The 288358-nt window shown below is 37.1% G+C and overlaps 9 protein-coding genes across 15 annotated transcripts in view; 5 read left to right on the top strand and 4 right to left on the bottom strand.

The window, feature by feature from the left end:
- The window catches only part of drd3 (dopamine receptor D3), a 23626-nt gene extending 20981 nt beyond the window's left edge, over positions 1–2645 (bottom strand). For all 3 annotated transcript variants that reach the window (XM_022682878.2, XM_007249058.4, XM_022682885.2), the window contains exon 1: positions 2086–2645. In XM_022682878.2, the coding sequence (XP_022538599.2) occupies positions 2086–2129 (44 nt within the window). In that variant the 5' untranslated portion in view covers positions 2130–2645. The remainder of the gene's footprint in view (positions 1–2085) is intronic.
- Positions 2646–13677: 11032 nt separating this feature from the next.
- si:ch211-161h7.8 (thiosulfate:glutathione sulfurtransferase) lies at positions 13678–17873 on the bottom strand. Its single transcript, XM_049486064.1, has 4 exons — positions 17682–17873; positions 14868–14990; positions 13907–14074; positions 13678–13820 (listed from the first exon to the last, which is right to left on the bottom strand). Exons 1-4 carry the CDS (start codon positions 17818–17820, stop codon positions 13771–13773), a joined length of 480 nt encoding a protein of 159 aa, XP_049342021.1. The 5' UTR covers positions 17821–17873; the 3' UTR covers positions 13678–13770.
- A 3113-nt stretch (positions 17874–20986) lies between these two features.
- Positions 20987–33435, top strand: kpna1 (karyopherin alpha 1 (importin alpha 5)). Of its 2 annotated transcripts, none has more exons than XM_007249034.3 (14): positions 20987–21109; positions 24565–24697; positions 25215–25328; positions 25473–25572; positions 26093–26187; positions 26458–26589; positions 26926–27014; positions 27936–28035; positions 28376–28539; positions 29599–29677; positions 29866–29991; positions 30095–30222; positions 30729–30907; positions 31460–33435. In XM_007249034.3, the coding sequence occupies exons 2-14, from the start codon at positions 24572–24574 to the stop codon at positions 31645–31647; spliced, it is 1620 nt and encodes a 539-aa protein (XP_007249096.1). In that variant the 5' UTR covers positions 20987–21109; positions 24565–24571; the 3' UTR covers positions 31648–33435. The 2 variants fall into 2 exon arrangements, with proteins under 2 accessions (XP_007249096.1, XP_007249097.1); XM_007249035.4 differs by lacking the exon at positions 20987–21109 and adding an exon at positions 21728–22301.
- A 2176-nt stretch (positions 33436–35611) lies between these two features.
- Positions 35612–45025, bottom strand: fam162a (family with sequence similarity 162 member A). The gene is made up of 5 exons (XM_007249033.4): positions 44749–45025; positions 41378–41464; positions 38495–38606; positions 36795–36903; positions 35612–36000 (listed from the first exon to the last, which is right to left on the bottom strand). The coding sequence occupies exons 1-5, from the start codon at positions 44798–44800 to the stop codon at positions 35887–35889; spliced, it is 474 nt and encodes a 157-aa protein (XP_007249095.1). The 5' UTR covers positions 44801–45025; the 3' UTR covers positions 35612–35886.
- A 1795-nt stretch (positions 45026–46820) lies between these two features.
- mix23 (mitochondrial matrix import factor 23) lies at positions 46821–50405 on the top strand. The gene is made up of 5 exons (XM_007249036.4): positions 46821–46967; positions 48452–48577; positions 48732–48878; positions 49969–50028; positions 50133–50405. Exons 1-5 carry the CDS (start codon positions 46917–46919, stop codon positions 50181–50183), a joined length of 435 nt encoding a protein of 144 aa, XP_007249098.1. The 5' UTR covers positions 46821–46916; the 3' UTR covers positions 50184–50405.
- A 1869-nt stretch (positions 50406–52274) lies between these two features.
- On the top strand, positions 52275–70953 carry si:ch211-161h7.5 (uncharacterized). 4 transcript variants are annotated; one of them, XM_007249041.3, is made up of 8 exons: positions 52275–52352; positions 67496–67604; positions 68121–68265; positions 68354–68467; positions 68930–69074; positions 69513–69661; positions 69741–69880; positions 70208–70953. In XM_007249041.3, exons 2-8 carry the CDS (start codon positions 67496–67498, stop codon positions 70360–70362), a joined length of 957 nt encoding a protein of 318 aa, XP_007249103.2. In that variant the 5' UTR covers positions 52275–52352; the 3' UTR covers positions 70363–70953. The 4 variants fall into 4 exon arrangements, with proteins under 4 accessions (XP_007249103.2, XP_007249104.2, XP_015461247.2 ...); XM_007249042.4 differs by lacking the exon at positions 52275–52352 and adding an exon at positions 67257–67387; XM_015605761.3 differs by lacking the exon at positions 52275–52352 and adding an exon at positions 67283–67391.
- LOC103046569 (cystatin-B) lies at positions 62184–64250 on the bottom strand. The gene is made up of 3 exons (XM_007249043.4): positions 64075–64250; positions 63003–63104; positions 62184–62895 (listed from the first exon to the last, which is right to left on the bottom strand). The coding sequence occupies exons 1-3, from the start codon at positions 64144–64146 to the stop codon at positions 62767–62769; spliced, it is 303 nt and encodes a 100-aa protein (XP_007249105.1). The 5' UTR covers positions 64147–64250; the 3' UTR covers positions 62184–62766.
- A 598-nt stretch (positions 70954–71551) lies between the features above and the next one.
- Positions 71552–81310, top strand: si:ch211-161h7.4 (titin). Its single transcript, XM_007249040.4, has 18 exons — positions 71552–71912; positions 73318–73361; positions 73571–73641; positions 73996–74111; positions 74451–74508; positions 74617–74815; positions 74920–74988; positions 75110–75190; positions 75294–75476; positions 75808–76217; positions 76691–77077; positions 77234–77803; positions 78640–79243; positions 79380–79450; positions 79536–79697; positions 79783–79952; positions 80504–80594; positions 80722–81310. The coding sequence occupies exons 1-18, from the start codon at positions 71889–71891 to the stop codon at positions 80871–80873; spliced, it is 3462 nt and encodes a 1153-aa protein (XP_007249102.3). The 5' UTR covers positions 71552–71888; the 3' UTR covers positions 80874–81310.
- A 64752-nt stretch (positions 81311–146062) lies between these two features.
- Positions 146063–281076, top strand: vipr1b (vasoactive intestinal peptide receptor 1b). The gene is made up of 13 exons (XM_007249044.4): positions 146063–146371; positions 190910–191000; positions 192623–192736; positions 232729–232829; positions 242243–242340; positions 252276–252411; positions 261071–261224; positions 262977–263037; positions 263383–263455; positions 267590–267681; positions 272806–272935; positions 275163–275204; positions 279254–281076. Exons 1-13 carry the CDS (start codon positions 146315–146317, stop codon positions 279446–279448), a joined length of 1344 nt encoding a protein of 447 aa, XP_007249106.1. The 5' UTR covers positions 146063–146314; the 3' UTR covers positions 279449–281076.
- The last annotated feature ends 7282 nt before the right edge of the window (positions 281077–288358 follow it).

The raw sequence follows: 288358 nt of genomic DNA, 5'->3' as shown, positions 1-288358 counted from the left end.
AAATGTACTGGAAAATGTTTAGCTTTGTCCTGCTTTTTCTTTACTACATTTATTGTCCTAAACAACTTTTAAGAAGACCATATGTGTGCTTATTGTTGGTACAATGTTTAAGGAGTAATAGTATTTATAAAGTTTTGTAAAGTGATTGTGAAATCTCTTTGCATGCCTTAACTATTGCACGGTGCTAATTCTCTTTGTTCACTCTAACACTGTACAAAACAAAAATCATCCACTAATCTTTCTTAAAATATTTAAAAGAATGATAGATCTTAAGATAGATCTTACTGCGTTTTAGAGATCAGATCATTGTTACATTAACAGAAGTACTGACCAGGGGTGCCTGACCTTCTGTATGACACTGTAGCTAATCTGCATTAGCTGTTTTAGAAATATATCTTTTGTTGACAAAAAAAGACAAATAAAACTGTATAAAATAAACAGTGGCAAATTGTGCTCCTCAGAGGCCAGCGTGCTGCACAGTCTGGTGATTTTCCTGCTTACAGCACATCGAATAACCTGCCAATTAATGGCTAAGCTGAATCAGATGAGTTTGAACAGTGCATAAAATAACCAACCTGTTCTGCACTCTCCATGACTGGAGTTTGCCATACAGAGCCTTTTGGTTTTTGAAACAGGCAAAATACTGACCTTAGTGTAAAACATTGCATTAAACATGAAAATATGTATATTTTAATATGTTAATAAGGACAATTTTGTGTATGGTGGCATGATATTCAGCAACATGTAAAGAGAAATCATATCCAGGAGATGCAGTGATATCAGCACAAATCTAGAGTCTCAATGAGAGCTATTAATGTGAGTTGGTGTGTGTGTGTGTGTGTGTGTGTGAGAGAGAGAGAGAGAGAGAGAGAGAGAGAGAGAGAGAGAGAGACAGAGAGGTGGGGGGAGATTGAGATATTGGCTCCACTGTAAGCTCCTTAAGTATTTTTTTCCTTGATCGAAGAGCTCAGCAGGTGAGCTTTGCCATTTTATTTGCTCCCTAAGGGCTCTTGATGTGCCAGGAGCCCATGTGTGCTTCAGCTTAAAAACCATAAAGAATAAACGCTAGACTACTGCAACCACTGAATGTTTAAGTCATGACTGTACACAATACATGGATAAATATATTGGGAGAACAACTCTTAACAGTTTCTTGTTCTTTCGTCTGAAATTAAGGGTGTTAAAAGTTTATCCTGCTTTTGTTGGAGTACCTGTCTCTATTGTCCAGAGAAGGTTTTCTAGTAGTTTTCAGAGCACTGATGTAAGGATGTGAATGCATTCAGCGACAGGGGCAACATTAGAGAGGTCAGGATGTTGGATGATCACCACCCATCACATCCCATCCCTAATTCCTTAACTCACCCCAAAGGAATTTTAGCCCACAGCTGACCTTAGTGTATGGTGTCAATAATTTCATTTTCATATGCCTAAGATAAAGAAGTCCAATTCTATTGTCAATACCTATCTGCAGGGACTAGACAAGTGTGTGCATGTGTGTGTGTGTGATTGTGAGTTTATTTTCACATCTGTGTCAGCAGTGTGTTCTCCAGAAGGGGTGTCCACAAACATTTGGACATGAAATTGATCTATTCATCACCTTTAGCAGTGCATTACCCTAAACTGGCTTCAATTCCACCTGAAGGGATAATAATGCTGGTTTGGGTCAGTCCTCATTAGACCTCCATTTAGAAGCTGGCATTTAAATTAACCCTGAGGCAACGTGGAGAGGAGCAGACAATTGTTTTCTCATTTCATTCCTGAAATCCCATTTGTTTGACAAAGCTGTTGGTAAATATCACTGATATAATCAGGAGAAATTTCATTTCCACAAAATAAAAGGCACTCACTTCATTTAGCAAGTGACCCACAGAGGAAATAAATTAACCCCATCAACACCATAAAATAATGAGATTCTGTGAATTAAGCACAAAAGGAAAAAGTACTATAAAATAAGTTAAACAAATAAATTCACACTGAAAAAGCCACCACAGCCCAATTATGGAATGTAAATAACCATTCAAGCAGAAGCCTTAATAGACCAAGCTGTCCAATTTTATGTAATTATATGTAAAATGAATTAATTACCTGTTATGGTCCTCCAGCGGTGAAGTAAAAGCGTCCGCATGCATTTGGAGATAAAAGTTACCTGGACGGGGAATGTTCACCAGCTGCTGCCATTTCTTCTCCCTTAAACCTTAACCAGCTTTACTGAAACTCACAGATAACCCGCAGCACTACAGGTACACATCCTCCCCGCGTCCTCCAGATACATTACTCCAGTAAAAACACAATCCCAGACAGTTTCAGAAGGTCTTGCGTCGATATTCTCGTGTGTCTGAGGAACAAAACACATCTTTCTTCGTTTGTTTTAATCTGTTTTCTTCTCCTTTAGTAGTTTAGCTAGCTAAATCAACCGTCACAGCCTTCAGTTTAAACCGCTGCTGTTAAATCCACATTACTGCCTTTCTTTAAGTGAGAATTAGTTACATCAATATTTCCACATCCTAAACAAAGTAGAAAATACGAGCTTTGGTAAAGAAAACCAGCGAAATCCACGGTAAAAATGCATTTCATGGCAAGTGTGGAGTTTTTTCTTCTCGCGCCGCACACGTCCGCTGCTTTAACGGTACTTTCAAAAATAGTAGCGATGCCCGTCTCGTGAGCGATTTGATTCTCTAGAACTGATTCTTTTCAGCGAACCGATTCACGAACCAAGTACCTAAAGATTCGAGCTTGTTAGGTATCATCCGCAGAACTTAATTCAGTTCAGCTCCGCTGTGTAACCTGGATTAACTCACTGAATAAAAGATTCATAGAGAATAAAGTTGCACAAAAAAAATAAATTAATCGTTCACCGTGAACACCACACGCAGATACTGAATAGATAAATGTTCATGTTAATAATTAAGTTATGTTAGGAGATAAAGATAAACTGACTAACCAATCAATGTGAAAAATGAATGACTGAATCAGAAAAGCGCACTATTCAAGAATCGATTCAGCAAACTGAATCAAACTTTCCATCAGAAGTATGATACAAATGCGAATGAATTAATGGTAAGAATTTCGTAGTTAACACTTTCAATCAATCAACCTTTATTTTCACTCGGGAAGAAACATTGAGGGTGACCCTCATTTACAATGTTGCCGAGCCTTTATAACATCAAAGGGATTGAACACATTTAATGATAATTTAGAAATAATAAGAAATAAAATAGTAAAAAATAACAAAATAAATTAAAAAATTAATTAATTAATAAAAGTACGCATTTCAAATCAACATTTAATATATATATATATATATATATATATATATATATATATATATATATATATATATATGTATATATATATATACAGTGCCCTCCATAATTATTGGCACCCCTGGTTAAGATGTGTTCTTTGGCTTCTCATAAATTGAGTTTTGTTCAAAATAATATAGGACCACGATGGGAAAAAAAGTAAAGTCCAACCTTTAACTCAAGTAAATTTTAAGGGGGAAATAAAATCCCTGACTAAGAAATAATTATTCTTCATAAAATCACCTGTTCCACAATTATTGGCACCCCTAACAATTCTTAGGAAATAAATTTAATAAAAGTATTTCTGTCACTTCTACAGTAGTTTACGAAGGTGATCAGAGTATGTAGGAACATTTAATTAGTAATTCACAACTTCCTGTTTCCCTGGGGTATAAATATGACGTGACACAGAGGCCATTTATCTTCAACATGGGAAAGACAAAGGAACATACCATTCAAGTGAGGCAGATGTGTGTTGACCTTCACAAGTCAGGCAATGGCTACAAGAAAATCGCTACTCGCCTACACCTGTCCATATCTACTGTCAGAGGAATTATTAAGAAGTTTAAAACAACTGGAACAGTGGTAAACAAGCCTGGACGAGGACGCAAGTTTATTTTGCCACCACGCACAGTGAGGAGGATGATAAGAGAAATAAAAAGTTCTACAAAGCTCACTGTTACAGAATTGCAACAAATGGTAGCTTCTTGGGGTCACAAAGTCTCCAAAACAACCATCAGGCGCTATCTACATGCCAACAAGCTGTTTGGGAGGCACGCACGGAAGAAACCATTTCTCACTCACAATCATAAACGCAAACGTTTGGAGTTTGCTAAGCGGTACTATGACTTCAACTGGGACCGTGTGCTTTGGTCAGATGAAACAAAGATAGAGCTTTTTGGCAACAAATGCTCTAAGTGGGTCTGGCGTAACACAAGAGCTGAGTATGCAGAAAAGCACCTCATGCCCACTGTGAAATACGGGGGGGGGGATCAGTGATGCTGTGAGCCTGTTTCTCTTCTAAAGGCCCTGGGAACCTTGTTAGGGTGCATGGCATCATGAATGCTCTAAAATACCAGGACATTTTAAAACAAAATCTGATGGCTTCTGCCCGAAAGCTGAAGATGGGTCGTCACTGGGTCTTTCAGCAAGATAATGACCCTAAACATGTGGCCAAATCTACACAGAAATGGTTCACCGCACACAGAATCAAGCTCCTCCCATGGCCATCTCAGTCCCCAAACCCCATTGAAAACCTGTGGGGTGAGCTGAAGAGGAGAGTGCAGAGGAGAGGACCCAGGTCGTTGGATGATTTAGAGAGAATGTGCAAAGAGGAATGGTCAAAGATCCCTCTTTCTGTATTCTCCCATCTTGTGAAACATTACAGGAGAAGATTAGGTGCTGTTCTGTTGGCAAAAGGGGGTTGTACAAAGTATTAACATCAGGGGTGCTAATAATTGTGGCACACATGATTTGATGTTAAATAATTATTTCTTAATGTGGGATTTTTTTCCTACTGAATAAATTCACTTGAGTTAAAGGTTGTATTTTACTCTTTTTTTCCATCGTGGTCCTATATTATTTTGAACAAAACTCAATTTATGAGAAGCTAAAGAACACATCTTAACCAGGGGTGCCAATAATTATGGAGGGCACTGTATATATATATATATATATATACAGTGAATACCATAAAACAGAAAATACCATAAAATAAATGAATAAAATAAATAAAAAATAAAAAAATATATAAATAATATAAGACAAAAATAATCCACTGACATCCACTAAAAAATAATCCACTAAAAAAAGTCATTTAAAACGGGCTTTCTGATGGTGATTAGAAACTAAAAGTTTAAAATGGTTCAGTGATCCCAGAGAGCTGAGCTTCAACGTTTCCTCTAGTGAACGTGAACTGACTAACCAATAAATGTGAAAAATGAATTACTGAATCAGAAAAGCACAATATTCAAGAATCGATTCAGCAAACTGAATTAAACTTTCCATCAGAAGTATGATACAAAAGCGGATGAATTAAGGTAAGAAGATGAGGTAAGAATTTCATAGTTAACACTTTATAATACTGTTCCATTGTTAATAGGTTACTACGCAGGAACTAATGAATAGTACTGCATTAACACCTAAACCCCTCCTATTAACTACCAGGGACTAGCACTGTGTTAATGATTTAATTCATGAGTATAGTAGTTCTCTGTTAACTCAACATTAATTACTGAAACTTACATATCTCCTAGAGAACTACTTACTAATTATGTCTCCTTTATAGAAACTATTTATTATTCACTCCTCACATTAATATCAGCTGCTGAGAAACCCCCCTGAAAACTCCTACAGACAAAAATCATCTTAATCAGCATACTCCAATATTTCTAAATACATATTTCTGTTATAATAAATAGATACATATAATTTAAGGTCACTTAAATTATACTGTTCCTGATCTGCAGTAACAGCTCAGTCATTAGTAATGAGTGACCATGTGTATAATTTGTTAATCTGGAAAAATGTCACGTATGTTTACATACAGTGAACTATGAATGTGTGAACCATCACTATGACTTACGTTAATTAATGTCAGTAATTTACAAGTAGTTACTATGAAGGAGACATAATTAGTAAGTCTTAGTAATTAATGTTGAGAAAATAGAGAACTACTATAATCATTAGTTCAGTTCTAGTGCCTGGTAGTTAATAGGAGGGATTTAGGTGTTGATGCAGTACTATTTATTAGTTCCTGCTTAGTTCATGCTTTGTTACCAATAACTATGGAACAGTATTATAAAGTGTCTAGGCCTTGTTTGCTTGTGAGATTATAACAATGCATTAATTTTACTTGCCCTTACTTGCAGTTTTTGATTAAATAGCAAGAGCTATTGTGTAGAGGCATATTATAGAGATTAGATCGAGAGTAGACTTGCGTTTGTATATGCAGCTCTTTGTAAAAAAAATATAGGCATTTGGAATAATGAAATATGTGCATTTTAACCCCCACAAAAATGGTATTTGTTCTGCAACCACTTTAAACAGCTTTAAAAGTGATAAGCACAAATACATAGATTTTAGTTATTAGGATAGCTGCATTAGCTTTAAGGATTGGAGTGCAATGGATTTTTCTTGCAGACTAATACACTCACATACAGCAGGTGTGTATTTGTGTGGTACAACCTTAGCACATGTTTTATATCATGACTAATGATTTGTAATGTCACCAGCCTAGGTCAGTGTTGTGTGAAGGAGAAGGAAGGTGATTTAATACAAACCAGTCCAGATGGAGTCCATACGAAAGAAAAGCACCATGTTGGTCTTTTGCGCTCTACTTATTAGCATGATATACACATACACTGTACTGTATGTCCAAAGGGTTGTGAACACGTGCTCATCCAATGCTCCATCTAAAATCAAGGGTACTATATGGAGTTTGCCCTTCCTTTGCTGTAGTAGTATCACTTTTCAGTCTTCTGGGAAGACTTCACACTAGATGTTGGAGCATTGCTGTGAGGATTTGATTACTTTTATGTAGCCAGGTGGTGAATTGAGAATACACCTTTAAAATGTGTGTCTGTAACTTTAAGAAACACAATCAGAAGTGTTGTCACCCTGAGAGAGGAAAGGGAGGAGCTAAGAGCATGGTAGAGAAGGAGGCTCAAGCTGCAGTGAATGGTGGTGCTCCATTTTAGGATCCATCCAGAGCCATCCTAATGAAATAAGAGGTAAAAATCAGGAAATACTGAACAATATAAGGTTTAGTTGGCCTATAACAGTAGTAGATGCCTATATTGCCTTTCTAAACATTTATTTTGAATGAATCACAACCAGATGCGGGCAGATGGCATTGTTTCTGTGGGGTAGTGTGCTCCTCGTGTTCAAGCCTTGTATTTTTCTGGGTTACAGAAGCTGTTTATCCAAGTTCTCTTAAAGAAATGCTCAAGTCTTGTTGAGTAAAGCTGAGTAAATCGAGGTGAGCTTAAAAACAAATATAAAAAGAGCTCTGTTAATGGTATTAATGTGGTATTAATGTTATTTATCTATTTTCTGTAATTAGTGCCACTACCAAATACTGTACTGTGTTCTTAGTTAGGGTTTTTACAGTGTATTCATATTTATTTTTATTGTTTTGAGTAAAATTAAATCAGAATAAAATACCCGGAAAAGGTTATTTTGTCATTTGGTGTGCGTCCTTTCCCCGGTGACAAAAATTGGTACCAGGAGTGGGGTTTCTGATAGTTTGGTTAGGTTTCTTAGGTAATACATTAGAACACAGTATAGTTGTTTGGTAGTGGTGAAGTGTCGCAGGTTCGAGAGGGAGAGAGTGGAACCAGGACCTGGTGGTGGTGATAGAGGACCAAACCTGATTCTTCGATGGTAGAAGTACGTGAGGAAGCTTACCTATGGAATATGGAAGAGCCTACTAATTCAAAACCATCTAGAACTAGAAGAAAGGTGTCTGATTCTGAGAGGGGTGCATACTGTGCTGTAGTAAGTGTTAGTGAACACAAACCATTAACTTTGGATGATGTCATGCAGGTTGTTACTGAGCAGGGAAAGCAGCTTAGTGAGCTAACGCAGGCAGTAATGGAGTTGACCACTCAGAAAACTCAAACGTTCAAACCTGTCTCTAAGGCAAGGGCTCCACTCAGATTTACAGATGAAGGCAAACCTATCTGTCTGAAGTGTCAGAAGGAGGGACACATTGCCATATTGGCATACTAACAATCCAGCCTTTACTGGTGCACAGGGAAACGAAAGGCCCCGATTGCTGTGAGTCGGGCAATTCAGGGGCAAACTACAGACTCACCTAAAGCCAAGTTTAGCCAAGGTCAGGTGTTGGAGCATGCGGTAGGAACTTGCCCTACAATAGATGTTAACATTGGGAATGTTCCTGTTTCATGTTTGCTGGATACAGGCAGCCAAGTAAGCACTATTACAGAAGAGTTCTTCCGCCAGCAATTAGGGGGAGAAGAGGGGGATATGCTTTCAACCTCTGGCTGGCTTAAATTAAACGCCGCCAATGGATTAGATATTCCGTACCTGGGCTATTTGGAATTAGAGATGGATACCATGGGTATTAAAATCCCTGATTGTGGATTTTTAGTCGTGAAAAACCCTGAAAGTTCTCAGTCATCCCTACCTGCTATCATAGGCATGAACATCATCAGTCGTTGTCGTCAGTTAGTTCAGGCTGAATTTGATACAACTTTGGATGCAAAGCTAGACTCAGATTGGAGGACTGTTTTCCAACAGATGCATAAATGTGATGTTGACAAGACAAAGATGGCACGAATAGCAGGAAAAGATTTTGTACATGTCCCAGCTGAATCAGTAGTCACTGTCATGGTCAGAGGTTTCTCAGACAAGTCACCAAACCTAGGTTCATGGTTGTTGGAGCCTGGTAAACTACCATTACCAGGAGGTATTGTAGTCATGCCTTCTTTGGTTAAGGAAAACCGACATCAGGTTCCAGTGCAAGTAGTTAATCTCTCTACAGAGGATGTGTGGCTCAATCCAAGAACTCGTATAGGTGTCTTGTCACCTGTACAGTGCATTACCAATAATCAGCACTGTGAAGTAACATTTCAGCGCATTTCAGCCAATACAGAGCAGGTGTCAGTGGATTTAAAAGAGTCTCAAGATCATCAAAAGGTGTCTGATATACTGAGTAAGCTGGATATAGGTGGCACTGAAAAAGAACAAGCAGAGTTAAGGGCCTTACTTGGTAAATATTCAGATGTGTTCGCTGTTGGAGATGATGAGCTAAGCTACACAGAAAAGGTGAAACATGAGATTGTGTTAGTTGATGACACTCCATTGAACCTTCCATACCGTGGTATCCCACCGACCCAGTACAAGGAGGTCAAAGATCACATTTCTCAGCTTCTAAGGAAAAGAGTGATTCAGAAGAGTACCAGCTCCTATGCTTCACCTGTGGTAGTAGTGAGGAAGTCTGATGGTAGTATACGACTCTGCGTCGACTATCGTAAGCTAAACTTAAAAACTAAGCGAGACGCATTTCCTTTACCTCGTATAGACGAAAGTTTTGATGCTCTGAGAGGTGCAAAGTTCTTCTCATCCATAGACCTGGCTAGTGGATACCACCAGGTGGCAGTACATGAACGTGACCGGCACAAGACTGCATTCACAACCCCATATGGGTTATATGAACATTTACGCATGCCGATGGGGGTTGTAAATGGACCTGCTACATTTCAAAGGTTGATGCAGGCAACTATGACTGACCTAATTTTTCAAATAATTTTAGTATACTTGGATGACATTTTAGTCTTCTCTAGGACATTTTCAGAGCACGTTGAGAGATTAGAGACAGTACTGAGACGACTCCAGGAGACAGGTCTCAAAATCAAAATAGAGAAATGTCATTTCCTTCAGGAAAAGGTAAAATTCCTAGGACATCAGGTCTCCGCAGAAGGTATAGCGACCGACCCTGATAAGGTAGAAGCTGTGAAGCAGTGGTCAGTACCTACCACTCTGAAAGCTTTACGCTCATTCTTAGGGTTCTGTAGCTATTACCGAAGATTCGTGCAGGGATTTTCAAAGATAGCTGGTCCACTGCATGATCTGGTAAATAACTGTCTAATGGTTGGACCTCCCTCTAGAGTAAATGAGCGGTTGTTGAGCTTATGGAGTACTGAGTGTCAGACCTCTTTTGATGTTTTAAAGGAGAAGCTGGTTAGTGCTCCGGTGCTCGGGTTTGCAGACTTCACTTGCCCTTTCACTGTAGAGACAGATGCGAGTAGCCACGGTTTAGGAGCTGTCTTATGTCAGCAACAGGATGGTAAAAGGCGGGTGATAGCATACGCAAGCCGTAGGCTTAGAAAGGCTGAACAAAATGACAAGAACTACAGCAGTATGAAGTTGGAGCTTCTCGCCCTAAAATGGGCCATAACTGAGAAGTTTAGGGGATATTTTGCTGGGTGCAAAATTTACCGTAATCACAGACAACAACCCATTATGCCATCTCAACACCGCCAAGCTAGGAGCTGTTGAGCAGAGATGGGTAGCGCAGTTAGCTGCCTTTGACTTTGACGTTCAGTATCGCCCTGGCCGGAGTAATAAGGCTGCGGATGCACTCTCTAGGCACCCTTTAGCAGGGGAGCCGAACATTGCCTCTGAAGATCTGGAGTATGATGGTTGTGTGGCTATTTGTAATTTGATCCACAAAGGAACCACACTAGGGCAGGAACTAGTAGATGTTGGGCTAGAGAGGTGCGAGGTTCGACAAATTCGAGCTAGTGAGGCAGGTCACCCTTTGGCTGGGTTAGATCAGGAAAATACACCTACTTTACATGGCTATTCTAAAGATGAGTTGCGTTCTTTTCAGGAGCAAGATCCTGTCCTCAGCATCTTTAGGTCCTTTTGGGTCAGAGGGAAAAAGCCAAACAATAAGGAGAGGAGAGACTTGTCTAAATCTGTACTGTCACTTCTGAAGCACTGGGGTAGAATTAGAGAGCAGGATGGTCTACTGTACCGAGTGGTGGAAGATCTGAGACAAGGTGAATGCAATCAGTTACTGTTGCCAGCTTGTTTAAAAGTACAAGTTCTTGAGAGTGTACATAACTCTATGGGTCACCAGGGCATAGAGAGGACAATGCAACTGTTAAAGCCAAGATGTTTTTGGGTTGGGATGTATGAGGATGTTGAGCAGTGGGTATAGAAATGCCAACGTTGTGTACTTACTAAAATGCCTCAGCCAAAGATACGTCCACCTATGCAGTCATTTTTGGCTACCAGACCATAATAAGTAATTGCTGTAGATTTTACTCTGTTGGAACCAGCTACAGATGGTAGAGAAAATGTTCTGGTTATCACAGATGTGTTCACAAAATTTACGCAGGCTTTCGCGACTCGAGACCAAAAAGCAGACACAACAGCAAAAATCCTTTTAAAGGAATGGTTTATGAAGTACGGTGTGCCCAAGCGTCTGCATTCAGACCAAGGCCGTAATTTTGAAAGTGAATTGATTGCTGAACTTTGTAAACTGTATGGTGTAAAGAAAAGCCGTACCACTCCTCATCACCCTACCGGAAACGCCCAGTGTGAGCGCTTTAATAGGACGCTACACGATCTTTTGCACAGTCTCCCTCCAGACAAAAAGCGTCGTTGGCCTGAGCATTTATCTGAAGTTGTGTACGCATACAATGTGACCCCTCATGCCACAACGGGGTATTCCCCTTATTTACTGCTTTTTGGAATCGACCCGCATCTGCCAATTGATGCTTTGTTAGGACAGACTGCAGAGGTATCAGCAAAAGCTGACTGGTTAGCTGCTCACCAAAGGCGACTGAAAGAGGCACATGCTCGAGCTAAAGAATATTCTGAACAAAAAGCTGCCGAACGCATAGCTTTACAGAATGACAAAACCTATTGTCCACCAGTTGGTGTTGGTCAAACTGTGTATCTCAGAAACAGACCGCAGGGACGAAATAAAATACAGGATGCCTGGCAATCTATTCCTTACAGGGTAGTAGAAATCCAAGGGACCACTTACTCTGTTGAGCCAGTAGAGGGAGGCCCATTGAAAAGGGTTAATAGGGTTGACATTAGGCCCTTTGTGTTTACTCCCATTCCTACTCCTAGAAAGAAAAGTAATCTTCCTAGATCTGAGACGACTGCTGTTAATGACACTGAGTTAGATCCAGAATGTATTGAGGAGGGTGTGGTTTTGGAAGAGATGTGTGTTCCAAGGTTGCAGATAGAAATGGACCGTCATGCTGTTCCCTCTTATGACAGGACAGAGTCAAATCCGACCAGTGTTAAGGTTGGTCCTGAAGCAGAGACAGTGGAATCAGATACTGGGTCCAATCTTGAGGTTCACTCATTACCTGTGCCTTCTCCTCGTAGGAGCAAAAGAACTAATGCAGGACATCATTCTAACCTGCATCATGAACCCAGATTCATATTAGAGTCCGTCCCACTTGATTCAGTGACAGTTTCACAAATTTTATCCAGCTTGGGTACAGCATTTTTCAGAGAAGCTGTGAAAGAGGTAAAGAAATCTTATGAGGTCACCGAGGACGTTGACTCCTGAGCATTTAGCAATAGGGGTCTAGGTGAGGTCAAGTACTGGTGTTGAATTCTTAGATTTCCAGATATTGGATAAAGCTCTGTCATTTCTGGTGGGCCTAGACCATGCATAGGCTCATTTGTTGCTGCTCAAGTACCAGCTATTGTATTGGTAACTTAATGCTTTTACCTGAAGGTCACAGGCTCAATAGAACACAAGTGTCAGCTCCGGAAGTACCCTAACGTAGCTGATTTTTCCAACTGTTTGGGCACCTTTACTTTAATTTGCCTTATACTCGGACAGTGTGGTGGCATTGTTCCACATATTCTATGGCATATTCCACCATAAAAAGTCAGTATCAGAGTGCAGGATGTGTGTTGCTACCAGAACAGGATTTAGGGCTTTTCTTATGGTCTTAACAGTGGTATTTTATTGGACCTGGGAACCAAACCCACAAATCTGTGATCAATAATCCAGCGCTCTTAGAGCTGAGCTATCAATGCCCAGCTTTAGGCTTGATAGCTTTGTGTCTACAGTTGAAGAAATGTCATAGTCCTTCTCCCAGTCTACCTTCAAATCACATCTCTGTTGCACTCTTATGTCATTTTTGATGGCTAGTTTTTCTCTTTACCTGAAGTTGGCTGACAAATTTGCTGCACGATACATTAACCTTGAGCCCGGTAACCGTCTGAGAAATGTGTTGACCTTGTCTTGAACATCAGTGTGACAGCTGTTTACAGAAATGAGGATGACCAAATCTATTCCCCTATCAGTTTAATTTGTTCTCCCCAAACCTGTGACCCTGAACCTGTGTCTTTTGTTCAGCACATAAAAACACCACACAACACAGTGAGGACCTTCACACAGAAACAGTGTAATTGGGATGCCCCCTACTGGACACAATGTGCACAGCGGCAAACAGTCTTAGTTGTGCAATTATACTGTGTCATAAAAGAGGTAATAAGTAAGTTATTATTATTAAGGCAGTCTTGAGAATAATAATGACCAGAATGTTCAAAGCAAAGATATTTTTCTGTTCTTTTTTTCTTATTAATACATGCTAAAGGTTCTGAATTGAGTTTACGTTCATCAAATGTGTTTATAATGTCTACATGCATTAAATGTATTATATCAACACATTATTCCAATTCATTTCTTTACACTTACTTTTGGTTATATTTGTATTCATGGACACATTTGAATCAAGTAATTTCAATGCATTACTTTTTTGTTTCAAATATTAATGAATTTTACAGTAGATGTAAGTTAAGTTAAGATCTGTCAGCAAAATTGAATAGTTCACTCAATAAACAACCGCTGCAATAAATGCCCACATCAGATAACAGACCTTTAATGCAACACTTTTTTCTAATAAAGTACAAAGGTAATATTTAAAACACATCCCATTGTGTTTTACAACTTGATTAGTTACTGTTTCTCCAACTCTGCCCATTCACTGTATCCTCCAGCATAGTGACGTGCCCTGAAAGACAGAGGTTGCAAGCTTTAGTGAGTGAAAGCAAAGGCCATTGTGGAGTTGACAGTGAGTACAAATGGTGTGTAGCTTGCCTGCTGAATCCTAATCTCCAGGCTATATCAAGAGCGGTTAAACTCCTGCGGCCTCTCTGGCAGTGGAAAACGATGTTGTCGTCCTCTTTTTTGGGGGCTTTTACTTTAAAGCATTTTTCAAATGTCTTTGAGGAGAGCTTTAAGGACTCTTCAAGCTGATCCACTGTTGAAGACATAAAAATAATATAAGCATTATGATATTATGATGTGTATGCTAAGGAATATCCATACTGTAAGATCAAATCAATTCAAATTTATATGTATAATGATTTTCACAACTGCTACTGTTGCAAAAATCTGGAAATAAGATGTGGTAATAGGGCAATTAGGATCAAACAACACACGAACATAAACAACATAAAACATAGCTGAAGGTATCCAGCATTAAATTTCTGAATATATTGCTGTTATTAGTGTTGTAATTCACCATTTTTACTTAATTTAGTTCCTTAGGTATAAAAACAAAAGCGGCGTGGTTAATGGGTTTATAGTGATGGTGAAAGGAACCAGGGTTCAAAATGAGTACACCAGAAGAATAATTAACTTATATATATCCATAAATGAGCAGATAAACCAGAGGTTCTTATAAGTATTGTTCATTAATGTTAAAAAAAAAAAACTTTTTGGAAAACTACTGTAAAAATGTCTCTCAGGTACCAGGTGTTATGTCATAACTTTCTGTGATGTAGCTTTTGGAGGCATTAAACTATTAATACATTCATGTCACCAATATTGTGAATAAATATGACTGTAAATTTAACTGAACAATACTGAATTGGGCAAGGGTTTTCAAATATTATAAATATTGAAACTAAACAAATATGCGTTTTCTTCATGCAAACTACTAACCAGCAACATGAAAAGGTACAATTTAATGACTGATATGATTAAATGTAAAAATCAAGTACAAGCTTGATTATAATCTTGCCAGCCCTATTTCCATGAGAATCGCTTACGTGGAATATTGACAGAACCAGCAATATGGCCTGCCTGGAATTCATCTCGATTTCGGATGTCAAACAGCTGGACACTGTGACTGGCCAGCATCGCCTTAAGCTGCTCACGTGTCACCACGTAATCTAAAAAAAAAAAAGCAAATATGACTCATTTATTACACTGTAAACCCAGAAGTTGTTTGAACTCAAATAAATTAAGTCTGTTTTACACAAAATTGGAGATTTCTAAACAATACTCAACTTTTTTGAGTTGTGGGCACATATATACATTAAAACTGAGATCTTTGAGTTGAACCAACTTATAATAACTGAGTTTAGTCTGTTGCCATTAACAGCTTCTTTTCCATTGGCTTCTGTCACAATCTATTTGCATACTGGGTGTGTCCAACAGTTACTGACACTCACCATCAGTGTGTAGTGATTCACCCGGGGCTACCTTAGGTAAACTTGTAGATCACAGATTATTATTAAATACTTGCTCTCTGTGTTGTAGGCTGTAGAACAAGCATCATTTACTGAGCTGCAGTAACTCTGTGTTTTTGCGGTGCTCTCAGTACTTTTAGTTGTTTACTGTTTTCTTTCATCTACTTTTCTATGTGTATTTAAAACAAATAGTTGAATGAAACCAGAAAGAAGACTAAATACACGTTCAGGAAAATATTAATTTTAAATATGTTTGTGTATGTATTTGTTAAGTTCACTGTACTTAAAAAATATTTTACATGAACTTAAAATTTATTAGGTAATCGGTTACGACAAAAGTTTTGAGTTCAGTCAACTTATCGGGTTTTACAGTGTAGGTATAACATAATCAGGTGAACAATACAGGTGCTAGTAGACACTTTAGCTTAAATGACCCAATCACTTAAATTTTCTTTACTTTTTTGTAAATAAAATGTATGTCTGGACTGCCTACAGGGCAGCCAATCAGAACAGGTCAAATTAGCAACAATAAAATCAACCAATATACAGCTCTGGAAAAAATAAGAGAGCACTTAAAAATAATGAGTTCCTTTGCTTTTACCAAATAGAAAACCTCTGGAATATAATTAAGAGGAAGATGGATGATCACAAGCCATCAAACCAAGCTGAACTGCTTGACTTTTTGCACAAGGAGTAGCATAAAGTTATTCAAAAGCAGTGTGTAAGACTGGTGGAGGAAAACATGCCAAGATGCATAAAAACTGTGATTAAAAAACAGGGTTATTACACCAAATATTGATTTCTGAACTCTTAAAACTTTCGAATATGAACTTGTTTTCTTTGCATTATTTGAGGTCTGAAAGTTCTGCATCTTTTTTGTTATTCCAGTCATTTCTCATTTTCTGCAAATAAATGCTCCAAATGACAATATTTTAATTTGGAATTTGGGGGAAATGTTGTCTGTAGTTTATAGAATCAAACAAAAATGTTCATTTTACTTAAACATATACCTATAAATAGTAAAATCAGAGAAACAGATTTAGAGACTGAAGTTGTCTCTTAAAAATTTCCAGAGCTGTATATGTTGTAAAACATAGCTGTAAAAGCTGTAAAATTATTAGATTGGCAAATGCTGGACTACTATATAAATGTTTACACCATTAAACGAGTTCTTAGTGATTTATTCATTGAGCTGTTTTGGCTCATAAAAATATCTGAATTTTAATAAGGAGAACAGCATTTTAATAGCTGGTATTCCAGGTTCAGCATGCTGTTACTGTGTGATGCAACATTGGAATTGTGCAGGATCCTGTTTGTGTAAAATCCTGCATTACACCATATCACACAAATTTGTGAGTAAAGCGTGACTGGCTTGGTTTAAACTGTAAATTACACATGACGGTTTGGGGAGTATGAAATCAAGAAATTAAATATTACTGCTTTAAACTATACCTTGAGCTAATTGTAGGAATTTTGTATATATTTAATTTACTTTTGCTCAGTCCATCATTAAATAAACTTACGTAATTAAAGTAAAAATACATTTAACTGTTATTCTTAAAATTGTGTTTTACTCAATTTAACATGTAAAAAGAGAAAAACAGAAATAAATGTATTTTTAAATGTATAAAAATGTCAAAAGTAAATGTTTTAATTAACTTTAAATCTTGAAAAAAAATCACATTATCACATGCTGTTTTTTACTTTTTATGCCCATATTTTATAACGAACCAATACAAATGGTTTAAAATGACATGTTTTTACTGTGACCTTCATTGTGAACATGGTTATTTCTTTTGTCTGTAAAGATGGCATATTTAAATTTAAAATATTTAAAAAAAGAGAGAGAAAAGTCTATGTGTGTATGACATCTGTAATTTATAACTTTGTACTGTGGACCAAAAGTAGATGTAAATGTACATGTAAAGTAGTAGTAAAACTTTTGAAGCAGCTTCAGAGAGAGATAGACAAAAAGCTGTTCAGGATAAAACGTGAGTGTGACCCATGACCCGGCCGTCTCAACTGATCTCTACAACAATCACGCTGCTGTGATCAGCACATACTATAAAAGCTCCAACACAACCACAGCAGAAGATGAGTAGAAACTGTTCATTCATTTGTTTAGAAGTGCAGAGAGCCCCACATCAGCAAGTTACAAGATATGATAAGGATACAGCCCTTGGTAAAGATGCCCTATGACCCCCCACACAGAAAGAGATAGAGACTTATACAGCTCCAAACATCTCCTGCTATTTGTTTATAGCAATTTACCTTGTGTAAATTATGTTTTATATATATATATATTTTTTTAAAGTTCATCAGAGGGGCACTGATGAATAATTCATAATCTTTTGCCAATATAAAGAGACCCCCCCACACACTCTTTTTTACCAGGATTAGATGGATCTGGGTTGAAGCTGACAGCTGATGTTCTCAGTCCACGGACAGATGCGAGTCCTCCATGGCAGTAAACGGAGAAAACTGGTTTAATTGCAGCACTGATGCGCCGCAAAGCTGGAAACACTGTCATTTCTATTGGGGTCTCTCTGCAAACTATGGTCCACAGGCCACAGAGCGCAGAGACCGACTGCTTTATAGCGCAGTGTGAATGCTGCCCCCTAGCGTCTGTTAATAGTTAACGTGAACAAGACATCCCCCTGACCTAAGATAAGGATACTAATACACACACACTGCTTTTAATGAGCAACAGTACATTCTGACTATTGGCCACCACCTATTAGGGTTCAACTAAGACAACCTTCCAGACAAAAACATGCTGCTGAGATAAATATATATTAAAATATACAGGACCAGTAAACTCACCTTCCATTCAGTGTTTTTCTTTATTTTCCTTATTTAATATATTTTCTACATTGTACAATAATTTCAAAGACATCAAAACAATTAAGGGACATGTATGGAATTATGTAGTAAACAAAAAGTGTTTGTCCTTCACATTCCCCTGACCTAATTTTAAAGAAAAAAAAATGTTTGAGAATAAGCCATCTAAAAATAGAACATATATGCTATAAAGCAGCATACATTAGACACCGCCTATTTTTAAACTGACCTGATTTAGCATCACTGGGTAGCCAGCCCACTCTGAGGAAAGCGCACCTCCCAAGCTTTGATACATCAGCCAACAGATGCCTTTGCTGACCAACATCACACTAGCATGACCAACTGTGCTTTCTTAGAGTACAGTTGTTAAAACAAACAGCATGCTCTGGGATTTAAACTAACATTTCTCTGAGCATAGTGACATGAAACACTTGCTTTTTAAGTTAATAATAAACAATTTATTGGGTTCCTGAATGGTGCAGACATCTAAGGATTAGACCTATCACATAGAACTGTTGGCCTTTAATGGTATTAAAACGCTCTGTGGACTAGGTTTTGGGTATAATTTCTTTAGACATGCATGCCAGTGATTTTAAATTTACAAAAGGTAAATGTTTTTATTATACTGCATACTTTCACCTTCATGTTTTTCCACTGTTTGCCTGATTTAATCATCATTCAAAGAAGATAAATTAGAAACTGAAATCAAGGTGAATTGATAAGCTCTGGCTGTAAAAAGGTCTGAGAGTTCCATATCTATTAAAACACTGATTTACTACTAATACATAAACTATAAATTATGACGGGTGGGACGGGTAAACATTCTTAGTAAACATGGCTCACGCTGCCACCAAAATACATTTGCAATAATTTGTAATAATAATAATAATTTTTGGATGTTGGATTGAACAGTGCTCCTTGGGATGCTTAAAGCATGGGATATGTTTTTATAATCTAACCCTGCTTTAAGCCTCTCTATAACTTTATCTCTGACCTGTCTGGTGAGTTTCTTGGTCTTTATAATGCTGTTTGTCCACTAGTGTTCTCTAACAAACCACTGAGGCCTCGACAGAACAGTTGTATTTATACTGAGACTAAATTACACACAGCTGCACTCTAACTTATTCAGTGACTTCTGATGCCAATTGATTGCACTGGATTTTATTTAGGGGTACAGAGTAAAGAAGGCTGGATACTTTTCATATTTTTCTTTTATAAAATTTAAAAAACAATGTATTATTTTCATTTCACTTCACAATTATGTGCTACTTTGTATTGGTTTATTACTTAAAATCTCTATAAAATACATTTAAGTTTGTTGTTGTAACGTGAAAAAAATGTGAAAAAGTTCAAGTGCTATATAAAGATTTTTCAGTTTCAAGTGCTAATAAAACATTACAGAAATAACACTGCACTTTATATAAAAACCCATTTAAGCATTGAATTCATTTAGTGCTTTTAAAAATTATCCTTCTGTTTTGAAAGGGTGTTAAACTGAATTCACCTTAAAATACAATAATTAGATGAAACATATATTAATGCAGTGTTTTATTTATTTTATTACATTTTAAGAATGTTTATTAACAATATACAATTATGGCCCTAACATAAACAAATAATATACACAAAGAAATTGTGTCATTTTACAGTTACAAATTGTTAAATTAGGTATGGTATTTTCTCGTAATTTTATGGGAATTGTTTGGCAACTTTTGTCCTAGTGTTAATATTAAATCCCATCATGTGCTACACTGTACAGCTCAATTTTCTGCCTCTAAAATATATTTTTCTGTTAAAATAAAATCCAGTTTTCCATCAGACACCTTTAACACACCGCACTACTCGTGTAGGTTAGTGGCACCATCTAGCGGTTATAAAACTCAATGATAACACCAAACATATATTTAAAACGTATATTTACACTGCCTGGACAAAAAAGGTCGCCACCAAAAACAAAAGGTCATACAGTCTATTATTAGGTTGGACCGTCTTTAGCTTTGATTGCGGCACGCGTTCGCTGTGCCATTGTTTCAATAAGCTTCTGCAATGTCACAAGATTAATTTTAGTCCAGTGTTGCATTATTTTTTTTACCAAGGTCTTGCACTGATCTTCTCCAGCACATCCCAAATATTCTCAGTGGGATTAAGGTCTGGACTCTGTGGTGGCCAATCCATGTGTGAAAATGATGACCTCATGCTCCCTAAACCACTCTTTCACAATTCCAGCAAGATGAATCCCAAAAATCAATATTTAGTGGAATAACCCTGGTTTTTAATCACAGATTTCATACATCTTGACATGTTCTCCTCCACCAGTCTTACACGCTGCTTTTGGATAACGTTTTGCCACTCCTGATGTAAAAATTCAAGCAGTTTAGCTTGGTTTGATGGCTTGTAATCATCCATCTTCCTGTTTATTTTAGAGGTTTTCAATTTGGTAAATCAAAGAAACTTAAAATTTTAAATGATCTCTTATTTTCCCCCAGAGCTGTATATATAACATTCATACAGGTTAAATATGCAGTTTAAAAAAGCTGCTACAAGTCGGCAGAAAAAGAATTACTTCAGTAAAGTATAGATAACCTAAAAAATATTTGTACTTAGTTACTTGACACCTCTGGGAATATGCACACTTTACATGCATAAAAACTGAAAGTCTTCGGGCAACCCCAGGCGGGACCAAGACGGCCAGTTCTTCTTGTAAATCAGTAGAGAAGTTTTAATAAAAGCTGGTTCTATCAGTATGCACGGTTAGAATACAGCATATAGAGAGACGCAGTGTTTTACTGTGCTTGTTGGCTTTTTTGTAAAGCGGGTTACATTTTAAACCAGCGTTTTATTAATATACAGCAACGCGCATGCGCAGGTCGAGCTCAGACCTCCGCAGTCACACATGCGCAGTAGTGCAATACCGGTCAGACGCTCCGGATCAGCAGCCCAAACCGACGACGGGGTAAACGGGGACGGCTTTTAAACAGGTCAGTGTCATAAGAAGGCAAAAATTTTTGACCGAGGTCATATATTTAGACACGAGCCGCGTTCGGTACCGGACAGACAGCTTCAGAAAATCGGATTCAAGAGGGAGAGGAGAGAGCAACCGGCGAGGCGGCTCCGTTCGGCTGATTGTGGCGCATGCGCACACCGGGGCCGCGGGGCTTTATTCTCGAAAAAGCTGAACATCGAGTCCAGCAAGGCTGGAAACACATTTCTGTAGTTTTATATTTAATCCACTATAGTTTAGTTCATCTACCTACAGGTGTAGCCACTTTTAATGATGTCGATGGTGACAGTTAGGCTTTAGTACTGATTTAGATCAGATTCCACATTGATAAGACCTTTTTTAATTGAGACCGCAGATTAGCCGTTATTTTGTATCAGTTAGATTGTTTTTCCAATCCTTCACAAACTCTTAAAAACTAGCTCGGTAGCTAACAGTTAGCAAGCGTAGGTACATTTGCCTTCTCATTTATTTTGTATGCCTTTTTCTAGCTAACGTTACCTTGCTAGCTAGCTAACTGCGCTAACTAGGCTGTCTAGCTAACGTTACAGTTTTCTTTATGTCATTATATAACATAGCTTTAGCTATCTAACGCTAGGTTATCTAACCTATCTAGTTATATTTTTCATGATATTTTGTTTACTTGTAATAATTTTACATAGGTTAGCTAAATAATTAGGTTTAAAAGTCCGTTAGGTCGCTGTGTTTTTAAGATATCTAATCTATGTTAGCTAATGCTAGCTTTTACCATCTATTAAATGTTGCCCTCTTAGCTAGATAACTAACATATATGTTAAGCTGCCTGGGTTGCTAGCTGTGTCCTTACTCGTTTTATCACTTTTTTATATATTATGCATATACTGTCACACAAATTGTAACTCGAATTAGCACACATTTCCTAGCCAAACATCCCTCTAAGGTGGTCATGTCTGCCCCATGGACGTCATCCACTGTGGCTGTGAGTGTGTGTGTGTGGGGGGGGCAGATTAGCGTCAGCTGGCGAGGCTAAGCTACGATAGCTTTAGCGACGGTTGTTTATGTAGTTAGGTCAGCAGGGCTGATGGTCTGTCTCTGACTGTTGGTGCTGGGGTTAACCAGCAGTTTAGGAGAAATACCGCACTGAATTGGCGTCATCGAATTCAAGCGTAGTGTCAAAGTCTACATAGATACCTGTAAGTCTTTTCTTGGCTTTATTTTTCCTTTTTATGATCTATACCTTTGTTATTTGTGAAACATAAATAACGTGTTACTGTCTCCAGCTCCTACTGTTCAGTTGACAACCGTTGCTGGACAATTTTCTGACTTTGTTGATCTAAGATTTGGTTGCTTCTGAGGTCACTACACACCACTAACGTTACACTTGTTGTCGTGTAATAGAGTATTTTTGTGCTTCATGCTAAATTTTTGCACCAGGAGTGGCATAAAGTTCTCCAAAAGCAACGTGTAAGACGGGTGGAGGAGAACATGCCAAGAATGCATAAAAATTGCATTAAAACCAGGGATATTCCACCAAATGTGGATTTCTGAACTATTTCTATGTCATGTGGTCTGAGAATGAGGTCTGAAAGGTCTGCATATTTTGTTCTTGTTATTTCAGCCATTTTTATTTTTTTGCAAATAAATGCACTAAATGACAATATTTTTATTTGGAATTTAGAAGAAATGTTGTCCGTAGTTTATAGAATAAAACCACAATGTTCATATACTCAAACATAATTAAACCACATTAAATTCAGAAAATGATTTATTAAACTGAAATTGAGGGAATAGTAATAACCTCACTTTAAATATTTTAGAGTGTAACATTTGCCAGTAGGGTCCACTTGACAGAAGAGGAAAAAAAAAAAAACTAAACAGAAATCTGTAAAGATTTTTGCAACCCTGGATATAAGGGACAGTTCTCCTTATTAAGAAATGAATAAAGCCCAAATGCTTGCAAAGCATTTAAATTTGAAAAATTCCAATGAAAGAAAAATATAATCTGTGAACAAACTTAATCCCTCTTCAGCAAACAGTCTCTAGATATGTTCTTCAGTTGTAGCAGTGTCAACATACTAAGTGTTTAGATTCATGGGTAATGTAATCTGTTATTGTCTACTGTTTTACCAAAACTTGTAAAGTAATGTTCCTTTGCCAGTATCTCAAACCATTCCTATTTCTTGAGCATTAATTAGGTCTGGTCTTGGACTAAATTGCAATATCTTTAGTGATTCTTTGTTGAAAATAGGAATAATGTTGGTCGGGGAATCACAACACTGTCCCTCAGGATGCTAAATGTTTACTGAGAAAATTACAGGCTTTTCAAAAAGGTATGTTTAGGGGGTTGTATAAAGCAACGTGTAAACCAGTAGAAAACCAGAACCAGGAGCAGTAGAAAACATAACCTGAATTATTTTGCTCACTGGCAGTCTCACCATTCTTTGTGTTGTTTGCAAGAAATGTGGAACACCCTTTAGGATTTAGTTGTTGATCTGCAAAGGCCTAGGATTAGGCCCAAATGTGAGGAAGAGAGGGCAAAATTGTTGCCAGGTGGGTCAGAAATATTTAATATGTGAAACATTAAAACATTAAAAGCATATTGTGAATGCACTCACCACTTAAAACAGTAGGGGAAATTCTAATAATCTGTTTTTTTGTATTCATGGATGTAATGCATTGAATAACCATATTTTTTTGTTTATTTATTATTAACTATGGGCCTGTCAGGATATTTACGTTGAATCATACAGTACATTGAAAACCTCACACTTTTCTGACCTTAGAATCTTCCTCTGTGTTTCCTTGCGTGTTTGTTTACATACAAATAAACATTACAAATAAATATTAATACTTTATTTAGCCAGCCACAAAAGACCAATGCATAAAACAATGTCCCATAAAAGTATACTATGATAAATTGAAAGTTCAGTGCCCTTTAAAGAGGTGGATCTAAAAGAGGTGTGATTGCTTTATTAAGCTTTTATATCATCATTAAATCAGTGTAGCATGAGCAGTTTTGAAAATGACAATAATATAATTTATTACAGTTCTTGCTAGTACAATATATCATTCAGAAAAAAAATATTGTGACTGTTCAAAATGACCTAACATGAATTGTGAATTGCGAAAAGGTCTAGTGTCATTTTATATTGTGTTTTTGCTGTTTCCCACCTGTAGACAGAGCACGGGTTTCTGAAAAATTGTCTATATAAGGTTGTAACTGATGGTGAATATGATAAATGGACTGATTTAGTTGAAATCAACCTTTGTGCATTACTGCACACAGTATATTAGTGTTCACTTTTGCACTGTTAACTGACTTACATATGATGGAACATGATGTTAAAAGGCATCTTAAACTATCATGATTGTCGATTTAGCATTTGATGTGTTTATTCCGTACATGCAGTCATTTTCTAAACTTTGTTGTACATGATGTTCCCTCTTTCCTATAAGCTACACCATGAGTCAGGGAAAGGACAATGCGCGACTCAGAAGCTACAAAAATAAATCGCTCAACACAGATGAGATGAGGAGGAGGAGGGAGGAGGAAGGCCTGCAGCTACGCAAACAGAAGAAAGATGAGCAGGTAAGATGATTAGAGGACAGTCTGACATGCTCTCCAGTTTTTCTACCTACTCTGTAATTTTAGTTACTTGGGGCAGAATTCATTTGTCTGTCTGATAATGCTCAAACACAGTTTGTTTTGGTAGTGGGAGTTGTTCAGTTACTCACTGTAGGGCTGTGAGATTTCCTTGAGTTAACAAATGTGACAAAGATGACCACTAGCACAAATTTTGTTGGACACAGATAAAATTTGACTTGCACCTTTAACCCATCTGTGCCGTGAATACACACATCCATAGTGATGTAGTAAGCACATGTGATCAGTGCTGTGGGTACCCACTTTGGCCCCCATGGATCAAAGAATGTTAAAGGCTTTGTTTAGGGGCTCAACGGTGCAGCTTGCTGAACCTAAATATCAAACCCACAAGTTATTCTGTGAGAAACTAGGTAAACTTTAGTCCCCTCATATGTGTAGGTAAGTCCCCTCATATGTGTAGACACATTCAGCTGAAGCTTGCTGTATCTTTGTGCTCCTACAGCTGTTTAAACGGAGAAATGTGGCCACAGTGGAGGAAGACTCCACTCTGGAGGATGATGGCATGTCAGACAGTGGCTACCTGGAATCCCAGGCCAATAACATGGACCAAATTACGGTAAGAATTTCAGCCTGCATGTGAACTTAGAATTGCCAGAATAGCAGAGATAATGGTGTCCTATGGTTGCATCATGGAAGTCTGTTGGTTTGGCTGATTCATCAGACTGTTTATCAATTAATTGATTATTACATTCTTCCTTAGGGAAGTGTCATCTCTGAGGACATGATCCAGATGATCTTCTCCAGCTCTCCTGAGCAACAGCTTATGGGAACACAACGCTTCCGAAAGCTTTTGTCAAAAGGTTAGAGGTCAAACACATGCATCTGTGTGTATCAGTTCAAAAACACTTTTTGGTATTGTGGATACAGTATTTGACATACCTAAAAATAAATACATAAAACTCATTAGTGAACTAACAATGTGCAATGGATAAATAGTGTAATACATAAATATTGTGAATCTTCAGAACAGCCACAAAAAGTTCTAGATCAGTCTGTGATTGGTAAAGATGCTGACAAGGCCAAGTAAATCCATTGGCCCTATTCACCATTCATTCATTAGGAAGATTTGTTTTCTTAAAACCCACTTACACATTGTGACATTTTCTTTTCTTATTTGTGATTCGATTCGTTTTGGATGATAATGGGGTTTAAACAATTCATAAATCTGACACATTTTCCTTGGACTTTTCTTAGTACATTTTTATGGATTTCTTAAAGAAGATATTAAAGAAATGTAATTTGGTTAGAAGATTTATTTGAATGTTACAGCATTCTGTCATATCAGTAAAGCTTAATAATTGCTGTTTGACTTTTTACTAGAGCCCAACCCCCCTATTGATGAAGTTATTGCCACGCCTGGTGTGGTGGAGCGCTTCGTGGAGTTCCTGAAGAGGAGGGAGAACTGTACATTACAGGTAATTGTGCACAATGTAATGACAGACTGATAAACCCACTGTGCTGCCTTGTGAAGGAGATGCTGAACAGACTGAATGCTTCCAAACTCTCTCAGACCCACGGCAGCCATGAGTCACTCGCACGTTCTGGATGGAATGCTCTCAGGAGAGGCTCATGCTTTAGGAATGTGTGCATGTTGCAATTCCTCCCAGAGTCTTGATCTGTCTGGATTATAAGTGCATCACTGAAAGACCACATGCGGTATGGTAATGAGTATTGTGTCTCCACAGTTTGAAGCAGCATGGGTCTTGACGAACATCGCCTCAGGCACATCCCACCAGACGCGTGTAGTCATCCAGGCTGGCGCTGTGCCCATATTCATTGAGATGCTCAGTTCAGACTTTGAGGATGTCCAGGAACAGGTATATATAAAAAACACACACACAGCCATAACGTAACTTATGTAAATTTGATTTTAAAATGGTTCTTAAAATGATATATTAACATATGGTTAAGTAAAAGCAAGTTATTATTATTTTTTTTTAAACGCCATTCTTTAATCTGCAGAGACATAATTTGGATATCTACTAGCAAATTTGATGAATTCCAGCAGTGACCATAGCTGACTGCTTTCAGTTCACTGCATATTCTGTTTAATACCTCTGATTAAAGCGGTACAGCAGAGACTAAGCTGCACAAATACTGTTTGATGTGTCTCTTTGTGTTTCATTCTATTTTTTTCCCTTGTTTTTTTGCAGGCCGTATGGGCATTAGGCAACATTGCAGGTGACAGCACGGAGTGCAGAGACTATGTGCTGGATTGCAACATTTTACCCTCCCTTATACAGTAAGATGTTACAATAGCTTGCAAATATATATATACTTTTTTTTTTTTACTGTTTGTATGTATATTTACATATATGTGTATGTGTGTTTATAATGTGTATGTATATTAGGTATCACAGTACCAAAGTCATCCAAACTATGAAGAAAAAAATATGAAATTATTTAGTAAACAAGAAAGTGTTAAACAAATTAGAATATGTTTTAGATTTTAGATTCTTTAAAGTTGGCAGTTTTTGCTTTGATGATGGCTTTAAACAAGTAACCATTTTCTCAGTCAGCTTTATGAGGTAGATAACTTGTCAAAAAGTTAAGTACTTGAGTTTCTTGCCTTCTTAATATGTTTGAGAGCATCAATTGTAAAGTTGTGAAGAGGTAGAGTTGGTATAAAGTGAATAGTTCTATTGAAGTAATGTTCTGATCCATATTATGGCAAGAACTACTCAACTAAGTAAATAAAAAAATACTTTTAAGAAATGTCAATGTCAGTCAATCTGAAAAACATTGAGAACTCCAAGTTTAAGAACTTCCTCAAGTTCAGTTGCTAAGACAATCAAAAGCGTTGACTGGCTCTCATCAGGACCGCCTCAGGAAAGGAAGACCAAGAGTTACCTCTGTTGCACACGATAAATTTATCTTAAGTTTCCAGCCTCAGAAAACGCAAGTTAACAGCAACCCTAAATGAGCCACTTAAATGATTCTTTGGGCTTTATTTTGTATTTTGATTTAACACTGTCTGTTTATATAGTATGAATGACTTCAGTATTCATTTACATTGTAGGAAAAAAAAAAAAATTTAATGGAAAGCTGTGTTTTATATGTTTGACTGTTATTGTATATACAGGAGTAAATATTTTGTGTGAGTGTGTGTGTATTATATAATGTTCAACTTAAACGACTTTCTCTGATATGTGTTTCTTCACAGGCTACTGGCCAAACAGAACCGCTTGACTATGATGAGGAATGCTGTGTGGGCTCTGTCTAACCTATGCAGAGGAAAGAACCCACCTCCAGACTTCTCCAAGGTATGAGCCACCTTTACTGGTTACCAGATTACCAGCATTAACAGATAAACAAAAATATGGTATTTCAATTATCACGCAGTTAAATTATTAAATCTTTAAGTTGAGGCTAAGAATCAAGTTTGTCTTCCTTCACCTTCATGTAGGGCTTCAATTTGTTCAGCTTGGTTTGGTTTAGCTGGGCACTTTCAGAGTAACCCGCCTCTTTAGTTGTCAATGTGTGTTTAATTAGAGTAATATGTACAGCAGGTGTGGACGTGTAATCTCGGAAATATTTACTTTAAAACACCTTTCTGATAGACTGAAGGCTAAGTGAAGTGTGTATGTCGTTTTGTGCTTGCAGGTCTCACCATGTCTCAGCGTGCTCTCCTGGCTGCTCTTTGTGAATGACACGGATATTTTGGCTGATGCATGCTGGGCGCTCTCCTACCTGTCTGATGGCCCCAACGACAAGATCCAGGCTGTGATAGACTCAGGAGTGTGTCGCAGACTGGTGGAGTTGCTCCTGTAAGAGATTCACACAGGGTCCCAACGAGAATTTAGAAGATAAAATACAGGGCAGAATGTAGCATGACAAAATAGTGTAATGTGTCTGAAGCCCTGCTACTCGCACACTGTATGCTATACACACAATCACTGTGCAAAATACTCTCAGGCTTCTCTCTCACGCACACACGCACATGCAAACACATGCACACGCAGCTGATAGCACAATGAAATATGTAGTTACACCAACTTTTATTTCCTCCACAAGCTCAGTTAAACTCAGTAACTCAGCACATTACAATATTCTAATTTTAAAAGCATCAAATCTACCCTGAGATAATAAAATACAGTAAAAAAGTCTAGTCTGCCTGGCCTAAACCACAGTGTATGTATATATATATATATATATATATATATATATATATATATATATATATATATATATATATATATATATATATATATATATATATATAATCATGATTTAAATTATGATTAATCATGGTGATTAATACAGTTTTCTTGTGATTCACACTACTAATGTAAATATTATTTATTTAAACTGATTATTTTGTTTACATTTAAATACCAATTATTAAAAGCTGGTATGTCACAGGGTACACACTTTTGCACTGGTGTTTTTGTTTGCTTCAAGTAATAAAAAAAATCCTTTATTAAGTATTAAGTAACCAATTGTTATAAAAAAACACAGTAGAATATTAGACCAATGCTGGTTTTGTATCATGCAGCTTGTAAAAGTGTGTCCAAGTGTAGTGTCTCAAAGAGTAACTGCACTTCCAAACTGTAGGGGGAGCCCAGGAGCAAGAAATGCCAATGTGTACAAAATGCTGGTTTAAATATAACAATATTTATAGTCATTTAAGAAATTATTAGGTCTGCACAGGCTGACTTTTTTTTAAGACTAGAAATAAATTATACAGGTTATTAGGACTATAGTAAAGTAGCCAATATATATTAAATATTTATTCATTACTCAAACAGTTTAAAAGTCAAATGGACATTAACTACAAAGTCACTGATGTGGTCAGCAGGTTCTAAATGTTCTTTTCTTTCTTCCAGACACTCAGACTACAAGGTAGTCTCTCCTGCTCTTCGAGCTGTGGGGAACATTGTTACAGGAGATGACCTTCAGACGCAGGTAACAAAATGTACAATTACACTTTTATTTGATTATTTGAATAACTTATGTCTGAAGAGTTTGGAACAGAATTTATGTGATCCTGATAGCTAGTGGTGGCAATTGATAATGATAAAAATGGGTAGAAAATTTCTCTTATGTACTGGCCTAGAAGGTTTCAAGGTCACTGTTGCATTTTGTCCGAGCAGGTGATCCTGAACTGCTCCGCCCTGCAGAGTCTCCTTCACCTGCTAAGTAGCCCTAAGGAGTCCATTAAAAAAGAAGCATGTTGGACCATTTCCAATATTACTGCCGGCAACCGAGCACAGATACAGGTATATCTCCTTCTGCCTCAGTGCTGATTTTATTTGTTAAACATGTGTGCCAGCCAGTTTTCCCACTATGTCTCTCTCTCTTCCTCTCTTGTTCTTTTTCTAGATGGTGATGGATGCAGGTTTGCTCCCTCCTCTCATCAACATTCTTCAGGTGGCTGAGTTCCGTACAAGGAAGGAAGCAGCGTGGGCAATCACTAATGCCACCTCTGGGGGCTCTGCTGAGCAGATCAGGTCAGAAAGAGAGAAATTACTGTGCCACTGTTGTACCTTCTGTTATTTTAGCTTTTGCGTGCTACTGCTTCCTTGTGTTTAAAAAGAGAGAATTTCTTATTATTATTCCTGCACATTATTAAGTAGTTAGGGGACTGGAATGGCGACTCTGTTTCTTCAGTCCAAAAGCAGTCTACAGTTTAGCTAATAGAATGAGTTTGAGACACCCAGGAGTTTGTGGCTTTAGAGGCAGACCGTTTCCAATGACAGGTCCAAACAACATATGTGTTCCATAAAATCTTTTTTTTTCTTTTATTATAACTGTATAACATTTAACATAAGTTGATCATTTCCTCTTTGGTTCACCAGATACAAGTTCTCAAAACTGACCCTGGAAAATAGTCTTAGAGCACCTTTAACAAATGCAGGCTTTCATTAGAGATGGTAAAAAACAATGTGTATGTTTTATTAAAGGTTTTATGACCGTCCTTGTAGACCTTTGACAAAACTCTGTCTCTTACAAATAGACACCTAGTGGAGCTGGGTTGCATCAAACCTCTGTGTGACCTTCTGACCCTGATGGACTCCAAGATCGTGCAAGTTGCTCTAAATGGTTTGGAGAACATACTCAGACTGGGAGAACTAGAGGCAAAGAGAGGAGGAGGAGGAATTAACCCCTACTGTGCTCTCATTGAGGAAGCATATGGTAAGGGAGTCCGATTAAAAGCTGTGGATCTTTTATTCAATGCATTAAACTTACTATTGTCCATGGTCACATTTTAAAACTGTGGTCTGACTTTTTTCCACCTTGCACCCTATGTGCATTTGCCTTTTTAACACAATATTCCATTTATCTTGAGACAAAGTAGTGACCCTGTTTACATATGATCACTTCATGTGTCTTGAGTATCTGGATTATATCTGGATAAGACCATGCCACCTAAAAATGCAAGGATAAACACACACAATATGCATTTAAAATAGATACAAATTCAGTTGATCAGATCACTTTAGGAGTTGGTCTGAGACGTATTTAAACCATATTTCGTCTTTCAGTCTGACTAACCTGGAGACACAATTGACTGTGTAAGTGCGCATATAGCTAAAACCTTTCAGGATACACTCCAGATACTGTTTACATGAAGTGACCGGGTGTGGGGTAGTGGGGTCATGTATAATTAAAATGTCATGTGGCTGTATCCATATAACCAAATGTTTGCACCATTACTGCCATCAACACTGCTCTGCTCTTCCTCAGGTCTCGATAAACTGGAGTTTCTGCAGGGTCATGAGAACCAGGAGATTTATCAGAAGGCCTTTGACCTGATCGAGCGCTACTTCAGCCCTGAGGATGAAGACCCGGCGCTGGCACCTGCAGTGGACCTGCAGCAACAACAGTTCCTCTTCCAGCAGTGTGAAGCTCCTATGGAGGGCTTCCAGCTCTAACGTCTTCTCTCTCACGCACCAGACAACCCATGAAAGAGGGAGAGATATGCCCCCTTATCCCACCGGAGAGAATGATTAATATTGATCCTGATTATAAAGAGTGTGAGCGTTCAAGAGCCTGTGTTGCTGGTCGACCCCCTTTTACCACTTTTCCTGCTTCCCTCACCCCTGCTGTTACTGGTCCAGTTCTGAAGAATGGCTCCAGAAGAACTGCACCATAGTCTACACAGCCTGATCAAAATGATGACAATATCAGATCGTCTAAACCAACTCTGCAACCTAACAGAATGCATCCCTAATAACTACTCCTGTTGCCCATGATGTCTTGCATTAATCCAGCACCACCAAACCCAAAAAGGATCCTAAAAGATCTCCATCAACACCTTAATCCATCCAGTTACAGCAAACAAGCAAGCTAGCAAGCATCAGAAGCCCTGTTGGACTAGAGCAGGGGAAATCTGCATCCAGCCACGAGTTGATGGAAGTTTGAAATAAACTGCTTGGATGACCTTACGGCAATACTGACTCTTGCGGCGGGTGGCCTGTACGTGATCCTCTTTTTCATCTGTTAGAAAACACTGGACTGACCATGTGACTGTGTACGTGCATCTTCCAGGTGCTCCCAAAAATTAAGAGGCACGACATGGCCAGTATGCCCTGAGGACTGAAAAAGACTTCTACTGAAGGCGACACATCTTAACTTACTTATTGGACCAGGACATATTCTAAAGAGACAGCTCTTGTTGATTAGACAGAGGGGTCCAGACTGTTTGTGACTGACTATGCCACTTTGGCAAACTGTCTTGCTTTCAATCTCATGCATTCCTACAATGACTGAATACCAGCTGGCCAGGCTTTAACTTTTTTTCCTTTACAACTTTGCATTTGCACCTTTTAGAATTCTGGGACTTGGAGTTCTACATGCGCACTGAGACTTTTGGACAATGACTTTTTTTTCAAACTTTTTTTTTTCTTTTCTTGAGCCTGTGCATCAGACCTTTCAGGACTTTAAGTGGACAATTCCATATGATTATCATTATTCATCATCATCAGCACTTTATGTTCAGGACCGAAAGCCTTGGTTTCTATGGTAACCATTTTCTTTCCATGCAGTACTTTGCCCACATTTGCTCTCCACTCCTCAGGAATTGAGGTGAGAATGGTGCGCTCATGCTGTGCGCCAAATTTCAGGACGTTCTTTACAAAAGTATAACACACTAAATCTATTTGAGTGCAATCCCATTGCCTTGCCCAGGCTGAAAAAAAACTCTGCCCCTTCTGAAGCTTCTTCCACCAGACTCTGGACATTTGATGAGCTAAATGGCTTCCCTATGTGTTTGACACACAGATTTTAATATGACTCTGTTCTTGCTGATTTCAGACACATTCATATGACCCCAAGTTATATGATTTAACTAGAAGGAATAGGAAGTAAAAAAAAGCATACAAAGAAAAAGGCTGCATTCCTATTAGCACATTTCTTACGTTTTGTTTCTGGGATAGATCTGTCAGTACCGAAGGTGCCATAATTAATCCTCATTGTGAAATTGAGAGAAAAAACATGACAATGAAATACGACAAAACAACCTAAAATAAATCTAAATTAAACTTGAAACATAGCGTTAATTTTGTTTGCTCAAAAGCTAAAAAAAATGTTTACTAAATTTAATTTTTTTATGTCAGAATCTCCCAGAGAGATGACCAGCTCTTCATGTTCAATACGGATGTTGTATTGAGATTGTGTAACTGTTCTCTGTTAAGCCATTTGCATAAATGCTGTTTCATGAAGTTCCCTTGGCTATTTGATTTTTTTCCTGTTTCAGAAACATTTTAGCGTGTAATGTTTCTTTGTTTCTATAGTTTATAGATGGCACATCCAAATAGAATCTGCATGATAGCTTACGTTTAGTTTAAATCACGTTACCATAGTCTGAAGTGATTCAAATCCCATTTTTTGCTTTATCTTAACGATACACAGATCTGATGCTGTATTCTGGAGAATATAAATTCTGTTATTTTCTATAATGTACTGTATTTTATTTATTTATTTGCCTAAACTCCCAAAAAGGCGCACCTAAACTCCCAAAAATCGTCAGTGCACTTTATAATCAGGTGCGCCTTATGTATGAATTGTACCCGACAGATTGTAAGGAGCAGTAAAGCTACTTGGATAAACTACAAAGTATACGGGAGTTAGCGCTGATAAACAGGACTGGCTAGCACTGCTAATTGCAGCTAGATATGTTGCTAAACGGGAATGGCTAGCGCTGTTAGCCGCAACTGGATATGCAGCTAACTAAGGCTGAGTTGCGCTGCTAACTAGGGATCCGTTTTATGTATAAAGAGAGACCAGAAAATAGACGTTTATTGAAGGTGCGCCTTGTATTCTGCTGCACCTTTATAGTGGGAAAAATATGGTAATGCTTGAACTCCCAAGTTTGTTTCCAGTGCATTCATGTCATGTTCCACACTCCTCCCTTCTTTTCTCAGCTCGAGTATCAGTAGTAGATTATTTGTCTGGTCATGATTATTGGTATTGCCTTGTTGTACAACATATTGGCATGACTGCAGTTATTTTTGCAGACCTGTTACTGCTTATCGAAACTGCCTGCCTGTTTACTTGTGTGTCGTTAATGATGCACCTCACCAATATGTTGTCACTCGCACTATTCTGCTCTCCTGTCTGTTGGAGGCAGGGCTAGAGTCTGTGAGCAGACAGCGACATCTATCGTGTAGAAAAAGACTGAAGTGCATCAGTCTATTCATACCAAATAGTACCCTGTCCCCTGCAGTGTGCAAGTCCTTGACAGTGACAGGTTTAAAAGCGTTCAAGTGGGAGAGACTAATATATGTAGAAAATGTTTAAGAAATGCTTTTGTAACTCACTTAAATATTCTCCCCAATGCCATGATGCTCACCAACAAGAACCCACATGTTCAAAGCTGCTGTTAAAAGGGATCTCTGGGTAATAATGCTGAGTTCAGCCTTATACCAGTCTTTAGAAAAGGCTCAATAAGGGTGCATGTAAAGGTGCTCTTAAACACCATTTTATATGGACGCTTTAAAGAAGTGGAATCAGGTGTGCTGCTGGTTGTTTAATCAGTCTTTAAACAACTGGTCACATGCATCTGCTTGGCTAGAATGGAAACCTGCAGCCACACTGAACCTAGAAACTGGACCTACAGCCTTGTGGTCTTCGTGGGACTATAGGACCAAAACTGTGTAGGACTAAAATGGTGTCATCCAAAAATAGTAAATATAACAGGCTTAAGGATTATGCACCATAATGGATAGTCTTAAATGTTTTTATTGCAAACTTTGTTCAGAATATTGGAATTGTAGGCTGGGCATATTGTTGTTATACCCTTAGGAAAATGGTGCAAAATATTTTTCTTTATATTATCTATACTCCAAGCTAGTTCACTTAAACCACTCAAAGCCCCATAAATCTAGTCTTACTTAGTTGTAGTTATGAATAATATGTGACCTGTCCTTGTTTTTCTTTCATTTATTTAAATTTCCCGAAACATACTGCCCAAAAATCATGACAGAAAAACGCAACAGTAAACTTAAAATAGGACAAAATAAAAAAAATATATATTTCTTACAAGCTGGTTTGTTTACATTTTGTAAGTTTTGGTCCTCGGAAATGGTTATACATCATTTGAGTCAATGACAAAACATGCTTCACAATGTCAGCTCGCTTCTTACTCACACTCACCTGTTTCCCCTGTTCTGACGCAATATATTTTACTGTTATATGAACAGAGAAAATTTACAGTAGAAATTTTAAGGGACTTAAGCCTGTTTCTGAAAATGGTCCTTAAATATCCTCCTTCTGCAGTTATGATGAATACTTCAATTTCTGTGATTGCAATCAAGAGGACAGAGCTTGAGAGCTGGCAGGAACAGTGAATACTGAATGAATCTCAAGGGTCTAGACTGCAGAGCCTACAGAAAGGAGTCCAATCTTTGGGATGATACTTTTAATACATTTAAAAAGTCAAATACGTCAGAATATAAACAGTCACACAAGCTAAGGAAAAGCTCATATTTCTAGCAGCTGCTCAACACTTCCGATGAACAGCCAGAGTAACAATTCTATATTAGCAGAGACCCACTATGGGGCCAGTGAGGAAACAGCACACAGTATAAACACTGTTGTGTGCTCTAAAGTGACACATTTTGATAGGATCTCAAAAATCCCAAGGGAGTCTGATGCTCCAATTATGAGGACCCTCACTGCGGTTTTCCTGCAAGAACGGCTTCCTCGCGCTCTCGCTGTGCTTGTTCTCTCAAACGAGCTTTCTTCTCCAAATTTATGGAACTCAGACTCTCATGGCGGCCAACAGCCTGCAATAGCAAAAAAATATATTTTGAACAAAGAAGCACAACATTTTCTTTTATGTTTTAACTGAGAATGCTTTTTATCTTATTTTAAAGGTGGACCCATTAAGCCTGGTCAGATAGACATTTCTTCAGACTATTTTATCCAGTTTGCTAAATTTATACCACTGCTGTAGAGGTGACTGGAATGGACAATATTCACAACTTTTAGTACTGTAGCATGTTTCCAGAAGGCTGTTTTAATGTTAGCAGTGGGAAACTATTTTAATGAGGCTAACAGCCACTTATGTGTGTAATGCTAGGCATTTTGAGTGTGATCAAGCTAGCCATCTCTTGCCAACATTGGTTAAACAGTAAGCACCAGAACTGTATTTTCCTTTCAATGAAAAATCTACCGTGTAGTCCAAGATTAGGCGTAATTCCTATCTATGCAAAATTAAAACAAGTTTGTGTGAATACACATTACCATTATTTTTGTACTGATTTTGTATAATTTATTTAATGACTAATTTACAGATTATTCAAAAGATGTTTTTTTTATGTGCTCAACATTATTATTGCTGCAATGCGGAAAGTTATTCTAGTTTGGGTGCTGTAATGCTGCTGTCTTGAAAAAAAAATTATAATTTTTTTTATATTACTTTTTGATTAATTGCCCATCCTTATTCAGGAGATCCTTAGTACAATTGCAACAGTAAAGACACTGTATAATATCTTTGTATTTATATTTGACATGATAGCTTGTGCATGATACACTAATATGTCTGATTACTGTAATTTTTGTGCTTATTTTTTATTACCTGTTTTCCCGAGATGATCATGGCGATGCAGCATACAATGGTCACAACGATCATGGCGTAGCAGGCCTTAACACGAATTTTGTTCCTGGCCGCATCGATCGTCTCAAATCTGGACGTAAATATAAACAGGCATGTCTAAAGTTAAAGAACATCCAACTGCATTGAAGAAAGGCATAGATACTTCATAATAATCTATGAAATGAGGATGATTATAGTTCTTAATATAGGAGTTCCTGGTAAACCAACACCACCAATGTAATATGGAAGATGTGGCTAAATCTCTAGAGAGCCTGATGCTGTTATTGGTCTGATCTGCCTCCCTAGAATTCTAAGTAATTCACGAAACTCCAGCTCCAGTAGAGATCTGTGCACATTGACTTAAAGCCAAAAGGTTAGACATGTAAAGTGTTTGGGTGCAGAAGCCCCTATTTACATAACATATTACATCATATATTACATAACACATCGAAGCACACTTTGTAGGGAGATTCAGCCAGTCTATCTAGCAGCAAACATCAATGTGCAGACAATTTGCTGCCTGTATTAAGAGCAAAATGAACAATGAAGTGTAGTTTACAACAGTGGTGAAAACCAGCCTGATGAATTCCAGCTTGACTGAATACATATTGGATTGCTGATGATGCAATCTTAATGAAAACAATCCTGAACCATTTAAAAAAGCGGATCAGATCTGATGAAATAATAGTCTACACAGCTAGAAAACCATTAGATCATCATGAAATGTTCACTTATTGTAAAATCCAAAATGAGCAATGGAATTTGGAGCTTTTAGGACATTCAATTCTACTCTATATCTATAGACAATGAAAAAGTTAACACCCTCATCCCATCTCCATTTGAAGCTATAACAACATTCTGCAATTACTGAGTTAGCACAACACTGGCAACTTTTATGCATTATGCTCCTCTATGTTGCCTAGCAGGCAGCAGAGTGATAAGCAACCAGTCACAGCTTGTGGTTAAGTCACAAGTGGCTATTAAAGATAAGCTTTTCTGAACTAATTTTTCTAGTTGTGCTTATTCTCAACTAAATAGTGCGTTTCTGAACATGGAAGAAAATGTTTTTTTCCTTTTCATGAATACATGATAAATATTTACAGATATACAGGAAAAAAAATGAATAACAAAAGAAGCATTAAAAAATCACCATAAAGTGTACTGTAAAAGCAGACTACAGAGCTAGGTGCTTGATTTTATATACCTGTGACAATAAGACTGCATAAAATACCTGAATTTAATCATTAAGAGGTGTTTCCCAGCACTGTTGTCCAGACAGTGTATGTTAATAGTACAGTACATACAATCAATCACATCTTCCCACCATCAATACACTAGCACACAAGCTCTTAATGTTCTAAACACCTAAACTCCTTACCCTTTATTAGGCGAGCATGGGCCTGCATCCCATCATAATCAATATATTGAGCCATGTATATGTGCCACATCTGGTTTCCATTAAACCATTAGTAACCTGACCTTGTTTGATCTCACCCCAGATATCAGGAATTACACCAATTAACTCCACAGACACGGGAGTGAGGCCTTGTTTGAACTTCAGAACAGAAGCTCCATGTGCTTCACCCGTGAGCAGATGCTATGCATCATAATGAGAATGAGACACAAACACGGTGTGAGGTCCAGGAGGTAAACTGGCCTGTAAACAGGAAGAGATCACTTACGACACAAGCTCTGGTATCTGCTCCTTGGATTTAAAACGTCCAGACCAGACCAGGAACTTCTTGTCCATCTCTGATGGCCGGTAGCCTGGCAATTTGAATGCAGGACGTGGAGCTGTTAATGAAATCAAGAAAAAAAATGAAGACAGAGTCAGTGGTGACGTGAATGATGCTCCAACTTGGACTCAAAGCAAGACCTCCCCTGAAAAGACAATATTTTGCTGTTCCATCAGAGATTATTTGGGTGTAACCCCATTTCCCTTAGCCCATGTCCTCAGGGACAAAAGCAAGCCAAGCTTAGATTAGTTTAGATACATTCAGTTCCCTCATTTAGTTCACTGCAGTACAACATACTCTGACATGCCAAAAGTAATGGGATAGCAGTATGTAACTTGATCATGAAGTGTTACCTCAGCAACAGGCATGGGAACATTCACACCTGTATAAATTGTGAGGTGATATCTTGTGAGTGAGGTTGAAGACTGCAAGGCAGCATGAACTATTAAATTATCTGTGCTTCAAATTGTGGACAGCACAGTGGGTGGTAATCAGTGTTGGGAGTAACGCCGTTAAAACTAACGGCGTTACTAACGCCGTTACTTTTTTTCAGTAACGAGTAATCTAACTAATTACTCTGACTGTAACTATAACGCCGTTACCATTTCCGACACCCCGTTACTGCACGTTACTTTAGCCGCTCTATTAACTTTTTTTTTTTTTTTTTTCGCTTTGCCCTGGTTAACCCCTCCTCTTTCCGGTAAACTTGAGCTTCTGGCCGCTGTGCCTGTAGGTTTACGTGGTTTGGCGTGGTGAAGTGAGGCACAATTGTGACGATTTGCGTGCTCTAATAAATTCAGTGATTGCCCTGGACAGGCCAAGTTCCGTATTAAGGACGTTAAGCTCTTTTTAGCTGCTCCGGTTTTTGTGGTGCTGCTGCTTTCTGTTTTAGAGCTTAGATTCTCTGCCCGAACCCGACCTGACCCGAGGACCGACCCGAAATCGGGCTCCTATTTTTATTTTATATAAAGCTCTGGTGTGATAATTACAATGTTGCTAAGTAACCAATTATTATTGTACACTAAAGCGAACGAAACAGCGAAAACTGAAAGTGAAAAAACATTTGTGTTAACTGAATCTAATAAAAACGGCAATTAAAAGGAAAAAAACATAACTATCTCGAACTGTATTTTGTGTTTATAAAACTAACGAACTGAAATTACTGATAGAATACCCTAATTTTCGTGTTTAATTTATTTATAAGCGCTGTTGTACAGCGGAGTTGTACAGCAGGCGGGGTTGTGCCGAGCGCGCGGCACCTCGTGGTCCGCTCTTGTGTAAAGCGCTCGCGCTAGCCGCAAAATACGACAGAAAACACTGAGAAACTGCAGAACTATGTATGGGATTACAATATGAGCGCCAGGCAGATGAAAGGGAACCAGCAGATACAGTGTGTGAGAACATTTACCTTTGAGTAACTCATACCAGAAATCTCTCTCTCTGTCTTTCTTTCTCTCCCTTTCTCTCTCTTTCTCTCTCTCTTTCTCTCTCACGTTTATTAGATTGATCTCTCTGATGAGATGTGTGAAAACTAATAAAAACTAGCAAGCCCACCCTAAAAACTTACTGAACAGAAAAAAATAAAAACAAAATAAAATTAAATTATAATAAAAATGAAAAATGTAATCACGTAGCTCTGGGCGCACGTGAAGGCCTCTGCGTTTGACTTACAGCACTGTGTGTAGCTGTTCTTAAAAATCATTTAAATTAAATAATAGTTCTATGCTTTTATGTTACAGTGTAAATTAACATAATTCTGATTATATTTCGCTCATTCAATCAGCCCGAAAACAGACAGTTTATTGGGCGAATCGGGTCGGGCTCGGGCTCATAATGACAGTTCATGGTTCATTGGTTTGGGACCGATCTAAGCTCTATTCTCTTTTGGTGAAGCTGTTATATTAATACCATTTTAACGGTCATTAAATTGTTGTTTTTGTCCTTTATTTTGTTTTGTTTATATATACATATTTCCTTGGTTTGTTTAATTTCATCCCCAGACGTGTTTTTCCGTTTTTTTTAGTATTACAAGTTTCAGTAATTTTCTTTGGTTGTGTGGAGAATTTCGTGTTATTTTTTTGAAATTCGTTAGATTATATTTTTGTCAACATTTTGGGTTTATTTTCGTTTGTTATTTTTCTAATAATAATAGTAAATGCATAATTGATTTCCTTTTTTTTGACGGGCAAATAATAAAAAGTAACGCGATAGTTACTTTTACTGGTAACTAATTACTTTTATAGTGGAGTAACTCCGTTATTAAGTTACTTTTTTGGAGAAGTAACGAGTAACTATAACTAATTACTTTTTCAAAGTAACGTGCCCAACACTGGTGGTAATGATTGTGACCAGTGGTGTCCGGCTAGAATTATCCATGCAAAATGATTCTGTCAAAAATTACATACACATTCAAAGCAGGAGGCCGCACACACTTATCATGCAAGTCAGAGCTGCGTTTTTTAGCTTCTTCGTGATGTAGCGAAAAAACACAATTGTAGTTCTTGTCCCATGATATTTGGCATGTCAGTGTCAGTATATTTAAAACCACTTTTAAAATATCAGGCATTGTGGCTATTAATTAATTCACTTCTTGTTTCTTGATGTTCTTCAGCTTTTTTTCAGCCATTTCAGAATAATCAGCTCTGTTCTTTATTCATTAGACACATCTAACTTTCATTTTAATTTAATTAAAGCCAGTAAAAAATATTACACACTAGCGTATATAAAATGTAAAAAATACTGACTACTTCACAGATTACTTTATTATTATTCTTACCACTAAGGTCAGCTTTACTACACAAACAGACTGACTGTGTTAAGTGTACTTACCAGGTGTTGCCCCAGTTTCTGCTCCATGTGGTTTACTGCACAGCTGCCTCCTGCTCGCTGTGTTCAGGGCACATCTCTGCCACTGCCCTACAGGAGACGTGGAAAAAAACAACAGCAGAAGCTTCAGTTTACAGACCACGGCATTGAGTGCCAGCAATCAAACCCCACAGTTCAGAAGGAGGCATTGTGTACAGCAAAACACTCATGTTCACACAGCATTAAAGACACAACAAAGCTCACGTGAGGGAATCTACATGTATTACGCAACATGGTATTTGAATGCTTTTTGTTGAGTCACAGTGAGGCTGTGATTCTGTATGTTCCTAAGGATACAGGAAGGAACATCATGTAAAGGAAATGTATATCTTGTCTACATCTTCATACTATCTCTGTTATGGCAAGCCCTCATTCATCATGGTTGCCTTGCAAAATCCTTGTATCTTCCAAAAAAATGACAACTTTCCAAGAGCAAAAAAGAGAGAGAGAAAAGAACTTTTGATGGAAGTCAATGTAGTCAAGTCAAACATGCAATACAAGGTTTGAATTGCAATAAACATCAGTTCCATGTAGTATGTGAATATTGGATAAATGGACCAATAGAAACATTCCACAATTACCTTTAAATGTTACAAGTTCTTATACTCCTGTAAAGTTACTATTTGGAGATTTAAGTACTTTGAAAAAGTTATGAAAAAGACAATGTATGATACAATAGCAATAATCTGTCCATTATTCCATACAAATTAAGATTCTGACTGCCATTAATGTTGTTTTAATTAGAACAAACGTCATATACACATACAGTGCACTTTGTGCTATTTTGGCTTTGTTTTTCTCTACAACACACAATAAAGTAAATTATTAAGATTAAATTGCAGAAAATGTGTTTTCTTCAGTCTGAAGATGGACTGCTTTACTGGCATTTTACTGGCCATGCTTTGATTCTGTTGTTGAAGGACATTATAAGCAAGGGCCTGCTGTATGTGAATAGTATACTGCATCTAAATTTAACTTGAGGCCACCTGTTATCTCTTCTGTAATTGAACTAAGGAGTAAGGAGGCAGTATCATCACATATAGACAAAAGCTTTCAATCCATTTATTTAAAGGCTGTCTGAAACTGGAAGTAGCTTGCTGGCTTGATGACTTGCTGTCTGGTCAAGCTGTGACCAGAAGTGTAGTGTAGTGATTAATGTCTCTGTAACCCAAATTATGAAGCCATCAAGACGTCTTGATATTTGCAAGACAGTAACAGGTCACTGCTGGATATAAGTGCTCAGAATTGAATATAAAGATAGATTACTAAACTTTGATTCAGACATGTCACATGTTTGGGTGCCTTCTTTACAACAATTTTGATTCTATATGTTTTACTCAAACATAAAAAATGATGATATTCTATATATATATATATATATATACAAACATTTAGTATAAGCACAATTAATATACAGAAAAAATCAATCAGTGTAGTCTGCTGTTAAGTAGACCGTGAAGAACTACCAGCTGCATGGCTATCAGTAGGATCTTATATGCTGCTGGTTCAGACATGATGAATGAAGTGTGCTGAAGAGGACCGAATATGATGAGTCATGGTGATGTACACAATATAGGATTCTGTGATGCTTACAGGCAGGGGCTTCGCTAGCAAATGATACGGTCCACTGTGTGCCAAACACACAGGTGTACACGCTCACAAGCACGCACACAGACACGCACGCACAGTCAAACAGCCCTCTTTATGCTGTTGTTGCCTGAAGCTTTTTTTTATTTAGTAAGGTAATGCTGCAGACTGATAATCAGCCACTAGTTAAACTGGCTAAACATAAGTAAGAGAGGCTAGAGGCTGCTTATTTAAACAGGGTGTTGATATTAAAGCTAGTACTGTCTGTATGTGTATCAGCTAATTATTGTAACAGAATAATAAAATACATGATGAGATAATATCCCACTCCTAAAATGTCCTATGTTTGTGTGGCCAGCCATGGTTAATGGTTTGTTTTTCTAAAATAACTATCAGGGCCAAGGTCAAGTTCAAGTGAAAGAAAATGGTTAAAAAATAAATAATAATAAAATAAATAAATGATGGGATTTTATGGCCGAGTGTGAGCACATGACCTAAAAAAAGCTACAGGTTTGAGGAGCTTGCCACTTTTAGCTTTTTAAATTAAAAGTTTGATAATCTTTTTTTTCTTCTGAAAAGATGTTAAAAATGAAATTAACACAACTGTACATGATAGATTGTGTGTCTAATCTGAATCTAAATTATTCTTTTTTTTTCTGATAGGAGACCCTCACCCCTCATGGGAACTTTCCTCAAAATTCATTTATATTTTTATGGGGAGGCAGGGTGGCTGGGTTCATTGCCTCTGATCCTAGAATCAGTTTGGACATCAGCTAATTTCTACAAAGTCGTACTGTTTTGAGAGAATTAAAGTTAGACAGAGAGAGTTAAAATTGTACACAGTTGTGGTGAATATGTTCGACATCTGAGGAGTTTAATGCCCTTATAAAAGCTCCCTCACATAAAGCCCTTACATATTTACTTTAATTCACTCCCATCACTACCTATTTATAAAATACTGTCTTTATCAGAGTTTCTATACATTTAACCACTTTAAACCAAACCACTCTTAATGACTCGTGTTGTATCTCTGAGACTATGATTAATGCAGGAATTGTGAAAACTAGACTTGGACTAGATTGAATAGCTACTACTTAAAATATTGAGCAACAATGGAATCACTGGAACTTTAATTCAGCATCCAGCATCTTTCAGAAAAGGAACTGCAGTTTTTAGGCTCTTTCCACTATTTCTGGACTATTCTTGTCTAAAAGAAAATGATAAAGGTCTGTCATAAAAAAATTGACAAAAAAATAAACTATTGGTAATGTTGCTATGTAATTAATTATGACATTAACTACCTGTAATTACCCACTTATGACATTTGAAAAGTGAAAGAATACGTTATTTAACACTAAATGTAAATGCTAAACAATGAATACAAAAGCAGTATTAGTAATAAAAGGTCACACAAATATGAATAAATGGTCATAAAAAGTAAAATAACTTTTAGGCAGGTGTGGTTGTTCAATAAGGAAATAAAGTAATACCAGCCAAAGCCATAAAAAGAGAGATATATGTTATAAAACTCTGCTGGACTTCGTGTAGATGGGTTGATTAATCTGTCATACTCACCCATTTTCCCCTAAATCCTAGTTACAGTTAAGTCAGCTGAATACAGTATAGCTGTTCCTTCATTGCTGTAAAAATGTGGTAACGTCAATCAGAGAAAGTTAGCTAGCTATCTGAGCTAGGATAAGTATTCAAAGCCTGCTCCCAAAACAAGCTTGAAGTCCTTCAGCACTTACCGACAAAAGAGGCCAAAGCAGGGCGACTTCTGCTGATTGCCTGGAAGAACATGTTGTGTGAAGATACAGAGACCGTGTGAAAAGATACTCTGAGGCGATTAATCCATAAATTCGTGCGCAGAAAAGTCTAAACCCGCTGTCACAAAACCGCAACAGCAGAACCTGGCACTGTCCGTGTGCCAGTGCAGCGTTCACTTATACCAGCGTTCACTACAAACACACACGCAGCTCCCTTTACCTTCTATAACCTTCTGCTAGATCCGGGTCTGTCTCAAATCGCCCTCTAGTTCCCTACATAGTGCACTTATTTAAGACTAACTAAAGCATTGGGTTTTTCGGAGCTGAGGGAAAACCACACAGAGCACACATAAATTGACGAAAGTCTCTTTTTATACACAATAAATACGAGCAACGTATTTCCTCATTTAAATACATAACGTTGGAAAATGTCTTTTAAACATTACTAGTCATGATGATTCAAAAAAAAAAAGGACTGATTTGAGACCCACACACTCTCACCACTCTTTATATTTCCTCACACAGACAAAAAAAAATCAAAGGCTATGATTTCTTGGTTTATTTAATGTAAGTTTAATCCATTCTATTGTTATTTTGTATTTAATGATAGGCAATCTTATTCACTATGTGTTATTTTTTTTGTAAAAACTTAAATTACAATGATATTTAATTTAATTTAAGAGGTTCATACAGACCTTTAAAAAATATATATATATGAACATGTTGCAAGGATATATAGTGCCAAAGGTCTCTAAAGTATTCACATTAATTACTCAGATAGAAATATAGATCCTAGGGTTTAAAATACTTCTGTATAAGTATAACTACTTTTAAGTATAAAAATTAAAGTGATGTAAGGGAAAAAATGTCATTAAAGTGGCACTAAACCCTAAACCATATATTTTTTTTCATTATTAGCTGAAATGTATTTCTTTGAAGTAATAAAAAAATTCATAAGCCTTTCCTAACCTTTAAAAATGCTTTTATTTTATTACTTTCCACCTCTGCAGCGCCTTCTCAGGTACAACTGTGCTATAGGCGTGAATGATGTGTCTATGTACTTAGGTACAGACAAATCACAATATGCCAATCAGTCAATCAATAAAACCGCCACCCTGGTGATGTCCTGGCTCCCTGTTTAAGCTGCATACTGGCTACCGGAGCCCTGGGAGAGCATGATTGGCCTTGCTCTACCCATATCACTCCAAAGGGCGATGTCGCTCAGCATGAGGCGTCTGTGGGCTAATGTTTCGAAACCGAGTCGCTGCACTTTCCTACGAGTGAGCTGGATACTCTGCAAAAGAGGCAGTGGCAGACTTCCTATGTATTGGAGGAGGCGTGTGCTAGTCTTTAATCTTGGGGCTTCACTAGTGGTAGGGGGAGTCCTAATGAGTGGGTTGGGTAATTGACCTTGTGAATTGGGGAGAATATGGGAAAACATGATAAATAAACAAATAAATAAACAAACAGATATACACACAAAAAATGTACTGTGTATTAACCAAAATTTTGCTTTGTTGCTCTAGGGCAACATTGTGTTACAGAAGGTTAAGTAAGGTAACAAATGATATTGTATGTCATTATCTGACACCTCTAAAGAGTGCCCACCAGACTCTGTATGTTCCTCTGTGCTGTTTCTGGCTCTTTTATTGCTCTTCAGGGTTAAAAACTCTCTGTAGCGATTGGCCGGGCTGAATGCAGCTCTGTAAAAAATGAGCACTTGCAGAGCGCCAGTGCAGAAAACAAGATTACACAAGGGCATTGCTCTTTAAAATACAGAAACATTAACACACACGTGAGATGTAGCCTTGTCTTAATATTAAATTACAACTATTACAACTATACTTACAATTTTAATCCAGACGCATGATGACAGTAGTTTTCACCTCAATATTAATACTGGGATTAGGTAACTAACTGTGTAGATTAGCTACACAGTCTCGCCCGTTTCTGTTCATTTAAAGACAGTTTTCGGTGTTTAGACTGAGAAATAATTGAAAACCTGAGTTTAACATGAATTATTAATGTATTTAATTCGTACAATCAGAAATAATCCGTGTCTCGGCGGTGGGTGTATTTCTTTTATATAATTGCTCGGGCGTTTTTGTCGGGCAGCTCTGTGTGAGTGAGGACCTCACGGTCAGTCCAGCATGGCTGCGCCCGGCGGGACTCTGAACTGTGAGGACTTTTCAATGTTCCAGGTAAAAAAATGGGGAATAGAAAACACTGACAGAATAACAGACAGGCTGAACGAAGCCAGATACACGTCCGCCGGTCTGTGACTCCGCTGTTAAAATGCTTGTAAAGTCAAATATTAGTTGTAAGTAGAGAGAGAGAGTACAGTGGAGGCATTCACACTGCTGTCAGTTCCCCCCTGCAGCTCTCTCTATCAGCTCTTTTCTATATTATTGCACATTATTGTACCTTTTTTCTGGCTTTGAAGAAATACTCACAGGCTGAGTTAAAATTGGTCTATTTTTCTATTTTGGCTATGTCTTTATATCCTTATGTTTAGGTTCTTAATATAACTTGTATACTATAACTACTATATATTGATCCATGTAGGTTACATGAACACTTCTTATAATTTGTAAGGTTATTACATTGTTCAGTAATTCTGTGGAGTCTATAAAATATTTAGGTATAAAATGCATTGTTTAGAGATTTCCTACATTTGAAATATATATTGCCTTTCATCATCATTACTAAATGTAACCAAAATACCTGAGGTTATGATTTCTTAAAACATAGGAACGGATTGTAAAGGTTTTTTTCTACTTTAATCATTCGGTAGGCAGGGTCCTGCTCATAATACAAACTCTTGGTCTTAGCTGGATTTTTGAATTGTTAATTATATTGCACTGGATAAGTGTTAAACACAACAAAAGAATAAATAATGTAAAATCATGACTTTAACATTTGGGGTTTATTACATCGTAAGGCATATATATTGGCGTGTTATCACAGTGTGATTGTCATATCTGTCCAATTTGTTGCATGTCATGTTTATGTATTTAAAGTGAAATTCCACCGATTTTTAAAAAGTTTGTCTGAAATACTCTTGTTGAAATGGTTTATAAGAGAGAAACTTCCGAACTCAGATTTCCTTACAGTGGTGGTGATTGGAACCAGAGATTACCATGACTGCAATGCAACAATAGCTATTTTAAGAGTGTAAGAAAATATTGAGATAATGATGTAGTGTTATATTTTGCAAAAGCCTACATATTCTCTAAAGCACATTACTGATATTTGATTAATATTTTACATATAAAGATTGGTGTCAGGTAGTGGTCCTTTTGGTGTCGTGGTTAACCATGACTTCTAGATAACAGTGTTGTAATCTGTTGTTAGATCCCACTATTCTGATTGGATAAAAAGTCAAGTTTTGTTTAACCTGGCAGTGTTGATAATGTTACAATAGGAAACAATGTTTTTTTTCTGGCCATGAATAAATTTAGTTAATTATTTTTGGCAAAGGCTTTTATAAAATGAGCAGAAAACTATATTATATTTATATACTATTTTATAAAATGGACAAAATTAATATGCCTCAGTGTATGAATGTCCATTTCATGTTAGAACATGCTGCAAAGAAGCTTATGGGCATTGAAAAATCTAGTTTCATTTACATGATGGTCATAAATAAAAAATATGGTATTGTATTTTTATATATGTTTTACAGGAAACACTAAAAGTAATGCGGACTATAGATGACCGGATTGTTCATGCTCTCAACACGACTGTCCCCACTGCATCCTTCTCAGGGAAAGTGGATGCCTCTCAGACCTGCAAAGAGCTTTATGAGTCTGTTAGTCACGTTGATTATTATTATTATTATTATTATTATTATTATTATTATTATTATATATTAAGTCACAGACTTGCCTAAATCTGCTGAATTGGTCTGTGTGTTGGATTGCATTAGAAAGACACTTTGACTTTTTTTTTTATTATTTCCCCAGCTTTTAGAGGCCCATCTCAGTAGAGATAAGGCAATAAAGGCCTGCATTACAGAAACCTCAGCGGTTGTTGGGCAGCTACGCGAGGAGAGGGCAAAAGACCGTGACAACCTGTCCATCATTAAACAGCTCAGGAAAGAGCAAACCAAGGTAGTGTCTTCACTTGCCACTAGGGGGCAGCAAACTTCAGCCCTAAATTACATCACGTTTAACAGGGGAAAGGTCACAATAGTATGAAGACCCATCACACATACAGCAGGATAAATGTGTAATTTGAGTACAGCTAAACAGTTAAGGAGTCGAGACAGTTTTCTTTAGTTACTCTAAGTGACAAAAGCTGAGTGGTCAGGTTTTGTTTAATAGTAAATAATTTGTGTGATATTTCTGTTTTAAAAAGTACACTAGCATCAAGAGTTGTGTAACTGGCAATAATAGTGGATACCTTTTTCATGCTAAAAAAAAAGCACCATTTCTGAAGAAGAACCTTTTAAAACCCTGTTTCTGGTCTATTTGTGTACCCGTATTTACTATCGAAAAATGTGAATTTCTAGGGATAGTAATTGGTCCAACATTTACTTAATTATAGTACAGACATTTACAGACACCGCTTAAATGGAAAACATTTTTACCCACAATGTGACGTATTTCTGAAGCCAAATCTCTTATCATCCCTCATAATTTCTTAATGATATATGTATTAACTATTGTATTATATCCTACCATTTTATATGATATGATTAATATTATTTTGCTCCACCCAACATATTTGTGGTGCCAAAATCATTACATTTACAGCTCTCCGAGATCCTTAAAGTTGATTATTAAATATTATAATACCACCCCAAATAAGAAGTTGATATTGAAAATATTGAATATAATGCAGCGTTTCTAACACTGAAGGTTTGCATTTCAGCCATGCAGAAGCACACGTGATCAGTTTGAAGTTTGAAGACTGATTCAATTGTTTAGCAGTTTGTTGGCTCTGCTTTGTATTGGAAATTGCACTATTCATTTACACATTATACACATTTTTTTATTTTGTAAAGGTAAATTAGGCTACATGCCAAAACACAAACTAACTAAAATATTTGTTATTTTTATTTATAGTGATTATTATTATTATTTGTATTATTTTAGTTAAAGTTAGTAGCTGACCTTTTGAAATGCCTGAAGGTACCCTACGATTCCAAATCTTGAACTCATAAGGAATAACATTGTGTTCTTATCTGTTTTCCCTTAGTTAAAACTCATGAGTTCTGAGCTGAATGTTGAAGAAGTTGTAAAAGACCGTACTCTAAAGGTCAGTATATCTGTGTGCTCTTAAACTACAGTCTGTACATAGATATGCAAACTGTTCTAATGGTTGAGTGTCTCACTTCTTACAGCCATGTTTTTGCTCTGCAGGTTTTCGTTGAAAGGTGCCGAATCCACTTTACTCCTCCCAAGAACAAGTGAACTCCTGTTTGTGCTTGTGAGAGCCGTGTAGCGTTGATATGGCTGTGGATCACAGCTGGATGCAGGCCGGGACTCTGATGCCCCTCAAACCTGCCTCCTCTCCCGGGTAGCCCACTGTACTGTGATTCTGCAGTTTCACATGAAAACTGCTGTCCATCTCTGTTGTCTTCAAAGAGCTGTTGTACAAAATGGATTTTATAAAGATTTTTTTTTCCAATGGCCCACACTTGTCCATTGTTTTGGTGTGGGTGGGGGGGTTGCAGTTAACAGATAACAGACTACAAGTAAAACCTTCTGTAATTACAGGTGAGATGAGGTGAAGGGTGCACGTTTGTGTGCGCTTGGGCACTCGTAGGAAAACACAGCAGAGACGTAATAGTAGATTGTAAAGTACTACTACTTTTGATAAAGACTTTAGATGTCAGTAGAGCCAAGTTGTGTAAGTGTGCTCCTAAGTGTTATATCATCTCATATCTGATATAAAAAAGCTACTAAAAACTCACATCACCAATCATAAATTCTACCATATAAACAGTGTTATATAGGTTTTATTAGATACCTTTTGCAAGTTCAAATTTCTAATATTTGATCATGTTGGGATCTGGAGTACTGCTAAAATGGCCTGACATTGTTTTTTTTTTTTGTTTTTTTTTTTATGAAAACTGGACACATCTGGACATGCTCTCATATCAGCAGGGTTTAATTGATTTTAAGTGGTGAAAAATAATACTGCAGATTCTTGGCAGTTCCATATATTTTTTATTTTCTCCATAGTTCAGTAATTAAGGTGTACGCAGAGTTAGAATGGGTTTGATGTGAAATGTTTTATAGGAGTTAATCTTAGATACAGGTGCTGATATGAACTAGGAGCCACATTATGTATAATCCAACTATCACTGAACCGATATGTATGAATTGTTTTGTGTAATGTTGATTATTTTAAATTCTTATAATATATTGAGTCCTAGTTTGCCCCTAAAAACAAATAATATTTTAGGCTAAACCTTATGCTGTCTAAAATGATGTTGATCATCCAATAACACCCCAGGCATTTTGGCGAACACTCCTAGGCAGACACGTGTGTCATTTAATTATGTAACGTAAGTTCCTTCCCAAGAAGTCTGACTGTGGTTTGGTATGGTATGTTTGCCAGGGTGGGGAATTTAAACACTAGATTGTGGAGGACAGTGCTGATGTCCCACTGTCTTTTGTTAAGTTCATTGCAAGTTATCATCTTTTTGGTCTACAACCATGAGATCTGACACATCATTGGATCACCATAGCACATATTCACAATCAAAAGAGGAGTCTGAACCTAGGTCTGCTTTTGTACTGGAGATACTTGAAATGCATTTTGAATATTATCATTGGACTTGCTGGACTTGTTTGTAGAGTCCCTCTGGGCTCTAGTAGGGCATTATTTAACATGGTGGACTGTGGAAGTTCATGTTACATCTGTGATGTACGATATAATACAGGAAATATACAGTGAGAAAGCTGCAGTTCCCTAGACAATTTAACCCTCTAAACCATACAAACTCTGTGTAACCCCAGACTTTTTATTACATTTTAGAAAAAAATGCAGAGCTTCCAGACCTCAAATAATGCAAAGAAAACAAGTTTTAAGAGTTCGGAAATCAATATTTGGTGGAATAACCCTGGATTTAATCACAGTTTTCATGGCATGTTCTCCTCCACCAGTCTTACACACTGCTGTTGGATAACTTTATGCCACTCCTGATGCAAACATTCAAGCAGTTAGTTTAGCTTGGTTCGATGGCTTGTGATCATCCATCTTCCTCTTGATTATACTCCAGAGGTTTTCAATTCTTTTCAAAAAATCGAAAAAACTCATTTTTAATTAGTCTCATTTTTTTCTAGAGCTGTATATTCTAAATTATATCTTACATCACTGGTGTTACATGAACTTCCATCGTCCACCGTGTTAAATAATGCCCTACCTACACTACTGTCTACTTCCTCGACTCACGTGGAGCCACCTGCTTATTAGTCTCCTCATTGTTTGGTAATGTGTGTGTGTGTGTGTGTGTTCGGTGCGCGTATCTTCAGTTACATGTGGTAATGAGAAGCAGGAAGTTGTGAGTGAAGATAAATTGGGATGTTATGTGAATACCTGTGTTCTGGCTGCGATAAGAAGGTGAGAGAAAGGTGAGTAGAGCAACTCTGCTGCTGACTTTTTTTTCTCCATTTTTATTGTCTTTTTATGAGCATAATGTCCAGCTTATTCCCTTTCTTTCCTTATCATTATTATATCATTATACAGGCGACATTATCTCATTTCAGACTTTATTGTGGAATTAAAACCAAAAATGAATAAAATAAGTAGATCATGCCCTAGATATATCTATTTAAGCAAATTTGGAGCATCATGAAGTTTTTGTTTAGTTTATCTATTTTTTAAATATCCTGTCTTTGTACAGAAACCTCAGGTTTGCTTTAAACCAGCTGTCTTTACTGAAGCCTGTGTTTAATGTATTGATTTTTAACAGAAGACTAGAAATCTCCAAACTAATCTTTTACATTAATAGAAAACAAAATTGTCTGAACATGCACTCAATGTATAATAATTAACGAGGCTGAAGTTGGTTTGATATTCGCAGCTCCAGATTCGTTTGGCTCGATATTCGCAGCCTCGTATTCCCCGGCTGAAGTTGGTTTGATATTCGCAGCTCCAGATTCGTTTGGTTCGATATTCGCAGCCTCGTATTCCCCGGCTGAAGTTGGTTTGATATTCGAAGCTGCCGCTTCACTGAACCACCGTGAACTAAAGGGAGCGTTCACAAACACCCGCTGTTTATATTAAACACCTCACAGATCAACACTGAAGGAGATAGAATGAAGAAAAGCAGTACATCTGTTTATTAACAATGTAAATATACAATATATTATTAAATGTAATTTTGTATATTGTAAAATATTTATTTTAATTACTGAATTTATAATTATATATTACAATAAATAATTAAATATATATTTAATGAAATTATATTTTAAAAGCCATTGCGCTCAAAAAATATGAGGCAGATGTTCAAGTGTGATTTTGAAGAACTTTTTCATGTTGGGCCAGAACAAATACACATGATCTGAAGAGTACTAGTCTTCTTCTTTAAGGAAAACCTGGAAGTAGCCTGGCCCGAGCTGATTTTATACTTTAAAATGAACTGGCAAATTTTGAAAGACTTTTTCATCTTGGGCCAGAACACATACACATCAGATGAAGAGAACTACTCTCCCACTTTGAGGAAAACCTGGAATTAGCCTGGCCCGAGCTGATTTTATACTTTAAAATGAACTGGCAACATAGCATACCGATCAGTAATGCACAATTTTTTATGTAAAGCTGATGTTCTAGTGTGATTTTGAAGGACTTTTTCATCTTGGGCCAGACCAAATACACATGATCTGAAGAGTACTAGTCTTCTACTTTAAGGAAAACCTGGAATTAGCCTGGCCCGAGCTGATTTTATACTTTAAAATGAACTGGCAATATGGCATACCGATCCATAAAGCACAATTTTTTTTATGTAAAGCTGATGTTCCAGTGTGATTTTGAAGGACTTTTTCATATTGGGCCAGACCAAATACACATGATCTAAAGAGTACTAGTCTTCTACTTTAAGGAAAACCTGGAAGTAGCCTGGCCCAAGCTGATTTTATACTTTAAAATGAACTGGCAACATGGTATAACGAGCCATAATGCACATTTTTTTATGTAAAGCTGATGTTCTAGTGTGATTTTGAAGGACTTTTTAATCTTGGGCCAGACCAAATACACATGATCTAAAGAGTACTAGTCTTCTACTTTAAGGAAATTTTGGGATTTGCCTGGCCCGAGCTGATTTTAGACTGCACAATTAATTGGCAACATGGCAGCACAAAAAAAATATTATTTAAAGCTGATATTCCAGTATGATTTTGGACTTTTTTTTTTAGACCAAATACACATGAGATGAAGAGTTTTGGTATTCTCAAAATCAATGCTTTATATTCATTATTTCTGTGCAAAATGGCTTTCATGTCATGTTGCCAATTCATTTTAAAGGATAAAATCAGCTCGGGCCAGGCTAATTCCAAGTTTTCCTTAAAGTAGAAGACTAGTTCTCTTCAGATCATGTGTATTTGTTCTGGCCCAAGATTAAAAAGTCCTTCAAAATCACACTAGAACATCAGCTTTATATTCAATTTTTTTGTGCATTATGGATCGGTATTCCATGTTGCCAGTTCATTTTAAAGTATAAAATCAGCTTGGGCCGGGCTAATTCCAGGCTTTCCTTAAAGTAGAAGACTAGTACTCTTCAGATCATGTGTATTTGGTCTGGCCCAAGATTAAAAAGTCCTTCAAAATCACACTGGAACATCAGCTTTACATAAAACATTGTGCATTATGGCTCATTATACCATGTTGCCAGTTCATTTTAAAGTATAAAATCAGCTTGGGCCAGGCAATTTCCAGGCTTTCCTTAAAGTAGAAGACTAGTACTCTTTAGATCATGTGTATTTGGTCTGGCCCAAGATGAAAAAGTCTTTCAAAATCACACTAGAACATCAGCTTTACATAAAAAAAACTGTGCATTATGGATCGGTATGCTATGTTGCCAGTTCATTTTAAAGTATAAAATCAGCTTGGCCCAGGCTTATTCCAGGTTTTTCTTAAAGAAGAAGACGAGTACTCTTCAGATCATGTGTATTTGTTCTGGCCCAAGATGAAAAGGACCTTCAAAATCACACTGGAACATCAGCTTTACATAAAAAAATTGTGCTTTATGGATCGGTATTCCATGTTGCCAGTTCATTTTAAAGTATAAAATCAGCTTGGGCCAGGCTAATTCCAGGTTTTCCTTAAAGTAGAAGACTAGTTCTCTTCAGATCATGTGTATTTGTTCTGGCCCAATATTAAAAAGTCCTTCAAAATCACACTAGAACATCAGCTTTACATAAAACATTGTGCATTATGGCTCATTATACCATGTTGCCAGTTCATTTTAAAGTATAAAATCAGCTTGGGCCAGGCTAATTCCAGGTTTTCCTTAAAGTAGAAGACTAGTTCTCTTCAGATCATGTGTATTTGTTCTGGCCCAAGATTAAAAAGTCCTTCAAAATCACACTAGAACATCCGCTTTACATAAAAAATTGTGCTTTATGGATCGGTATTCCATGTTGCCAGTTCATTTTAAAGTATAAAATCAGCTCGGGCCAGGCTAATTCCAGGTTTTCCTTAAAGTAGAAGACTAGTACTCTTCAGATCATGTGTATTTGGTCTGGCCCAAGATGAAAAAGTCCTTCAAAATCACACTGGAACATCCGCTTTACATAAAAAATTGTGCTTTATGGATCGGTATTCCATGTTGCCAGTTCATTTTAAAGTATAAAATCAGCTTGGGCCAGGTTAATTCAAGGTTTTCCTTAACGTAGAAGACTAGTACTCTTCAGATCAGGTGTATTTGGTCTGGCCCAAGATGAAAAAGTCCTTCAAAATCACACTAGAACATCAGCTTTACATAAAAAAAAATGTGCATTATGGGTCGTTATACCATGTTGCCAGTTTATTTTAAAGTATACAATCAGCTTGGGCCAGGCTAATTCCAGGTTTTCCTTAAAGTAGAAGACTAGTTCTCTTCAGATCATGTGTATTTGGTCTGGCCCAAGATGAAAAAGTCCTTCAAAATCACACTGGAACATCAGCTTTACATAAAACATTGTGCATTATGGCTCATTATACCATGTTGCCAGTTCATTTTAAAGTATAAAATCAGCTTGGGCCAGGCTAATTCCAGGCTTTCCTTAAAGTAGAAGACTAGTACTCTTCAGATCATGTGTGTTTGGTCTGGCCCAATATGAAAAAGTCCTTCAAAATCACTCTGGAACATCAGCTTTACATAAAAAGATTTGTGCATTATGGATCGGTAATCCATATTGCCAGTTCATTTTAAAGTATAAAATCAGCTTTTCCTTAAAGTAAGGCAAGGCAAGGCAAGTTTATTTATATAGCACCTTTCATACACAACGGTCATTCAAAGTGCTTTACAAGTTAGAAAATACACAGAGAAATCAAATAAAAAAACATGTAAAAGATTAACAGTAAAAATGGAAATAAAAACTAAAATAAGAATAAAGCATGATTGATTAAAACATGATTAAAACAAAGAGGATTAAATAAAAAACATGTAAAAGAACAACAAGGAATTAATAAGAATAAAGCATGAATAAAACATAATATAAAAGTGCCGTTACAGAATAAAAGTATGTGGAGCTGCAGTGTTTTAAGCTGAGCTGAAAGCCTGATCAAACATGTAGGTTTTCAGTCTGGATTTAAACATGTTTAGTGTTGGAGCTCTTCTAATGCTCTCTGTTAACTGGTTCCATTTAAGAGCAGCGTAGTAGCTAAACGCTGCCTCTCCGTGTTTAGTTTTTACTTTAGGCGGCTCTAACTGAGCAGTTCCTGATGATCTGAGAGTTCTGCTCGGCTCATACTGCTGGAGCACATCAGCTAAATATGCTGGTCCTGCACCATTAACACATTTATAGACCAGTAACAGTACCTTAAAGTCTATTCTGTAACATACTGGTATCCAGTGCAGGGATTTAAGGATGGGGGTGATGTGCTCCCTTCTTTTACTCCTAGTCAGAACTCTGGCTGCTGAATTCTGAATCAGCTGAAGCTGTTTGATGGTCTTTTTTGGGAGTCCAGTTAGGAGTCCATTACAGTAATCAATCCTACTAGAAATAAAGGCGTGGATGAGTTTCTCCAGGTCTGATTTAGACAGAAAATCTCTGATCTTATTGATGTTCTTGAGGTGATAAAATGCTGATTTGGTGACTGCTTTGACATGACTGTTAAAAGTGAGATCACTGGTCAATGGTATCAAAAGCAGCACTGAGATCAAGCAGTAGTAGAATAGACATTTTTCCTGAGTCTGTGTTTAAGCGAATGTCATTGATAACCTTAATTAGCGCAGTCTCAGTACTATGATTGGGCCGGAAACCTGACTGAAATTGGTCTAGACAGTTATGTATGGACAGGAAGTGCATAACTTGCTTGAAGACAATTTTTTCAATTATTTTTCCAATGAATGGTAGATTAGAGATTGGTCTGTAATTGTTCAATAAGTTTGTATCTAAATTTTTCTTTTTTAAGAGAGGCTTCACAACGGCTGTTTTTAATGCATTTGGGAAAACACCTGACATGAGTGAGGTATTTACAATTTGAAGAATGTCTTCTGATATTGAGTAAAAAACATTCTTTAAAAACTTGGTTGGTAATGTATCAAGACTGCAAGTGGATGATTTGAGGTGACTCACTGTATCAATTAAAACTTCTTCATTAATAGTGCTAAACTGGCACATGTTGACTATGATGCTTTTGCATGGTTTTGGAGAGCACATGGGCTCCTTGGTGGATAGAGATGTACTGATGGCTTGTCTGATATTGTGGATTTTAGTATTAAAAAATTTAGCAAACTCATTACATCTCTCAGTTGAAACTAGCTCAGGGGTCATATATATAGGTGAGTTAGTTAGTCTGTCAACCACAGTGAAAAGAACTTTGCTATTGTTAATATTATTGTTAATAATGCTGGAGAAGTAGGTTTGTCTACATGTGCACATTATTTTATTGTAATCACGCAATCTATCTTTAAAAATTTCTTTGTGAATGTGAAGCTTGGTTTTACGCCATCTGCGCTCAGCTTTTCTGCATTCTTTCTTTTGGAGCTGAACTGCAGCATCATTTCTCCATGGAGCTTTCTGCTTGCATGGCATGGTTTTAACTCTAACTGGTGCAATCTCATCTAAAACTCTAGCAGTTTTTGAGTTAAAACTATCCAGCAGAGTATCTACAGAGTCTGATGGTTTGCATGGTGCAGAGCACACTTTGCTCACAAAAAGTTCAGCTGTCATGTCATTTATCTGCCTTTTCTTGTACCTAATCTGTCTGGTTTCACTGTGTATTGAAGTCCACATTTCAAAGAAGACACAGTAGTGATCTGACAGTGCAACATCCTTAATAGAGGCTGATATGTTGAGACCCTTCGAAATAACCAAATCCAGGGTGTGACCATGACAGTGTGTGCTTCCAGTCACATGCTGAGAGAGTTCAAAAGAGTCAAATACATCATAGAGTTCTCTGGCATAATTATCCTTGGAATTATCAATATGAATGTTAAAATCACCAGCAATAATAAAATGATCAAATTCAGTAGAAATAAAAGACAGCATATCTGTAAAATCATCAATAAAATCAGCATTGTACCTTGGAGGCCTGTAGACAATTATTAGTAATATTCTTGGTGTCCCTTTTAAAACTGCACCTAAATATTCAAAAGATGTGAAGTCACCAAGTGATAACTGCTTGCATTGGAAAGTATCATCAAACAGCATAGCTACACCTCCACCTTTCTTGCCGGTACGTGAGACATTTAAAAAGTTAAAGTTTGGTGGAGCCGACTCAATTAATACACTTTCAGCACTACAAGAATTTAGCCATGTCTCTGTTAAAAACAGAAAATCAAGCCCATAATTTGTAATAAAATCATTAATTAGATAGGACTTGTTTGTAAGAGATCTGATATTTAGTAGAGCTAACTTAATAACCTGTGCATTTTGTTCCAAAGACTGTGGGTTACAATTTATATACTGCAAGTTGGATATATTCACATTATGTGACCTATACTCTCTGTTCTTTCTGCTTCTGATAAGAACTGGAATGGGGGAGATAACTGGCACACAGGGTCCGTACTTGTTTTGAAAACATGTACTGCTGACTTCACCATTGTAGCAGCACGGACCCAAAATATATCAGTTTGCTGGATTACTTGTGGCGGCCTCTTCCCTTATGGTGGAGGGAGGTGGGAGGGGCTCCTGCTGGTGAAGAAGTCGAGAGCGGAGCTGTCTGTCCGGTGGTTTAGGAGCTTGTCTCTTCTTTTTGGGTTGTGGGGGGAGTTTGTTTAATACTTCCTCATGTTCATGTTCACTGGGCTTCATTTTGGTCCCCTTTTCTAACTCCTTGATTGGGGAGTGTAGTGGTGGTGAGGATGGGGGTTGCTGGGTCCGTGAGGCAGTAGGTGACTGTGGAGGAGAAGTTGTGCTGATTTTCCGCTGTACCTGAGGACTCGCTGACAGAGAAAGCGTCAGTCTTGTCCCTGCAGATACCAGCTTCTCCATGGTTGCTGGGAAGTTCAGGTGGGGTGATGATGGGGTGGAGATGGAGGATGATGATGATGAGGTGGAGATGGAGGATGGTGTGGAGTGTTCATGCAGTTGCGGTGTTTCCGGCAGCTGATACAGCAGAACATGGCTCCCGTCCGATAACTCCGCAGTCTCTGTGGGGGGAGGATGTTGTGTCTCTGTAGTGCAGACAGTGTCCTTGGGTGTTAAAGCTGACGTGTCTTCACCAGTGGGAACAGAGAAGTTGCACAGAGAAAAAATGAAGTTCTCTGACAGGAATTTGACTCCCCTCTTGTTGGTGTGCAGTCCATCTCTCCTGAAAAACTCTCTCTTCCCAAAAAACAGATTGAAATTGTCAATGAAGTTCAGTCCGTTTGACCTGCAGGTTTTCTGAAGCCATATGTTTAAAGCCAACAGCCTAGAGAACATATTGCAGCCTCTTGCAGGTAGAAGACCACTAATGAATGTCTGGATGTTGAACTTGCGCAGTGTGGTAAAAAGATCATTAAAGTCCCTTTTTAACACCTCAGACTCCTCTTTCCTTGTATCGTTCTTTCCAACATGAACAATGATCCGTTTCACTGTTCAAAAACTGCTTAAGTAGAAGACTAGTACTCTTCAGATCATGTGTATTTGTTCTGGCCCAACATGAAAAAGTTCTTCAAAATCACACTTGAACATCTGCCTCATATTTTTTGAGCGCAATGGCTTTTAAAATATAATTTTATTACATATATATTTGTATTACTTATTATAATATATAATTATAAATTCAGTAATTAAAATAAATATTTTACAATATACAATTGGCTCCGGACAGGTTAATGCCAGGTTTTCTTGAAAGTAGGAGGCTAAATCTCTATTTCAGATATTTTTTACTCAGGAAATGAATGAATTACACTAGAAAAGCAAATTCATGTTGTAAGTAAAACTGGAGAAAATAAGTGATGAAAGGTCGTGTATATAAAATTACATTTAATAATATATTGTATATTTACATTGTTAATAAACAGATGTACTGCTTTTCTTCATTCTATCTCCTTCAGTGTTGATCTGTGAGGTGTTTAATATAAACAGCGGGTGTTTGTGAACGCTCCCTTTAGTTCACGGTGGTTCAGTGAAGCGGCAGCTGCGAATATCAAACCAACTTCAGCCGGGGAATACGAGGCTGCGAATATCGAGCCAAACGAATCTGGAGCTGCGAATATCAAACCAACTTCAGCCTCGTTAATAATTAAGGATACAAAATCTTTCAGATACATTATGGCAGTTTTTTGTATTATAATACATATATGAGTCATTCAATAAATTCAGGTCAATTAAGATCTGTGTGAATAATATTTCTCAGACCAGTTTCCAAAAAAAATACAGTTAAATTTAATGATTACACATTTTACATTTGCAACCGGCGTGTACAGCTGTGTGTGGTGATGTAACGAGGCTACACGTGCCTCCTGTGGTGTTTGGTAACGCGGACTGCGCCTATATTCTGTGTTGTTTGGTAATAAGCTGGACAGAGTGGAGGAGGTGAACTGGGGGAACACATGTGAGTCTTTACCTTAGAGACTGGGTCCAGTGGGTCCAAAGTCTGAGAGCACCAATCAAAATGCTTTTTGACTCAACACTGCTTTTTTTTCACCCTTTTTTGTAAAAGGGTAACACTATTTTTTTTTATTTGAGCTTTATTTTCAAGATTTTGCAGTATATGGTGAATTGTGTTCATTTGTGTTCTAATAGTGTGCTTTTAAGCTTTATGGACTCCACGGGCTTATAAATGTAAAAGCCTCACTTTTATAAGCAGACCATAAACACGAGCTTCAGAGAAGCACGTGAAGAATAATGAAACTTAACATGTTCCGTGCTACACATTTGCCTAAATTTGATTATTTACCCAGAAATAGTGCAGTGTATTTTATGTTTCTTTTTTCATTATACTTCTCATAACAGCTTTGTTTAAATTCTTTTGAAAAAAGCTAAAAGTAATCCAGTTACTTCAGTTTATCCATAATCCACTCAAGCATCTGCAGTTACTGTAAAGGGCTGGGGGTTGAAGGCACTTGTTCTTGGGAGTGTTTTTGTATCTCTTACATTGTTCATATCAGAATATACTGTTATTAGTATCGACAGTATCATCCACACCTATAAAATATGCAAAAGTGCTAATATGGCCGTACAAAATGAGTCATAAAGAATTGCAGAATATGACCGGCCCAAAATGTCTTATTACCTCCAATGTCCATCAGCACAGGAACTGAAGTTCATTAAGAACTGTTCTTCCTCTGGTTTAGCTCCTTTTAAATGCTGAAAGCCTTCGGGAAACAGTATGTTCCTCCAAAATACCCCTTTAGTACAGTGCTGTGAAAAAGGTGTTTGAAAGATGTCAACCTATGAATCAGAATTTGGGCTGTGGTTAAAAAATAATACATTTAAAAATTAAGGTTTTAAAGAGGCCTAGTAAATTTTTTTACCTAAACCTTGTTGAGATGTTTGTGAATGAGATCTTCAATTTGACTAAACTAAAGCAAATCTGCAATATTGTGAAAAACTAAATTCAAGTTATAAAAAAAGTGTTTGGTTTCAGTTGTTAAAGGTTGCACAACCAGTTTTTCAGTTTTAGGGGTAATTACTTGCACTGGTAGCGCATGTGATTAAATGTTTCCTCCTATCTTTCTTTTACAAATACTTTTCACAGCACTGTAGATATAAAAATTTAGTAATTTAAGCAGTGGACATAGGATTGATTGTTTTTAGATGTTTTTGTTTTATGTAACATTTTACATTCAAATGTAAATTCAGTTAGGAGAAAAAACATTGCAGTGTATTCTATACAGTATTTAATGCATACACTGAAGTCTTTGTTTTTATTTTCATAGTAATTGTACTGAAAGAACTACAGTTTTCATAATAAACACATATATGTTTCTGTATATTGGGCCTGATTTATCAAGCATTGTGGAGTAAAATGACTGATTTGAGATCATCTCTCATGAGCTGTCTAATAGAATTCTTTAGAATAGAAAACTTTAACTGATCATTGAACAGTACTCTTACTCCAAGTACTCTGATAAACATGGGTCATTGAATGTATATTTTAGATGTCTGTTGTCCCTTTAATAACTTTAACGAGCACAGTGTATGTAAAGGCCACAGCAAATACATGGATAATAATAATGTCTATTTGTTCATTTAAATCATTTCCAGTCATTCGTTGTCCATCTGTAAAGCATGTAAAAACAAACCATATTGAGTAGTGTCCCTCCTATTACATACGTAAACATTTTAACACATCCAGATTGCTACACACTCTTTCTATATAATCTTGTAACAGTACAGCACATTAAGACTCCTTTTGACACTGTCCATGTTAATGTGTTAGTAGATTTTCTTCATGTAAATGAGTTTAGAAGTACTCAATAGGATCATGGTGGGCTTTAGATGACTGCATGCTGGTCAGCTCAAGTTTCCCACCATAATGAGGCAGCATCTTATAAACACGCAGGTGCACAAACTCTTCACCACCGACATGTACCTGAAACAGGAAAATGCAGTTGTTTTATTAATATTATTAAAAGCTATATTAATTTAATATTACAAATACCCACAAATTTACTGTGACTGTGTTTGTGTTTTTCTTACCTTGACAAAATAGTTTGTTCCTGCTACAAGCTGCGTCTTATAGGATCTGGCACTAAAAACATCAAATGTTTTACCTGCCTTCTGCTCTGCATGAGTTTTCATCTATGATTAAAAAAAGATAAGATAATTAAACACTTTACTAACATATACAACTAATTAACAATTATACTGTATACACTATTTCTGAACAATATAATAAGCACAAATAATCCTAAGCACAGTCAAATGTAAGTTAAAGTTAAAATACACATGTAAGTTATTTAAGTTAAAATACACATTGCGACACATTGCTAGAATGAGCTCCGTGTCCTCATGCTATTAGCATAGCTGCTATTTTTCATGTTTTTGCTAATTCTATGCTAAAAACTCATTCCTGTTACTTTCATTCCTGTTACTTAAAACATAAAAATTAACAAGAATGAGTGCCATTAACAGGAAAGATTTTTGTTGTCATAAATATCAATTATTTGAGCATGCAGTCAGCCATTTCTTTTTTGAGAAAAAAAATCTAAGGAATTAGGGGAGTTGCTCTGAAACAAACATTTTAAATGTCACATTAGTTTTGGTAACAGGACCGAGAAAAAAAATTACCATCTTCAGCTTAGAAGTTAAGAAGAGTTGAAAAAAGCTAGAGAAATATATAAGTTTAATTTGAAAGTTACAACAAGTACCCATTTGGTAAATGTTACATTTTGAGTTTTTTTTTTTTACATATTTATGAAATATAATATAAATTATGTGTAAGAACAACAGTGTTTTTGCTTCCCACGGTAACCTCACGAAAGACCTTTTATAGGAGGTTAATGGGTGTGTTGGCGCAGAAATAACTGGTATAGGTGTGTCATAAAAGTGCAGGGTAGGCAGGGACGTAAACAGCAGCAATGTGAAATACTGCAGCTGGACATGAATTAAATGGTGCCCAGTTGTGCCCACTGTAGTTCACTTTGGACACATTTGTAGGATGTTTAATATATACAACAAGAGCAACATGAGCAACATCTGCATATTGTTTCATTTTCAGTATTTATTTGTGTAGTTCAGCTTCTCTGAACACACCCTAACCCAAACTCACCTCATCACAGATCTTCTGAACCTCCTCATTCGCCTCCTTCTCCTCGGTGGTCCCTCCGCACAACATCGGCATTTTATACCTCCTTTATAGCTTCAACAGTTATATCTAAACCCGCTTTCTGTGCTCCTCTCTGTTGTTTTCTGTGTGTTTTTCCTGTCATATGACAGAGCACTGGGGAATTCGGGGAGAGACCAATACAAGCGCCCACTTTACAACCAGACTAACACTTCACACGCGCTCTTTTTCTTAATATAAAACCATTATTAGTTATATGTTAACACCTTTATTCATGAACATATGGGAAATTGTATGATATAAGCTTTAACAAAGAACTTTATCGCGGCTTGTTTTGCTCGGAGCGCCCCCGCAGTCCATGAAATGGTTTAGCCCTTTTGCAGCGCAGCCAGTGAAGCTGTAGATGCGTAGATCTACAAACACGCTCACTTACTAAAACTGACCGGCTAACATTTACAGATCAGATATATCACATTTTACAGAGTTGCAATAATAAAAATAAACAACAATCATAATAATATTTATGGAAGCCCATTTCCGCCACCTGAAGAAAAAAAACGTCCTCAACTAAGTCATAATTATGAGATAGAAAAGTCATAATTATGGGATAGTAAGTCATAATTATGAGATAGTAAGTCATAATTATGAGATAGTAAGTCATATTTATGAGATAAAAAGTCATAATTATGAGATACTAAGTCATATTTATGAGATAAAAAGTCATCTCATAATTATGACTTTCTATCTCATAATTATGACTTAGTATCTCATAATGACTTTTCTATCTCATAATTATGACTTACTATCTCATAATTATGACTTACTATCTCATAATTATGATTTACTATCCCATAATTATGACTTTTCTATCTCATAATTATGACTTACTATCTCATAATTATGACTTTTTTATCTCATAATTATGACTTAGTATCTCATAATTATGACTTAGTATCTCATAATTATGACTTACTATCTCATAATTATGACTTTTCTATCTCATAATTATGACTTTTGTATCTCATAATTATGACTTAGTTGAGGACGTTTTTTTTTCTTCAGGTGGCGGAAATGGGCTTCCATAAAATAAATATTGGTAAGGAGAAGAAAACAAAATCATAATAACTGTCATAATAACATTCAGCAGTCACAAGGGTTTTCAATTTCTTAATAAAAAATAATAAGAAAAATAATAATTACTTTGTACAGTCAGGAAAGTTATACATTTCTTAATGAAAATAAATAAAATAAAATGATAATAATAAGACAATGAACAATTATAGTAACTTTTTACAGGCAGGAGGGTAAGCAAGTTTAAATAATAATAATAATAATAATAATAATAATAATAATAATAATAATAATAATAATAATGTTATTATTACTCCATTATTGTTACTACTATTATTTGCACTACTATTTATTATACTACTATTTATTAGGACAACACTTTTAATTCCCTTTGTTTGGATTGACCATTTTGTGATACCAACAGATCTCTTAGTTTAGTTCATCTTACTTATTAAAAATCTAAAAAAAAACAAAACGACTTGCTGAAACAACACTTGGTATACACTGGCAGGGATGGGCAACTGGCGGCCCGGGGGCCGCACACGGCCCTCGTCATCACTCAGTGCGGCCCGCGAATAGATCAAAAATAATTTCATAATTTCATAATTAAAAAACAAAACAAAAAAAAAACGTAATTCTACTTTTGACCGCTAGAGGGCGCTGCCAAACAACCACGAAAATTGACATTTACATCCAGTCCATTGTGAGCCAGCAGGTCAAACCACAGCTCTCTCATTAGCTTCAATAAATGTTGGGCCTCTGTGGTCTAGTTTTCTGCTATTATTGAATGAGCTATTTGCAATCAGTTTTTAAATCTTTTTTGTTCTTTGTTATAAATGAGTTCAAATGCCTTTTGCACTTTTATAAGCAAATGTTTTGTCCTTGTTGCTTATGAAGGACTTGTTATAATGAACTTATTTTACACAGAGGAACTACTGTATTTGCAATCAGTTTTTTAAGCAAACTTTTTGTTCTTTGATATGAAGGACTTCTTTTTTGCACTTTTTTTAAGCAAACGGTTTGTCTTTTGCCGTATTAAAATGCATTAATATGCAGAAAATAGTTGTTGATAAATGTTGGTGCTGTAAACATACAGATATAAGTTCATATAAAATTTGTTCTTATTGAAAATCATTTGTAGCGTTTTTCATATTCAATTATTTGAATTTTTCATGTGGCCCTCCAATGGTCATGCTGAAAAAAATGTGGCCCTCTCCATCATGGAAGTTGCCTATCCCTGGTATACAGTAAGGTTTCCTGCAGCTGCACAGACACACAAGTCAGTGCATGCTTTTTGCTTTTCCTTTTTTTCTTGTTAGTTTTTAGCATCTGAAACTCACCTTATCACAGGTTATTACACTAATACTTAGTATTGTTTTCCCCATATATATGTACTGATCTGAACATATTACACACAAATCAGATATATAATGCCAAAATATAATATTCAAATATTTGGAGAGACTATTTACAGTAAGTGATTACAAATTAACTGAGAAAGCTACAGAATACCAAGAACAGATTTACTACTTTATATGAATATGAATTTAATATAATATGCAACGTGATGTAATAATTAATATTCAAAATGCCTCTTTCAAAAGTAATGATCAAATCTCAAGTCATATGACATTACAAAGTACTATGTAGAGAGAATTACAGTGTATGAGTTATCATTTAGTACCTTGCATAATAATGGACTAAATCTAAAATTAATTTAATCTAAAATACATTGCATTGTGTAAATCTATATAAAACTAATTATTTATATGAACATATAACCTAACATTACATATAAAACATATCAGAACTTACAAATATATATAGTTTTATTGGTAACATTTACAATACAGTATTGGTAACAGTATCTTGTATTCCCTTTAAATAATAATGATAATAAAGCATAGTACATTATGTGTACATTGCGTAATGACTGTTTGCATAACTATAGTGAAGCCATTGTGCAACAGAAGAACATAACAGGGACCCATGAAGTGTTATAAAATGTAGTAGCACTGATACAGGTGAGGATTATATGAAAACGTTTCACGTGTTGCCATGTAACCATTACACAACTCATGGAGCTGTATATATAATACTTAAACCAAGACCCTAACTCAGTATCTGCTCTGAGCCTGACTCATAAAAGCAGCGTTCGTCTCACTTTACACCAGTTTAGAAACCAGGAGAGACTGAGAACACTGTCGGGACTTCAAAATTAGAACTGGTTTGTATGTAGAGTATGTACTTATTGGCTATATTTAGATCTGAGCAGTTTGTATTATTTAATTATGTGATTTTAATGCATGGTGGAAATGTGTTTGCTCTGTTACAGATGCCCATGATGGGAGCTCACAGCTTTGGACGCATCACAGTCATTGTGCTGGCCATTGTTGTCTATATAATTGGAATTTCATTCAATGCACTTGCAGCACAAGGGACAGGTAAATTATATAAACTGCATATTTTTTTTACAATGTTTTACTATGTAAAAATATGCATATTTTGCATATTTAAAGGTTTGCAGTCACTTGCCATATAAACAGCAATGTTAATAAAACCAAACAAAAAACAATAAACACACAAGCCAAATTATATTTTTATAATTATCTTAAATATGATGAATTATGAATATTAACAATTAATCCTAATTCTTATTGTTAGAAACATCTCTCTCAAACAGCTGTCAGTAAAATTAGAGTAATCTACAACTCTTTTTACATTCTACAGCTGCTTAGTGTCCTATTAATTATTTAAAAGATTTAAAGTTGCACTGGAGTAGTATCATTTTACCTGTAAAGAATTAATTTTACATTATTGCAAACATTGGTTTTAAATGCTTTTGAATGACATAGAATTTAATAGAACAATACATGAATATAAAAATATTCATATTTTTAATATTTAATATTTATATAAAATAAAGAGAGAGCACACTTATCATGTTTGTTCCCTTTCAGGTCCTTTTCTGAGAAAGACTGCAAATATCTCTGACCAGTACAACACACAGATCACTCCGTCCGGATGGACCTTCTCTATCTGGGGTGTTATCTATTTCTGGCTAACTGCTCTGCTTATCTACATTGTCTCGACCATATTCAGAAGGTAATTATTGGCTTGGAACATGTTGTTAAGAGACTGCAGGGATTATCTTTGGTTCTTTGCAGTAAAATACTGTGATTTTTTTTTAAAGGAACGCATATGGCCAGATGTACTGCAGCCCTGCCGTGCTGCCTTATGGCTTCTTCATCTCCTGGACTGTGAACATTCTGTTTAACATTGCCTGGCTTTTGCTGTGGGACAGAGAGTAAGTTATTGTGAAAGCATTGGTCCCATAAGGATTTTGTTCTGGACATAAATTGAGTTTAGTGCTGATTTACTCATACCTATAGTGCATTATTAGCATTGATAGAACCGTGTTTAGCTTCAGTTCAAGCAGAGTTGGGTTAAAGGTCCTACTGTATACATTTACATGTAAAAAGCAGTAAATAACAAATAACCCTGTGCCTTGAATGAAATTATGAATTTAACCACACTTATCAATAACGTAGAATTAGCTATACTATAAAGTCTATATACAAATATATAAAAAAAAAATTTATTCATTTTGTTTCTAATACTCCATTATAGGAAGTGCTGTTTTTTCAGATATCAACAACAAATCAGCTCTGCAATGTTTTATGAATGGTTATCCACCTATAGCATCCATGTGTTTGCCAATTTTCTACGTAGGAAACGACTGTACTTATTTCCTCCTTTTCACTTACAGGGTGATGATTGGAGCGCTGATCTTGCTTGCTTTGGTTGCATTCACAAACTACTTGACGATATTCTTCTCCTGTCATGGACTCAAAATATATGGAGCTTGGTTAAACAAGTATCACAACATAGATCTCTGGTGCATTCGAGTATTGGTAAGATTTCCTTGTTGGACTATCACTCATTCTTACAGTCAGTCACCTAAATAAGCTAGCACGTATCTAGAATAATTTTTCCACTCATAAAATTAGTCTCACCCACTGGAAATTATGATTAGCTATTCCTCTGTCACTTTCTAAATACTCTGCAGATTAATTTGATGCAGTAGGTTTTTAATCCATCTTGTAAAGGCCTAACCAGTAAGAGAGCAAGGTTGGCTATATCTACCTAAATACAAAAGAAAATCATGATCTGTTTTTTAATACTTAATTGCTTGCAATGTAATATGAACAGCATTGTACCGATTCTGCAAAATACAAATGAACCAATGAATGTCTGAATGGATTTGTATCAAATCACAGAAATCTTTAGGTCTTTTGTTAAGTTGTGTTCTGTTTTTGAAAAGACTTTAAAAGCTATATCCTCTATTGCAGGTTCAGAATGGCCTGGCTGTGTACGCAACATGGACAAGCATTGCTACACTGATCAACCTGGCCATCGTAGTGAGTTATAATGGTTCAATGGACAGATCAGATGCAGCAACACTGTCACTGTCCCTCCTCCTAGTGGAAGTGGCTGCTTGGTAAGGTGCTTTACAGCATTTCATGACATGTAATTGTGTATGATTACAGTGTTCAATCAATCTGTAATCTTTTCCTCAGGTTTATTCTGGAGAACTTTGTGATTGACAAACATGTCCGGTACATTCTGACAGTCTATCCTGTGATCATCGTCGCATTATCTGGGAACATGACGAAAAACTTTGATAGATCAGCGCCCAGTCGCAATGCAATCTTTACTGGTGAGTAAAAATGGAAATTCATAAAAGTTTAAAGTCATAAAAGCAGCTGTCAGCATTGTTCATTTGGTATGCCAGTAGATTCAGTATTTTTTTTAGCTGTGTTAAAGCCAGTGCACACATGCATTAGCATTTCACAGTGCTAAATGGTGGGGTATAAGTTTACAATAATAAATAGCCTAAAGTGCAAAACTAAAGCAAACCTCAGACACTGAACATACCACGGCAGATTGACTTTATGTCATTTTTTATTTTGCTTTATAATTATATGTAATAATAGAATTATCTTTCTTCTTGTGGTGATTTCTGTATGTTTCCTCTATTCCTCAGCGGCCCTGCTTGCACTGGCCTGTGTGCTGTTTGCAGTGAAGGTGTGTTTGATGGTCTGGAGGCACCTGAAACGGCCCTTATACAGCGGCAGTGATGGGGAGGAGGTGGCATCACCAATGGACACAGCTGAAAAGCAGAAAACGATCTTTATTTAAAACAAAGTCTGGACATGATGCTGATATAAGCTGATACACCTTGTATTAAGCAATCTGTTTTTCTTTAATGAAGGCTATTTTTATACAGTTATTATATTGTTTATGTGTAATTATGATAATCAAATACAAACACGCACATCTGTACATATATAAGAAATTGTGCCTTAATATTATTGTTTTTATTTTAATATTTTATTTTGTATAAAGGTGTTTAATGGCCAAAAATGAAGTAGCACTCTAAACAGTGCACATTTAAACTGATTACAGCATACCTCACATCTGTGAATTTTATACTGCTTTAAAGCCATAAAAGGTAATGTTATATAAACACTGTATTATTGCATTACTCTGGATTTTTTTAGTTCCATTTACTAATAAGTTTAATGTAGTTTTTACTTATTTGATGTGTACAAACAGATATGTGATGTATTTATTGAACTCCAGGAGACCAGAATGTTTAGGTGATACTGCACTGGCTAAACTAATACAACTTTTTAATCAATTTATTTCATGTGTAACCCCAGAGAAATAAATGTTATATTCCAATTCCAGTTTCTACATTTATCTTGGATTAAAACCAACTGCAACTAATGATTATTTTGGTAATTGACTAATCTTTCAGTTATTATTTTTTTTATTAGTCTCACTGAGCAAAGAGAGATACAGGCTGCATGGTAATTCACTCTCTTTGCTTTCTCCAACACTCCAAAACAGACAGGTGGATGTGTGATTTAGATGACCTTAAAACCCAAAATAACATTTACTGCATTGTAGATATTGTAGACTACTAAAATTTTAAGTCAACAAATCTTTATTATTGACATTATTAATTATGTCAACTAAATATTGCAGCACCAACATCAGTCCACCATAACAAAAAACCCAACACACACCATACAGAAAATTAAGTAAGATTGTTAAACCATATTTGTGCATTTTTCACTCCAAGACATATACTTAATATTTATACAGTACCAGTCAAATTTGGGAGAAATGTTGTCTGTAGTTTATAGAATAAAACATGTTAATTTTACTCAAACATATACCTATAAATAAGCAAAATCAGAGAAACTGATTCAGAAACTGAAGTGGTCTCTACATTTTACAGTGCTGTATATTCGGTGACGCAGTCAGTCAGATGCAGTCAGTGTGTGGTGTGTTCCAGTAGGGGGGGATGGTCTCCGCTCAGCTCGTGTAAACCGGCGGCGCGGAGACAGAGAAGAGGCTGAAGGGCGGGAGAGTTTGTTTTTGTTTTGGTCTCGGTTAGAATGGTTTTACCTCCGTTTATAGTAGTTTATAACAGCGCTGTAATGTCTGTAAGCAGGCTCACGGTTTGCTATACACAGTGAGAATGGCAGAGTTCTGTATCTGCTGAAGATTTCAGAGTTTTTAAAGACAGTCAGAGAACTCTCCGGCTAATGCTAAGCGGGCTAAACTCACAGAGAATGAACAGCAGAGTTAGCTCGGCTTAGGCTAACTGGGTTAGCTAACGGTACTGCTTGGTTAGCACTGGACTTCCTCCCGAAATGGAGCGCAAGTTGATAAACTTGGTGAGTAGAATTTAAGCCTTACTTTAGCATGTTTTATTTGACTTCCATTAAAAAGAGCTAGCCTAGCGTATCTGCATTTTAACGTGAGGCGAACTGAACAGTAGCTAGGCTAGCTGGTTAGTTAGCTATCCAGCTAATATGCCTGCTAACGCTAGCTTGTTTAGTAGTTAAATCACTGTAGCGAGAGTTTAGCTAATCCTAAAACCACTGCTAAAACTCACAGCCGCAGACAGACGACCTACTGCTATTGCTGTTTGACAGCTTCTGAGGATAGAAGCTAGAAGGTATTAGTATGTCCCAAAAGTGCCAAGACCCCTCTTGCAATGAGTGAATTCAGCTATAACTAGCTGGTCTTTGTAGGTAGGCGTTAACCTGCAAATACAGCTACAATTAATTAACTAAACGGAGAAAAACATGGATCAACAGAACCAGAATATCTACAAGTGGACAGGTAGCTATAACCTCCCCCTGCACTGGACTGTAAATCTCTGTAAATTGTACGTAAAAGATTCCAAAATACATTAAGATACAGTTTTTCATATTTTTCTTATAAATCTTTATAGTTATTTACAATTATTTTATTTTTCACTATCCCTTTTGTGAAGTTGTATACCAATATTAAAAACAAATTAATATAGAACTAAATGTACCTGTATTAAGCAGTGTAGCAGTGCAACCCTGTTTTCTAAAACAAGCATTTGCAGACATCCAAAGTTGCAAAAAATAATTTCAGGGTACCCCCGGACCTGCGCTTGCGGGCTTTAGGGAGCCGTTTATGATATGCGGTAGACTCCCGCGACTTCCGGGATACTTGGGAAGTGTGCATTTAATCATAAAGCAAGTAGAATCAGCATGTTGATTAAATTAAACTCTGCACCCACACCAGCCACGTGGAGTTAAGATTGGACAATATATTTTACATAAGTTGATCAGATGAGTTGATCAGGTAAAATGATCAGAACTGATGTCCAACATCTGCACCTGACCTCACTTGCTAATTCTCACCTGACTAAATGCAGTCAGAATTTCACCACAGTGCTCCAACAGCAAGTTTAAAGCAGCATTCAAAGAAAGTTAGAGGCCAATGCTGCAATTGTTTTGTGTTGTGGACCAGCTGATTTTACAATAGGGTACAGTAATTCAAAGAATGTCTCATTTATTCATTATTACATTTATTTATTTAACTTATGTCTTAATTCATTATTATTTACAACATTCCTTTGAGCTAGTGTAATTTAATAATTAGAAAATAATGAGACTATACTAAACCATTTAACAATGTTTGCTTCTGTCGTAAGTACTGTTATTTATGACCCTTACTTTTAAATGGTGCCAGAACTTTTATATTTCTGTGTCTTTAATTTCAGATTGAGGAATAAACATTAATAAATATTGTTTTCTTCAGGGGAGAGCGAAGAAGAAGCTTCGTTATTTTCAACCAGAGGAAAAGTAAGTAACTAACTTTTTTTTTGCACTATTAAGGTGAACCCAGTTTGTTCAGTGTTAAATATTATGGGACATGCATCATTCGTGTAATGCATGTATTAAAAGGGGCAAGTGCGTCTTGTGTTAAGTGTTTTATTACTATCTGACATTCTACAGTGCAAGATAAATATATTTTATTTTTCTGTTTCAATTGTGGATGTCTTCTTTTTCAGGGCTCCTTGTTCAATTAAGATAAAAGATGTTTTCTCGCTGCATGACCTTGATGATATTTTTGATGATTTAGGTAAGTTGTTAATTTGTATGGGAAAGATTCCAAAACACAACACAAAACACATACATTTTCTTGTAAATCTTTGTACTCATTTACAGTGATTATATTTCTTACTATCCCTTTTGTGAAGTACACCAACACATATTAAATACAAATTAAAATGAAAATGGATCAGCCATATAGAGAAAGATACTATTTATTTCTGTAGTATACAGTGAAATTAATCAAATTCTGATATTTTGATACAGCATTACCCAAACAAAATCTGCTCCTTTGAAGTTCAATAAATGCCTTCTCCCATATCAGTCTGATCTAAACAATTACAGTGTATGTGTACATTAGTTGAAAGAATGTGCTCTTCTTCAGATTCTGAGTCAGGGACGCCTCAGCTCTCCCCGTTGCCACAGAGCCGTGTAGAAGTTGATCAGGTGAGAGGAAAGAAGTCACCAGCTCTGAAGCTAACGTCACCATTTGGAGCTGAGGTCAGTCTACTGTGTAATCCTTTGTGTTTTGATTAATTTAATATTTTATTTTGTGCATATCATGATCAATACACAGAGGTTTTACATTAACATTTGTCCTCTCTTATTTGAATCTCTGTCTTCTTTAAATATAGGTCTCAAGTACTTAATATGTTCATTATTTTGCCTGCTTTGTAAACTTATTAGTTGTGGAAAACATTAATATTTCACAGAAGCTAATCTTGTGCTATATAAACTATAGGTGGGGGTAGTCACTGAGTAGATGTAATAAATGTTATGTAAATTTTAATTTTTGTGTAGAAAATAAGTTCTAAAAAATAACTACTTGATTCTTATCAGGAGCCGGAGGTTTTGGCACCAGAAAATTGCATTCAGGAGGACCACTTAAATGACAAAGGTATCGTGAGATGTTTAAAGCAAAGCAGTTTTGGAGCTGTCCAATATTTTATATTTTACCTAGTGAAATTCTTGTGCATTGATCATTTTATTGTCTGTTTTGCATCAGGAAGCCCTTTTGAAGAGATTGCTCCCATTAAGACCTCCAGCCCTATTGACCGGATACAGGTTGAGGATGAAGCAGCGGATGCAGAAAGGCCAGAAACCTCCCCGATACTTTTTGGTGTTGAGGATGAGCCAGTTCAGGGTGACGTGAGCAAACCTTCATCAACTCAGAAATCCAAGAATATAAAGGAGTTTTACCAATAGTAAGTTTTACAAATTTTACAAATGTATCTATTTAATTCAGTAAAGGTTAATTAAAAATGTAGCTTTTTTTTATTGATGTGTGTACCGATGCTCTGTTTTAAAGTGAGTCACTGGTGTCTCCACCAGTACGGATTGAGTTTGTAAAACCTGCTACGGAAGACGTTTCTGTAAGGTGAGCTTTTGAAATTCTGGCTTATTGCATGTGGTTGTATCTTTTTTGACCTGTAACACACATTTTATGAGCACAGGACTGACTGCCGATTATTTATTTATTTATTTATTTTGTTTTTAAGCTGTATGCCATTACTGTCCACAACTGCGGCAAGCAAAGGGTGCCAGACCATATCACCAGAAACGAAAGAAGAGTCACAAACGTGAGAGTTCATTTTTATATTGCATAATTGTTTGAAAATGTTGGAAGATATATGTAATGTTAAATCCTCTGCTTTGTTTTTTCTTAAATTGTTCAATTTTCAGAGATGGGGATTTAAATATTTTGCCTTTCACTGCCGAAGTTCGGATCGATCCTCCTCAATCACTTTCAAAAGAGCAGCCTATAATTCAGTCCACTCGGGTGCCGGACAAAAAGTCGGACGCAGAAGTCAAACAGTCCTCGTTCCAGCAGAAGCTTAAAAATGCCTTCAAGCCAAAAGCCGCACTGTAAGTTTGTGTATTTTAAATGTTTGTTGACTTTTACGTTACATACCTTGCAAATACTGTTATTAAATTGAATATCCCAGTTATGTGAAAGTATAGCAGAAAAACGAGCTACATATTAGTACTGCATCAACTGTAAACACAGACCTTTTTTCATTTGTATTGTTTATTTTATTAACAGAAAGAGGACACATTAATCAATATTACCATTTCATAATGTAAAAACACCAGTAATTGTTATATCAGTGTAATTCAGTGTAATATGAGAGTTTTTATGTGCAAGCCTTTTCTAAATGTTTAAGCCAGTTAAAGGAGACCTTTCGATTCATTTCAGGAAACCAGAAGTTCGGACACAACAGGCTCGTGCTCCTTCACCAGTTGAACTTGACGATGATTTTATGATACTGGAAGATGACGCTCCCATCCTGTTCACCATTCCAAAGAGGACAAAAGCAAAACCTCCAGCAGAGGGCGATGTTGAAAAGCCAGAGGGTAGCCAGAAGTCATCTCAGAATGAACCAGATCCTATAAAGAAGAACGAAGATAAATATAAACATGGAGATGAAACTGATGCTGCAAAAACGAAGAAAACAAAGGCCAAGCGTGGAAAAGTTCACAGTGTGAGTGAGAAAGACACTGTGGCTCAGGTGACTCCAGAGGAGACCCCAGACCCTTTACCTGAAGTAGCTGAAGTTTGTGAGCCCTCCCCTGTTCCAGAGGCTAGCCAAGAGGCTGATTTACCTGGTATGTTTATGTTCATTACTTTAATTTTTACACTACTATAAAATTGTTGTTAATGTAGTTGTGTTTAGCTGGTACATCAAAAAAAAAAGAAAACGTGAATCTTAAGTGCATGTTTTTTAAACTCAGGTTGTTTATTTAAACATCTTAATTGTAAAAGGTATTATGTTTATAAGAAAAATAAGGATGACACATCAGTTAGCATACATAAATGCTTGCTAGAATACATTTTCAGTTTTATTAATTCAATCATAGGTGAAGGGGGAAAAATTGAAGCTGCATGTTCAGGCACGTTTATAACACTATGACCATTTCCCTTCTTATGAAAGTGTAATGTGCGGAAGGTTGTAATTATAATGCAATGTTTTTATTGTTTCATTGTTGTGTTTTAAGTAAGACTTGAAAGGAACTGGTGACTGTTGCATGTGAATAGTGTTTGTAATGTTAATTTGTTATTTTTGTTTTGTGAAAAACAGGTAAACAAAGCACAAAACGCAAAACATCTAAGTCTGAAAATCTTGGCAAGGAAGATGGAAAAGATGAGCGGGTCAAAAGGAGAGTTGAAAAGCCAGCATCTAAAATTGAGAAACCTGACAACATTACTGATGATACCAATAATAGACATGAAGAACCTGCAACAAAAGTTAAAAAGAAACCCAGGAAAGCCAAATCTACTGTAAAAGTAGGTGGGTCAGAGAGTGAAGAGCAACATTTAGCAACCCCAAACGAGGAGGGGAATGGCAACCCTACCATGGCAAACAAAGAAATGCCTGAAGGACTGGAACCGGTGCACAATCTGCTCAACGACCCCGAATCACCTCTGGAGTTCACTGAGCAACCAGATGTGCAAAGTACCACGACAGGTTAGTGTTTTTATTCAGTTATTCTGTAAACATATGCATTTCCATCAAAATGAAACATTTAAGCCTCAAATGGCTTAATGTAATATACGATTTAAGCTTTGTGTTTTTGAAGTGTTACTATTTTCTGTTTTTTTTTTTTTTATTATCATGATCCAGTTAAGAATGCATCAAAACAGACTGCTACAAAGCCTGGCCCATTCAAGAAGCCTATAAAGGTCAAGAAGCTGGAAAAGACAAAAAAGGATGCAAAGATAAAAGAGCTTCCTGTGAGGGAAGAGGGTCCTGGGACGAGCAAAAGGAAGAGGAAACCACCTGGAGAATGGTGGCTAAACAGTGAAAGTCAAAATAATGACAACACACAGCAGCAAGAAGTGGCAGTTCAGCAGTCTTTACGAGAATTAAAACCCAATAAGAAAATGAAAAAAGCACTCCAGATATCAGCAAACCCAGCTGAGGGACAGGAGAGCCAGAGCGAGTCAAATAATTCTGTGACTGTTCAAAAGGTTCCGAGAAAGAACAAAAAGTCTGACTCTGCTGGTGACCAGAAAAATCCCAAGACAGCTGGTGGCAGACGAAAAACAAAGTCGACAGCTCCGGCTCGGCGCAAAGCTCAGGAGAAGGCATCAGCTCCTGTTGCTGAAGAAGAGGTGGCAGTTGATGAGAATGTTGAACAGCCTTGTCCAGCAGCATGCAGTCCTCTTCCTAGACGAAAAAGCCTTACTCCAGGTAGTCCTTGTTATTTGGGTTTGGTTAATTTTTTCTTTAAATAATCCTTAGCTCAATTGCTAAAAATCTACCTGGATAAAGTGACCCAAATCATATGTGTTGCCTTAATGTGATTTAGTCTGATTTTATACAAGGATGTGTGATCTGTTCAATTCAGATTTGAATCTTTTTCATATGTTGTCCTAGAATTAGATACAGGCATATGACACGAATGTGAATGAACAGATTGTATTTCCATAGACCTTTGCACATGTATGCATGTGCGTATTGCTTTTGGTGACCAGAGTTCATTTATGAAAGTCTGTTCACTCTGCAGCCATCTTTGCAATGCAGCCGGGCAGTTATTTCCAATTACACAAAGCCAGGCTTCAATGTAAATTAATGTGGAAAACCAAAAAACTCAAAAGTGAAGGTCAAATAATCATAGCCAGTTTGTTACATTTGGCTCAGTATACCATCAAAACATGATTTTTTTTAGTTTGGTCTGGCTACTAAAGGGGCACAGAACTCGAGTGGGAGGCTGTCCATGATATAACTATACAGTTAATTGGTTGGCTCTTTTTGTTGAAGGGCGAGATTATCTGTAACCAGGCATAATTTAGAGGGTAATGAGATGTGCATATCATTGAATCACATGATGTTTCATGGTTCAGATTTATTCACACTTACGTTTTATTTACACAGCTGAATACTTTTTTTTTTTTTTTTTTAGCTAAAATAATGTAATGTAATTTTCGAGGCATGTTATAAGAATGGGTTGTAGTCAGTATATGTGAATGTATGTATGTATGAGTGTATAATACATAGTATAATGCATATTTAATCTCTTGAAACAGGAGGGAAGAGGGTTTTTGAAAATATCTACACACGGGACAGTCATAGTGGATCTGCTCAGAACTGTCCTCCATCTGCCCTCAATCCATCAGAGAGTCTACCTGGGAAGCGACAGAGAAAACCCACCAGCAACTGGTGGGAGGTGCCACATTCTCAGGGATCTGTTGAGAGCAGTAGGTCACCACTGAACCGGTCTCCACAGAAGACCAAACCACAGATGGCCCCCCCATGTAGTGCTTTTGACAGTGTTCCCAATGTCGGCAGGTCACAGAAGACGGCCGTGGTTAATGCTCAGAAAAGAAATAAACTGAATCTGGTACAAACACCAAGAACAGTCAAAAGGTCTTTGGCTGCATTTGATGCTATATTAGCCTCTGGGGATCCTTGGCCATTGAGCGTGAAGGCTCAAGAAAGCAGACAAAAGGGCCGCAGAAACCTGCTGCACTCTCTCGATGATCAGTCGGAGCAGTCCAGCGAGAACATCCCCAGTGATCAGCAGCATGCTACCTTTGATGTCTGTACCAGTGGTGTTACTGTGGAACCTTTTGCTGCCAGTAGGAGAGCGAGTACTAGATTATCAGCTGGATCCAACAGGGCATCTGAATAGTAAGTTGGATGTACAGATTCTCTAAAAATACTGTTAATCAGATGGTAGGATAATCTGATTGTTAAATAAATAATAAATAGTGTTAATCAGCTGTTAATATAATCAATATGGAATGGCTTGTATTTGTTTTTGTAGTGATACTGCCTTCAAAAGTGGCCCTTCATCGATGATTGAGCTTGAGCGTTTTGAAGAGCATGAGGATTGTGGTGAGTGGTTATTAATTACTGTAAAAGCTTCCAATACATTGCTTTTAAAAATTCATTCAAAGTTCCCTTACTCTCTTTCTTTCAGACTTGCCCAAATATAGCATGATTCCAGACATGCCACATGTACCCCGCGTGCTGTCAGACTGTGATTTTTGTGGCCCTCCGCTGCAGCCCATTGTTTTAGAGTCCGACGACTGGGACAATCTGTGTCTTTGGTTTGCTCACCTGTGGCCTTCTGCACCAAAAGGTAAACAATCAGACTTAAATTACAAAACTAACTTAGTTCAGTTTAGTGAAATATTTATGCTAAAACTAATACTTTTCTCTACTAGATGGCCAAGTATTCAGCATAATTAGCCCAGATGACTTCCACTGGCACTCTCATGGTGGAAGAGCTATGGGTCACATGGTAGACTTTCAGAGCAACAATTTCTCGAACGGCAAGATTCTGTTGGGTTCATATATGAAGAAACCTTTGCAGGAGGATCTACATGCAGTTACTGTGAGTGATTTTCTCTTTCACTGGCTTTGCTTCTTTCTTTATAGTGCAGACTGTGAAGAATGTTTTTGAGTTACAGGTCGTGACCTCTATTATCTGTGGCTGCCATTAGTTTGATCTGAGCTTTTGACTAAAATCTGATTAATTAATTTATTTTTTAATCAATATTGCCATCAGGCTTTACATCTGATGCCACAAATAACAGCTTTTATAGTTAACACTGACATCTCACAGTTAATACTGTGACAGCAGTATTTAAACTGTTCATGAAGTGTTATTTCAAGATGTGGTTTGGAAACAGCCACATCTGTATACGATGATAAAGTTTTGAGGTTTTATCTTGTTAGCACACTGATATCCCACAGTTTAGATTCTGAAAGATTCTTTAACTTTCATTTTTCCGTGACTAATGGCAATAGTCTTTGAACAGAAGACTAGTTAGTCTGTGTAATTATAAAACATCATTAAAGATAATGTAGTTTGACTTTTTTTAATTTCATGCATGAATGACATCATCTCATCTTATGTATACGTTTTTGTATTTATTTTTCAAGGTGTTTAATGTAGTGTCAAGTTCAGTGCGGCTGGAAATTGATGGCATCAAGACAGTCTACAACTCAGGGCAAGCATTTATGACGCCTTGTGGTAAGAAACAATATTAACATGATATTAAATATGATACTAAAAAATATATATCTAAAAAAATTGGCACCCGACCTGTTTTTCAGTGATGATTATAAATGTGTTTACTAATCTTTGTTTTGTTTGGCAGGACAATCCTACAGCATTCACAATGTTTGCCGTGAGCCTGCTGTGCTGTGGTACACAAGGATGCTACAAACCCAAACAAACTTGCAGAGCAAACAAGTCGAAGAAGGCGTTGGACATAATGTAAAAAAACAAAAGAAAGGAAAAAAAGTCTAATTGAGTGCGATGGTCTGACACCAGTGTGTAGATACTCTTCTGTTTTAAAGTCATATGAATTTAGTAGGCTCTAAAAAGATTTGCTAACGTCTTTAGATTTGTTTTTTAGGTTGCTTGTAGCTTTTTGTAAATAGCATTGTGGTAATAAACCGAAGAGACTCATTCTCGTTGTATGTATTTGAAAACATTTAAAAAGCTTGTTATTTAAATGTAATGTGTACTGGCGAGTTTTTAATGTCAGGTGTGTCGGCACAGAACTATTTTAAAATAAAAAAACAAAACATGTCAGTAGGGGGCATTATATCATAATCTATATGTCTGCCTCCTTCCTTGCTCAATACAAATCCAGTGCTCATTTGAAGATGTGAAATGTTTTGTCAGTCAGGCATTGTCTTCGTACACAGTTGTGGACAGACCATAATAAACTGTCGGCATCATCCTGTGAAGTGTGTTTTGTTTGGCAGTGCATCTTAGGAGCTTTGCCACATTGTCTGTTTATCTGTAAACAGCCTGTATTCATGTCTAACAATTCACCAGTGTGGAAAGAGAATATGGACCATTCACAGTGTTTTAAAATCTGGTGTGTTTATGAAAATGTCTGTCTCAGGCGCCAGTAGAAATGGTCTCGCTGCCTCCCCTGTGGTGAGGACTCTGACTGAACCTTCCCTTTTTAACACTTTTTATGTGAACCAGTGGGATTCTTTATCTTTTAAATATACAGCATGCTTTTAACTTCAAACGTGTAGCACAAACTCAGCAGTTGAATACATCAAAATTGGAATTCTCCCTTTTAAATGGCTCTCTTACAAACAACTTTAGTAATTCTTAAATACAGTGTATATTTATCATAATATATATTTGCAGGAATAATAGGCAGTTACTACAGCAATCGCACATGTTTAGTAAGTGCAAAGTTATTTTTGATGTAAATGCTTTTGAAAAAGATTCGTCTTTTAGTCGCTAATTAAAGACAGAACGATCAGGTTTTGGACACCCAAGGATATGAATCTGATCGCTCAGGTGGTCTGTAGTTCTGTAACCAAACACCAGTAATAATTGTCACAGTTCACAGTAGTTCTGTAACTAAACACCAGTAATAATTGTCACACATCATAAAAACTATCTGTTCAGGGTCTCTGGATTCTTCAAAAACCCTAAAAATTAGCTTTTCTAAAATAATAAATAAATACTATTCTGGTTTTATTTTCAATATTTCATATGCAAGTTAGCTTACTGGTTTAAGGGCATATTAAAATAAGAGAGTACTGTAGGCATGGGAAAGTGTAAGTTACCATCCGCAAACAAAGGTTTTGCCCTGGATATTTATGTTTGTGCAAATCTATTAATTTATAGTCATTTACTAATTGTCAAAATCTATCAAGACACATAAAAACCATGTCAGTGTCACTATAAGAATGACCCACTACCCAAAATAATAAAGTGTAACAAGTGTAAACAGAATCTGGTCAAAGTGCATCCCGATACTATCCGAATACAAAATGCATGTTAACTCCTGGTGTGAATAGACCCCAAATGTATATCCATACTGTAGCTAAAATCTTCAGGATATAATTCTCTAGCCACACACAGATCAGTTCTCATTAAATGATCTGAAATTAATCAGCTTGTCAGCTAAGCTTCTATCCAGATTTGAGAAATAGGCAGGTGAGGGTATTAGAAATTCTAGTTTTATTATAGTTTGTGCATAGGTCCGCCTGGACACCTGGCCAGTAGACCTGGTCGGTTATCTGTCCCTGCTAAACTTGCGTAAATTTTGATGTCCACCATCTCTTGTTGATCAGTTGATTTTCCCTGTACACCAAGGGGCAGTTTTTACAAAAGGAATAAGCCTAGCCTGGGCTACACAGCATTTAAAATGAAGATTTACCATTAAAAGAAACATTTAGTCTAAGGCTAGACTTGATCCTTTTCTGGGAAACTTAAACCCTTAAATCTGCTATGAGATTATACCTGCTGATTTCAAGTGTTGAGTCAGTGGATCTATAGACCACAGCAAACACTTCACAAAAGGACATCTGAATCCCAGAGGAAATAAATACTGCTCAAAATGAATGTTGACCTGTCGGTTAGGTGACGGCCTTGGTGGTCATATTTTAAAAAAGTGCTGACCAACTCTGCATCTCTTACCAGTCAATTTTGACTTTATGCTAAAGGGCTTTTATTAATTCATCCACATTTGCAAGTGTGGATGAATTATGTTCTGCTCTAGCATCGTGCAATATACACAAATATGTCAAAATATTATGACCACCTACTTGTTTCTACACTCATTGTCCATCTTATGAGCTGCATATTTTACTATCCTCATTCCACCATCTTCTTCAATTATCAAGACTCAACAGGAGCACCACACATCAGCTATTATTTTGGGGTGATTAGATACTCTCAGCACTGCAGTGACACTGGCATTGTGGTGGTGTATGGGGTGTTTGAGTGTATTTTGCTGGTACAAGGGGTTTAGACACAGCAGTGCTGCTGGAGTTTTTAAACGCTGTGTTGTCTCACTGTCCACTATATTAGACATTCTTCCCTAGCTTCTCTATCTTGTAGATGTAAAGTCAGAGACAGGTGCTGTGTTGGTGCATGGTTCGTGTGGTCATCCTCAAGTTCTTCATCAGCGCTCAAGGGACACGGTTGGCTGCATGTTTCTGGTTGCTGGACTAGTTTCAGCCCATCAGTGACACTGAGGTGTTTAAAAACTCCACCAGCACTGCTGATGGAGTCTGACCAGTCTGATTCACTCCTACCAGCACAACACACACTGCAGTGTTGACAGTGACTTATCACTCAAATAATTCCTGCTTTGTGGTGGTCCTGTAGGGACCATTAAAGTACATGGTGAAAAAAGGATTATGAAGTAAATATGTATATGATTGTCCTTTGTTCCTGCTTCAACACACCAATTAGTGAAAAAAAATCAAGAACTCACTGTTCACTTGCTGCTTAACCTTTATACCTCACTTGTTGACAGATGCTATTGTAACCAGGCCAGACAATCAGTGTTTTTCCTGTTGCAGTAAAGTTATTTTCACTGTGTATCTAAAGATTTGTAACAAAGATCAACCCAGAAAGCTTTCCTGCAAAGTAAATAAATAAATAACGCTGACAGCAGTTGCAGAAACACCCATATCTGTTACACAGCTGATATTATCTGGGATGCGTTTGATGTATTTTGAGTCTGCTGGGCATGGTTTAAAATACTACTTATTTTTGGGCTAGTATTAACAGTAAGCTGTCAGACTGTATCTGTATTTATCAAAATGTCATACTCTAAAATAAGACATGTCATTATGCTGTATTTGTGATTGACGAACTGCACTCCCAATTTGTCACATTTCAGGAGGCAGAGCAACTATTTAAAAATGTCAATATCTCTTTATTATTTATTAAAGTGTTGATGTAAACTGAATTTACTGTGAATTTTCCCCTGAGTCTCTGTGCCCTTGATTGAAAAACAGCTCTAAGAGTCACCTCATTGTCCTTGATGGTTTAAAGAGATAATAGCAGCCCAGGCCATCGATATCTCATTCTCTTTATCATGCAGAATGCCTGAGTCTTAGACGCTGAGCTCTAGGGGAAGATTTGCGCAAACAAACGAGCAGATAAAGCCCTTTCTCTCAGCTGACTGACAGCTGTTGCCTAGAGCCCTTGGATATCTATCTACCTAAGAATGGCTTAAATGTGATTTTCTAAAAGTGCGAGTCTACGCTGTCTTGTTGCTGATCGTTCGTCAGCATGCTTAAGAGGGTGGCAGCAAGAAAATCTGAAATGTTGAGCTCCTTTATACTCAAGTCTTTTGCTCAACTGTGACTACAGACTACTCCAAAGGTTATGCTTGAAATGCAAACTTAATAGCTGACCTTACAGAGACCAGGCAGATGAGAAGCTCTCACAGTGACTGCGCTTTCAATTCATTGCCTTTGCTACTGTCCTTTTTTAGTCAGCTTTTACAAATGTGCATAGCACTTCTGTAAACTGGTACCATCCACTCGATGGTGTTTCTGAACTTTAGTGCGCTCTAAAGCAAATAACTTTCTTGAAGGCCAGCCTTAGAACCGATGCGTGCTTTCAGAACTACCTATTGAAAATGTGCTCTAGTTCTTACTGTTTTAACAGGTTTGGACACTCTAAACATAGTCTGGTGCACACAGAACATAAACATAGTCATAAACTGTGGGTTAAGTTAAAACTGACAGGTATATATAGAATATTACAAGACATAATGAGACCGGTGATGTCCCACTCCTGAGTCGATCTAAGCAAGTGAAAGAGTAGGGTGAATAAATGACCTGAAAACCCACACCAAGTTTTGAGTAGCTTCCTACTTTTAGCTTTTTAAATTAAACCAGACAAAGAAGAATGCAGTTGTGGGAGGAACTTTGATAAAATTATATAAAAATGTTGTGTCTCGTGAAAAGATGTTTAAAATGAAAGTAACACCTGTCCCCTGTTCAGAATAATATAGTTTATTTATATAGCACTTATCAAGATTCTTAAAGGCACTTTACTTACAAAGAAAAAGAGGCATAAAGCACAAAGTAAAAAATCTTATTAAAAACAAGCTAGCAATAATAAGCTTCTTCTCCAAATGAGCCTAGAATCCAGAGTTGCCAGGTTCATGGTTTTCCTGCCAAATTGGGCTTGTTTGAAAATCCAGTCATTGGTGAAAATTCAGGGGTGAATTTTTTGGGCTACTTTTAAAAATTACCACAGCTGCCAAAAAAACAAAAAAAAAAGTTGGGTGTTGCCTTGAATGTTACGTCAAAACGGTGAGCAAATGTGTACAAGTCAATACTAAAATCAAACTTCCTTGGAAAATTGATTACAACAACAAGATCCAGGAGAACATAACGACATAAGGTAGGAAGTGTGAAAAAGGAGGGAGAGAGAGAAAGAATCACAATGTAACCAGAAATCACAAAAAAATGTTAAAGAGGAGAGAATTAGAATGTTTAGGAGAGGCAAGAACAGAAAAGAGTAAGTAAATGTTCTTGACTGGGACATAAAACTGTTATAAAAGTACTAATAAAACACTAATGTTACAATATTATTAATTTAAGATAAATAGCAAATCTTGATAATAAATCCCTTAAAAACTAAATACTAAGTCGTACACTAATAGTTGTTTTGCCATTTGCTTCAATCCTGTGACAGACAGATATTTTGGGCTAGTTTAAACTTCTGAAGGGCGAGTTTTGAAACTGAGTTTGGGCTGAATATTTTTGTTGGACCAAGTCCAAGAGTAAAAATGTAAGGTGCCTAGTCTTTTAGTTCCAATTTCTTTTCTACTGTGTCTTTTTACCAAACCTTCATGCTGATGCTCTCACACAGGTTAACTATTGGTGGTCAATTTTGTGAGAGGAAAGTGGCTAGGTACTTTAAACAGTACACTTTTTGTAAGTGGTGCAGAGAGAGTAGTTTGGAGGGTTTCCTGGATAAATTATGTCTGTGGGTATCATTTCTCTCTTGACATCAGTGACGCCTCATTCACATATAAATGCTACGTGTATGAACTTTGAGCAGTGTTCTCAGCTCGACAGCAACTGCTCAGACAAATGCTTGGCATGCTTGCCCTTTTGCTCTACTCAGCAACCAACCATGTTCCACATCTATCAGAAATTGAGGCTGCTGGGTCAAGAGCTTCAATTTGTAAGTGTCAAAGTCTCCTAATTCAGTTGATGAGGAATATAGAGCTCCTGCAGAGCGTGCTGGAGCTCTCCTTCAACATGAAGTCTACGAACTGGTGGCTCTCCAGAAGCATAAGAGGCGAGGTGGTGTAGTTTAGTGCATTAAAACTCTGGCCCCTCTGTCCTCCGGTATAGGGTGATTAGTGTGCTCTCGCGTTAGTGGCGGAGGCTGCTGAGTGAATGTTAGAGTGGAGAGAGAGAGATGAGATGTGGCTCAGGGGAAGAGCAGTGCTTAAAGTGCCTCAGCGAGGCCAGTAAAAGTGACATAAACTCCGCCGGTGAATAATGCATATGGAGTAGTCCATCATGTACAAATCACAGCTCTCAAAAGAAGAAGCCAGACATCTTCATCTTCTCCCATCTACTCCAGCAAGGGCCCCAACTGTCCTTTTGAGATTAGAATCCAGACACTTTTGGAAAGATGCTTTGTTTTGATGACTGTATTTTGCAAATGCAATTGAGTTTAACTTGCTGAGATGAAAATGGTAAATGACTGTGTGTGGTAGGTATGATGATGCTAGGGCTGTGTTAAACTTCAGACATTTATAGTTTTGTTTTGCTCTTTATTGTTAAAGTGAGTGCATCGATATATCCATAAAGCTCTCTGAGGCCTTCAGAAAGAAGGTGTCACGCCTGGCACTGTCAGCGCTCTCGTTTCCCCCACACTCAGCTCTATCTGCAATTCTGCACCGCAAGACTACAATACCCAGAACACACCACACAGAGACTCTGCCGATCATGTGACGCTTCCAGGAAGTAATTCTCCTAATTACTGGCACCTGTTTTACCGGGTACTTAAGCTCGCTCAGAACTCTCACTCCTCGCTGAGTATTGTTTGGTTCGTCCTGCATTACAATGCGTTTCTCTGATCTCTATTTTGTTACTCCATGTATTGCCTTTTTTCCGTGTACCCCAACTTCGATTTTTGCCTGCCCTGTTTTTCCGCTCTATTCGTGTTTTTCTGACCATTGGACCGTTTATTCTACTTTGATTTTTGCCTTATCTCTGATATTGCCCTGCACGTGTTAGACCCTGGACTGTGTACCCCGTTACGGTATGTTTTTCTCTGTATGCATCTGTTTTTCGGTATATACCCTGTTTTGTTTCTACTACTCTTTGTACTGCCCCTTTTGCTATTAAACACTGTTGTTTACGTCTACAATTGTCTGAGTTCTGGTTAAATATGATAGAAGGTTATAGATGCATTTTTGGTAAACAATTAGAAATGAGCCAACCCACTGTCAGGAAAACAATTTACAATTGGGGAACATTTAAATCAAATGTCAACATGACCAGATCAGGCCGTCCTCTAGTCTGAGGTTTAAATAAGACAGACTCCTCCAGAATTCTCTAACCATCTTAAACAAGCCGCTGATGTGCTTTCCTGATCCTAATTTTAGATATTTTAATAGTAATAAATATGTGTGTGTCCGAACTATTTCCCTCACAAGAAAATGTTTATATAAGAGTTTGTCTATTGGTCTATTTTTATCCAGAATTATTTATACAGTGTACAGAGAAGCTACAGAGTCCACAAAATAAAGCAAACAAAAAAACAGACAAAAATGGAGATACATGTTTTCATTTCAGTTCACGTCTTATACATGAAATTGCCATAATCTTAAAACTGATATACTGTTGATTAAAAAGATCTGCTGTCAATACAGTACTGTATTATTAATTCACTGATATGTTAATGATAAATACTGAGACTCTGCAAAAGAACTCAACATAAAGTGTAATACTTAGTAATTTTATATAATTATACTAACAAAAAAAAAGAATGTTTTCAAATAAGTTCCATAAAGAGCTCCATAAAAAGCCATTTTATAACAAAACTGTTATTAGAATTTTATAATAATTATATTTGCTTGCCCATTGCAAAGGAATATATTTTTGCTGTGCTAACAAAAGATTTTTCCTAATTCTAAAACACCAATTTAGATATAAAATAAATTGACAGTCAATTTAACTGCACACATTTTATTTCTTCTTTTATTTTCATCCCTCATTACTCATTCACTCCTACTCATTTTCACCCCTCAGTCTTCCAATTTCTAGCCTCTTCAGGGCAGGTCCCCACACTTTAATCCACACTCAGACTGACCTGTACTCATCTATTTGTAATTTTTCATCTCACATTCATGTCTTCTAACAGCAACCAAACGTTTGTTACTCCATCAGGGCTGGTAAGTGAGATACCAGAGATAACTGAATTTTTTTTGTTTGTTTTTAGCAGTGCAATCATTCTGTGTTTTCTTCCGGAAATGCAGTTTTCTAGTATTATTGTTGTTGTGAGAAGTTGATTTACAGTTGTTTGTATTTATAGTATCTATAGTTCTTCCACACTGCTGCTTGTGGGACCCCTGGTGGCGACTGCCGCCCATGAAGCTCATCAAGGCTAATTATGAATACAATACTAAACATGCAAACTCAGAGTAATCAGGATGCCGTATTTGTATGCACTGGCTCTGCTACAGTAGCGTTGCTTTGGCAGCTAAAAGTGTAAATGTTATCGTGGCACACCGACCTCGTCTGAAGTGTGTTTTAAGATTTCCCGTAATTGTGCACATTTGCTCCCAACACTCTTCTAACAGCAACCGCCATCTGTCAGCCTGAACTGAACTCATTAAAAGGATATTAGCAATATAGGGAGCTTTTATTTTGTTAAGAGTTCAGCTTATATATCAAATGCAAACAATGCGGTCATGAACAAAAAAAGGAAACTGTCAGCACCAGAAACGGAACAGGATCATTTGTTATGTGAGTTGAAAGACTCCTTTAATGTATTCTCAGGAGAGTTTTAAAGGGGAAATCTGTTCAGTACATTAATACTGAACTTTCCTAATGTGTGGAACAAGTGCTCCTTATTCACTCTCACTTCATTTTAATATTATATTTCTAATAGATTCTATAAAGATGTTTGAAACTCTGGTGAAATCGGGTGATTCTCAACAGCTTTAAGAATCTGGTCTGTGTTTCGGGGGTGGGGGGGGGGAGGGGGGGGGTGGTAAGGGATCTCTGTCAGAGCTAAGTATAGTACCAGGGTTAGGGTTAGGTTTTACAGATTAGGATCAGAGTTAAATTTAGGAAGGGGGTAAGGGATCTCTGTTAGAGATTAGGATCAGAGATAGGTATAGGACCATGGTTAGCTCTGATCCTAATCTGTAACAGAGAACACTTGTCCTCCTCCTAAATCTAGCTCAAATAATCCTAACCCTAACCTGGGGTTAGATTTTACAGATTAGGATCAGAGCTAGGTATAGGACCATGGTTAGCAGATCCTAATCTGTAAAAGAGAACACTTGTCCTCCTCCTAAATCTAGCTCATATAATCCTAACCATCACCTGGGGTTAGATTTTACAGATTAGGATCAGAGCTAGGTATAGAACCAGGGGGTAACACTTTATAATACTGTTCCATAGTTAATAGGTAACTAAGCAGGAACTAAGCAGTAACTAATTAATAGTGCTGCATTAACACCTAAATATTTTCTATTAACTACCAGGGAGTACTGAATAATTACTCAGTAGATAATACTGAACTAATATTTATAGTAGTTCACTATTAACTTCACAATAATTACTGAGACTTACATATCTCCTGGAGAACTACTTACTAATAATGTCTCATTTATAATAACTATTCATTAATTACTGCTCAAATCAACATTAACTACTGAAAACCCTTACATGCCACCTGGGGAACTATAGATCTAAATCAGTCTAAAGGCATATTTGAGTTAAATGCATAATAATTGAAGGCATGTTTGAATTAATCAAGTGACACCATTTGTAGTAGTGGTAACCTTAATTACCTTATTATCCTCAGTTTCTTCCAAATATTAGCAACATATAGTAAAATACTAGTAAAATAGTGTGTATTACTCTGCTTAACCATAATTTTTGGAAGAAAAAAAAAACATTATAACGTAATATTATTGCATAGGAGATATTAATTAAAGTTCTCCAGAAGGCATCTAAGACTCTAAGAATGACTGTAAGACTGTATAATTTAATAATCATTGCTTTAATATTAGGTATCAGCCTTATAAAAGTGCATCTTCAGCCTTTTTATCTGCGCACTATTAGGGTAATTACGGTAATTTCACAGCGGACGCAGCTCTTTAGGTCCTTCGTGTAAATTCTCTGCTGTGCGCTGCTGCTGGAGGAGGATTAAGAGAGATTCTGCTATTTCTGTATTTGATTGAAAATAAACTAGTAATCAAGATATTGAGATCTTTTCCAGCTGATTTTACCCCCGGATCAGAGGAGGACTCTTTGTGGGTTGTTAAACAGCTTTAGGATGTGTGTAAGCTAGCTAAGTTAGCTAGGTTGTGTGTGTAGTTAGCGTTAGCCAGCTAAATTAGCTAGGTTATGTGTGTGTTAGTTAGTTGGCTAAGTTAGCTAGGTTATGTGTGTGTTAGTTAGCTAGGTTATGTGTGTTCGTTTGCTAGCTAAGTTTACTTAACTAGTTTATGTGTGGGTTAGTTAGCTAGGTTATGTGTGTGTTAGTTAGCTAGGTTATGTGTGTTCGTTTGCTAGCTAAGTTTACTTAACTAGTTTATGTGTGGGTTAGTTAGCTAGTTTATTTGTGTGTTAGTTAGCTAGGTTATGTGTGTTCGTTTGCTAGCTAAGTTTACTTAACTAGTTTATGTGTGGGTTAGTTAGCTAGGTTAAATGTGTGTTAGTTAGCTAGCTAAGTTAGCTAGGTTAATTGTGTTAGTTAGCTAAGTTAGGTTAATTGCGTTTGTTAGTTAGTTCGGTTAAATGGGTGTGTGTTAGCTAGTTTAAAGGTGTGTGTCAGTTAACTAGATTAAATGTGTTATTATTATTATTATTATTATTATTATTAATGTATATTTCCCTTTGTAATACTGTGTTCTGATCTGCAGTAACTCTCTAGTTATTAGTAATTATTTACCATGTGTTTCACTTTATAATACTGTGGTATGATTTGCAGTAACTCCTAAAGAAGAACACAGTAACTCATCAGTAATTAGTAATTAGTTACCATGTTTCTCACTTTATAATACTGTGACATGATTTGCCGTAACTCCTAAAGAAGAACACAGTAACCCCTCAGTAATTAGTAATGGGTTACCATGTGCTGCTGTTAACTCCGGAAAAAAGAAGGCAGGGACCCCTTATTAATTATCTATGAAGAACACAGGGACACCTAGTCCATTATCTAACACAAATATTTATTCATTAAAACATGATTTCCCCCAGAATAAGGATCTAGGACACAACCTAGAGTAAAGCTGTATGTGAGCCATCACTTCTACTGAGCACATCTCCAGGAGGACTGAAGAAGAGCACAGGTTTAGAATAAACACCTGTAACACACTGACAGAACATTACAAAAATGGGGGTTAAGCAGACTACTGCACATTTCAGTGTGTCTAACATTTGGAAGATATTGAGGACACTAAGGTAAGTAAGGTTAATATATGATAAGTGGTGTCACTGACTTTAATATCACCACTGATAGAATAACCTTCAGCAGCAGATAGAAACTGATAGAGGCCAGCGGTCCAGCGCTGTGGAATTACCGTAACTACCCTAATAATGCGCACTCAAAGTGTATGTGAGACTGCAAGGCTGAAGATGAACGTTTATAAGGTTGGTGCTTAAAATTAAAGCAGTGATCATTAAAACAAAATAAAGTACAGTCAGTCTTAGAGTCTTAGATGCCTTCTGGAGAATATAATTAATGTCTCCTATGTAATAATATTACGTTTCCTTTCCAAAATGTGGGTTAAGCAGACAACTACACACTGTAGTATTTTACTATATGTTGCTAATATTTGGAAGATAATGAGGAAAATAAGGTAATTAATGTTACTGCTACTACAAATGGTGTCACTGGCTTCAAATATGCCTTTAATATCACCACTGATAGAATAATTGTTTGTGTAGACTGATTTAGATCTATAGTTCCCCAGGTGGGATGTAAGGGTTTTCAGTAATTAATGTTGATTTGAGCAGTAATTAATGAATAGTTATTATAAATGAGACATTATTAGTAAGTAGTTCTCCAGGAGATATGTAAGTCTCAGTAATTATTGTGGAGTTAATAGTGAACTACTATAAATATTAGTTCAGTATTATCTACTGAGTAATTATTCAGTACTCCCTGGTAGTTAATAGAAAATATTTAGGTGTTAATGCAGCACTATTAATTAGTTACTGCTTAGTTCCTCCTTAGTTACCTATTAACTATGGAACAGTATTATAAAGTGTTACCGAACCAGGGTTAGGGTTAGATTTTACAGATTAGAAACAGAGCTAGATTTATGGCCACGGTTAGGTTTTACAAGGTTTAGGCTGTGGAGGTTAGTATCAGCGTGTGGGCTACTCTCTATAAAGCACCATGTTAATGAAGGGCATTGCTTGTTCTATGATTATTGTTTTATTAGAGCTGAAGTGTTTTGAAAGCTTCACCTTTTCAAGAATCTTTTAGCTTAATTAGGACAAAACACATGCAGTGTGTTGAGCATGTCTGTTATTATAGCTGACTCATTACAGCCAGTGGGAGCAGGTTAGTGTATCAGTCTGTGAATTCAGTTTGGTTTTACATTAACAGATATTAGCCCTAAGATCCACGGAACGCTATTGCTTTTCACTTAATATATATGTAAAGAGCTGGAATTATGAAAATTGAGACATTTAGCAATGTCATTATGGAGCAAAGCCTAGTCAAATCTAAAAGGCCTTCAGTATCCCAGGGCAGTGTAGCCTATTAAAATTGCAAACTGCAGTGAGTGAGGGTGAAAATCCCCTGGGTTATTTGCTCCTTTTCCTCAACACTGTGACAAGCTTTTTTAAAGAGAGCTTGAATGAGATGTGGACGACTTCATTAAAGCATGAAAACCTTTAAAGCGCTCTTAATTTTTCCAGCATGACGTGTTCGGTGGGGGGAGCTGGGCATCAGAGCAGAGACTGTCTGAGCAAGACTAATATCTCTATTAATATCTTTTGAAGGTCGGGTAAATTGATCCAAAACACAATTTATTCAGTACTAATTTATGTTTGAGTGAAGCGATTTACAGCATATTAACTTTTTTATCCCAAAAGCATTGTGGTATTACACTATTAAAAATGAGGGTGCTACAACAGCATCTTTAATCTTTGAGAACCGGTGCGAGAGAAAAGCCAACTGTGCTCTCTCAGACTCTGGCTGCTGAGGCTTAGCAGCAAGATGAGGAGTTCAAACCAGTGATCCACAGTTCATAGTGATATAGAACCCCCCTTTGTAAAAAAAAGTTCAGATTTTTGCATCAAATAGATCTGTGTGTTCTTTAGTAAAGGCAAAGATTTTATGGTTTAAAATTTCAAATGGTAAGACCCCCCTCCCCCTTTTTTTGTCCTGCTATCATTGAACATTTTAACATGCTTTAAAGGAGAACTCTGGTGTAAAATAGACTTTTGGTGTAGTAAAACATGATAAAAAGTACTTATGTGACAGGCCTATATATACATCGGTTCCGCATAGTCTGCCTCCTGGCGTTGGCTGCTACACTATGCAGAAGTTTATGTATATATGTCTGTCATAATCAGTACAGTAATGGCGGTGCACGGAGCTGAAGTTATGGAATGGGTTATGGGATGTAAACAGTAGATTTAAATAGGCTTCTTATGCACTTTTTAAGTTATTAATGCCTCATTTTAAATGTCAGGGCTTTCCAGATTTTATTAAGGAGGTGTGGAGCTACTTTGGGTCTGGATAACGGTGGAAAAAGCTATTTATCGGGGGAAAATTATGCCTCGTGTCACCCAGTCTGAAGGGTGTTTGGACAAACTGTTAAAATTTCTGGATCTTGGAACGCTGTGGGAGAACAGAGGTGGGCTATTCTTCAAAGGTAAGTAATTTTAATCATGTTTTACTACCAAAAGTCCATTTTACACCAGAGTTCTCCTTTAAGGAGAACACTAAGGACCAGTTTGCTAGCAGTACTAAGTGGATATTAACTTACTAAGTAATAAGGGGATGGATTCTTCCCAACAAAAAGAGAAGGCTGTTGATTAATATAAGAATATTAATTTAACAATTATAGAATTATGTAGTTATCTGTCTCAGAGATTATGTTTCCAAATGGACATGAGAACATGACCAAATACATGTTCTACCTTTAGCTTTGAACGTGTTATTAATGTTAACATTTAATTCCACCATAGGCAGTTCACCACCTTTCCTTAATTAAAACTGACACCAAAAAAGCAGCTACATTTGCGTTTACCACTACACACAGTGTGCTTGTAGCCTGTGTTCGAGTGTTTGTCTGATATGAATGGAGCTGCACTTTGTGATGTGACATTAATAATGCTGCACTGGAAGTGATGTTCCTCAGAGAAAGTGATTTCAGTGCTTATCTGTACTTTCCTGGGGCTCCGGTGACAATTGATTTCCTATAGCTGTCAGCCAAAAGCTGATGCTCAGAACCAGTGTGAGCATGACCCTCAACCGTTTAAAGGAAAAAAGAAAGGTTTTACTGAACTGTCTCTGAACTGTTAACATTCCAGTTTTTCATTTCAGTTTTTCCTCCCTTCCCATGCCTGCGATTCGTTCTGGAACTGGCTGGTTAAAGCACTGGATTTGGCAGCATGTTTCATGTTGATATACATTGAAGTTGGTTTGTAAAGCTGTAAATGCTTTTAAATGGTTTTCATGCATAATATTTCTGAGCTCCAACCTTCCAGCCCTGTCCATAACATATCCAGTCCTGATTTTTATCTGTTCATCAGTGTGAGTGAGAGTAAGTCAGTGGTGAGGGATTAGCTGCCACACTAGAAAAATTATCTATAAATAAGCAGATCCCAACCATATTGAACAGGATAATATAGAGAAATGTAAATGTGTTGTTGTATTGACACTATGTTTTCAATGTTTTTGTTCTTTTTATTGTGGATTAGTTAGTATTGTTGGCCTATCTGGTACCAGTTGCAACATTTGCAACACTTGAAGGCATATAATAGAAAAATATATAACAGAAACATACCTGTGTATCATTTTGTTTTAATGCATAGTTTTTGTCCAATTAATTGTCATTGTCATATTTTTATTGTCTTCTCTTTAATCCAAAAAGCACAAATATAATGACATGGAACACTTTTTTGCCACTTGATCTAATAATGGAATTGCACCTCATAGCTTATTTTTATTAGTTATTAGCATTATATGGAATAGGTCAAATTTGTAGTAGTACAGGGATTGTATAAAATGATCAGTAATATTAGAAAAAGGTAAAATTACCAATAAATAAATAAAATCATTACAATACATATTACTTAAGACATACAATTCCAGTCAATATTTTGGACTTTGGACTTTCGATTTTTTACATTGTAAAGTTAATAATGAAGACACTAAAGCTCTAGACAGGAGCACATGCTGAATTATTCTGTAAACAAAAACGTCTTAAACATACTAGATTATGTTTAAGAATTTAGATTATTCTATTCTTTGAGGACAGATCTGAACACTCTTGGTATTTTAATCTCAGTGTCTTCATGAGGTAGTGTAACCTAGAATAGTTTTCTCAGCGTCTTAAAGGAGTTTCTGGACGTGCTGAACAATAGTTGCTGCATTTCCTTTACAGTGTGAAGCTCCAGCTCATCCCAATTTTTTTATTTACTATTTAATTACATATGTGTCCTTTAATTGATTTGATCTCTTTAATATTAATATAAAATGTAGAAAAATTAAATAAAGAAAAACATTGAATGAGAAGGAACTTTTGTGTGGTACAGTAGATAAATTATTATCAATACAGGAAATGTGCAGAGCTATGAGTTATCAGTAATATAGAACTTATGCTGGTCAAATTCTGATCAAGACAGTAAATAGGTAGTAGTATTAGTAATACAGTACTTGGTTAATAAATTATCAATAAAGAGAAAATGTAAAATTATCTGTAAGATATTACATACAGTAGGTACAATAATGAATAGAACAGGAAATAGGTAAAATGGTTAGTACTATAGGTACTCTGTAGAATTATTAATTATATATGGAGTAAAATAAACTAAAATAGTAAAATAATCTGCAGTATAGAAAATAAGAATATTTTTTTGGGATTTTGGGAGTAAAATGTATGTTCTGCAAATGCAGTTTCACCCTCAGTGGTGTCCCCTGAGCGTTAATAGGTTTGAATAAATCATATTGAATGGATGTTGGTGACCGGTTTTATCATTTGCCAATTTTTTATGTTTATGCTGGTTTTGATGCCTTTGTCACTTTGATTTTTTGGTGAACTCATCTGCATTACAGACGAGGCTTCTCCATGAGTGTTTTAATAATACATGATGGTTTAAATGAATTGAAAAGAGAGGAGGTTGGGAAAAGCAGCTACAGCTTGTGATGGCCCTCACACCTGTGCTAGGACAGACTCAGGGGTGATGAGGCGTCTGACTTAGCTGTCACTTTCATTTGTGACACTCAAACTGAGGGTCTGAGGAACTCGGTCGACAGAGCCAGCATCCACTTTTCCCGCTTCAGTGGCTCCATCAAACCAGTCGTCCAGCGTGATGTATTCCTGCCCATGGGGGCGGCTGCTGAATGAGCACACGCAGGGCAGGTCCTCAGGCTGGGAGCAGGCCATGAGATCGAGGTTCCTTAATGGACCTTCGTTTATTTGTGCTATTCTGGTGGAAAAAAAAGTATAATTCAAACTTTAAATCAAATGGAGGTTCTGTAAAGAACTTGTATTCTACTTTTTGCTTATTTTGTGTGAGGTTTGTGTGTGTTTATGTACCTGAAAACAGCCAATCCTTTTCACATGGTTATTTAAACAGGCACTTACTCTTATGATGTTAACACTCTGCTCTGCTCTGTTCTCATTGGCTGCACTGTATTGTCATATGACTTCAGCTTTTTCAGGGTAAAAATGTTTTCCGATTATATGAACCTTTTAAAAAGGTTCTTTGCATCTCATATAAATTCATGGAAAGGCTCCTAAGGGAAGCAAAAGTGGTTCTTCTATGGCACAAAAGAGCCCTTTTCTGCACCAAAACCATCACTAAACCCGACAAGTGCATCCAAACTGTTGTCTTATTTCTGGCTGTTTGCCCTACATTCTTCTTACATATTGTGCATAGAGGCTGCCTGCTTGACTTATAAAGCAGTACCTTTTTCCTCACCTGTTTATAACATAAATAACTACTAATACAGTAATGCTCATTTCTGCTAGCCATCTTATTTTATCATATAATATCAGGGTGTGTTTTTGAGTGTCTTCAGTGTAAACAGCGATTTTACTTGTTTGAAAATTGTGACACATTTGGAAGAATATTATTATATTCTACTGAATTAATTTTACCTATTTGTTCATGCTCATCAGTCAACATATCATGGCAACATATCATAATTTCAAGCACACCGAGAACTACCTGAAGGTACTGTGCATAAACAGTCTTTTTTTTTTTATATAAAATACATGTGCACTTTTAGATTTCTCAATGCTTCATTTAAAAGGTCAGGTGTGGAATTACTTTTAGCTTGTTAATGGTGTAGAAATAGCGATTTCTTTCCATGGGCAATGCTATGCCCATATCTCCAGCATTGTAAGACTGTTGGGAGCATCGACTCAAAGCGCTGTATTTCCAGAATTATGGCAGAGAACAGAGGTGGGCTATTTAACAAAAGTTTAAACTTGTTATCATGTTTCACTACACACCAAGTCCATTTTACCCCAGACTTCTACTTTAAATGTGTAAGACATACTACATGGACAAAAATATTGGGACACCTGCTCAGCCATATTTATATCCAGAATATAAAAAAATATTTTATCATAATACTTCTTTTGGAGTAAGTATTTACTGTCTAGAGAAGACTTTCTAATTGATTTTTTTTTAGCATTTTTATTAGCATTGCTGTCAAGAGTTGATTGCATTCAGCAACAAGAGTTCTAATGAGGTCGGGACAGTATTTTGGATGATCTTCTCCCCACTTTCCACAACTCATCAAAAAATATTAGATGGAGCACCATCATTCCAGAGAACACAGTTCCACTGCTCCACAGCTCACTGCTGGGGGGCTTCATACTCCTTTATATGGTGCCAATAGCTTCTAGTCTATCTGTTCCAAAATGTCATATGTTGTTAATAGTATAATAGTATGTCTCTGCAGGGACGTCTGTGTCAGCAAAGTGTGCAACTAAAGCAGTTGAACACATTCATTTACAAACTGTGTCCACAAACATGAGGACATAGAGAGTATTTCTCTCACATATTTAATATCTACAGGTATGCTGGGCTGATCTTTCGGCATCCGAAAGCAAATAGAAAAAGGAACACAACAAAGTACTCCATCACTCCACTTGACCTCAGCCTGACATTTCCTGCTGTCCCACAAAGCATGAAAGGCTAGAGGCTCATAAACCTAGGATGGTACAGATCTCAGAACTATACTCTCATTCCCCATCATTTGAATCAGTTCTAAGCTGCCGCGTAGTCGTACTGCGTCAACGAATCTGCTTCTAGACTTCTGGAGCTTCTCTGAGGTTAGCGCCCAGTTTCATCCATCCATTTTCTCCAGCTGTTAGCTGGAAACCAATTCCTCCCACTGCAGTAGGTCTCCTGCATCACACAACATGCTTCCTTTCTGAAGCCATCGAACTATAGGTCTTTGGAACGCCACCCATGAAACATCATAGAGAAGCATGGTGTACTCGGAGGAGCATGCCAACTGCTGTTCTGTGCACCAAATGCCCTCAATTACCTGGGATTGCTCTAGATACCAGCAGGATCTACCATCTTCCCCACCTGGTGAGAGCATGGCCAATTGTTTCTCTGGTGGTCTCCTGGTCACAATAACAGCAACAGCAGCAATGCTAGCAATCAAACTAGCTGTTCTAAAGCTAAAAAAAAAAACAATTCTACTGCATTTTCTTCATGAGTCTACGTCTAGCCTAAGGTTTTTGCTCATAAGTAGTAATATGCAATAACATTGCTTAGAGTCTATTTATATTAATTAATTAATTATATTTTAAAGTCAACTTCTATTAAATGTCTCCACATGCAAGTGTCTTTAAATCTATTATCTACTCTATTAGCTAAGTACCTTTTAATGTAGTTCATACATTAATACATCACAATAAACTAGACAACTAGGGCTACATTAGAGCATCATCTCATCTATGGATGGCGGGCTTATCCTTTCCTCTGAGGTGAGATTAAACAAAGGGTTTCAATATATTTAGATAATAAATGTTATACCCCTATAGCTTAAATACAGATACATTAGTGTTAGTGTTTGGGGTTATTGTTATGATTAGGACCAGGGAAAGGTTTAGGTTTAGATTTTGGGTTAAGTCTTTATAAAGTATGAAGTAAGATGCTGTCATGCTCTCTGGCCTGCCTCCAACTATTACAAAGTCTAATGACTACATTTCCCATAATTCACCTTCCTCTGAAATATTTTTATTATGTGCACACATTCAACCAATCATGGACAGTTTCCATAGTCTCAGTCAACTGAGCTGCGTACTTTGCGAAGTATTGCCAACTATTCTGTCCAATCTAAGTCTTAGCTCGCATGTCCCTGATTGCTGCTTGTTTGGTTTAGACTTTTTCACTGTTTTTTTGACCCAGCTTGTTGCCTGTTGATTTTATGTCTTGGTTTATCCAATATTTACTGACATTTACCTCCAATAGTTTTAGGGAAGAGCTAAATGAACTGGCATGTCTTTTTGCACCCTAATCCCAAAAATAGCATGTAGTGACTGGGTATTAATCTATTAAATGTGAATGTCCCATGAGTGTGAAAATATATTACTTATCCTTATCTTTGTGTTTGAAAGATTCTGTAAGCAGCCATTATTCTCCTCTCTGCATTCATATTCAGGGCCAGACCCTCTCGAAGCACAACTCATCCTTGAGGAAGAGTCAACAGGTCATGAGTCAAAAAGGCTGCTGTTCATCATGAGGGTTTTGATAGCTACCTTATCAAGGACGTCAAGCATTTCCAGAGATAGAAGACCCAGTTGCTGTTTCTGTCCTCTGACATTTAATTTGTCCATTATCTCCTTCAGTTCCATTGATGAGTTCAATCACACATTCTAATAAACAGGGTTGTAAAGGAAATTAACTTTACAGCTGACATATTAAGCTGATTTATCTGGATAAAAACAGTGCTGAACCAAACTAACTAAAGTGACTTGCTCTTGGCTAAATCCATTTATGTGAAAACTTCCTTTCAAGTCCTGTAGACACCGTCCAAACTGTGACTAATAGTTTAGCAAAGGCACAAACATCAGCTCCAGCAGGTTGGGTGACGCAGTGTTGTATTATTTGACTTGCTTTTTGAGCTTTTAATAAAAAAAGTATAGTTCTTTTCATATCGCAGCATAAAGACTTCATTTGAAAGGCCAGATTTTGTTGTTGTATTGGCTTCCCTGAGTACGTCACAGTTCTCAACTGACCCTTCTTAAGTTTAAGCAGGCCGTCGGCATTCATTGTCAAAGTTGCTAAATTTGGCATGCTGCTGGCTGGATGCCAAGTTTCTAATGCATTTAATGTTCGATCCGGGAGCCTTTCAGACCTTGAACTGCATGTCCAATATCCTGGGTCCTTTGTAATCATAAACTAGCCAATTAATGTAAAAGCTTTGGGGAACTTCTCAGTGCAGCGTTAGTGACATTTTGCACTGCTGTATGGAACACAGCCCATTATTGTGCTGAACAAGAGCCAGGGGCTTTTAAAGCAGAGTTGACTGAAAGTGATAAAAGTGGTGTCTGCGAGGCTGCCCGACCTAAGGTGGCTTTCCTGCTGTGCGCTGCTGCTGTTTGGGATGTGTGGCATGTGAGCAGAGAAGCTACTAGCTTTACTAGATGCTACTGTTTGACCGTTCACAGTTCCTTTTGTGGGTTAAAGTGTTTAAGCCATTAAACAGTATCTGCAACTACTGTAGCAGCAGGAAACTTTCTTAAAGTATTTTTTTATTCTTTTTCCCCTAATAACAAAGGATAAATCTTCAGTGCACATTGTTTTTGTAAGTAGTTTACCCAAAACAAATAAACCCCAGACAGTTGGTTTGGTCTTAGTTACGTCATAGATAGTTATCATGGCAAGATCCAGCTTTCAGAGAGAAAGGTGCAAATGCAAATGATTCTTGGAAGAGACCTGAAAAGATCTCAAAACATTTTAGAATCCATTATCAATCATTAATTGTATATAATAGTGCCTAATGAAAATGAAAATCTGTCTGTAAGCTAAAATTAAAGCACAATTGGACCATGCAACATGAAAACGACCCAAAACATTCCAGTACATCCACCAAGGAATTGTTCAAAGAAAGAAATAAAGAATAAGTTTCTCGAATGGCCGACCAATGCCCAATCAATAATATTTATCTTACTGGATTGTAGTGGGGTGATTTTTATAAGGCTAAAGAAGAAGCTCCTATAATACACCTGTCACACGCCTGAAAGAATTCTGCATTGAGAAGCAGGAAAAACTTTCATCTATTTAATGTAAGAGACTGGTATATGGCTATATACAATATCCTGTTGAGGTTATTTTAGTGAAAAGGGTTTTAATCTTTTTTTTCCTAAGTAGTAATTAACTTTAATTTAACAATTTGTTAAATAAATAAATAAAAAACACTAAATATTTGTTTATTTTTGGAGTTTATTTTTTTTCACAACTTCACATGTAGCCAATAAGTGATTGTATCCTCTGCAAGGAGCATGAAGTTTTTTTGTCTCATTAGAAAATAGTCCATACCATGCAGTAAAAACCCCAGTGCTAAAGTAATAATACTAGTGTGGCTAACAGTGGCTGGATGCTTTGATTGATATGATCATTTTCATAATGCTACCTGGTTGTGGTTTACTTCTATTTCTTCTTAGTCTTCACTTTGTCTGATAAAGTTCCTTCGCTTAATGTTGGCCATTTGAATAAAGCTAATTGGTGGCTATTATTTTGTATTTATTATTTTGTCTGATTGAACTGTTCCTTAATCTGAATGCTTGAATGCAGAATGGTAGCAATATAATTATTGGAGCCTGGTCATTACTGTGATGGCTCTATATTATTACCAACAGTGAGGCTACAAGAGTCTATGTAGGGTTTGTATGGTACCCACTAATTGGTGGTTTGCAAAAGGCTAATTGGCGTCTTGTGGTGTGTATTTATTTATAACAGTAATTACTTTTACTCTGAGCAAGTTTTATAATTACTAGAGGTTGGTCATTACTGACTTTATTACCAGAAACGATTGCCAAATCCTGTTCAGCCACCAAGTAGTGTTTTACATCATTTTAATGATGATGTCTTTTTTGCTCGTCATTATTTTGCTTTTTCTGACAGAACAGTTAATTCAACTGAATATATGAAAGTAGCATGTTAGCTTCATTATAACTGAGACTTTGACATAACTCTGGTGGCTTTGTTAACATGACTGATGCAAAAAACACCTATTTAGTGCCAACAAAGTAGCCACTAGTTGTGCATTTGCATAAAGCTCATTAGTGTGTGATGCAGAGTGCTACAATTTTGACCTCGTGAAACTGGTCTATGCTGGTTCCCACATAACATGCCCATGTGGTTCTGTATGGGTAGCTCAACTGAAAAACACAGGTTGTCCACAGGTTCTATGCTGACCCTCATATGGATGCCTACCGGGGTCAGTACTGGGATCAGGATGGGTAGAAATGGGCCTCATCTGAGTTGTACACTGCATGTGGGTCTTAGATGGGAGCCATGTGAGATTAAGGTGTACTGTAACAAATGGGGTCCAATTTTGGAAGTTTATCTGGGTCCCAGTAACAACACATGTACAAACCCACTAACCTTCCCTTCTGTCATTCCAATAAAAAAATGGAAATTGTTTTCAGTCTTAGCCACACCCTCTCAGGAAGTTGGTTCTGCATCATAGCTTTGTACATTTATCTATCCACCTAATTCTGTCACGCCCACTTTCAATAGTTTGTTTCTTCCAGATTTGTGTTAGAATGTTCAGTTAATTCATTTTATATGGAATTTAAAGTAACTGCAGTCTGAAGTAGCTTCTGCTGTGGACACTGACCATAAATTGGCTAACCATGCTAAACCAACAGTCCAACAGATTAGCTAGCTAGCTAGCTGACTAACTTACATCCACTGACTTCCAAAGAAGAGGAGCCGTGTCTGTTGACGGAGGAGCCTAATTTAAAACGGCCATCTAAACAACCATACGTACTGTATGCTTTAATCATTCTGTGGAGGGGAACTTGGTACTAAAGCTTTGGTAAAACAGTCACGTTATGTGCTGTGAGGCTGTCAGAAGAAACATTTTATTTTTAGAGCTAACCTACTGGCACTAGCACTGATATCACAAGCATGCCTGATGTGTCTGCTTTCATGGAGCTTCAGAATTGAGCCATGAAGACAGCTTATAGATAGATAGAAAAAAGATAATCATGTCTATGTTAGCCTACATTTGCTATTTGCAGACATTTGCAGACTTGCAGTTTGGTCATTACCCTGGTGGGCTTATTACTAAGAGTGATGCTACGAAACAGGTGGCTACCAGAGCCGACTCAGGAGTTTTGTCGACTAATCGAGGCCAAACTGATAAAACACATCCTGGTCCAACCTGCTGGAGCTAAGGTTTGTGTGTTCCTTAAATACCCCAAGATGAATTACACATGTTGCTCATAACCCACATTGCATTCTAAAGAGGGTTCGGTTTTTATCACCTGCAGCCCGCATGAACTAGCTCATCTGAAAGCACCAAGGCTAAGGGAAAGCAAGGCTATAAATATCCTGCCACTGTCATTTTGAGAGAGCTGGACTAAATTTAGCTCCAGCAGATCCAGCACAGTGTCAGCGATATCTCTGTGTATCGCCATATTACTTGGCATAAATCTGCAGCAGTGATGATATCAGATTTGGGACAGGAGTCGAAAGCTGAGAGATAAACACTCTGCTGAAGCAGACAGGATACAGATAATAAAAAGTGTGGCCAGCAGGAGTTTCACAGAGCCTTTTGCTTTTACAATATGGAAGGTATGAGTTCCTTGATGAACATTTTGGGGTTCTTAAGTTTGAAACTGTAGATGATCTTCATATGGTGATTCGTAGGAACCTTCAGGAAAGGTTTTTTAGAAGAAAAGAGTTTCAATATTTTGTTGGACCGGGTTTAGCTTTGATTGCGGCATGCATTCACTGTGGCATTGTTTCAATAAGCTTCTGCAATGTTACAAGATTTATTTTAATCCAGTGTTGCATTATTTTTCACCAAAATCTTGCAACACTGATGATGGTATGATGGTTGAGTCTGACCGCTGCACAAAGTCTTCTCCATTCAGCACATCCCAAAGATTCTCAATGAGGTTAAGATCTGGACTCTGTGGTGAACAATCCATGTGTGAAAATGATGATCTCATGCTCCCTGAATCACTCTTATACAATTCCAGCCCCATGAATCCTGACATTATCATCTTGTAATATTCCCGTGTTATCAGGGAAGAAAAAATGCATTGATGGAATAACCTGGTCTATATTCAGTATATTCAGGTAGTCAGCTGACCTCATTCTTTCAGCACATACTGTTGCTGAACCTAGACCTGCAGACCAACTGCAGCAACAAACCCACATAATCTGATTTGTTAAATCCATGTGGCGACTTTTTTTTTGGTCAGGCAGTGTACTTACAGTTAACTATCCCTTTGTGTGCGCATGATGGCTGCCTCACGTATCCTGCTTCTGTTTGGTACTATGATTGTGTATAACATTCAGCAGCTCCTGGATGGAGAAATGTTTTGAGGAGCAGCTGTGTGTCCTTGTGTCCTTGCTGCTGCAGATCGACCTATATGCTTGTCAGCACAGCTGGTGGGACATCAGCATTGTTTAAAAAGTCGATATGGAAACGTGTAAATTGAAATGGAAACCAATCCGAGACCATTACGTTCATACACACCGGAAAATGCTCTAGTGGAAGACAGCAGTAACAGGCGTAGCACACAAGCAAGTATGTGAACAGTAACATTTACAACACAGCAGTCATTTATGCAAACCCACAGCCAAAAAGCAAGATATTCCACCACAGTTTCAGTTTGAAGACTCAACAAAAATTCCTCAAAGATCTTTTAAATTTCAATTTCAATGTAACAGCATACAGCTTCTTGCTTGTTGTTAATGAAAAGCAACCATTCAGATATCATCAGAAGAGTGCAGTAAGTGGTTGTGCTCCGTTTAGCGTTCACATGCTCAGTGAATCCCAGTATAAATCTTTGGTAAAGGAGATTTCAGTCATTTTTGTGATGGATTGTGTGATTACCCTTCAAAGACTGTGTTTATAATGAAAGTGATTACAGGTAATTTTGTTTCTACTCATTAGCCATGATGTAGACTGCTTACCCCAAGAATCCTAACATAGTATACATTAATCTGAACTCTGCTGGCTTCCTGTCTGATAGACAAAGCTCTTTTTGTCATTATCTGATAAATGTCTGTAATTTATCAGTTTTATGTACCGTATATTGTACCGTATACCGTATGTATATTTTGAACACTTTGGAAAACCCCACATTTTTGTACATAGTTTCCATCATACTGAAGCATTACTTACTGTAGGAATTTCCAGGTGAGCACATCTACTGAAAATATCTAGGATGGGTTTCTCTAAAAGTATCTTGGCACAAAATGACACTTAAATGATAGAGCCATCATGACAATGAAAACATTTAAGATTATTCTAAAAACTAAATGATTAAGAAAAGTTCTACTGCAATTATTTCCAGGTAAAAATAAGTCAAATGTTTTGTTTGTTTGAGTGTGCTGGTCTTAGCTTGTCTTTATAGCTTTATCTCTTATTATAATGTCCATATCATATATTAATGTAATCATGTACATATTGCAAAAAATTAAATTTAACACAAATTTAATATTTATATTTAGTTAGTTTGTTATTTCTTGACTTATTTTTACTTTTCTCTTTATATGGAATACTTGGCAAGGAGCTTAAAAAGAATTTCATTGTACAAGGAAACTTTTTTTCTTACTGTGCAGATGACAATAAACTCTTTAAATCTTGAATTTTATTTGACTAGCCTGTATTCTTCATAGTTGTGCAAATCAAGAATCAAGACTATGAAATTAATCACAAACAGAGCAAGCAAACCTTTTCAGGAGGTTGTCTCAGTTTAGTTCATTTTGATTCATCATAAATTAGATTTGACATTTAATTTTTTTGCTGTTACTCTACAGTTAGACTTGCTAACAGTGTTGTATAAACACTATCAGTTTTTTTGTGTGCATTACCACCCTTTTAAACTCAAAAATCTTTCCCACACAAAGAGCATGGTTCCATCTACAGTTTGGAAATGCAATTTGTGGTTTGAGCCACCCCTATTGCACACACTTTTCACCAGCATTTCTGGACAAGGTGAGAGATACACAGTTGCTACATTTAAATCATCCATCCTAAGTTTGAAACTGCTACTAAAGAGGAACTACTTTCCTAATTACAGGTCAGTGGAACATCACTATGATTTAGAAACTGATATTTTAAGATTAAAAGGCTACAAAATGTTGCTTGATTACATGATGTGTTTGCTCATCTCTCTACCCATCTCCAGAAGCATTCTGGAACTGACACTCATACACACATTTGTCTCCAGAAGAGTTACTGAAGATTTGGGTTCGATAATTTATTAATTGTTCCTTATTACATGAAATAATGAATACAATAATAACCAAATATTATATGCACAAGCATTATATAAGGATACAAACATAGAACAACCTACACAGACACACTGTGTATCTCTGTTACTCTGTGTCTCTGTATACTAATACTCTGTGTCTCCAGTTTGGTCCACTGTCTCTATTGTGTAGCCCTGCCTTGACCCCTGTCATCTGATAGAGATGCTCAGGACCATAAAAGCAAGCGCACATTCCTCTAGATCCCAGTCTTTCTGACAGCTAGTCTGAGCAATCTCTGTGCCTCGAGGTTTGTCCAAGGTTTGGACACTCACACATGACCTATGAATATAGACAGTTTAATTCAGCTCACAGTGCTCAGTAGGCTGGTACATTTATATCGTCGCTGTCCTTTGAAAAATACTTATGTCCATTTTTGTTGATTTTTAGTTTACTACATAATTTGAACAGACAAACTGTCCCTTACACGGTGCCACAATTTATTGATGAACAGACCAATAGAAACTCTTCAAAATTACCTACAATAAACTCTTTTTACATTGACTTCCATTGAAAGTTTACAAGGTTTTTTTCTCTCTCCTGTAAAAATGCTGTTTTTTTCATTGGACAGCAACGAGTATCTCACAAAAGTGCTTGTATAACATTGTAAATTTTCCCTCAAAATAACCGTGATTGTGAAAATGGCCAAGTTGTGCCCAAAGTTTCAATATTTTGTTGGGAGTTTTTATACTTGTTACTTATTAGTTTTGATACATATTACTTATTAGTTTTATCAATATAAGATATATAGTAGGAAAAGAGTAGAGAGGACTGAATCTCAGTAAAAAAGCAGATGTCCCACACAGAATTACATTACATCACGACAGGAACTAGTGCTGGGGCGCCAGTCACATCTCGGAGGGGGAAAGACATTGTTTCTAAACAAATGATTTAGGAACTTAATGACCTAAGCATCTGACTTCTTTGTCCTTGTGTACAATCAAAAGTCATGTTTCCTATGTGTGCATAGAATCATGTTTGTTTCTATATGTGTGCGTAAATCCATTTTTGTGTGTTTGCGTGTGTATATATGTTTCTGTTCAACGTTTGCCAAGCAGGTCGAAGCTGACAACTGGCCAAGGGTGAGTGAACCGAATAAACCTGCTTTTCTCTGAACCTAAACTCAGAAGTATTTGTTTTCTTTTATAAAGTACAATTACAGAATCCATACTGTTGAGGTGATTGGCAAAAAAAAAAAAAAAACTCCAAACGTTTTGTGTGGACACCTTTATTTTTTAGCACTGCCGTAATTGCATCACAGAGCTGGTGGATGTTGGAGACCTTGCACTTCTTCTCCTTCCATGTAAGGGTACCCCTGAGGTGCTCAATTGGGTTTAGGTCTAAAGACATAATTGGAAAATCCATCACCATTATCTTCTGCTTTCTCACATGTAGACAAGGAACAGTTTCCCTGATACTCCTTACCAGGGCACGGCCACACATGCTGAACACCATCTAAGCAAAACTGGTGTGTCTTGATCTCATCAGACCACAGGATATGGTTACAGTACTTCATGCTCTTTAACTTATAGTATTTAGCAAACTGAAGGCTTTCTTGTGCATCAGCTTCAGAAGAGGCTATCTTCCAGGACAGTGCCATGCAGACAGTGTTGATACAGTATGCAGTGTTTGGACTGAGCACTGCAGGCTGACTTTCCACTTCTTCATGCTTTTATATGTTTTCACATTTGTTGGCATATAAAAAAATATAATGGGCAGACAATGGTCTTAAAATTACAGTAATAAAGTTGATTGCAATTATTTCTAGGACAATAAAATATATCATCCAAAAAGGTAGATATTGTGACAGGCCAATCTGTGCCAAATTGACAAAGCTACTGTGGATTTCTTTAAAAAAATGTTCATAATAGAAGGAATGCAGCACAACGCACAGTGTAGTGCTGCATGTGGGGCTGTGTATGAGTCAGAGTGTGACGGAAGCAGGGTAGAAGGAAGCCTGGTCCAATGAGTAGTGTTTTATTGAGCAACCCATTTGACAGCAAGTGCATCTTGGTGACAGATACTATAGATACCACCTTCAGAGATCTTGTAGAGTAGGCTGTTTTGGTGGATGTGGAAGACCAAAAGCAGATTAGACGTGTGATTACGATGTTTTTCTCATCGTTCTTTGTGTGAAAGGAGGATGCAACACTTAATACGTTATCAGGGCAATCATCTAATATCTGTTAATCTGAAATGTACTCCAGATGAGTAGCTGGCTTGTGGGACTAACACCTGAAGCAAATAAAAAAAGGTAAACAGTTCCAACTACGCTACAGGGTTTTAATTAGTGCTTTGGCCCAACTCACTGTCTATCCCGATGGTGTGCCTGCCAAATCCTGAGGTGCTTATTTTGAACATAAATGAATTTCAGACACATAATTCCATTTACTTTCTTGGCATGAAACATTGGAGCCTTCGGTAAACTATCCTGAAGCTAAATTTTGTGACTCAGTAATAAATTTCCAACAAACACTAACATCCACTGGCAGCAATTCACAAAAACCCAGCGTATGGCAGGATGATGTCACATCTTATCTACTCCATTTAGAATTTAGCAGGCCTGTTCATATATCCCTGGTTATTGTTGAAAGATATATTTTTTTACATTTGCTTGTATTTTTTTTCCTTTTTTCCTTCCCCAAGTGTTAATGTGTACTAAACATCTTTATAGTCCGTTGTTACATGTGTAAGGTTATGAAACAAAATCATATGTTTGCAGATTATTAATAAAAACATGAGGTTTATTGAGGAAGAAGCAATTAAAAAAAGAATCCCAAACAAGCTAATCCAGTACTGCACAGCAAATGTTTTAGGAATAAACTCCCTGAGAGTTTAAATAAACTAATTTTCAGTGTATATGCGTGACCGTCAAATACACTCTATGACAGAGTTAAAGTAACTCTTTTCTGGGAGTTGGCCTTTTAACTATGTTCAGGAGTTAAATCTGAACTGTTTTGGAAGTTAAAATATTTATCTTAAATATTTCATTTTAACATAAACTCCTTCACACTGTCATTAAACTAATACTATAAAAAAACACTGTAATATTTTAAAACCCTGAAACATTTAGGAGTAAAAACAACAACAAAAAGCATGATTACTGATTACAATAACAATTTCATACTTAACAAGTTTATGTTAAAGTGTAATTTTACATTGCATGGCAACTTTTATCCTACATTGCAGTTCTCAGTGCATCGCCAGCACTTTGTCACTCTTAACAGGGCAGAAGATGGTAACTTGCTCTTATAGCCAACAACACATCAGCTAGGCAAACAACCATTATATAAAATATAATGAAACCCAATGGAAGGTAGCCCTGGTGGGCAAGACTACACACTGATGGTAAGCTAGGATTGGGGGACACGCCCATTAGAGAGTTCAGTCACGCTCCTCAACACCTTCACATATTTTTGTTTAATTGCTGATTTTTTAACTCCAGAAATTAGCTGTGTGGGAAAGACAGTGTTCTAGATATGGACAACAGCTAAAGGCAACAACTAAAAACAAACAGTGCCAAATTTATCAAACGTCTCGAATTGAAAATGTTGATCCAGGATCAGTAAAGATTTATTGAATTCTATTAGACAGCTAAGAAGAGAAGAACTTAGATCAACACTTTTATCATAAGATTGATAAATAAGACCCAGGGTTAGTAATAAAAGAGCAGACAACTGGCAAACAGATCCAAAAAGAGCTAGGCAACAATCAGACAAAGGCAAACAGGAAATCCAGAAACTTTAACAAAGACCAGCTGGCCAACGAGCATCTCTATAAGGTCTCCCAGTCAGAAGTGCTGAGAAGCTTTCAACAGTGGTTTGAGGAGGAACAATCCAAAGATTAACAGGGGGTTAGATGCCCAAAGACCATTTTACCACCCTTTGTGATTTCTGGATTGGCTGCCCTGTATTAGCTATGATTTGTTCAAAAAGCAGACCAGGCTATAATGCCCCTCATAACGTAAGCATGAATTGGCTGAGCTTAACTGCTGTATATGTATGTATGTATGTATGTATGTGTTTCAGTGCATTGTTTTTGGGACACCACATTCTAAAATACAGCTGTGGAAAAAAATTAAGAGACCACTTCAGTTTCTGAATCAGTTTCTGATTTTGCTATTTATAGGTTTATGTTTGAGCAAAATGGACATTGTTGGGTTATTCTAAAAACTACAGACAATATTTCTCCCGAATTGCAAAAAAAATATTGTCATTTAGAGCATTTATTTGCAGAAAATGAGAAATAGAATTAACTAAACAAAAAATGCAGCGCTTTTAGACATTAAATAATGCAAAGAAAACAAGTTAATATTCAACTCCTGGAAAGAGAGTTCTTAAGGAATTCAACTCCTTCAGATGCGACTCCTTTAGTTTGAGATGACCTGAGAGACAATCTCAAAATCTCATAGTGGATACACTTCAGTTAGTAGCAGCCCTGTTGAACAGAGAGCAGATCTTTACCATGTAGCACAGACTCCAGAAATAGAGGGGAAGCTAGCCTATGGGAAACACACAAGTGTCTTTATAATATATTAAACCAAACCAATCATAACAGGACAAAGAAAGAAACAAGCTGGGGAATGTACTCAATTATAATTTGATAAATCCATTATCATATTTATGCTACATTTATCTACTTATTATTAGTTTTATTTTATTTATTATTAGTTTTATTATTTGTTTTTTTGCATCTCTGAAAATATAAGACACATATGAAAAAATCCACCAAGTAGACAGTTTCCACATCCATGTTTGCGTGCGTGCGCAAAATCACACTAGAGATTCACAAGAGATTTGAGGTGTGGAACAGTTTTCACATGTGTGCATTGTTCAGATTTATGAAAGCTGATGTTGAGTGTGATATGTGCCCTGATTTCTTTTTTTTTTTATATAGGTTATGATTTTTAGAATCCTGTAGTGTGAACCAGTCTTAACTAAAGCACAAATACTGGTTAGTGTTCAGTGACCCACAGTGGCAGCAGAAACATTAGGCATTTAGACTTAGACTTTTGGCATTTATCTGACACTTTTATCCAGAGGGACTTACAAGGTTATTTCTATTAAAGAGGTGGGTCTATGTAGTGTTAGGAGTCTGCCTCAGGGACTCTTATCGGTGTTGCGCAGCATAGTCACTATAGCAGCCCTTGGCATAATAATAATATAATAAGACGCAGAGATTCTCTAACTGGTGCTTGTTTTTATTTTGAGTCTTTAGATCCAGTAGCTGGACTTCAAGTACGTCTTAATCACTGACAAACAACATAATGATCACAGTGAAAACTCTAGTATATAAAACAGAAAGAAATATATATCACATAAATGCAAGCTCTCAGCTCAGCAAACTGAAGACTCTGTGACACCTTTTCATTCCGGCAATTCTGGCCACACATGGACACACCCCCATGTATGGACACACTCTCAGTCTTGCTGATGCCTATAACACTATTTTTATAGTTCTACCCTATTTTGCACTAGTAGTTCATTCACTAGTTCATTCATCTACCGTTTACGTATCTTTTGCACTGCTACATTAAAATTATAATATAACTGTGTATTTGCACTTTCTGTATGGCTATCAGTTTTGACTCATTTTATGCACATAACTGGTGTTCACTGTCTTTTGTGTTCAACTGCACTACCTCCATTCTCCATTACACACAAACACACACACACTAAAGACTGTACTTTTATACTTTTCATTTTATTTTTTATTTTATTGTATTTATATGTATCATTATATCTTATCTTTTTGTGACTTTGTGTACTATACATACCTGCTGCTGGATGTGTAGAATTTCCCCTCGGGGATCAATAAAATATCTATCTATCTATCTATCTATCTATCTATCTATCTATCTATCTATCTATCTATCTATCTATCTATCTATCTAAGCTATATTACTAACAACAATGTCGGATTAGACACAAAATAACACTCGAACAAGATACACTTACGTTAAACTTGCATACATCTGTAAAACTGAGTGCTGCTATTCCATTAATTCTTAGCATTGCAGAGTCTGACTAAATTAAGCAAAATATAAGCAACAATAACACCCTATAATACACATATAACACAGTTTTGGAAACTTCTTTTGCACTTTTATATGAAATCAATGCAACATACCTTGCTCTGCGTACCAAGGGTGCAATATTTGATGAGGCTTCTACTAATTTTGGCTGTGTTTAGCCTTGCTTCTAATGACTAGTAAAGCTACATGAATGTATTTTTAGTACAAGGTCCAAACTCATCTACAACCATCCATAAAGTGCATCACAAAGACAAAAAAATGACTCAGTGAAAAAAAATGTCCAGTAAAATGAGTCTAAACACACACAAGGAACTGTTTTTGAGTGAAAATCACACTCTGAGCAGCAGCAGCTCTTCACAACAGCACCCCTCAAAATTAGCTCCCTTTCTTAAAGGTGTAGTACCAAATTTTTCAGTAATGAACTGAATAAAGGGGGTAATTTACAGTCACCCAGACCAGGAAGTGAATCCTAGTCTCTCACATGATGTGGTAGCTCCTGGCAAGAGGTGGTGTTATCCACTGTGCCACATCAGCACGGGTGTTGCATCACGTCCTGCACAATGTGAAGCTCAGGCATTTTCCAGATTGTATTGGCATATGGCGTTGCATTTGGGGTCTCCAGTAGATTATTATGGGTTCATATGATTCATAGCTATATGTTGGAGCATTGTACAGATTTGCAAGCATACAAACCCCGTATAACTACTATACAATCACTGGGTCTATACTTTTTTCCAAACATACTTTTTTTAAAATATTAGAAATCCAGTTTACAGAAAAAAAATTGCCATTTAAATCTTTTTTTAGTCAATTAAAACTGGTTTGGAAGGTCAGGTTGTTGGAAGACACAAACTTAAACAACCCAACCAAATACTGCTTCTATTCTGAGTTAACAGCCAGATGTTGCTGATGATAGCAGATGATGATACAGTGTTTAAAGGTTAAATCACAGTAATGGAGTGGCCGTTTTTACCTCAGCTATAAGTGTTGTCTTACTCATCCTATAAACACTTGGTGACTCAGTGATGAACATTATATTCTTGGTTCAGACACTATTCAAATTGCTCAACTGTATATCACAACATGTCATCAAGCCTTTTTTGGCACTGGTTGTTCATAAGCTGTCTTTGGTCGTATACAGTGGTAAAGGTCACTGCCATAAAACATATTTTACAACTGTGCATATCTGCATAGTGACTTTGCCGTTCTTGCCTTAGACAGTACTGCTTTAAAAAGCCAGACGTGTTGCTCCATCACAGCCAAAAGTGCCTATATGAGCCATGTCATTTCCTGTGAATTAGCTCATTTATACAAACTACAGTAAACTGGACCTCCCACTGTGCCCAATGTGCACTTCCCAGCCAATATCAAACAAAACAGACTTTTCACTCAATATAAACTGCTCTGCACAGTTTGCATTAAATTGATTGTTTTTTATGTGCAAAAGCAACACATTTAGACACACTATGTTCATAAGTTTAAGAACAGACAGTTTTTTCAGTAGTCCACTGACAGTGTTGAATGTCCCAGCCAAGCCAACTTTGCCATTTCAGAGATGCTACTCCTTCCATAACATACTGGTCTTTCTGTAATTGATAGAACCATAAATTTTGGTCTTTGCCAGAATATCCTTCTCCTTCACAGAAGGGAGACGACAGGGAACAGGGCAAGGACGTGACACCAATGTGGCTGAATTAAAACAATTCTGCAAAGAAGAGTGGAAAAAAATCCTTCACAGAGAGTTGTGAAAGAGTCATTGCCAGTCATGGCAAAATCTTAATTGCAGTTGTTGCTGCCAAGGTTGGCACGACCAAATTATTAGGTTTAGTTATTAGGGTTAGTTTGGATATTTATTTTTCCCTTAAAAAGGAAATTATCATTTATAAACTGAGTTTTTTATTTACTCAGGTTATCTTTGTCTGATATTAAAATGTGTTTGTTAATCTGAAAAATGTAAGATATGTATGATAAAATGTATGATAAAAAGGCAAAAACAAAAGAAAAATTTCACAGCACTGTATATATTTTTTTCTTGCAGAGAATTGTGGGTAAACGAGGGCCAGGAATGATACATCAGTTGCGTCCTTAATTTCTCTCTGAATGTAAAGCTCATCTCTCAGCTATTTATAAAGTATTATTCAATTTGGAATAACTACCTACGATCCTATGGTCCAACAAATGATATGTTGCTACTTCAACTACAGCCTAGGCTTTGTAGCCAATTCTGCCTACAGCGGTTAAGCCCCACCCAAACACACTGGAAGATTGTTTTAACTTGTATTGGGCCGTCTAGTTTTCGTGTTAAGCAGATCGCTGCAGCTGACTGCATTACTGTTCCCTGAATACATCATCCCCTTATTGTCTGCAAATTTGCTGAGTGCCAAGGCATGCACTTGATTTGATATCATAGACACTTAATGGCAGACTGATGCCGCTGTGCTGCCAGTGGGAGTGCTTTCAGTTACTGAGCATACTGAAGAAGGGCCCGCTTTACCTTTTGTACTGGGCCGATGATTAAAGAGCCTTGCTGAATGTCGCCGACCGTGGTTAGATTGTCATGCACATGTCAGGTCACTTCCTGTCACTTTATCCAGCATCTGCCCAACTAATATCTCTAGAAGACGTAGCTTATGACAGGTGGATGGCATTTACTGTCCCCTCCAAAAAACAATCTTTTTAAAAGCTCGGCCTGGCCTCGTATCAAAACGACTATACAGCCAGATGTCACAATGAGAAGTTCTGAGAATATCAAAGTCCCACTGCAGTGAGTTTACAGTAATGTCTGCTAGGGGAGGGCAGCATGAGGTTGTGTTAGTGTTATGCTGAATACAGTGCTTCATGACAAGCTTTTAGAAACTTTAGACCATTGCACAACTGCTGAGACTATAAAAGGCAGATTTACACCAATTATAGAAAGCCTGAGTAAGAGAGATAAAAAGTTTCCTATAAAAGTCAAGGAAACTTTTGATACATATTTGGTAAATATTTGACATTTATTAGACAGAAGTGTTATAATTACATGTTATTATCCTAATTAATATATGCATAAAAAAACAGATTATAGTCTCAGGACTATAAAAGGTTTTTTTTTACTAATAAAGGTGACCCAAAATTGTGGTGAAAAACAGGCAAGGTCAAAACCAGAAAATAAACCTGAAGGGCAGAAAAGATACCAAGGTCCATAAAAGGATAAGCAGTATAGAAAGGAAAGGGAAATCGTATTTGAAAATACGATAAAAATACAATAAAAATATGTCAAACACAGAATTAATCATTAAATTAAATTAAAATAAATGCTTTGCATAGATGGACAGAACCAGATTCAATACTCAGCTGTGAGAGAGCAAAGTGCAAGGTCATTTATAGGTAAACAGGTGAACTCAATACTAAGGTGACTGTGGTCTAGAAAGTGTCATGTGATCAGTCATGTGAGGGAGTGAATGAGAGATGACAGTGTGTGTTGCATTCTGGCCAATGGATTAATATTAAAATAAGAATAATTGAAATGGCTATTGTTATTATTAGTGCTTTTTTAAGAAACATTAGCTTTTATCTACCACAGCAGAGTGAGAGTGTGGTAGTATGACTCACAGCTGAAGATTAGTGTAGAGGAGCCTCTGGGCTTTATAAAGCCCTGCTCTCCTCTGGAGCAGCAGCTCAGCTCAGCTTACCTTTAGGTAAGGAGTTTCTGATGAAAAATACCCCAGTGAACTTGAGTTAGTTGTTTAGCATTATTCACAACCTTTCAGTCAGCTTTTCTTTCGATGTTAAACGATTTTAGTTTAATAATTATTGTTCTGCAATTTTATATTTGTAGAAATGCCAGATTAAATTTAGATTATTTCAAAAAGTAAAAACCTTTAAAAGACATCAGACTTTTTAGGTCTGACAGCCAATCAGAACAGGCAATGCAAATATTTTAGGGGCAAAACAACAAAAGGTTTGGTTTGTGGAAAATTCATAAACTCAAGAAAAAAATGTATGTTTCTTTTCTTTTCATTTATAGCAGAGAAAAAAAGTGGTATAATCCCAGAAGTGCTTAATTTTGGTCCAAAAAAATCCTATCACCATAGTATTAGACCTTGAATGCACAGTCATACAAGTTTTAACATCATTGTAAATTCCCTTTTCACAGGTTTAGCATAACGTCTAGCCACCTTCAGAGAAGAACCCTGTACCCCTGTTTTAGAACTAAATCTAGTTCAAAACACAGGTATTAAAATGTATATGAATTACATAAATTAATAAATGTGTCATTATTTTACTCAATCAACTAGAAAAGTTAATTTCCTGAAGAAAATGCAGGATGGTTGCACAACTAAAATGGTTTCTATAGTGGTTGCTAGGTGCTTGCTGGTTGTTAAGGTGTTGGTATCCGTTCTGGTTACTATGTAGTTTCTAAGTGGTTGCTAGATGGTTGCTATGGTGTTGCTATGCTGCTAGGCTATACACAATAGGTTTTTCTGGTCATACGGGTTGTTCAAACTTTTCACCAATAGCTGCTTTATCCAATAGCTCCTCCATACACACACAATACTGGAGCTCTGGGCACTCAAAGCGTTTCGTGCGAAGAGCCGATGGTGTGAGAGATGGATTTTCGGCCTCGCCTTTCATTCCTTTTGGGCAAATTCATACAACAGTTGTATGAAAACTGTACATTGCATCATTTCATACAGCATATTTTCGGAAAGAACGCGATAAGTTCTATAGGCCTTTCAAATGTGGTCTTCGTATCTTAAATATTGGACATGTACATGGGTGTGAAATGCTCAACCATAATAATCTATAACCATACAGTCACCAACACTCTTCAATATTTACAAAGTACACTATTAAACATTTCTTTTCCTTTACAGGTTATATCTTCCCTTTCCTTCTACAGAGGAATTACTCACCCGGGTAGGTCAAGCTCAAGAGGGGTATGAGTAGTGTTAGTGTTAATTTAGAACAGGTAAATATTTATAACATTTTTCTTACAGAGGTGTCTTACATCATTACAGACATTTCATTCATCTAAAGATGTCTTCAAATGGCTTGCTGGGTTTTTGTTTTGCCATATGATCCATCTTTAATGTCCTGACCATGCAGTTTCACTGTCGAATTAAAGAGAGCCGGGTTGATTGGGTTTAGCTGCCATGCACGATGGGAAATACCATAAATCCCACCTGCTCATGTCTTTCTGCTTAGTCGATTGGCTGTAAGAAAATGACTGATTTCCCTTTTTTTTTTTTTAGGAGGAGGTCAATCACATTACCATGAGTCTACTTATCCAGACAATATTAATGCCCAGCAGTATTGGCCAGGACAGTTCTAATCATGGCTTACTCTTTCAGAATAAGAGATTAGTGAGCTGCTGAGAATACTGTACTGAGCATCTCTGAAATAAACGCACGCCACAACGACGCTTGTGAAATGAGGAAGGTCCGGAATGCCCACGTGGCTTAAATTCTCAGTATCTCTCTATTTCATGCGACTTATTCCATGTTTACGCTGTTGATGTTTGAGCGCTCAGAAGATTCAGAGGGTTTAGCTTTCAATTTATATGCTGATTCCTGTCCTTAACTAAATTTAAATTAGATTCAAAATGCTCTCCAAGTATGTCTGCAGAGTATGTGATAAAAATATATTTATAGGCTTTAAGCAAACAATAGATGAGTTTCAGAAGTTTATTTTTTTATTATAATTATTCGGCTCAACTACATACTGACCTGCTGCTTGAAAAAACATGAACTGTTTAATGCAGGATTCAGTGTTGCCTCAAAACATCAAACAAGTGCTTATTAAATCTTTATTCATTTCACACATCCATTATTAAACAAAGTGACCTTCAGGAATTGACTTCAACAACTTGATAATCAGAAGCACTGAAAAGCCTTTTACCGGGCAAGAACATTAATGGAAAACAAATTACAGGTTGGAGAATGTGCAAAGTGTTTTCTCTTTGTGTTTAGAGAGCTATAAAGCTTACCAATAATAGAACCTGCTCATTTAGCCCCTTTAACGCGAAGCACAGTGCTGTTCAAACAGGGAGCAAACAGGACAACCAAGGAGGAACATTATCTGGAACTGGAATGGGTTACTACTGATCATTCTGCATTCAGTTTTCCAGCATTAAGCTATAGTCGTGCCATTTTAAACTCAGCTTTTTTATCACTGATGCTCCTCAGGAACAAAGACTAATTAATAAGACTTTAGTTAAGGGAACATCTCTATCTCTCACACTTCTCTTTTATTACAGCAGTCCAGGAATATGGTAACTGAAAATTCTGTTTTGGACTGGGTGATATAAAGACAAATTAACGTCATGATTAATTAAACCATTTACCTTGATCATTATTTTTAAATTTTTGCCATTAGCTGCTGATATGAAATGAACTTGATACAAGTTTTCTTTATTGTTCAGAAATGCAGGTGAAATTTGATGTTCACTAGAGATGAACCGAAACAGCTTTCTTTTTTTTTTATAATTATGTGATTATTGATTGCACCAATTATATAATAAAGCACATGTGTAAAAGACATTAATCAAATATATATTATGTTTTTTAAACTAAGCTTTAAATCTGTATACATAATCTTTAAATATAATCAAGAGGAAGATGGATGATGGATGATCACAAGTGTTGCTTCAGGAGGGGCATAAAGTTATCTAAAAGCAGTGTGTAAGACTGGTGGAGGAGAACATGCCAAGATGCATGAAAACTGTAAATAAAAACCACTTGAACTTGTTTTCTTTTTTTGAGGTCTGGAAGCTCAGCATTTTTTGTTATTTCAGCCATTTCCCATTTTCTGCAAATAAACGCTCTAAATGACAATATTTTTTGGGGGGAATTTGGGAGAAATGTTGTCTGTAGTTTATAGAATAAAACAACAATGTTCATTTTACTCAAACATATAATGATTCAGTATATATATACTCACACACAAAGAAATACATAAGCTCCCATAGCTTCTATTGTAAGTGTTAAATGGGCTGAATAGATAGGTTGTGGTGTTTGACTGTGTGTTACAGGAGCAGCAGATATGGATTTTTTGGGGAATATTCCTGGATTTTGTTTGCTGGAAAGATCTTTTCCTTTCTCTGCTCTGTTCTTCTGACTAGAGAGGATCGATACTGAAACATCAATACTTCTTATCTTGACTTTTATTTAAAGAATCAATCTTCACATGAAAATACACCTATAAAACATGACTAGTTTCAGCAGTAAACAGAATATCTGCTTTTTTATGTGAATGTGTTTTGATGCTGAAATAAAGTACAATAAATCCATTTCGCAAAAAAATGTGTAGTATAGGAAATATCTCCTTTCCTTTCACCCTCTCCTTCCAGTTAATGCACACACACACACACACACACACACACAAGAAACACATGAAAAGACAGTGTTATTTTATGACAGCTAATGTTCAATTTATGTTTCAGTTTTTTTGTTAATTATTTGTTTTTTAAATATATAATATGTGAATAATGCCCACATGTGATTTTTTTTTATGATCATTATTGACAGTTGGAAACCCTCAGGCCATTCTGGGCCTTCAGAGTAGACCTAATAATTTCTTTGAATATATACTATATATTATACATCTGTATACATTTTATCTGTACATTATTGTAGTACTACTATTTAATATCTGTTATAATTAAGTTTGGTTATAATATTTAATTAACCATTCAACACTCCCTTAGTGCTCATTCCAGTCCATTGTAAAAGTTTTTTTTTTGAGTTATGATATTTTTGACATGAACTGAAGACTCACGTATATATTATACTGTGGTTTATCACTAATTATTTGTATCATTTCATCAATCTTGGTACAACTTGATACTATTGACTGATATATTTGCAGCAAAGTATACTAAACATTTAACTCATGACTCATGTTTCACCATTTATTTCATGCCACCTGTGCGCCACTGACTGAAAACAACCTAGACAACAGTCAACCGTCAGACGTTCATTGCTATCTTGGCTACACAGGGGCGGCATACATGCTCAGTGTGTGTAAACAGTGTGCGGCAGTGCACAGACCCAACATTTTTTACATTAACAAAAAACAAAAAAAACAAATGATAAAATCACATTACTGTTCCCGTAAGTTACCTGCTCATGCACCTTTACAGCTTTTCCTCTGCTGAGAAGCATTGCACTATTAAAATACCAATCCACCAAAGTCAGAGTGCACCTGGCTCTAAAAGGGAAAGGCAAGTGACTTGCTGATTTCTGGTTTAATTTACATGAATTCCGAAAATACATCTGAAAGCTCCGCGCAGGTTCTAGCAGGAAACTCGAAATCACGTCACTTTTCTCAGCCAATCACCAACTCCCACCTGTCCTTATAAGACCTCCCTCATACCTGTTCTTCCCTGCTTGCAGACGCTGACATAAGTTTTCACCCTCCTCCTTCTCCACCGCCTCCAGTTCGGTCCTGCCGGTTGCCCAGGGGATAGGCTCCGCCCCCGCCGTACCTGTACGGCACGAGGTTCCATACGCTGCCGACCTGGGCTTTCGACGGGGCTTTCGCCAAAGACTCTATATACACTTTATTTACTATTACAAATTGTCATATGTGTTTGTTGGGATTAAATCTTTCTTGCTGCACTTTGTCTCTAGAGTTTTCCTGCTAGAACCATTATTAATATAGCCATGCAGTGCATACTTTTCCCGTCATTACGATAGCAAAGACATACTGACACCTAAATTAAGCTGTGCAGTGCAAGGTTGATGGCTCACCTAAAGATCAATAACATAGGACCCCCAGTGTTTATGTCTCTCATGGTGTCAAATATCAATATTTTTAACTCTCTAAGATTCGCCCCCCAGTTTGACTTGTCTGTGAAACTGACACCACTAAATCCATTCCTGTTATTTGCTTATTTAAGAGATTTTTTTAATCCTCTTTAGTAACACAGATGCCAAGAAGTATTGTAGAGAATCGGCTTGTGATATACTGATTATGGCAGAATCACAGAATCATAATATCATTATCATGGGTAATGTATTGTGATATCGTATGGTGAGATGCCCTGTGATTCCCACTCCTGCTGATAGACCGGTACTGGTGAATGATAACAGAGTGTACACTGCTGGAGAGACTCTGACCTCAGTTCACCTAAACTCCATTATCAGTAGAGACTGGGCTGAGGCATGGTCTACTGCAGAGCCTAAGCCGCAGCTGTTTCCGCATTCAGGGCAACCTGGGTCTATCTAAATGGCTGCCATTACTGACCGTTCCCACACAGAGTATGTTTACTGGGTTTCCAGCTCAATCATCTCTAGCTCTGCTCATACAGTTTGGCTTCTTTCCCTGCTACTGTGGCCTGAGGTGGTTATGAAATGCAATATACAGAAATATAAAAAAGGGAAAAAAATCAAAGGAACCATGTTTTTGTCTGATAAGCCCATTTTCACGTCTAAATTAAATGCACAGTTTTTGCTAATAATAACATAAAAGCATAGAAAAAATTCATTACCAAGCATTTCCTACTTGTAAATAATTTAAACCATTTAGACCATTTGTGTTCATAAGCAGAAGGAGGTAATACACTTACTGAGTAATTCTTTAGGAAGGCCTCTACACCCACACACTCACGCAGTTATCTAATCAGCCAATCTCGTGGCAGGAGTCCAATGCATAACGTCATGCAGATACTGACCAGCAGTTTCAGATAATGTTCACATCAACCATCAGAATTTTCTCCGCAGTTAAGAATAAAATCCGGCAAGCATTAATTCTGTGGATGGTAATGCCTTATGTCATTAAAGTGGATATACAGTTGCAAGAAAAAGTATGTGAACCCTTTGGGATGACTTGGATTTCTGCATACATTGGTCATTAAATGTGTTCTGATCTTTATCTAAGTCACAACAATAGACAAACACAGTCTGCTTAATCTATTACCACACAAACAATTATGTTTGCATGTTAACATTCACAATAAGGGGGGGGGGAAGTATGTGAACCCCTAGGCTAATGACTTTTCTAAGAGTTAATTGGAGCCAGGAGTCAGCCAACCTGCAGTCCGATCAATGCGATGAGATTGGATGTGTCGGTTAAAGCTGCCCTGCCCTATAAAAAACACAAACCAGTTTTGAGTTTGCTGTTCTTAAAAAGCATTGCTTGATGTGAATCATGCCTCACTTAAACAAGCTCTCAGAAGACCTAAGTTAAAGAACTGTTGACTTACATGAAGCTGAAAAGGGTTACAAAAGTATCTCTCAAAGCTGTTCACAGAAAGACAGACTACAAATAGAGAAAGTTCAGCACTGTTGCTACTCTCCCTAGGTGTGGTCGTCTTGTAAAGATGACAGCAAGAGCACAGCACAGACTGGTCAATGAGGTGAGGAAGAATCCTTTATGACCAATTTATGCAGTAATCTAAGCACATTCACGTGTGTTCACATACTTTGTCTTGCAACTGTATTATGCAAAACTCACTTTGTGCATGCTTTTGTATTTCCATGTGGGTCTTAAATGCCCCTATAAACACTCCATCTGTTTTCTGTGAGTCAGTTGAAATAGTTTTGTGTCAGTTTGGAATCATATGCATAAGTGATCCATTTGGATGGCTTCCTTAATGTGACGTCACAATAAGGTAACCTGTTTAGAACCACCATTACACCACCTTTCACCTGTGACCCCCCACCCACTAGATCAGTTGAAGATCCTCCATTTCAGTCTGCTGGTTGAGAACCTCAGACAGTACACAGCAGGATGAGTCAGCAGACTTCATCTGAAGGAGGGATCTGTAGCAAGTCTGGGTGGGTCTGTGGCTTCTCCGCAGATGTTTAGTTTAGCCCATATACCTATCCTAATCTGTGTAAAAAGAAGTATAATATGTCCCCTTTAATAAAAGACGTCAACAGAAAATAGTTAGACTGTTTGCAGTGGACAGAAAGGCTACAGTTAGTCAGATAACCACTCTGAATTGCAGTATTGTAAGTATCTCTATTCACAACCCTGGATTACGGATTTAACTGTAAAAAAAGCACATTGGGTTACATAACTGTCAGCCAAGAACAAAAAACTGAGGCAACAGTTGGTTAATCTTGAATAATCTTGGTTAGTATTCAGTTCACATATCATAGATTTAGAATTTAGACCAACATTGTGAATCCATGGACTCAATCTGCTTTGTGTTAGCAGTCAAGGCTTGGTGGTGTAATGGTGCAACAAATAAAGTAACAAAGCACGCCCCACTGAAGAGACCAACTGGGTAATGTGCAGGTAAAATACCCAGACATAGTAGTCCTAAAACAGGAAAATCAAACAACTGAAAACATATGGTTTACTTTAGGCTCCTCTCTCAATACTCAGTTTAGGCCATCTATTAGTCAGATGGACTCTGAGGAGGTGGAGTGAGCAGCACTTCCTGTGGAGAGAGAGACAATCAATAAAACTAAAACAGTGTGCTAGCATAAAACTCACCATTAAGAGAGAGAAAGTAGCACATCACTCCTAGTTAACACAGGCTTCTGTTAGCTGATATATCAGAGCTGGGGAGTCTCTCTTACCTCAAAGTGCCCTGGGTTTCTAGAGATGCTGAATCAGTGGCAGTAAGAAAAGAGGCACTGGCTCACTACACATGTATCGGAGGAAGTGTGTACACTGCCCTAGTGTTGGGAGCATTACCACCATAAACAGGGAATTTGAATAAACAGGGGCTGGGTCAGTCATAAATTAAATACATTTATTTTAAAAGGAGTTCAGAACACAGAGTTGTAAATGGCCATGTAAAACTGCATCTTGGCGTTTCCACCCAAATTAAAGAACACACATTCTATTTAGAGATATCTGAAACCTATTTAAAATACTGAATAAATGCTTTCCATGCCATTTTTAATCAAATAACAGGTGGTCTGTATGAAACTGTGTGAAGTGAAGCTTTTAGAACTGGAAGATCATGTCCTTGAAATACTAGCCTTAGCTTTTTATACACTTAGACTAAGGGCGTAGAATTAGCATGGACAGAAGTGACATGTTCTAACCAATATGCAGCGATTATTTGAATTGTCCCCATCAATAATGTGGGTGTTGATTCACAGGTCCCCACCAATGTCAAGAGCAAATCTACACCCTTGATTTAGACAACAGATTTTTGCTCTGTTGCAGCAGATGAGTCACTTGGACTGACTGAGCTGCAGTGATGCTGTCTGGCCCAGAAGAGTCCCTGAACTTAATTGAAAGCTTTCCATTAAAGAAAGATCCATTATATGAACTGAATCTTTTCATCATCCTATTATTTGGCAAACAGTTCCAATTCCCTCAATCAAATCTCTAGACATAGTTAGATAAAAAAAAAACTCCTTGTCAGAAGATAATAAAAAATAATAATAAAAAATATTAAGTGCTGCATTAAATATGCTTTCTCTGATAAATCACTTTCACACTCTTTGTTTTTTCATTGAGCTGAAAGCAGTTGGATGTCCGGGAAAGGAAGGAATTATGCTGTTCATAGTAATTGTTGCTTAATGCTCACCTGTTGTTGCTCTGCAGTGTTAATGAAATAAACGGTTCTTTCATTAAAGACCTCTTTGTGAAATTCATGTCAGAGATATTGGCCCTGAAGGAGCTTCTCTAATCTAATCTACGTTCTCTCCTCCTTCTGCAGATAACGACTGTGGTGAGAGCATTCCTCAGTGTTGGAGCGTTTGTGAAAATTTGAAGCTTTGCATTTCCATTATTGAATGTGAGAATCAGCTGTGTAACTATGAGGTAAAGAGGCAAATAATGCCATATGATCTGTACTGGACCCATCATATACAGTACATACATACCAACGCAATTGTATTATCACTGTACGTGTCTTTTAATCTCTCTCTTATTCATAATGCATCAAATCCATGCTAATCCTTTTCCAAGGGATCTCTTACATACAGCATCATTACGTATTTATCATACAGTATAATATATATTATTATATATTAATATAATAATTATTATTATATTATATATTAATATATTAAAATATGAATTTTAGATGTGTATATAGGGGTGCAGATATGAACAGATAAGTGAGAATGTGGTAACATATGTGCTGAATGTTTTGCATATAGATGAAAAAGAATCTCCAGATTCTCATGAAAGCTGATAAGTTTATAAGCCAATACTAAAACACACAAAAAGACAATATAATCAGATAAAACATTCAATATTTTCTTATATATTCAGCATAAAGATTTTTCAGTGATCTATCAGTTTAACTATTTTAGCAAAACATTTCAATAATGAATAATATGATGATTGTCCATCCCGCAACTCTCAACTTGATCTTGTATTGAAAGGCCCTCCTACCTTTCCCCAGTGTTTTTTACAAACTGAAAAAAGTTGGTTTTATATAAAAAATGGGTGATGACTGATTGTCCACATACTGCTTACCTTCTGAAAAGTTTAAAGCCTTGAAGAGACAGATACTATGACATGGCCAGACGAATTGTCAGACCCATCCCAGATTGTAAATGTGTTCTACACTCCACCCCTACCCCAAAATGTACAAGAATTTCCTTTTTTTTGTGTAATTCTTTATTTTTTCAGTGTTTACTTCCAAGAATTGACATTCACAATGTACATCTTTTGTTATCACTTTTGATATAACAATTATCACACGTTTTATGCCTTTAACATGTAAGTATATATACAGAACAAGGAATTATTATCACAGAGGATGCCTTACATTATTGTGCAATAAAAATGAAATAAAACAGATACAGAATTTAAAAAAAAGTTTTCTGGGTAGTAGTTTATTCTGTTTGTGTTTCAGTGTAATCAGATATTTCATTCTTCATGTAAATTGTCCATTTTTACCATAGTTTTGCAAATGTAATTTTTTCCATTACATATATTTCATTGACTATATTCATCTATTCTTCCATTACTGGGGAATCAGGTATACACCATCTCTTTTTTATGGCTTTTTTACTTGCAATTAAAAGAATATTCCACAGATATCTATTTGATCCTATTGTTTGAGGGCTGATCTCTCCTAAAAATAAAATATCAAATCTCTGGTCCAATATTTTTTTGTAATTTATCGTACAAATCTGACCAATAATTGCGGGGCATTCCCAAAATTAAAATTAAAATTTTAATCTGCATGGGATGGATTATCGGACAGTACACTATTAGGAACGTCTACAACTTTATGCTGATTTATCTGGCATCTTGTGCTACACGTTACGCTCAATAAATGTTTAATCATTTATTATTCCTGGTAACCTTCATTTTAAACAGCATTAAAATCTGATACTTCCTACTGGTTGCAACTGTTTTTTTGAAGATAAGTGTATTTCTTTAAGAACCACCAGTTCTTCAGAGAACCAAACAAGGTTTGTCTGGCATGTCTTCAGTGAACCCGATGTAACAGCAGTGTAATGGGGATGCTTTCGCACAGCCAGTCTTTTTCAGCTTACCCCCATTCTCCAAGATCTAAAAATAGCAGGTTGCTGGTTCGTTGTTCCATTTGGTGAACTAGCCCTGTACTTGTGAAGACATTATTGATTTATGAGCCTGGAATGAACATGAAAATCATTACAAAGAACTGCCCCAATATCTTGCCTCTTTGATATACTGAGAAGGATACCCAGCATTTAGCTGTTTTTTTTTTAATCAAATGATCAAATGTCTATTGGATGACATAGTACACAATGTAGTCATATTTTTGTATTTAATTAAATAATAATAATAATCTGTTATTCAGTAGCTGTTATTATCTTGTAATCATTTTATACTTAGGTAAAAACTAGCTATTTCAATGCAGGTTCCTGAGTAATAATTGAATTATATTCACTTTAACATGTAAAATGTACTAAAAGCTTAAACATTTATCAAAACTGAAGTGTTTTCATTTGGATTTAAACCGCATTCTTAATGCTCTCACCCCAAAACCATTACAGTGTATCCAACAGTAAAGGCAGCACACCCAAAGCTACAGCTCCAGAATCAGATTTACTTTACTGTGTCCAACCCCGGCATGAAGCACACACTACAGCACTAGGATTGAGCTAAAAGGAGCATTCGCAGAGGCTCTATAATGTATACCTAATGAGATGTTAGGGGAGAGGTTAGATATGGGTTAAAGTGTCTCAGGAGCTTATTCAGTCTGAGGGGAGCAGCCCTGTCAGTACTGAAAGCTTTGAGTTCTATGGGGTTGGTATAAATCTCTTAACTCTGCCAGCTTAACCCCAGCATTATGCTGCCATTACTTTACTCCTGAAGATTGCACTTGCTCTTGTGGTACCTCATACTGGAAGCTTTTCTCTTTGTAAATCTCAGAGTCTCTATCAGCATCACTGATACTCCTGCATTCTGCATACTGTTATACTGTATTTTTCTGCTGCATTCAAATATATTAAGTAATAAAACTAAGATTTTCTACATGGTTAAGTTTTCTTGATGGTTCTTAGCGGAGATGTACAGTCCTGGAATAAAGGACCCTTTTTACACTATGTGAAAAGTTCTTTAAACCTTTAATACTTCTAAAATTTGCATTAGATGTTACAGTAATTTACAAAAGTGTTTTTTTTCAGCTCTGAAAAAAAAAACACTTAAAAAGTATGAGTGTCTTTGATTTTACCAAATTGAAAACCTCTGGAGTATAATCAAGAGGAAGATGGATGATCATAAGCCACCAAACCAAGCTGAACTGCTTGAATTTGTGCACCAGGAGTGGCCTAAAGTTATCCAAAAGCAGTGTGTAAGACTGGTGGAGGAGAACATGTCAAGATGCATGAAAAGTGTGATTTACAAAACAGGATTATTCCACCAAATATTGATGTCTTAAAACTTAATGAATATGGACTTGTTTTCTTTGCATTATTTGAGGTCTGAAAGCTCTGCATCTTTTTTGTTATTTCAGCTGTTTCTTCTGCAAATAAATGCTCTAAATTAATATTTTTATTTGAAATTTGAGAGAAATGTTGTCTGTAGTTTCTAGAATAAAAAACAATGTTCATTTTACTCAAACATAAACTTATAAATAGCAAAATCAGAGAAACTGATTCAGAAACTGAAGTGGTCTCTTAATTTTTTCTCATAGCTGTATATTGGCTATTGGGTGACCAAGCCATTCATAACCTCCCCTGCAATAAGTGGAATTTATTTATAGCTTACTCTTACCAGACATGTACAGACGCTAGTGATGCTTCCTAAAAGATTTTTAGGAAGATTTCTTAGTGTCATCAGATCTCAGACATCCCATGCCTCCTGTGACCTGCTGGATTCTCCCAAATATTGGTAGTGGTTCTTTGATGGCTGTAAATCAAAAAAGAAGAAATTGGGACATTGTACATTGTGCTCACCTGCTGTATTTACATGTATTTGATTTATACAACAGTTTAGCTTAGTAATCATTGTAGATTGTAGACATTATTAATCCAAAAAATTAACTTGTATCAACTGGTATCTTCCAGCAATCACCAACCAAGGACCGGAAACTGAATATCTCTGCTCTGTGGCATCCCCTTGATAAAGCTCTCCTTGGCGTCTTTATTTTTCATAAGAACATAAATTAATTGTGGATCAGGACATTTGACCTTCTACCCAAGGGTCTGCCCTTTCCCCGCAATCAGATTCTCAATAAAATAGCAGTGATTAAAATAGAAGTGAACCCATAAAGTGACCCTAATGAGGCTGCAGACAGAAAATGTGTCATCTTCAAACGCTGTGGGACGGTAGCAGCAGGTGGTTCAATATTAATGCGAGAGACTTGGGTGTGACTTCTTTTAACCTTTCTTGTGTGATTTATTCTGCGTAGAAGGGAAATGTGCAAAGTTTGCAAAGTGGTGAAGTGGCCCTGCTTCTGGGGCTTCAGGGCTTAATTAGAGCTGTAAAAATAGGGCTGTTTTAAGCATCCAGTCTGTGACCAACAGCCCTGCTGTCCCTGTATGCTCACAAATCTCCCTAAGCCCCTGCATGTGAACCACAGGCTCCCTCTGCCACATAGGCTGGGCCATATGCAGCCTCCAGCAGCCCTCAGGGTGGATTCAGTGCAAATTCAGGTTAGATCTCCTCAGTCTGAGGCTTCGTACACAAAAGGAAACAAACACTGAAATATCTTCAGCGGAGAAAGAGGAGAAAACAGGTAATGGATTTAGTATGTAATGCACAGGATTTATCACACACATAAAAGACAGACTCTCAATACCTGATATAGAAGATATTTCTTATCCGATACAGATAGTACTAAATCTAGTATTCTGTTAAAGATGAGTGGAGCCAAAATTCCTCCAAAGCGCTGTGAATGACTCAATGCAAGTTACCACACAAGGCTTGAGTGCATTTGTTGGAGAAGAGTAGCAAAGACCCTTTTACACAGGGACATGTATGTTTGGATTCTTTTCCCCCCTAATAATACAAAGCATTAAAAAGAATGTGACTAATATTTAATTTAGTTTGATGAACGAAAACATTTAAGAGTGACAAAAAACATGGATCCTTAGTGACAGGTAGGTAAAGTCTTCACTAAAGAAAGTGTCTTTGACCCCAGTCACACCTGGCGTTAACATGCACTCTAAGTGATTCAGTCACCCACCTTGTAAAAAATTATTTCTGGCAGGTAGTACCATGTCAGTTGTGGGAGCAGGGAGAGGACGCAGAGGCGGACGCAAATGCGTATAAAATTTTATTTAACAAAAGATACAAACAAACAATGGAACAAAAAACAGATCATAGAAGCTTAAACTTTAAAGAAACTGAGAACATACAAACCGCAACCTAAACAGACAAAGAACGTACAAGAACTGACAGTGGAACAGACAACACGCGGACTATAAATACAGACGGACAAGGACAGGAAACAGGAAACACCTGGGGCTAGGGGGCGGAGCTACAAATGAAACACAGGTGAAGGCAGTGTTGCCAACTTAGCGACTTTGTCGCTATATTTAGCGACTTTTCAGACCCTCTAGCGACTTTTTTTGTAAAAAAGCGACTAGCGACAAATCTAGCGAGTTTTTGTGGTGTTATTGGAGACTTTTGGCGACTCTTGAGATGAACACGCGCTCTTCAGTTACTGTCCTCCGCGCTGCAGCACAAAACTCACAGTGCAGACCCACACTCTCTCACACTCAGAGCACACACACACACCGCTCCACGAACACAATTCTAATGAATCGCGCGTGCCCACAGCCGCCGCTGACCGACCCCGCCCCGTATTTACAGAGCAGAAGTATAAATATTAATGTGTCTTCAGTGTGACACGAACAGAAATCCCTTAATTTAACTCACACAGTATCAGTCATTCACTCACCATTCACTCACCACAAAGCCTCCACAGTGTCTGCCTCTTTATAAAAAGCTAAATATCTATTGAACCATTGAGCAATTTGTCTATGATAGGTTTAAAAATAAAGAAAACTTAAGAAAACGTAAAAAAAATAAAATAAAATAAAACAAAGCTAAATACAAAGCTAAAAAAATATATAAATAAAACAAAGCTAAATATCTATTGAACCATTGAACAATTTGTCTATGATATGTTTAAAAATAAAAAAAACTTAAGAAAATGTAAAAAAAAAAACTAATAAAATAAAACAAACAAACTAAAAAAAAAAAAAAAAAAAAAAAACGTAGAATAACTACGGAGCCCGGGAGGGGCCGTGGATAAAAAAAACAATTAAATCGAGTGAACGATGTAGCAGTTCGTGCTCACGTTTTCTTTAATTCGAGTGAACGATTTGCAATTCGTGCTCACGATTTCTTTAATTGGTGCTCACGATTTCTGTAATTCGTGCGCACGATTTCTGTAATTCGAGTGAACGATTTCTGTAATTCCTGCTCACGTTTTTATGCAATAAGACAATAAGCTGGGAGGGAAAGGAGCATTTTCTCTCTTGATCTGTTACAGGGGTGCAGTGATGATAATCAGTTATCTACCTTTATAACCTGCTGATATTAATGCACTAGTGTTACAGTTAGATGTACAGTACAGTGAGCAGATTTTGCCTGGTGGTGGAATCTCTACAGCGCGTGGGGGAGAGCCGTCCGCGGCACGGGTTCCCTGGCCGCGAGCGCAGGTCTTCACGGAGCTTATTTACCAACAATATAGACAAATATAGTCAATTCCAGTCATGATTAAAGGAAACAAACATTACTAATGCAGGATAACTGTGTGTTATTAAAACCAGATCAAAACAAAAGTTATAATGCAATGTGGAACTGTTTATAATTTCTTATTTTCAACAATAGTATAACGTAAAGAAGTATAATTATATAAATATACAGCTATAAGACTTAGGTCCAAATGTACACTGTAAAAGTTAATAAAGATAATACAAAATTAATGCAAGGTGTGACAGTTGTCTATGAATGGCTCATATAAGAGCTGCTTTAAATATGTAACACTATATAAAATCAAAATAGCTGGTCTAAAATACTATTAATACAATGTATTAAGATATTTAGTAAATAGGCATTTCATATAATAATTTGGATCAATTTGATAATTTATTCCAATATGTTTCCTAAAATAATTAAGTTTCTATATCTGATGAAATGTCCTGAATATCTGCTTATTCTCAAATCACAGTGTCCTGCCCAGAAACATGCCACAAGCTTCAAATAAAAAAAATATAATAATTATAAACTTCTTAAATGTATATTTTCTGAATTATGTGTTTATTTATTATACAAATTATTAAAATATAGATTAAATCTATCATAAAAGTAATAATGATGTAACCAGATTTAAGAAGGTGTGCATTTCCTTGGAGGCTGGCTGAATGTTATTTAGAAATTAATAAACACATTTGCACATTGCATTATAACTTTGTTTTGATCTGGTTTTAATAACACACAGTTGTCCTGCATCAGTAAAATGTTTGTTTCCTTTATTCATGACTGGAATTGACTGTATTTGTCTACATTGTTGGTAAATAAGCTCCGTGAAGACCTGCGCGTGCGGCAGGTGTCTGGCGGCGGGGGAACCGATGCCGCGGACGGCTCTCCCCCACGCGCTGTAGAGATTCCACCACCAGGCAAAATCTGCTCACTGTACTGTACATCTAACTGTAACACTAGTGCATTAATAACAGCAGGTTATAAAGGTAGATAACTGATTATCGTTACTGCACCCCTGTAACAGATCAAGAGAGAAAATGCTCCTTTCCCTCCGAGCTTCTTGTCTTATTGCGCATAAAAACGTGAGCACGAATTACAGAAATCGTTCACTCGAATTACAGAAATCGTGAGCACCAATTAAAGAAATCGTGAGCACGAATTGCAAATCGTTCACTCGAATTAAAGAAAACGTGAGCACGAACTGCTACATCGTTCACTCGATTTTATTATTTTTTTTATCCACGGCCCCTCCCAGGCTCCGTAAATAACAGTTCCGGTTGCTCTTATAATAACATTTAAGAACATGGCAAAAAACTAATTTATGTAATTCACGTAAAAATGAAGTTATTGTAAAAAGGTGACAGCCTATTTAAAAAGCAAAAGAAGTTGTTCATTTGTAACATTTCTAACACATTTATGGTGTTTTTACTCACTTTTTACTCTCCCAAAACCCTAATCCTTTACAGCTTCAAAAACATGTATTATGCAAATTAGGTGATGACGTCATTTAGCGACTTCTAGCGACTTTTAGGACAGCCAATAGCTACTTTCCTTACTGAGGAGTTGGCAACACTGGGTGAAGGCACTAGACACAGAGAAGCACGGGTCACGTGGGGAACACACAGAATGACAGGCAAGGAAAAGGTAAACAAACACAGAGAAACACAAGCACAGACGGGAAACACAGGGAAACAGGGCAAGGACAGACATACCAAGGCACAACCTCACACCAATCAGCCAATCAGAACAGAGCTTATGTACAAAAACGAGTCTTAAATTCTCAGCAAAAAGAGGTCTGTGTAATTGTACTGAACAAATTTATATTTAGTTCCATAAAAAGATAAATATTCAAATTGCAAGTTAAATTATCCATGTACTCTGAAACAATACAATTACAATAAGGTTTTTTTTTTAACAAGACACAATATAGAGCAGCCAATCAGAACAAAATGTATTTGCATTTAGCAGTCTTAAATCACCTGTTACAAAAACAATACATTTCTGCTACATAAACCCACATAAATGCCATGTAAGAACATTATCGGAATAAATCAAACAAAAGAAAACTATAGAATTCCAGGTAAGATTTTCAGGATGAGAAATGTAAATTCTTCAGTACAGTTCAGCCCACCCACCATCTGAACTGTTCTAAAGCAAAAACTGAATAAAGACATCAAACAGGCTTCACTCTCTTTTATAGCAGCAGTGTTTCCAAGCTTGACAGATCACACGTTTTGCTCTGATTCTCAGGAAAGGTGTGAGACCATCACAAAGGCATTTGCAGCTTCTCTTTAGTGCCTGGCTGAAGGAGAGATGACAGCTAGGCTAGATTATGTAGAACAATTCGCTCTTCTTGTCTTAGATCTTGACCCACTTTTACAGGACATTGGACCACACAGCCCTTAGCCATAACCTGACCCAGCAGTGCCAGATAAGGAACTGTCCGACTTCAAACCGCACTTTCTATATCAAAGCTAACTCAGATTTTTGTAAAAGACTGGTGTCAGAAATGATAGGTCAGTGACATGAAATATAAGTCAGATATCATCTGACAAAGTTTAAGGCATGGTGCCACTGTAGGTTTTTGCACAGTTTTTTAAATGTAAATCATGTCCACATTGACGAAAGCTAACATGAATCCACTGTGACGAAGTGTAGAGCTCTCCACCAATGGTTGCAGTCAAAGGTTGGCAAAATAGATATTGTAGTAATGGCAAAGAACAACCACTTTTCCTGAACAACCTTTCCCTGAAGTGGTTTCAAATAGTTTAGTCTTTCCAAAAAATCCAGCCCATCCCAGCCCGAGCCTGTGCATGTTCAAGCCTGACCTGTCTCTTAAACTGTTTTTGTGAGCCTGACTTAAATTTTTTTATTTTTTTTTTATTAAATAGAGCATTAAAACTAAGCTTTTTAAAATCATTTTCCGGCTGTTTGAATGATCAAAATCTGTTTGGAATGATGTTAATTAATATTGCAACACTGAAGAAGCATCTCCCCGATTTCCCCGTCTACTCTAATATAATTAGCAATGTTTAAGAATATAAAACACTTTCTGAACAAATGATTTTTTTATTTGAAGCATATAACAACAATAAGGCTATGTGTGGACAAGCAGAGGATCTCACAGTTCACAGTTCTGATCATAACATTCTAACTTGTGCAAAGGTTTTAAGGTGGAAAATCCAGGCCCGAGTTTGGGTCAGGCCTTGGGTTGGGTCGGGGCAGGTTCAGGTAGAGAATCTAAGCTCTAGTCTTTCATAACTGCTAGTCTGTTTGTTACTAGGTAATGTCTGCATAAAATTACACCTGTCATTAACATCCTACCCTGTAAAAAATGTTTTTTTAGGAAGGTAGTATCAAGACACATATTCTGCACTTGTTGGCAAATTGTGGTAGATTTTGTTAAATTATCTATTTTTTTTCTTGATTAGTGAAAAGAAAACAAAATGCACACATATATAAGGCACGACAACATTTCAGCCCCTCCCTTCCTCCCTATGAGTGCATTGCTACTTGCCTTTCTTCACTGGTTTCCCAAACAAGGTAGGAGACTACAGGTTGCCAGATTTCCCTCAGAATCCCTCAGCTTGTCATTTAGGATAAATCTGATTCTCTTCAAGTCTGTTAGCTAGTGTTTATAGGAGAGCACCTCTTTCTTTTTCCATAGAAGTAAAATAATTTTTTGGCAGTTACATCATATGCTAGAAGATACTGTTGTGATACAGATGCAGTTTCATAAGCTCATCAGCTACTTCCAGAATGATTAAAACCAGTATCATGGAAAGGATGTGGGATGTGTCACACCAGTACAGTTATGGTTCTAAACCCTTAGCAGTGTCTCATATTGTTGGGATATTATGAAACTCAAGTTCGCAAACATTTTGATGAAGCTGAATGTATCTGAAGACTTGATTCCTAGGCATGTCATATTTCTGCTGAAACTGTTAAAAATGCCATTGATTCTGTGTAAAAGTTGAACATTAAAAAAAAAATCCTAAACTTTCTTAAAATTCTTAAAATTAATAAAAGAATAATAAACAGCAAATATACAGCTCTGGAAAAATTAAGAGACCACTTTAGTTTCTGAATCAGTTTCTCTGATTTTGCTATTTATAGATACATGTTTGAGTAAAATGAACACTGTTGTTTTATTCTATAAACTACTTCCAGAGAACCCATTCTGGCACCTTTACTTTTAGGACTGTAATCATAAAACGAATTAAGAACCCTAGCACGTTGGCTACACAGTGCAAGCTGTTGAAGACAAATGTGCCCTAATAGCCCCGTAACTCTGGATCAGATGTTAGAAGCAGAATTTCTCGTTTCTCTCTGAGTGCCTATAATGAAATCCAGGCCATTTGCTATCGGGGTCTGTGCAGCAGGGAAGGTGTGAGGTTGTCATTTTGTATTTTTGTGCAGCACCCTGTTCTGCATGGTTTATAATGTCTCCTGTGTGGCCCCTCTTACTTCTGCTACCCTGGTGTAAATAAACCTGCTTTATTATGGTTACTTGATTGGGCACTAAGCTGGGAATTGTGAGCTCCTACTGCAAATAAAATGGTTGCCAGGAATAGGCATGGCGTAAGTCCTTTGAGGGCTTCTGCAGTCTACTGCAGTTGTTCCATGGTGGGTGAATTTGCTCACAGACTGTGTATGTGTGTGTGTGTTCTGTTCTACTTTGGTGTGTCTAAGCGCTTGAGTTGTGTATGGCGGACGCTTTGAGCGCAGTCTGTCGAGGGCTGATGAACAGCGGGGTCTGCCTGCTCTGTCTTTTAGCGCAGATGTCAGAACTCAACAGAAACCAGCCTGGCGAGTGTTCCGCATTTTGTTTGCACATCCGCAGTCTCAGAACTGTAGAAAGCTGACGGATCGTTTAAAGCGGAACCTGGGGGGTGCGTATCTCCCAGCCGCTGCTCTGAAGAAGGGAAGCAAATCTGGCTTTTGCTTCCAAGCCAGGAATCCCAGAGCACAGAATATTTCCCCCAAAACTCTAAAATCCACAAATTGTCTCTGAACACAGTAAACAAAGGTTGAGGCTAACAGTAACATGGCTACTGTGAACCACGCTAGCGTGTTAGCATTAGTAACAACACGCTGTCATCACTAACACTCTCAGAGTACTCTAAATTGTAAAAGTGAATCTCAGCCAAAATGCCAGTTCCCAAAAGACTGCTGAAGTTGGCTGGCACAGTTTCTGGTAGACTTTCTATCCTAAGCTTCCTTCATGCATTTAAACTTGACAGTAATTTATGCTAAAGCTAGCATAAGAAACTCACTCCTTTCTGGTGTAACACATACACATTCTCACTTGCAGTATTTCTCAGAATTTGTCATTATATTACAAAGAACTCTATTTCCTTCATGCCTTAATTTCCAGTGATTAGAGGGCTAGAGAGAAAAACCTCACCAAGTTCTTTAGCCTGTGGCGGGACTGATTGACTATATGGAATGACATGTTTACAATAAATTGTTAAAGCTCAAACACAGTATGTAACAGCCTACCATTTAACACTGGCGTGCAGTTAATATAGTGGCCGACCGACACATAGATAAATATTACAATAACTACTCTCTACTATTCTTTGTCTTGACTTAGTTATATAAACATAATACACATCAACAGCCCACAAAAACAGCTACAAACTACAAAAGTATACAATAGACCCAACAATAAATGCCTAATTTGCCTACAAGTACAGCTGTTCAACAAATATCACTTATTTGTTTGCCTACAGTACACCAGAGCAGCCAAAACATTAAATACACACCAAAACTCACCAGTCAAGTGGCCTATTCTTGTGAATTAGTTTCACATTGAAGGGCAGCCTTTAATAAGGCTTTTTAATATGTTGTGACACAATATCTTATGTCTTATTTAAAGTCGCAATTCCGTGATAGTTCGCTAACTACAGAACTAATCCAGCATGCACTCTGTTTTACGGCAAATCAATGCATAGCTTAACCCCTTCATCCGAGCACTGAGAAAGGGTTAGGCAGCCATAGCCCCACCCCCAAAGTGAAAATCATGAATCTGATTGGTTAGACTGTCCTTTGACTTTGCTAATAGATTCATTACTACACCCTTCTCAAAATCTGCAGAAGGGTCACACAGTCACGTGGGGGCAAAAGCCATTTTAAAAAGCTTTGATTGGTTAGTACTGCTGTCAGTCAGATAAGAGTCCCATAGCAACTGAAAAACACAGACTAATGCTTTGAATTAGTAGCTGATTTTTATTTTAGTTCATTTATAAAATAAATGCATACATTTACAATAACTGTAATATATACTTCCTGATTAAAAATTATGTAATTATTTACATGCACTTATTTTCACCCCTTCTCTTAAGGGTTAAAGGGCCTCACTGCACACCAGATTGTATTAGAAGTCAGTGATCCAACATGTCACGATATTAATAATGTACTCCATAAATCCAGGGGTAAGGTAAAACATATATAATCTGTCTGCAGTAGATATATAATGGGAAATGAAAACAGCAAAATGGCCTTAAAATAGTATCACAATATTTCATGGTATTTTCGTGATAATGATATAAATTTTTTTGGGCACTATTATTGTATATGATACAAAGTGGTACACCCCTAGCATAAATTATTATTATTTTTTATTAAATTAAATACAGACTTTCACCAAATTATTTTTTTTAAATGGTGTTTATAATGGCCTATCTCATGGATGTTATGCACAGAAGCAGCATTACCATTTTAGAGTAAGTTTGTAATACAATTAATACTTTTAATTGTAATTAATATATTGTGATTCTGATTTGTGTGATTTGGAAGGTGTCAGGTGCGGGTGCAGGGAGGACACGGAGGCGGACGCAAATGCAAACAAAAGGGATTTAATTAACGAAAACAGATACAAAAATACACATGGAATAAACTGCAAACAGGACTGGGGAAACTCGGGAAAACATGGAGCACTGACAGACGATAAACGTACAAGGATCGACACCGGGGAAAGGGAACACGGACCTTAAATAGAGGTGCACACACACAGGGAACAGGAAACACCTGGGACGAAGGGGCGGAGCTACAAAGGAACACAGGTGAGTGGAAAACACTGGAAATGAAACACAGACCTGAGAATAACACAGACATACGAGGCAGACAGACCAAAGACCTGACAGAAGGTGATAAAAGATGAGTGATTGCTGGCAATCTATTAGAATGATCCAATCGAGGGTAGGGCATTGTTGTCATTAATCATTCAGTGCTTTTTTGATGTTCACATATTGTATATCAACACTGAATATCAATACTACTTCCTCTTTTTGGAATTCTCCACATTAAAACATTGCAATGTCAAACTGCAATGTAGAGTTAAGACTGACATTCAATACTATTTCTGCTAGCTGTGCAAACACTCACTGTACAGGGCTGGGTGGTGTGATTTTGAGAGGGGTAGTATTTAACATCTTTATTCTGCTTCCCGTGTGAGGCATGTTGGTTTTACACATTCTACAATTTTTTGAGTTCAATCAGATACAGTTAAAAAATATAACTGAATACAGTTGTGTCAGAAACCTTGCCTCACTCACTATATAGTGCACTATGTTGAAGTGCAAAATGTTAAGTGCACTATAATAGTTGTACAATTCATTGTTAATGTACAGTGTATAGACATTATAGAAATACCTGTACTCTATATACTCTAGGGGTGTCATATCGAAATCGATCGAAATTATGTCATGATCTCAAGCCTCGAAGTCAAAAAGAGGATCAACGATCCCTCCCTCTAGGCTACGCAAGCATGCTACCAAAAAAAGCCACTAGATGGCATTACACATATATCTTAATTAAATCATTTAAATTTGACCATTAGTGCCTAATGTGGTGTATTACAGAACACTTGTATCACTTTGCATCATCTGTATCAGTCCCACCTTTTAAAATAAGATATTGTAAATTTGGTTAATCAAACCAATGACTGACTAATCTAAAACTGGCATAGGCCTCTCTGCTGTAAAAAAAAAAAAAAGAAAATCGAAAATCGATTCAAATCGAGGATTTAGAGAATCGTGACACCTCTAATATACTCTATTGCATTTTCTGGTTTATGGATTTGTGTGGAGCTTCTCTGAGGAAGGCTGATGTTCAGACTGTTTATGTAATGCACTCTGCTGTCATACAGCCATGAGCTGACACACATAATGACGTATATATAGGATCTGGATTTAGTGATCTGCATGTAGGGAACAGTGTATGGGGCACAGTTTTGGACACAGCTTGGTACTTTCTGTATTCCATCCGCACATGGAGCAGAGATTTAAACACTGGCTTGTAAGGGTTCCTGCATTTGTGTGGCCTGTATAAAAAGCAAAAAAACACAAACAGTCAGTGCCACCCAAGGCTCGCTCTATTCATCTGAAGCCTTGATTGGTCCGGAAAAGCTTCTATTGTTGTTTTTGTCTCCTAAGCAGAGAGCAACCAGTGACAAATCGTCAGGTTTCTGAACAGTTACAAAATCTCCACACTGGAAGACGGATAACACAGGAAGAAATAGACTACTAAGACATTTATCTTTTGCCTAAGGCTTCTGTCAGGCATAGCTCATCAGTTTATGCTTGTCTGAGTGAATGCTTCACTGTTTCTACTTATGGCATGCCCCTGGCACACCCCCACCCCCAACTCCCAAAAGAGATGCTGACGGTCAAAACCGGAATATCTGCAGCTACAGAAATTACATTCAGGTTTTTTGGTTTGGTTTTAGAAGAGAAAATATACTGTCAATTGCTGCTAACACTGTATTGTCTTAATATATATTTTTAGAGCAGGCAAGAAAGAGAGAAGCTAACACTACATTACAACACAAGGCAGTATTATACACTGGCTATTATACATTGCTATGACCAGAGAACTTCCAGCAGTGAAGCTGGGGCTATTGCATTGGGAACTTGACAACCTGACATCTTTACTGGACCCTTTATATAGCCTAGTTATTGAATTGTATACCCATGAATCATGGGTACACTAAGCTTCCTGACTGGTTTGTTTATAAAAACCAAAAGTAGTTATTTTATGGCATTGTTTTAAGAACCCTTTGTGACACCTTTTTTATTGATTCTTTAATCTTTTTTTTTACTCCGTATTTTATCTACTCAATTTGAAGAGCCAATTACCCAATCCCTCACTTGGAGGAAAACACAGCTCCCCAACTTTAAAAACAGGAAGGAGGAAATGTCATTTTTAATGTCAAGGATATTTGTGCTTTCTCTGACTCTGGCTGCTGATGCCAAGCAGCATGATCCAGTATTTGAGCAATAACCAGTGATCCTTTGATCATAGTGACAGCGCCTAAGAGACAAATATTTAGTTTTTTTTTTTATAAGTGTTCTCTTAAATCGAATTGTTCCCAACCGCACTCCTGCAAGCCCCTGCTTGATGCCAGATCTTCAGGGCAAGGATTGATGACCACTGCTGTAATGGATTGACAAATATAGTTTATTCAATCAATAAAAAACATTCCGATGAGCCAAAAATTTGATGTGAGGAAATGCTTTAGGATATTGTAATACGTATGTAAAACTTGGATAATGGCATTAGATTTTTTCTGTTATTATGGGTTTCTTGTGAAAGCTTTTCTTTCTGTAACGATTTATCAAACAGACCTAACTCACCTATATTTGATTTAAACAAACTCTGAAACCCCATCAAAAACTATTCAACTGCTCAGTAACACAACTGCCTCTCGCCCCACGTCTTTCATTTAATTTATATACACAAAATCATATCAGTCCTAGAGCAATATGCAGCGGGATTGCTAGGCAATGAAAAGATCAGTGTATTTAATATGCGGGAGAATATTTCTGTTGAATTGCATTTTATTTCATTTGAATGGAGAGCGGCTAGAATGTGCTCAGGTTTGAGAAACAGTAATGAGGCCTATTTACCGCCGCTCTCGCCGTGACCAGCCTCGCTCATGGACAGTGCTACAGATAGGTCTGCTTTCTTTCTGAATCATTATTGTCTGAGCTTAATTTAATAGAGAGAAGCTTGCAGACAGTCAATATTTTTGAAAAGACCTTAAATCCACGTGAACTGCAGGAATTTGCGTGCTGTGTGTTGTGCTGCAATATAAAAAAACCTCGCTATAAAGGTCAGCGCCTTCAGTGATGCTCCATCTCTCTTGCACTTACACAAATCTATATGGACAGCTCTGAGGAGGCATTTATAACCACCATTAAAAAGCAACAGAAATGTGTTTGACAGAATAAACAACTGTAAAGTCCACCTATGAGCAGCCAGGGTTTGGTGCCACATGAGTAGACACGAGCACGGGAACCTCACCTGATGGATGTGTGGATGATGGACAGACAGTGCGGTGCTTTGTAGTAGACACAGTGAAATGACTGTCACACATCTGAACGGACATCGCAGACAACACGTTTTAAAGCACTCTAGCTTGAGTGGGCCTCTGCTAGATAACACCTTATTTCAGACTGGAGCACTATTAAGATGAAAACACATAATGGAGGATAACGATATGTTAGACTGGACAGTTTCAGGTGCCGGGTTAAAACCTACAGTATTGATTAAAAGAAATAGTTCATTGATTTCACACAACAGAAAAACTGCCAGAAAAACTGCCACATTTTCACCAGTTTTAGTTTATTTTTACAGGTTTATGTTTGTGCTTTAGATGTGTTTCTAAATTCCATTTATTTGTGCAAAAAATATCTTCTATAGGGCTGAAAAATGCATAGAACTGCATTCTGTTTTTGTGCAGCAACAATGGACATTGCACATGAATCATAAACATAAAACCAGTTTAACATCTTGTTTGCTCTGCATATAATAAAATTAAAGTGTGGATTGTATGTTATTTACAGTATTTTACTTTACTTCACAAAAAAATATATTAAAACAATACATTTCACATGCAGTTCTACAGAATATGTGTGGTATATTTCTGAAACAAAATGCATTTTTGCTTATGTTTACCTATTTATTGTAGTGTTAATTTACACTAATTATAGTTATTACCGTATCAATTATGTAATCAAGCATTTTCATTACTGAAAAATATGGTCTATTTGTTTTCCTGTTGGTAACCTATAAACTAAGGCTCTATCAGGGCCCAGATTTCCAAAAGCCTCTTAGTGTCAGGATCATCATTAGCCGAAAAAAAGTGTATTCAGTGACTGTCTGGATCATACACTATATGGACAAAAGTATTGGGACACCTGTTTAATTATTGTTGTTCTTATATAGTATTAAGTGTATTTATCAATTCCTGTTTTTTATAGTAACTCTCTACTCTCTACTGTCCAAGGAAAACTTTTTTCCACATCATTCCCAACTAATTACAAAAGTTCTTTATACCCAGACCTGGTATTAGGCAAAGTGCCAAAAGGTTCATGTTTATCTGTTGCTGCTCCTTTTATTAGAATTACCTCTCTAAACATGCCCAGCTATCTATGTGTATTCGCACATCTGTTACAGCAAATGGGTACAACAGCAGTATTGATTCATTGGGAGATTAAAAAATAGTCTAATTAATGGTATTATTAATTAAATTATCATATCGTTAATTGGTCCTGGCATAACCATCCCTGCAACCTCTAATGTAATGATTCTAAAAAAAGAGTGGTCTGATAGGTTTGTTGGATGTAATTGGTCTATTTTTAAACAACAATGCAGGTTGTTTAAGTACTGGTTGACCAGTTTGTGTTAAAAGGATAATGGGTTGGTTACATAAGAGGGTATAAACTCTTAGGTTCACAAGAAGAGGGCAATCCATGGACAGAGAGAGATTGGTTTGAAAGAGATAAAATGGTGTGAAATGGAGATGAAAAAGTGTCCAATAGGCTCTTCAGAGCTCTTTCTTCCTCTCTCTTCTGTCCATCTGGTAATATAAAGGTAGTATTCAGGCATTTTGGTCTATTAAAAAGAAAACGATATTTGCCTCATGTGAGTTTGTGGTATAGCATAGTTACTTTAACCATTATTTGGTTAAAAATATATTAGTGTAATTAATAGTTTGTTCTGTACCATTAATACAACCTAAATACTAAAAAAGTTGTAACACCAGGTAAAATGTTAATAAATGTACATAATAGAATGGAATAATTTGCAAATCTCATAGACCTATAAGATATAGATAAACACAAACACAAACTGTGAAACAATTTCAGAAATATATTTCTGTAAAACTATAAAGACTTTGGATATTCCACCATCTACAGTACATAATATCTTCCTAACATTTAGAGAATATGGAGAATTTACTGTGCAAATGGAACTGGGTAAATGATCAACATTGAGGGCTGGTGTTCTTTGGGTCCTCAAGCAGCACAGTATTGAAAACACTTCCAGAAATCACTGACTGTGAACACAGTTTGCCATTCAATGCACAAATATATGTTAAAGTTGTATCATGCAAAGAAGAAGCCATATGTAAAGAAGATCCAGAAATGATGCCCTCTTTTCTGGGCTAAAACTTATTTAAGTTTTATTTTTTTATTCATTTTATGTTTTGCCTAAGTCCAAAACAGGATCTCTATGTAACAGAGAGTTATAGTAACGCAGTGGATCTACTCTACTACTGTCCTTAATTATTAAAATGCTGTTTCTGTATATACTGGAGTATTATTTTTTTTCTCCTACTTCCACTTTTACTTCAGTAAATTAATTTTTATGTATTTAATTATTACAATTATAAAATGTTATGAATCATTTCAAACCCTCATTATAACAAAAGCCAGAGCGGTAGATGCTCTGTACGATCAATCTAAACTCATTAGATGCGCTGCTCCTGTTCTGCCTTTTACTCTGCTGCCTGCCTGCAGTATTCAAACTTTTAACTGCTTTCAATAATAACTACTTTCTACTTCAGTAGCACTTTTAAGAACTATGTGCAATACTTAAGCACTTTAGTGCTTTCACTTAAGTGTGAAGCTTAAAGAACACTTTAACTTCTACTTAATTTATTTTTTTGATAGAGCACTTTTACTTTTACTCAAGTCTGGGTTTTTAGTACTTTATGCATGTCTGATATGTCTCACTTTGGAAAATAAATGAATAAAAAGACTCTTTAATTACTATTTTATTACATGCTAATGATTATTTTCATTGCAGAATCATATGCAGATTTATTACTTAATAAATTAATTGTGATTTAAACGTACACTCTAAGCATCAAAAATCTATCACACCAATTCTCCATATATCAGTTTACAGTTATAACAGTTATCACACACCATGCAGACACACACACTCACACACACAGTGTATGAGCTTGCATTTGTGGGAGATGAAACCTTGAGATCTCAAAGGATTTTTCTCGATTTTTCAGCCCACCTTCATATTAGTCAGTGACAATGCAACACACATCCTTCACTGAATCACTGAGGAGCATTTGAATGAATTTTTATACCCACCCGTATTCAGACTAGTCCCTCTATTCTTAGCCGGCAGTGTCCTTCTTCCTGCACTGCCATTGGATACTAATGTCCTTCCCTATATCTTATGATTGGCTTCCCTTTTAATATTGACTGACTGTTAACAATAAAGCCTCTCCTGTTCTGGGCGGGGATTGGCTGGAGGGCGCTGTGATTAGGCGAGTGCTCTGAATAGAAGCCCCGCCCACTGTTTATGACCATGAGCGTTCCAATCGTGGCGCAGGGGGCGTGGCCTGCCTGAAAACGGGTGTGGAGAAGCAGACGCCGAACAGGCGTGTGAAATGCCACACTGTGAAGACGTTGGCAAGTGAAACGGAGGCTGAGCTGGAGGATGCTGCTTCAGCCCAACTTCAGTCCTCTTTCAGCAGCTCGTCCGAGGACACGACTCCTTTAATTACTGAAGGTTTTTTATATTAAACGCTTTACAGAGAACTCCGCGAGAAACTTTCCGGCTAGTTTTATTTCTATTTAGTCTCTGAGGGTCCTGAGGTTCCTTCTTCAGCACCAAGAAGAACCAACCACACAACCGTGCGCATGGATGCCTCCAGATTCGCGGTGTTTATTTCAACTCTGAGCTGCTTTCTGCTGTCAGTAAGTATCTGACGCTGCTCGCAGTGATTAATGCTGAAACTTTCTCATGCTAGTACAACTAAGTGCTTCTGCAGGGGGTGTGTTTAGGTCTGGTATAATCTGAAACTGACTTAAAATTGCAGGTAAACACATTTAAAAGGGGTTTGAATGTGTTTTTCCTGCTGAGCTGCAGCAAACTAATGCCATTAACTACTGTTTTAAGCGACACCAATTTCTTTATGGGAAAAACCAAGAAGTAATTGAAGCTGCATTTGTATTAGCCTAGTGTGGTGTTGGTGTAGCCTACCTGTTACTGACTAGTATTTAAGTTAGCTAAATACCTTTAATATGGTTTTGTAGGTGTTTTTCTTGGCATTTCTTAGCATTTAGGAATCAGAATTTGTACTAGCTCAATATTGTTTTGGTGTATCTGTAACTGACTAATACCTTTAATATGGTTTTGTATGTGTTTACTATTGGTGGTTTGTATAATTTAAACTATTGCCGTTGTTGTTTTAAGCAATACCAAATGTTTCATGTGATGCCAAAAAGGTAGCGAAGCTGTATTTAAAAATGTAGCTGAAGCTTATATGTAGAATATACACATATACAGATATACAGAATTTGTAGTAGTCTAGTGTTGTTTCTGTAATTGACTACCTGTAACTGATTAGTTAACTAGTTACCTTTAATATGGTTTTGTAGGAGTTTTCTTGGAATTTATTAGCATTTAAAAGATTGTGCACTACCCTCATGTTGTGTTGGTGTAACCAACCTGTAACTGACTAATATGACTAAGTTAGTTAAATACCTTTAATATGGTTTTCTATGTGCTTTTTTCTCAATTGTCTGTAGCATTTAAACGAATGCCATTATTATTTTAAGCGATAACAAATTCTTCATAGGAAGTTGAATAAAAAATTGTAGCTATATCTTATACAGACTTTCTAGAAGCCTAATGTGGCGATAGGGAAGCCTACCTGTAGCTGACTAATACCCTTAATATGGTGTTTTATATGTGTTTTATATTAGTGGTCTGTAGCATTTAAACTGATGCTATTATTGTTTTAAGCAATACCAAATTCTTCATGTGATGCCAAGTCAGTAAAGTCAGTGAAGCTATATTTAAAAACAAAACTATAACTTATCGACATATAGAATATACACATATACAGATATACAGAATTTGTAGTAGTCTAGTGTTGTGTCTGTAACTGACTAACTCTAACTGATTAGTATCTGAGTTAGTATGTGTTTTTTTGCCATTTCTTAGCATTTAGGAATCAGAAATTGTACATTGTATGTTGTTTTGGTGTAGCCTACCTGTAACTGACTAATATAGTTAGCTAAATACCTTTATTATTGTTTTTAATGTGTTTATTTTTTCTCTCAATGGTCTGTAACATTTAAACTAATGCTATTATTACTCTAAGCAACAACAAATTCTTCATCAGAAGCCAAGAAGTCATTGAAGCTGTATTTAAAAATGTTGTGTTAGTGTAGCCTACCTGTAATTGACTCATACCCTTAATATGGTTTTGTAGGTGTTTTTTTTGGTGGTATGTAGCATTTAAACTAATGCCATTATTGTTTTAAGCAGTACCCCCTTATAACGTACACATAAATTATAGTATCCTACAGTTATGTTGGCATAGCCTACACTGTAACTGACTGATATCTGCTAAATATTAGCTAAATATGTTTAATAAAATGTTATAGTTGTAAAGAGTGTAGGCATTTAAAATAATGTCATTGTTTTAAGCAATAAAGGCAAGAAGTTTATTATAATTAAATATATAACTTGTGCAGAACTTGTAATAGTTTTCTGTAGTTGTAGACTTTCCATTCATTGTGGATTTTTTTTTTTTTTCAGTTTTTACTGATTATATAGTTTCAGCCGATATGAAAAATTATATAGTGATGTTGTGATTGTGGACGTATTGCTCTGCTCTAGTGTAATTTACCTGTAGCCTGTTTGGTGTCTGTTTGGTATCTGGGGTAACATATGTTACAGTTTGAGTTGAGTCTTATATAAGTATAAATATTTGACATACATTTATAGTTTAGCAATATATACCTTTGCTGCTTGTTAAACAGCAGACAAAGCAGTAAAGTTGAATATTTTTTAATGTTGTGCTTCTACAAAACTTGTTGTATTGTGTTTATTATTGTGTAATAAGTTGTTTTATAAAATATGGTCAAGTTGTTTTACGCAATATTAAAGTAAGAAAACTTGTTTTTTTTCGTTGGCATAACCTGTAAATGGCTAATAATAGATTTTATAATAGATTTTTTGATAAATAATTTTACTTTTTTTTTGGTTGTCCATAGTTTATAAATACAGCCCCTATGTTTAAAGAGAAACGAGTGTACCATGTGACGCTAAGAAGGTAAAGAATTTGGATGTTTTGTAAGTATAATGAAGCCAGCATTCCTGCTCCCATCTAAACTTGCCAGAAAAGTGTGGCATCTTTTATACATGAGTAGCTTTCACACTCTGAAATAGAGGTAGCAGAGTAATTCTTTTTTGATAACTTTTTTTCCCCTGAATCTCGGAGAAGTGGCCTGGCTACCTGTCCTGGAAGTGATTAATAGGAATGAGTCATCTTCGTGGCAGTGTGGAAGACTAGTAGTTGAACCAGAGCCATAAGGGCAATAAAAAGCCCCCTGTGTATGTAAAGTAATCACATTTCGAGGGTACAGGAGCTACCAGTGCAATACAGATGAGTGTAGAGCTTAGAAAAATATCAGTGGTATTTGTTGTCACTAAGATCCATTTTATATTTAATCAATTTTATTGTGGTGGATACAGATCTTAGCTGAGAGAGGCTTCCGTTATTCTGACAGCTCCAGATAAGACGTGTTAAGGTGAAAAATTGGTCACTTCACCAAACTATCCAGATGCCTGCTGCTCATATTCCAAATCATAGTCGGCATATTTGGCATTTAAAATGCAGCAGGGGTGTAATCTTTCCGGATGATGAGTGCTATCCTGGACAGATGTGTCCTCTCTAAGGTCAAACCATTTCTGACAGGTCTTGTTTGAAAACTGATACGATCTTGACGCTTGGAATGTTGCTTTCCTGCCAGAGAAATGTATATGTCAGTAGTGTATGCTCTGAATTTTGATGACTTAATGTGCTTGCTTTAAAAATGCCAATAAAACATGGCAAGAAACTAGATTTTTTATGTAAACAAGTGTTTAAAATGTTGGTCTAATTGATCAACTTACAAAGCGTTGGCTTATTACCATTTATAACATATAACCATCAGCTGATTTTCATTCATTTGGTTTCTAATATAACACTGACATGTTGGTGGATCTGGTATATAAGTAACAACTGATACCCACCAGGAAAAAAATAAGAATGCAAGGGTGTACGCATGCATTTTATTCATTATATCTAATGTAGTTGAACTGTTTACAGACCAATCAGCAGCACTCCAGCTTATTCATGGCATAGGCTGTACTCCTATCTACTAACTACTAATCTACTAATACTAACTAGTTCTCTGAAGACTAAAGGCTGTTTCTACAGTTAAGTGAGACAGACACCCCCTAATCAAGATGTCAGAAGTAACATTGTTAAATTTAGAAGTGTTTAAGTTTGAAGAAAGCCCAGCCATTTTGAATTGAATGGTAGCTTACTCATCTTCAGCTTTTCATCATGTATAACCATATCCCCATCAGCTGATTGTCAGTCACAGTCAGTTTCCAGTAATATAGCACTAATGTGTTGGTGGATTTAGTAATTGAGTAACAGCTGATACACAACTGATACTTAATCATGCTTAAAATGAGCCGTTCTGGTGACTTTACTGATCATTAGCAACTGTGACGCCAGGTAGAGAGGAGTGACGCGAGCCGAGATAAAAATACAGACAGGTTTATTAGCAGGAAGGCTAACAGGTTCTGCTAACAGAATAACCAAGTAAACAATGATCTCACCGATAACCAGAGACGTAGTCAAAAATACAGTCCGAGTTCGAAACCGAGAAACAGTCCAACCATATAACAAATCCAATAAGGGCAAAACAAAAGACATAAACCGATAATCCGAAAACAGGGTCGTAACGAGAAGGCAAAAACAGTAATCAGGAAAACGCTTAGTACGCAACATAAGTCGGCAATACCTCGCGGTGTTTGTTTACAAATGGATGCCTTAAATACAGGATCTAGATAAGAATGAACCGGAAGTAATTTAGTACACAGGTGAATCAGAGCGTCGGAGCATAACGTGATTGGGTGAAGGTGAAGGGTTATTATTGATGTCATAATCAGGGGAATTCTGGGAAATAGAGTCCGGTAGTGTGGAAGGAGAACCAGGCTGCGTAACAGTACCCCCCTCCAAAGAGTCCGAAGGTAACAAAGGATGAGGACGTCACAAGGAAACAGCCCTATCACCCCCAGTGGCAACCTGTACAGGCTGTCCAGAAGCGGGAACGGGATGGATGGAGACCCTGGACCTAGGACGACCCCTTCTGGAGCCGCGGACGGAACTGAGGGAATGGACCGAGCCCGAACCACGACGTCTACCCTTTCGTGGAACCGGAGACCTTCTCCTGGGGCGACCTCTGGGACATGGTGCAGGACGAGACGGATGAGACCAATGAAAGTCCTCCACCATCAAAGGGTCCAGAACATCAGTTGCCGGCACCCAGCTTCTCTCCTCTGGTCCGTAACCCCTCCAGTCCACAAGATACTCCAGGGTCCCCCTTCTCCGCCTGGAGTCCAATAATTGTTCCACCGCATAGACTGGACCACCCTCCATAGCCACCGGAGGAGGAGGAGGTGCTCCAAGCGAAGTCTCATCCAATGGACCAGGGATAACCGGCTTTAACAGGGACACATGAAAAGCAGGGCATACTCGATAATGAGACGGTAAATCAAGACGGTAGGTGACTTCATTAATTCTCTTAATAATCTTAAAGGGACCAATATACTTAGCTGAAAGTTTCTTATGCATATCTGGCTGCCGGAAATCCCTGGTCGATAACCAAACCCGATCCCCGGGAGAATAGAGGGGGGTCTCGCGGCGTAGGCGATCTGCCTGCTGTTTCTGTCGCTGTAAAACAGCCTCAATGCGCCTATGAGTCTCCTCCCACACCTCCTCGCTCCGACGCATCCAATCGTCTACAGCGGGAATATCAGAGGGTTCGGCTGTCCAGGGCATGATGGGTGGTTGATAGCCTAAAAAACATTGAAATGGTGTCATTTTGGTGGTGGAACTAATTAGAGAGTTCTGAGCTAATTCGGCCCAAGGAAGGAATTTAGCCCAGTCATGGATGTTGTTAGAACAGTAAATTCTTAAAAATTTTCCTAGCTCCTGGTTCATTCTTTCACATTGACCATTGCTCTGTGGGTGATAACCAGAAGATAGACTTACAGATACACCCAATCTGTTCATAAAAGCAGACCAAACTTGGGAAACAAACTGAGGACCTCGATCAGAGACTATATCTTCTGGGATTCTGAACACACGAAACACTTGGTTAAATAACGCTTCAGCAGTTTCCAAGGCAGTAGGCATCTTACAGAAAGAAATGAACCTAACACCGCGAGAGAAACGGTCTATGACTGTCATGATAACTGTCTGCCCCATAGATTCAGGGAGATCCTTAACAAAATCAACAGCTAAGTGAGACCAGGGCCGAGCAGGGACAGGCAGCGGTACTAATTTACCAGCAGGTAGAGTACGGGGAGTTTTACTCTGAGCACACACAGTACAGGAGGATACAAAGTGGTGTACCACCAGAAACGATTCTCTAGCAATTGGTAGGTGCGGGTCTCACCTGGATGCCCCGAAGTGAGTGAGGTGTGGGCCCATGTTACGAGTCTATCTCTGCATTGCAATGGTACAAAAGTCTTGTCTGGAGGGCACTGTACAAGAGGAGGTGAAGTGGAATTAATTCAATCAATCTCATCCGAGATCTCCAATCGAATAGGGGCTAAAACAATACCTGGTTTTAATATAGCAGAGGGTTCTGAACTTTCTGCACTATCATCCTCATAAATACGTGAAAGTGCATCAGCTTTTGTATTTCTGGAACCAGGTCGATAAGTAATAACAAAATCAAAACGCGCAAAGAAAATTGACCAACGAGCCTGACGTGAGTTCATGCTTTTCATAGATCTTAAGTACTCCAAATTCCTATGGTCAGTAATCACTACAAAAGGGTGTAATGCTCTCTCTAGCCAGTGTCTCCACTCCTCTAAAGCTAATTTAATTGCCAAAAGTTCACGATCACTTATTCCATAATTACGTTCAGCAGGGGAGAGTTTGTGGGAGAAATAGGCCACTGGGTGCATTTTGCTGGGAGAGCCAAAATTCTGGGACAGAACTGCACCTACTCCTACACTGGACGCATCAACCTCAACTATAAAGGGTTCTTTGGGATCAGGATGTTTTAGAAGAGGAGCTGAAGTGAACAACTCCTTGAGAGAGCAGAAAGCATCTGATGCTTCACTTGACCAGACCAACTTTCTGGCATTTCGTTTTAACAGATTTGTGAGTGGAGCGGCAACAGAACTGTAATTACCAATAAATCTTCGGTAAAAATTTGCAAAACCAAGAAATCTTTATAGCTCCTTAACAGATTTGGGAAGAGGCCAATTAGCTACCGCCAGAACCTTTTTATCGTCCATGGTAATACCCTTAGCACTAATCACATAGCCTAAAAAGGAAATGGTGGACAAATGGAATTCACATTTCTCTGCTTTGATGAAAAGTTGATTTTGGAGGAGTCGGGTCAATACTGCACGTACATGGGAGACATGAGTAAGCAAATCCGATGAGTAAATAAGAATGTCGTCTATATAAGCTATTACAAATCTTCCCAGCATGTCACGTAGTACATCGTTAATGAAAGATTGGAAAACGGAAGGGGCATTCTTGAGACCAAACGGCATAACTAAATATTCATAGTGCCCCCTAGTGGTAGTAAAAGTCTTCCACTCATCACCCTCTCTGATCCTTACCAAGTTATAAGCACTACGCAGGTCTAATTTAGTGAAAATGGAAGCCCCACGTAACTGTTCAAGAGCTACAGGTACTAGAGGTAGTGGGTATGGATACGTCTTTGTAACTGCATTGAGTTGACGATAATCTATACATGGACGAAGACCTCCGTCCTTCTTCTTAACAAAGAAGAAGGATGCGGCCACTGGAGAGGTAGAATGACGAATATACCCCTGAGCTAAGGCCTCTTGCACATACACCTCCATAGCATTCTCCTCAGTCTGAGTTAACGGGTAGATGCGTGATTTCGGTGGTATCTGATTCTCAGTAAGCTCAATAGCACAGTCATAAGAACGGTGTGGAGGGAGTTGAGAAGCACGTGATTTACTAAATACTTCAGTTAAATCTGAATAATCTGGAGGAATATGTGCAAGTGACTCCAAACCAGGACTTTCTACAGTAGTAGATTGGATCAATAATTTAGGGCCAATAATACAGTGATCATGACAGTATGGAGACCATGAAGTTATTTCACAATTAGACCAAGAAATCAGAGGATTGTGTTTTTTCGACCATGGAAGTCCCAAAATAATCAGATAATTTGTGTCCCTTATCACAAAAAACCTGATCTCCTCTGAGTGCAAAGCGCTGACGTTCAGCTTGACTGATGTGGTGGTGTGGGATACGGCTCCTTGTCCAACTGGGGTCCCATCCACCGCTGATAGTCTCATCGGGTTCTCCAGGCATTCAAACGGAGTCATCTGGCCAGCTGCTCATTAATAAAGTTCCCCTCGGCTCCGGAATCTATCAGGGCTGGAAAAACAAAGGGAGAGGACTGGCAGAACAGTATAACTGAGATAATAAAAGATCTTGAATACATGTCAGAGCTAGGTCGGCTTACCCTCTTTGCGTGTGGAACCCCTTCCACACGCTTTCCCGAGTCAGAAGCAGGTGGCTCATATGGACGGTCCGGGTTGCCATGGTAACCATGGGAGAGCCCACCGTAGGACGAGCCTGAAGTAACTTGGCGCTGAACTCGGGAAGGGCAAAGCTGACAATTTCTCAACACATGGCCTGTTCTACCACAATAGAAGCAAAGTCCAGCTTGAAGTCTTCGCATTCTCTCCTCCTTTGATAAACGGGTAGCGTCCACTTGCATGGGTTCCTCCTCTCTGAGTGTGTCCCGTGGAGTAAATCCAGAAGCACGAGGCGTAGCAAAACGAGGAGCAGAAACAGCAGCTCTACGACCAGGTACCGACCTTTGTTTTAGCTGATCAAGTCTGATGGCTAATGATATAAGTTCGTCCAAGGGCAGGCCATCATCCTTGCATGCTAATTCGGCTAACACATCAGCTCTGAGCCCGTTACGGAACATAACCCGTAAAGCTGGTTCGTTCCAACCACTACCAGCAGCCAAAGTACGAAATTCCAAAGCAAAATCTGAAACTGAACGATTTCCCTGGCGTAACTTAACTAATAACTCCCCCTGAGATTGTCTGTGATGAGGATGATCAAAAACCAGTTTAAATTCCTTGAGAAAGTGCTCGTACGTGCTACCCTCGATGCTAGGCCAGATAGCAGTAGCCCAATCCAAAGCTCTGCCGGTAAGGCGCGATATAAAAAATGAAATGCGCGCTGCATCGACACTAACCGGTGAGTTAACAAAAAATAATGACATTTGCAAGAGAAAACCTCTGCACAAATCGGGGGAACCGTCATATTTATCGGGTTTGCTTACCGGAAAAGCGGCTGCCGAGGGAGCGCTAGCAGGAGAGCTAACCGGGGCCTGGTTAGCAGAGGCTAGGCTAGCTGGAGAGGCTACCCTCAGCTGGGCTAGCTGAGTAGCGATATCCTGAAGGCTAGCGGTGATTTGAGCTAGCTGAGAGTGCTGTTCTGACTGCTGGGTAGTTAGAGCAGTAACAGTGTTAGCAAGGCTCTCAAACAGCTGGCTATGCTGTTCGAGAACCCTCCCTTGATTCCCGACTGCCTGCTGGAGGTCATTAAACTCGGCCATCACGCAAGGTGAGGTATTATGTGACGCCAGGTAGAGAGGAGTGACGCGAGCCGAGTTAAAAATACAGACAGGTTTATTAGCAGGAAGGCTAACAGGTTCTGCTAACAGAATAACCAAGTAAACAATTATCTCACCGATAACCACCGATATTGAGACGTAGTCAAAAATACAATCCGAGTTCGAAACCGAGAAACAGTCCAACCATACAACAAATCCAATAAGGGCAAAACAAAAGACATAAACCGATAATCCGAAAACAGGGTCGTAACGAGAAGGCAAAAACAGTAATCAGGAAAATGCTTAGTACGCAACATAAGTCGGCAATACCTCGCGGTGTTTGTTTGATAAGAATGAACCGGAAGTAATTTAGTACACAGGTGAATCAGAGCGTCGGAGCATAACGTGATTGGGTGAAGGTGAAGGGTTATTATTGATGTCATAATCAGGGGAATTCTGGGAAATAGAGTCCGGTAGTGTGGAAGGAGAACCAGGCTGCGTAACAGCAACCAGATGAACAACACATTTCACAGCTCATCAGACAGTTGGCCCCAAACCATCTTGCATCTTGTTTAGTCTAGACTCTTTGCGGTAAACATGTTCTTGAATGAACCCCAATCTGTTACCACAGGACCTCATAGCAACAATGACTTCTGAACACATGTTGTCTGGTCCTCAGAGACTTCCTCTTGTTAGGTTTCTTCTCTTCCCTACTGAGATGCATAATTACAGTCTTCCACTTTCAGTCGATCTATTGATTCGTTTGTTCAGGGACTTTTCTGTCATTCTTTTCCAGTAAACACTTTTTTGGACAGTACCCCAACTAGTTAAAAGACAGCTGATTGTTGGTGGAGAAAGTTCATCTATTGGTTATTCACAACCAGGGATGCACCCATACTACTTTTCCCTTCTGATTACCAATGATTTTCAAGTCTCTGCCAATATTTAATACTAATACAGATACCAACTCCTGCTTCTGTTTCCATTTTTTTCTAGGTTTTATTTTGGTAATATAAGTATTCTGTATCAAATAAGATATAATAAACGAAGCTTTGAAGAAATAAAAAAACTGCAGAAATACAGTAACGCATGCAAGTAGGGAAACATAATAAATCCACAATGCAAACATGCTGGTGGCTAGTAGTGCGTATAATGAGCATCAGAAAATGATTCATAGTACAGTTGCTCTCATAGTATCTATTGCTATGAGTGCCAGTACCTGCACCAATACTAATAAAGTACCTTTATTAATGCAGCACTGTTCACAACAATGTACAGGTCACAGTTTGCATTAGCCAAGACAAAAGATTCTGATATAATTTGGCATGGTTGATTTTATTGGAACATCAAGACAAGATAATGACTCATCTTCCTCACCACTTTCCTGACACCAAACCATCAAGGGGAGGGGAGCATGCTGCAACTCTCATTTGGTGTAAGGCTGGAATGAGACAGACAGTGAACAGTTGCTATATTGGAAACAAGAATTATGGACAATCATAATAACATGAGTGTCTTTGAAAAGGACCACATTTTAGATTAGACAACTGGTTCAAATCATCTACAAAACAGCAGGTCTTGTGAGGTGTTCCAGGTATGCAGTGATCCATAACTGTAATAGAGGTGCTCCAAAGAAGGACAACCAAGAAGCCAGCAACAGCGTCACAGTCATCCATGGTTTATTAATGTTTGAGGGGAGCAAAGGCTAGCTCATCTGATCTGATTTTACAAAAGAGCTACTGTAGCACAAACAGCAGAAAACATTATTGCTGGCAGTGTCTTCTGGAGACCACACATTGATTTAGAACTGTTTTGGTGCACAAAAGGGGTCTATAACATATTGTTAATGTTATGATTTTATTTGTTTTGGCTGATTAGTGTATATTGTCATTAATTGCTTTCCAGTGTTGTGCAATATGGTGATATGCTCTGATTAGGTATGTAAATTATGCTACAATTCTGTGAGTATATCATTGGTTTTTCAGTACGTATAGAACTGTGCAAATAACACAAGCCCCAGTCACCCTCACTGCTTGTCACAGCTGTGTTGTAAAAGTGGTATGCTGAAATCACAGAAGCGTTAGATTTGATACTTTGGGTACTTTGAATTGAATGTCAATGACCTAATAGGTCAACACCATCAGCTTCAAGTTATTATATCTCCAATGAAATAGAAACATGAGTGTTTCACAATACACATTTATACACAGTTGGCTCAGTATATTTTACTAATAATTATACAGAATGACTGAGGTGTGCTTTATATGCAACAGTATCCAGGCAGCCCTTCTATTTAGAATTTCCTCCCATGACACCCACACATCACCATACCAATAGCAAGTACATTTTAGTACAAATGTTTCTTTGGGTGTTTTAACAACAAATAAATCATTGTTGGTACTTTTTTAAGCATTTGGATTACAATTTCTAAAAAAAATTGTATACACTTATTGACAAAAATCACCTCTAGTAGTGTAAATCCTGTGGCCACATGTTGCTTTTCAGGGTAGAGCTTCCAACTGGCATTTTTCAGCAGGATACTACGCCAGTCTGCAACAATTCATTACCCCACCCGATCACCAGATTTATTGCCAATTTAACATTTTTGGGTCCAGCTGGCACACCGGCTGGGGCAACCTAGGAGTGTGCAGGATCTACAGCCTTCGCTGCAACAATCTAGGGCAATCTAAACTTTTTATGCACTTATATTAAAAATATATCTCACATATAATAAAAACAGTACTCCAGGTTATCCAGGATGGGCTTTACTCCTATCTCTTACCTAAGTCTATTTTTTCAAAGAATACAGGCTATTACTTAGGGGTGTATGAAAATACTATTGAAATATTGCAATATTTTGTTAATGGTTTACCTTCAAAAATGTGCTGCTATACTTTGCTTCATTCGGAACCACATTCTCTGCTAGATCTGTCTTCAGATCACACAGATACACAGTATACTTTTCTTTTTACTTAGATTTTCATTTTATAATATTAAGTTTTTATGGTAGGATGTTTTTTTTTCAGACATTTGCTAAAAAAATTGCAATACATAATTTTGCTTACACTATCACAATATTTATCATATTGTCAGATTCTTGCCAATACACAGCCCTATGAATTACTACAAGGGGGGTAAACGTACGTAATCTCTGTTAAAATCAAGTAATCAACAGGGCATCTCTGCAAATGCATCAGAGAGAAGAATTCAGCATTGTTCTCCAAATGTGTGAAGGTCCAGCAGATCAGCAAGATGTGATGACAGGTTTTTGAAGGCTGTTGAAGGTGTTGTTTCAGGAATTGGCAAAACTAAAAAAATAAAAACATTGCTGTACATTTTTGAACATAATGTAAACCACTTGGGAGTTCAGTCACACAGAATCCTGCCTGTAATGTTTTTTGGGGAACCCTGCACTGGTTGGGAAAATGAGCTTCAAAAGCATGGCTCTTATGGGATTCAAAGAATTGCAGGAGAAGCACAAAACAGAGTGGGATGAGTTGGGGGTGGATGTTGCTCATAGCAAAACTCTTTGAGTCCCTTTTGCTTTGTTGCCAGACATATGTTTTCAGAATTAAATGCCCACAGCAGTTGCGCCTACTTAATACTGTACCTTTTTAAAAATGCCTGTTTATTGACTCATTTGAATCTCTTACCAACTGATTCGTTTGGCCTCGTGATTCATTTCTTCATTTGTACCTACTCACATCATCTTTCACCTTCCATTCTCTTATCTCCCTACTTTCTGTTCTTCTCTTCCCACTGCTCTGCATTCCAGACCCTCGATATTACGTAAACTAGCAAAAATGCCACATGCAAATGCTACCTTTATTGGTGATGTTATATGAAGTGGGAGAACGTAATTATGTAAATCAATCCTGTTCTGTCTCGGAGGCTCTGGCTCCTATCTTGGAGGTGGGTAATTGTGTGACCCTTGATTTACCTGACTGAAAGGTATGGGGTGTAGTAATAGCATGAACTGCCACTCACATTTTCACTAGACCTTCAAAACACTCAGGTTTAGCATTCTGTGTATATGGTTGAATCTGTATAGGTAGAGTGAAATAGCAGCAGCAGATACAATAGGGGGATAATAATCTGTGTGAAACTATTTCATGGTTTTTATGAGGTACATCAGACCAGCGACTTACATTCATTGTGCTGCCGGTTATAAAGAGAGCATAGCGTGCTCGAGAACATCTTCACTAAAGGTTTGACACCACGATATCAAAAACACGATACACAGAAAGGAAAAGTGCCTGCAAAAACAACACTAGATTTAAGGCCTGTCATGATATTTACATTTTTGACTTTTTATACAATAAATGGAAATAATCTCAAACTATCTTTGCTCAACTTGATATTGAGTATTGTGTTTTCTACCATGTTTATTTACATACAAATTAACGTTTGGACAATATTTTTGCCATTTTTTTGCCATATTTTTACAACGACCAATGCATAAAAAACTCAAACTGTTATTGAAGAAAGTATGTTATTCATTAAAAGGGTGTAATTGCATTATTATATTATTATATTGTATTTATTATTATATAACAATATTCTGTGGGTGCCATTAAATAGTATTAAAATGCTAATAATATTATTCACCTTATTAATTTCTATGACAATATAACATTCAAATAAATGAGTTATTGTAACATGCCCACTGCATACTGTATGCATTCTATATTGCTTAGGTTTATTGTGTCTTAAATCAAATTGTTGCTATCTTGTGAAGTTACATTATTGGTCATTTTATATTAGACGGTATTAGGATTGTCACAATTACTTGTTTTGGAGGACGATATATATTGTTTTAGAAATAGTTGTATAATAATACATTACAATAACACATTATTATTACATTTTAAGACACTATGTATTACAATGATTTTTGTTACTATATATATACAACTTATGAATTGTTTTGGATATCCATACATTGGAACTGGTAAATATCCTGAACTCAGTAAATAAAACGTAACTCCTTAAATAAAACTAAGCTAACATATTTCAACAAAAATATTGAGATTATGTTCATACACTACCGTTCAAAAGTTTGGGGTCACTCAAACAATTTTGTGTTTTCCATAAAAAGTCACACTTATTCACCACCATACGTTGTGAAATGAATAGAAAATAGAGTCAAGACATTGACAAGGTTAGAAATAATGATTTGTATTTGAAATAACATTGTTTTTACATCAAACTTTGCTTTCATCAAAGAATCCTCCATTTGCAGCAATTACAGCATTGCACACCTTTGGCATTCTAGCTGTTAATTTGTTGAGGTAAGCTGGAGAAATTGCACCCCACGCTTCTAGAAGCAGCTCCCACAAGTTGGATTGGTTGGATGGGCACTTCTGGCGTACCATACGGTCAAGCTGCTCCCACAACAGCTCAATTGGGTTCATATCTGGTGACTGCGCTGGCCACTCCATTACCAATAGAATACCAGCTGCCTGCTTCTGCTGTAAATAGTTCTTGCACAATTTGGAGGTGTGTTTAGGGTCATTGTCCTGTTGTAGGACGAAATTTGCTCCGATCAGGCGCTGTCCACTGGGTATGGCATGGCGTTGCAAAATGGAGTGATAGCCTTCCTTATTCAGAATCCCTTTTACCCTGTACAAATCTCCCACCTTACCAGCAACAAAGAAACCCCAGACCATCACATTACCTCCACCATGCTTAACAGATGGCGTCAGGCATTCTTCCAGCATCTTTTCATTTGTTCTGCGTCTCACAAACGTTCTTCTTTGTGATCCAAACACCTCAAACTTGGATTCATCCGTCCACAACACTTTTTTCCAGTCTTCCTCTGTCCAATGTCTGTGTTCTTTTGCCCATCTTAAACTTTTTCTTTTATTAGCCAGTCTCAGATATGGCTTTTTCTTTGCCACTCTGCCCTGAAGCCCAAAATCCCGCAGCCGCCTCTTCACTGTAGATGTTGACACTGGTGTTTTGCGGGTACTATTTAATGAAGACGCCAGTTGGGGACCTGTGAGGCGTCTGTTTCTCAAACTAGAGACTCTAATGTACTTATCTTCTTGCTTAGTTGTGCAACGCGGCCTCCCACTTCTCTTTCTACTCTGGTTAGAGCCTGTTTGTGCTGTCCTCTGAAGGGAGTAGTACACACCGTTGTAGGAAATCTTCAATTTCTTAGCAATTTCTCGCATGGAATAGCCTTCATTTCTAAGAACAAGAATAGACTGTCGAGTTTCAGATGAAAGTTCTCTTTTTCTGGCCATTTTGAGCGTTTAATTGACCCCACAAATGTGATGCTCCAGAAAACTCAATCTGCTCAAAGGAAGGTCAGTTTTGTAGCTTCTGTAATGAGCTAGACTGTTTTCAGGTGTGTGAACATGATTGCACAAGGGTTTTCTAATCATCAATTAGCCTTCTGAGCCAATGAGCAAACACATTGTACCATTAGAACACTGGAGTGATAGTTGCTGGAAATGGGCCTCTATAAACCTATGTAGATATTGCACCAAAACCAGACATTTGCAGCAAGAATAGTCATTTACCACATTAGCAATGTACAGAGTGTATTTGTTTAAAGTTAGGACTAGTTTAAAGTTATCTTCATTGAAAAGTACAGTGCTTTTCCTTCAAAAATAAGGACGTTTCAATGTGACCCCAAACTTTTGAACGGTAGTGTATATTAATGAATTATTGCAGTTGCCCTGAAAAGCCTAGATGGTATCATAAAATATCTTCCAACATACAAGATACATGTTTCCCATAATCTCGCATTAAGATATGACTGTTATTCCTGCCTCTAAAATGTCTTATGTGCTTTTGGTGTTTGACTGTATCACAAATCATATTAAGCAGTAGGCATTCACTGATACAGTCATGGCCTCGGCACCCCTGAACATTGTCCATAAATTGCCAACACCTTTGGCTATGACTGTATGTAAACTGTAGGCCTATAGCAGCATCCTATATTGTTGGCAATAATAAATAAACACATTAACTTTTGTGAGAATAAATATAGTTACATAAATATGTTTTAGTGAAATACAGTAAATAATACATAATCAAATCCATTGTTCAAAATCTGTCATTTTCATAAAATTATCTCTCAATTTTGATGCGATTCTGAGATTGTTCACATCTATTAACCCATAATTAACGTTTTATATCCACCACTTATCATTGATTGAAAACGTACCCCCAGCTCAGAGATCCTCCCTGACATTGTGTCCTTCTCTGAAAAAATGTTGCGGTGTTGAAGGATAATTACAGAAATATGATTTCCTATTCATGTTCATTTTAATGCTATGTTATTATATTTGTCTCATTGTGAGCTACGACCCAGGCAGGGTTCTGTCTGTGACTGAAACATGGGCAGGCAGGGTGTCCCTGATTGGTTTTTAGCTGATGTCTGCTTCCTGACCTCTTGATTAGATTCCTAAGTGGAGAAGCACATTCCTCACCATGCTCAATGAGGCATGATAACCCTGATGCCACATGGAGTGACAGATGGATCAGAGACATAATGATCCTCAATGGTAGGTCAATGGTGTCTTAATGTCTTGTAAACAACTACTCCAGCAGTAAGCAGATTTGCATATTCAGTAGTGTGCTGCGAGTGTCCTGTGGAGTTTTTGTTTTACTGCAGATGAGCACAAACTGAAAACCAGTGCTGCTATGATATTTGAGATTACATTTCTTCATTTCAGTTACATTTCTTCATTCTTTCAAGTGCCGGTTTCTATAGTAAAGTATGTAAAATATTTATTTAGTTCATTTTATATGGTTTGGCCTTTTCAACTGTAACAAATGCACTGCATTACACTCTAAGTTAAAAAGTGCTCGATATAGAGCTTAAAAAGGTTCTTTGACTTGTAATGATCGCAGCCCCCATTTTGGTACCATAAAGAATTATTTTAAAAGGTTCTATAAAGAGCCTTCTACAGACGGTTTTTACCCATTCTAAAGAAACCCTTTAAATATTCAGAGGGTTCTTTGAGTTATCATGGCTCTGAATAGAAACACTGCTTTACTAAAGAATCTGTGAAGCGCACATTTTTAAGGGTACATGTCAAAGTCACAGCCTCAAATTCAGCTTTATTCATTTTTTATTTTCTGCTAGACTTCTCACAGTTCATCTTTCCAAAGACAGCTTACAAATGGCCGCAATATGTTCAGCTTATAGGTGTCTGGCCTTCACATATTACAACCCCATATTAAATAAACAGTCTGAGTAAATTAAAAGGCCTTTGCATGAAAGTCATTTTCTGCACTGATACACCGCTATGACTCTCTGTCATTTCTGATTATTCTGTTTCAGATTGTGTTTAAATGTCATTAAGGTCAGAATTCTTGATTCTTCTGTATAATAGAAGAAATCTCTGAAAGAATCTATAATTCACTGTTTAATAAATAACTATAATATATTGTTTACTGTGCTGGATGTTAGTAATTTTTGCTGTCTTACTGATTCTTAAAATGAAAACAATGGAGGGTTTGTATAAGCAACAGTGCTCTATTTTCCTCTTTTTTTTACTTTATTGATTGAAGATATGTTTTAAATGACACTTTTTATGGTAGTTTCTTGCATTTCTCAATTCGTTTTTCAATGTATGTTTCATATTTAAATTAAATCATACATTAATGATAACCTGCCCACCAATATGGTCATTTTTTATATAATCATCCTGTATGAAATTGTTTAAATATAGCAATATTTATGATTAATTGCCCAGCCCTACTGTCTTATCATCTCTCTGCTAAGTCCATCAGCATGATGAGAGAGTCGGGCAAGCAGTGTGCCCTCTAACAGCTAATTAAAATGTTTATGGGAGAAGGAACTCCAGAAGGATTTTATATTTAAATATTCTAATAATAAACGGGTCACATAAACAAACAGTCTAGGCATCAGTTGTACTAAATTAATAATGAGTGTTCATGTGATTTATTTGGGACTTTTTATCTTGCTTCCTTTAAAAAGTGATCACACATTGGAAAACAAGACTATTTTTGTTGCATTCAGAGTATTTTGAAGTTTAATCCATTTAGTGATTCTCCACCCAGTTGCTGGACAGCTAATAATCTTAATTCCATTAAATGTAAAGATTTAGATGAATTAAAACTGGTGCTGTCAGTGTCAATGTGTTAATTCACATGATTAATCTGAAAACTTTAACCTTTAATAATTTTACTAGGTTTGGGACCAACATCCTCCCATAATTCATTATTTATTTTTACAAATCACAATGATATATTATCGGATTAATTTGCTGTGTAAACATGGCTTATCCTGCGGGGGCAGAAGGGATGCTGCTGCTGCCTTAAAAAAAGGGAGAAAACATTTCACTTCACATTTTACCAGTTACCCAAAGTGGTAACTACATTTTGGGAGATGGACGACACTCCAAACTCCTCCTCCCAGTCCTCAGGCTCCATATATACTAGGGGTTTAAGAAAATATTGATATTGTATTGGTAGCAGGTAGCAGGCAGTGGTTCATTTTGTAATGTGTTTAAACCCTGACCGCTAGATAGCAGTGTTGTATTCTGTGGTTAGATTCCACAGTTCTGATTGAATTTAATTCAGATTTTATAAATATTTTAGTGTGTTTTTATACTTTATAATTTTTTCAGAAAATTCATTTAAATATGTTTACAGTACAAATCACATTACATTATAATATCTTGAATCATAACTCTTGTGTCGTGATCGCCGTGATCTTGCCAATACACAACTCTAAAGTATACATCCGCATTTCAGTTAATCTTCAGTAAGTTTTGCACCAAGTTCCTTCCCAGATGTTATGTTCCTCCATATCAATGTTATGTTGCATACTGCAGAATTTATATATTAGAAGATCCAGTTGCATTCATCTACACAGTGCAAATATTGAAAGACTGTATAGTGGGTTGAACATTTGTGTTCACCTCAGGGATTTTGAAAATCTCATTTATTTCAACCAGAAAACTAGTTTAGACCCAGTAATGTTTACAGGTTTGTTAAGCTAACTATTATGTAGACCTGTATGTGTTCTATGTCTTATATCTACCTAGCTACCTTTATATGTTCATTGTATGTCCATTTAATTTCAATATATAATTTTAATTATGTATCTAGTTTAATGTTGTCTATAGTCTTTTACCCTTGTCATAGTTAGTTTTTACTTGTGTCTGAAGCATAGTGTTAGAATTCCATTGTACAGTGTAACTGCCTGTTATAATGTGCATATGACAATATAAGTCTTGTGTCTTGAATATGGGCATGACATAGACTACAGAATCACAACATTTATTTGTGCCGTAAGCGTACTGTACTTGCTTATACTCTCTTTTGTGGTGGTATAATTGTGTAAAGGTCACTGAATGCTGCACCATTTACAAGAAAACATTTTTACGAGCAGTTTCAGTAATAGTTTAACCAGCATTCTGTTGCGCTTGCCAAATGTAGTCAGACACGGTGCTCTGTGGACTCAAACCATTCAGTAAAAATGAGATGAAAGCCTCCCAGGCTGATTTCTGCACTATTGTATTATAATAGTGTGATCGTGTGTACACTCTCTTATCTGACAAAGTACCCACTTTCCTATCAAATTCAAGTTATTTAAATTTCTTGTGAAAAAAGTCTTGGGAAGAAATGTGGAATATCCTTATCAAGCATAAATGCGAGCGGGTTACCATCTTGTTAACATGATTTAGCATGAGCTAATTTACATGAAGAAATTGACCATCCTTATGAATGTATATTGAAAATCTTTTTTTTTCTTCATATTTCATCATGAAAATGTATAACTGGGTCCTTTATAGCTGCTGCCTCGACTACAGCATGAATTATACAGGAATTCAAGCTATAGTTCCTGTCAGACTAGGCTTTCAGCAGCTCTCTCTCTCTTTCTCCCGCTCTAACAGTACATCCCCCACCTCCCTCCCAAAGGTTGTGCTTTTGCTCGGTCTGGACGCGTCTGTTGACATATTTTGGCATCTATTAAGGGAATTAGTGTGAAAGGCATTTAAACAGTTGCGTGGTGCATCGTGAACATCTGTGTCGAGGAGCCATCGTAAGTTATACAGGCACTTTATAATAACATTGTGTGGCATGTTTTTGTTATGAAGTCACAGAGGCTGCTCAGCTTACAGGCGATTCAGAGGGGTCCCCCCGCCGAGCGAGCAGCCGCGTGCTGTCAGACCACTCTGTGTGAAACTTCGCAGGCATGCTTGCAGGAAGTTACAGCTTGTAGTAGGTGTAGTCATTCCTTACAGCATACAGGACAGACCCCTGTCTGATCGTCATATAAATGATCTGTACACTGCGTCCCAGACAGGAAGCATTACTACTGAAATCTTGGAAGCAGCCTTGAAGGAATTTTCACGCCAGCCTCTCTTAAATTGTAGAATATGACATGTTAATGTGGCCTCTTTATCCTAATAGACCTATATAAAAATTTAAATCATTTTCAAGTGGAGGATAGTGTGGTAAATGTCTATTAGCATTAACACAACGGTTACGATTTTCATAAAACATGATTTTTATGATGGTATTTCATTATCCTACAGTACACAATAGTTTTTTTAAGAAACTAAAGATGCCAAAAATGCAAAACAAAAAAAAAATGTACTGTAAAAAATCAACAGTTGAAGTATGAACAAAATCAAGCAATTGGTAAAAATAGCTGTTTCTCTTCATACATTGTAGGCAATATTTGATGTGAACATTAATTTTTCTTCAGTGTTTCAGATACTGTACTGGTCAAACTCAAAATTAACAGGGTTGAGTAATAGGGTTCTACAATATTCCACCAGATTGTGTTGTACTATATTGCATCACAGCATATCATGTTGTATTCTGTTGCATAATTAGTTCAGGGCTAGTGGGTAAGCATGTGGTTTTATTACAAACTGAGCATAATCATTACAGGTTAACTGGATTTACAGAACCAGTCAAAAGTTTGGACATAAATCTTCTCTCAAAAGGTTTTATTTCTTTTTTTATGTGTGTTAAACAAATCAGAATATGTTTCATACATCCTTCATGCTGTGAAACTCCAGCTCATTCCAAATTACCCATCTTAGATGGGTTTAGGTCAGGGGATTGTGGAGGACAAACACTTTTTTGGTTTACTGTGTGATTCCATATGGGTCTCTTAATTGTTTTCATGTGTTTAATATCAATCTACAATTAAAAACATTGAATGAGAAAGTGTGTCCAAACTTTTGACTGGTGCTGTAGTTAAGTGCATTGTTTAAAAAGCTACATTAAAATAATTTGTACTCATAGATTCGGGTCTTTTTTAGCTGCTACAAAGTGTAGTGTTTAAAATATATATTTTTGAGACATAAGCACTTTGATGTTTAATTTATACCACATTGGCAGCTTCTACAGATCAATCATAGCTCATGTTGCATTACTAATGTACTGTTAAATATCTAATTGAAAGTGGAAAAAATAACACTAAATAAAAGCCTATTTTTAAATTAGTAGTTCAGCAGTGTAATAAGGAGATGAAAGTGGGCGTGTTGTCCCTCATAGTTTTGGATGCATCGGTACAAAGAGCAGAAAGTAGACAAATGTCTAGAGATAGAAATGTCTTAAACGTAGTTAAAGCATTGGAGCCACGGATGTTACATAAAATTTTTGTGTTCCACTGTAAAATCACTACGCAGACTGTATTTTATTACCTTCTGTGAATACTCCTCCCTGCTGTGGACTGTGAATGATCTATTAAAATGCTGCAGAGGGCTTTCTGCCAGAACACAGTCCTACCCCCTTGATACAGGCCTGTATCGAGCCTGATCTATATTCTTTGGATTGGAATCGGGCATCTTGGCAATAACATGAATGTTAAAACCCCTAAAATATATTAAAAAGAAGAGAATAGAAATAGAAATTGTCTTTTTTTTTAGCTCAAGCATTCTGTTATACTGACCAAACTTAACCCTAGAACACTAACGTTAAAATTAGTAACACCATCACTACATTGGGTATACACTGTATGACACGTTTTGGAACCCTTCTTTAATTTTACAACATATAGCATCACAATAAAAAAGGTAACATGGATGACCCTAGAAAAAAACAAAAAAATAATGCTGCTGGGAACATGGTCTTTGGTCCACCTAATCCTGGGTCATGTGAGCGCCTGATTTAAACACACAAACACCAGGTAACATCAGGTAAATTACACCCAAAAAATATGTTACTCTACTCTACTCTACTATTACTAATGTCGGATAAAAATCACCCGAACAAAAGCATGCCTCTTGAAAAAAATATAAATTGGAGGAGGAAATCAACTATAACACTAATGACATCAATCAGCCCTGAAGCTACAAACCCAAAGTCCCATACAACTCAAACAGCAGCAACACAATGAAAATCACATGAAAAAAATATGTGGGTGAAAACCACGCAGTGTTAGCATTCTAGGGTTAAACAAATAACAATAACACCTAGTGCTGTGCGATATGATGATAAATATCGTGGGGATGATAGAAAAGTGTTTATCGTGCTACTTACCTTCTATTGTACCTATCGTTTCTACAGTCATTTCATCAATTATTCATGCAAATATATAAAGTAGGCTACGATGAAATGTATTGGCGTGGTCACTTTGCATAAACTCGGAGTGATAATAAAGTAATCTTTGCAAAAAAGGCTTCATAATGTGGTTTTGCAACATGACACTGCTTTACGTTATTTGACGGACATGCCAGTTTGCGACATGCTTTATGTTATTAAACTTATGAAAGCTGAACATTGGATTGTTCTTTTGAAAAAAATAGCTTCCGCATCTACCTCCTCTGTTTTCATTTGATACATATATATTGCTGCACTAAAAGGTAGTAATTCTCATTTGTGAAAGTTTGGTTTAATATCATATCGCCCAGCACTAATAACACCATATTATCACCATATTCCCCACCCCATACTTTTGTCTATGCGTCCACAACCATGTTTCCTCTCTGGTAAAAGCAGTCCAGCTGCTGTACTGTGAGTGTGTACCAGGTGCATACTTCAGTTCTGGACAAAGTAGATAAAGAAGAGACTGTTTATAGCCATTAATACAATTTATTGCTGTTTGCGCTTTTTGACAGGGGCAGACAAATGTTAGTGAAAGCTGCACACAGCAAGCCTGCTGATAATGCCAAGAATTTGCAAGTGATAATTCACTTAAAGAGATTAGAGACTAAGATACAGATAACTAATGTCTGACATTTTTTCTTGAAAGAATAACAGTAGCAGAGCTTTACCAATTTGCAAATACTTCAGTGTAACTGATAGGACACTGAGATAAGGAGAACTGATGTCTTACATTTTTTTTAAAGGAGGCTGCTAATAAATTTGCTCAGTGTTGACTCTGAAGTTCCAGTATTCACGGAAAGTGCTTTGCAGAGCTGCTAGATGTGAGATTAGAATGTTGCCTTTTATTAAATACACATTGGAATATGGGATATTACTGCACACAATGGCTTCCCATAGTGATAAAGAGATAAACTAAACGTGTGATTATTTCAGAGACTTTAAGCAGTGATGTGGAGCACTGTATTGTATAAGTAATGGGCTCGAGAGCAGATCGGAAATGAAATGAAATGATCTGCTGAAATGAAAATGAAAAAAATCTGTAATAAATCCCACTGATGCATTGGCAGCCTATCTGTTCTTTCATGTTAACAGCAGATGCTTTTGATGCTGCTGTTATTCTGAATTACGATGTTTGCTTATGGTGATTGTGGTAGACGTTCCGCTCTGAAACAGACTGCAAAATGTCAACGATTCAGTGTTCAACTAAAGTTATAAATTACTCACTTAAAAATAATGAACTTTATTACTAAACCATAGAGACTGGTCACAGTATATGTTGGGGTACTTATTATTGTGACACCATACCAGCACTTCACTTTAGCAAAGTTTTCACAGCTAACTTTTAACAGGTCACCATTACTTTTTAAACTGAGGAATAGACCAAATCAGTTTGTTATTCTTTTATTAAGTACCTGAACCTACTGACTAATACGCCTTAGTATTTAATAGACCTTAAATTTTAAAGGTTAAAGCAAAACATGTGTACATACATGTATTAAAACAATGGAAAAACTGGAAAGGTATGTTAAATTAATATTGCATTAATGCAACATCCAAAAATTATTACATGCAAATTCAGCTAACATTTATATGTTTTTGCTTTGTCTTTGTTTATGTAGTTGTTTAAATTGGATAGAAAATGAATGTGAATCATGGTAGAGATGTATGTAGAACATGTAGAGAAAGCTGGTTTAGTTTATTAAGTGAGTCAAGAGCAAAAGGAAGAATGGCAACCAGCAAATTTTTGGACAGTCTCCGATAAAAAAGACAAAAATGTTCAATGGTGAGTTTGGTCCCACCATTGTTTAGCTCATAACTATGTATTTACCTTAGTTAACAGAACAACTGATTTTCTAGCATAATATTAGATCTAGTGCAAAACTAAAGAACCACATTTGGACACCAATCCTTGTCTTGGCTAAATGACTACATTTGGAGGAAAGCCAGGGTGTATAAGTACGTTGTATTACTGAAATATTGCTTTATTTATTTACTTATACTCAAATAGTTTAAGGAAATACATTTCCTTTGAGTTGCCCTGTCTGAGTTTCATAACGTAAAAACCTAATAATGTTGAAACTCAAGTGAAACTTTATCATATTTACATATTTTTCATGTTTGCATATCTGCCTGCTTGATATTTAGTCTGCATTTTTCAGCTTAGCTGTAAAATATCAAGATAACAAAAAAATGAGTCAAAACAAGTCAGGGCGGTAGTTTCCATTTCAGAGAACAGCTGTGTGTCACATCTCCTGTTTCCTTTCATATGACACTGTTTACATGTAAGTTGAAGGGTTTAAAGTGCAAAGAGAAAGATCTTGGCAACCAGCATTTAAAGCATTCTTCAACACATATTATTCTAGATATTCTATTTTAATAGTGTGAGCAACTGAAATCGAAGCTTTCTAACTGTAGGAAATGCTTTTGTATGAGTGCTGGCTGAAAATACTTTTCAAAGTATTGTTGCCATCAGATTCTTGTTATAAATCAGGCCCAGGTCAAAATATTATAGAGCAGTTTTGTGATTTACAGCAATATCAGCTGATGTAATGTATTGTAATACATTTTATTCCTTACATTCCCTGTTAGACCAAAGGTTTGTAGACACATGCTCATCTAGTGTCTTTCTTTCTTTTTTTTTTCTTTTTTTTTTTTTTTTAGAAATAAGTGTATTATAAAGGGGTTTGCGACTTCCCTTTCTCTACAGGGTGAGTCAGAATTGCAGGATATTTTCTTTTATATCTGAAATTAAGTATGACGGCTTTCAAGATGGTGGCCATGTTCCAGACATAGCCTAAAACATAGTCCCCCTCACCCATTACTTGCTAGGATATTTAGATATGCCTCTTTCTCTTTTGTTTAGTTTCCCTTTTGTTCCTTAAATAATAAGGTGTCCTGTGACTTTTGACCCTGTACTTATATAGAAAGACTTTAAACTAGATGGTTCACCATTAGTTTGCATGTGCCTTTCTATAGAGATTATACAAGCTAGAATTTATTTTAGGACTTTCAGAACTGCTTTCAAAGGACAAAACTATTTCATTGTGTTTTTTTGACCTTGAGGATGATTGAATGAAGTTCGAAGAGGTATTTTGGGCAGTAAGTTCGATCTGCTCTTTAATTGTAGTTTTTGTCAGATTCCATGTTCTGACAGTTTCCTTTCACACAGTTTCTACCTAGAATTGCTTTTCTATTCATACAAAGTCAGAATGTTTCTTTACCTGGAAATATCTGAAGGTCATATGTCAACATGTTTATTAAAATACAAAATATCAGGCTTTTAAATAATCTGTTTCATAAGTAGTAGAATGTGTCATTTCAGCTTGCAGATTTTTTGAATGGAAGCTAGCCACGTTTTATCTAAACTGATAACTGTAGAAACAATGGACAGCACTACATCTCTCAAAAGTGAAGCCACCAAAGGTCTAGTTCTTCTGTTGGCTGGTGTATGATGTGTAACTCCACCCATTACCATATGTTTTAATAATAAACTAATTACTTTTTTTGTCTACATTTTAGTTTTTCCTGTACTTAAATTGGCACATTTTTTAATTCTGCTCAGAAATCAGTTTTTGAAACATTATTCTGCAATACCTTAAGGGTGGGGTTACACTTGCAGCCTTGAATGAATCTATCTATCTATCTATCTATCTATCTATCTATCTATCTATCTATCTATCTATCTATCTATCTATCTATCTATCTATCTATCTATCTATCTATCTATCTATCTGTCTGTCTGTCTGTCTGTCTGTCTGTCTATCTGATAATTTTTCAGTTAAGATAATTCAGAATTTGATGGTATTGTAGCTGTGTAAACACATGACTTGCACAGATTATGCAAATCTCTGCCCCTGGTAATACTGTATACAGTGCCAATGTTTGACACAGTATGAAAAAAGTGGATGTTAGTGTTCAATGGGCAATACAGTCAAATTAGTTGTTGTGCAGAGAGACAACATTAATAATTATAGACTGTGTAGTATTTGTACATTGTCTTGGCCAGCGCTCTGACCAATTTTATATTCTCGACCGACCGAGTCCAAATTCTGTTTCAATTTTTTTATTTTGTATTTATCTTGCGGCGGCTGGGGGGGTTAAACAAGACCACAGTAGCTTTGGTTCATCTTTTCTGCAAACAGAGCAAACAGAGCTGAGCTTCAGTAATCTTGTTTATTGCAAATATAAATTGTTGGGTAATAACATACATGAACTGAACTGTTACTGTGAAAACATTACATTTACTGTATGACTAGGTATTGAGTGGAACAATCTGCTTTTTTCTAGTACTTTAGGTTGCACTGTAAACTCAGTGAAGGCAGTCTGAGACACTTGTTCTGGGAAAGGGGTGGGTCTGGCTGCTCTCAAAAACTCTAACTGCAAAATTGACAACATGGCAGACACATTTGGTTTAATTGCTATAGAACAAGGAACAGGTTTTGTGAAGTGTTTTGTCACGTTAAATGTGAGTGTAAAATGTGTTAAAAAGTGCTTTTAGCTTTTCTGATGCTGACCGAAGAAGAAAAAAAATAAGCTTTATGGTTACAAAACTGCTTACTTCCATAATGCTCTTTTGCTTTAATTTTACTCAAAAACATCACCAGGATGGTGAAATGTATAGAAGAGAAGTGTCAGTGGATTTGTACCATCATAAAACATATTGTGCTTGGTGTAGTAGGTGGGGGCTATTGTTTGAGTAGGTGTGAAATTTAGGTGAATTATAAGTTGTTTGTCAGTTGTCCTTCTCATAGTGAAGCTACTTGCGTAATTGAGCTTTCTGTTTTATTCTGTACTGTCATTTACCAAGCAGTTCTAAGTTAGATGGGTGATCCAAGATCTCAGTATTAATATGTTTCTGAAGACAAGGCTATTTACAAAACAATGTTCTTCTTCTACTTAATTGAAAAATGATTTTGAAAAGTGGCCCTGAGTATGACCAAGGTTCTGTATAAATGTAGCTCATAAATAACTCTTCATATCTTTGCAATTTAGTTCATAAGCGTTTAGTAAGTGGTCCATGTGTAATTGGTGCATCCGAGGTAATCTATTGTGACACTTATGAAAACTCACTGAGAACATTTTTAGTGAGTGACTGAAGTTCAGTGTTTTAGCATTTTTTATGGTGTCAGATAATGTTGTAATGATTGACAGATGACTAAAACAGAACTGATCTGATGCGATTTGATCTGGTTTGCTTTCTGTTTTTGGTTCTCAGTGAAGCAATATGAACATTTTTCAAAGGGTGAAGAATTGGCATCCTTTGCCACCTCTCATATTCTATCACCTGCTAGACTGCTGTGTCTTTTGTATAACTGGACAGGTAAACATTAGGAATGTTTAGAGTCAATAGTAAATACGCTATAACATTTACACATTTAAAATGTTTACTTCATCAATTAAAGCGCTCAGTTAAACTCAGTAACTCAGAACTGTACAATATTCTCATTTTAAAGCATCAAAAATACACTATTATAATATAGTAAAAAGTCTAGTCAAGTCTGCTGGGCCTAAACAACCCTACACTACACTACACTATTAATACGTCCCAGTCTCCTTCCCAAATATACAGACCTATCAGCATTTAAAAAATAAATTATAATTATTATTAATCACAAAATTGTGGGACTTTTTTGTTTGGTTATTTAAGAAAAGGTGCATATTTAAATGGAAATTATTTATATGGCTATTTAGGACTTGGCTGTTTTGATACCATTGTTTTGATAATAAAAACAAAAAACAAACAAACAAAAAAAACCTTAAGGGACAACTTGGATGTGTTCTTTCTTTTTTTAACTGCACTGCCAAAGTTTTGTATTGGGACTTGACATCGGCAGATTCTCAAAATCAGAAGGCTTATAATCGAACTCGGAGGAACAAATTGTGATATTAATAACATTTTGACTTGGAACATGAATAAAAATATTTTATTGATTTTAAAATATTTAAAATATAGTTAATCAATTAATTATTTTAATAAAAATAAAACCACTCTTGTTAAACAAGGCCAATATACCAGTATGTATTAAGGTTTTATCCTTATAGTGTACAATAAGTCAGTAACATGATTATTGTGACAGACTGGTATATGGTTGCATTGTCTGTTTTAATGCTAAGATAAGATCAGATTGGGATCAGCCAGTGCTCCGTAGTACTGAGATTGGATTGGGTCATCCCCGTCCTCAAGTATGGTGATGTTCTATTTTTGCATGTAGCTCAGCCTTAATGCAGAACTGATCGGCCCTAGAGGCTCTTAGGGTTGATATAGTGTGGCTAACCCATCTGGATGACATATGCTGTGTTCGTGTAGCTCCCCTCCGGTAAAATAACAGGGCCTGGAGAAAAGAAGCTGCCATGGGCTTTTTGCAGGACCCCAGGTCCTCCTGGCTCTCTTGTGGGGGGGTGTCTCGTTTGATGTCTCTCAAGTCAATTGCGAGCGTGTCAAACTCACATAGTGGAAAAGCAAAGCGCGTCTGCAGCGGTTAAATCACCCCTCGCAGACAGAGGAGTGGGCAGTAGGGGCTATCTGCCTGCTGGCCGGCTGTTTGTCACTGTTTGCTGTAGGATGTGAGCGATCCACTCATCCTGTGAGCGCTCACTCTAATTGGGTAGAGGCAGGCGGGCCTGGTATCCGCTTTCAGAGCGACCGTATCAGACAGACTCATCTCAGAGGTCAGCAGATGTTTCTGCGGACCAGATAAGTCAGCAATGAATCTGTCGGCCGTTATTGTGTTATCACTCCAGTCTGCATTAATATATGGAGGTCTTGGGCTACTACAGAACTTGCTGGCAGTTACAGGAAACACAGTCAATGATTTTTCGCTTGGACATGCAGTCCTAGGAACAACCTACTGGTGTGGAACGGTTATGTAATGTGGATGTTCGTCGAATTTTACTTAAAGATCTGCAATTGTTTTTAAAGGTGCCAAAAATGTATTTACTAAGACTTTTAACTTGATCTTAAAGGTACAAATAGTAAGTATTAAGGATGCATCAATATTTGAATGAAACTTACAAAATAAAATGTTATCTAAAGGATTTTGATGAATTATGCCACTTTTCTCACTATTGCATATAATTGTAATAACCTAAATGTGTATTTGTTTTGCTTTGAATAAAAAAACACAATTGTTTGGTATGAATTATTATTATTTCTTTTTACATGTTTTATTCTTTCACGTTTCACATTCAGCTCAATAATTTTGGCTGCCCAATATTTAGTGCATTCCTACTAAGTAATGTTATGCAAGTTCAATTTTAATTGAACTAGTTCAGAGCCTAGTTCATAATAATTTAAATAAAATAGATCACGTTCATAGTTCTTTTTTTTTATTTAACTTAATTCACAGTTCCAAAAATCAACTAATTCAGTTTAATTAGTTTTTTCTTTTAATAAATAGGCAGCTGTTCTTTTTCAATAGAACCCCTTTCTACTCATCCATCACCTACAATAACTGACTTCACTAATACCATGTATTAGTAATTTATGAGTGGTTTTGGAGGAGGTTGGTTCCCCTTGTGAGTTTTGGTTTCTCTCACGGTTTCTGTCAGGCCATACAAGAGCCATATAAATATATTTGAATTTGCCAGAGCATTTCTTTAGGGAAGTACATTTTTAAGGTTTTGCTTTACATACAGAAACCCAAGTTTTTATGGATTATATAGAAAACAAGGAGTACTGAACTGCTAAAATTTAACACAAAACACTGCTATAGTAAAAGGCAGCAAAACATACAGAAGGTTTGCCAATGGAGATCTCACTCTTGTATCTTTCAGTAATACTCTGTCTTTAGTCAGTGTGATTGAGGTACCTAGATCACATAGTCACTTTATAATAGCTTTGGATGGACAGCAAACGCAACAATTGGCTGTGAGTTAAGATGTGTAATAACAGTTATACTAGATGTTTCATATATTAGCATATATATCCTATGTACATGTGTGTGGTACCATCACTCTTTAATTTTAGTTATGTTTAAGGTGTATCTTTTTTTTAAGGGAAGGGGTGATGTGTCAAATCCTTATTATTGTCCTGCTTTTGTGTTGCCCCATGTTTGTCTCTTGTGGGTGTGTTTAAGGCTGTTCATGGTCTCATGAGTGGGTGTTTATCGGCGTGGCTAGTTATCTGTTTATTTCAAGCTTTATTTTTCTCCAAATTGCCCTGTATTTAAGCAAATATGCATCATTAAAAACAGAAAGAGCAAAAACAGCATCAATAATCCTCTCTTCGTGTTTAGATCCTCACTGCTGGAAATATAATTGAAGAGCGGTAGGATTCAAATGTTCCCAGAGCCAATCTGTGGTTCATTTGCAAAAAGTTCATAAAATCTCCACTCCGTTTTAAGCTTGCCATTTGTCACATTTAAGAATAACACCCTCCCATAGGAAATGAATGGTCCCCTGTCGCTCTGTCGCCTGCCAGTGTGAATGCAGGTGTAACTCCTGGTGCACAATTTAAGGTGGAATGGAAAATTTAGCTAGCTACCTTTGTAGCTACCAAGACAAGATAATGCTGTAGTTATGATAAGTTTGAAGTGTGCCTCTGTAGCCCTAACACTTCAGCCTACCACTCTATTCTAGCATGCATCTGAACCCTAGACATGAATGCACAAAATGGAGATTTAAGGCTAAGTGGTAGGGGTAAGTGGTTAAATGTCATTGAGCCTTAGTGTACATCAAGCTAACAGTTAAGTGCTTAACATCTCTCCTAGCTCATAATGAAATGTTTGCAGTGTAGATCCACACCCTGTTTCATTTCTTACCTCGCTTTACTCTACGCACATTTATCAAGTTTTAATGTGAACCAGTGTTTAATTTGGTGAGCCAAATTGGAGTGTGTGAAAGCTGTGGTTGTGGCTCAGGTTAAGTGGTTTGTCCAATAATTAATTAATGTCCCAGAAAAAGCCGCATTTACAGAGAAGTGAACAGAGCTCCAGAATGAAGGATAGAGTTTATTAATTGAGATTCTTAATTGGCCTGTAAGTTTAAGGGCTGGATTTAAAAAGCCCTGGCTTCTCTTTTCACTGCTGTTGTGGGCTGAAGTGCAGCGTCCACTGCATTGAGTCACGCCAAAGTGCTTGTGTGAAAAACGAGCCATTTCAATAGTAAATCCCCCCAGTTGGCATGCGCTGAGTTTCCAGTGACTAACTCGCTTGGCCTTTAGGGCTGGAGGTCTGTCTGGTAGTCTCCAGCGGCGCTAAGACCCGGATTACACGCTGCTATCTTTGGAAAAGAGATGGACCATGTGAAAACACAAGCCTGGCTTACTGTACACACTCTGCCTCCATTTACATAGCTGAGCCCCTGCAAATTATCTGAGCATAAACACAAACGTGTGAAGCCGACTGCGCAAACTTTGTCAGGTATGCATCAGCGAACCGGCCCGGTGTCTGGGCTGCTGTTACACACAGCCACAGTGGCAACACCTGACAAAGACACCAATGCCGAAGAAGAATGCAGGAGAGAGGAATGTGCTGCAGGTCTTTACGTTATAAGGGGAAGGAATGCAGCAGGCTCGCTAATCATCAGCCAAATTAGTGTGGCCTGAACCACGTATAAGCAAATGAATGTTAACATCTCTCAGTAAATATTTTACACATATTTTCTGTACAGCATGTACAGGTCCAGAGCTCACACTATACTGTAGCCTTGTGTTTGGGTTAATGATTAGCGGCACTATATGGCATTTGTGTTCATCCAAATGCCAAATAAACAAGAATTAAGCCCCTGAACTCACGTAAAAATTTGCATGTTACAGTTCCTCATCTGTACAACCAGAAACCGTCGAAAGAACAGTCATTTTAAAGAACTACATATGAACAAAAACAACCTTTTTTTGCTATTCAAATGCTGGTTGCATGTTCAAAACTCATCATATCTCATGTAAATACAAGCAGAATCCAGTTCCTGCTGCTAGGGAGAACCTGTAATTGCAGTTTGGCCAAAAAGCAATTTCTGCATTAAAGCTAATATACTGTATGTATAAACAATAAGAATATACAAGGAACTGCATTCCAAGAAAAGAACCCCTTGCCAACTATACAGCATGGGGTGGTCGTTTATACTTTGGGGCTCTGTTTCCACCAGTGGCATTGGCAGTATTAGATGGGTGGAGATTAGTATGAATTACACTTAATGGTCATTTAAAAACAGCATTATGTAGCATTTTACCTTAAAATAAAAGGGTTAAAACTGTTGAAGTTAAAGCTCCATTGAATTGTAAAAAGAAGAACAGTATCTCTATTATTGCTATTTCAGGCTCAGTGCAGTAAGCATATCTTACTGCACTTACAGCATGTAACTTTGGTGAAGTGGGCGGGACAATGCTCATCAAAACTGCGTAACACTTCATAATCCAAGACATATTTGTGTAAATCCAATAATATTACTGTACCATTTCACTTTCAGTCTCTCAGCTTGTCCAGAAATGCATGTGTTTTCTGTGTTCTTTATTCTGGTTTATACTTCCAGTGTGAGCGTTTACTCTTGTGCATTTAGCTGGCTGTGTTACTTTGCAGTTTACACTGTAGGAATGGGAATGTGTGGGCAGGAATATGCGGCTCATGGGACCAATCACAGCTGCGACACATTGGTACATTTGGGGAAAAGTACACATCAGGCTATGCTGTAGGTGACTACTATGCTAGCAGTTTGCTGCTACGTGAAAGGGGAAGCCCAGGAGCAAGAAATGCCAATTCTTTCTAAATCGGCTCTAAAAGGATTATCCAAAACATTTTTCAAATGAAGCGATGCACTATTTAAAGAGATTTTAAAAATTGCCATCGCAGTGCTTGACCTGAATATTCTTGACTGTTTGTGAACATACTACTTTAAACAATCTGTGTATGCAAGGCAGACTAAGAATATCTTAGAACTAGAGGCTTTCTAAAAAGAACAGTGGGAGCAATTTCCAACAGCTCAGAGTTTTAGCTGTTATAAAGAGCATTTTCAATTTGTGATACTGGCCACGAGTCCTGACTCTGTAAGGTGTCCAAACATTTGCACAGGCCACATGATGATGTGACCAGACAGTAGCTTAAGCCTTGTCCGGACAGGATTATTTTCTCTGAGGGGACGTCTGTGAAAAATATTACACAGTTCTACTCTGAATCTGGACTTCAATTAAAAAAACAGGAGGACCAGTGAGTTTTTTGTCTTTATCAGTCTCGACATTGCGTTCAGTAGCTCCTCCATTTCCACTCACTGTTGTGTTTACATGGATCTTCGTGGAAACATGTGCCCAAAGTGTAATTACAGTGCGTAGCATTTAGCCAATAAAATAGCCATTTTATTAAGCGTGAGGAGACGGAATTCAGAGATGTGCAGCCGGAAGGGACTAAAATTACTGGAGGACCACGGAGTTCAGTGATAAACAGTAGGTAATTCAGCCTGTAATTTTCTCAGAGGACGTCTGAGAAAAAAATGTACATGGTCAATCTGGATGGGAATAAAATCACAGAGGACCCCCAATAAAAGAGAAAATTACCACAGGACCCCCTAAGAAATTTGTCTTAGAGGGCTTTAGAGAAGTCACTGGCTCCTGAGTGTTAGTACACAGTTTGCAATGTTAAAGTCAGATGATTTTTTAAAGCTTGGAAGATTTGATTCAGCTGACAGTTCCTATTTACATTTGTTGACACGCCTTAGGTCTGATTTGCTAATCAAGGAAGTTGAAAACATTCCTTTCGGGATTCTGCTCAATGTTGACATGATTACATCATGAAATTGCGGCAGATTTTTCAGGCTCACTCTCTTGCTGTAAATCTCCAGTTGTAGCATTTCTCAAAAGTGTTGTACAGGATTTAGATTCAGTCACTGGGAAGTATGTTGAAGAACACTGAACCTCATTGTCATGTTCCTGAAACTAATGTGTAGCCATTAGAGGAAGGGTAAATGCTGATGTGGTCAGCAGCAATACTTAAAGAGTCTGTGGTGTTCAAGCAATGAAGTGTGTCGAGAAAACATTCCCCAAAGCATTACAACCCCTCCGACAGCCTGGGCTGTTGACAACAAGGCTGTCTGGGTCTGTGGATTCAGGCTTTTGGTGCCAGATTCTGACCCTACCATCTGTGTGCCTCAGCAGAAATTGAGAGTCATCAGTCTTTAACTGTCCTGGGGTCAGTGTCTCTGGACGCTTTGTAATGTGAGGTACTTCAATAACTTGATCCTTCTGAATTCCTTAATTCAGAGAAAACAGACGGAATCACAGAACGGAGGGATAAAAGCAGAATTCAGGTATAAAGACGGAGATACACAGAATTAGACTAAATCTTCTGGTGAGAGTAATGTACAGACCTCATACATGTATTATATCAAACAGCAGAACTTACAACATCTAGCCAGCACAGTAACATCACTCTGATATCAACACTTAGCTTTTAATTCATGATGGAAACAGTTACTATCCAAGCTCTTAGCTAGCATTAACCCGCTAGCTGCATTCTGTTGTTCTGTGGTTAAAAACTAAAGACAGGACAGGACAGCACCACCCTTCTGTTATCAGCAATTCATACCTGTCAAGTTTTAGATTAAAAATAAGGGATATTTTCCTCCGTCCGCTTAAAGCTGTCCCACCAGCCCAACAAAGATTCAGGATCCCTTACATTTTAAGACAGGTATACAAAAAATCTAAAATAACCACATGTGAACCACTTACAGACTACAATTAGATTATCAGAATCTGATCTTTTTTTGGGATAAATGCACTCTTTTATATTATATATTCTTTTATTTATTTAATGGATTTAAAATTTAACAAAGGGTGCACAAATTCTGCAAAATGACTGTTGGTGACCTAAAAATAGTATCATGAGCAAAAAGGACATGGACCAGATATATTCCATCAGTAAAAATTTGTCCTAAGGGGTCTACACAATTAATAATTTTTAATTAATACTTATTTCTTTTGATCACTCCACTCCTGGTCAATTCAGTTAATTTCAGTCCTCTCCACATTTCTAGTTAAGCTGAGTCACAAGCTGTAATTTTTTTATTTTTAAAAGGTTTAATTTGTGTGTTTTTTTTCGGAGACGAGTATTTTTAAGCAGCTATCAGTAAAATCTCATCACAGTTTACATGATTAGCCTACCGTTACCTTTCTTTAAAAAAAATCGCTATATATCCAGATCTGTTTTAACATCAGCAGCTCCGACTAGCTGCCTGAAATCACAGCGGGGGGCGGGGGTCTTCCCCACACTGACCCTCCTTCGAGCTCCGCAAAACCAGCAAGCTGATTGGCTGTTTCTCCTGAAAGGCGGGACTTTCTCCTTGAACCGGCACCACGATTGGTTAAGAGACACAGAGCGGTCAGTGCCCTGTCTCCTAACGTTTTTTTTTATTTTAATATAATACGGGAAATTTACGGGAAAATACTAATACGGGAGGACGGCGGGAAAGAGGAGTAAAATACGGTAGTTTCCCGGCCAAAACGGGAGACTTGACAGGTATGTCAGCAATTACAGATTATTTAAATCGAAACACAGTTAGCATCACCAGTTAGCAGCTAGTATCGCCAGTTAACGGTTAGCCATAAGGGCTATTTTGTCATCTTAGTTTCATTATAAGAGCTACAGGGCAGAAAATATAAATAAAAAGTTGTTTACTTAAATAATAAAGAACATCCATTTATTTTCTTTTATTTCTTCATTTTATTTTGCACAAAGTGTTTCATTAAAATATGATAAAATATCTACATTTTGTTTATATTTGCATCTAATTTTTAAGCATTTTAAACAGGGCTGGTATATTTTATTTTTACAGAACAACATATTTCAGCTGTTAATATAAAATGTCTTAGAGTGTAGTTACTCTTTAATATGAGTAGCCTTGTACTTCCTGAATGTAACCTCTGACATGTGTGATGTAATTGTTTTGTAATTTTGTAGATGAAGCTATAATAAATTGGTCTATTGTTGTAAGAGATATACAGTATTTACAGCATCTGCTATGGACTGATGTTCATTATGAGCTTTTAAGTCTATGCCAGTTATTTATTCATTCACTTTCTTTCCAGGTAAAATTCTAGAGATTAGTCCAGTTCATCTTGCATCAACAATCATGCAACACACAAGAATACTGGGATCCTTTGGTCTTTAAAACAGTATAAAAGTAACCCCTGGACAGGGCAGTAGTACTGTACCCTCTTATACAAGCATAAACTCTGCCCAAAAAGTGTCTTAATCACTCACGCAGAACATTTGCTTGAGGTCAGGCTCCCAGATGCCGTTTCCTCAGTGCACGTTGAGCGCAGGTCACTGAGGGAATTATCTCAGTTCTAGGTAAATTGTCACAGCTGCCATGCTCCAGTCATGTAAACAGATCATTTATAATTTATGATTTTATAATCATAAAATATGACCAGACAGCCAGCAGTCACAGTGTTATATAATTTAAGTATATCACAAACTCGATTTTGAATGTATTGGAGAACAGTCGTCTGGCAAATCTCAACATATTAAGCCTATGCTGTGTGCAGGGCTGGTTCTAGGAGGGAAAATTTTGTTTTTTTGAATGAAATGATCTCGGAAAAAAATTCTGAACCAATCACAAAAACATTTTTCTGTGAACGTCAAGATATTTCCTTGCTTATTTATGATTGGCCCGTTGAGTTATATAAAAGCAGCAGACTGTTCAGAAGTTCAGTCAGAATCGTTCTGCTTCAGTATGACAGGTCCTGTCAGTGTAAACATGAGAGGCAGGGATATATAAGGGCGAACTGCGTTTGCAAAACTGTGGTGATTTGTTGCTCAGTGTTACTTGCTTGTAACCCTTTTTTGTTGTATTTATTTATTTATACTTATATTAATTTACTACCCCCCTGTATGTATTTTATGAATGAATTTTATGAATATATATATATATATATATATATATATATATATATATATATATATATATATATATATATATATATACATACTTATATTAACTTATTACCCCCTGTATGTTTCATTCAATAAATATACACTGTAGGCAACCCTAAAAGGCATCGTTTTCTGTTGAAGACACATGCAACCTTTTTTCTCTTTACTTCATACATGAATTTAGCCAGCATTATTAGCTCCGCAATTAAAAATATGAATATTGTCACTGTCCAATGAAAAACACTTATCTCCAAAACAGCAACTTTACAAGAGAGAGAAAAACCTTGTAAAAACCTTTCAATGGAATGGTCAATTTAAAAAAAGTTTCATTAAAAAGATGTAATTTTGAAGAGTTTCTATTGGTCCATTCATCAAGAAATTTTGTGTGAAAGACAGTTTGTCTGTTCAAATTATGTAGTAAACTAAAAATCGACAAAAATGGAGATAAGTGTTTTTTTCATTGGACAGTGACGATATGAACATGCCCACCTATTATATTCTACTGCTCCCCCAAGCAAGGCAGTCCAGAACCGGTGCTGGCTGTGTGCCAGTTTTGAGTGTAAATTGTTGATATTCTGGACATATGAATCTAACCACAGTAAAGGTGGTTGTGAATATAAAATTTATGTTCCATGTACATGGACAAAAAAAATGGTGTATCCTTTAAGACCTTCAGCTTTATTGATCCCCAAGGAAATTTCACTGAGCCGTATTTTTGCAGTTCTCACTGCAGTTCTCAGACATTTACACAGTGAAAGGTCATCAATCTTAGATTCTAATATCTGGTACTTTATCTAACAACACTAGCCTTGTCACATTAGCCTCCCACACAGTTTTTATTGGGGGATAGTTCTGGTGATGGGTCTGGCTATAGCATAGTATCTGAAGCAAGCTCCTGTGGCAGCAGCAGAATGTGGACAAGCATTGTCCTGCTGGAATAGTGCACCAGAGTGTGCGTTCAGAAATAGTAGGGCTACTGGCTGCAGAACCTTATTGATATAATGTTGGGCTGTCAAAGCACCTGCAATAACAACCATAGGTTATCTGGTATCATACAATATTTTATCCCACACCATTATACCAGTCCTTCTGGACGTGTGACAACAAACCATTAATTTTGGAGCTGACCACAAAGTGTGTCCACACACAGATTCATTGGTCGTCTTCACTTAGATAAAAGCAGATTGGCAAAGTCTCATCTTCAATGATGAGTCCTGTGTTTGTCTGTAGTCAGTGCCAAGATCAACAAATAACATTACTTCCTTTTCAGTAAAGCCATTATTTTAATAATGAGTATATATTGAGGAAATAACTGAATTCTGTAAGGGTGCAAGAAAGTTTTGAGTGTTTTGACTTCGGGCCACTATTAAGCTTCTTTTGACCACAAATATAAATACCTAATAAATAACTAATATATTGAAGCTGAAATAATACATTATGAGTATGGGATAATAATTTGAAACAGCAAGATATTTTGAGGAAGTGAGCTTTGAAATATTATATTGAGGCATAGCATTAGGCATTTATTGGCCACAAATGAGAAAATACTATAAATATTAACTATAGATATTAACACTTACTATTGATATTTGTTTCAGTTGTTTTTAATTGGATGTGATTTCACAACTGTATATAAGAATATACTTGTTGAGCTTTGTCTCCGTATTATTTTTTTCATATTTACCTCAAAAAAGCATGGTGTAAACTTGCAAATGCATATAATGAAGTGTCAGGAATTGCAGCAGGGAGGACGTAAGGTGGACATAAACGCAGGTAATTTACTTACAAGAACACAAACAATAAACCAAATCTAAACTCAAAACAAGATACAGGAATAGACAGGACTACTAGAATAAACAATAAATAAACTACAGAGAGAAAACAAAGAAACAGCCACCTGACTGACGTAGAACACGCACAAGACCAGATCACCAAACACTGAAAACACAGGGGCTTAAATACACATGGAGGGAACAGGAAACAAGACACACCTGGGGACAGGTAATGAGGGGGCGGACTGAAGACATGTGGTAAAAGACAAGGAGAGACACAGAGAGCCATGTGCTATGAGCAGATAGCTAGGACAACAAACAAAGGAGGCTGAGAAGGGACAGGACGAGGACGTGACATGAAGAGACATTTAGTGCTATGCCTCCTCACTTGGCAGGGTTGTGGAAACAGTGGCGTCTCTGTTGTTGGTTCTTTTGCAGGTCAGACTGTGTTATTTTGTTTACTCTCTCCAGCCTCAGTCTGTGGATCAGCAGGCGAGGTCAGAATGGCAGAGTAAAGAGCATGTGGCTTTTTCCACTGGAGTATAAGATGAATGCTCGCATGCACAATGTCCCGTTCTGCGCTTTATTTCACATGCGGCATCGTGCTGCAGCTGAACTCATGCTGAAACACAGTGATGTGCTGCGGATGCTGTGTTTATAATTTGGGGCAGCTGGACGACGGGACTCTTTTGTAACATCTCAGGGGGGAAAACCCTCATACTGTTTTTTTTATTTGTTTTGCTGTTCTTCTCCTGTTCTCTCATTTAATATTAAAATACTGTTTATTACACAGCATTTGTAAATATATATTATTATGCATTAAATCATGTATAATATATTATCACCACTGTAATAAAAGAGTGTGAGCGCTGTGCACACTGTGGATAATCACTCATTCAATATTTCTTCCAAAAAACAAAAATTGTTATTATTAAATGTCTCTACTCTTTTGAACAGTTTTGATTGATGAATATTGTTGCTAGACAACATTAGTAAGGTCATATATTGATGTTTGATGATTAGTTATGGATCAAAAACTCCACTCAGACTCATCCCGATGGAATTGGATGCAGCTCTTTCACTCCAGAGAACTCAGACCACTGTGTTCCTTTTAAATGAGGCCATGTTTGTTAGGAAACTGTATTTGTGCGATGAGCAACAGAGCTGAGTGTGTGAGTGTGTTTGCACTCATGAAAAATTTGCCATCGATATGAACATTATAAATACCAACACCAGTGGTCTATGTATTCACGCTCTGTCAGGATTGGGTGATATGCGGGGATCCGAGTGGTCCAGCGGGCGAAGCGCTGCCACTATTGCCGATTCGAATCCTGTTCATGTAGCTTGCCATCAGCTACCGGAGCCCTGAGAGAGCACAATTGGCCTTGCTTTCTCTGGGTGGGTAGATGGCGCTCTCCCCCCACATCACTCTAAAGGGTGATGTAGATCAGCACAGGGCGTCTGTGAGCTGATGTATAGAACACGAGTCGCTGCGCTTTCCTCCGAGCGCGCTGTGATGCTACTCGGTAATACTGCATCAGCAGCAGCTCAAAAAGAGTTCACATGTATCAGAGGAGGCATGTGCTAGACTTCTCCTTCCTGGTGTTGGGGCATCACTAGTGATAAGATGAGTCCTAATGAGTGGGTTGGGTAATTGGTCGTGTAAATTGTGGAGAGTGTGGATTTTTTGGACACAGAGACATAATCAATAAGCAGTAGCAGATTCTTAAAAACTGGTATACAAATACTCTCTCATGCATTGATACATTTATTTTTATTAATTTTTTTCTTCCAATCCAGTGTAAGATTTTTTTTTACAATCTAAGTAAAGAAATATACAGTTTGGACAGTGTTTTAACACTGATACTGATGATATCATCCGTATGCTTCAAAAGCATATTGTCAATACACTATGAAAATCTATCAAGATTTGAAAAATTATCATCATATTGTCCAGCTCTGCACACAAGTATAAAAACACTTGCATCAGCAAGTTCAGATACAGAAGGATGAAACAGCTTTTATTTCCCCCTCTAAGACACTTCATCTATCCAGCAACAGTTCCCACCCCCAGTAGCATTGTGGAATATTTAGATAATTTGGGTGGAAATTGAAAATGACTGAACTGAGAAGTTTTGAGGGGGTAACTGTGAAAAAAATAAGCCTATTTACCGATTTAAACAACCATCTTGTGGCTCCATGCTGAGCATAACTGGCTTGTTTGGGGATGCTTGTTTCAGTATTTATGAGCGGCCACTCACGGATTTAGGACACATAGCATTGTGTTAAAAATGAGCTGTTTACTGCAGTTGTAAGTAATTCAAATGTAAATATATTCACATATTTTACAAACAAACAAGGAGAACATTCAATTTTAATTTTTGAGCAAAGCTGACAGGCCTACTATGCTAATTAAGATTGAACTGTTAACCCCAAGATCCCCCCACCTCCCCCCCCCAACCCTGAACACACACACACACACAAAAAAAACACTGACCTTCTCAAATTGTTTTGTGGTCTTGCACATCTTCACTGACCCACAGGCTCCCTGACAGTGGCTGTCAGTCTGTGTTTGTCATCAGCGAATGACATCAGTGGACGGTCCTTCTATTACTCTCCCTCCCTCATTTACAGGCGCAGTGTCGTCTCTATGGTACAGCAGGGATGCTGCGCTTCATGCCAAGCTTTTTAAGAATCTGAAGATGCATAATCCATAAAAAGCCACCCGGAGGGCCAATTTCACACTGATTTTAAAGAAGAAATGGAGGGGTTTCTTCGGCACGAGTGAGGCAGTATTGTACCACATTGAGAAAGCGTTAATTGGCCGAGCTGAGAGGGATGCAGCTAGGAGAGAACTCGCCTGGAGAGTATTTGTTCTATACCTTGCTACCCTTTTATTCCATTTGATGAATGCTGGGAGCACTGTTCATGCTTTAAATGAATCAAACAGCTTGTTTGGTGCTTACAAACGGATTTGCTTCACTAGTTAAAATGTAATTTCTTCATGTCTCAGTATTCCCAGTGTTTGTAATGGATTCTGGAGCTTTTGTAGTTCCACACAGTAAATTACACAGAAAACTAAACAAGTGTTAATGGCTGTTTTTTCACTCATTTGTTGTTCAATTCACAAACAGTCAAGCAGTTGCTGCAGAGTTTCGTCAGACTCGTGACGGCTGTGACTGTGTGATAATAACACTGCTAGGATATGCGGTAGTGGTAGGAGCCTAGGGCTGTGCAATACGTTAATCAGTACATTGCCTTCTGCTATACCAAATATCAGAGGTTCCAGATGTGTGAGTAAGTGTGGGTAGTGTGCCATAAATAAACTTTAATATCACGCCGTATTTATGTTTTCTACGTTTTGATATGTCGAAGCGGATGAAAAGAAGAAAAAAGAACTAATAATGATATTTCACATGCAATGTTTGATGTAGAAAATAGATGCTCTTGGATTAAAGCCAGCAAGGATTGTTTGATATAAAGAAGTGTGAAAAAAGCTAACAGTGCACAGTGTCAACAGAAGCACAAACAGTAGACAAAACGCAGTAAACATGTGCAAACAATCAGGCAACCAAAACAAAGAGGAAATCCAAAGAGAAACCAATAAACAAATCGGAGATCATGCACAAGATGATGCATAACAAAAGTGTGGTTAATATTCATGTGAGGATAAATGGTAAAACAGTTCAGGATTGTGTTGTGGTGGATGGCGTTGCAAATTTTGAGAATGTAGATTATCCTTTTCCCTTCCTGAGCCCCTAAAAAGGACTGGCAACGCCCCTGATAATGAGTAACTATGAAGCACGTAAAAAATTTAACAGACTAAATGTATTAAACTCATAGAAAATATGTAGTAAAGTAAAAGTGAAAGTAGATAAAAGTAGATAAGATAAAAAATAGATAAAGTAGATAATAAAATAATACTCCATTAAAGTACAGATACAGCATTTTACTACTTAAGTGAAGTAATTCTACTTCATTACTATACATCTCTGCTAAAAGTACAGCTGATATTCAGAGTGATTTTAAGGAAACAGCTCTCTGATATAATTATTCTCCACATATGAGTAAAATAAGAAAGTGATAATGATAATGGTAAGGTTACTTTGCAGGACTCCTACAGAGGGTCAGGCCTACCTCGACTGCAGTCTAGACTTTAGATCATATCTAATGAAATGTAGAGCTGGATTATGGAAAAGGGAGAAAGTGTGGTATATGATGTAAATCACTTTAATATTGGTAAATATTGTTAAAAATAATGCTTAAATAATCAAATGAACTCTCTGACCACTCAGAATACACATTATGACTGGTCAGAGAGTTCATTTGATTATTTAAGCATTATTTTGAACAATATTTACCACTATTAAAGTGATTTACATCATGTACCATACTACCACAATAGTGTCAGTATCCTTACTATTAGCTGTTCTAAAGGAGTGTTTTGGTGAATCTAACCTTTCGGGGTTTTTTTTGGGGGGGGGGGGGGGGGAATATGTATTATAATATATTAATAATTTTATAAATTAAATTAATATATTATATCAATATATATTATATATTTGTAAATAAGTGTTGTTCTGTTGCTCAGGAAACCAGAAAAAGCTGTGGGTTTCTGAGTGGTCCAGCGGGCTAAGCGCTGCCACTATGATCAGGAGATCGCCGATTCGAATCCTGTTCATGCAGCTTGCCATCAGCTACCAGAGCCCTGAGAGAGCACAACTGGCCTTGCTCTCTCTCTGGGTTGGTAGAGGGCACTCTTTCCCCTCCTTACTCCAAATGGTGATATCAATCAACACAAGGTGTCTGTGAGCTGATGTATCAGAACCGAGTCGCTGTGCGCTGTGATGCTACTCGACAATGTTGCATCAGAAGCAGTTTGAAAAGAGGCGGAGTCTGAGGAGGGATGTGTTAGTCTTCACCCTCCTGGTGTTGGGGCATTACTAGTGATGGGGGGAGTCCTTATAAGTGAGTTGTGTAATTGGCCTTGTAAAGTGGGGAGAAAATGGAAAAAAAAAAACAAAAAAAAAAAACAAAAAGCTGGAACAACTCCCAGGAAGACCTACCAGACCACCCTGTTTCACAATGAAACAGCTATTATGAAACAGCTATTATTCTTTCCTAGAATAATATCTGAAACAAATACAGTGATGTCATTTATTACAGTATGTTGTAATAATTTACCCAACTTACTGCTTTCAATTTAAAAGAAAATCTTAAGGACTGCTGCTTTAACATATAACAAAAGCATAACATTTAGTTACAATATGTATCAACATATTAGTGGTATAGCCCTTTTAATAAAATAATACATATTAAAAAAATCTTTAATACATACATGATCTGAAAGTAAAAATGAATATTAAATATAAACAAATAAGCTTTTCTTCTTCTCTCATTCACAGACTGGCTCGGTGCAGATGTGCGACGTTGTGAACGAGATCGAGTTGGAGCGGGAAAGATGCGAAAATAAAAATGCTGGAAATATCACGTCAGGTAACCTTCAACAAACTTCTATTCTTCACTCTTGGCCTCTATGAGAACTTTCACTTCAATAAGCAATGTTTCTGACAATCACAGCATGTGATCACCACACTTCCTGTATTAGTCTGCAGACTACCAGTATCCAGCTAGGTAAATGTATGTCTTCAGTTCTTCAGTGTTATAATGGATTGCTTTCAAGGCTGCGGCACAATACAGGTAGGTTAATGAAAAAACTATTTTTTTTCCCGGCTGGAGACAGCTGAGTCTTCAGGGCTCTGAATGCTCATATAAATGTCCGTCTGGAAGCTCTTTTGAACTGTGAAATAGGTTATCCGTTTCTGAGTCATCCTTTGGGCCTACAAGGTACATTGACAAGTCAGTGTGAAAGACAGTTCTTTGAAGTGAAAGAGAATAGTGAAAGTCATGTTCACACTGTGGGACAATAACATGAGGATTAGTGGAATGCTTTGTCTGCAAGCGACCCGTGCAGCAGACTGAAGCAAACGCCATGTGTTTCTTTCACAGGCTATTCCAAAGGTAGCCTTGGGATTTGCCATATTGTTACAACCCCTCACCCCCAGTATACATTGTACTGTGCTAATATTCCTTCAGCTAGAACAGAAAATGCCTGGATGTAGTCTGACTCATTCTCATAAAACAGCTAAAACAGTCATGGATTAATGTGTTGTAATTATCATGCAGACAAGCAATATTCATGTAATTCAATAGATTAATAAAAAATGTAGTTATTAATGATTAATTAATGTTTTAAGACAATTTGCTGTTATTGCAATGTATCCACAGTACAGCGTTAGTATGTGTTTCTTTTAAAAATAGAAAACACAGCATTACTGATGAGCAGTGGTATTTAGAATGATGTTCCAGAGTAGCAGCAGCTAAAAGAATCTTTGAAATACCTCAAAAATTAATCTGATTGCTGTTTGTGTCTAACTGTGTGTTTATATTGATGTAATATCAAATAATTATTTCTGGCTCAGTTATAAGAAAAAAGTTTTTTTTTCTCTACTCTACTTTATTCTGTTCTATTCTATTTTATTATTGGTTAAATCTATTCTATCTTTGTTTTTCTTAAACACTCCCAGAGAGTAAAGCAAAACAACAAAATATAGGGTAGCATAGATAAATGCAGCATGTTTATATTTTTAATATCAGATCTTCAATTGCAGTCCTTTTCTTATAAAATATTAAACATAAAAATATGTGCTTATTAAAACATGTACTAGGATTATGTTTTTGTTAGATTCTCTGTTTTGTATGCTGGTTTGAATCCCCAAGCACTTAATATTATGTGACATTTTCCTATTTATGTATTTTTTTTGTTCAAAATGTAAATTAATAATAACCTCTAAGAAAACATATTTAAAAACAATCAATTTCATACAGAGTAAAGGCAACAGTATCATTAAGGCATCACTTCGAAACAGGGAAAGTAGATTATACAGCAGTATAATCTATGGCCCCTACGTTTGGGATTTAAAAAAATAATCTCAGTTTTATTTCCTAAATTCTAAAACATCTCAATATAAACAGATTCAGCTCAAATGACAGTCTACAGTCAGAATCAGTGCTGTTATAGAATTGTAACTGAGTGATTGTCTCTATTCTCCTGACAGGCTGTAAAGGCATGTGGGACATTATTGCTTGCTGGCCTTCAGCCAAAGTTGGGGAAGTGGTGGTGATTCCTTGCCCAAACTACTTCAGCTACTTCAGTGACCAGCACAGTGAAGGTAGGTTGATAAAAGATTGACTGTTACTCAGCTGTGTGATTCTGGGATGTTACGGCTGGTCTGTTAAGCTGTCTAAATAAATAGCGAAGAACAAAGTTTCTAACTTTTTTTTTAGTAATATTTTTTCCTATTTTCTCCTTAATTTACACGACCGATTAACCAACCCACTCATTAGGACTCCCCCTATCACTACTAATGCCCCAACACCAGGAGATACATGTGAGATACCTCTTCTGACACATGTGAAGTCAGACTCTGCCTCTTTTTGAACTGCTGCTGATGTAGCATTGCAGAGTAGCATCACAGCGCATTTGGGGGAAAGCTCAGCGACTCAGTTCTGATACATCAGCTCACAGATGCCTTGTGCTGATTGACATCACTCTTTGGAGTGAGGTGGGGATGTGGGGAGAGAGCGTCATCTACCCACCCAAAGAGAGCAAGGCCAATTGTGCTCTCTCAGCTGATGGCAAGCTACATAATCAGGATTCGAACCGTCAATCTCCTGATCATAGTGGCAGCGCTTAGCCCGCTGGACCACTCGGAGCCCCAGTCTTTAACTTTCTGACTGTTTTGCAAAAAAAGTAGACCCAAGCTCTTGGTCTATATTATATAACATGATTGTTTGAAGAGGCAGTTTTGTCATCTGAGCTCTAAAAGAAAAAAAAAGGATTGCTGAGAGAAGAGGATAGAGAGAACACTCAGTAATGGTCTGTAAGGATTTATAATCTAATTTGAACTGTCATGCAAACATCTCAGATCTAAATAAAGGAAACTTTACAGAAGAAAAACAAAACGTCTTAACTTTCAGTGGAAGCCAACGTCAACATTTTTCATTCCAGGCCATTTTGCAGCAATTTTACTGGTTATTTAATGTATAAAATTTAAAGAACAACAGCATATCTTAAGTATTTAAAATAAATAAAATCATTTTAAACTACTTGGGTTTTGTTGAAAAGCCACTCTGTATTGACATGGACACTCTTTCATAACTTTATTTAGTTAATAATAGAGCAAATGAGCAAAAACACATATAAAAAAAGAACTTGGCTGTAGAATTGACTGTGTACTTTATTTAGAAAACGCACACATTTACAAAAATGATTCTGCTTTGTGTGTGAGTCACTACTGCCATTTGGGACTTGCATTGAAAGTTTATTTTGGGAAGCTGAAGTTGTTCTTCCATTGCATCACTTAAAAAATCCTTCTGCCACTTTGCATTTTTGAAAATGCATTACAAAAACATTTCAAAATAGACAGTGTTACATGCGTACTGTATATGCAAACCTGAGGGGTTTGGGATCTGTTTCCAGCAGATAATACTGTGGGGAAAAGGCCTTTCTTCCTCCTAAGCATCACATCGGCATTGCACACCATTATTCCTTCATCTCGAAGATGTAGTATTTAATTTTTAAGCTAATAAAAACGATAATGATGTTATGAATATGTATTTTTCCTGATGTCTTTCTTTAACAAAAGCAAAAACACAAATGTTAGCATCCAAAACAACCAGCTAATATTTCGTTTTCGTTTGGAATTGACATACAACATGTTTGTTTCTATGGACCTGAGTGGAAATTGTTTAAGCACAAATGATGAATGCTGGCAATGTTTTAATAATAGCTTCTCTGACAATTGATCTTAAATAAATAAATAAATTTACAGTAATAAATAGAATGTTTAAATCACTTTATTCATTTGTTATCAATGCCACTGATGTCCTTTAGGATGGTTTGGTTTTTTGAACTTGTGTACCTCTTCCACATTCCATGAGTGAGAACTTGAAAAATGGTATATTAGACTGCTTGTATCTGTTAGAAATGCTGCCGAAACGTTAGATAAACTGCATAAATTTCCCACCTACGTGTTTTTTTTCCATCTATGTGTGTTTTCACTAAATTCAGATTTCAACAGTCCTCTGCACCTACCTTCAATTAAATTAAATTAAATTGTATATTGAATTCTGTTTTTGTTTTTTATCGTAGTATAATAAACAGGATCTTGAATGGAGGTATTCATTACTGACTGAGACACAATGACGTACAGACATGTTAACATATTGGCATCAAGGCATGTGTCCATAGTGTTTAAAGGCCTATCTCCGTGTTTGATCATCTTTCACCATCTGCATTATATTCCTGATATACAGTCTGTCAGCCCGGAAGACATTTGTCATCAGCTCATGTATGAGACGCTCCGCAGCCCGCTATGCCCAGCGAAGTCACGTTAAAGCAACACGCCGCACACCCGCAGCTTTGTGATTTCTTCTGCTTCATGCTAGTTGTTGTGGCAGTGTACAAAGGATGAAGTATGAAAGGCAAGTGCAGCGATGGCTATTTACTGTAATAGGCCAAACCAGAGGGAGTTTTCATGCATTAGAGGACTGGCTGCGCTGTGTGCACGCGTGTGGAGAATAGGAAATGCACTGTGAATGAGGCTCTTTGCCGTGACTCTCAGAGTTTTGTGGGGGAAAAGCAGAAAATGCAGGAGATGACATATTTGAGCACAAGAACCTGCAGTGAAAACAGTTTTAATGCTTCAGAGCAAGGGGAAATATTCAGAAAGCAAAACCTACTTTGGTAATTCTAAAAGAAATGCAGCAACACAACTCAAAAGAGCCTCACTCTCTTTTGGGTATCTCTTGTTTACAGTCTTTTTGCAGAACCACCATCAGAACTAGCAAACTGGGTACAACAGTTTGTTCAGCTGGTACTGTTTTGTGCAAGGGCATGGTACCTTTTTTAATATAAAAATGTATGTTTTTTTTATTGGTGTAATGTTCAATGCTTAGTGTAAAGTTATATTCAAGGGTGTTAGGACATAAACAGCAAATTGTCTTCTCTTTTTTTTTTTCGTAGAGCACATCCTGAGTTACTATATTTTATTAAAGAATGTGTTGAGCTCAACTTAGCCTGATTGTGCCGTCTCTACTAATCAGAAGAGATATGTTAGGCTAAAATTGACTAGATGTCAAAATGTCTTTCATAAGTTTTAAAGAATGGATTTATGTAACTTTGAAACTTAAGTAGCTTAAGTAACCTTTGAGTAACTTTATACAATATACATTTTAATTGTTTCATGTTTTATGTTTGTATTTGTGGCTTGTGTTTAGATTTTATGAATCATATATAATGGATAGATTTAAAAACTAGGGTTTTTAAAAAGAAAACATATGTTAACTGATTTTATTCTTACCGCAAAAAAAAAAAAAAAAATATATATATATATATATATATATATATATATATATATATATGTATATATATATATATATATATATATATATATATACATATATATATATATATATATATATATTCAATTGCCTTTTCTTACTCAGAATGCATGTTAGGGCCAGACAGAGATGAGACAAGTGCATATACAATAAAATGGCTTTATTAAAAGGGGTAATCCAAACTTGTGGTCAACAACAGGTAAGATCAGCAACAAAGGTGGTAAACATATCAAGAATGGTGAGACAGTCCAGGTCAAAAACACAACATGGCAAAATAGAAGGGCAAGGCAAAATTGTGGTTAAAATATAAAAACAATCATACACAAAGAAAACAATAGATAAAATAAACACTTTGCGAAGACGGACCGAAACAATCTAATACTCGGAAATGAGTGCAGGGGTATAAATAGTGAGGTGAACTGGTGAAATCAATACTCAAGTGATTAGCGGTTAAGAATCTTTTTTTTTTTTTAGATTTATCACAATTTTACTATCATTGAATGGATCACTGCTGATTTAAATTGTAAATAAAATAGCTGTCGTTCCTCTCATCACCACTATTTTAAAGAAATCAGAGAAGGTACAGTGGTGTTTGAAAGTTTGTGACACCTTTCAAACTTTCTAAATTTCTGCATCATAAATTTTCATTTCATTTCATTTCATTTCATCTAATACATTTTGATTTATTAGATTTTCACACAAGTCTTAAAAGTTGAAAAGGGCCAAATTTAACATAAAAGACAAAAATATTAGACAGATCATATTAGATGTTCAGATATTTATTAGGAACATTTATTCATTAATACATATATTAGTAGAACATTTTTTATATTTTACCCTGTATTTTCCTTCAGTTTTTGAGATTTTTCTCTGATTTTTTCTCATCATTTTTCAGTGATGATATGTGAAGCACTGAAAGGAGAGCTGGTGAAAGGGGCAGGCTGAGCACTACAGTATCTTTGAGTGGGGAGCCAAATTAGATGCAGCATGCAGTGATGAGTGCCCCATGTTCAGGTGTGTTCAGGTACATCCTCCTCCACTGCGATTGAAATGTGAAGAGGGGTATTAGCGCTAATGGCTAATGGTAGAGATGGAAATGTTTGTGTGGAGGTGGAGGAAGCGGGATCTTTTTTATTTATCTTTATGATAATTCATGAGAACTGTTACAGGTTGCCATCTGGTGGTTTCTGCTTCCTCACAGAGCAGACTGGAGCACCTCCCACATGTTTTTCGGTTGTAGGATGTATCTAATGAACACTTAGCTTATTTTTTAGATATTAAAATGAATACTTTCATTCCAAATATTACCTCACTACTTCAAGTTAGGTAATCATTTGAGGCCAGATATACATTCATAGGTGATCTTTGAGTTAAATTGGCCTAAAATAATTGAGTTTAGTCTGTTGCCATTGGTAGCTTCTTTTCCATTGGTTTCTGACAACATCTATTTGCATACTAGGTGTGTCCTCCAGTCAACGACACTCACCATCAGGGTGTAGCCATTCTCCCATGATTGTCTCATGTTAAGTTGTAGTTAATATTGTATGGTACCTTACCATTAAACTCAAAGTAGAATTGTCATGCAAAGAAATTGAGAACAAAACAAACATTAAATAAACTTACAATCAAGGCATTAAAATGTTTTTTTTTTGAAGAAACAATCTGATATAAATGCAAGACATTGTGTGAAATGGCTACAATTTCCAAACAGCGGACATAATAGCAGTGGGCAGATTTGGAGAATAAAAACTACACAGATTACCATGATATACTGCACAGTTCAAATAAGAAAATACTGGCTGAAGCTCTGCTGTTAAGAGCTTAGCATGTTTCCTCTAATATCTGATTATGTAATGAATTAATACAGTAAACATAACCCTTAATGGTCCCTTAATTAACTAAAGTGAATTCCACTTATTCAGGCTTACATTGATGTGATTATCCTTGATGAATTCATTTTAGATTAAGTATTAAAGTTATTATGCACCTGAATTCATCACTTCCTGTTCTGTGAGAAGGTAATTCGTTACATTTCCTTGTAGCATCAAAGACATCAAAGCTTGACTTATTTTTCTTAAGTAACCTGTTTCAGTCAATAACTGAGATGTGTTTGAACAGTCTCACCGCTGGATAAGCTGTTTATGTTTTATATTCTGTTGTAAGCTGGCCTGCAGTGTGTGCTGTGTGCTTGCTGAGAGGAGGAAAACTCCCAGTGACTTTGAGATGCTCCCTGCCAGCACCAGCTTACACACTCTGCCTGTGCTTCTGCTTCTCTCAGTCTCTGTCTCTGCATGCAGTTTAACCTTAATGGAAGCTTCCTGATGCTGCCCTGTTTAAAATATCAGTTAATCTCACTGCTAAGCTTGTGTTATTTGTATGTTTTAGAAAATAATGTAGATAAAAATAAGTATTTAGGGATATTTCTCCTAATGTAAGTTAATGCCCAAATACTATCAGTCAAGACATTTTGTTTTCCTAGATTTAATTTTTTTTAATGAAGTTGGAATGCCCTCTTGAAGTTACTGCACTGTTCTCCTCACTGTGGATCCTCTCAGTGGTTCTTGATGTCCTTAGAGAATGTTGTGCTTTTATTTCTTGCTATTTTGTCTGAGTTTCTTGATCCTCTCAGTGGTTCTTCCTCATGCTCTTAGAACATTTCTTCTTTGGAGTCTTGGTCCCTTTCATTGTTTTTTTTTTTTGGTGTTCTGTGAGTGTTTTCCCTTCTGAGTCTCTGTTCTTCTTAGTGGTTCTTCTTAATGTTCTTGGAACATTTATTCTTTTGAATCTTGTTGAATGTTTTTCTTGAATAGTTATAGTGCATTTCTTGTCTCTCAGTAGATCTTCTGTTCTTAGAGCCTTTCTTCTTTTGATTCTTGGCTTTGGTTTTTGATGCTCTTTTCCTTTTTTGAGTGTTGGTTCCTCCCAGTAGTTGTTCTTGATGCTGTGAGGGTTTTTTTTCTGCTGCAATCACATATTTGTAAAATGTATCTTTTTATAAAAGCAGTTTAATAAAATCAACATCAACTAAATGTATACTTTGAGTGTATATGTATTTATATAAATTTTATGGATGATCAGTGTATGCACCACATTTTTTTAAATGTGGTTTTGTTGGTACATTTGTTTCAGTTTCAGGTTGTTTGTCATAGTAGACCACTCTTACATTCCGTTATTTCATTTAAACACATTTCAATTCATTTTAAAGGACCATTAAGGAAAAATAAAAAATAAAAATCTATTTGTGTGTTGTTTTTTGTAGCTGTTCTGCGCTCTTGTTGTTGTTCCTTAATATTTGTCTTGCTTTTTCTTGCTCTATTTTGTATTTTTTTCTAATCATTAAGGATAAAGGACCATTAAGGATCATATTTTTTGTAGTAACATGATAAGGATGTATCATCGGATATTAAGGAAACATGCTAAGTTTAAGCACTGGGCTTCTGACAGTATTTTTAAAATTTTAACTGTGTGGTACGTCACAAACCTGTGTGGGTTTTAGCCTCCGAGTCTGCCTATCATCATTCCCCGTGGCCAAATTGGTGAGCTGGCTATTTTTCTGCTGAACAGGTAATCACTGAGCTTCAGTCAGGTTGCTAGCCATATTTACACCACTTCTAGCGTAGTAGACAGGCATTTCGGACATTGCGAATGTATATATTCACTGATCAGCTACAGAGTAAGACTCGTCATCGCTTGCCACTGTGTGTCAATCTGGAAAGCTGCATAATTTACTTCTGGGGAAAAGGGGATGGGGCAGAAAACTTCAGAAAAACTATCCAGTGTTTTGAAATTATACTGCAGTAGTCAGTTCTTACACTCACACTTTATATTTTTACTGTACAGCCTGGCCTTACCTTCACCGTGGTTTCCCATGATGCAGTTGTGGTGGGGGTTGTGAGTGTGATGACCCCCCTGGGTTTACTCTACCTGCTGTGATTTGGAGCGTCTGTTCTGTCTCTCATGTCCTAGCCTGGCACTTTCTTTTGTGCCATGAGCCTCTCATCATTCTTCCCTCCGAAACAAGTGCACGACACGTCCAGGACCGCCGGGATGTAGGGGTCTTATTCAGGAGTGACTCACAGACTGCGCTGCTCGCTTCTGATTAGAATAAACTGTGCCCGGGCCTGTGGCGGCTAACGTGATTTATCATTCGTTTCACTTAGATGGAATTTCTCTGGCATCTACAGATTCGCCGCAGCCGTGAGCCGCAGCAGAAGGAGGATGTGATTGCAATGCAGAGCTGTTGTTTATTTCAGTGCGCAACAGCACTAGAGGAATGCGGCCTTTCGCTAACGCTGCGTTGTCCTAAATCAAAACAAGGTGATAAAATACTGGAGTGTGTAGGTGATGAGCTGCTGATTTTAAATACAGTGTGCCTGCTAATGATGTACAACATCCTCAGTTCATAATCTAACACAGGCAGTGTGTAAACTATGCAGAGGATGTACGCTGTATGTTGACCTCTTCCATCAACAAGGCGTCTGTGTCTGCAGAGCTGACACTCACCGGATGTTTTAATGTTATTGCGTCATTCTGAGGAATCTCTAAAGGAAGGGGTCGGCAATTAAGTTTGGCCACGGGCCAGATATTTTCCAAGCCATTACGTAGCGGGCCACAAAAAAAATAGAGTGTAATGGGATGGAGTGCTTTAGGCTAGTAGCTCTCCAGCCCAGAGGGTTGTTGAACCCAATTGCAGAACAGTTGATCTCAAAGCAGGTAAACCCAAGAAGAAAGAAAAAAAAAAACATCCTCACACGGGATTGAAACGTGTCCAATACACTACCGCTACCCCAGCTAGTGAATTAATTGGGACACGGCCGGGAAAAAATGCCCTTATAAAGAGATAGGGAGCCCAAGAATGGGCAGAAAATGAGAACGGAAACTTAAGTCACGCCAAATGCAACAGAAAGAATGTAAACAAAAGCTCGCCAAAGAAGCTTTTAATTATTTTTTTTTAATTATTATTATCGTTCATTATAGTTTAAACAACCTCATGGGCCAGATGTTTCACGCTTGCAGGCCACATCTGGTGCAGGTACTTAACATAAAGTTTATAAGCAAAGTGATGAAGCTTGCAACAATTGCATGGGACAGGCACTGTAAATAGGGCAGCAAGATACAATGTATCAGAGAAAAACGGCCAAAAAGGTCCTACAAGGAAGGTCCAAAACAGCAAAAGGGCAAGATAAAGGAATGGCCAATAAACAAAGGGCTTGGCTAAAGAGTGGTCAAAAAGGCAAAAACTAATATAAAAAATAATACAAAGTACAAATTAAATGCTGGGTAGAAAAGCTATCAAAATAGGTTTAATACTCGGCAACGGGGAACAGAACTAGGGGGTATTTATACAAAGGGAGACAGGAACGACAATTGGAACAGTCAGGTGAGCCGGAATGCCGAAGTGTCACGTGACCCAGCATGTCCAGGAGGATAGAGACTGGGGCATTCTGGGAAATGCAGTCTTTAGAGCAAGAACTAGAGTCCAGGACAGGTAGACATTCAGCGACAGGACTGACACCTATATATGCTTTAGCCTATACATACATACATGCACCCTGTTATTCTGTGAAGCTTCTTGTACCCTATTTTGAGTCCATAATTGTTTTAAGGCACGCTTTCTAGCATTTATGAGAGGTGTTTAAGAAAATAAGTAATAAAAATGCATCAAACACATTTCTGTATTCTTTTAACAGAAATAAGCAGACAGGTCTAATGTGTTTTGATTACAAAGGATTTTTTTATGATTTTATATTATTTAAAACCGTAATTGTAACACTTACCATTCTAAATTAGATTCTTGTGTTTTCTTTCTGTAAACACACTTGTCCATTCAGCACTAATGTTAAATTAAGTGGAATGGAGTAAAGAGGGGAACAGGATATTAGCAGAAAATGCTGGAGAGGGAAAAATGAATTAATTTGATTTGATCCTCTAACATATCTATCCTGAAACAGCCGACACTAACACTGTGTGATGTGATGTTGTTACTTCCTGTAGGGTAGTCGAGTGCTTGAGTGGTCTGAGCATGTTTTTTTTGCTCCTGGGTAATTTAAATCTATTTTTAGATACTCGTCTTTAGAGAAGAGCTTCTATTTAAAAAAAAGGTCGTTTTCAAGTGCAGTAGTTTTAAAACAACTCAGCTAATCGTATCAGCAGGTACTCAATGTTTAATTACGGACGCACTGAAAAATGTCTCTGCAGTCCTGAACTAGAGAGACACTGTCCCAAAATCTGCATTTTATAAATGTTTATGTATTGCCATTAGTAGATACAGAACCAGTCAAAAGTTTGGACACACCTCTTCTCATTCATACGAGAAGTGTGATACTTACAAAAGACAGGAACAAGAAGCATATTTGTACTCAAATGTAAATATATTTAACTTTAATTCTTATATACCCAGTGTGTAATAGTGATACAGTTGTAATACTCATTAAATGTGTTATAATTATAGGGTACCACTTTAAAATAAGACTACCTTTATAAAGGGTTTATAAATGGTTTACAATTAGTTTATTAATGGTTACTAATTAGGTTGTAAATGCCTTAAAAATCATTAATAATCAGTTATAACACATAATTAGAAAGGGCAATGATATAGATGGCTGTGGGTTCACTATTTGGCAAACAACAGGTCATTGTTGCCCTCTCTACATATGTGTTATAACTGATTATTAATGCTTTTTTTCAAGGCATTTACAACCAAATTAGTAACCATTAATAAACTAATTATAAACCATTTATAAATCCTTTTTAAAGGTAGTCTTATTTTAAAGTGGTACAAATTATACTGTAATATACTGTAAAACTGTTTAAATGTTACCTAAGTATATTTAAAATAGTTCTATTTTAGTACAGTTAGGTACACTTAGCACAATTTAATTAAGAGTTTTATACTATTTTTGTACAATTCATGTAAAATAATATGTTCCATTTTAGCACTTTTTAAATATACTAATTAATAATGAGGCTTCAAGCTCACTTTAGTGTATTATAGCATATATAGCATGCTTAATATACTTTAATCTACTTTTTTCACTAGAGGGCATTTTCAGACCATTCCCTGAGGAAACACTTCATGATCAGTTGATTTACTACAGTATAAAAGTACAGTATACAGTATAAAACTAAAATAAATTTTTAGACGTTAGTGTTAAGTTACTTTGGTTTACCTTTAACATGGTAAAGCACTAATAACTGTGAGCTATTTGTCGAGGCGACGCAGGAAAGGGCACTTGTTGCTCTGCTCTGATGGGGCAGCGAGTCTGGCTCTGACCACAGCATGAATGGAGTCCCAGCTGTGTTGTTTGTGGCTGGAAATCACCAAGCATGCAATTGGCCTTTCTCACCAGGATGGAAAAGCCAGAGGGTTCTTTCTTCTCTGTCGCTATGCAACATGTCAGAGCTTTGGCTGCATGGTGTGAAGTCTTTAGCGTTGTGCTCGAAGGCAGTGTGGCTCAAACTCGTTAGAAGTGTCAGGAAAAAACCCTCTTTAAATGAATTAAGGTTGTGCCCACTTACTTACAGTTCTGCAAAACATGATTTTCAGTGGGGTTCGTTTCGCAAAGGCTGGCATGGCGATGGAGGCATTTCAAAATTTTTTCAAGTGGAAGAAAGTGTCATATCTTATCTGCTGCATGTGGTTCTAGTCAAAATATTGCACTTCACCACACTGCAGTGTCAGAGCAGTATCACCAGAAATCCTCTTCTGTCTGTGATGAGAAAGCTGCAGCTGTCTGCTGGGCACGTTGGCTGTAGATCAGCTAACATCACTGGTTAACATTAACAGTATACACTTGCTGTCAGATAATGCAGCTGAAATACATGGCTGAGCAGTTTCGGTTAATGTTTCACCAATTTAATCCTTCTTTCCAGCTTTTTCACGTTCAGAAAACTCTAAACTGTTGTTGTAACCAATGACCTTATTTTGGATGAACTCATAAGCATAATTTGAATTTAAATGTACTTAATTTTTTCATTCATTAATCAGTTAATATTAACTATCTTCCAAACACTGACAGTATAATCCTGTGGAACACAGCCAAACAAAGAAAAGTGTAACTGGCCCTTACAGCCTACAGCACTTGAGACCAGGCAATCAACCATTATATCGTCGCTGTCCAATGAAAAACATTTATCTCCAAAACAGAAACTTTATAGGAGAGAGAAAAAACCTCGTAAACTTTCAATGGAAGTCAATTTAAAAAGAGTTTCAGGTAATGTTGAAGAAGATTCTATTGTTCCATTCATCAAGAAATTTTGGCACAGTATAAGGGACAGTTTGTCTGTTCAAATTATGTAGTAAACGAAAAATCGGCCAAAATGGAGATAAGTGTTTTTCAAAGGACAGCGACGAAATAACATATACATTTTTACATGTAAGAAAAGGTGGTCTGGTGGAAAAATGACAATACTCTGATGGTGAGTGTCGGTGACAGTATGCAATCAGATAGTACCTGCATAAAATCGCAAAACATGCAAGTTTTACTCAGAGAGGTTGTATTGCACAAATAAACCCAACAGCTGATTGTAAGAAGAAAGTATTACATCCAACATCAGCGTAGTTAATGGTTTTGAGCCTGCCAGTGGCAACAGACTTAACTATATTAACTAGATAATTCAGCTCTAAAGCCCTATCCGGACGGGAATAGTTTCTCAGGTGTTCCTGGGGTAATTTTCTCTTTTATGGGGGGTCTTCTGTGACTTTATTCCCGTCCAGAACAACCCTATACATGTTTTCCTCAGACGTTCTCTCAGAAAATTACAGGCTGATTTATTTACTGTTTTTTGTTGAATTCTGTGGTCCTCCGGTAATTTTAGTTCCGTCTAGACTCAAATCTCTGAGTTTCGTCACCTCGCGTTTAATAAAACAGCTATTTCTCCAATGCTACACACATTAATTACACTTTGTGTACACGTTTCCAAGGAGATCTATGTAAACACAACAGCGAGTGGAAATGGAGGAGCTACTGAACCAATTCCTTATATGACAACGTGATGTCACGTGAACAAGAAAGCCAAAAAAAACCCTCACTGGTCCTCCTGTTTTTTTTTCAATTGCAGTTTCCCCCTGTGAAACTAATCCTGTCTGCTAAAGATCCATTTTGAAGACATAAATAACCACACATATTCCCTTAACGTTAACTGAAGTTACCTGTATTGCTAGAAAACTCTTCTCACACGTGAATGTACATCCATCTTCACTGTAATGAAATGGTAAATCAGAAACACAAGGCATGTTGATGATGTCAGTCACTGCATGTCTTTGTATTCTCATTAATTATAATGTAGGTCACAATGTTTTCTCATAAATATGCACTTAGGTAAAATGAAAACAAGATGGATTTAAAAATAAAGTTTATAAGGGAACAGTATTGTGCAGGTAAACTATGTTTGTATGATATTTGTTATGGTCCAACTTTCGGCCCTGCAGCTCAAGACAGGCAGTTGTGTTAATTGCACTTAAAAAGAGAAGAAAATTACTTTATCTGGTAACATGTATTTGCATTGGGTTTGTTCAAATTCAAATATCTTGAATTATAAATTCAATTCCTAGTACAATTGCATGTTACCACATTAATTCATTTCTTAGGTCGAATGGAAAAACACTTTTTACAGCCTGGAATCCCAAAGTCATTTTGGCATTTCTGTGAGATGGAGACTGCTGTATAATCAGCGAGTAGCAACAGGTTTCATAAATATTGAATAGTGATGGCCTCATGCTAGTGCTATATATAATTGGGAGGATCACCTACTGTGCTGGGAGTTGCCTTCAAATAAAAAAGAAAGCGAAAAATTCAAAAGCATCAATAACGGTGTTCTAGGTTAAGTGCAGCGTTTATGTAGAAGCTGTAAGATGTAGGATTATAGATTTTATGCCACACGTTCCGAACACGGCTGGAATAGACTGTTTTTTTTAGTATTTTTCTTTGACAGAAGGTTCAAAATCTCAGGTAGGGTCTAATGCATATTTTATTAGAGTTGAACTCCAATTCCAGACGGATAGAGAGAGTAAAATTCTCTTTGAAAGATGTTGGACTGTCTGACAGTCGGTTTTGAAGTTTTGTTGGTCTGGACTCTGGGTTTGATCAGAGGAGACGTGGCCAGTGTGCTGGTGGTAAATGATAAATCGATGGAAGTGATAGATGCTCAGAATTGCTGTGATGTGAGTGTGTGTGTGTGTGTGTTAAAGAGGAAAGCCACCAGTGACATTTTCAGGTTAAAAGGACAGCGGTGGCTCGTGGGTAATTTGAGGCGAGGAGGGTACGCTGGTGACTCAGGCATAAATCAGAGGTGTGAACCCCCATCAGGGACAGTGCTGTCTTTAGTGTCTCTGAAGCGAAGTACAGAACACATTTTAGGGATCATTTGTTGAATTATGAAAGAAATGTCAGTGGAAGCGTAGAACACACTGCATATGACAGCGCTGGCAGTAGAGAAGCTAGAAAGCTAGCCCTGGAGCTGGGTCACTAGCTTAGCAGGACAGGTGATGGATTAGATGGCTTTTGGTCACACTTGAGTAAGGCCAGCTCTGATCTGTATGGAATCGGGTTCTGGAAATCTGTGTTGGATCTGTGTTATTAAAAAACTGATGAAGTACCCTGTGACGCCACAGTGGCTAACCATGACTGGAGTCAATGATAAGAGAACTCACCCTGAACTCTCCCAGCAGCACAGCGGAGAGATTTGATCGAAGCAAGATTTGCTTTATGTGTTCCAGGGGACAGATGGTCTAACCATGCACTCTTCCAGATTCACAAATACTATATAAAATATTGAAAAATAGTAGGAACTAGTGCTGTGTGATATGATGATAAGTATTGTGGGGACGATAGAAAAGTGTTTATCGTGCTACTTACCTTCTATAATCCCTATCGTTTCTACAGTAATTTCATAAATTATTGATGCACATACAGTTGTGGTCAAAAGTTTAAATACACTTGTAAAAAAACATAATGTTATGGCTGTCTTGAGTTTTCAATAAGTTCTACAACTCTTATTTTTCTGTGATAGAGTGATCGGAACACATACATGTTTGTCACAAAAAACAGTCATAAAATTTGGTTCTTTCATAAATTTATTATGGGTCTGCTGAAAATGTCACCAAATCTGCTGGGTCAAAAATATACATACAGCAACAAAATTTGTCAATTTTGGTGATGTAGCGAGTTGTGTCAATCAAATTAGCTTCATGTCATGGCCTCTTCACTTCTTGTAAGTGATTCTGATTGACTACAGCTGTTGACTTCTCATGAGCCCATTTAAATAGGGCTCATTTGACCCAGTGATTAGACTCAGCTACAAAAGCTACAATGGGAAAGTCAAAGGAACTCAGTGTGGATCTGAAAAAGCGAATTATTGACTTGAACAAGTCAGGGAAGTCACTTGGAGCCATTTCAAAGCAGCTACAGGTCCCAAGAGCAACTGTGCAGACAATTATACGCAAGTATAAAGTGCATGGAACAGTTGTGTCACTGCCACGATCAGGAAGAAAACGCAAGCTATCACATGCTGCCGAGAGGAGATTGGTCAGGATGGTCAAGAGTCAACCAAGAATCACCAAGAAGCAGGTCTGCAAGGATTTGGAAGCTGATGGAACACAGGTGTCAGTCTCCACAGTCAAGCGTGTTTTACATCGCCATGGACTGAGAGGCTGCCGTGCAAGAAAGAAGCCCTTGCTCCAGAAAAGGCACCTTAAGACTCGGCTGAAGTTTGCTGCTGATCACATGGACAAAGATAAAACCTTCTGGAGGAAAGTTCTCTGGTCAGACGAAACAAAAATTGAGCTGTTTGGCCACAACACCCAGCAATATGTTTGGAGGAGAAAAGGTGAGGCCTTTAATCCCAGGAACACCATGCCTACTGTCAAGCATGGTGGTGGTAGTATTATGCTCTGGGGATGTTTTGCTGCCAGTGGAACTGGTTCTTTGCAGAAAGTAAATGGGATAATGAAGAAGGAGGATTACCTCCAAATTCTGCAGGAAAACTTAAAACCATCAGCCCGAAGGTTGGGTCTTGGGCGCAGTTGGGTGTTCCAACAAGACAATGACCCAAAACACACATCAAAAGTGGTAAAGGAATGGCTAAACCAGGCTAGAATTAAGGTTTTAGAATGGCCTTCCCAAAGTCCTGACTTAAACCCCATTGAGAACATGTGGACAGTGCTAAAGAAACGGGTTCATGCAAGAAAACCATCACATTTAGCTGAACTGCACCAATTCTGTCAAGAAGAGTGGTCAAACATTCGACCTGAAGCTTGCCAGGAGCTTGTGGATGGCTACCAAAAGCGCCTAGTTGCCGTGAAAATGGCCAAGGGACATGTAACCAAATACTAATGTTGCTGTATGTATATTTTTGACCCAGCAGATTTGGTGACATTTTCAGCAGACCCATAATAAATTTATGAAAGAACCAAATTTTATGACTGTTTTTTGTGACAAACATGTATGTGTTCCGATCACTCTATCACAGAAAAATAAGAGTTGTAGAACTTATTGAAAACTCAAGACAGCCATAACATTATGTTTTTTTACAAGTGTATGTAAACTTTTGACCACAACTGTATATAAAGTAGGCTATGATTAAATGTATTGGCGTGGTCACTTTGCATAAACTCGGTTTATATAAGTGATAATAAAGTAATCTTCGCAAAAAAAGCTTCATAATGTGGTTTTGCGACATGCTGCTGCTTTACGTTATTTGACGGACAAGTGCGGACACGCCGGTTTGCGTCATGTTTTACATTATTAAACTCATGAGAGCTGAACAATGGATTGTTCTTTTGAAAGAATTAGCTACTGCATCTACCTCATCTGTTTTCATTTGATACATATATATTCCTGCACTAAAAGGTAGTAATTCTCATTTGTGAAAGTTTGGTTTAATGTCACTTTGAAATAAAGTTGGAAAAAAGCAATGATATTATTTTGTCATATTTTTGATTATGAGGATTTCTATTCAAGCTTTTTTCGTTTGATAATACAGGTCACTGAAAATCATTCCATCGTTTTTTTTCTTCATTCATTTTGAAATGTTTAGTTATGGTCTCTAGAAGGAATGAATGCTATGTGTGCCTTATGTTTTTATGAAAAAGGTGCTCCGGTGTTTCTGTAGAGCTTTGCTCTATTTCACTGGATTATTGGACAGGATTTCGGCTCTTGCTCATGAATATTCATACATGCAAACATTTTATGTTTTTTAAAGTTCTAAAACTTTTAGAAATTTTAAAATTCTAAAGTTTTAAAGTTCTAAAACAATTTTAAAGTTCTAAAACTCAAAGGGTTTTCAAAGATACAGCACTGAGTGCTAGGTAAAGTTAAAACTGTAAACTTCACTTAACGCCAGACTCTCAGCGTCGCTCGGCTGCGAGGCGAGTGGCCCCGCGGCCGAAACAAATGTTATCAATGCCCCGGCTCAAGCAGAGGCTGAACATCTCTTCCCTTTTCTTTGCTTTTCTTCTATTAGCTATTGCAGACAATGGGGGTTGAATAATAGTTTCATATGCAGCATGTATATACAGCTTGGAGAGACCTATTGTATTTTACAGAGAACAAGACAAAGCGGATTTTAGCGGAAGGACAAACAGTTCATGTCCTCCAAATCTTTTGTTATGGTTGACTACTTTTCCTTTTACCGACCTAAAATTATTAAGAGGAGTATTGAGTGGACAGGAAGCTTCTCTAGGTGTTCTGTAGGAGAGTCTTCAAAGCCCTCAACGTTTTCAGAATGGAAATAAATTAATTTACTGCAGAGAAAAAAAAGTCTACACTTGTTTTGCCCGTATATGGGCAAGGCCTGTTAAGGTTAACTGAAGAAAAAAGGTCTAAAACTGCATCTGTGTGTTGCTTTACTGGTAGCCATACTCTTTTACAAACAGACCCCCTTGTCTTACTGACAATACCACACAATACCCAATTTATATTTATATTATTTGGAAAGCAAGCCTAAACATCTTTTTGAAAACCTGCTAATGAAGGGGTGGGCGTGGCTGCAGACCTGCTCTAACAGACCTGCTAAACCTGATAGGAAAGTTGGAAAGATAAAACAGGAAAGTCGAATAAAAAAAAAAACACACACTATGTAACAATCCATCCCTCTTTGACCAGAATTAACCACCCCAGTGCTCATGTAACATCATTAAACAGCTGAACATGCTCGGAGGAGAGCACTAAATACCAGGTCATTTATGTCAGCTATTAGATACCCATGCTGGCTAGCATGATAGTGAGTGAAGGGGAGAAAGGGGTTCATCCAACCCACAATGAGAAAGTAAGGTACCAGATGTTCCCTCTAGGACTCCTGACCATGGATGTCTTCGGCATCACATTGCAAAAGCTATGCCACTCAGGAGCATTGCACCCGTCTCCAGAGAGCCTGCCTCCTGTAACTGTTGTGCTTTATCTTCAAGCTCATCACAGCTGTCCAACTTTCCAAGATAAAAACTGCAGAGTACACAGCTCCGTCTCACGTCAACCGAGCAGCTACATCACCAGACCTCAATCACAGCTCTCCATTTGAAACAGCAAGTAAAGAACTGAAATAGGTGCTTACAGCCTCCAGCGGTAATGTGCACCCAATATGGGCTCAAATGAACAGGGCAACAGGGGGCTCTTAAGAGACTGGTGCAATCTTTACTGACAGGCCAGGTAAACAAAAGCGAGTGGATGTGTGTCCAAATACTGTAGATAAATGCTTTTATGCAGTAGATTTCTTTATTCTATTGAGCATAATAAAAAAAAAAAATCAAATATACACATTTTTTAGGCCAATATGTATATATAGATCTGGAAAAAATTAAGAGACCACTTCCGTTTCTGAATCAGTTTCTCTGATTTTTCTATTTATAGGTATGTGTTTGAGTAAAATGAACATTGTTGTTTTATTCTTTAAACTACAAACAACAAAAATATTGTAATTTAGAGCATTTATTTGCAGAAAATGAGAAATGGCTGAAATGACGAAAAAGATGCAGAGCTTTGATACCTTAAATAATGCAAAGAAAACAAGTTCATATTCATACAATTTTAAGAGTTCAGAAATCAATATTTGGTGGAATAACCCTGTTTTTTAATCACAGTTTTCAGGCATCTTGGCATGTTCTCCTCCACCAGTCTTACACACTGCTTTTGGATAACTTTATACCACTCCTGGTGCAAAAATTCAAGCAGTTCAGCTTGGTTTGGACATGGCTTGTGATCATCCTTCTTCCTCTTGATTATATTCCAGAGGTTTTTAATTTGGTAAAATCAAAGAAACTCATAATTTTTTAGTGATCTCTTATTTTTCATATATATATACAGCCTGGGGGCTTTATACCCATATTTCTAATGCTTTTAGCATATTGATACCATTCGTAGCCCCTTCAAACAATTTCATTCTGTTGGCTGGGTTTTTCTATAGAGATGCTACATTTTGTGTGTGATGACCAGCAACTAAATTCACTAATGAAAAGAGAAGTAATCAAACTTTTTGACATATGGTTTATTAAATAACTATAAATAAATTACTAAATTATACAAACATTATTCAATCAATTTTAATTGTGGTAAATTTTAATTTGGTAACACATTAAGTTCCCAGTTTTCTACAGCATTATTATTAAGCAAAAGACCTGAAACAGACCCTGTGCAACTTCACAAAATGCAGAGTATGTCCTTGAAAAATGGCATTTGCTCTTTACTAATTATGCATTCATTCAGTTTTATTGAAGAAGAAAAAAACACCAGTAATGTTCTTTAACATGTTCTTACTTGAATATTTCTGGTTAATTCTGACAGTTATTTCCAGAGCTGAGTAATTCTTTAAAGGTTTTACTGACTAACAGGGCCTGGAAATACACTTTCTGTACATCAGAAACAAAACAGTGTTCACTAAAATTACATGTAACAATTAAATCAATTGAGGACCAACCACAATATTTTAAAATAACTCCTAAATATCTAAAATGCTCCTCTATGTCTCAGTTGTGTCAGTGTTCTTCGTATTGTAAACTATAGGGCCCAGGATGCAGACAGACACCCAAATTAGACCAGTATAGGAAACTGGGAAAGTGTAGGTTGGCTGACCATCAAATAATTGCATTACAGAATTACATATGCAGATTCTGATGAAATTCATGGCATTTGGTCGATGTCTTAATCTGAGAAATTTGCATTTTAATTATATTTAACATTGTGTTTGATGAATATATATCATCGGGAGTCATTGGGAGTGCTGTGCTCATGTAAGGACTCAAACTCTGGTCTGACATGTAAAAGTGAAGCTCTGTTATCCACTACTCTTTACTAGAATGAATAAAGGTTGCTTTAGAAACACTTCCATTTGATATTTTGTCTTGTAGGTCACTCACTCAGTATTTGTGAGACTGCGAGAATGTATGTACTTCAGTTCACTCCTCGCTTCAAAGACCACTAATGAAGAAGTGGTGAAGATTCAATCAAGTGGATATCCTTGAGAGAGAGACCAAAGCACACTTTTAGAATGCTTTTCATCATCCTCAAATCCTGAGCATTACCGTGACCTGTATTGAAGTGCAGTGCTGTCCTCCAGCACATTGAGTTTAAAATGAAACTATGAAGCTAAAGCACAGAGTGTCAGCTTTAATTTCATGGTATTTACATTTCCATTGCATGAATTTTATATAGGCATCTCAGGGCAACAGGGCAGCCTATACTGGATTGTGCAGTAAATGAGATTATACAGGTGGGTTTGGCATGTTCTAGGTAATATAATCCTCCTGATTAACTGCTTGTGACAGGACACTCCATATAATATAGTTTATAACAGGAGCTTAGGTCAGTATGGCCTAGAGGGCCTCCACTCATGGTAATCTACTGTAACGTGTGTCATATGGGAAAATAAATTGCATAGATAACTGCATAGATACATATGCATGTTCTGTGAAAATGTTCTAAATGTTGGGTTATATAATTATTATATTTTTAACATATTGTTCACCCTTTATAGTAAAATAGGATGCAGGTTGCAAGTAGGTTTTGTATGTGTTAACTATATCTCCAACAAGAATTTTAATAAAAGGGAAACATGCAGTAAATATATAGTGAGTTCTGATGTGATATTGGAATAGTTTTTGTGATTTTTGTGTTTTACATTATTGATGTGTTGTTTGCAACATAATGCTCAAATAGCAGGCCCAGAAAATAACTTTTATACATTATTTATTTTTCCACATCATGATTCATAATTCTGACTTGAATTTAAATTGGTCGAATACCAAATAAAATAAAATAAACTTGTTTCACTTGCGTTACTGGTAGTTAGTGCTCTTGTTATCGTGTTAAATGGATCACAGACAGCTGTGTTTTGCTGGTTTCATGAGACTGCATTAACACTTAGCTTTTTTTTAATAATCAAATCCAATCATTTGTTGTTTTGCAGAATAAGGTATTTTATAAAGTGCTTCACAAATCATAAAATTCTCAGCAGCAAGTTTTGGTTTCTATAATGACAACAGGAATAATACAACAATAAAACAGATAATAAAAAATAAAAATAAAACAGAAATTATTTATTTTTATTCAAACTAAATAAAATATATATTGCCCAAAGGTCAAATACTAAATACTAAATGTATTATGTATTCATTTATTTTGCCACATTTTCCACCATTGTATAATTTGAATAGCCAACATGCATTTCAGCAGTTTACAAACATTTGCTAAACACTAAGTGTTTTTAACATCCCAGCAGACGTACCAACAGAGCACAATACAGTATTTCCGGAACATTTATTTCGCTGTGCTGGCACACCGCTGCTTCACAACATTGTAAAATTTCATAAAGTTTTAATTATAAAACTCTGTGGAGAGCTTTTAATTTGAAAAGATGGATGCAGAAGCAGCAGCCGGCCTCATTGGAGCATTTAAGCAACTGTGCTAACCGCCAGATTAAAGTTGTGATGCTAACAGACACACCAGCTGGCCTCAGCGGGGCTGGAATGGATTAACTGTGATGCTAACAGTCAAACTCATACAGGGGTACGTTTCCCAAAAGCGTAGTTGCTAACTACGTTAGCAACTTACTTAGTCTGGATGATGCAGCTGCGACACAGGTGTTTCCCAAAAGCGTGGTTGGAACTATGGAGGTAACCACGTTAGTAACTTGCATAGTGCGAACCTTAGTTAAGCTACTCAGGTGTTTCCCAGAACCGTGGTTCCAGCGAATGTTCGCAACTATCGTGGTTCAGCTGCGTCGTTCCAACTACAGCTCTTGACCTGTCGTTAAGAGCTTAGTTCCTGGTGGTTAGTGCAGACGATGGACGGTAGGACTCAGAAAGCTGATAAATCACATTAATATTGCTGCACGAGGATTTAAGATATCAAGTGTACCTATTTTTTTTAATGTTTGTGTTAATTTCATTAATTGAGCCACTTCACTTTTACCAATGTGCGCCCAGGTAAAATAATAAAATTCAGTCCTTTTTTTAATGTATGTCTTTAACATTTAGCTTTATTTGGCAAACATGAATTCAGTGTAGTGAAAAGAGAAGTGCTCTTTAGCTAAAATGTATTTTACAGTCTTGGAAAGATGTATGTCAATTATTCAAGCAGGCATCTCTTGAGTAAAGATAACTTGTGCTGTGAACATTTATGAAATAGTTAATAATTATTTTTTTAAACCCATTGTGCTATATGCACTCTGTGAATAAGATATGCAATGAGCAGGTGTTTTGAATTACCTAATTATCCTCTGGAGGTAACAGGGCCAGACAGAGTGTGAATAAAGAAAATTTATTATTTAGCCAATACAACGTGTTTCTTGGCCTATACAAATGTTATCAATTAGTATTTGTTAAATAATATATTACAGGAAATACGTAGAAATATGTAGGCTACATTAATATATATGTAAAAAATAATAACAATAATTGCCATTATGAAAAAAAACATTAAGAGAATAAAACCACGACTGGGATTCGAACTAGGCTTCCATCCAGTGTCTGTCGAGTTTTGCTACCCTGTCAAACCGTATTATCCTAGTGCATATTTAATTTTTAAATATAAAATTGCTAGAAAAAGCCCCATATTTAAACATGCTTTCGGTAGAATATTTGGAAAGCCTGAATCAAAATATCAGGAGACAGTTTAGGGTTATTATGGTGATTATAAACCTTATTTTTTTATTATTGCTAACTTATAATTACTTTCATTATCATCAGCTGTCATTTACGCATTTGTAATACTCAGAAATAATGGCAAGGGGTTTCTGGTTGTTTAATGCAACCAAAATAACAGAATTACCATAAAAAAACAATAAATAAATAAAAAATGTTTCCACGCATGGGCGCTGGTGTTGAGAAGCACATCTCGATGGGTTGCACAATTCAACAGAACACCGCGCGCTGCACGTCGTAGGCGCTCTGCTGAACCACTGAGTAACACATTTCTCATGTCTCATTTTAATAAGACTTCTTCAGAATGGTGATTATTTTATTAAAAAATATATTGCAATAGCAAATATGTGTATGTTTTTTTTTAAGTAACACTGTCTGTTACAAATAATAATTAATATATAGCAATTACTGTCTACATTTTACTTGCAGTTCATTGTTATTTTATTAATAGTATTGTTGTCCGTTATGTTCTGGTGATAATTACAATATAAATAGCCTAAATGATACATTATTAACATATTTTTGGCATAATATTTTAAAGATTGTGAGTTTTGCACGTTTTCTGCTGGGAAAGTCTGGCCGAACACATCTGGAAACACCTTAGTTAAGACCACGGTGGTTCAAACCAACATAGTTCAGACTTCTGTGGTACCAACAAAGTACGATGGTTTCGGGAAACGGTCGTACTTCAGATGTTAGTTAGTTTAACGATGCATCGTACCACGTTAGTTCAATGCTAGGCTCCGTCGTTGTACGGGAAACGCACCCCAGATTGATTGCCACAATGCTAATAAACACAGATGCAATGAAGAGGTTTGTCTGGTAAGATGACAGGTTGATGACAGGTGGAAGTATTCGTATGCAGTATGGCTATATACATATATTTATTAGACATCGTTTGATACGAATGCTGGTCCTTTCACTTAGACACCAGACACTGTATGGATTTGTTCAGCTCCACCAAAAAACAAACATGATTAAGCTCATTCACACACCCACATAGCAGTCAAGAACTGATTGATAATTTGATTTATTTGACTTTACTATATACTATGACTATAATGGTAGTCATTTTTGAGCATTCACCTGCTTACTGCCCAAGTTAATTCTTTTATATTTAATTTTTGAAGACATTTATATAATAGCACTGTATTTGATGACTGTAATTAATGAAGTCCTACAGCTGTAACTAATGGCGCTTCCTTTTCCTTTATAATAATTATGACATGTTTGGTTATTAGGGTACTTTATAAATGTTAAGCGCAGTTGTTACAGAAAAACAAAGAAACAATGTTAAATAGAGTTTTCTTTCGTTCTGAATTCAACACCCTGGTTCTCCAATCTTGTTCCACTAAGTAATGTGTAAGTGTGATTAATGGTCCACTGTGAGAAATTGATTTTTTTTAATTCCTCAGGGTGTACAGAACTGCACTGTTGCATATGCATCAGTAAGAAAGAAAGTGAGAGTTTTTGAGGAGGGTGAAGATTGATGGTATTCTCTGTTATTTTTAAGTGTTGTTCTCCCCCATGGCTGAAGCCATTTACAGTTTCCAGAATAGCTAACACTGAAGTATTGCTAATGCTGAGAGAGTTGAACTTGATGGTGCTGAGGTCGTAAAGGTCGAATAGTTCTTGTGTTATTAGGAGAATATTTTGTCGGTGGAGTCCAGCTGTTTAAAATCATTTTTCAGTAGGAATGAAATGCTGGAGTCAGACTCTGAAAGCTCCTTCACAGAAAGTTGAAAGATGAAGGGCCCTATTTTACAACCCTGCGCAAGGCGTGCCGTGATGCTCATTCCTTAAAATAGCACCAGAGTTTACGAATAAATCTGTGCTGATGGGTGTGATGGTCTGGAAGTGAGGTGTGTTCAGGTAAATTTCTGGAGTGTTTCTATCTTGGAAGTGGAAAACACAGGTGCGCCACTGACTGAATTGAACCCAGTCAGTTGTCAGATGCCCAATCCTATCTTAGCCATGCAGGTGCTTAGTATGTGGACACCCTCGCTTTTTAAACACACACACAAACAAGCAAACCCGACTTTTACATCAACAATAAACAGAATAAAGACATAAATAACATTTTTGTTCTCTTATGCCAGGTTCAAACTACACGACTCGTTGTGCTGTTCACACTACACAACTGAACGATGACACTCGGTCACAAATTATCGGCAATCTGCAACTCACCTCATCTGAAGCAACTGAGCAAAATCAGAGTTTATAAATGTCTGATCAGTTTTATACCGAAATGTGTGCTTCTGTCCTCATTACAGAACTATATTAAATGTTTCAGTAGCGCAGAAATCATTTTTTCATTATTTTGAACTCCGGCTATAAGCCTTTTAAACATAACTTTTTAGCTTTTAGCTCCATTCACCCCAGGACTCATCCGCTGGCTCCCTCTAGAGTTTAACAGTCATTTACTGATATAACAGGGAGGACAGAAAGTAGTTAGACTTTCCATAAATGGCTCTGGTAAAGCAGGAGGTGTATTTTGGACCCATGGTTCTCTCTTTCTGTGATCTCATTGGCTGTATGTAGCTGCTGCTCCTGACTCTGTGTCACCAACTGGGTCAGATATTAAACACATTGAATATTTGCATGGCATCTGCGACTCGTCGACAAGCAATCAGCGGCGGCTCAGCAAGTGTTTTTCAGTAGTTCACACTATGCAACAATGCCTGATTTGCCTCTGAGCAGAGTTTTTTCGGCTATCAACAAAAACTGTCGGCGACTAAAAAACTGGCCCAAAATCGTGTGGTGTGAACCAGGAATTAAATGAGCTGCTGGCGTACCTTCACAGTGTGAACGCGCAGGTCAGTTTCCTCTGCTGAGACCCATAAAAACATTGCGCTGTTAAGATATCAACGTGCCAAAGTCAGAGGGCACCTGGCTCTTAATAGGAATGGCCAAAAAAAGTGACACACTGATTTATTTCACACAAAACACACCCATGATTAATGAAGAGAATTAGTTTATGTCTTTTGTGCATTTGGAGCTGCACAAGGAGTATTTTTGCACCCTCACAATATTAAAGACCCATCGGTGCCCTAAATACAGCAGCGTGGTGCGAGATTGATGTCTTGTCTAAAGATCACTAAAATAGGTCCCGAACTGTTTACCACACTCTGCTGCCTGACACGCTGTTGTGCAACAGTTTGAAAGAAGGCTTGCCATTAAAGACATTTAAATATATTCATGGCAGAGGCAGGGCATGAGGAAAAATAGTACACAGAGAAATCTATCCAAATGATATGTTATAATATGACATATGATATCCACCACTGTATAAAACTTATAAGATGAGACGCAGGGTTAATAGATAAATAGACATCACAACTCTTGTTTCTTAGCAGTAAATCATTTCCTGTTAACCTCTCTAAGGGATGTCCTATTAATTAAAATGTGCAGAAAATTAAACCTGCTCCAAACAACACAAAATACACACACAACTTTCCACCAAATTCTTCTTTCTTTCCTATTAAACTTCCATTTTGTTTAACTCATACCGCCCCAGAAAAAAACAGCAGTTAAAAAAATTAATTAACAGCCCAATATTGCAGTGATGTTCAAGTTAATAAGTTATGTAAATTTCTGAACATGTATTTTAGATTTGTGTAAGTGTCCATGTAATGGGGTTTATTTTGTAGCAAAGTATAAAGTGGTTTGTCTGTTTTCCTACACAAATTGCTTCATGTAATAACAAGCATTTAAACTATGTTTATCTATACATTAATAATAATTAGAATTATTTTATTCTAAATATTTGTTTTATAATTTAATTGATTTTATTCAGTTTAATTGATGTCTGTGTAGTTTTTATATTTTTGGTGTTGCTTTCGGACCCTAAAGATTAATATCTTCTTTTGTATATGTGTATATGTATTTGAAAGAAAATAAAAGTCTTTTGCCAAACCCCCCTAGGAGAAAAGAGGAAATCAGCATCATTGTTTAACTATAGGGGGTTCTGGACTCATATAATAGAGTTCTGAATGATTCTGGAGATATGACCAGATCTTGTATTAATATTAATCAGATGAGGCTGAGGTCAGATCAGTCTGATTAAAAATAGATAAACCACAAATGAAACATTGTTTTGATCAAAGGAAGAAACCCAAGGATTGTTTCTAACAAGCTGAATTTCTGTTTTGAAAAATGTAACTCTGATTTAAAACAGGTCTTTGTCTTGTAGTGCTAAGTGAGATAAAGGGAGATGCTAATTAGGATCTTTTTCTTCTGGTGTTCGTTAATCAGTTATATAAATGTGATTCTCAAAGTTGCTTGTGTTTAAACTCTTTGAAGAATGTTGTTGTTTTGCTGCAAGTACATTTTACTTTACAAATAAATGATTTATGAGCTACATAATAAAACAATTACATTTAGTTCACATTCTATATCAACAGATTCAGCTGTTCTGTGCAGTTGTTTCTCATCAAAGTCAGAAATATAGTAAAAACATGGGATTCATGATCATATGAAGCATATTTTTTGGTTTTGCATTTATTAAACACCAGAAGCAAAATGTTGGATAGTGCTGGACTACTGGTGTATTATAGATCCAGCATTATTTTCATTTTGTTAGCTTTGTATCTTTTTTCAGGAATGTTATTTATACTAGTTATTAGGGGTGGAGTGTATGAAAGTATTTTATCATATCAGGATAAATGGTGTTATTGTAATATTGTGATATATAGTACACTTTTTTTTCTGAGCTTTGTGTTGTGGACATTTTCAAAGCTTAAAAAACACTAATCAACTGCGTGTTGTTATTTATCCTGTTTAATGGAGAGATGTGCAGAGAATATAGACAAAAAAAAAACACTGCACCAAGTATGGAAGTGTTTTTCAATAGCAGTTTTTAATAATCCATTGCTATTGGTGCATTTTGTTTGAGTGACAAAAATTCACCTAAAGTATAATGTATTATAAAAATTGCCAATATCACCAGTCCCTAATAGTTATATTACTTTGTAATACTGACACTGTATATAAAAAACAACATGCATTAGCATCAGGCTTCAACTTCTATTGTTAACTGAGCCATCATTACAAAAAACATGATGATTTTATTGTTTGACTGTTTTGACAGCACAAATTATAACAATAGAATCCATACTGCTAACCCTTTTTTACATTTGCACTTTCTGATTCTATAAGCTATAAGTGCGCACTAACTAGACACAATGCACAAATCATCATTGTCCAATGAAAAACAAGTATCTCCAAAAGAGCAAATTTACAGGAGAAAGAAAAAACGGTACCGCTTCAAAATAAGACTACCTTTATAAAGGGTTTATAAATGGTTTACAATTATTTTTTTAATGGTTAATAATTAGGTTGTAAATGCCTTAAAAAAATTAATAATCAGTTATAACACAAATGTTGAAAAGGAAACATTATAGATGGCTGTGGGTTCACTATTTGGCAAACAACAGGTCATTGTTGCCCTTTCTACTTATGTGTTATAACTGATTATTAATGATTTTTAAGGCATTTACAACCTAATTAGTAACCATTAATAAACTAATTATAAACCATGTATGAACCCTTTATAAAGGTAGTCTTATTTTAAAAACCTTCGGTACCACTTTAAAATAAGACTACCTTTATAAAGGGTTTATAAATGGTTACTTTATTAATTGTTATTAATAATAGTTATAACACATACATAGAAAGGGCAACAATGACCTGTTGTTTGCCGAAAAGTGAACCCACAGCCATCTATAGTGTTTCCCTTTCTAATTATGTGTTATAACTGATTATTAATGATTATTAATAATTATTATTTATTAACAGTGATATTCATTATTCATTAGTAACCATTAATAAACTATTTGTAAACCATTTATAAACCCTTTAGAAATGTAGTCTTATTTTAAAGTGGTACTAAACCTTCTAAACTTTCAGTGGAAGTCAATGTAAAAAAAAAGTTTGTTTTAGGTAATTGTGGATCATTTCTATTGGTCCGTTCAACAAGAAAATTTAGCACAGTATAAGAGACAGTTTGCCTGTTCAAATTAAGTAGTAAACTAAAAATCTACAAAAATGGAGATACTTGGTTTTCATTGGACAGCGACGATATGTATATTCCATGCCTGCTATTGAATAATATATTTATATTAGAACTACTAATGTAATGCTTGGATTTAAAGGCATTGTGGAGCTAATATCTGGATTGATACTAAGGGTTTTGACTTTTCCTGATATTACTTGTAGCCATATACAAAACTGTAGCTCATATTAAATATGGTTTACTCATGTAATCCACCACCACAGCAACTAATATCTCCACAACACGCACATCTATACTGGCACGCTCTGCCTTAATAACAAGGCCAAGATTTTCTGTTTTTTTTTTTTAAAGCACGGTAAAAGGCCGATCGCTGTTCAGTAGTCAGGATTAGCGTGCCGCTCTGCCATTACAGGGCTCTCCACAGCTTATGATGGAGGCTGATGTCCGTAACAATGACGAGGGACGGGAGATACATGGTGTGTGGGCGTGTGCAGACACACAAATACAAGGCTGGTCAGGTAAATTCGCCGCTATTGACAGAGGTTCAAGGGTAAGACAAAGAGTAAATATGTTCATAAGCAAATGACTCACAGACTGGCGGGCGGTGTCTTTTGTACAGGTAGCTTGAAGGTTTGTCTCATTTTATCAGGCTTGGAAATGACTGTTGACTCTGTCGCTGCGCATGCTGCTGCTTGTAATGGCTGTTTATTTGGATTTTAGAGATAGCGCTGCACTTGGTTTGAGGTTTGAGTTGAATGTACGGGTGCTGTAATAAGTCACACACTAATGCTGCCAGCCTGTGGTGGACCCTGGGGAAGTGCTGCTGTTTCAAGTGCTAGTTTATGCTGTGATTTAAACAGCAGAGCAGTTGGTACAATTACAGTGAAAAAAATGCTTGGGACAAGGGCTGTACCATAAACTGTATTTTTATTGCAATTGTGATATGAGATGTCACGATAAACACATAAAAAGAGCTGACATAATGCCTTAAATAATAACAAACCCACACTGTATTAGCCGTGTGCAGCAACACAAATGCGAGCTCTTCACACTGCAGACTGTGCTCATGTGATGTAACTAAACTGGAGGTAGAGTGAGGCTCTACAGAGATCTACAGTGAATACACACGCCAAACTACTTCCTAGTCTGGGAGAAATGAGTGCAGTCAAGCCAAATGGTGAAAAACATATTAGGCAGCAAGTAATCAGTCCTAGTAAACAGCTCTTAAGTTGGTATAAAAATAAGAGGAAGAAGTAATCACTGTAAATTGTGCTAGCTAGGTAAAGGGGCCAGAATGCTAGGTCTTGGGAGGTGCTCCCAGGGTTCAGAGGTCACTGCTTACCTAAAGTAGTCCAAGAATGACAGTCAGTAAACGGACAATGGCAACTTGGCTTCATGTCTGCCAATTGATGTGAACCATGGTGGCTCCACCTCACAGCATGCAGAACTTCTGCTGTATCTGCTGCCAACATCTTGTGTCAGATCTTGTGGAGACCATATGCCTCACCGGGTCAGAGCTGGGGGAATGCCTATTAGAGCAGAATTAGAGAATGTGCCCATCAGTACAAAAAGGCAAGAAGGACCAGGATGAATGACCTTTTTATTGTGGTGTGGCAGGAAAATGTTATTTTCAAAACGTTTTATTACTGAGCCAAACAAGCATGCTTACAATTTATTTAGAGATGTTATAATGAAATAATAATTAGGATATTTTAAGTAATGCAGAAGAAAGGAAGAGTGCTGAAAATGGGCTGAAAAAGGTCCACGTCCCAAAAACACACTTTAAAATATAGTAACAATGATATCGGATCAAAAACAACACTTTTCTGGGCAATGTTCTAATGATTCTGTTATGACTAAAAAAATATCCAGCTGTTGATGCTTAATGTCATGTTAGAGCTGCGTCATATGGATCAAAACCAGTATCTCCATATTTTTTTGATGAAAAGTGATATGATATGTATCTCAATGTTTTTTCATCCCAAGGTAAAAACAAAGAGACAAAACAACATGTTCCAAATTTTATACAATTAATAAAAAAAATAATTCTTAAAAAACCTGATATATCACCTAGTCCTACTTAATGTCTTTACACCTTTTAGTTTAGAGCTTTATCGTTTCATTTTAGAGCAAAAGTGAAGAACAGAGAATGAGAGTAAACAGACTTTGTCTTATGCTAAAAGATACTGATTCAGAGTTCAGAGTTTTTTCACAAAAGTTTTCAGCGACTCAATATTGATCTGAATCATTATTTTACTGATGTACAGACCATTTTTTGCAGTTTGGCTTTAGTTACTTTACCTACATCTGGTAAATGAATGGTTTTTGGTCTTGTAAACAGTTTGGGACACTAAAAAAATACAGAAATCGAACATCCGTGATCTCCTATAGTTCAGATGTCACTCCATCATCAACTGTCAGTCAAGGAAGTGATTACTTTGTTAAACCTTTACCATCCAAAACAGAAGCTTTGAGTTAACCATGTCCAGAAGTGGCATCGACTACCCTTTACTCTGAAGCATCTGGGATGGATCAGATGGAAATTTGTATTGTGGTAAAAAAAAAAGGACATAAAGGACCATACTGACTGTTAAAATCCCAGGGTCTGTCATGGTATGGGTTTGTCAATAGATCTTTCTGATGCAGAATTAATAAAGAAAGATACACTGAGATCTTAGAGCAACATCTGCTGCATTCAAAAAGAACCCCATGAACTAATAGATGCTTTCAGCATTCTCAGACTTTCTCAGTGAAATCAAGATGTTTTTTTTTTCAGTAACTTTTTTAAACATCTACCATTATTGTCATTATTGTTTACTGATGTAGGAACATTTTAGCCACATCTAGTAATTAAATAATCAAAATACAGACAGCTCTTGTAGGCCTTGTAAATAGTTTGTGATTCTGCGTTAATCAAGACTGTCATTTTAAAAAAGAGTTGTAACGAGTTGTTGATTGTGTAAATTGCTGGTTTAAGCAGACCAGTTTCACCGCCGCCACTTTAAATGTTGATTATGGGGAAGGATTACCCAGCTGGGAAATCGCACTTTTGCTTGCGGTTTGAGAAACACTTATGATGCAGCTGGATGCCAGCAGGATTTCAGACAGCTGACGGTTTTTAAATTGCTGTTGATAACGCCCCCAAGCCTGTCTGTCTGTAAAATCCGTTCAGATTTCAACTCCTCTGGCGTAAAACACGAATCGATGTTTTAATGCTTTGATTTCTACTTAGTGTGTCAGTGTCACATTAAAATCCACTTTAAACACCCAGAACTTGAGTGTGTGTGTGTGTGCATGCTGTAGGCTTTCTGTTCCTGTTTTTAAGGTCACTGGCCTTGTTTGTTGTTTACAAGTTTTTTAAAACTGTGTCTAAAATTAGCCCGTAGCCTTCTAAATAAAGTGTGTTTAAAGTGTGTTAGTGCTCAGTTCTTTTTATGGATGCGAGTTGGGGTTGAGAGATAAAAATAACAGACATTATAATATTATAATGCAATATTTTAAGTACACATTGAAGTAAATAGTGTTTCTGACACCAATTCTGTATAAACCAAATTAATGCTTTTGTTGGAGTAACTGTGTTACTAGTGTTAAAGACACTTAATTAAAGACTTTCACTTAATTTTGAAACATTGCTGTGGGGTTTGATTGCATGATAAAGCGTTAGTGAGGTAAGGATGCTAGATGATCACCACCACACCTTATCTCACAGTTCCTCTGCTCCACAGCTCAATGCTGGTGGCTTTACTGTCCTCTAGCCCACGTCTGCCACTAGGCATGGTGCCAATAGGTTCAATAAATTGGCAATAAATGTATCTGCCCAAGAGAGTCTTTTTTATATTGGTAGAACCTCCGTACAGGCACCTAACGAGCTGTATGGATGCATTTGCACATCTGTGTCAGCTATCATGCAAATTTAATTAGCTGAATGTGTTCATTATAAGGGGTGTCAACAAGCATTCTGTAAGCCTTTGGACAAACAATGCCATGAAAAATATTTCTTTTTTGTTTTTTAGTTTTTATCATACTTAAATTTTTAATGGGTTGACATTCTCCTTCTTCCAAATTTTCTATTAGAGAGCAGAATTCATGGTTCAATCAATTACAGCAAGATGTCCAGGTCCTGAAGCAGCAAAGTAGCCCCAGACCATCAAACTACCACCACCATATTTGACTTTCAGAATGATGTCCTTTTTCTGAAATGCTGTGTTCATTTTACGGGACACACAACTTACAAAAGTTTCACTTTTGTCTAGTCAGTCCACAGATTTTATTTTCCCAAAGTGCAGGGGTGTAAGGGCTGGTGCCCGATCGAGGCGTCCAGGCCAGCGCCGAGGGTTAATTGGCTAATTATCAACACCTGCTTATAAGCAAAGCCAACTAGCCACTCGGCGCTGGCTCTTTGAAGCTCGTGAGAGCGAATCTATGCCCGATTTTTCTCTGAGCTCCGGCTCTCATTTCCCTTCTTTCCTATCCACGGCAAGTGCCGTTTTTTCCCTCTCGAGTTTGGTGTGGCTGTGTAGAGCTGTGAGCTCCACCGCTCTCCTCTCGTTCTCTGAGTCTTTGTTTGTGTGTGTCTGTGTGTTTCTCACGCGAGGTACGCGGTTTGTTTACCTTCTCTCTCCCGCGCTGTTCCTCCCCTCTCTGGTGGAGCAGCGTTTAAATCCACAAGCACCTCAGTTCACTTTTGTTTTCTTTGGAAGCTCTTTTGTTTAGTTACTCCTTCACCTCGTTTTATAAGAGGTAGCTGCACTTCCTCTGCGTTCTTAGTTTACGTTTTCTCCCCCTCTCTTTCACTCACGCTCGGCGCGAGGTTTGTTTTCCACCCGTTTTCCTCCTCCGCCCGTTTTCGTTGCTCCGCCCCTTTCGGCGGAGCCTTATAAATATATATATATATATATAAAGCGGCCGCGTCCCAATCCGCTTGCTGGTTCAGCGGTTAGAGCACTGGGCTGCGGCCGCGACAGCGTGGGTTCGATCCCCGCACGGAGCGGGGTTTAATAAGGACTTATATATATAATTATATATATATATATACATATAATATTATTATATAATATTATATATCCTATTAATATATATATATATATATATATATATATATATATATATATATATATATATTAACGATTATATATTATTATTATTATTATTATTATTATTATTATTATTTCCCTTTTTTTCTTGGGTTTGCCTGCTTTGAGATCTACTGCTCTGCACTTGGATTCTACAACCTTCTGGGCTTGAGAGCTACCGCTACCCACCCATTACAAGGGGATCATCAAAATGTTCCTTAGCACTGACCTTAACTGAGCAAATGAGGCAAGCAGGTCTTCAGATGGGTTCTTTGGGACCACCTGGATGAGTTGTCCAAGCCCTTTTGGGGTAATTTTGGTAGGTCGCTGTCCCACTTTGTAATTACTTTTTTTGATTGATTTTCTCCTTAATAAAATGAAATCCTCACTTAAAAGTTTTTGCTTTTTGGATTTACTTAGGTTATCTTTGTCTGCTGCTAAAGTTTGTTTGATAATCTGAAATATGTAGTTATGCCCAAAAGCAAAAATAAAAGAAAACAAAATGTGTAAGGGGCAAATACTTCTTTACGCCACTGTATAGTGTTTATCAATTGTGTTGTTTATATAAAACTATGATATGAACAACGATAGGGATTCAAGCCAGGCCTTTCAGGTCAATGAGTATTGATTCATTTCATATTGAGCTCTGTTAGATTTGTAAATCAATGGGCTGGGGTGGGTGGCACTGTGTTGGATTAAAAGCGTAGCGTGTGCTGTGAAAAGAGCCGTCTTCTCTGGAAACCAGTTCAATCGTAACAAACAGGGTTATTGCTACCCGCCGAGGGGACAGCTGCCAGAAACTGAAAGTAAATATGATAATCCTGAAAGGACTTTGTCAACTCTCTCAAAAGGAATGATGAATTAGTTTATGAACATTAATTAGGCTCTTTATTAAATGAGTGAAATTAGGCCTGTCAGCCTGTCAGCTCCTGTTTGGAGGCGTCTGGAAGCAATAACAGATATAAAATAGAGTGTAGTCTAAGCAGGCAGATACTGTTGTCTTGTTTGTCATGGATAATAACAGTAACGTAACCATGCTGTGCTCATTTAGGCTTGTTTACTCTCTGCTCGCTGTTCTTGCTGTGGATAGAGCTCTCAATCCATCAGTCCAGCAGCAGTGGCCAATTAATTTCCAACAAGAAGTTGGAATTTGGTTTTGAGCTTGAGACGCTTATTCCTGAAGGGCAGCAAGATATTGCTGTCAAATCTGAACTTTCATTTTTCTTCCAATTTAGTCAGAGGCACATCAAGCTTCAGTTCTTCTCCTGACCGCCTAGATACCACTATATATCTGAAATGAGGTTATAGTCTTCAGAGTAAAAGTGACAAAACAGGGATTTTTGGATTGTAGGCGTATATTTGAGAGGCTAAGGGATCACTGGTTGGATGTATTGTGGATATTCTTAGTTTCTGAATGTGAGATTAGAGTGCACACACATTCAGAACACAATCAAAAGTTTTCAGATGATGTCATGTCACTGTGTTGCTGTGGGGGGAGCTGTAGATGGAGTGTAGGAAATTATTTACTATGTACAAAACTAAGAGATTTTATTAGGACCAAAAGTTTTTTGTAGCATGATGGTGGTGAACGGTTGTTTCTGTGATGTGGCAGCAATGGATGGCTGCTCAGGATGGCTGCTGTGTTAATTATTAACTCCCAAATGGATATCTCCACCAGGGTGTGCAGATTAGACTATAAAAAGACCAAAATAAATTACAAAAAAATTGATAAACAGAAGCAAAGAGTGGTGTAAAGACTGGGGTTGGAGTAGAATTTCATACTGTGAAATGCTTGAAAGCAACAAACAAAATGGCTGCACTACTGCTGCAATTTAGACAAAGGAGAAGGAAAAAGGCGGGAAAACGAGAATAAAGGCGCCAAACAAACTAAAGGGAAAGGCTGCAGGCACTCGGTTTGTGCCGAAGAACTAAAATACAGATACTCAAGAAAACGAGTATCTTTTTTAGACCAATATTGAATCTTTAACTCAAATGGGAAGAACAACAAATGGGAAGAAACACTGTAAACCTCAAAAGAGGAGGAAACAGAAAGCAGCCTCTGGGAAGAACACGCAAGGAGGCTGGACTAGAAACTAAGTAATAGTTATTTCTTTGCTTTTTTCAAAGAGACACAGACTTTCTTTCTTTTTTTCTTTCAAACTGGGACAGCTCTCTGCTACTAGAGTGACCTGAACAGATTCAAGACTCTGTCTGAACAGTGGGCAGTCCTTATAAAGGCACTCACCAGGTGGGATCAATCAGCCTGATTATTGCGGGTGGCAGAAGGTAGTCTCCCTCTAGAGGCAGGAGGACCACGGCGCAAGCACCCCCTTACAGTTTCTTTACATTTTTTTTTTTTTTTTGGTAAATGCCACTGCAAATGCCACTGCAGGTGCAATGAGCTGTAATATCTTTCCATGTTGTTTTGCCATGATCCACATCTTTCCAGGTGTTTAACCAGACAGTAGAGAGTGACTAGCCTATGTTAAAGCAGCAGGTAGGTTTTCCTTGATTAATGAACTTTTTAAAGAAGTAAAATTACAGCTTGAAACTCACTGCAGCGCTGCATTGAGGTGTAATAGGAGGAATAGCGGTGCTCTCGTGTCTGTGCCGGAGCTTCTCTGAGCTCAAACTAAACTCTGTACGTTTTCTGAGGCGGCCGCAACCAACGCTCGCGAGAACTGCGACCTGCTTTCCGACCTTTAGTATCTAACAGTTCTACAAGGACTACTGCTTCATTCTTTACAAACTAACATACAGACACTCTGGCAGAAGCTGGAAAGAGACGAAATATGTCTGTGAAAGCCAGAAAACGAGAAAGAGAAACTAATCCGCCTAAAACATTTATTACACTCTGCAACTGTAGGGGGAGCCCACGAGCACAAAATCTCAATCCTACGTAGTGGAGCTTTAAGTAATTAGCTGTAATATTAATGTCGAGATCCGCTGCCACATTAAAGGTCATTTCACAAGGTTGCAAGGTCATGGATCTTCTGGTGGTATACTTTTTAAAAAATCTTGAGTCTCCTGTTGAGGAAAGAAAAAGATTTAATCCACAAACCAACAAAAGAGCTCTAATGATGTGGCATTTTAGTGTCCAGACTGATCTGAGAGAAAGAAAAACAGAAAAGCTGAGGGCAGCAGTGGAACACTGAAGGTGTTTTAGTATGAATTATGCAGCAACATTTTAGATTTAACTTAAATCCCAACCACTGCTCACTGCTTATGGCTGTTTTGAGAGTCTTTATTATGGAGGAAGTGCTGGAGAATTGTAAGGCCAGAAACAGCCTGGAGAATGAGAGAAGGCCACACACTTTCGGTACATTGAGTGTCTTTTACACTGCAGTTCATCTCAGATACAGAACATTTTTGGAACTTGCCGACGGCAGCCTGCGAAATGTCACAGTGCCTCCTTAACATAGACCACTGCTGTCTACCACTGAGCAGTGTACAACATCCTAAACACAGCAGAAAGTAAGTGGTTATAGAGGTACAGTTAAGACCTTATTGTATTGGCAATAGCTTGATGATACTATATGATGATATGATATTTTAACCAAGGTGATATATATTGCTAGAAATGTGACTTTTTTCTGAGATCAGAACAGAGGGATTAGAACACATTAGGGGTGGTAGAAATGTTCGATTCTTATATGTATCTTGATTCTATTCTGAATCGATGAACAAATGCCAAAGATTGACCTGTATGCATGTATGCATAACAGGTATGCATTTTGACCGACTAGTACCATTCCATGTTCTAAAGTACATATCGTCGCTGTCCAATGAAAAACACTTGTTTCTAAAAAAGCAACTTTACAGGAGAGAGAAAAAAACTTTCAATGGAAGTCAATGTAAAAAGAGTTTATTTCAGGTAATTTTGAAGAGTTTCTGTTGGTCCATTCATCAAGAAATTTTGGCACAGTGTAAGGGACAGTTTGTCCGTTCAAATTATGTAGTAAACTAAAAATCAACAAAAATGGAGATAACTGTTTTTTAAAGGACAGCGATGATATACAGTTTGAATGTAAAGCAAGCAACCTATCAATCCATCCACTTTATTCCTCTGCTTCATTCTTTCATTCGATTTCTCCTTTCCTTTCATTAGCTGATACAGTGTCAAAGAGCGTATAAAATAGCTCTATGAAATAGAGCGTATAAAATAAACTCACAACCTTGTGATCAATATCCCAGCACTCTAACTGATCTACTGTATGAATGAAGGGTTGATGTGCTAGAACATATAGCTTAAGGCCTTTATTGAAGGGGTCAACAGTGGCAGTTTAGTAGACCTGGGTATTGAACCCACAACCCTGAGATCAAAAACTGTAACCACTGGATAAAGTAAAGGTTTGAGGTTAAGGGCTTTGCTTAAGGGGTCACCAGTGTGAGTATTGTAGACCTAGGCATTGAACCCACAACAACACTGTGGTCAAATATCAAGCCAAAACTGTACTGGGGCACAAAAGTTAAGGGCTTTACTTAAAAGGTCAACAGTGGTGGTTTAGTAAACCTGGGTATTGAACCCACAACGCTGAGATAAAAAAAAAAACAGCTAGCGCTCTAACAACAGGACCTGGCCACCTGCTTTATTAATGGGTTAGCCATGCTGGAATAGAGAGTTTAAGAAGACGCTGTGCTTAAGAGTGGCAGCTCAGTGCACCCAGATATCAAACTCATAACCCTGTGATCAATAAAAATGAGCATAAATGAGTTTAAATTAGGGCTTTTAAACGTTAAAGCGATAATGCGTGCTGTAAATTTGGTACAGTAACACGTTACTATTTTTGAAGGCAAGTTAATTAAGGCACCAAGTTTGACCCCTACTTCCGCCGTGATCTGCCCCACCCTCGCTCAACTCTCTGATTAGTTTTCTGGCTGAACGATTGAACGGTGCACTCTTACGGTCTCCAGCAGTAATACTCCGGTTCAGACTTCCAGCTCCGACCCGGTCAGAGAGCTTTGTTTGGTTTTTCTCTCCCTATTTTTCTCCTTCTCTGTTTCTCTCTCCCTCTCTCTCGTTTTTGCGCCAAATAGTGAGCTGGATAGAGAGCTTTTTTTTGTCTCTCTCTCTCTCTGAGTCTATCTCTCTCCGTCTTACTGTCCCTCTTTCTCTCACTGTCTCTCACTCTCTCTCTCTCTCATTTTTGCACCAAATAGTGAGCTGGATAGAGAGCTTTTTTTTTGTCTCTCTCTCTCTCTGAGTCTGTCTCTCTCCGTCTTACCCTCCCTCTTTCTCTCACTGTCTCTCACTCTCTCTCTCTCATTTTTGCACCAAATAGTGAGCTGGATAGAGAGCTTTTATTTTGTCTCTCTCTCTCTGAGACTGTCTCTCTCCGTCTTTCCCTCCCTCTTTCTCTCTCTCTCTCTCTCTCTCTCGTTTCCGCAGCAAATAGTGAGCTAGATAAAGAGCTTTTATTTTTTCTCTCTCTCTCTGAGACTGTCTCTCTCCGTCTTTCCCTCCCTCTTTCTCTCACTCTCTCACTCTCTCTCTCTTGTTCGTTTCTGCATCAAATAGTGAGCTGAATAGAAAGCTTTTATTTTGTCTCTCTCTCTCTTTCTGCGACTGTCTCTCTCTGTATCTCCCTCCCTCTTTCTCTCTTTGTCTCTCTCAATCGTTTCTCCAACAAATAGAGAGCTTTAGTGCAGAAGGTAGGACACTCGGACTCTCTCTGGCGGTATTCCACACATAATCTTATTCATTAATTCATACATGAACTAATGCAGCACTATTACACACTCCATGAATTTAGCCTAAGAGTCTGTTAAAAAGGCACAGTGTACACAGTACTGAATACTGGCCATTACATATTTCCCCCAGGCCATTTAAATGGTCATCCCTGAGATTTTTATACTCAGCAAATTAAGTTTGCATTCAGAAATCCTCATAACCAAGCTGAGACATTTACAGTCCAATTTATCATGCGTTCTTTATTCCAGCACCCTGTGTTGATTTTATCTCCCCTCAAACATATAAGTATATACTATAATTTTAATTGACACCACTAATATACATATAATTGCATTTCACATTTCTTACATTCATACTTGTATTAACATTAAAATATCCACTATAAAAATTTGCGTCTGAAGAAAAACAAAAGTGATTAATCGCGGTTAATCACAGAATTTTGTTGTGATTAATGGTATAACTTTTTTTTAGTCAATTGACACCACTAGTTTAAATCAGTGTAACAAAGCCACAACCCTGTGGTCAAATACCAAGCAGATTATCAATTAGACCACTGGATGAACTGAAGGTTGCCAAAACTGTACTGGAGCACAAGAGTTAAGGGCTTTACTCAAAAGGTCAGGGACGGCTTAGTGGATGTGGGTATTGAACCCCCTTTTTGATGATCAGTACCCCAGTGCTCTAACCACTGCACTTATTGAATGTATTGAATTAAGGCATTTATGCCCATGTTATATAATATTATATTGTTGAATATCATTGTGTAATTCTAGGCATCTTGCTGTCAGGTTCATGCAGTCCACAAACATCAGTGATGTGTGTTGAGGTGTAATGTCTTCTGCTCTGTCTCTTAGGTAACCTGTCCAAGACCTGCACGGCAGACGGCTGGACTGAAGTGCACCCCATAACGATCGCTGTAAACTGCGGGTATAATCTCAACAGCACGGTTGATGACGTAAGTCTAAATGTCTTTTGTCTCTCTAGTTGTTTCTGAGAGCAGTGTGAGAACACTTCATGTGTTCACTCTTATGTCACTCTTATGTTTTTTCTTCCTGCACTATTGAAGAGTTCCTGGAAATGAAATTCGGCAGTTGCTCCTGAAGGTTGATGTATTGTGCTGGGAGCCCACACAGCTTGAAAATAATCTTTTTTATTTTTCCACGGTACCTGACTGCTCGTCACCTCTGAGGTTCTGAGTGTCATCCGCTGCTCTTTGGCTGCTTTACTGCTCTCCTGGCACACACACACACACACACACACACACCAGAATGACACACATATAATGATCAGCACTTGACATTTAAACATTTTTAGAATAAAGTTGAGTGCCTAGGCCCCAGTGACTAACCAGTCTGTAGAGAGAGGCTTTCACCTGTGTAATATGACTAAGTTGTTGATATGTTTATAATGTTGATATTTCCTTATTACAATCATTGCCAGAAATGATAACATGCCTGCATTTCTTTAAAAATAATCTTTGACTTCTCTTAGAAATGTGTTGCAGTTACACATGCTTTGGTATTCACTTTTATTAATTGTGTTTGCATTAGAACAAAGCATAAAAAGCATATTTACAGAATTTTAAAATTGTAATCTTTTCAAAATGGTAATAAATAAATAAAAGATTTGTATTTGTGGAAATAAAAATGTTGGCAGAAGAACCTACATGTTTAATCAGTTTAAATGAAAGCAATTGATTTAGTGTTTGTCTCGTTAGGCCTATCATGATACTTATTTTCTTATTGTCTCAAAAATGTTTGCTATAAAAGATATTATTAGATTATTATATACTTTGCAAATCATTTTCCATATTCAATTCATTTCCCTTTTAGGCTGCCTATAAACTGATAATATAATAATGCAATAACCCCTATATTAGTTAATGACTAATATTAGCAAATAAGAAACATTTGATTATTAATCATATTCCTTAATAGTTTTAATCCTTAGTAATATTAATAATAATAATACTCCTTTAAAAAAGTGATATTACTAATATGGAAAGTTAACCAAGCAGTTAGTGTTACAGCACTTCTGATTTTAAATCAGGGTCAGGACTCAATTAAAACTTCATGTTTTAAAAATATAGACTCTTCAATAGGCCAAGCTCTAATTTTGGGGATGTCCTGATCCATTTTTTGCCCCCAATCTGATCAGAGTAGCTTAATGCTAAATGCTATCAGCCAACACTGATCTGGGCTAATATTTAAACCAATGGGATACTATAAAAGAGCTGCAGTATTCCAGCGGGTAAACTAAGAAGGGGTTAACTGTCCAACAGAGCCGGCTTGACAATCAATAGTGGTGCTTTATCTACTGAGCCACTAATCTTTCACTGCCACACTACAAACTGTTTTGTTACGATTTGATAACGCTTCCTACATGGCCACAGGGTGCTCAACCAGATTTGTTTAAAACAAAGGACTGTAACAAAATCTGAGCCAATAATTATACCTGATTTCCCTAAACTGAATCAGGACCTAATCATTTTATTCTGTACAAACTGATTAGCTTCAGATTGACTGGGCTGCACCAGCCCTGTACCAAAATACACCCCTAATACGCCATCTCTGGAAAAGTGCATATCTACAATTGGTTCTAAAATTTTAATTTTTCTCAGAACTACAGTATAATGTGCATTATAATCTACTGATAATTTACATAACACATGCAAAATGGTCTTCTCTCTCATACATATGGATTTGATTGAGGGTCTTGAACAACATGGTTTAATCACACACAGAAATGGGTCGAGCTAATCGACATGCAAATATTCAATTCCAAGTATCAAAGTTCTGCCAAGCTGTTCTTCTTTCTGTTTCTCAGAACCAGCAGTAAATTTATTACAGTACATTAGTGCATTAGGGGGTGCATTGTTGGGATATTTCTTTTAACAAAGGCACAGGTCTTCCACATATGCTGGAAAAATAATTACCAACACACTAACACTATTCCAACACACTAACCCTATGTCATATTCGGGACAGGACTCAGACACATGCAGATGCAGATTTTGGTGTTTATTAAAATAAACAATGGTACAGGGGTAGTCAAAAACTGTAACAGTGTAATAACAGCAGACAGGAACCACGTAGACAAAAGCATACCATAAACAGGGACAGTCCAGAGGATCATACAGAGGAAGGCCAGCAGCAGAGGTAAACCAAAAGGCAGAAAAACGATAAACAGTCCAGGTCAAACACGGTAAATCCAAAAATAGAGGAACAGGCAAAAATCAGCGTAAAAAAAAACTAAGAGCAAGGTCATACACGAAAAAACAGAGACGAGAGATAGAACGCTTTGTAATGAGGTAGAACCAACAATACTCGGAACAGGTGTGTGCGTGAGGTGCTCTTTTATAGTGCAGGTAATCAGTATTCGGGACTTCCTGGAGGAAGCAAGTGATGTGTCGTGATCGGGTGTGTGTGTGATGTCAGCAGATGGTGCGTTCTGGGTAGTGTAGTTGTTTAACGGAGAACTGAGTGTAGGGGAAACAGGAGCGCTTTCAGCACCAGACATGACACCCTATTTTACCCCTGTAGTTTACATACAGTTTTAAAATGATAGACTTCCATATAAAGAGTTTTGTGTATGGTTCTGAGAAAAACAAACAAAAAACATCTGTAGAACAGTTATGTTGAAGTTCTCTCAAAATGATCAACCTAATCCATCTATTCAATCATCCAGAGAAATCCAAAAATATTTATATTGCAGCTAAACCTTTTATACTACTTTTACTGCTTGTACTAATGTATATGATACATGAAAAATATTACTATTAATGTAACATTACATTATAAAAACGTTTATTTTACAATATACGCATAGTTTTCTAACCTCAACATTACCCATTGTGTTCACTTACATTAGATCATGTTAACATAATTGAAGAGGTATGTCATCTTTGTTTTTTTTTTAAAACATATTTTATTCATGCTTAATTTATTTTATTTAAACATTTTTAATATTAACAAAAGAAGCATTCCTAAATAATAAAAGAAGAATTTAAATATTGTTTGCTATGTTTTGTAATACTCTGTAGCTCAGCATTGCATCTCGCAGTCTCATCATTTTTGTATTGCAGTTCAAGTGTTTGGAAATCATGACTGCTAGCATAGCTGCTGAAGTAGAGGCTAATAAATACAGACTCACAGACATATTCAGCTATGTTTACAGAGATATTCAGCTTCCTAGCAGTAAAGTTAGCTATTTGGTTTCCTTTTGAATTAGTCTGATATTGAAGGGGAAAACAAAACACTTGAAAAAAAAGCCCATCCTCAAGTATCTTCTCAGAGAAACTTGTGTTTTTTCAAATGTTTCTTCCACCATCTAGAAGCATCACCAGGAAAGGACGTACCTAATTTTTAACCATAACCAGTTCACTGTGGGTCTAGTCTTGGACTACAAAACATCTTCAATTGAATGGAAGGAAGAATAAGGGCCCTATTTTATTGATCTATAGGTGAGCCATCAACTCTGCACTGTGCAGTTTGGTTTAGGGTGTGTTAGTGTTTGTTTGGTATCGCAAGGACGCAAAAATACACCTGGTATGGCTCAAAACGAGCAAAAGGCATGAACTAATTTTATGAAATAACTATGGGTGTGTTTTGGCCGTAACATGAAATTAACCAATCGGTGTGTCAATTGCCATTCCCTTTAAGAGCCAGGTGTGCTCTGACTTTGGCAGATTGGTATGGTAATGGCGCGGAGGAAACTGATCTGCTTGTTCACAGTGTAAAGGTTAGTGAATAAATCATTTACTGGGAAAGCAATGTGGTATTTTATCGTGTATTCGGTTTATTGTTGATGTAAACATTTGATTTGTGCTCTAATGCGTATCCTTGTGTGATGAGCAGTGGTGTACTCACTCTGAGGGCATGTGGCACGCCTGCATTGCCAAGATAGGAATATACGTCTGATAAGTGACTGTTAGTGTTCTGATAAGTCTGTCAGTGGTTTACCTGTGTTTTCCATTCACAGTATAGCAGTACACCTCACATCCAGACCATCCACCATGCCCATCGGCAGATATATTTGTAAGCGTCTTTACTATTTAAATGACGCAGGCGCAAGGCGTTAAAACAGACTGTTGCCGGACTGTAAGACAGCAATGAGCATCACTACACTAAGACTAGGCTTAATCCCTATCTGAGAAACTGTATGTTCTTGAATGTCGCAGTTTTTTGTATGAATGCGTTCAAACTTTAATGCACTGTGACCTCAGTAATGTTATTGTAGCTGAATGAAATTAAATTCTAAATAATGGCTGTTCTCAAAGGGCCAGATGTAACTTGTTACAAAATGTAACCAAACGTAATATAAAAAAATAATGTTAAATAACTCAGAATTGATTACTTATTCAATTAAAACATTACAGTTGCATGAAAAAAAATGTGTTTGCTTGTTGCTCTGTTATAACATAAATCATTTAGTTTGTCATGTTATGAAATCCACAAGCTCCATCAATCAAGGATCAAACATTTTTAAAGTGAATAAAAAATATAAAAACAATATAAATTTTTAATAAATCTAAAAAAAGGTTTTAATACTAACTTTGATCAATACGTTTGACATTTTTTTTTTACTGCAACAGCCTTGCATCCAACTAATGAGATGCTTTGATTACAATAAACATTTGTCTGCAAAATTACGGCAGCGTTTTCGCATCAATGACTACACTGCTGTGTCTTTGCGGGTAACACAATCAACATGCATTGTGGGAAATTTCATTTTTGGTCAAAGTTTCTTACCTATTGTTTTTTTAGACACTAAGACCTTTCAAGCTCTCACGGGCCACATAAAGGACATGGTGGGCCACATTTAGCCAGAGGGCCTTGAGTTTGACACATATGCTTTAAACCTATGCAAAATTTCAAAGCACCCGAGTTCACAATGTATTAAAAACATACACTCTGCATTCATCTGACAGCCAACACACACAATAAATGATTATTAAGACAGAGAGGGGGGTGAACAGGACTTACACACTTGTGGAGGGAATGGATGAGAGACAGACATGAAACTCATGGTCCACAGCCTTCAGGGGTTCCTTTACTTGTTCTCAAAAGAATTAAAGCTTGAAAAGCTCAGTTTGCACAAATGCGTCAAAGAGAAGGGTAGCAGAATTGCAATAGCACAACTTGAAACTACTGGATACTCTGCCTCCAAAAATATTCAAAACCAGTCCAAATTCCACCCAAACATCTTTAAATTGTATTTTTAATGTGCGATCTTCCCTGATATCTGTCAGTTGTTCCTGTACCAGCAGTGGCATGTCTTTTAAGCTTTTTGTTGCACTTGATCTTCATGGGTCTCAAAAGACTTAGATGAAAAGTATATTTTTTCAGATGCTGAGAGATAGGATGGGAAAACGTTCTGCTGTCCAAATGTTCACTGTACAAGAGAAACAAACACCACAAACCTGCCCTGTTCCAGAAAACGAGCGCCAAATTGTAAGATTAGATCCGAAGCCACGTAATCGGTCAGACGAGGTGAGAAGGCGACATAGGCATACGGTAATCAAGTGGTCATACAGTCTTTCCTTGATCTTCCTGCTGACCTCTGCTACATTCTCTGCTGAACTGCCAGAGGATGAAGAAATCGAAGGCTCAGATTCAGATTTTTCTGATTTTGCAGCTTTTCTTTTTTGAAACCGTTCCAATCTAGCTAGCTTAGCTCTTGTGGTGCATCGCGTTCGGAAAAACACACTGTTTAAGTGCGGCTCTGTGCGGCCACATTTGAAGGCAGATTACGTCACAGCTGCACGACTAATACGCCGTCTCATCTCATTTCGGTTTGGTATGTGGCCTACCTCTGTCCACTGCATCCTTCAGAGTATCCTGCCCTTGAATTGAAACACACCCTAGTCACGTGCTGACTCCGGTAGGGAAAGGGGCGTGTAAGACCCATGTTTATGATTAATAAGGCATCCAATGAGCTGCCTTTTTTTTTTGTACAATTTTGACACCACACACAATAGAGCCAGACGGGGGCACCCAGGTTGAAAAAAATAACGCCACTCTAGACACTGCTGTGACTCTGCTGTGGGAGGCTGCTGTGGAGTCCTGTTTCCAAGAGATGTAGCAATCAATCTTTTTTTCATCTTGTTAGAGTGCCCATTTATATGCCTGCACCTCGTAATGATCGTGCAGTCAGTGGTCGACCCTGTGCACAGTTTATGATCAGATGTAGTGTTAATTTCAGTCAAGTCACATTTTTTTTGCACCTCGCCTTCTCTTATAAGAACATCTAGTCATTGGTTTACTGGGAATCCAGATACTCCAATTAGCTGCCCTTGTGAAAAAGAAGTATAGTTAAGTTATGTTATTTTGGAGCCAATAATTTGTATTTAATTACTACTTATTTGTAATTAAAATGATATGAAAAAAGTATACTTTATTTGGCTGTGCTGATTTTATACTGGTGATGTACTTAGTAAAAATATATGCTTAGTTTTATTTTATGAAACTGTGCTTTTTATGATAAAACTATACTTTTACTAAATGAGTCTAAAGGAGTCGATATTTCTGCAATAAAACTCTACTTCAGTCAAATTTGCTACAAAACAATAATTTTGTGTTTACAAATTAATTCATTTAACTTATAGCAATGAGATATATTGCTTTTGTTTTCCCCAGTTTTTATACACTCCTCAAAATGAATGTGATTTTAAATCTATATTTTAATCACATTTTTAATAGATTTTTAATGTTCAGTTGGACAGCTCACACAAATATATTTAAATTATATTAAATAGTGGAAAAAATAACATACAACTAGTATACTCAATATGAATTTAGTGCAAATTTATATCATTTTAATTACAAATAAGTAGTAATTAAGTACAAATTATTGGTTCCAAAATAACATGACTTAAGTATGCTTCTTTTTTCACATAGGTTTCCACTGGTTATTGATAAGAGTAAGAACTTTTACTGTATTTTTTTGAAGCTAATCTACTGTCTTCTCTCAAGGCCCACTGTTCATTGTATACTTTGGCCGAGGGCTTAATAGAAACATTCAGAAGACTCTGACCATTATTGGACTCAAGACAGTAAAAAGCAGTGTATCATTAATTGGTTCTGCAGACAGGAGACACAGTTCTTAAATGCATTCTTTAAATAGAAGCGAAGAGTCTTGTGTACGCCAGTTCTCCGCTGTTTTAAGTTTTAAGGTGGATGCAGAGACTGAATGCGAGGCTTTAGGGCTGTAGGTATTTGTATGGAAGTGAATGTGGTCTGACTCTGCCATTGTCAACTCATACACAGCACTTTTCAAAGACTTCTCTTTGTTAGTTTCATACAAGGTCTGCTCTCGGCGGAGTGACGTCTTTCCCCACGGAGGCAGATCTTCAGGGCGTTCAAGGCCTTTGCCGAAGGCCCGGAATAATTGGAGTGAAAGAAAGCATTAGTCAGCTATTACGTGAACAAAATTTGAAAGTAGAGCTTTTTCATTAATTGGACCTGTCTGTCTGTTGTCAGCATTCAAAAAAACAATAGTGAAGGTCTGCGTCCGTCCGGTTGTGAGTCATGAGGTAAAATTTCTACGTAAAAACATTCATGCGTGGCAGTGGTTATACGTGCAGAGTCATATGCAGCGTCAGTGTAGGTCTTCTACGCCATGTTTGACTGGACATGTTCTCACCAACTGAGTACTTGTTTCATTACTTTGTACTTTGTTACATTAATTTACAGACTGCAGATTCAAAACTACCATTTCTTTCTGTGTAAAATCTTACGCTTTCAGAACATTTTGACAGATACTGAAGAAAATACAATTAGCACAACTGTTATACACTGAAATGCCAAATGTCATGTAGAAGCAGTATGTTAATTGGAATAACAGTATGAAATTAACCTCAGTGGGTGCCCACACCTGTATAAGTTGTGAGTTGTTGTCTTGTGAGTGAGGTTAAGCACTGGGCACGTGCACGCTTCTCCCTTCAAGGTGTTGTAAATTATCAGAGTTTGAGCAAGATCTGTTAACATTAACATTCCTTAATCCACACGGTTCAGGAATGTGTGTAGCAGCAGGTGATAATGATTGTGACTGGTGGTGTCTGGCTAGAATTGTCTGTGAGAAAAAGATAGGTGGCAAAAATTTCATCAACACTCATTGCAGAAAGCCTTACATGCATATTGCACAGGTCAGGTCAGCTTCTTTAGCTTCCATAGGACGTGGTAAAAGTCAAGACAACAATACTATCTGACCTTATGTGAACTATTCAGATAACTGAAGACAATACATTTACAGTTCAAATGTTTTTATATTAATGGTCCCCTTCCACTAAAATCCACTTTTTCTTGTTCTTTGTGAATTACTATAGGTCTCTCTGAGTTGTGTATGGAGGCTGCACATTAAGCTCATCCTCAACCTCCATTGACTGCAGTAGCCAAGAAAATAAAATATTCAGAAAAACGAGTGGATCAGGAAAAGCACTGTGTCTGCGTCAACTCGTGAGTTCATGGCCTCGCCCACCATGGCTTGGGGCCGCCCACAGACAGAGCTAAAGCCAACACTGTCAGTTAAAGGGCTAACAGCTCTGTTTACACCAGCTAGTTAACATTAGTAACTATAGGTTGAAATTGTATCTCCGGTTGATTCCACGTTTTAGAGCCACAGGCCGCTTAGCCACGAGAAGAGTGCTGTATCTTTACAACTCAGTGCTGTATCTTTGCAACTAAGGCTGTATCTCCAAAAACATTTTGTCCTTTCAGTTTTAGAGCTGTAAAATTGACTGTGAGGGAAGACAGGGGCGATATGATATCAGAGGTGATATGAATATTCATGAACAACAGCCGAAATCCTGTCTTTCTTCAGAGACCAGTCGTTCAGAGATCTAAAGCAGGGCTAAAATGAAACACCTGATCACATACGTCTCACATAACATTCATTCATACTAGAGACCACAACTTGACATTTTTAAATGAATGAAAAAACGATGTAATGAGACTTTTAAATTTAAAAAGACTTGCTTTATCTGTCATTTTTTTTAACTGATCTAAGAGGGGCTCTGAGTGGTCTAGAGGCCTAAGGATCTGTCACTATGATCTGAGTGTCATTGTTTTAAATCCCAGATCCCATGCTGTTTGCCATCAGCAGCTGGAGTCTTAGAGAGCACACTTGGTCATGCCCCCTATGGGTCGGAGGATGACACTCTGTCCACATGACTCCTAATCTGTACAGGCGTCTGTTAGCTGTTGAATCGGAGCTGAAGAGTGACGGCCATCCAGTAATGCTACATCAGAGACAGTGGAAAAAGAGACTGTAGATGTATTCACATGTATCGGAGGAGTAATTGTCTTTCCAGATTTAGATATAAAATGGGTTTTAATGTGTCTGTGTGTGTGTTTTTTTAATCTCCTACAGGATAACTTCTTCCGCTCTGTGAAGATAGGCTATACGATTGGACACAGTGTATCTCTCATCTCGCTCACTACTGCTATAGTGATTCTGTGCATCTTCAGGTAAGGAACAACTTTGCAGGCCTTCAGTTATTCTTTAATTCTTCATTTTTTATAGCCCATCTTACATCAGGCGTGGTAATTGTGGCTTAAATTGTTATTGAGAAAATTATATTCTAAACAGATTAGTTTATAGTTTATAGGCTCATCAGATTCGCATGCACTGCTGGGAATTTTCACTATTTGAACTGTAGATTTTGTCATTCTAATGTAATCATTTAGTGTTTTTTCTTAAGGTGGCTGACTGAACCTTAAATGGTTCAATACATGATTTTTTATTTGGACTATGATATGTTATTTGGATTCAGTGTTATAGTCTTTAATAGGTCTTTTCAGTAACCCTTTTCCATCTTAACTCTTAAACTGTTTACCTGAGTGACCTATAAAATGCCTCCTCTAGCCATCGTTTCCAATAAACTAATGAAACACTAACTAATTTTTTTTTATTTAATCATCCACCAGCAAATGAAATCATGCTGAATAGTTGCTTTTAGTGTTGGGGTGAGTAAGTGAGAGCGGTCAGTCTGCGGGATGTGTTAGTATCCTGAGGGCGTCTGGATATGTGTAATTTAATGTAATTCCACTGAACATAAGAGACACAGGGCAGGTTCTGTGTTATAAAACAAATCTACAGACAGATAGCTTGCACTTTTAATTTGGGGATCATTATTGCACTTTATTGCACTGCTTCCAATTTGTAGATCATTATTGCTCTGTATTGCACTCATTTATTGCACTTCCAATTTGGAGATGATCTGGATGACTGGGGGATCGTTTCCTAATGCGTTTATCAAAGGGGCCAAGAAAGGGTAATTTCAGTAAACAAGCAGCAGTCTAAAGATAGTTCTGTAGAGTCGATACATGAAGTAGGGCAGTTAGCTCTTAAAAAGGCATTAAAGTAAGGATCAGTTGGGCAGAAATTCAGCCTGATGAAACATTAGAGACACCAGATAAGGTGGTCTGTTAAAGATTAAATATGTGTCTTACAAACTAAAGAGAGAACATTGTTACCAGGAATAAAATGATATTTTTCTAATTATTATTGTATTTATATTTAAGATACATTCTCAAATTTCAGGTGTCTTTTTATAGCAAATTCTGCCGTTAATTTTCAACCAGGATTGAAATGTGTTATATCTTATAACCCTATTATAAATAACAGTGAATTTGTCTCCAAGATACAATAAAAAAACAATTTACATTTAAAGTTGTATCGTATTTTATTTCTTATTATTTCTCATAATTTATTTGTTTTGACATATTCTAATAAGTTAAAATGGACAAAAGGAATCAGTAATAGCACATCAACTTTTTGATGATATTAATAATATAAAATTATTTTTATTTAGTGTTTCACAAACAAATTAGATCTGCATTTAGTTAAACACTTGAATATGCAGATGGGCAGTGCTACATAATTATTTACAATAAGTACATATAATCACACAATGCTCAGAAAAGCATGGTAAACATCACCATATTACACCTACCAAGCCTTCAGTATATTAGTGTACTGGTTTGAGTATGTAGTTCAGTGTACAGAATAGTCAGCCTATATGTATGTTTGTGTTCTTTAACGAGTCAGTCTCTGCATGAAATCTTGGGATTGGATAGTTTTAAAACTGTTTTATTAAAAACTACTTTAAAATTATATTATGTACTATTTTTACTGTAAAAATAGCCATTAAGATGTTCAACTGACCTGTATTAGGGAGAATAGCATCTCTATTATTGTCAGTCACCACATTAAATTGGTCAGTGTTTAATCAACGCCATTCGGTTTAAATTAACACTGTGTTACAAGTGTTGTAACACTTGCAAGAACTAAGTAATGCTGCTTAACCAAAGTCATATTCATATAAAATCCTGAAATATTTTTTTACTGGCTTAATCTACATACGTCTTTATTTTTGTGGTGCCGATTTTGTATCTCTCAGCTTCTCCAAAAATGTGTCCTTTAGAGGTGGATCAAAACCTTCGATCAATACAAAATGTTCCACTTCCCCAGTGTAGTGGGAGCCCAGGAGCAAGAAATGATATTATTAGAATATCAGAAAACCTTTTGTGCTACGTAGAATTTTGTTGTGGGAACAGAACTGAAGAACAGAAGAGAATAACTTAAACTTAAGGTGTGATTTCAGGATTATTTGAAATCACATCTAATAAATAGATAAATAAAAACTAGTTAATTTTAATGGTTTAATGGTTTTAATGGCTAATTTTTTAATTATTTCTCAGCTCAGTTTGCCTCAGTTTTGCAACACATAGAAATACAGAAAAATGTGGACGGTCTGGGGGCTCTGGAGACCTGTTTAAAGTTTATTGAAATCAATGAATCAACCTTGTTTGCCTAAATGACTGGTTTGACTCTTAAAGAAAGCTTCAGTACTTTCATGATGACAGCACTTCTGTTGGTGTAGCACAGTGTTAATCAGCAGGTATCACACAGCCCAGTTAACAGGACTGTACGCCAGGCCTGCAGTGTAGCTGTAACTGGTGGGACCAGTGCCACAGCTCTGTTGGACTGAGGCTCTGAGGCTATGTAATCAATCCTAATCCTGTCTATTATCAACACCACTGCTGGGGCAGCGGGCTTAAGCAGCCTTAACAGATCGTGATCGGCTCAGTGGGGATTCGCTATAGGTTACAGAGGGATCTTAAAAGGATAGGTTGGGTATTTGTTAAGCAAATCGCTGTTTATCGTATTTGTTGCACGCTGTCATTCGTCCCAGACACACAGTTTGTGCCGAGTAATTTACCACAACAGCGGGACTCGTCTAGAAGATTACACCCACCAGAAAATTGCACATGAAACGAGTATCATTTTGGACACGTAGGAATTTGTCCAAATATTTTGAATATAAGGGACGTTCTTGAACTAGAAAAAAGAGTGCTGTATAGAAACTAAATATTCTGTAACTGTTTCTGGTGCTGTTTCCTTTTTAAAAGGGTCTACATAGGTTCCTATAAACAATTACTCTGATAAAAATAAACATTATGACCACCTGCCTTATATTAGCTGGAACTAGAGCTGGACAGAGTCTAGATCAGGGTTCGGCAATTAGTTTTGGCCGCGGGCCAGATATTTTCCAAGCCATTACGTGGCGGGCCACAAAAAAACAGTTTTTGGAAAATGAAGCAGGTAAACCCAAGAAGAAAGGAAAAAAATAATAAATAATCACACATGCAGGATGGAACCCATGTCGTCAGGGTCGCGGTCCAATACACTACCACTGCCCCGGCTAGCGAATTGGGACACAGCTGGAAAAAAAGGCCCTATAATGATATAGACCCTGAGAATGTGTGGAAAAATGGGAACGGGCAGAAACTCATGTTGAGCGCGACAGAGAGACAGGGGAGGCGTGTAAACTAAAGTTTGTCAGAGAAGCATTTTATTTTTTATTTTTCTCATTATAATTTATTATAGGTCAAACAATCTCACGGGCCAGATGTTTTATGCCTGTGGGCCACATCTGGTCAAGATAAACATTTGTTGCCATGTGTCACACTTCTAGAAGGCCTGGTGTTATGAAGTGGGAAGCTATTTGGTAAGACACCAGGTCACCTTTGGTCTTTATTGCATTCACATTTACAGCCCCAATATTGTGTTATTAATGTTAAAAATAATTTTCTGAATTCACACTACTGTATGTCAGTTTTGTCAAACCTATTCCAGATTGTAAATGTGGGGGATGCTTTTGAATGTGTTGTCATCACTCTACCCCTACCTCAAAATCTGCGGGAACATCATTAGAATACTCAAGTTGCATGAGATGGATTTTCGCAGGACACCATTAGGAACCTCTACAACAAAATGCTTGGTCTAAATATTGTAAACATTTCAGGGTTTTCTTTATGGACATTTTTGAATTAGCAAGAAGCGTTTAGTATAGAGACTAAATATTATGTGACTGTTTCTGGTGCTGTTTCCTTTTTAAAAGGCTCTGCATAGGTTCCTATAAACAATTACTCTGATAACACAGAACATTATGACCACCTGGCTAATATTGACTGGAACTTGTCGTTTTTTTTATGTAACGCAGATTGACACCGCTTGACATCGCTGCCAATCTGCTTTATCTTGATGGAGACAATCAAGGAATTCATGCATGGAGGCTCCATGGACAGAGTCTAGATAAACATTTGTTGCCACACAGGACACCATTAGGAACCTCTACAACAATATGCTTTGTCTGAATATTTTGAACCTTTCAGTGCTTTTATGGACATTCTTTTTATGGACTAGCAAAGAAAGGTTCTGTATTAAAACTGGCATGCATATATACATTTACATATTTAGCTATTCACATGCACAGCAGCAAGTCTGACTGAGCTATAGCATTAAACTGGCCCTTCACGGAGCACATTTACATGTATGAGGGACATCTGCTCATCATGGTACGGTGTCATTGAGCTGTCATCGCAGAAGAGGTACTGCTAAAAGCATCACAAACAGTGGAGAGATATAAGCATTTACAGCTAAATCGTGCCTAGACTGCAATTTTGAATTAAACCAAAATAAACTGAAATGGATCTAGTCCTTAAAATAGCATGACTGTGCTGCTTACATGATCATCTTGTAGTTAAGCTAGCAGTAAGAGACTAATACTGAAGCACTGCTGTCCAGGTAAGCCCGTCCCCAGTGACGCAGTGTATGGTGTGTAGGATGCTTTAGTAATCAGACTCCCTGCATTGATTGTAGTGTGAAATAAAGAAGAACATGGCTGTAGTCCGCTGCTGTGTGTGGCCTCCTGCAGGCCTGCCTGTGTGAAACTGCAGACCATCTGCCAAGGTCGCTGTGTTCAGAGACTCTGGTGGAAAGAGAGGCCACGCTGTGTGGGCAGTGAGCTGGCAGGACACTTCACACCTGTGCTTCACAGCTAGTGTTAAGTGGCAAGGTCAAGGATTTTTTAAAAAGAACTTTACTGTAATTGAAAGAGTGTGAGAGACAGTAGTGTGTGATTTACTGACACTGCAGCTATAGATACACACTGATTAATGGGCTGTGTGAATGGCCTGTCAGACTAGGGCTGTATTGAGATTGTGTTGCTACTAGGGTGTGTGTGTTTTTACAAGAAGAAATATCTCAATAATTTCTGTAATTTTGATTATAATTATTATAAACAATAGTTTGCATTATCCAAAAATGTAAAAATGTGTTTGTAAAAGTCTTATATCATACTAGCCTACACTAATTAAATGATCATAATAATGTCCTACTCTATATATTAATAACACAATATACAGCTCTGTAAGAGATCACTTCAGTTTCTGAATCAGTTTCTCTGATTTTACTATTTATAGCTATATGTTTGAGTAAAATGAACATTGTTGTTTTATTATATAAACTACAGACATCATATCTCCCAAATTCCAAATAAAAATATTTTCATTTAGAGCATTTATTTGCAGAAAATGAGAAATGGCTGAAATAACAAAAAAGATGCAGAGCTTTGAGGCCTCAAATAATGCAAAGAAAAAGTTCGTACTCATAAAGTTCAGAAATCAATATTTGGTGGAATATCACTGGTTTTTATATCACAGTTTTCATGCATCTTGGCATGTTCTCCTCCACCAATCTTACACACTGCTTTTGGATAACTTTATGCCACTCCTGTTCCAAAAATGCAAGCAGTTCAACTTGGTTTGATGGCTTGTGATCACTCATCTTCCTTTTAATTATATTTTATTTGGTAAAATCAAAAGAACTCATCATTTTGAAGTGGCCTCTTATTTTTTTCCCCAGAGCTTTATATTTTGTATTTACTTGAAACAAACAAAAAATCATTGAAATCATCAGTGCAAATTTCAAACAGTGCCAGTGTATGTAAACAATGTGGCCTACGGTATTTTCTAAAGCTTTTAATAATGGGCATTTGAATGTAAATAATGTATTTATACTAGTGGTATCAATTACTAAACTAACTAAATTAGAATAATTGTATTCTAAAATAATTGTAATCATCAAAACAATATTCTGTAAGTCATGATTCTTTTAAATGCTGGTAGTATTTTTGGGAAAGGGACAAAAATAATTGTGCAGTGTGTTAATCCTGGCATAATAGATCCTTTTTATTATAACATTTTGGTAGTTTTGATGTTTTTATAATTATAATATTTGAATATATTTTAATGTTCTGAGTTACTAAGTTGAAAGCTTTTAATGAAAGAAAGAAATGCTAGTGTAGTTTGTATTCCATCTCAAAAGCTTAAAAAGACGAAATGTGCCATCAGCTGTGTGTGTGTGTGTGTGTTTGCATAAGAGAGAGAGCCTTCAGCAGAGTGATGCTGTGTTGCCAATTTGGAAGAAAATGAAGCATGAATGAAACAAGTTGATCTCACACAGAGAATGTTTTCAATTATTTTCAAAAACAATGTCTGTTTAACTGTTGCCATATCCCTGAAAACTAAAGAATGCTGCAATGACAATTCTAGCCAGTCACATTCATTATAATGCTTTCTATGATATATTGGTGAACACATTACTCTGTGGATCATGGAATATTAAACACCCGCACAACCTCCAAAATAAAATATCCCATCCATCCAAGTGATATACAGTGATCTACAGATTTAAATCTCTACTTTACTTTACATTTGACTTTACTTATGTGTTTTCTGAGGCTTTAACTGTTCTGTAATTGTATAACACCCTGCAAAAATACCACAATATTCTTCTGATAAATAGCCTTAGTCTGGACCCTGTACAAGAACCTGCTCTTAAAAACATACAAAAAGGCCAGAATATCCTGGAATAAATGCTGCATCCTAAAGTCTTATCAAATGTAGCTTCGAATACTTAGGAGGTTTTGGCATGGGGATGTATTAGGCTGGCTTTTAATAGAGATCTTTTTTATGTTTGGACAGTGAATGCACTTGGCAAGATAGAAGCAGAAGAAGCAGAAGGATGAATCCAGCTGTAAGATCCTCTATAAGAAATAGCCATGTCTGAGCCAAGCTAATCATGTTAGCACATTATAAATTCTAATCACAGGGCCAGTCCTTCACTCTTATTGTAGATTCTCACAGTAAGCATGCAGGATTAGCACTTCTGTTTTTGTAACAGTAACAGCACAAAGTATGAGGAATAGACTTCAATGCTTAAAATCAAGTTATATACAGCTCTGGAAAAAAAAAATATGATTTATTTTATTTTATTTTATTTTACCAAATTAAAAACCTCTGAAATATAATCAAGAGTAAGATACATTATCACCATCCATCAAACCAAGCTGAACTGCTTGAATCTTTGCAGCAGGAGTGGCATAAAGTTATCCAAAAGCAGTGTGTAAGACTGGTGGAGGAGAACATGCCAAGATGCATGAAAACTGAGATTAGAAACCAGGGTTATTCCACCAAATATTGATTTATGAACTCTTAAAACTTTATGAATACAAATTTTTATTTGCATTATTTGAGGTCTGAAAGCTCTGCATCTTTTTTCTTATTTCAGCCATTTCTCATTTTCTGCAAATAAATGCTCTAAATTACAACATTTTTATTCAGAATTTGGGAGAAATGTTGTCTGTAGTTTATAGAATAAAACATGTTAATTTTACTCAAACATACACCTATAAATAGCAAAATCAGATAAACTGATTCAGAAACTGAAGTGGTCTCTTTAATTATTTCCAGAGCTATTACAAAGATATTAAATTATTAAAGTTAAAAAATAATAAAAACATTATTTCATGATAATTAAAAAAAAATCATGATAAACAGACAAGTATGAATACTCCAAAATGAAAAATAAGTGAACACGTCCAACAGGCTCTGGACATAAACTATTCACTGCGGATTCATCATAATGGTTCAATTTAATTAACCATTAATTAATTTAAGTCCTGAGAGTAGACTATAATGACTTCAGTTTAATAGCAATGGGGATCTTTGGAAGATGTTGTCAGGTTTTAAGTGGGTGGCTGCAGTGTCACTTTCTCTAGAACTTTCCAGACTTTACTTAACCGCAGCCATGGCTCAGTTTTTAAGCTGTGTTTGAGCCTTTACACAACAAGACAGAGCAGTGCAGATACTCATGAATAAGTGAAATCAGAGAAACACGAGGGTCAGAATAAGACGGATACCCTTTAGTAGATTAATCTTTTGAATACATCCCCATATTGCTGCCAGATGTATTACTACTGACTTAATAATGCTCATTATTTCTATTTCTGTAGAAACCCTTCTTTAATTTCTCTACTCAATAGCTATTTAAACTGCATATTGAAAAGGCTGTCTTGATTGCCTAGTTAATCTTGATAAAAGAAATCAATTAAAGTTGGAGATCGTGATGAGCTGGCAGTGATTATGTGGCAATTTGCATGATGACAGTGCATATATTACATTCTTCCACTGCTTTCTCTTTCAGTAGAAACTGACCCTGGTGGAGTTTTTGCCACAAATAAAAAAAAGTGTTAATAAGAGTGCACCACACAAAAATACTAAAGCATATGTGTCCCTATACTTGGGGGTGTCAGATCATACTGATAATCTCAGAAGCACCACAGGTTTTAGGTAAAGGAGCAGAAGTACTGTTTGTTGAACTACAACAACAAGTACCAATCACTGAAAATGTGGCCATTTTGTTTCAGCTGCAGTTTTTTTAAGAGTGAACCAAACTTGTGCTTTCACACACGCAAAAGTACTGAGTTAATACAAAAGTATTAAAACATCAGATCATTACACATACTAGAGCTTTTATAACCTCACAAGTTTTTAAGCATTAATAGAAAGTCAGTTTTCTCTTTGTTGCTCCAACAGAATCCCCTCTCTGTAAGGCTTTCTACAAGGTTTTAAAGTCTGTCTGGGTGAAATTTTGCCAGTTCAGTCAGAAGAGTGTGTAAAAGGTCAGACACTCATGTTGTACAAGACAGCCTGGCTCACTATTTCTGTTCTGCTTCATCCCAGTGGTGTTTGATAGCGATGCACCAAATATTCAGCAATAAAACTTAATCAGAAATTAGAAAAAAAAATTGCACTGACAACGACAATAAATGCCACTTTCAGTGTTCAAACAAATAAGTGAAAAGATGAAATTATTTTAAAATGTCTGTGCTTTGTTGTGCACATCTGCTGCAATAATTCAAATTTTACGTGTTCAAAAAATGATTCTAGTTTTAGATTTGCTTTTACTTTGAAAATAACAAAAAATATAATACATTTAGGTTATTTAAATTGAGCAGTGGTAAAAAAAAAGTGGAAATAAAGTCCTGCAAAGAAAAGTATTCAGCCATTGCCCAAATGTTTCATTTTTGTTTGTTTTGGCCAAAAAAATGTAAGTATCAGTCAGTTATGAGTGTTTAGTGGAGCTAAAGTTAGGCCAGACGTTTTTTGACATTTGACAAATCCAAACTCATCCGCTGCTGGATAAAGAAGCATGAGTCGTCACTCCACAGAATACATTTCCTCTGATCCAGAGTTAGTGGTGGAATGTTTGTGTGTATCTGTTTTTTTTCCACTTTTAACATTCTCACAGAGACAGTTTTATGTATGCATTTCAGTCAGGAGTATTAGAAAGATACCTCATACTGAAAATGAGATCATGAGTTTGACGGCTTTTTTCCTGTTTAAACAAATGAAAAATCCTGTATAGAGGCTATAGGAATGCTTTTGATAATCATGTTTTTTCTGCTGGTCCTTGAATAACACTTGAAAAACGACAACATCAAGCTGAACAATTCCAGATGCGTTGGTGTTTTAAACATGAGTTAGGGAAATCCTGCAGTATCACAGTCACATTGCCACTTACGTCTAAATGAAGTGCACTGTGTTCGTTATCCATCCCCAAAAGTGCTGCTTAGAATCACAAAGCTCAATTAGGTTTTAATCAGCCATTATTGTACAGTCATTCATTTTAGAAGCACAGGGTGATGAGGCGGCTGGGATTTTCTTAATCATGTGTGTGTGTGTGTATGTGTGCCTTGTTTTTTGTTCTGCAGAAAACTCCACTGCACACGGAACTACATCCACATGCACCTGTTTGTGGCCTTCATCCTAAAAGCCATCGCAGTCTTCATCAAAGACTTTGTGCTGTATGATGTCGTGCAGGAATCAGACAACTGCTCCACTGGCTCTGTAAGTTTATTCATTTTCTCTCAATTTTTATTCAATTTCCATAATGTTTTTATTAATATCATGACTTAATTCAGGTTTCTTTCTTTGATTATTATACTTTAATTACTTTTTATTCCAGTTCTCTTATTTTTGTGGCCAAATCCTCCAACAAGCTTGGTCTCCCTGTCACACATGTTCTAGCATCAAAGAACAACACAGACCTTTAGCCAAATGATTCTTAATCCCTATCTGGACAAGACTAGTTTCTCAGGGGGGAAAATTTTCTCTTTTATGGGGGGTCCTCTGTGATTTTATTCTCGTCTGGAACGACCATGTGTGTGTTTTTTTCAGGCGTCCTCTGAGAAAATTACAGCCTGAATTACCTACAGTTTTTCGCTGAACTCCTCTGGTAATTTTAGTCTGTCGAGATCCACATCTCGTCACATTGCGTTTAATAAAATAGCTATTTGTCCACTGCTATACATTGTATTTACACTTTGGTAGCACGTTTCCACGGAGATCCACCAAACGCAACAGTGAGTGGAAATGGAGGAGCTACTGAACGCAATGTCACGTGAGAAAGCCAAAAAACTCACTGGTCCTCCTGTTTTTTCAATTGCAGTCTGGATACAAGAGTTTTATCACTGAGTAAAAGTGAGAAACTAATCCCCGTCCGGATAGGGCTGTAGACACATTTAATAAATATTTATATGGAATTGTTTGTACACTTGCCATGTAATACATAAATATACATTGACCAGAGTTTTTTATTAAGCCAAGTGTTTGTATCATATCTGGTGCAAATTTAAGTTTTAAACGTCTGCAAAATGTGTTGATAACGTAATGCATCAATGTGATCATAAAATAAGTTTTATTAAAATATTAATAATTTATAAAATATAATACATTATATAATAATAATAAAACATCAGATAAATGTTTTCTGATCCCTTTTAGATTATTTTAAATTATTTTTGTTTTATAAGCAACTAAGCATATAAGAGATTTAACTATTTTATGTTCTATATGTTTTAGTTAGTTTAAAGCTGTGAACAATATATTCCTCAAGCAACATATATGATACAAAATGAGTCATACATACAAAGTGTCAAAGGCCTGTCAATTCATATTCCTGTTTCTAATGTCAATTAAACTAAAAGAAATACATTATTAATAATAGTAACATTACATAACCCCTGTATTCTGAGACCAGGCAAAGTGATATTTTTTTCATAATAAGAAATGAACATTTATTTTTACTTTTTCCACTATAAAATTTCTTTCAACCACAATACTTACTCTGTTTTATAAAATCTAATGTTAATACCTGTTTTTTGAGTCTCAGGAGGATGTATGTGCCTTTTCTACTTCAAGGGGCCCCATGGAAATATCTATAAATAGTTTTAGTTTCTGCCTCATTGCTCTTATTATCTCTTGCAAAGCAGAAAAGAACAGGTGCTCCACTGCTCTAAACGCCTTCTGCTAGATACTGGAGTGTCAAAACATTTATTCCATTAATTCTGCATGATAGCTGCTCCCACAATTGTTGCTTCTGGCTCTAAAGAATTTCCTCTCCCCTCTCCTCCCCTCCCTTTTCATTGTACTTTTAAAGCTCATTAATAGCAACTAGCTTCATCTCAGCTGAGTTTGAGGTACGTTTTGGGGTCCTGACACCAAAAAGCTCTGTATCAAGTGACAGAAACAAATCTGAGCGATATTTAGATGTGTGCTGCAATGTTTATCGCTGCATTTGCGTCTGTAAACATCAGCTTTGAATCTCCTGCTAGCAGAGTGGAAGTGAGATCCAGCTGCTAAGCCTGATATCTGTAGTGAACTTACAAGAGGAGGCCAAAATATCTGAAACGCAAGCAGCACATGTCTTCTTATCGTTATGTGTGGGATGCAGCTGTTAGGTTGTGTGTACCGCTGGCCTGGAAAACTAACCCAGTCTACATGTTAGTGTCTCTTTATGTCATACAATAAACATGTATTTCTGCTGTACAATTAATTAAATACTCATATTTGAGAGTAGCAGCCAACATAAAATGACAAATAAGTTAAGTTAACACTCTTTTCATTGGACTTAACTTATCAGATGAAGTTTTGGGATTTCAGCTAGAGTTTTGAAATTAAATTGAAACTGTATTGTATGTATTTAGTGATGCCGTCATGCAGATTTTGAACAGTTAATAATGATTGTTTTTAAGTTAAATGAAAAAGCTGTAGTGTCAACAAAACATGTTGCCATTCTGGAGTTCTGGAGTCAGTTTTGAATTATCTGTCTAACGTGTAAACATCTGTTTAATGTTAATGTTAATCGTAACAGATTTTTCTGATATCATCATGCACAGTATGCACACTTATTATAAAGGCGTCACAGTCATTATAGATATAAGAAAAGCATGTAATCAGCTTTGATTTTCTTCTTTAACATGACTTTAAATTGTAACATAATGTTAAAAATACAACGGATTTAACCTGAAAAAAAGGTCTGCATTTCCAAAGTTGTAACTGTTCTACAGATAGGTAGTTGTCTTTCTGGTGTATATTTGTTGATTAGACCATGTTAGACCATGTTATTCATGGAAAGCGCAAGCAGCTTCTCCTCCAGCACCGCTGTGCACGGAGCTGCCGTAATACACAGTTTAGACGCACACTCCCACAACTTTCACTGAGGAGATTCATCTTTTCTGGTGCAAATACAATTTATTACATTTGTATTGCTTATGTTAACATGCTTCACATATTTTTATTTTATACACATGATTTTACACATGATTTATACACATTGTTTGATGATTGTTTATGATTACTATTACCATGATGATTTTGTGTTGCCACTCTGGGCACTTGCTGCCCTACACTCAGTGTGTGATCCGCATGGACAGGGCATGTGCTGACAATGATTGTAACCAAGCAATAGACCTAACTAGATAAATTAGGTCTAAGACATTGGAAGAGGGTATCTGACTACTCATATTTCTTACCACTAAGTACCTCTAAGCCTTTATTCTAAAATTGTACAAAACAAATACTCCACTAATTCTGCTTAACATGTTGTTTAAAGAATGTCAAGCTTATACGTTTTGGAGATCTAATCATCTTTTACGTTTGCATGCCATGGTATAAAAAAACAAGTCCAGTTTCCCGTGGTATGGGCTCTTTAAACTGTGTATCAAAACAATAGTAACAACTCCAGACTTCTAAGGAATTATAGCATTATATATGTTTATAGTAAATGAAATATATTATTATTAGAGCTGAAACTCTGAGAAAGGCCAGTGGCAGGTTATGAATGGAGCTGTCCTGCGATGGTTATCGGCCCCTTATGTAGTGGACCTGGTGCTCAGGAGAATGACATATCATTATAAAGGGCATTGTAAAACAATCCATTACGCCGTGGTTTGAAGCACGAGTTCATATTAAGCACGTAATAAAAGGCCGTCGAGGGGGCGTCTAATTCATTGAGAGGGGACGTGTTTCTGCCGTGTCTGTGGCCTTGCCTCCAGCCAAAGCTTTTAATCCATTTCAGGTAGTGAACCTGCAGCAGGAGGCTGTGTTTCTGCCGGGCTCTCAGAGCAATTTCAGATGATTTGTGTGCATTAGAACAACAGACAAGGCCCATTCAGCCAGTGCTGCCCTATTTCACTTCTTCAATGCAGAAAGCATCAATCAGTTTCCACACTTTTCTGTTCCTGTGTGAAAGTTTTTTGCACTGCTGTGTGAGACGTGCGTTATTAGGATGTGGGAAGGGAGGTCGGAGCTGTGTGCGAGTTTGTATCTGATTTCACAGAGCTGCATCACAAGTGGGGGTCTACAGAAAGAGATGTGCCCGACTTGTTCCGAGTGCCAAATAATTACGATTCGTTTGCTGCGTTCAGCAGCGTCTACGCTGTGCTGAGCTGCAGCGTTGTGCTTGATTTCACCCATACGGATTCTGTTCATATTTCATGGCGAGAGGTTGAGAGGCATCATTAATTCATTCCCACACTTACAAGAGGAAAGTCACCATGACGCCATGTCTTCTGCCCCGTTCCTACTTTCTCCTCGTGTTTCAGGTTGAGTTGTTTTGTCACAGCTGTTTGGCTCCTGCACTCATCTTAACCCGACATGTCTCGCCACCAGTTCTCTCAACCTTTTCAGCTGCTAACAAACCATATCAGTTGGAAAGTTGAGTTGGACAATGTTTGTTTTAATAATTCAGTTCAATTAAATGTTATTTATATACTGTAATTTTCACACTATAAGGCGCACCGGATTATAAGGCGCACTTTCAATAACATCTTATTTCTGGATTTTTTTAAACACAAGCCGCACCTGATTATAAGGCGCATTAAGCGACACTAGTCTAATTTACCAGGTCTCATTGCTGGGCATGAGTAGGTGATGGGCACATGCTCAGTGTTAATGTTAAAGAGAAAATGTGGAGCAATAGATAATGTAGAAACAGATTGTAAGTTATGAGTGTGAATAGGTGAGTGTCCTAAAAGTACATAAAGAGAACCCAGTTAAACAATTAAGACCAAAATATTACACTTATATAATTTATTTATTGAGGAAAATTATCCAATATTACTTATTTGTGAGTGGCAAAGGTATGTGAACCTCTAGGATTAGCAGTTAAGGTTCACATACTTTTGCCACTGACAAATATGTAATATTGGATGATTTTTCACAATAAATAAATGACTAAGTATAATATTTTGTCTAATTTGTTTAATTGGGTTCTATTTGTCTACTTTTTGGACGTGTGAAAATCTGATGATGTTTTAGGTCATATTTTTGCAAACATATAGAAAACTCTAAAGGGTTCACTAACTTTCAAACACTATTGTAAGTGAAAGTTAAGCAAATGAAAATAAACTGGGTTATGTATATCATTGTTTTAATGCAAGAACACTGGATCTTTTTTTTTTTTAAATCACTACAGATTTGCATCTCAATAAATGTGAGGTTTATCAATGTTTCTATTAATATCTTTGTGATCTCTGAGCATACATCTGTGTTTTGTGTGATACTGACCAATGGACGCTCAGAAAATCACTAAGAACTTTTAGACTAACTGCATCATTCCAGTTTAACTCACTTCTTCAGTGTAGCAGAGAATCAGGTGCCTGGGCATGATTCACATCTCAGCCCTCGCTCTTACCCTCATACTTCTGCATGTGAGTCACATACGACCTCGCAATAAGGCGCAATGGAAAGAGCACGCTCTACAGATTGAACCGTATTTCCATATGTCTGCACAGTATAATCTCAAAGGTGGCGGCTGGCGAGTTTGTGGACCCCTAGATTTCAAGCAAACAAAAAATGCATAAGAATACACTTTAGGCATTTGTTGCTATTTATTGCTACTATTTTAGTTATGCATCACTGGCAGACAGAGATGAATTGTGGTCTTACATTTTGAGCATTTTTGGATGCTGCCTGAACTGTTTTAATTGCAAGCATTAAAAATATATAATAATAAAAGCCTGGAAATTCTTGTATATAATAAAAAATATTTTCAAAATCTTCCTTTTTTAAAATATCATGTCATTTTGTGTCCACAACTGGACACTGGGCATGCAAACAACACGGCACAACAAGCGCTGCCACTATGATCAAGAGATCGCTGGTTCGAATCCCGTTCATGTAGCTTGCCATCAGCTGCTGGAGCCCTGAGAGAACACAATTGGCCTTGCTCGCTCTCTGGGTGGGTAGATGGTGCTCTCTCCCCTCATCACTCCAAAGGGTGATGTCGAAATCGAGTCGCTGCGCTTTCCTCCGAGCTCGCAGTGATGCTACTCGACAATGAAAAGAAGCGGTGGCTGACTTCACATGTATCGGAGGAGGCATGTGTTAGTCTTTACCCTTCTGGTGTTGGGGTATCACTAGTGATAAGAGGGGTCCTAATGAGTGTGTTGGGTAATTGGCTGTGTAAAATGAGGAAATGGGGAGAAAATTGGACAAAAAATAGAAATTAAAAAAAAAAAACCTGCAGAGAATCACTAGAGTGAAGTACTCGAGCCACCGTGGGCTTTAGAGTCTGAGAACAACAGTGAACACAAACAGAATTAATGTATTATGACTCGCGCTGTCCCAGAACACAGGCCATTAACATGCACCCGGGACATTAACAACGTCGTTTCTGAAAACACCCTTTCAGAGAGCTTCACAGACACCGTGCCCGTGTACCCGAGAGGCTAAATTAACTTTAAGGAACTTGTGCTGTGGAAATATAACTTGAAATGTTGAGTCATCCAGGCGGAATGAGGCTGAGCTTGTTATCTTGCATGGCTGTATTTATATTTGCTCAGCAAAGAAGCTCAGTCACCTTAGCCTCCGTCATCCCTAATCTCCATGATATATTTGGAGCTGATGCAAAGAGCACGATGGAAGGGTTTATTAATGGAGCTAACCGATTCATTCATGAAGTTATCCTGATTCGGTTTCAAATCGGTCACTTTGAATCGTAAGCTTAATTAGTTTGATAACCTTTCTGAAACATCTCTCAGTTCTGAAAGGAGAAGTGTGTGGGGATTCATTTGTGGGATGTTTTAACATTTTCTCTTTGATGTTGTGAATCAAATGGAACTGATTGCTTTGTTTTTCTAATCTTGACGATTTTATATTCTAATTAAAAATGAAAATTCTTATTTTCATCTTCTTGCTTTACTAAACATACCCTGATTATCCAGAAGGAAGTGTTCAATTGTGATGCTATTTGGAAGGAACATAAATGTAATGATAAAAGATTCCATTTAGACTGATTTGGCCAACTCTCGTTATATGTACTAGGCTAGACTTGCAGAAGTCGTGTATACTGCATGTTTAAGTAGCATACCAGGAATCTCAGTGTAGAGTTGTAGAGGTTCCTAATGATTCTCATGCAGTTCTTGCTGATTTTGCGGTAGGAATGGAGAGTTAACAGCGCTTCCAATAGCATCCCACACATTGCACACTTCCAGTGCTGCATCATGGCCAGTTTCTTCTCCATTCCAACACATCTGGCATGTTGTTTTTTGCATGCATTACACAATTACACGATTTGTATGTGTAGCTTAATAAATATTGCACATACAGCTCTGGAATTATTATTATTATTATTATTATTATTATTATTACTATTATTATTATTATTAAGAGAGCACTGTAAACCCATATGCTGTTTGGACTCAAATTATTTAAGTCTGTTTTACATAAAACTGGATATTTCTAAACAATTTGAGAAAAAAAATTTGAGTTAGTTGAACATTTGTGGGCACATATACTGTACTATTCACACTGAGATTTTTGAGTTGAACCAACTCAAGAGTTTAGTCTGTTGCCATTGGCTGCTTCTTTTCCATTGGCTTCTGTCACAATCTATTTGCATACTGGGTGTGTCCAACAGTTTCTGACAGACACTCACCATCAGTGTGTAGTGATTCCCCCTGGGCTACCTTACAAATAAATTAACTTCCCCTTTAGTTGTAATAACTTGATGTTTTAATTTATGCTAAGTTTTCATTCCCCATTACTTAACTTATCCGGTCTTACAGTATAACAAAAATAAAAAAGATAAATCATCTTCCCCTTTAGTTGTATTAACTTGATGTTCTAAGTTATGCCAACTTAAGTTTTCATTACCCGTTACTTAACTTTTTTTAAGGCAACCGGTTTCCTCAATTTTTTTAAGTAAATTCAACTTGTCCGGGCTTACAGTGCAGTTTCTGAATCAGTTTCTTTGATTTTGCTATTTATAGGTATACGTTTAAAATGAACATTGTTGTTTTATTCTATAAACTTTATAAATATCTCCCAAATTCCAAATAAAAATATTGTCATTTAGAGCATTTATTTGCAGAAAATGAGAAATGGCTGAAATAACAAAAAAGATGTAGAGCTTTCAGACCTCAAATAATGCAAAGAAAACAAGTTCATATATATAAAGTTTTAAGAGTTTAGAAATTGATATTTGGTAGAATAATCCTTTTTTTTAATCACAGTTTTCATGCATCTTGGCGTGTTCTCCTCCACCAGTCTTTCACACTGCTTTTGGACAACTTTATGCCACTCCTGGTGCAAAACTTCAAGCAGTTTAGCCTGGTTTGATGGCTTATGATCATACATCTTCCTTTTGATTATATTTCAGAGGTTTTTAGTCTACATTTTTAATCAGTTAATCTCCCTGGTATCCTTTATTTTCCCTCCAGTTAGCACTAAAATTCAACACTTCCCTCTGGGTGCAACTATTTGTTTGATGATGGGTGTATAATCAAAGCTTCATTCATGTCAGTACTGAAACTGTGAGAAACTGATCACTGTTATCTGCTCAGTTTCCGATTAAAGACTAAAATGACTATGAGCCTGTATTTTCATAGATGGCTTTCTCGCTGATATTGCTTTAATAACAGCACATACAGTAGTGGAGCTCTGTTAGATCTGTTAATCACTGTCTGTGCAGTAATTAGTCAAACCACAGGTGGAAGCACGTAGAGCAGGAATTGATTAGCTGGGAACGCACTTAAATTAGCACCCACTGAAACTTTAGATTTAATTTCTTTGCCCTCTCCTGATTGTAAGGATGTGTAATTTAGTGAGCATTCACTGTGTCTTTTCTGCTCTTTGGTGAAGAAAATTACAGGCAATCTGCTGTGAAGAGGAGTCTGCGATTGGCTCCAATCACAAGCTCTGTTTTGTGCGTTTTGTTTCTCAGGTTGGCTGCAAAGCTGTGATCGTATTCTTCCAGTACTGCATCATGGCCAGTTTCTTCTGGCTGCTGGTAGAAGGCCTGTATCTCCACGCCCTGCTGGCTGTCTCTTTCTTCTCTGAGAGGAAGTACTTTTGGTGGTACATTTTGATTGGCTGGGGTGAGTCATTAAAATGTATTTATGTATTGTACTTGGTTTGTTGAGGAGTAATATGCACATATTTAATGACAAGTGATGTTGAGCTGTCTCTATTAATACACACATACATGAATCAGCCATAACATTAGCATATACCTGCCAAATATGGAGAGTATATCCCCCATAAGCTGATGCATGATGTTTTGGAGATGTTCTAACCCAGTCATATTATCAACATATTTTGGTTCTTGACAAAATACATGTGAAGTCAGCCACCGCCTCATTTCATTGCCGAGTAGCATCACAGTGCACTCGGAGGAAAGCGCAGCGACTCTGTTCTGATACATCAGCTCACAGACGCCTCGTGCTGATTGACATCACCCTTTGGAGTGATGTGTGGAGAGAGGGCCATCTACCCACCCAGAGAGAGCAAGGCCAACTGTGCTCTCTCAGGGCTACGGCAGTTGATGGCAAGCTACATGAACAGGATTCGAACCAGCTATCTCCTGATCATAGTGGCAGAACTTAGCTCGCTGGACCACTCAGAGCCAACTGAACTTTTTATTTTTATTTAATCAAGTTTAATTAATAAATCGTGATATTAGTGTTATTTTTTCAGACATATTACATTACATTACCGTCAGTAGCATAGACTAACATGCTTTGAATTAATCCTAATGATTATCAGGCAATGTAATGGATTAAAAACATACAGTTCGGATTGATTTTGATGGGTCAGGGGTTGGATCCTTTTTCTGATCAGCAATAAAGAGAATAAGGAGACAAATGTAAGACAGTGATTTTAGCTTATAGTTTTTCGAATCCTGTTCATGTAGCTTGCTCTCTCTCCCCACATCACTCCAAAGGGTGATGTCAATCAGCATAAGACGTCTGAGCTGATAATGTATCAAACCCGTGTCGCTGTGCTTTCCTCCGAGTGCGCCATGATGCTACTCAGCAATGCTGCTGCATCAGCAGCAGTTAGAAAAGAGGCGGTGGCTGACTTCACACGTATCAGAGTGGGCATGTGCTAGTCTTCACCCTCCTGGTGTTGGGGAATTACTAGTGATGGGGGAGTCCTAGTGAGTGAGTTGGGTAATTGGCTGTGTAAATTGGGGAGTAAATGGAATAAGAAATAGAATTAAAAAAATGTTATATGCTGCTTCTTCATTTTGATACTTTTACATTGGCATAAACGATTTGTCGTTCATGTAATGTGTGGCTGTGTTGACTTGTGGTCTTGTGTTACATTGTGTTCAAACCATTAAAAATGTTCACATCCACAAACTTTCTGTACATGACAGACAGCTGCTCAGTCTGTATGTTATCACTGCAGCTCTGAATCCAGAATGAAGGAATTATTACTGTAAAATAAAACCATGGCTGTAAAACTGTATTCTACACTTTAATTGTAAAATATTGGTGATTAAGCTTTGGCTTGTGGCTTATGAAATATATCATACCACATGGGTGATGGTTTACTTATATGGATTACAGGTTATTTATGGTCTGTTACTCCATTAATTATATAAAAATCATGTCACTATTGGCAGATAACTGTTTAAAAACAACAAGATATTTAGATGTTTAGAAGAGATAACATTTCTTTTTTTTTAGGTACTAGTTTTAAAGACTAATGAGCAATAGCTTAATAATCTTTCAACAATTTGTTCTTTATATATCATAATCAGTCTATTAGCCAGTCTATGACCATTCCTCGTTTGCTGAAACAATGACTGAAACACTGTATTCTGTCTGTCTTCATGCTGGTAGGAGGACCACTGGTGTTCATCACAGCCTGGAGCTTTGCCAAAGCCTATTTCAATGATGTTGGGTAAGCTAACACTAACTCATTTAGATTTAAAAGACCTAGATTTAATGAACCTAATTAATTGGAAGCATAGTTCAAGTACTGTTTTATTTACACATAATCTTACATCCCAAAACCAGAAAAAAGATAATTAATAAAAACATGCTTATTTTTTTTAGCTTATGTAAAATATAATTTTGCTCCATTTCTATATGTCCATTTATGATGAAATTCAGATTTCAATTATGTCAAGAAGTGAAAATGGAGATACAAAACCCTTAAATATTAGAACTGATAGTGGAAATGCTTTAACTTCATGTTAAACCATCCATAAATCAGTCATGAATACATTTCATTTCTCCCCTGCAGGTGCTGGGATATCATAGAGAACTCTGACCCGTTCTGGTGGATTATCAAAACCCCAATCTTAGCTTCAATACTGGTGAGCTCACACACTTTCATGGTGGGAATAGAAAGCAATTTGCTGTGCTCAGTATAAGGTTATAATTTGACGTGGTTGTATTAGCAGGCCGCGGTTTATATTAAATTATCTGTCATTCACCGCTGACTATAGAGGCTAGTCCACTCGCTATCTGTTGTCACCTTGTACTCGGCTGCGTGACACAGAATTGAGTTCATATTTCCCTGAGGACATAAATATGAACACATTCAACAGAGTTCCTGAATGGCAATGACTGTTTATTGATTTCTCTGCGGCTGTAATAGAGGCCCTGATGGACGAGGGCCAATAGGTCTGGCTGTATTGTGTTGGAAAGGCGCTGGGAGACCGCAATTTAGATAAAGCCTTCAAATATTCCTCTAATAAAGTCTAATACAAGAAGTTCATCTCTACAGATATCCATGCAATTATAAAGTTAGAGATATTTTTTTTAGACTTAATTGCTTTTTTTTTTTACAGTATAGTCTTTAAGTAAGTTTCAGTATCAGATATGCATTTTAATTTCAAAAAATGTAATGCAGAGCTTTTTTTCTGCATTTGGCCTCTTTGTAAAAACTCAGTGTCCAGACCAAACTTGGCATCTGGTTGTATTCTAGCTTATCAAATAAAATTTTAACTAAAACAGCACAAAAGGTAAGGAAATGTATTTTAAACAGCATTTAGTGGACGCTTTTTTTTTTAGCAATAGAGGACATAGGAGTCCCGCGGCAAAATCACTATTTTTGTCAAGGATTAGCAGGTTTGTTAGAGGTGTTAGGAGAGTAAGTGCTCTTTGATGAGCTCGGTCTTTAGGAGTTACTTGAAAGCAGCGAGGATAGTTCTGATCTGGTAGTGGAGGGTAGTTTGTTCCACCTTTGGGGATTTATGTACAAGAACAGTCTTATACCATTGAAAAGCCTGCTAATTTCTCTTTTGAATGAAGCCATGTTTGAAAGAGCCATGCGTTTATGGGATGAGCAGCAGAGCTGAGTATGTGGTTTGTGCACATAAAAAATTACCAAAACTTATTTTGCTGTTGCTTTTGACACTTGTCTTGAGCTTCTGGTACCCCCGAGAATGGGCATGCCGTGTTTGACTGATCTGGATAGGGCCTGTGCTAAAGGGCAACTTCGAGCTGATGTTCAACTTAAATAACTTTATTTGATCTGAGCCCTATTATCTAGTATCTCCAGATTGATCTAGTATCTAGTATCTCCAGGTCGTAAGTTTCATATAACAGGGATGTCAGAGACAGGCCACAACGTGGAAGATGACACCCCAAGAAGATCATAAAACGCCTAACGAGTCAATGGCCGAGAGGATTTGGCTCATTTTTAAACCACATACACATCTCTACTGTTCATCCCACGAATGCATATTCCTTACAAATGTAGCAGCATTTAAAAGAGAAATTAACAGGCTTTCCAACAGTATAAGATGTATTACCAATAAGCATTATTACTACAAAGAAAGAATCTACCAAAAAACAAATTTCCTTACTTTTTGTGCTTTAATTTGTAAAGAGGTGTTTAAAGGATAAAAACTTAAAACATATTCCTGTAAGTCTATTTCAGAAATGAATTGACTTTCATTCAACATTACTTGAAGACACTAGAATCAGTTATAGCATTTTCTGAAGCTGCATTTCTACCCTATGCAGCATATTTAGTCACCGTTTCTTACCTGTGTCCTGAAGGATTTGGTACAGTTGTGTGCAGAACTGAGACAGCTTTGTCTCTGACAGATGTGCGGGGCTCTCGCGGGACCAGGTCATACATGAAATATCAATAAGGACAAAAGTGTGAAGAACACTTTCACACTCAGCCTCCAGCAGGGTGGCAGAGAGAGGACAGTGAGTGAAAGGATAGAGTAGATTTAAAGAGAAAAGGGAAAAGAGAAAGAGAGAAAGATAAAGAGAAATAGAGCCGAAGAGAGAGGGAGAGAGAGAGACAGAAAGAAAAATAAACCTGGTTGTCTTCAGCTGCATTCCATTACAAGACACGTATTTGTACTGAAAGATCATTGAAAAATTATAACAATTGTAAAACGAACGCATTACATAATTGCTCAGAACTGACAAAACAAAACCGACAACACAAACATCGTCCTGCGCTCTAAAGCAGGACTAAACAAGCTGACAGGGAAGTGTATTGACCACGAATATTGACCACAGCTCCGTTCACAGAGTCTGCAGGCTGCTGAAATGGGCAGCTGGAGTGAGCTAAACAAGAAAACAAGCTGTGTTTTATCTTCACTGAGGAACAGAGACGGAGCTGCACGCCCTGACAGCCCAAGAAATATGATACTATTACAGTTCGATCAATAAGATTTGCACTGGCAACCTTGAATTGGGACAGTGTTGAAGGTTCTTTATAATAAGGAAGGTTCTTTAAAATAAGTGTGAAACACAGCATACAGTGACATGCAAACATTTAGGCATCCCTGGTTAAAATGATTAATGTGAATTGTCCAATGAGTAGAAGATAAACTGATTGCTGAATAGTCATATAGTTAAAGAAATGCAAATGGCGAATGTATTTTGTTTTTGTTACATGCAATTTTAGAGCTTAACAGGAAAAAAAAGAGCAAAGCATAAAAGTTTATGCACGCCAAGAGTTCTGAGCTCATGATTTTCCCAAAGTCCCAAAGTTTCATGAGCTTGTTAGGGCTATGGCTTGCTTACAATCATTTTTGGGAAAGGCCAGATAATGCAGAATTTAAAGTTTTATAAAAATGTAAAAAAAATCTTTATTTATTAAATTTTCAGTTTCAGTCAATAGTTGTTCACTAGATGATAAATATTAAGTAGAAATGATTTTTATCTTCTTTTAATTGTGAAGCCTTGCATGAAAGAAGAAAAAATAAACAGTTAAAAGTTAAGACTGTCAAGTTAGTTAAGTTAAAAAGTTAAAAGAATTTAGTACTTCTAGCTTTCACCTTTGAGAAAGATAAAAAAAAACCTCCAATATTGATTCAGAACAGATCTAAGCCATCTTCTTCTGCTGTGAAAAAAACTGAGGTGAAAAAAGCAAACACAGAAAGAATAAATCAAACTCCTGAGAGTTCTCCTCTGGATTTTTACAGAAACTCTGAGTGTCCTGACAAGGTAGAAGCTGTAATAAAGGTACAAAGTGGGAACACTAAAACATCTTTTATTTTTTAAATTATTAAAGCTGTTTCTGCTTAATATATGTCATGTTTTTTTCCAACATCGAAAATGAATATTATGTACGTAATTCTGACTGGAAATTAAATGAAGGCTGGGCTCTAAATTTTATGTGCACTCCAAATAAAGTCTTCAGAGCTCAGTTTATTTTAAAAGTAGCAAGAAAAGGTAAAGTTAGACGATTACCTTTTATACACTGTGGCAATTCAAAGTGCTTTACACAGAAAAATTAAAACAACTTATGGTAATGTGTTAATCGGCTCAAACCATTCTGTGATCAGCACCTCTAAAGGTCTTCGCAAGATTAGCTGCGACTTAAAAATCTAAAAAATATATAAGCTTATATAAAGTAAAGTAAAAATAGTAAAATGAAGATAAAGGTGCGAGTGCATGCATATGTTTAAAGTTTTAACAATTGTTCCTGTGAATGACTTTGGCACCAGTAACTCACCCCTGCTTTATATCGTACACAACATTCAATCAAAAGCTTGAAGTGGCCTCATCATGCTTGTGACAATAGAAAGTGATGGGGGCGTGTGGACATTTGCACATTTGGAAAATAGGCCTGAAATGTTTATGCAGATTTGATGAAGTCTGTGATGTGCACTCTCCAGTAAGCATGTAATTTGTGGAATATGCAATGATAGAATAGACGCTGCCCACTCGTAGCCTTACTCATGGAGAACAGCTAGGAAAAAGCTGTTACATGTACACTACTGAAAGAGAAGCCATTAGCCCAGTTCTCTCTCCTCTCTCCGTATACGTGCCCCCCGCTGCTATTGTTTTAGGGTCTCTGTGTTTGCTGTAGCTCCACTGATAGACGGCAGGTGTACCTTTAGCTGAGGTAACACGAGTAAACACTTTACACTCTGAGTGCTCCATTAGTCTGACGGCCTCCCTGCAATTTATAGAACATGACACCGAGCAGCAGAACGCATAAATAATGCTGTTGTTTTGTCCTCTGATTACAGATGAACTTCATCCTGTTTATTTGTATCATTCGCATACTGCGCCAGAAGATCAACTGCCCTGACATCGGGAGGAACGAGTCCAACCAGTATTCGTGAGTGCCTTATTTGCCATGTCTGACGTGTGTTTTTTTTTTGTAGTTAACCTTTAGAATTAGAGTTTAGTCAGGAATTATTGCTTTTGTTCTGATGACCTGCTTGAGTTGCAGTATTACACAGTTTAATTACATGAAACTCAACAAATGACATTTACATTTGATTTTCATTCTGTATTGACAGATTTGTGTATTAACTGTTTTCACATGATAACAGCAATACAGCAATAACTTCCAATTATCAGGGTAACATTTACTTAGGTTAGGTGACCAAATGTCCGTATTTCCCGGGACATGTCCGTATTTCACGTCCTGTCCCGGGCATCCCAGGTTTTTTTCAAAAAGTGAGGAAATGTCCTGGTTTTTAAATTACCTTCATTGGACCATTAAATTTACAGGCACTAGGGCACTGCACACGGCGCTGCGTGTGACATAGTCGCGTCAGGGAGAGCAGCCCTGTTCTTAATCAGAATGTAGACAGTGTGAAAAAAAATGCGAATACCGACAAATCTAGCGAGTTTTTGTGGTGTTATTGGAGACTTTTGGCGATGAACACACGCACTCTTCAGTTACTGACCTCAGTGCTGCATCGGCCGCTGCCGTGAGCCCCGCCCACAACACTCACAGTGCAGTCTCTCAGTCAGAGCTTACACACCGCTCCATCAACACCGTGCCCACAGCCGCCGCTGACTGACCCCGCCCCGTATTTACAGATCAGGATGTAAATATAACTGTCTTCGGTGTGACACGAAAAAAATATTGAAATGAACTCACACAGTCTCAGTCATTCACTCAACTCATTCACCATGTAGCCTGTCACTCACCTCCTCCACAGTGTCTGCCTCTTTGTAAAAAGCTAAATATCTATTGAACCATTGAACAATTTGCCTATGAAAGCTTTAAAAATAATGAAAAAAAAAATTAAATAAAATAAAACAAACAAAAACCCTAAAAAAAAAACGTAAATTAACACTTCTGGCTAACTTCTCTTATAATAACATTTAAGAACACGGGAAAAAAAATAATTTATGTAATTCATGTTAAAATGAAGTTATTGTAAAAAAGTGATAACCTATTTTAAAAGCAACAGAAGTTGTTCATTTGTAACATATTTAGGATGTTTTTTACACACTTTTTTTCACTCCCACAACCTTAATCCTTTACAGCTTCAAAAACATGCATTATGCAAATTAGGTGTTGACGTCAATTAGCGACTACACCCACAACACCACCCCCCCCCCCTCCCCCCGCGCTCCCAGGTGTCCTGGTTTACCCAAATGAAAATATGGTCACCCTAACTTAGGTGTCCAAGGCAGACGCCTCATAGATGCTCAACTATGGGTGTTTTCACACCAGCACTATTTGAAAACGTGATCCAGTCTCAATCCAACCAAGCTATAAAATATTGTCCAATTATTTGAGCTAAACTGCTGATAAGGAGCAGTTTAAAATGATATATTAGCCAGATAATGCTAATTACCACAGCTATGAACAAAAGCTATGTACATGCATGCACGGTCTGTGCTGTGTTCTCTGCTCACAGTCACGCGACTCGGTTTACTATATTTACATCTGCGCTGCACGTCTAAACACTGTGTTTAAAAGCGTATATTTTAAGCGTTCAGTGTTAAAGCACAGATATACGCGATGAAACACAGAATCGTCTCGCTATTTTTACTTTCTTGTATATTTAAATTTACTCCCACACCAAGCAATTCTGACCAATCAGAGGTGACAGCATGGTCGCGTGGTTTATTGGTGCACATTTTGGTGCGTTTAGGTCTATGCCTGTGTGAAACTAAGGCAAATAAAAGGAGAAAACGCTCCAAGTAAACGAACTCATCAACAGATCCGGACCAAATAAACGAACTACATGTGTGAAAAAAAACCCTAACATTCAACTGCATGTCTAATACATTTTTAAATATTTAGATATTTCTTAATATTCACATCTGTAGTTTGTTTCTCTGGTCTGGATCAGATAATGAGTTGGTTTACTTGGAGCATTTTCCCCCTTGGCTTGGTTTAATTTTAAACAGGCAAAAACCTAAGCTCACCAAAATGCATTTTGTCTCCTCTGATTGGCCAGAGCTGTCTGACTCGCGAGAAAGAAAGTAAATATAGCTAGAAAGTTCTGTGTTCCAGAATAGCGAGTATATTTGTGCAGTGCAAAACTGCTTTGACACTGCACACTGAAAAAATGTGCTTCCCAAACAGCCTAGCATGAAGCAGCACCAGAGATAGCATTAGTTAATAGCTGTAGAAAAGATCTGGGAAATAAACCAGGTTAAACTGCACCTGAACAGCCATTAACCTCAAATAAAAAAAGTATATTTGATACTTGGGTCAGATTGAGGTCGGATCCTGTTCTCATCGCAAACTAATTGCTTCGGAGTTTGATTACTGTTTGATTACACCTGCCCAAAGAAACGGCACTATGGGTACAAACAAACCAGAGTCTGTTTTAACTGGACCCAATAGTGCTGGTGTGAAAAAAAACGCCCAAAGTGATTCTCTATTGAATCTAATGCAACACTGACCAAATTCTAACCCAAACTACAGTCTTAATATTTTAGGTGTAGATGAGGGTTAGGTTTAGGGTTAGGGTTAGGTATAGGATACGATTGTATAGAAATTGACATAATTCAACTTAAGTTAAGTTTCATTTAATAGACATTCATTTCAATATTAGTTGATCATCTATGAGACTTCTGTTATGGACCATCCAAATAAAATAATAGCATTATGAATACCAATAATATCTTATTTGAAAACTACTTACACAGGCTTTATAACACATACATATATACTGAATGTCATAGTAATGCCTTTGGGATCACAAAATTTAAATCATCCTAATGTTCAAAAAGGTATTTGAGGGCTTATAAATATATTACATCAGTAATCACAAGATTACACAAAATGTAGTATAAGTTAATGTTGAGTTAAGTACAAAATGTTGCATTGATATAAGCACACTTAACCTGAAATAGTGGGCAGCTATTCTATTTATAAAACTGTTTAAAAAACATTATTAACAAGTAATGGAGCTTATATATATCAGAGGTCATAAACTGACACCCATATATGAATTAAAGGAAATATTGTGATGTCCTTAATCTGTGTGAAAGGTGATGTTCATTATACTGTAAATATTGTCCTGCATTGAGCCTGAGGAAATCTTCATAAAACTGAGTCAGTATATGACAGTGCTCTATAAGCTTCTGACTGGAGAGCTACATTCATTCAAGATTCATCTCCAACCCAAATCTATCAAACCTCTGAGAGGCAGTGATTAATTGGAGCAGGTGGGGGAGATTAGGGTTGGATCCAAAGTCAGCAGGAGGGCAGCTCTCCGGAAACAGACTTGGAGATCAGTGATATATGCTGGGCTTTTTTCTAAATCAAGATTATTGAAAAGTTTATCATGCTTTGTGTTTGTGGTAACTGTCTCTGCTGTTCAGAGAAGGCTTTTTTAATTGCATTCAGTGTTGGATGATCACCTTCCCATCTCATTCCCAGCTACCTAACTCATTCTGAAAGTCCTGGATGGATCACTATCATCATTCCAGAGAACATAGTTCTACTGCTCCACAGCTCAAAGCTGGGGGGGGGGGGGGGGGGGGGGTGCATTGTACTCCTCTAACACAAGCATAAATGTAGTCATTAAAAGGGACACACACAAACATTCGGACATAAAGGACCCTCGTAATCGTGCACCCTGCGCAAGGCATGTCGCGATGCTTTTTGCTATCTTACACCCGCTTTGCGTCTGCGTCATTAAAGAACGTCAGAGTTTAGGAATATATCTACATCAATGGGTGTGGTGGTCTAAATATTAAGTATGTTCTGGTTAATAGCTGGCTTGTTTCTATCTTGGCTGCGGAAAACACACATGCGCCACTGACTGAATAAAACCCAGACAACCGTCAATAGTTATTAATCAATACCTTTTTTAGCTACGCTGGTGCACCATGCATAAAGCCCCAACTCATTTCAAATACACACTGTCGCACTCCAGTGTGCAAATATGGAATAGGGAATAAAATAACATTGTTATTCCCTTAAATGAGCTGCTGGTCAGTTTGATCTGCTGAGACACGCAAATCGCTATGCTGTTAAAATGCCAACGCGACAAAGTTACAACTCAAGGAGTGCTTTTTGCATCACTATACCAAAGACACACAGGCACGCCCTAAATGATTGCTCAGATTGACAGCTCGCCTATAGATCGCCCAAAAAAAAAGGGCCCAAAGTGTTTGACCTTCTCATACTTCTGAAGGTGTCTTTATATATAATAGACTAGATCTCTGTTTGGTGTCATTTATAAAAGGGTGGATAAAATAGGAGTGCATTTTCACTTCAGAAACATTGTATTTGCATATCATCAGTAATACACTTCTGTTCTGTTCTGTCAGAATAAATCGAGCTCTGTGCATAAGAAAAAAAATGAGAATTTCCTCTAAACTAGCATACATGAATTAGTCATTAATTAATTGGCTGATATGTGTAAAAAGCATTCAATAGACAAAACTGTTCAGAGCATGAAGCCCTCTGGTTTTAACCATCCCCAGTTCTGCAAGCTTCACTCACAAACCCAATACTATTTTGTTTATGTGTTGATTTTAGCACCAAGTGTAAAGGTCTCAGTCTGAACTCTAAAGTCACAGTGAAGTTTCCGATTCCTTCATCAGGATGGCAATAGTGGAGAGCTACACAGGAAGCATTTTAGCTGGTGTAATTTTAATGCAAGCCGCAAGAAGGAAAAGGCAATTTGGTTCCTTCCCGGCACCAAGCAGCAAGGGACGGCTCGCTGCTCTGCAGTCTCATCTCTGTAAATGTCAGTGGCTCATGCCACAGCTGTCCGCATGATTTAATGTCCTTTGTCCTTAAGTAGCTTTCTGTGATGCAGTACTCATGAGACTGGCTACTTAAAGCCCCTGCAATTTCAGCCCATCACCGCTGATGTTGTTATTACAATATTACACATTTTACTCCCAAACCTGATAATGTAACAGTGCTTTGGAAGGTAGCCCTGGCCTGCTAATGCCCGCAGGTTACAGATGAAAGACATTTCTCACCTAAAGCATTTTTTTTTTTGTTGTTTTTGCTTTTACTCCACAGGAGGCTGGCTAAATCGACGCTGCTGTTGATTCCTCTATTTGGGATAAACTTCATCATATTCGCCTTTATTCCAGAGCACATAAAAACAGAGCTGAGGCTGGTGTTCGATCTTATCCTTGGGTCGTTCCAGGTATTAATTCTTTTTTCAAGATTTTTAAAGAAATAATCTGGCTTACAACTTTTTACGTTATGTGTCATTACCTACGTTTACAATAAATAGGTAAAAAAAGAAAGAGAGAACCCTGGGATGATCACGACATTACAAAACAAACTGTGAGTCAAACAGTATTAAAAAAAATAATAACTTGTGTGAAGTATAGCGTATAGTGCATAATGTACCAAAAGTCATGGGATAACAGTATTTCACTGCTTATGAGATAATGAAGAAGACCCTTGAGATTAACCCAACATTTTAATGTTAATACTGTAAGAAAAAAAAGAAAAGAGAAGCCAATTTCTGTAGAGCACCATAGGTTTATTTTAAACTATACACAGGCATTCCAAAAGTTTGGTATGAGTTGTGAGGTATTATCATGTGAGTGACCACTACAAGAGCTCATGGCCTAATAGTGGGTTCCAGAAATACTAGTGCATCTCAAAAAATTTGAATATTATTTAAAAAAGTGAATCTCATAAATTATATAGATGTATTACACACAGAGTGATCTATTTTAAGCGTTTATTTCTTTTATTGTTGATGATTATGGCTTACAGCCAGTGTCTCAGAAAATTTGAATATTATATAAGACCAATGGGTACTTTTGGCAGTGTGGGCGGTGTGCCAAGTCCTGCTGAAAAATGAAATACTGCATCTACATAAATGTTGTCAGCAAAGGGAAGCATGAAGTGCTGTAAGATTTTCCAGGAAAACACTACCTTTGACTTTGGACTTGATATAACACAGTGGAGCAACACCAGCAGATGACATGTCCCTCCAAACCATCACTGACCCTCAGTAAATTTTGCATTTCATTTGGAAATCAAGGAACGAGAGTCTGGAGGAAGAGTGGAGAGACACACAGTCAAGCTGCTTGAGGTCTTGTGTGAAGTTTCCTCAATCAGTGATGGTTTGGAGAGTCATGTCATCTGCTGGTGTTGATCCACTGTGTTATATTATCAAGTCTAAAGGCAGTGCAGTGTTTTCTCACAAGCATCTTACAGCACTTTATGCTTCCCTCTACTCACAACTTTTACAGAGAGGCAGATTTCATTTTCCAGTAGGACTTGGCACACTGCCCACACTGCCAAAAGTACCAATTGGTCTTATATAATACTCACATTTTCTGAGACACTGATTTTTAGGTTTTCACAGGCTGTAAGCCAAAATCATCAACAATAAAATAAATAAACGCTTAAAATGGATCACTCTGTGTGTAATACATCTATATAATATATGAGTTTCACATTTTGAACTAAATTACTGAAATAAAGTAACTTGTTGATGATATTATAGTTTTTTGAGATGCACTAGTACATAAAATATGAATTGGCCACTCGTTGTGGACAGTGTAGTAAGTGGTAATGACTTATTGGTGTCATTAGACTAGAATTAGAATTGACTTTGTGGACAAACAATAACATCTGGTAGAAATCAAATCCACATTCAATGCAGGAAGGCCCACATGAATATCCTACAGATCAGTGCAATGTTCTTTAGCTTCCATGTGACGTGGCAGAAATCTTGGGACATGATACTAGTCACATGTCTTATGACATTTGTCATGCCACTGAAATCAGCATATCGGTGATAATTTTTTAAAGGCGTAGGTCCAATAGTCACAAACTAGTCACAAAATGTTTAAAAGTTCAGCACAAATGTCCAAATATCACATACGTACGCATTATAGCATGTCATGAGAGTGATTACTAAAGCCCAACAAAGCCCTAGTTCAAATCGTCTTTGAGTAGAAATACTGAAGCCTCGCTCGCAGGCTGAAAAAGCAGCTGTGAACTGTGAATATCTCAGCTCCGCACATGTTGGCGGCACTCCAGCCACATTTGTTTCCTAATTTCTCTCCTCTGTTTCTGTTTTGAACTAGGCTAGCTCAGCACAGAAGTGTAATTAGGTCTGATTTAGGCAGAGCCTCCAGACTGGCGGGCAGCGCCACAAGTGTTGCATTCTGGGAGGCCTTGTGTCCCCGCAGTCAAATCTGCTTATTGTGCGCTTCAGGAGTCATAGAGGAATAGCCTCCATTTATATATATATATATATATATATATATACTAATTACACTGGGTCACAGGCATGTCCTCTGAATAAATGAACTGGCAGGCTCGAGAGGCAGCACTAAATGAATGAGCTTGTAAAAACCCTCCCTGTTAGGAGTGTAAATAAGATGTCTTTACTCTGCTCACAGGGATTCGTGGTTGCTGTCCTGTACTGCTTCCTGAACGGTGAGGTAGGTGACCTGTCCCCACTTTTCATTCATATTTAAAAAGAACACCAAAAAGCAAACAAAGTTGAGAACTTTAGAAAGCTAAAACTTTTCCATACGCTCAGGGCAGAGCAGCTCTGGATGCAGTGGGGGGATGAAGTCTACCCGTTCTCGCTAATCTTGTCCTGAAGGTCTGTGAGGAAGCGTGGCGTAAGCTCTGAGATCACCCTTCCTTCCTCACGGTTCTTCACTTCAGCTCCTACTAGCTCCACTAGCTCTAGAAATATGTGAGCCATGCTAGTTATACTATCAGAGTGAAGAAAGGTGCATGTTGGGCATTTTAATAGACTATAGAAAAGTACTTTTTTTAGTATGCTTTTTAGTACGTTTACTTTATATTTAACATCATCATTACATATAAAACGTAAAAAGACACTTTTTGCTTTACTGGTGGTTTTAGATTTTAATTTTGCAAACCCTGGGTTCTACCACTACCTCAATAAAGAATTCCAGTTCTTTAACTTTCTATACAGTGAACAATTCTACACTAAAGCAACTAAAATGACTTTGTTTAGGTAAGAATTAAAGGAATAATGAGTACAGGAGTCCAATTTCCCAACACTGGATATAGTTTTCTGCCCTATCCATTCCTCCCCAGATGCAAAGCTCAGATTGACACACAATGGCAAGCAACATCTTACTAAGTCTCACTATGTAGCTGTTTAGTGAATAAATTTGTCTCAGTGTTCAAAATGTCCATCTCTACTTTGCTAGTAATGGTTGTTAGCAACCTTACTGAAGCTTAATGATTACCTGTTCAGCAGAAAAATGGCCAGCTCACCTGCAACACATGGCTGTTTGCGTGCTACTGTCTATACCTGGAAAACCAGGGTGTGGAAATGGGACTAGGGGAATGGCTGTGGGAAAATTCAGCCACTAAAACCCACACAGGGTTCTGTGACGTAACTCACAGTTCAAATAAGAAAATAGTGGCTGAAGCTGTTCTGACCAGAGCTGTCAGGCCCTTAAGGTTAACATGTTTCCTTAATATCTGATTATTTATCCTGATTATGTTATGAGTTACTACAGAAGTTATAATCCTTAATGATCCTTTGGATTTAATTATAAAAAAAATTGCAAAAAAAAAATGTGTACAATTTAATTTTGAAGATTAAATTAATTTTGATTTGTGCATTAATGTACTTGTCTCCTAAATGATATCACAGAATGTCAGCAAAACCTTAAAAAGGTCCTTCGCTCTCAAAGAACGTTTCGGTTAAGGTACAATAACAAATAAATTTCAGTGATGGTGTGGAATATTTCAGTCAGATCTCATACAGTTAAAAATATAAATAACAATGTTTGTATTGTTTCTAAAAGCATGGATATGGGAAAGCACATGTGGGTAAAATTAATATGAGATGAATATATATGTTCTTTCAGGCAGAACACTGCTATCTCTGCTACGCATAAAAAACATAATTAATTCAATACCTTTCTGTGTTGTTTGGACCAAGTGTGCTTTCAATCATAAATGCATGGAAATATATGTATCCTAATAAATATGACTAGTCACAAGAGATAAGAAATATCAGCACACTAAAAGGACAATGCATTTTTTATTATGACAGCTATAGTGGTTTCTTTTTTTTTATTCTGAATATAAAAAAGTACATTTGAATTTATATTAAAGATAAGGCTGTTGTTTTCTGTGTTACAGCTGTCATGTGGAAAGTGGACTTTAGCCTGTCTAGCTCTGAATTCTGCTATATGTTAATGATGTGGACACTGTTCTATAGACTCTAGATTATAGAATAGGTCATACTCAGAGGTTATTGACTTTAAACATGATACTGTCATAGAGTACCAAGTCTGGTCTTAAACTTTCTGTCCTGGAGCTGTTTTTCAGAATCTGTCCCTTAGTCTCAGTGAAGAGTGAAATAAAATCTACATAAGACAGCAATATTTAACACAGTTATATGCTCTCATCTTTGCGTAAGGCCTTTTTCTGTTCCAGGTGCCCACTTCTTTTTTAGCCATATAGGATTATATGCTTCAAAACAGTGTTTTATCACAGCCACCATTAGTGTGATTTAATTACAGTATGTGCAATTCTCTAAAGAAACTATTCTAAAATCATATTTGGGAAAATCCATAATTACATATTTTATGATTTTTTTTTTTAATATGAGAAAATGACCACAATGTTACAACTGCTGGTGTTAACTGCATAAAAAATAGTTACATTTGACTTTGACACAAGTTCAAACTTTCTGGTATTTCTCTTGAATGTCTCAAGTACTTTCAGAAACATGGTTTTTATATGGCCAAGTTATAAGATTTTTGTATTTTAGTATTCTATAAATGATCACTAACTGAATATATAAAACATTCATCCATCGGACTCCAGCATTTCTCTTTGCTAGACATCATGCTTGTCATCCTTTGTGTTTTTCTGCAAGTTGTCCACTGTCGTCTGACCTGTCACATCTCCTTGTGTATGAAGGCCCTAACGAGCCTTCAGCTTCCACAACCAAGACTAGATTTACTCTGACACTGAGGCCACAGCAAAAGATTATGTTAGCAAGAGTGCTTTGCCGTTGTTACGCTATGCCTATAGTGCAGTATTCTCATTCTGTCAATCTGCCAGAATGAAATGGGTTTGGCCTGTGTTTGCACAATGAAATAGACAAAGTAATGTTCAGACACCGTTCTCACACTCTTGTCCATGTACAGATCATTTGGATTAGAGAAGTGGTTCTAAAATTTATTAGATTACATACTACCAACAAACATAAACTTTCAGGGGTTCTAGGGGTTTTCTTTACCAGCTGTGTGCAACTTGCCATGTTTTGCAGTCTACAAACTACCTGGCACGCTTATTGCTTCAGGTCAATGCTGTATGCCTACTGAGACAAATGAAAACAACAGGAGTGCAGTGTAGTACATTACGTGTGAATTAGTGTGGATTTGGAATCCCCTCAAAGCAAGTGTTATTGCAAAAACCTTTGTGAATAATTGTTAACAAGGTGGCTAAGTGTATTCTGCAAGTCCCACAGGGTTTTACTCCAGATGTTAATAAATATAATAATGTATTTATGTAAAGAACTGTACATTTTTTGCATGCAGTACATTTTCTGAGGGCACATGGTCTACCACTTTATGGTGCTTTGTACACCACCAGTGGTACCACAGTTTAAGAACCACTGATTTAGGCTACTACCAGCCTGAAAAGCACATACAGCTCTGGAAAAAAAGAGACCAATTAAAAATTGATTTTACCAAATTGAAAACCTCTGGAATATAATCAAGAAGAAGATGGATGATTACAAGCCATCAAACCAAGCTGAACTGCTTGAAGTTTTGCACCAGGAGTGGCATAAAGTTATCCAAAAGCAGTGTGTAAGACTGGTGGAGAACATGCCAAGATGCATAAAAACATTGCATGTCAGGGACTGTGCGTTGACATTATTAGAGCCAGTAAGTACAAGTCATTTTTGCATAAAGTGTACAAAAGGGGCTCTGAGTGGTCCAGCGGTCTAAGGTGTTTGATCATCGGTTCAAAATCAGCTGCCAGAGTCCAGGAGAGCACAACTGATGTGTTCTCTCCCATCATCACTAATAGTGTAATGTTGGTCAGCACAGCCGTCTGTTAGCTGTTGTATCAGAGCTGAGGGGTGGTGCGCTTTCCTATGAGTGCGCTGGTTACCATATGTGGTTTGAAGGAGGTAGCTGACTTCACATATATCAGAGGAGGAATGTGCAAGTCTTCACTCTCCTGGTGCTGGGGCATTACTAGTGATAGAAGAAATCCTAATAAGTTATTTTATGCTCTTCTAAATTGGGGAGAAATGGGATAAAGTAAGAATGGACTAACATCCTAGACTTAGATATCGCTTAATGTTTTTGGATGTGTGAAAACTTTGGAGATGTGGAATTTCTGTTTTGGCTGAAAATAAATTAAATAAAGAACAGTTTCTGACTTTTAAACAGTAAGTGTTCATAAATGTAGCTCCTCATCACTTTAATATTCCTACCTTTATCTAACCCAGTGTCTCTCTCCTGTCTCTCAGGTCCAGGGGGAGATAAAGAGGAAGTGGAGGCGGTGGCACCTAGAGAGGTTCCTGGGTTCTGACACGAAGTACCAGCACCCATCCATGAGCAGCAACGGCAACAACTTCAGCACGCAGATCACCATGCTGACCCGCTGCAGCCCCAAAACTTGCCGTGCCTCCACCTGCCACGACGAGTCCTCAATCACAGTGTAACTCAGCCGGGGACCAATCACCAACTCAGCGCTTTGCAGCCGTCTGCTAGAAATAAGCAGTGCTTTTTGGGCACTGAACGGTTCATGAGGTCCAGTCACCTGACACAGGGACAATCATCTAGTGTAGATTCACTCATGATGTGTGTCGTACACTCTCGTGTGTGTGCATCAGGATAATGCCATGGAGCTTTTCTAGTGTATAGGATTTCCTGCGAGTTCAGACAGCCTGAGGGTTCCACAAGCACTCCATACCACATTCTCTAAAGATCTGAGATACAGAGAGCGTAAAGACCGATATAGATGGATAAAGATGGATGTTCAGAAGAGGTTAACTTGTATAAACACAAATTTTAGTCTAAACTGTCCTCTTGCAGTTCTTCAGTCCGATATATTTTAACTGTAACTAGATGTTATATACCTTCACTGCCTAATGTTACATAACGTGTGTATTCATCACGGGTAATATAACAGTACAGCTTAATTAGGAGTAATTTGGACAGACTTTGTTAATGTGCTATTTCTAAAGCATTCTTAGCAAAAACAAATGTACAAATGCATATCGCCACTGTCCAATAACAAAAAGAATCTCCAAAACAGCAACTTTCCTGGAGAGGCATAAAACTTACATGTATTTCAATGGAGAATTCCTAATGGTCCAGTCATCAAGAAATTTTAACACGGTGTAAGGAACAGTTTGTGTGTTCCATAGACTGTGTATAGCTGGACAGAGCATCGTCTCTTAAAAGTGAAGCCACCACAGGTCGGGCACCCCCTGCTGTTCGGCTGCAGAAAGCTGTGTAACTCCACCCATCCCCATAGGTTTCAATGGCAAAACAGACAACTTTCAATCACGTTTTTTTCTAATATACTGTAATTCTACCTCCTTTATTTAAATGCAACAGCTAATGTAACCTCTGCTTATATTGTCAAATTTTTATATCCCCACAGAATTCGGTTTTTAAAACTTTATTCGTCTCTATTCAAAAAAGGTGTGGTTATGGTAAAAGGGCTGCTTATGGGCGGGACCAATAACAGACCGTCAACTCCGCTCCGCCCCGCTCTGCAGTCTGTGACCGCAAGGCAGCCCTCAGGGGCGGGGTTATTCAAATGAGTAGGCGGTCTCTCCACAGCCTTTCTCCCTCCTCTGGTCTCTACTGCGCAGACTCTGGTCTCTGAATGGCCAAAATGGGGGAAGATTTTGGCTTCATTTTCATTGAATGAATGGGAACGGCGACACGGCGTCCATCTTTATATACAGTCTATGGTGTGTTCAAACTGTGTAGTAAACTAAAAATCAACAAAAATGGAGATACATGTTCCTTTAGTTTAGATTGTATGGAACACAGTGTAGTGTTTTTTATAGAAATAACAGGATAAAGATCAGTAATGGTTGCAACATCACTGCCCAAATGCCAATTGATTTAGTGCTGCTCTTTAAGTGTTGGCTTAGCCAAACATGCACAATTTCCCTCTTACACCTTTGAAGAAAAACAGCTATCCAGTAGTGAAAAAAAAAACATTATTATTAATTTTTAATGATTTTATTAGAAATTATTTTTATGGAAGCTCATCCATAAAAATAATTTCTAATAACATCTTTAAAATAAATAATAATGTTTTTTTCCCCCAAGGTATCTAGGTACATAGGTACATGAGCTTTCCTATTGGTTAGGGCTTCAGGAGCTGGACAAAAAGTCTTACCAACACTATTAGTGGCATGAGAAATTAATTATTTATGATTTGGTTCTAATGAATGGAATTATTTTTTGAACAAAATATAACTGGCCTTCTGAATGTTCCAGATATATAAATCACTAAATATGAGTAGGCATCTAACCAAGTCTCTGTCATTTGTGAAGATTTGTGAAAAAAACTCCTCATTCAGTCCATGTGAAGTCACTGTTAAACTGATACTGAAGAAACATACAGTACATGTTGGAAGCAGCAAATAAAATAATTATATTTTGCCAGCTTTAAAAATCTATGCCAACAGTTGTGACCAATTAACTAATGTTCTGTTAGCAACATAAAAGGAAGGTTAGCCGCAATTAGCATGAACACAAATTAATTCAATTAATAGCTATCTCTAATTATCACACTTCTTCACTGATATCTACAGTGTTAGAAACTTAAAAACATGTCAGTTTGAGATTACTTAACAACTGAACAGTTTAAAGCAAATGAGTGATTATTTAGACACACAGAACTAACAGAATGCTAAATGTTTATGTTTGCTAAAATAGACTCACAGCTCCAGGGCATGTAGCACATTTGGAAAAAGAGTAAAACTGTGTAAACTAAACTTTTGGCTGGACCATCGTTTAAGAACTCGTTATGAAAAGCTCTTTGTTTTCAGACAGATGCTACAAAATTGTTAGTAAGGTACAGATCTTACTTCTCTCACTGCACCTCTCAGACTAAACCTGAATGTTAATGTGTTGTGCTTGTAGGGGTCGTTTATTGTCGTATCTTGCTAATTAGCTAGCTAAATAGCTAACTGCTGATTAGCTGGTGTAGCAGTCTGTCTCAGTCCTGCTCCTACAGTCTCTCTGAACTGCACATTTTAGTGTTTTGCTGCTCTGACATTGTGTTAACCTCGCAAAGTTTATTTTATATTGATCTAATGAGAAGATTCAGGTGTGTTAGAGCAGAAAAAGCATTGAGGAGTGGAGGCCAGGGCTTCTGTAGAGCAAATGAGACTGATCTGATCTGATTGAGAAAGCGGAGGAAAGGCAGAAGGCAATCATTTCTCTGCTTGGGAATTGTCGTCTTTATAAATAACTCATATGTGAGGAAAAAGAAAAAAAAAAACACAAAAAAGGGAACTACCAAACATGGATTGTTGAATATCCAACATATATATAAATATATGGAGATACACTGTAGAGAGAAAATGTGACATTTTTCACAGACACCTTGTTCTTATGAGTATTTTGTGGATAATTTTTCAAAACACAGTGTTTGCATGTAGTAAGTGTGTGTGTGTGTGTGTGCGTCTGCGTGTGTGTGTGTGTGTGTGTAAATGAAGAAGTGACGGGTGTGGAAGCTGAATGCCCTTCTCTGCACTATCATCATCATTCCCACGAGGCATCATTCCTTGTCATCCAATCAGTGTCCATGTTTGTAGTGTGTGATTGTGTTATCAACATAAATATCTCATTTTGTGCGGCTGTAGCTTGATGGGACATTTTTTACAGCTAAATGTGGGATGCTGTTCAGCAGTAATAAATGGAAATACAGCTATGGAGAATTTCAGATCCAGGGCGTCACTACCTGAACTAAGGCCTCGTCCACAAATGTACATGCAGTATATTCCATGAAACATATTCTCACAGCTTTTATTAAAATAGTCCCTACCCAAACCTGCAGCGCCTTAGAAAACCTTTCTAACAAGAACTCAAAAGATGTGCCAGGCAGGACTCAGAAACTCTCTCTAACAGAGAAGTAGTGTAATTAACCTCCTGAGACCTGGACTTTTGCTTGGTGTACTTTTTTAATTTCTCCCAGCTTTTTGGGATTAGTATCAATGTATAAAAACTTAACTTTGTCTTTGTACAGGATGTCTTTTTTGCAAAAAACAACAATGTCCTCATATGGGGACAGTTTATTTTAACATTTAAAAATGATCCCTGCTATATGGGATCAAAAGGTTCCAATTAGTCCAAATAACTGTTTGCTTTCTACAGTAAGGAAATAAATATTGGATGAGAATTTTTTGTCTGGGCTGGCTGTAGAAACTTTTGATTGGGATTCCCACCATCTTGTATTCAATCAGTTGAGTGTAATGTTTTCAGGTGATCACTAGATGGTACAAGCAGTGTTTCTGTGAGGCCAAAGGGTTTTAAAACATGAAGTATCATGGTTCAGAGAAGCAGAAATGTGATGTCCTCATATGAGTAAGCAGGGTCTCAAGAGGTTAAATATTATGTTGCACCTGTAAAAGAAGGCTCTTCAACATCATGGTTTTCTATAGAAGCAAGACAACTCAAAGAATTGTTTGAATGCTTAAGTAGTTTTCTGTTCTTCATTTCTGTTCTTTATTTTAAATGACCGACTATCATCTTGTAGATGGCTCTTTATAAAACATTTTAAATGATTTTGGTTAAGCCATTTTAAATGTTATATAGTAAAGCATGGGTTCTATTGCTGTTATGGGTCAAGGAACCCTTGCTAGCCATTTTTGATGTTTTGTTTTTGTTCCACATCAAGTCCACCATTTTGAGGACAACTCTAGAAAAACTGTTTAGTACATTCTCAGCCAACAGAGAACATTATAAGAATGTTCAGCAGTGGTTTAAAAAGGATTCAGGAAGGTTAGCCTGTAATTTACAGAAATAATGTTCCAGACACATTCTAAAAAACATAAAAAAATGTTTGCATCACAGCTGTAGTGACCTTTTAAACAAAACAAACTAAAATAACCTAAGCCACCACAATTCCATACCTTTAAAACGTTGGATATACCAATCCATTTATTGGTCTTACATCAGCAGTACATATTCCAGCAGTAGTTCCAGCGTTCACGATCTTTAAATGTCATGTCAATGTCAAACTAAAAATTTAAGCGTTGTCAAAGGTAATGTAGCAGATGTATAAGAGAGTTAAATAAAATAACACATTAAATCTTTGAACATCCAGGAAACGTCTAAATGTTGAATATAGTGTTCAGTAAGACATTATACTACTTTGTTCAGCAGTGGAGTTATGCTACATTAAAAATGTGATTTTAAACCCAGGTTTGACAAAATTAAAACCATTATTTAATAATAATGAGCTGTATCTGAAAACAGCAAACATTATGATCAATCTTTATCAAGGGTTTATGCACTGTTTGACAACAGTTTACTCATTTACAAAATTAGATTTTTTCTGCTATTTTAAAGTTTACACTGTTGGTAATTTCCCAGGTGTGGTAATTAAAATTTAGTTTATTTTGTGTTGTGGTGTATACTGCACTATACCAACTTGGAACATTTAAAGTGGTCTGTGTCCACAAGGAAGTGATGATTCCAAATGTTTTATGTATATTCAGAAAAGTATCCCATTTTCTAAACCTTTTTTGTGGACGAGGCCTGAATCTGTCATAAAGGTCCATAATGGATCAATCTGTTTTTCAATCTCACTTCAGATTTATATATAAATATAATTATTTTGTCACAGTGGTCAGATAAAGTGTACATATGCAGCAGATATTGCTTATCTCACAGCTTCGCTTCTCGGTCCTCATCTGCTATTAGCTTACTGTTCTTGGGCCAGAACAGCTGCGGACAATCAATTCGTCCAATCAACACACGGTACGAGCCGCCCGCGCTGAAGAACACCGAGCGTAACCGTGTGAGCATCTCGGGGTTAAAGAACTTCCATTGTTCCGTCTCTGAACTCATCACTGACACAGAAATGAAGTGTTTTATACTGTGCTGTTACACAAAGAGCTCTTTTGTCTGTGCTGCGTTTGCTGAACTAGGACTGACTGAGGTTAAGCAGAAAGGGGGCGTGGCCTGCTGCTGACAGCTGTGTTCTCTTTTTGTCTGATTTTTTAACGGCCTGAACTGGCTGAGTCTGAGTCCAGGGAGGTCCTGAAAAAGTAGCTCAGTTGAAATAATCTTTAAAACTGTGTCGCCTCGGTGTAAAAATACACTTTTTAGGCTCTGAATGTTTTCCCTCTTGTTGGTTTGTGCAGGAACAATGTAAAAACGGACTTTGTACAGTTCTACTTCATTACGTACAGGATGTACAGTATGTAAAGCAGTACAATCGTGTCTGAATGTTAACATCGCAACAGGGATATTTCACAGATTCCTTTCTATTTAATGCTTAAGTCTCAAATCACTGTCCCACAACGTTTTTATCATTGTAATCATGCACAGGTTAAGAGCCAAATGACCTCTCATTCCTTGTCATGAAGAATGTATATTTTCATAACTAACAGACAGCTGTATAGATTATGTCTGTGCTGAAGGTTCTTTTTTTATTTAATGCCATTTCCAGATACTGGCAGTGTATTTTGTACATTTTGTAAATATGTCTTCAAAAGACAAGGTGCCAATAGTTCCAGCTGTGTGTGTATTTAATGTTTTTTTTATGATGATTATCATTATTATTGTTGTTATTATTATTATATACTGTGTTCAGCGGCTGAAGAACTGGACGTGAGCGAACCTCTGCATCTCTGTGTTGTGAAAGTGAAGCAGTGAAACTGTTCAGTGCATTATGCATGCTGCACGTCCCGTATACAGGACTATATCACAATCACTATACAACCAGAGAGCAAATGTTCCCAGTCATAAACACACACAGTCACTAATTATTTTTATATTCAAGCTCAAGACATATCCACTTGTATTGTTTATGTATTGTATATGTATTTTTGTAAGATCGAAAGTGAAATGCATATTCTAGTGATGTTTTACCACCGAACCATTGCTAATAAAAGACTTCAGCTACTGTGCACATTGTACACTGTTACTGACTGGACTTTTTATGTTCCAAAAAAAAAAAAACATTGCATTAATAAACCAAAATGATGCAACATTTTATCTTAAAGTAACAGCTTCACAATCCTGTCAGTGTTCCATTGATCTGTAACAGGGAGAATAGCGCACTCATCATGGCCAACGCGGCTAACCGCACTACTTTGTAACTGTTTTAAACATTTAAGAGAAGTGTGTAATTCTGTGTAAAACCCTGCAATATTACTTTACAGCCTCTGTCCACCTCCTTCTCTCACTTTTAGTTATGGTTCTGCATTGGGCTGCACAATATATTGTTTTTGCCTCTATATTGCAATTTACACATGCACAATAACCACATCGCAGGACATGCAGTTTTTTTGTGTTATGTCAAATTAGCATTTTTAAAAACGGTTCACTATTTGATTCAAAGCAAAAATGACACTGTTCTCATTTTACGTGACATTATATATCAAATTAGAAATGATATCTACCCAATACCATTTATTTTACTCCAATCATTATTATACAGAGTATTATAACATGAATATCAGAATATCATAACATGTTGGATCACTGACTTAATCATTGTCATTGAAATTTGGTGAAAATTCCTGCATTTTTTAATATCACAATAAATATTGCAGAACAACGAAATATTGCAATGTCAGTTTTTTGCAGCATCATGCAGCCCTAGTTCTGTATCTCTCAGCTTGTCCAGAAAAGAGTGTGTTTTACAGGAGACTCAAAGTGCAAACTACCATTTCTGACTGTAGTCGGAGCCCAGAAACAAACATTTGCATACAAATGAATGTACCAAAGCCTAGTCACTGAAAAAATGGTAATGGTGTTTTATTTTACATTACACTTAAACATAACTGTGGTCCAGATTTAAATTAAAAGTCTACATTTTCCACACAACTGACCTGATTATTATTTGTAATTTTTAAGTCCTAAGTCAGAAATACAGTGATGAATATTAAATTACACTCTGCTTTTGTCTTCTAAGGGTTAAAATGTTCATGAGAAAAAGTCGCTTCTAGTTTCATCACCCAGAAAGCAGATGCTGAAACTCGGAGCGCTTCAGAAGCTCCACTTTTAGAAAGAAAATCTCATCCTAGCAGCGTCAGACGCATCGCTCAGGACGGCACCAGTTGAAGCTCCTGCTGATTTTTTTACACAGCTCTGATTACATGCTCTCATGAATGAAACAAGCACTTACATGCTTCAGCAGACCATTAGCACTGTATTAGTGTCACTGCTGCACTTCATCTCTCCACCCCAGAGACAACAACACACCCACAGGAATATTCATACGTCCTGCAGAATTCTAACATGTTACAGTAGAATAGAATGAAGTCAGTGATTTTAGATTTGCAGGGATGTATTAAACACAGAAAATGCAGAAAACGATTTAACCAGTTATTAAAGCAGTGTTAATCTCTTTCTGTATTAGTTCCTGTTTGTTTAACAAATACATGTAAATGAGATCTTATCTGATTGGCTGCAGATTGGCTGCAGACAGAAAACATGAGGATAACTTTGGTAGTAAACTGAAATTAAACATATATTGTGCATCTGTTCTTTATTTGGGGTGTCCAAACTTTGCATACAAATGAATGTACCAAACATAGTCACCCAAGTTCTGAAAAAAAGGTAAAAAGATGTTTGATTTTACATTACACTTTAAATATAAATGTGGTACAGACTGAAATGAAAGAGTCTGAATTTTCCACACAGCTGACCTGATTATTATTTTTAATGAGTTATGAAGTACAGAATTATAACATGTTTTTTTAATGATTTTAAATTTGTAGGGATATATAAAATACAGAAAAACCATTAAACCATTATTAAAGCAGTGTTAATAAATAAAATAGTGTATGTATACATGTTTCTCATTTCCATCTCTTTCTATATTATGTCTTCTTTTTATTTTATATTTACAATGAATACATGTAAACCAGCTCTTATCTGATTGGCTGCAGTCCAGATAAAAAATGTAAGGGAATAGGGCAGGGCAAAGAAGATACACACACTTATGCTATTCTAAATAGTCAAATTAGATTTGCATGTCTGGACATCACAAACCTATCTACATGGTTTAATGTGAACATTATAGGCCTTAATACCTACTGAAAAAAAAAACATAACCAGAAAAATTGGATGCCTTTTATTGGACCTCTGCACCACCATCTCTTCAGATCTGATATGGTTGTTGTTTGTCATGTTGTAAGTGATGTAATAGACAGTTTGAAAATCAGATTTGAGTATCAGAGAAAATACAATTTTAATCAAATTTTAAGTCACCTTCAAATTTTGTTTAAATCTGATTAGCAAAGATCAGATTTCATGTTTCTTGACGTTGTCCAGACTATCAAAAATCAATCTGGATACAATCTTGATATGCCAAAATCAGATGTGGGCTGTTAGTCTGAACATAGCCAAAGACTTTAGAGGCA

The sequence above is a fragment of the Astyanax mexicanus genome, chromosome 1 (genome assembly GCF_023375975.1).
Source record: "Astyanax mexicanus isolate ESR-SI-001 chromosome 1, AstMex3_surface, whole genome shotgun sequence".
Classification (NCBI taxonomy): Eukaryota; Metazoa; Chordata; class Actinopteri; order Characiformes; family Acestrorhamphidae; genus Astyanax; species Astyanax mexicanus.
This window is presented reverse-complemented; position numbering and strand designations above follow the sequence as displayed.

Excerpts from the sequence above, each read along its gene's own strand:
- si:ch211-161h7.5 (XM_007249041.3), top strand. The coding sequence starts at position 67,496 with ATGCCCATGATGGGAGCTCACAGCTTTGGACGCATCACAGTCATTGTG. Across the intron at positions 68,468-68,929 it reads CTTTTGCTGTGGGACAGAGA|GGTGATGATTGGAGCGCTGA; the intron begins GTAAGTTATTGT and ends TTTCACTTACAG. Across the intron at positions 69,075-69,512 it reads TCTGGTGCATTCGAGTATTG|GTTCAGAATGGCCTGGCTGT; the intron begins GTAAGATTTCCT and ends CCTCTATTGCAG.
- kpna1 (XM_007249034.3), top strand. The coding sequence starts at position 24,572 with ATGAGTCAGGGAAAGGACAATGCGCGACTCAGAAGCTACAAAAATAAA. Across the intron at positions 25,329-25,472 it reads ATAACATGGACCAAATTACG|GGAAGTGTCATCTCTGAGGA; the intron begins GTAAGAATTTCA and ends ATTCTTCCTTAG. Across the intron at positions 30,908-31,459 it reads TCTCATTGAGGAAGCATATG|GTCTCGATAAACTGGAGTTT; the intron begins GTAAGGGAGTCC and ends GCTCTTCCTCAG.
- vipr1b (XM_007249044.4), top strand. The coding sequence starts at position 146,315 with ATGGATGCCTCCAGATTCGCGGTGTTTATTTCAACTCTGAGCTGCTTT. Across the intron at positions 261,225-262,976 it reads GTACATTTTGATTGGCTGGG|GAGGACCACTGGTGTTCATC; the intron begins GTGAGTCATTAA and ends TCATGCTGGTAG. Across the intron at positions 263,456-267,589 it reads CAATCTTAGCTTCAATACTG|ATGAACTTCATCCTGTTTAT; the intron begins GTGAGCTCACAC and ends CTCTGATTACAG.
- si:ch211-161h7.8 (XM_049486064.1), bottom strand. The coding sequence starts at position 17,820 with ATGACAGTGTTTCCAGCTTTGCGGCGCATCAGTGCTGCAATTAAACCA. Across the intron at positions 14,991-17,681 it reads CCCAGATCCATCTAATCCTG|ATTACGTGGTGACACGTGAG; the intron begins GTAAAAAAGAGT and ends TTTTTTTTTTAG. Across the intron at positions 14,075-14,867 it reads TGGTTCTGTCAATATTCCAC|TGGATCAGCTTGAAGAGTCC; the intron begins GTAAGCGATTCT and ends TGTCTTCAACAG.
- mix23 (XM_007249036.4), top strand. The coding sequence starts at position 46,917 with ATGGCTGCGCCCGGCGGGACTCTGAACTGTGAGGACTTTTCAATGTTC. Across the intron at positions 46,968-48,451 it reads AGGACTTTTCAATGTTCCAG|GAAACACTAAAAGTAATGCG; the intron begins GTAAAAAAATGG and ends TATGTTTTACAG. Across the intron at positions 48,879-49,968 it reads TCAGGAAAGAGCAAACCAAG|TTAAAACTCATGAGTTCTGA; the intron begins GTAGTGTCTTCA and ends GTTTTCCCTTAG.
- LOC103046569 (XM_007249043.4), bottom strand. The coding sequence starts at position 64,146 with ATGCCGATGTTGTGCGGAGGGACCACCGAGGAGAAGGAGGCGAATGAG. Across the intron at positions 63,105-64,074 it reads TTCAGAAGATCTGTGATGAG|ATGAAAACTCATGCAGAGCA; the intron begins GTGAGTTTGGGT and ends TTTTAATCATAG. Across the intron at positions 62,896-63,002 it reads GAACAAACTATTTTGTCAAG|GTACATGTCGGTGGTGAAGA; the intron begins GTAAGAAAAACA and ends TTCCTGTTTCAG.
- si:ch211-161h7.4 (XM_007249040.4), top strand. The coding sequence starts at position 71,889 with ATGGAGCGCAAGTTGATAAACTTG. Across the intron at positions 74,509-74,616 it reads GGACCACTTAAATGACAAAG|GAAGCCCTTTTGAAGAGATT; the intron begins GTATCGTGAGAT and ends GTTTTGCATCAG. Across the intron at positions 79,451-79,535 it reads TGAAGAGCATGAGGATTGTG|ACTTGCCCAAATATAGCATG; the intron begins GTGAGTGGTTAT and ends TCTTTCTTTCAG.
- fam162a (XM_007249033.4), bottom strand. The coding sequence starts at position 44,800 with ATGTTCTTCCAGGCAATCAGCAGAAGTCGCCCTGCTTTGGCCTCTTTT. Across the intron at positions 38,607-41,377 it reads AGAAACTGGGGCAACACCTG|CTCCACGTCCTGCATTCAAA; the intron begins GTAAGTACACTT and ends TTTCATTAACAG. Across the intron at positions 36,904-38,494 it reads CAGATACCAGAGCTTGTGTC|ATTTGAGACGATCGATGCGG; the intron begins GTAAGTGATCTC and ends ATTTACGTCCAG.